This window comes from Loxodonta africana, chromosome 25 (genome assembly GCF_030014295.1).
Source record: "Loxodonta africana isolate mLoxAfr1 chromosome 25, mLoxAfr1.hap2, whole genome shotgun sequence".
Taxonomy (NCBI): domain Eukaryota; kingdom Metazoa; phylum Chordata; class Mammalia; order Proboscidea; family Elephantidae; genus Loxodonta; species Loxodonta africana.
This window is the reverse complement of record NC_087366.1, coordinates 49292561-49503105: the sequence shown is the minus strand read 5'-3', so window position 1 is coordinate 49503105 and position 210545 is coordinate 49292561. Positions and strand designations below refer to the sequence as shown.

General features: G+C 47.1%; 1 protein-coding gene across 3 annotated transcripts; it reads right to left on the bottom strand.

Annotated features, from left to right (window-relative positions):
• Positions 1-32083: 32083 nt before the first annotated feature.
• On the bottom strand, positions 32084-147643 carry ITPKB (inositol-trisphosphate 3-kinase B). 3 transcript variants are annotated; one of them, XM_003411025.4, is made up of 7 exons: positions 145690-147631; positions 54587-54686; positions 53904-54117; positions 47017-47221; positions 44278-44379; positions 41973-42044; positions 32084-39870 (listed from the first exon to the last, which is right to left on the bottom strand). In XM_003411025.4, the coding sequence occupies exons 1-7, from the start codon at positions 147574-147576 to the stop codon at positions 39655-39657; spliced, it is 2796 nt and encodes a 931-aa protein (XP_003411073.1). In that variant the 5' UTR covers positions 147577-147631; the 3' UTR covers positions 32084-39654. The 3 variants fall into 3 exon arrangements, with proteins under 3 accessions (XP_003411073.1, XP_064132862.1, XP_064132863.1); XM_064276792.1 differs by lacking the exons at positions 32084-39870; positions 41973-42044; positions 44278-44379; ... (1 more) ...; positions 53904-54117; positions 54587-54686 and adding an exon at positions 121683-126826 and having other exon boundaries at positions 145690-147643; XM_064276793.1 differs by lacking the exons at positions 32084-39870; positions 41973-42044; positions 44278-44379; ... (1 more) ...; positions 53904-54117; positions 54587-54686 and adding an exon at positions 126850-129128 and having other exon boundaries at positions 145690-147642.
• Positions 147644-210545: the final 62902 nt, after the last annotated feature.

Sequence of the window (210545 nt, the reverse complement as noted above, 5' to 3'; positions counted from 1 at the left end):
GCACATCTCTAGGAGACAAGGAGGCCAGGTCAGTCAGGGGAAGAGAGGCTGGGGTCAGCTTGAGCAGGTGGGTAAGAGGCTCCGGGTCCTGTGTTTTTCATTAGTTTTCTTCCCATTAGATTCTTAAGCCAAAACCAAAGTAGTGGTCATCGAATCAGCTCTGACTTAGGGCCAACTTACGTGTGTCAGAGCAGAACTCTGCTCCACGGGGTTTTCGGGCTGATTTTTTGAAAGTAGATCACCAGGTCCTTCTTCTGAGGTACCTCTGGGTGGACTCAAACTTCCAACCTCTCAGTTAGCAGCTGAGTGTGTTAACCGTTTATACCACCCAGGGACTCCATTAGATTCTTAGGGCTTCTAACTGTTCACCACAGGATCACTGAGGTGGGATGTGCTTATACCCAGCTACCATGGATCTACCCTAAATCCCACATGGCGATTGAAAAGTCGCAGGGGAGACTTAATAGGATGAAGCCTCTGGTGAAGGGTGAGCAGGGAAAACCCCACTGGAGTGATCCCAAATGCCCCCACCCATAGTTTCAGAGTTTTAGTGCTGATGATACTAACTCCCCATGCCTCTCTGACTCCCTCGTGCCTCAGTTTACCCATCTGCAGGTTGGAAACAAGGCCCTGTCAGAGCAAAGGGCTTAGAGGGTGGATCCCATTCAGGAAAGGAAAAGGAGAAGCTCGTCTCGCGGGGGCAGGCCTCAGGGCCTCAGAGACTGGCAGTCCCTGGGGCCAGCGCTCTTTCTGTGGTAAAACAGAAACCTCAGCTCCAATTCTACGCTCCTCCTGCTCCCATCCCAGAGGGCAGGAAGGCCGATGCTGAGTCCCACGTGTGTCTCCTGAGTGTGTCTCTCACTTTGGGTTTATCCATGGATCCTCGGTTCCCAGCCCTTCTCCCTCCTTCCCTGTGTTTACCAAAATGCCAACCACCCAGGCTGACTGGAACTCCACAGTCCACCACCTCACCTCATTTTCACCCCCAAGTGGGCAGAGACCTCCAGCTTGGCCCACTCCCACATTCACCTTGACACAGGACAGAATCTGTCTGGAGACCTGGGATTAGGACTTGAAGTGTCCAGAGGAGCCCACGCCCCCAGTGCCCCCAGTCCCATGAGCTCAGTCTCCTTCCAGCATGAGCTCTTGCTGGGGGTATTTTTTTGCCCTTGTTACCTGGTCCCAGGTGTACGCACTGTTTCCTCTCTCTCTCCAGGGCCCCTGGTCTGTGGATCTCTTCCTCCCAGGTCCATGGACTCAGCATCCCCTGCTAAACACACCTGTTTTTATTCCCACCCCGCCCCCATTGCAGCTTGGTCTTCTCAGGGCCTTCCATGGGATAGGGAGGGGTGGGCCTGCCTAGAGAAAAAGGGGCACTGGTCTCTTTCTGGGACTCTTCTAGGGCTACAAACAGTCCTCTTCTGAAGCCCCTTTCTGGTCCTACAGTCCACCCACCTACCTGAGTATAAGAACCAGGGGGTAGAAAAAGGAAAGGAGCTTACTTTCAGCCCATTTTCTGGGTTGAACTTGATAGGCTGTTTCAAGCAGGGAGAAAGGATGGTGGAGGCTGTAGCAGGCTCCTCCAGGGCACCTTTCCCTGGAAGCCCTGGGCACCTGTGGAAACACCTGGCTGGCTCTTTTCCTAGCCTAGGCTCAGTGCTCGTGTACATGGTGCCACTTTTTTTTTTTTTTTTTTACCACATACATGAAAACAACACAATTGGTTCTGTGTGTATCAGCTGAGTTTATTTGTATGTGGATGAGTGTTGTGACTTGCAGTGTTTGGATACCGTGCTTGGCTTGGTTCGGGTCTCTCTTCTTTCTGTTAAGTTGACTGCTGTACATTTTCGTTGTTCTCAGACAAGACTCACAGTCTTATCTTCCAGGACTTTCTTGTCTCCACTTCTACCCAGACTCACTGGAAACCTCTCAGAGGTACCCCCACCCCACTCCCACCAGCTTTCCCAGGGATCCAATCCAGCTGTGGGGGTATTTCCAGCCCATTCCAATGATTGGAGCCTGCCTTGGTTCCAAGAGAGGAAGAAACTTCTAATATTGGGGACCTAGGAAAGCTTCCAGACTTGCCCTGGCCCAGTCCTTGCAGCCTGGCACCCCAGCAGCCAGGTGGAGGATGGCTCAGGCCTGTCAGCTTAGCTTCCCCCCCGTGCCCTCAGGACCATGCTCCGCCAGGCTTTGCCCCAGTGCTGCTCAGGGGTCTCCACAGCGCCCCTGGGGCTGGGCATGGTTCCATTGTCTCCAGAGTTCTGCCAGCTTTGAACTTCGTAACTCAAGCAGCGTTACTATACGTGTAATGACAAATACCATGTAGGACGATAAAACCTGTGTATAAATCTCCATGTACATATTTATATAAACAGGAGCATACCTTCTATAAATACATAAAGCATGACATCTCCTTGGCATTCGAAATTTGTGTTTTTTTTTTTAAATCCTGGAAAATATGGCTTTGGAAACCTTTTCTTCCTTTCCCTCTTTTCTATGTAATAAACATTCATGTCATATTTCTGGTGGTTTCTCAAATCCCCGTGTCCTCTTGTTTTTGTGATTAAACAGCTCTCTGACTGCCTCCCCCGTCTCTGCAGCATTCACTCTTGGGCTCCTTCCCATTGTGCAGGCTGCCCTTCCGGAAGGCAGGGCTTGCCCTCCTCCAGTCCCTTTTCTGCATTCCCCTTCTCCTGGGAGGCTTGTACAGGTGGGCTCAAGTGGCCACAGCTTTGGTAATCTTTGATGCTCCGAGCCCTCTGTGACCAGGAATGTGCAGACAAAATTGATCATCAGGACCCAAGCTTGGTTCACAAAGAACAAGCACACAGATTAAGCTCATTTCATTTACTTTATTGTTAGACTGGCTGAAGAGGGAGATATGTGTGACATACACATGTGACAAAGTCTCATGTAAACAAGAAGCAGGGTAAGAGTGGTTAGACAACTTATACCTAGCTGTTCAGCTAGACAGAAGCTATGCCTATTAACAACCAGGGACTGCCTGAACTGACGTCACCTTGGAGGGAAGTACGGGGCATGGTCCACAGCCAGCCAACACTCATTAAGAATCAGATGAAGACCTAGAGAGCTTATCAAATTTGTGGATGAGAGTAAGTATATAGATTAGATGAACAAATTGGAATCCAAAAGCATCTTGACAGGCAGAGGCAATCTAACAAGATGAAATCTAATAGCATTAAATGGAAAAGTTGTTCTTGGAATTAACGTTTCATACTTTGGGGGCCATTTGACAGGCAGCTCAGTGTCTATCAGCATGGTGATATGGCTGATAGAAACAGATAATTTGATTTCAGATGCTTTAAGAGCACCAGGCTGGGGTCTACAAGGAGCCCACGTCTTAAGGGGTACATTCTTCACTGGGTGCCAGGGCAGGAAGGGCTGCTTATACCCCGAAGGAAAAGCCCATTTTCTTTGACCCTTTGTTCATCCCAGCCCAAGACCCTTGGGGAATCACCATTCTGGTCCACTTACCAGAGTGTTTGGCGATGTTTATCGAGAGAGGCTTCAGTCTCAAGGGCTTTGATGCTGCCATTGCCCTAAAGAGTGAATCAGCTTCAAAATACAATGTTTTGGTGACTATTCAAGCTCAACTGCATGACCCCATCAAGACCCTAAAAAGGGTTTCTGTGCCCAGGACTGACTTCATTCTCTTCTAGTACCAAGACTCAAAGCCCAAAGCAGCGTAGAGACCCAACACACTACCAGAGTCTCCCAGGTGCTATAGGGAGCATTTCTTGGTTGTGTCGATCTTCCAAATACTCAATAGGCTAAAATGATGCTGGGAATGCTCTTGGCCAGAGAATTTCTTTTGCAGAGCTTCTCCACTTCCGAGGGGCTGGCAGGAAGGTAAATAGGGAGATAAAGTCAGCATTACCCTCTAGCCCCACAGCATAAAGAGAAGAAACCCTTCAAGTGCACCAAGATATCTTTTCCTCTCCCAGCCCCAATCCTCCCACTCTCAGGAAGGTGACTCAGGTTGAGCCAGCCAGTGCCTCTCTCCCAGAGGGTGAGTACCTGTGTCCCCCACTGAGTGAATTCTCCTCAAACACAGGGGGGAAGGACTCTGACAAGCACCAAGGCATCTGCTTCCCAGAACTCCCCACACGTCCAGGTTCTTAGAGCATTTCGTGCTTGGCTGTGGCCAGCCACAGGAAGGGATACATGAGTAAGCACTGGGGGAGGAGAGGTGGGTGGAGGCAGGAAGGCCGTGGTTGGATTTGTCTATCCATTCCTTAGCACGAAGCCTTCAGAGGAGGAGGGGAGCACACACACACCTGGGCCAGGGCAATGTGGGCTGCATGCAGGGCCACCTGAGCCCAGAGGGTGGGTTCTCGTTTCTGAGACTACCAATACGGGCATTTCTGGGCTCCTAAATAGCAAGTCAGCACCTGATTAAAGCCTCTATGGAATGGTCGTGTAACCCAAGATTCAGTTTCTACAAAACATATCAGGAACAAATTTGAATGACAATAGTAACAACTGTTATCACATGCATTGTGCTATATTGTTTGCAAAGTACTTTCCTCCTTCTTCAAGAAGAGCTTCCACCTGAACTGCATTTATTGGTTGTCTTCTATGTGCTATGGAAACCCTGGTGGGGTAGTGGTTAAGAGCTATACTGCTAACCAAAATGTTGGCAGTTTGAATCCACTAGGTGCTCCTTGAAAATTGTGTGGGGCAGTTCTACTCTGTCCTATAGGGTTGCTATGAGTCGGAATCGACTCAATGGCGCTGGGTTTTACCATGTGCTATGAAGGCAGTGGTGGTTCAGTGCTAGAATTCTCGCCTCCCATCCAGGAGACCTGATTTCGATTCCTGGCCAATGCACCTTATGGGAAGCTACCACCCTGCAGTAAAGGCTTGTATGTTGCTATGATGCTGAACAGGTTTCAGTGGAGCTTCCAGACTAAGACAGACTAGGAAGAGAGGTCCAGTGATCTACTTTCAAAAATCAGCCAAAGAAAACCCTATGGATCTTAACATTTTGATCTGCAAATGATCATCGGGATGCCACAGGACAGGACAGTGTTTTGTTCCATTCCGTTGTGCATAAGATTTCCATGAGTGGGGGCCGACTCAGTGTCAGCTAACAACAACCATGTGCTAGGAATTTTCACCTGTGCTATTTTATCTTCACAAATCTATAAAATGGTTTTTACATCACACTCTCATTAATATCTGAAGACACAGGCTCAGAGAAGTTAAGCCACTTGCCCAAGACTCACAACTGGTTAGTAGCAGAGCCACAACTTGAATCCCACCTCCGACATCCAGTTCCTGTACCACAGAGGTCTCTCAGCCAGGGACTGTTCCTTCCCTCACCTGTGAAAGACTCCCTCTTGGACCCTTGATGAGAGAATCTTCCAGAAATGGTTACTGAGGGTTTTGGGCCCCCTCTGAGGCCAGGATTAGGTGACCTTTAACAGGGAACATCGCCTGCTGTTCTAAGTATCTACCCTGGGCAGACCTGCCTGGGATGACAGGGTGATGTCAGGAGTGAGAACCACTCACATTTGCACCTCACGGTGGGCTGAGATGTCCACTCAGGCACATGATCAAGAACAAGTGTGGAGGTAGAATAGGGGCCCAACCCTCTTCATACATCATATATCATATGCACAACTGGGAGATGTATTTGTTTCCTAGGGCTGCCCACTAGGTATCTTAACACAACAGCAATTTATTCTCTCACAGTTCTGGAGGCTAGAAGTCCAAAATCGAGGTGTCATCAGGGCCCTGCTCCCTGTGGAGGCTCCAGGGGAGTATCCTTCCTTGGCTCTTCCAGCTTCTGGTGGCTCCTGGCATTCCTTGGCTTGTGGCTGCATCGCTCCAGTTCCTGCCTCCATCATCACATGGCTGTTTCCCTGTGTGACTCTGTGGCCTCTCCTCTTCTCATAACAATACTTGTCACTGGACATGAGCCTATTCCAATCTGGTGTGACTGCATCTTAACTTGATTACATCTGCAAAGACCTTATTTCCAAATAAGGTCACATTCACAGGTACCCGGAGTTAGGAATTGAATATACCTTTTTGGGGGACACAATTCAACCCACAAAAGGAGGTGGGATCAAGACTGGGGCAAAGGCCCCCAGGACTGGAATGCCAACAGCCCCAGCTCTAGCCCTCGCACCCTTCTTCACTCCTCGATCTGCCCTGCTACAGGAACGGAAGCAGGATGTGTGATGTCGCCACCTGTGTGCCCATCATGGCACCAGTGTGAGAGTCTGCTACACCCGGGTCTGAGGGAAACCACCTGCCCGCAGACCTCTGCTGAGGAAGCAGCAGTGCTTGGCTGCTTCTTGAGCTGGGGTGATGTTCTGGTGGCACAATTACCCTGCCCCAGTTCCAAGGCTGGCCCAGGACTGGGTTCCTGCCTCACAGTTGGCCAATCCTCAACCAGCCAGTGGCCCACGAGGTGCTGGGATGGGAAACCCTGCCAAATGGGGTGGTGGCCATTAGCCAGGTCACAGAGAGCCTCTCCCATAGTGATGTAAATGGTAATTACTGAGACAAGCTCTTGGAGGAGACAGGTTAACGGGATTGTACTTTCATGGTTGAGTAGCAACGACATATCCTGGGAGCCTCAGCGCCTCCAATACTCCCAGGCCTTACCCGCTTCCGAGTTTCTATGAGGCATGTCTGTGGCCCTGTCTCCCCAGGTGTCCCTGTGATAAACCTGGTGACCTGAGTGGTCAGGTGAGGTGAATGGCCCCTTGGGTTAGTGACATCTCCACCATCTTATGCTGAGCTCAGGGTCCCCAGGATGGACCCTCACTCTAAGGGAAAGTTACCAGAGGAGGAGGAGGCCTGTGCTCAGAGCAGGAGCTGCAGCTGTCTCTCCAGTCAGAGGGGTAGATATTTATATTTTCATCAAAAATAGCTATGTTTTTTTTAAAAAAAAAATCTAGAAAGCAAAGAAAAATTTCAAACTAGGATTGTTGTTTGAGGAGGAAATAAGCACCTTCCAAACACTTAGAAGCTGTCTTGAGGCTCCAGAACAAAAGGGGAGCCCCAGGAGTCAGGGGCTAGAGGACTTACCTCTGCTTTTGGCTTCTGGGGAAGCTTGAAATGCATCCAGAATTCTTTGAAAAAGCGGAGGTGATCATGCAGGATTTTATTACGAAGAAATCAGTGCTGTTGCTTTGAGCATTCTTTCTGCCCACGGGACAGCATCCCCAGAGTCTGCACCTGCTCTTCCCTGAGTGGAAGGAAGTCCTCCTCATCTTTCCCACCCAGATCCTACCCATCTCCCAGGCCTAGCTCAAGAACCACATCCACCAGGGTGAGCACCTGGTCTTGTCTGTTCTGTTCTCTGTCTCCCTTCTCAGAGGACCAGCCCCTGCCCACCTCAGCCCATGTGATTCTGGGGCAGGCAGTGGGCCTGGGACCGCAGCCAGGCCAACAGCAGTATCCTTTCCCTGGGCTAACCAGGGTCTTCCCTCAGATTTTTCTAACTGGGTTTGTGGGAATGCTGTTTCCCCTGCTTTTTTTTTTTATTATTATTATTTGTGTATGGCTTTGTGTGTGTGTGTGTGTTAGGTGAAAGTTTACAGCCCAAATTACTGTCTCATTAAAATATTTATATACAAATTGTTTTGTGACATTGGTTGCAATTCCCGCAATGTGTCAGCACTCTCCCCCTTTCCCTTTCCACCCCAGATGCCCAATGTCCATTCGTCCAGGTTTCCTGCCCCTCCCTCCCTTCTTGTCTTTTGCTTTGCAAGTGCTGCCCTTTTGGTCTTACATATTGATTGAACTAAGAAGCACGTTCCTCCCATGTGTTATGGTTTGTTTTATAGGCCTGTCTAATCTTTGGCTGAAAGGTGGATTTCGGGAGTGGCTTCAGTTCTGAACTAGCAGGGTGTCCGGGGGCCATAGTCTCAGGGGTTCCTGTTGCCCCTTCTTGGTCATCAGGCTGTAGTTTGTAAGCCTGAAGCTACATATGGTCAGCATTGCCACCTCATGGAGATATGAGGATGAGAGTAAGATGGCAACACACAGAGAAGAACAGAGATGAGAGATGGAGAGAGAACGTCTTATTCTGTCATCCCCAAGGCCAGTACTGCCCTGCCCACTCCACGCGCATGAGCCATTGGGTTCCTCTCCTTCTCTTCCTCTCCCTCTCCATTCCTTTCTTCCCATAAACTGGGTCAAATTGAGTTTCTGTCACTAGTAACAACAAAAACAAAAATCCTAGCTAAATAGGCTAAATACTAACTTCCCAAAGCCTCCCCTGACTCATTCTGTCTTTACCGTTCTCCTCCCTGCCTAAGACTAACAGGCACCATCTACTGAGCTGAGTTTCTACAGTGTGCCAGGTACAGACTAGATTTTCTCTCTCTCTCACGCACACACACACGCACGCACACACATGCATACACACATACACACATGCATGCACAAACATGCACACACACACATGCCAGGCCTGGGCACATGGGTAGTCATTTCAATGCATGACAGGGATGGATTTGGCACTTATATGTTGCAATTTTTCATCTCCTCCAGCCCCACCTTCCTGCCTTCCCACTCCCCCGTCCCCTCCTGCCTCAAATGGAGAACACTATTTCGAAGAAAAAATGTGGATGTATAAACGCACAATGATTTCAATTGAAACTCTTTTCTAATATAAAAAATACCCAAGAGTTGACCAATCATGCACAAACCCTTTCTGTTTTTCATCAACCTGATTGTAAGTGTAGACACACCCAGGTTGTAGGCACTGTCACACTCTCACAAAAGCTAGGGTGGTGCTGCATGGATTTGATTACCCTAGTGTCCCAAATGCTGGGCCTTCTCTGGCATTTCGGGAGGCACCTCAGGCATGTTTGGAGTTGCTAGTTAATGTTGTTAGCTGCCATTGAGTTGGCCCACAAACTCGTGGTGACACCATGCACAGTGGAATGAAACGCTGCCCGGTCCTGCACCATCCCCGTGATCAACTGGAAATCAGAACCTTGTGACCCACAGGGCTTTCTTTGGCTGATGTGCGGAAGTATATCATCAGGCCGTTCTTCCCAGTCCATCTTAGTCTGGAAGCCCTGACTGACGGATGAGTGGTGGCTGCGCATGAGGGACGTTGGCCAAGACTTGAACCTGGGCCTCCCACATGGGAGGCGAGAATTCTACCACTGAACCATCTATGCCTAGTTGGTTAATGAGCAGGCCAGTGAAAGAACAAGACTGAGCAGAAGCCCCAGGACCTAGGTCTAAGTCTTTTCTTTCTGAGCGCCTATAAAAACTGAACAACTTCCCCAGAGGCCAGCGTTCTGAACTCTTAGGCAGTGTCCGGCACTCCAGCCCAGCTAAATTCTCCACAAAGCAAAACCCCTGGCTCACATCGAAAGGGGTAGTCAGATTTCTTGGACATGAAACTCTCCCCCAAAACTCTCCTCCAAATAATGGCAGCTCCTGTAATGTTTCTATCTCCCTCATGCAAACCATGGCCTTATTCCAGGCAAATTTAGTTGCCTGGAAAAGATGGAATTAAAAGTAGCAAGTTGTTAATTGATATGAAGCACACCTGCATATTGGCTCCCTCCCCCGCCCCCACCTCCCACCTTCTACCCAAAATGGAAAATATTAGAAGCAAAGAATCCTCTCTATACCTAATATAGAAATAGAGTTTGTTTCCATTGGCTTCCTGCCCATCTGAAGTGTTGGTTACTTAGTCATGCAAATAAGCACAGGCCAACAGACCTGGGGACTCCAAGAATTTCACTTGGACCTGAAAGAAGCCACACTGAAAGACAGCAACCATTTGGAAGAAGATGGAATGCCAAGCATCAGGGGTGGTGAAACTTTGGTGGCCTGACAAGGATTTCCAAAGTCTCTTGACATTTCAGTGAAAGCAAGTTGTAGGCTTTGTTTCTTTCCTTGTGAGACCCAGGAAGCATTGTCCAGCATAGTCATATGGCCCCCCAGATTCCTGGGGCCCCAGGTCATTTGGGTGAGCCAGCACTTTGCAGAGGTGGAGAATGCTGTGTGTGTTGGGGATGGGCATGTAAGAGAAGAAGTCACTGAAGATTGTTGACCTCAGTTGCTGCCTTGGCCTCGAGGTCTCAGGCTGCAGAAGGTTTTCCCAGGACCCGAATCGTGGGAAGTAGACTGGCTTGCCTCATGGAGGCTGTGTACACTGAGTGTGGAATTAGAGTTAAGACCAAATTCTGTCCTCCACTGACAGTGGGCTGGTTTGGTGTGATGGAGAAGGTCAAGGCCATCCAGCTCAAACCTTGCTTCCCCTGAGAGCCTTCCCAGATTCACTTCCTGCCAACCAGTCACGCCATGATTTCCTGTCCCCACAGGACCCAGGCAGCCCTTCTAGTCTTTCAGGATTTGACACAATAAACTTCAGCTTTTAAATTTATCTTTTTCACTATAAGAGTAGTGCATATTCCTTAAAACATTTTGGAAAATACACAGAAGTGTATTTGTTGATTGAACATTGCTATCTAAACATTAAGTAGCTCTTCTGTGAAATCATAAAACTCTCAGTTGGGAGAGCCCTTGGAGGTTAGCATGCTCAGCCTTCCACATTTTCAGAGAATCTCCTCTATGGTCTCCCACCTAAGTGATCATGATGCTTCCATGTAAATTCCTCCAATGACAAGGGACTCACTACCTTATTCCTTTGTGGAACAGAAATAATCGTTAGAGACATACTGAGTCATAACCTACTTTCCAGTAACTTCCACCCATTGGTACCAGTGATTCTCTCTAGATCTAAAGAATCAGAATAGAGATGGGGGTTGCAATAAGTCTTCTCCCTTCTCCACAAGAAAATCAGCCCCTCAAATATCTGAAGGTGCCTCTCTTGCCTTCTGTCTCTTCTTCTATTCTGCAGAGTAAATACCTCCAGTCCTTTCAGGCTTTTATTCATGTGACTGGATTCCATAAATGGCCCTGTTTTGATCATCCCAGTCCATATGTGTGCGGATGTGTGTATATGTGTGTACAGTGTATGTGTGTGTGTGTATGGTGCCTCACCAACTAGATTGTGGTGATGGTAACACTACACAGCAAAAGTAATTAACATCACTGAATCGTACACTTAAAAATGGTTGAAATGGCAACTTTTATGTTACAGATATTTTACCACAATAAAAAAATGATAAAAATAAAATAAGACAAGGGCCTTAGGGAATTCACTGACCAGGGTTTTGCAGTGAGAGTAGGGGGAAAAAGTTGGAATCAGGTGGAAGGGGGAAAGTCAGAGTTCCATTCCTTCCTTCCTTCCTAAGCTGACGAGTCTAAGGGAAAAGTTAAAACGTTCCCTCCTTCTGTCCCTGAAGGGCTCACCCCTGAGTGGTGTAACAGTGGGAAAGAAGAGGACCTCCTCAGCTACTAAATAGCTGGGTAAGCTTAGGTATTAATTTCCCTGAGTCTTGGTATATTGGTCAATGTTCCACCACAGAAACATAGCCAGTTGGAAACATACACTAAGAGATTTAATGCACAGAATTGGCTTATGTAATCAAGGGGGCTGGCAAGGCAAGTCTGAAATCCATAGGGCAGGCCATTAGGAAGGGCAGGCCATTAGGAAGGGCAGGCCATTAGGAAGGGCAGGCCAGTAGGAAGGACAGGCTGACGTGAGCTGAAGCTTCTTTGCACAGGCAGAATGTTTCCTTATTTGTGGAAGCCTCAGTTCTGCCCTTACAGTCTTAACTGATAGAATCAACCCTCTTACCACTTGCCAGATTATCTAGGATAAACGCATTGCCCTTGAGTGGATTTTGTCTCATGGAGACCCTACGTGTTACAGAGTAGAACTGAGCCTCATGTGATTTTCCCTTAAAGTCAACTGATTATGGACTTTAATCACATCTACAAAAACAACTTCACAGCAACACTTAGATTAGAATTTGATTGAATAACTGGGGACTAAAACCTAGCTGAGGAGCCCTGGTGGCACATTGGTTAAAGCACTCAGCTGCTAACTGAAAGGTTATTGGTTGGAACTCACCAGTCGCTCCATGGGAGAAAGATGTGGCAATCTGCTCCATAAAGATTACAGCCTTGGAAACCCTATGGGGCAGTTCTACTCTGTCCTACAGGGTCACTATGAGTCAGAATCAACTCAATGCCACATAACAATGATAGCCTAGCCAAGTTGACATAAAACTGACTGTTAAACTTGGATTCTGTAAAATAATTACCACATTTAAGGATGAATGAGATAACACATGCAGAGTGCCTAGAACAGAGCTGTTACAGAGCAGGCAATGGATAAATTATGATGCACAAGAAAGAAATGTAGAAGGAATTGCTCTAAGGCACTAATGGTAACTGTGAGTGAATTTTCTTGGCTTTTTAAATTGTATTAGATATCAGGTTTTTGGAGGAATAATTTACATACAATAAAATTAACCCTTTATTATATACAGTTCTACATATAGTTCTATGTACAGCATTATTAAACACATACACTTGTATAACCATCACCACAGTTAAGATATAGAAGAATTCCATCACCTTCAAAAATGTTCTAGTACCCCTTTGCATTCAAACCCTCCCGCCACCCTCAGCCCTTGACAATCACTGCTCTGTTTTCTGTCTTTAGAGTTTTTCCTTTTCCAGAATGTCATCTAAACAGAACTATACAGCAGGTAACCTATTAAGTTTGCCTTTTTTTACTTGGCATAATGCATTTGAGATTCATCCATGTTGAAATGTGTATCAGTAGTCTGTTCATTTTCATTACCAAATAATATTTCATTGTAAGGGCAACTACAATTAATCCATTCACTAGCCGAAGGAGATTTAGATTATTTCTAGTTTTTGATGATTATGAATAAAGCCATTGTATATTTGCCTACAGGTTTTTGAGTGAACATAAAACATAAATTTCTCTTGGTCAAATAAATACCTAGGAGTGGGATTGCTGGACCATATGGTAAATGTATGCTTAATTTTATATGAAATTACCGAACTATTTCCAAAGTGGCTGTACCATTTTGCACTATTTTCAGCAATAAGTAAGAATTCCAATTGCCCCATATCCTCACCAGCACTTGCTATCATCAGCTGTTTTTTAAACTATTGTAATAGATGTGTAGTAGTATTTCATTACGGTTTTGATATTTATTTTTCTTGTGTCAAGAAATTTGGAACACAGCTCCTTGGCCATCTGACTGGAAGAGATCCATATTCATGCCCATTCCAAAGAAAGGCAATCAAATGGAATGTGAAAATTATCAAACCATATCATTGATGTTGTATGCTAGAAAATTTTGCTGAAGATAATTAAAAAATGGCTGCAGCTATACATGACAGGGAACTGTGAAAAGTTCAAGCCAGATTCAGAAGAGGACTGGGCAACATTTTGTTCTGTTATATATAAGGTTGCTCTGAGTTGGAGCCAATTCAATGGTAACTAACAATCACATTGGTGTTGTATCTAAGAAATCACTGCCTACCCCAAATCACATAGATTTTCTTGTACATTTTCTTCTGGAAATTTAATAGTTTTAGGATTGTATTAGATATCAGGTTTTTGGAGGAATAATTTACATACAATAAAATTAACCCTTTATTATGTACAGTTCTACATACATTCTTGTAATTTTCTCAGTCGTAGAAGGAAAGCATTTAGTCTTTCACCATTAAGTACAAAGTGAACTGTCTTGGCTATCAAGTGCTGCTATTACAGAAATACCACATATGGGTGGCTTTAACAAACTAATTTTTTACACATAGATATAAGATCTATCTTGAGTTAACTTTTGTATCTGGTGCAAGATTTGAGTCAAGGATTACTTTTTTGCCTATGAACGCCCAATTGTTCCAACAATATCTGTTGAAAAGATTACCCTTTCTCACTGAGTTTTTCAATTGACCGTATGTGTGTGGGTCTCTTTCTGAACTCTCATGTTCCATTGATAATATCTTTTCATCAGTATCACACTGTCTTGATTATTATAGCTTGAAAATAAGTATTAAAATCAGGGAGTGTGAGTCCTCAAACTTTGTGCTCTTCTTTTTCAAAATTATCTAATTGCTTTGCCTTTTCATATAAATTTTAAAACCAGCAAGTGAATTTCTACGAAAATCCTGCTATGTTCTTGATTAGATCAATGTCAAGAATTGACATCTTAACAATATTTAGTATACCAGTCCATGAATATGGGCTATCATTCCATTTGTTTATCCTTCTCTTATTTCTTTCATCAGCAGTTGTAGTTTTCAGAATACAGATTCTTATGCATAGTCTGTTAGATTTATAACTAAATATTTCATTTTGGGGGTGCAACCATAAATGGTACTCTTTTTAAGTTCCAATTGTTCATTTTATTTTTTTCTAGTGTAGAGAAATACAATTGATTTTTGTACACTTATCTTGTATCCTGCAACCTTGCTAAACTTACTTATTCTAATTTTTTTTTTAAATAAGATTATTTTGGATTTTCAACATAGACAATCGTGTTATCTGGAAATAGACAAAAAATTATTTCTTACCTCGTTGCATTGGATAGGACCTCCAGGACAATGTTGAATAGGAGTTGTGAGAGGAGACATTCTTGTAATTTTCTCAGTCGTAGAAGGAAAGCATTTAGTCTTTCACCATTAAGTACAAAGTGAACTGTCTTGGCTATCAAGTGCTGCTATTACAGAAATACCACATATGGGTGGCTTTAACAAACTAATTTATTTTCTCACAGTTTAGGAGGCTAGAAGTCTGAATCCAGGGTACCGGCTCTATGGGAAGTCTTTCTCTTTCAGCTCTGGAGGAAGGCCCATGTCTCTTTTCAGCTTCTGTCCCTTGGTGATTGTCATGGATCGAATTATGTCCCCCCAAAATGTGTGTATCAGCTTGGTTGGGCCATGATTCCCAGTGTTGTGTGATTTCATGTAATTTTTTATGTAATTTTTTGTAATTGTAATTTTATGTTAAGAGGATTAGGCTGGGATTGTAACACCACTCTTGCTCAGGTCATCTCCCTGATCCAATGTAAGGGGAGTTTCCCTGGGGTGTGATCTGCACCACCTTTTATCTCGCAAGAGATAAAGGGAAAGGGAAGCAAGCAGAGAGTTGGGGACCTCATACCACCAAGAAAGAAGCACCAGGAACAGAGCGTGTCTTTTGGACTTGGGATCCCTGTGTGAAGAAGCTCCTAGTCTGGGGGAACATTGATGAGAAGGTCGACAGAGAGAGAACATCTTCCCCTGGAGCCGATGCCCTGAATTTGGACTTTTAGCCTACTTTACTGTGAGGAAATAAATTTCTCTTTGTTAAAGCCATCCACCTGTGGTATTTCTGTTACAGCAGCACTAGATGACTAAGACAGTGATCTTCATGTGGCTTGTCTTGTCTCTTCCCTGTCTCTGTTCACTTAATCTGCTCATTTTACACCTCAAAAGACATTGACTCAAGACACACCCTACACTGATAGTGCCTCATTAACACAACAAAGAAAACTCATTCCCAAATGGAATTATAACCACAGCTATAAAACCAAACCAAACCCGTGCTGTCAAGTCGATTTGGACTCATAGCGACCCTATAGGACAGAGTAGAACTGCCTCATAGGGTTTCCAAGGAGCATCTGGTGGATTCAAACTGTTGACCTTTTGGTTAGCAGCTGTAGCTCTTAACCACTGCACCACCAGGGTTTCCAACCACAGGTTTAGGAGTTAGGATTTACAGTATATATTTTGTGGGGACACAGTTCAATCCATAGTATTAGCTATAGGTTTTTTGTACAGATACTTATCACGTTAAGGAAGTTTTGCTTCTATTCCTAGTTGGCTGATATTTTCATCACAAACAAAAACTGGATTTTGTTAAATACATTTTCTGCATCTATTGATATGACTGTATGGTTTGTTTTTGTTTCTTAATCTATTTGTACGGTGAGTTACATTGATTCATTTTCAAACACTAAACCAGCTTTAAATTCCCATGATAAACTCCACTTGGTCTTGATGTATTATTATATATTGCTGGATATATTTTGATATTTTGTTGAGAATTGTTGTATCTCTGTTCATGAGAGATGTTGGTCTGTCACTTCCTTGTTATGTCTTTGTCTGGCTTTGGTATCAGGGTAATGGTGGCCTCATAAAATGAGTTTGAAAGTGTTCTCTCTTTTATATTCTGGAAAAGTTTGGGCAGAATTGGTATTATTTCTTCCTTCAATGATTGGTGGGATTTGTCAATGAAGCCATCTGGGCCTGATGTTTCCTCTGCAATCAGATTTTTACCTTTACTCCTCAAGAGAATATACTAAAGTACAAAGGACAGTTGTGTTACCGCGAGAGATAGGAATGAGAAAGGTTATTGCTTCTGAGTGGAACTTTATTTGAAAAGGGAAAACAAAGTGCAACTGATATATAGTGGTTTAAAATGCATGTTTGGTTATAGCCTGTAATAAAATGTGCCTCACTAAATATGTATCCTATTAATTTTTTTTTTTTAATCAGACGATCCCTACTCTTTTCCATAGTAACTGCACTTTTTTACAGTTCCACCGGCAGTAGATGAGGATTCCAATTTCTTCACATCCTTGTCAACACTTGCTGTATTCCGTTTTTTCTCATAACAGCCATCCTACTGGGCGTGAGGTTTTTCTTTCTTTTTTGCACTCTCTTAATGTGTGGAATGGAAACCCTGGTGGAGTAGTGGTTAAGTGCTACAGCTGCTAGCCAAAGGGTCGGCAGTTCAAATCCACCAGGCGCTCCTTGGAAACTCTATGGGGCAGTTCTACTCTGTCCTATAGGGTCGCTATGAGTCAGAATCAACTTGACGGAACTGGGTTTTTTTAATATGTGGAATTTTTTTTAATAATTTTTTTTGAGTTTTTGGTGAAGTTTTCACAACTTAGGTTCCCATTTGACAATTTCCATAAAAATTTTTCAGTGACATTAGTTATATTTATCACAATCTGTCAACGTTCTGTTTTTTTTTTTTGAACAGTTTCTACATATACAATTTAGTGACATTGATTACATTCTCTGAGTTGTGCAACCATCCTCACCCTCCTTTTCTGAGTTGTTCCTCCCTCTTTAACATAAACTCACTGCCCCCTAAGGTTCTTATCTAACCTATCGAGTTGCTGCTGTCAATTTCATCCCATATAGAGATATCTTAAAAGGGCATAATGCTCAAGGCAGACATTCTTTACTAGTTAGGCTAAACTATTGTTTGGTTTTAATAAGACTTCAGGGGATATTTTTGGTTTAACTTTTAGAGATTATCTCAGGGCAATAGTTTGAGGGATTCATCCACCCTCCATGGCTCCGTGAAGTCTGGAGTCTGTGAGATTTTGAAATTCCGTTCCGTATTTTCCCCCTTTTCATCAACATTCTTCTATGGAGTTTTTGATCAAAATTCATTCTTTTTTAATAGCTGTATCAGAACAGATGTATTTAACCAGTTCCCATGATGACACGTAAGTCATTTACAATCTTTTGTTGTCCTGGAACGAGCAACCTTATACCAATGTCACTATATATATATTCAAAAAAAAAACCAAACCTATTGCTGGCGAGTTGATTTTGACTCATAGAGACCCTGTAGGACAGAGTAGAACTGCCCCACAGAGTTTCCAAGGGGCACCTGGTAGATTTGAACTGCCGACCTTTTGGTGGTTAGCAGCCGTAGCACTTAACCACTACACCACCAGGGTTTCCATTATATGTATATATGTATATGTTTATGTATGTATATATGTATATGTATGTATATGTATATATACATACACATATATCTCCAGATATTTTGTTGGGTCAGAGGGTACACACTTTAAAAATTTTGAGTATCTTTTGCTAAATTGTCCTCTATATTAGTAACATTGCTTTTTAACTAGCATTTATCTATTAGTTTATATATTATTCATTATTGCTCCTTATTTCATATAACGTTCTTTCTTTCCAGTTGCCATTGAGTCGATGCCCACTCATGGTGACCCCGCGTGTGTCCCTGGAGAACTGTGCTCCACAGGGTTATCAATGCCCAATTTGTCAGAAGGAGATCACCAGGACTGTCTTTCGAGGAGCCTCTGAGTAGACTCAAGCCCACAACCTTTCAGTTAGCAGTGAGCGCGTTAGCCATTTGCACCACTCAGAGTCTCCGTAGAGTGTTAGTATTTACAAGCAGTTAGACTTTTCTTTACAAACAGACTTTGCCAAGGATTTGGGAGCTTCAACTCCTTGACTCATCAACATCCAGTCGCTGCCCCCTGTCAAGCCCAGAGTCACAGCTCTTCTGATCCTCACCAGGACAGAGTGCTCCCGGGGGTCCCCAAGGTCTCACCGGCTTGCTGGGCACAGGACCTTGTGGTAGGCCTTCTAACTTTTATTTTTCCATTTATTCAAGTAATATTCACTAAGCCCTCTACATGCCAGTCCCAGTGCTGGGGCTGAGGACACCAGAATGACTACAACACAGACACTCCGACGGGTAAAGACTCATTTATAACGTTGGACAAGCTGTCAGTTTCATCCCATATAGACAGATCTTAAAAGGGCATAATGCTCAAGGCAGACATTCTTTACTAAAAAAAAAAAATTTACTAGTTAGGCTAAATTATTGTTTGGTTTTAAGAAGACTTCAGGGGAAGACAAGGCTCCAGGACATGGAAGGGAATGCCTGGCTCTCCCAGGAGACGGGTAATGATTCAGTCATACTGACTAAAACAAAATACTTGCACATATACGTATTCCTGATTATGAAAACATTCATGCTTGTTGGGAAAATGTTGAAAACAGAAAATTGTAGGAAGAAAATAAAACCCACTCATGATCCCATCACTTGAAAAACCACTACTATTAATCTGGGTTTTTTCTTTTGGTTCTATTGATTTATCTAAGAATCAGGACTAAATTGCACACACGATTTTGAATTCTGTTTTTCTCACTTAACATTATTCTGTGAGTGCTCTTTCACATCATTAAATATCTTTCTAAAACATGTAAAAAGTGTGTTTTAAAATAGAGATAGGTAGCTGCCATTGAGTTGAATCTGATTCACTGCACCCTTATGTACAAAAGAAAACAACGTTGCCCAGTCCTGTGTCATTCTCACGATCCCCGGCATGTTTGAGTCCATTGTTGCAGCTATTGTGACAATCCATTTTACTGTAGGTCTCTCTCACCTTTCCTGGACCTCTACTTCACCAAACATGATGTCTTCCTCCAGTGACTGAGCCCTCCTGACAACATGTCCGAAGAGAGTGAGTTGGACAATGTTCTGTTGTGATCTATAAGGCTTTCACTGGGTAACTTTCAGAAGTAGATCACCGGGCCTTTCTTCCTAGTCTGTCTTAATCTGGAAGCTCTGCTGAAACATGCCTACCATGGGTGACTCTCTTGGTGTTTTAATACTGGTGGCATAGCTTCCAGCATCAGAGCAACACTCAAGCCATCACAGTATGACAAATTGACAGACAGGTAGTGGAATTTTTAAAATAGCAGCACTGAATTTCATTTCATACATACCACAGTTTATACAGCCAATGCCTTAGTGTTGGACACATGATGACTTCAACTATTTGTTGTTGTTAGGTGCTGTCAAGTCAGTTCCAACTCATAGCAACCCTATGCACAACAGAACAAAACATTACCCAGTCCCGCGCCATCCTCACAACTGTTACTATGTTTAAGCCCGTTGTTGAAGCCACTGTGTCAATTCATCTTGTCAAGGGTCTTCCTCTTTTTCGCTGACCCTCTACTTTACCAAGCATGATGTCCGTCTCTAGGGACTGATCCCTCCTGATAACTTGTCCTACATAGGTGAGATGAAGTCTCGCCATCTTTGCTTCAAGGAGCACTCTGTCTGTATTTCTTCCAAGAGAGACTTGTTCGTTCTTCTGGCAGTCCATGGTCTATTCAATATTCTTCGTCAGTGTAATAGTTCGAAGGCATCAATTCTCTGGTTTTCCTTATCCATTGTCCACCTTTTCCATGTACGTGAGGGACTGAAGATATAATGGCTTGGGTCAGGAGCACCTTGGTCCTCAAAGTGACATCTTTGCTTTTTAACACTTTAAAAGGTCTTTTGCAGCAGATTTGCCCAATGCAATATGTCCTTTGATTTTTTTGACTGCTGCTTCCATGGGCGTTGATTATGGATTCAAGTAAAACAAAATCTTTGACAACTTCAATCTTTTCTCTATTTACCATGATGTTGCTTATCGGTCCAGTTGTGAAGATTTTTGATTTCTTTATGTTGAGGTGTAATCCATGCTGAAGCCTGTAGTCTTTGATTTTCATCAGTAAGTGCTTAAGTCCTCTTTGCTTTCAGCAAGCAAGGTTGTGTCATCTGCATATCACAGGTTGTTCGTGAGTCTTCCTCCATTGTTGATGCCATGTTCTTCTTCATATACTCCAGCTTCTCGAATTATTTGCTCAGCATACAGATTCAGTAAGTATGGCAGAAGGATACAACCCCGATGCATACCTCTCCTGATTTTAAACCATGCAGTATCTCCTTGTTCTGTTCAAATGACTGTTCCTTGGTCTATATACAGTTCCTCATGAGCACAGTTAAGTATTCTGGAATTCCCATTCTTCACAATGTTATCCATAATTTATCACGATCCACACAGTTGAATGGCTCTGCATAGTCAATAAAACACAGGTAAACATCTTTCTGGTATTCTCAGCTTTCAGTCAAGATCCATCTGACATTAGCAGTGATATCCCCTTTTTGACGTCCTCTTCTGAACCTGGCTTGAATTTCTGACAGTTCCCTTTTGAGGTACTGCTGCAACCATTTGTGAATTATCTTCAGCAAAATTTTGCTTGTGTGTGATATTAATGATAATGTTCAATAAGTTTCACATTCTATTGGACCACTTTTCTTTGGAACGGGCAAAAATAAAGATCTCTTCCAGTTGGTTGGCCAGGTAATTGTCTTCCAAATTTCTTGGCATAGATGAGTAAGCACTTCTAGTCCTGCATTCGTTTGTTGAAACATCTCAACTGGTATTTCATCAATTCTTAGAGCCTTGTTTTTTGCCAATACCTTCAGTGCAGCTTGGATTTCTTCCTTCAATATCATCGATTTTTGATTATATACCACCTCCTGAAATGGCTGGAAGTCGACCAATTTTTTTTGATACGGTGATCCCGTATATTCCTTCCATCTTCTTTTGATGCTTCCTGCATCATTCAATATTTTACCCATAGCCAAACCCAAACCAAACCCACTGCCATCAAGTCAATTCTGACTCATAGCAACCCCACAGAGTTTCTAAGGCTGTGAGTCTCTACGGGAGCAGACTACCATATCCTTCTCCTGTAGAGCCACTGGTGGTTTTGAACCCCTGTCAAGCACTTTAGCCACTGTATCACCAGGGCTCCTTTTAACCCATAGAATCCTTCAAAATTGCAACTTGAGGCTTGAAATTTTTTTTTTTTTTTTCAGTTATTTCTGCTTGAGACATACCAAGCATGTTCTTCCCTTTTGGTTTTCTATCTCCAGGTCTTTGTACGTGTCATTTTAATATTTTGTCTTCTCAAGCCGCGCTTTGAAATCTTCTGTTCATCTCTTTTACTTCCATTTACTTTAGCTATTCTATAGTCAAGAGCAAGCTTCAGAGTCTCTTCTGACATCCATTTTGGTCTTTTCTTTCTCTCCTGTCTTTTTAATGACCTCGGCTTTATTCAAGTATGATGCCCTTGATGTCATTCCCAGCTTGTCTGGTCTTCGGTCATTAGTGTTCAATGTCTCAAATCTATTCTTGAAATGATCTCCAAATTCAGGTGGGATATACTCAAGGTTGTATTTTAGTTCTAGTGGGGTTGTTTTAATTGTCTTCAATTCCAACTTAAACTTGCATAGGAGCAACTGATGATGTGTTCTATAGTTGGCCCCTGGCCTTGTTCTGATTGATGATACTGAGCTTTTCCATTGTCTCTTTCCACAGATGTAGTTGATTTGATTCCTGTGTTTTCCATCCAGTGAGGTCCACATGTATTGCTGCCATTTATATTGCTGAAGAAAGGTATTTGCAATGAAGAAGTCATTGGTCTTGTAAAATTCTATTATGTGATCTCTGGTGTTATTTCTATCACCAAAGCCATAGTTTTCAACTACTGATCCTTCTTCTTTGTTTCCAACTTTCACATTCCAATCACCAGTAATTTTCAATGCCTTTTTATTGCATGTTTGATCAATTTCAGACTGCAGAAGTTGGTAAAAATCTTCAATTTCCTCATCTTTGGCATTAGTGGTTGTGTTAGTTATCTAGTGTGCTGCCATAATAAAAATACCACTAGTGGATGGCTTTAACAAGGAGAGACTTATTTTCTCACAGTTTGGCAGGTTACAAGTCCAAATTCAGGGTGTCAGCTCCAGGGGAAGGCTCTCTCTCTTTGTTGGCTTTGGAGGAAGGTCCTTGTCCTCAATTTTCCCCTGGTCAAGGATTTTCTCATGTGCAGGGACTCCATGTCCAAAGGACGTGCTCTGCTCCTGGTGCTGCTTTCTTGGTGGTATGAGGTCCTCGACTCTCTGCTTGCTTCCCATTCCTTTTATCTCTTGGGAGATAAGAGGTGGTACAGGCCACACCCCAGGGAAACTCCCTTTACCTTGGATCAGGGAGGTGACCTGAGTAAGGGTGGTGTTACAATCCCACCCTAATCAACACAAAAATACAATCACAAAATGGAGAACAACCACACAATATTGGGAATCATGGCCTAACCATGATTGACCCTTATTTTTGGGGTGACACAATTCAATTTACGAAAGTAGTTAATGTGTAAGTTTGAGTAATGGTCATATTAACTGGTCTTCCGGTCTTCCTTGTAGGCATATGGATATTACCCTGTCACTACTTCAGGATAGACCTTGAAATATTCTTTTTGATGGTGAATGAGACACCATTCCTCTTCAATTTGTCATTCCCGGCATAGTAGACCATATGATTGTCTGATTCAAAGTGGCCGATACCAGTTCATTTGGGCTCACTAATGCCTAGGATATCAACATTTATGTATTTCATTTCATTTTTGACGACTTCCAATTTTCCTAGATTCTTACTTCGTACATTCCGCGTTCTGATTATTAATGGACCCTGCTGGTATTTGAAATACCAATGGCATAGCTTCTATCATCACAACACGAAAACCACCACAGTACCACAAACCAACAGACACGTGGTGGTCACCAATGTAAATATTCTCATCCATAACCCTTTGACTGCAGTTCTGTTTATTTCTTCAGGATAAATTTCTAGAAGTGAGATTGTTGGGCCCTGGCACATGTGTATTATTAAAGCTATTGATACTTGTAAAACTGCCTCCATAAAGGTTTTGCTGAACTTCCCTCCTACCAGCAGCCTGTCAAGGTGTGCAGAGTAGGTTCTGGAAGAATGAGCAGGCACTGAGCAGGGCTGTTGTGTGTGTGCAGCCTCCACACTAGGGAACAGCATGGGACTGATGGCCTGTCCTCCAGCAGCATGCACCAGCAGTGAGGTGGCTTCACTGGCCTTTAAGCAAGGAACCGGAAAGAAGCCTCACGCTTATCCACACATCTCAGCACATTCCAGTCCCACGGCATTTGGAGGGCCAGGGTGAAGTGAGGCATCCCAGGCCAGCCATGGTCCTGGCCCACCCCTTCAAGTGACTGTCCTGTTCCCCTCCAACTTCTTCCTGAGTCCAATGGGACAATGTCCTGGTGTTGCCGTTACTGAGGGCAGCTGCACCATTAGAATACAGGGCAGATGCCCTCATGTAGGGGTGAGAGGTCCATCCACGAGGCTTCTGGATGCTACCACCATCCATGCACAATCAGCACTCACTGGGATCCCCCATCCTACAAAGCCCTCCATCTCCAAGGTCTCCAATAAACAACCAGGTGCAAGCAGTGGACAGTTTCCAGAGCCTACACTCCTGGACTCTCTGAGGCTGTTGAAACTCCTTTTCAAGCCAGGTCCTCCTCACTCTCCCTTCTGTGTTCTTCTTTCTCTGCTTGTCCCTTAATTCTGGTGTGCTTTGAAGCTCAGTCCTTGGCTCAGCCCTTCCCCTCTGCCTCCCCCTGGGCAAGCCTCCAGTTCCATCCCCATGACTCCCCAAGAGCTTCTTCCTCCCAGGCCTTGCTCCGGAACTCCAGGCCCACGTGTCCCGCTTTCCCTGGAGTTTCCAGCTGGATGTCTCTGAAGCACCTCTAACTCCACACGTCCAGACTAAGCCCACTGTCTTCCGCCTTCCGCTGCCGTTAATCCTTCTCCCCTCCCATGTCTCCCCCGTTGGGGCTGGTGGCAGTTTAACACTTTGTGGAGGCAGTGTAACGGACATGTATCAATCGCTTTAATAATATGCATGCTCTATGACCTAACAATCTCACTTCTAGAAATTTATCCTAAGGAAATAACCAGTGCCAGCCTGAGGCCTGGTGATCTGTGGGGCATCCCCAGCCCACCCTTCCTGCAGGTATCCATTCAATCTCTCAGACACCTCTTCAGCCCTGCAGCCTCGACCTCATTTCAGGACCCCATATTTTTCCTCTGGTTTGGCATAACCACCTCCTAAGGAGTCTCCTCACCTGTCTCCCCTCTTCTAAGCCACAGGCAGCCAGAGCAATCCCACCATGTGCAAAGGTGATCTCCTCATGTTTAAGGACCTCCAAAGAGCCCTTGTTAGTGGGAGAAGGTCAAATGCCTCCACAGCTAGCTAACCAGGCCCTCCGTGATCTGGCTCCACCCACCTGTCCAGCCTCAACCCCAGCCCTGCCCCACATGGCCTCTCTGCTCCTGCCACATAGGGCGACTCCAGACAGCACCCTCTCCTGCCTCTGTGGCTTTGCAGTTCTGTTTCTGCCACCCTCCAATCCCCCTGGATAATTTATAAAACCAGCTGCCATTGAGTCAATTTTGACTCATGGTGACCCTATGTGTGTCAGGGTAAAACCGTGCTCCATAGGGTTTTCAATGGCTAATTCTTCAGAAGTAGATCACTAGGTCTTTCTTCCAAGGCATCTCTTGTTGGACTCAAATCTCCAAACCTTTGGTTAGCAGCCAAGTTCGTTAACCATTTGCATCATTCAGGGACTCCAGATAATTTATACTCAGCCTGTAAGCTGACTTTGGATGGCACCTCCCCTGGGAAGCCTCTCTCAAGTGACCCTCTTGTTCCTTCTCCTAGGTAAGGCGCTTCCTCTGTGCCCCACGGAACCCCATGCTTACCCCAACATGGCACGCTTCACACTGTGTTGCAAGTGCCTGCCTACCTGTCCACGCCAGACTGCAAATCCCTTGAAGGTTAAGAACATACCTTGTACCTGGTTCAAATCCTGGCTCTGGTATTTACTAGCGGTGTGACCTTGGTCAAATTATTTAGCCTAATTTATACAACAGAGATTATAATCCCAATGGTACCTACCTACCTGGTTGTTGTAAGGATTAAATGAAGTAACGTATGCACAAGAGTAAGTTAAAAAGTACTGCTACTAGGGTTCCAGTTCACACATGCGTGGTTTATTCCAAATAAAACGTGTTAAAACATGTCTCTGCGATCAGTGGATGGCTGCAGACAAGTCCTCTTAGTAATACACTTGACTTAGTCTCATTAGGGTGCCATGGGAAAAAATGATTTTGAGATCAGGGCTAGTATCAGATTTTAACACAGCTCATGTGGACATCTTCCCAAACCATTGAAGCTTTGCCACAAGCTTGTGGGAATGCTGCCCACATAAAACAACAGGTTTTAGATGAATCAAGCATTTTAACGAAGGTCGGGAAGACCACAAAGATAAATGAAGAGAGGGAAGAACACTCAGAAGGTTATGGCAACTGTTTTTTTGGGATTCCACAAGCAATATTGATAGATTTTCTCCAAGGACACAGGACAATCATGGGGGCTTATTATGAAGAAGTTTTAAGAAAATTGAAAACTGCATTGATGCGAAAAAGGCCAGGAAAGTTGCACCGAGGAATTTTTTCCATCACAACAATGTACCTGCTCATTCTTCAAGGGCAACAAGGGCTGTCCTATAAGAATTCTGTTGGGAAACCTTACCCCATCCACCCTCAGTCCTGATCTTGTCCCTTCAGACTTCTTTTTGTTCTCAACACTCAAAAAATATTTAAAACGAACACGACTTGAGTTTCTCGAGGATGACAAAATTGCCATTTTGACGTGGTGTAAATCGAAGAGTGCAGAATTCTTTGGGGAAGGGTTAGAGAGATGGAAACACCTCCTTTAGAAGAATATAGACCTAGGTGGAGGATATGTCAAGAAAAATTTTGATATTTTTGTTTGAGAAAGGTTTCCACGACTTTGGAGCAATACATTTTGACTTACCTTCAAACAAGTGTTCACATCAGGGCCTGGCACACAATAAACCTTCAAAGGCTGTTTTGTTGTTTCCTTCATTGTTGTCCTGGTCTCTGTACCTGTCAGGCTAGGCTGGGAGGAGCCACGAAAGAAAGGAATTTTCTCTTCCCCAGGGCATTCCTGGAGGACAGGAGGGGAGGCCTACAAAGCAAAGGCCTTTCTAGACCCATAATTTAAATGTATTCTCCCACCCACCTCCCTTTTCTTCGAGTAGCTTGTAGTGCACATGATCATCCAGAAGGGGGCAGCCTCCACTGGTGGGGCCGCGCTCCTTCAGCAGGCTCTGTAGAGCGCAGTTCTTGATTTCACTCCCCCACGTGTTCTCAGAAAGCATGACTAAAATTGGGCATTTTTTTCTCATTGAAATAAAGCAGAGCTGCTGTCGACAGCAAATTGTCTCAGCAAGATACTGTTTGTCCGTAATTTGCAGAAACTATTTTTAAAATAAACCAAACACGTGTTGCCACGTTGACAACCACAGAAATTAGCCTGGCACTTGTTTTTTCCCCCCAAAACTGCTTTACTCCTTCACAAGTTTGGAAAGGTATAGGAGGGACGGTGGAGTTGGAGAACAGTCCTGTGATGTAGTCAGCAAAGGGGAAAGCACTCCGGTCTTTTCTATTATTATTATTATTTTGTTATTATTATATCGACAAGCACTATTTTTGTAAAAATTTAAGGGCAAGCCTTGTCATCTTGCTGTAAAGCATAAGATTCTGCTTCTTACCCCTCATTTTTCGTTCCCTTTCTCACTTCTCACTTGAATTTGTCACCTCAGGCCTGTGCATGGTGCATTAAATGCCAGAAGCAAGGCCACAGCTGTCACGGCAAAAAAGTGAGAAAAATGGCAAGCACATTGTTTCTGGGCATTTGTGAGAACCAGGGTGAGCTTTCTGCCTCTCGGTGGAAGGGCACGTGAGCCAGCCCAGGAGTTAGCAAGCAAACACGTTTCTCACAACTAGTCTGTTCATGTGGGAGCAGCAGCAACTCTGAGTGTCTCTGTGTCTGAGGCTCTGGGGCAAGAGAGGGACTGGGGTGTCGTGGGCACGTAGGCTGTACCTCCCCGGATGTGACACACAGCCCAGAGCAAGAAGCATGTGGTTGGAAGGCTCCTGATCCAGGGTCCCTCCACCCGACCTCCCCCAGGCCAGCTGGAGGATAGGTCCTACCTTGGGAGCCTGGAGCCAAGGTCAGGGATCTGCAGCTGAGTCCCCACATCCTGCAGGAAGCCATACCCAGGAACAACACTCCCAGGCCCCAGGTTTATAGTCACCAAGCCAAAATCAGGCTTCGAGGCCTGGCAACAGGCAGAATCCTGTCCCAGAAGTCCTGTGATGCAGGGTGCCGGGACAAACCCTGCTGCCCAAGAGACTCCCTGCACTGCTCAGGTCTAGGCGTGTGAGTCACAGAAAGATCTTCAGCTTTGGTTCAAAGCCTGGTCTGTCACTTACCCACTGTGTGATCTTAGCTAAGTTATTCAACCTCTCTGTGTCTCTGTTTTCTTACCTACAAAATGGGGTTAACAAAGCTTATCTCACAGAGGTTTTTTTTTTTCTTTTCTCTTTTTAATTTAATAATATAACAATAGTCATTTTAACCATTTTTTATTGTACAATTCAGTAACATTAATTACATTCACTATGCTGTGCAACCAATACCATTATCTATTTTCAAAAGTTTTTCTTTTCCGCTGTCATGGATTGAATTACGTCTCCCCAAAAATGTGTGTATCAACTTGGTTAGGCCATCATTCCCAGACTTGTGACTTGTGTGGTTATCCTCCAGTTTGTGATTGCGATTTTATGTTAAGAGGATTAGGGTGGGATTGTAATACCACCCTTACTCAGGTCACCTTCTTGATCCAATGTAAAGGGAGTTTCGGGGGAGGAGGGGTGGCCTGCATTACCTTTTATCTCTCAAGAGATAAAAGGGAAGTAAGCAGAGAGTTGGGGACCTCATACCACCAAGGAAGCAGTGCTGGGAGCGGAGTATGTCCTTTGGACCTGAGGTTCCTGTGCTGAGATGCTCTCACACCAAGGGAAGGCTGATGCATCATAAGGACCTTCCTCCAGAAATGACAGAGGGAGAAAGCCTTCCCCTGGAGCTGACGCCCTGAATTTGGACTTGTAGCCTACTCGACTGTGAGAGAATAAACTTCTCTTTGTTAAAGCCATCCACTTGTGGTATTTCTATTATAGCAGCACTAGATGACTAAGACAGCCCCAAACAGAAAAAACCCAAACTCATTGCTGTCGAGTCAATTCCGACTCATACTGGCCCTATGAGACAGAGTAGAACTGCCCCTTAGGGTTTCCAAGGAGCAGCTGGTGGATTCGAATTGCTGACCTTTCGGTTAGCAGCCAAGCGCTTTTCTTAACCACTGTACCACCAGGGCTCCAAAAACTCAGTAACCTTTAATTCCGCATTCTTCCCTCCCCTCTATCCCCAGTAACCATTAAACGTTTGGAGGAATCGCCAATCTGTTTTCCACAGCAGCTGCACCATTTTACAATCCCACCACCTATTGGTGAGGGTTTCAGTTTCTCCACAGCCTGCCAACACTTGTTATTTTCCTTTTAATAATAGCCATCTTAGTGGGTGTATTTCATGTGGCTTTGATTTGCATTTTCCTAATTACTAACAATGCTGAGTATCTTTCATGTGCTTACTGGTCATTTGTATATCTTCTTTGGAGAAATGTCTATTCAAGTCATTTGCCCATTTTTAATTGGATTGTTTTTTTATTGTTGAGTTGCAGGAGTTCTTTATGTATTCTGGATATTAAACCCTTATCAGATAGGTGGTTTCCAAATATTTTCTCCCAATATGTACGTTGTCTTTTTGCTGTCTTGATGGTGTCCTTTGATGCACAAAGTTTTTAATTTTGATGAAGTCCAATTTATCTGTTTTTTCTTTTTTTGCTTGTGCTTTTGGTGTTAGATCAAAGAATCCACTGCCAAAAAAACAAGGTCCTAAAGCTTTAATCCTGTGTTTTCTTCTAAGAGTTTTATGGTTTTAGTTTTTATATTTAGGTCATCGATCCATTTTGAGTTAATTTTCATATATGGTGTGAGGTATCACAGAGTTTTTGTAAGGATTAAATTCCTTAGCCTTAATTCACCTGGCATGGTTCCTGGTGTACATCAATTCTTAATCAGCAGTCACCATTATTCTAATGCAGAGGTGGGCAAACTTTTTCTGTACATGGCCAGAAAGTAAATATTTTAGGCTTTTTGGGCCATACAGCCTCTATAGCAGCTACTTAACTCTGCCATCAGAGTGCGAAAGCGGCCATAGACAATATGCAAATACATAGGCATGGTGTTTCCAATAAAACCGTATTTACAAACACAGACAAGCTGTAAGGTGAGTCTTGTCCAGGAGGCTGGACGGTTAAAAGAATAGAAAGGCAGAGGCACAGAGACATCTCTGAAGTGGAGGTGAGGAAGGAGGGGGAAAATCCATAATGTATTGTTGGGAAGGGTTATCATAAGCCAAGGATTCTTAAGCTGGGTACCATATACCCTCTGTGAACTTATTAATGGGCTTTGGGTGGTGTCTATAAAAACAAACAAACAAAAAACCAAAAAGCAAAGCTGTTGCTATGGAGTCGATTCCAACTCATAGCAACCCTATAGGACAGAGTAGAACTGCCTCATACGGTTTCCAAGGAGCTCCTGGTGGATTTGAACTGCCGACCTTTTGGTTAGCAGCTGTAACTCTTAACCACTGTGGCACCCGGGTTTCCCAGAGGGTAAAGGGAGCACCCAAATTTATAGCCAGCAGATCAAAAGTGAGGGTGTCATAGGGACCCCCAAGCTTGCAGCTGGTGTCTGAACTCTTGGGCAGATTTGGCAGTCTGGGGGACTGTGCCCTTTAATTCAGAAACAATAGATTTGCTGTTGATCTTTATAGGGCCCTTACACATGTGGGGAAACCCTGGTGGTGTACTGGTTAAGAGCTATGGCTGCTAACCAAAAGGTCGGCAGTTCGAATCTACCAGGCGCTCCTTGAAAGCTCTGTGGGGCAGTTCTACTCTGTCCTCTAGGGTCGCTATGAGTGGGAATCGAATTGATGGCAATGGGTTTGGTTTTTTGAACAGATGTGGCACAGTGGTTAAGAGTTCAGCTGCTCATCAAAAAGTCTGCAGTTTGAATTCACCAGCTGCTCCTTGGAAACCCTATGGGGCAGTTCGACTCTATCCTATAGCGTTGATATGAGTTGGTATCAACTCGAAGGCAAGGGGTTAGGTGTTTTGGTTTAACAGATGTGGTGAGGGGAGGTGACAGGCTTCCCAGGCCCACAGCTGCTTAGAAGCTGGCTTGGGTCTCCTGGTCTCTCTCTGAGACCTTCCACCTAATTGCTGATTCTCTAACTGGGTTGTATTCCTCCTGGTCCCTGGTCCAGACACAGAGCGTCTTTGTTACCAATACAGCCCAGCATTTCCAGCCAACCTGTGGGGGAGCCCCAGGGAGCCTCTGCGTTTTCAGCCTCTATCTCCTCCCCAGACCCGGCAGAATTGGGGGGCAGTTTGACTTGACCCCAGCTTCCTGCCCAACCGGATGAGGGGGTGGAGCCCTTAATCAAGGACATAGGAGGGCAGCGCGAGGACTGGCCGGAGGATGGGGGCCGATGGCGCTTTGCTGGTGCTCCATACTGAGAAAAAGTCCTGCTCAAACGCAGCGTACGCGACACCCCAGGTCACACGCTTGCCCGGCTTTCTGATTCGGGCAACCGGGGCAATGGCTCATGCTGTCCAATGGTCACAGCACTGAATAGCGATACTGCCGCCATCCCTGCTGGTGAAGAGTCCCCGCGGCACTGACGGCTAAGGGGAGGGGATGCCAGTGAGGGGAGGAGATGCCGGTGAGAGGAGGGGACGTCTGTGAGGGGAGGGGACGCCGGTGAGGGGAGGGGACATCTGTGAGGGGAGGGGATGCCGGTGAGGGGAGGAGATGCCGGTGAGGGGAGGAGATGCCGGTGAGAGGAGGGGACGTCTGTGAGGGGAGGGGACGCCGATGAGGGGAGGAGATGCCGGTGAGGGGAGGGGACGCCGGTGAGGGGAGGGGACGTTTGTGAGGGGAGGGGATGCCGGTGAGGGGAGAAGATGCCGGTGAGAGGAGGGGACGCCGGTGAGAGGAGGGGACGTCTGTGAGGGGAGGGGACGCCGGTGAGGGGAGGGGACGCCGGTGAGGGGAGGGGACGCCGGTGAGGGGAGGGGACGTCTGTGAGGGGAGGAGACGCCGGTGAGGGGAGGGGACGCCGGTGAGGGGAGGGGACGCCGGTGAGGGGAGGGGACGCGGGTGAGAGGAGGGGACTTCTGTGAGGGGAGGAGATGCCGGTGAGGGGAGGGGATGCCGGTGAGGGGAGGGGACGCCGGTGAGAGGAGGGGACGTCTGTGAGGGGAGGAGACGCCGGTGAGGGGAGGGGACGCCGGTGAGGGGAGGGGACATTTGTGAGGGGAGGGGATGCCGGTGAGGGGAGAAGATGCCGGTGAGAGGAGGGGACGCCGGTGAGAGGAGGGGACGCCGGTGAGGGGAGGGGACGCCGGTGAGGGGAGGGGACGCCGGTGAGGGGAGGGGACGTCGGTGAGGGGAGGGGACGCCGGTGAGGGGAGGGGACGTCCGTGAGGGGAGGGGACACCGGTGAGGGGCGGGGACGTCCGTGAGGGGAGGGGACGCCGGTGAGGGGAGGGGACGCCGGTGCACTGGCTGGCGGATCTCAGGGCTGCTGGAGGGCTGGTGACGCCACCGAGGGTCACACTCAATGGGTAGACTGACCAGTGTGAGGGAGGTAGGGAGGGGAGGCAGTGGGCATTATATTCCTATTCTTGTATTCGGAGAATTGTCCCAAGACAGGTAGTTTTTTTGGCCTCCCTGAAGACGTCCCAGAAGCTGAGGAGCTGGCTGCACTTGCTGCTGAGCCATGGCCAGCTCAGTGTCCCCCTCCTATTTTTGTTCCCTTTGTTCCTGCCTCACTTCCTCCCAGCCTCTCCACTCCTGCTTCCTTGGGGTCACTCGCAAGCTTTTACCTTAGGTCTCACGTCTAGGGAACCAGGCTGAGAGAGCTGGTACCAGAAGTGCTCCAGGAAAGCAGGAGGGTGACCAGTTATCCTCGGTTTCCCAGGATGCGGAACTTTCCCAAGACAGCTGGTCACCTGGAAAGCAGACTTTGAAGTTGGCTTGTCCACCTGTCTGAAGGCACAGGGACTGTACCACTGGTGGAAATAGGTGGTGCAATCACAATGACCTGTGGTTAGCTGGAATGAGGTACAGGTGGAAACTGAGGTCCTGAGGTACGCGGTGGCCATGGGCATTATTAGGATCATGGTGCGGGCTGGCCGCTTTAGACAGCATTGGAACCCTTGCAGAACGAAGATGGTAGGTTCCGGGCAGCTAACTGCCAACATCAAGCTTGTTGTGAAAGCTGCGTCTAAAAAAAAAAAAAATCAGTTGCCGCCAAGTCTGACTCATACCGACCCAAAGGACAGAGTATAACTGCCCCATAGGGTTTCCAAGGAGCACCTGGTGGATTTGAACTGCCCACCTTTTGGTTAGCAGCCATAGCTCTTAACCACTGTGCCACCAGGGTTTCCAGCAAGCGGATCTAAGGGTCCTCAAAAAAGTCTGGCGGTTTCCTTCCTCCAGAGCACAGCTACTCTGGCCAACAGCTGCAGGACCCTTTGGGGTTGGGTTGGAGGAATATTGTCACACATACTTGCAGTGCTGTTGCAGGATCTTTCTTCAAGCGGGCCTGGCCTACCTTTCAGACAATGCTCTACCATCTGTGAACTTAGATCTGGACAGGTCTGGAATTTTCCATGGCAACAGCCAGGCTCAGTCTTCTGGGGTAGGTGCTGACATTGCTCCCAGAGACCTGAAATGGTCCTCTGGTTACAGTGGGGCTTATAGAGTCCGTGAGATAGAAGATTTCTGGCCAAAGTCATCTCGCCTTGAGCCCAGTGGGTCCATAGACCCATCCTGGGGTTATCTTCCCGGTTCCCAGACATATAATTGGGGCCTAAGGAGTAAAGCCAACACCTGTCTGTCATTGTGTTATACTGAGATGGCTTGTGTGTTGATGTGATGCTGGAAGCTATGCCACTGGGATTTCAGATACCAGGAGGGTCACCCATGGTGGACAGGTTTCAACAGGGCTTCCAGACTAAGATAGACTAGGAAGAAAGGCCTGGTGACCTACTTCTGAAAATTAATCAATGAAAACCTTATGGATCACAACAGAACATTGTCTGACTCATTTGCTTTGGACCTGTCATCAGGAAGAATCAATTGCTGGAGGAGGACATCGTGTTTGGTGAAGTAGAGGGCCAGCAAAGGCAAGGGAGACCCTCAGTGGGTGGATTGGCACAATAGGTGCAGTGATGGACTTGAACATGCCAGCAATTGTGAGGATGATGCAGGACCATGCAATATTTCATTCCGTTGTACATAAGAGTAAGAGCTGACTCAACAACAGCTACCTACCTACCTATGGAGTAAAGACAGTGCCCAGTGACGTGTAAGCACCTGAGCTGCCGCTCCAGGCTCTGTTTTCTGAGGCGTCCGCACCAGGTGGCCCCATGAAGACTGGGAGGCCGGCATGGAGGAATAGAGGTAGCACCCCTCCCTGCCAGCAGGGGCCAAAGTCTGAGCCTCTGAGGCTGTGGGACTGGTGCAGCAACACAGGACTCGTTCATGGTCTCCCACCACAACAGGTGAGGGGTCCACAGGCCAAGGGGCCCCTGGGGCTCCATTTGGATCACACGCTGATTCTGTCTCTCAAGGGCAGGCACACTTAGTCGTGGCAGCCTGGGCCACTGACATTTGTCTTAAGCAGGAAGAAAGACCCACAATCCCATTGATTGAGCCAGCAGGCAACTCTTCCCCAACCACAGGCCCATGTGCCCGATGGGTGACCAGGCTCCTCTCCTAAGCCCCTACCCAGTGTGGGCTCTGGCCTCTTCCCCAGTGCTCAGTACCTCCAGGACATACGGAGTCTGGACTGCTCCAGGTGAGCAGGTAGAGGGGTGTAGAACCCAAGAAGGCCTGGCCCCTTACTACAGGCAAAGTCCGGTAGGAGGAAAAGGAGTGGGGAGAGGTGCTGTAGACTGAAGGATTGGGCGGAGTCTCTGCAGCCCCATGGAGTGGGCATGAGGTTAAGCAGGGAAATAAGTGAATGGTCTAACTTCTACCACGACAGCAGGGCTGCACATGGGTGGGGGGTAGTCATAAAACTCAGGGATAACCATAGAGGCTCCTAGCACTGCTAGACATTGAAGAAACAGAAGTTAACAGGGTAAAGTCCCTGTCCTCAGGGGCCACACTGTAAACGGGGAGAGAGACCATAACCTGTAGGATGGTTTTGAATACTGCTACCAGTGCCGGCTGCCTTCAAATCAACTCCAATTCACGGTGACCCCACGTGTGTCAGAGTAGAACTGTGCTCCATAGTGTTTTCAATGGCTGACTTTTCAGAAATAGATTACTAGGCCTTTCTTGTAAGGCACCTCTGTGTGAAGTTAAACCTCCCACATTTCTGTTAGCAGCTGAGTGTGTTAACGGCCATATGAAAGATAAAACAGGGCAATGTGGTAGAGTGTGAATGGGGCCATCTTGTTTTAGCTGGAGCATTCAGAGATCTTTCCAAGGATCTTTTGCAATGTTGGCTCTACTATTTGGGCCAAGACCTCAAAGATGGCATCTTTGCTTGAGTTCTCCAGAAAGCAGTCTAAGGTGGAAAGTGAAACTCCAGGGAGTTATGAGGCAAGGAGGAGGGAGCACCAATCCAAGGGTGCATCACCAAGCTGATCCTGTGGGGCCATCCTCTGAGAAGCTAATCAGAGGCGTGGTGGTGAAGGAGGAAGAATCTATCCCCCCGTTCTTGTCTCTCATTGGTGAAAGGTTTGTACCATGGGAGTAAAATCCCCCAAACTGCAAGGTTGCACAGGCCAACAGGGAAGCCCCAGGGCAGCTAACAACTCAGGTACAGAGCAGGCTCTGGGTAAGGCACTGTCAGACTGTGCCTGCATGGAAGTTGGCTGGAACCCACAGGGCTGGTGGCCGCTGCATCAGCAGGACTGATACAGATCAAGAATCAAGTGAGCATAGTTGCCATGTGGTAACTAGGGACAATATCCCAGGCAGAGAAACAGAAGGTGCAAAGGCCCCGTGGCTTTTCACCTTCTGTACTTTTGACAATGACTATTTAAAATGATAAAGGGTGCAACGCCAACATCCCCAACACACACACACAAATGCAGAATTCTAAAAGTTCTGCAAATAAAACCCGGCAATCCAGAGCTGGGGAGGAGCTAACAGGAAGCACATGGTAAAGGACAGCAAATCCCTTGATGTGCTGTAAAGGCTTCTCTATCCAGGGGCTTCCACTGCCCGACCCAGCCAAGCAGCCATTTATTAGCTTAACAAACACTAGCTGGGTGGCTGCTGTGGACCAAGCACTTTGCTTAGCATCGGACCCAGGGCAAAGATGACACGCCATTTGCCCTCCAGACACCGCCAGCGTAGGGAGGAAGACAGAACAGCCCTGGGTTTGAAACCAGGCAAATTCTGGATTCAGATCCCTGTTCCTGTTTCCTCATCTGTATAATGGAGATTATAAAGCTTTGTTCACAGACTTGATAAATTGAGAACACAGGTGCTTCTATGTTGTTGTTAGCTGCCGGTAGGTCGGCCCCCAACTCATGGCAACCACTGTGACTCATAGGGTTTCCACTGGCTTATTTTCAGTAGATCACCAGGCCTTTCTTCCTAGTCTTAGTGTGGAAGCTCTGCTGAAATCTGTTCAGCATCACAGCAACACGCAAACCTCCACTGACAGACCGGGGGTAGCTGCACATGAGGTGCAGTGGCCAGGAATCGAAGCCTGGTCATTCAGTATCAGAGCTCCTGAGTCACTGCACCTCCCCTCTTGCCCTGTCTTGAATACTCTAGAGAGGGTCTTGTTGACAGCCACCAACCAGCCAACCAGTTGCCTTCAAGTCAATTCTGACTCATGGCGACCCCATGTGTCAGAGAACTGTGCTCCATATGGTTTTCAATGGCTACAGCTTGTTGGAAGTAGATCTTCAGGCCTTTCATCGAGGTGCCTCTGGGTGGATTCAAACCACCAACCTTCCGGTTAGCAGCTAAGCGCTTAACCGTTTGTGCTACCCAGGACCCCAGGACCTTCACAGCCCCCATGCAATTCCCCATCACCATCCACTCACTCATCAGACTCTTCTTCAGGGCTTGGGGCCCGAACTGACGACACTGCAGCAACACCGTGGTCTTCGGGCCTTTATTCAGGAAGGTACAGAGCATTTGCAGTCTGTTTGACAGGCACTGTGCGTGGGGGTTCTGTAACAATTCACTCTTCTCCAAGTCCCGTGAGAAAGAAGGGTACGGAAGGAAAGGAGAGACGCTCTGGGAGAGTCTTCTCCTCCAGAAAAAAAGGCACCAACAGGGAACAAACGCCCTGCTTCTTCCCAACTAGAACAAGGGTCATAGACACGCTGGATTAACCAGATCCAGAGAAACTCAAGGCTAATTACATCGAAAGAAGGAAACAGTCCATCTTGGTGGGCTGGGCTGCTTCTGGCGCTTTCTGCCAAGTGGGAAAGGAAAGAGAAAGCAAAGCTTTAAAGAAAAAACAAAATTCAACCTTTTAGTCTTAGTGTTTTGTGCAATTAAAAAACCAACGAAATAAATATAACTTAAAAACTTCTTACATGACACTAAAGGCACGTCTGGGAAAAACAGTTGAGGAAACCTTCCACAAATGCTAAGCAGTGCAGACGCGTTAGTACTCGATGCCCTGTGAGTCCCCAGGGCCAGCGAGGACAGGGCAGGAGGGCCTGGCACCCACAGTGTGTCCCACTCCCTGGCCCCACTCCTAACCCAGCCCCTCTACATCTGCCCGGACCAGGGCTGGGCAGGTGTGGTCTTTTAGACTACCAGGCAGAGGTTCTGGCAAGTTCCATTCCAGGATCCACCTATCCCCCTGAGACAAGGGGGGAAGGACCTGGATGTCAGAGCAAGGGGGTAGGGTGGAATGGGTTGAGAGAAAGTAAGTGTGGAACAGAATTTGCATGGTAAATATATTTTTAAAAATCTAAATAATAACCCTAAAAAGATATTGTTTTATACCACTTTCACATACATAAAGCAAAGTATTGCCAGTAAGAGGCTCGTGGGTCTCCTTGAATAAACTAATATTTGCATATAGCACATTGTTCGCAAACACCTGGTGCCTGCTTAAAGTGCTTGGAAAATTTGTTCTCTTAAGTAGGTTAAGCTGGTTCCCTGTACATTTTGTTCATATCGTTCACTTGCTTTAGCAAACTTTTTTCATAGATACAAGGAAGGTAGCCTTTGGCTGGCCTCTAGCTATAGAATCTATGTCTGAATGAATGATGTCCCTTCCCAGCGGGTCGGTTGCAGGTGGCGGAAGCACAGAGCCCCAGGGTCCCTTCTAACCCGTAAGGGACTGTAGCTCAGAGACCCAGAGCTGGCCTTAAAGCCCCGGTGCCCCATTCATCCCTCCTTCCTTGCCCACCACATGCCGTCACAAGGTCTCCCGTGCTCAGCCGACTAGGGTGTGACCTTTAGCAAGTCGGCCCACGCAAAAGCTCAGCACTGTTTTGAACAAGAACCAGGAAGTTTAAAAGTGGTTTCCTTTTTTGAAAGCTGTACTTGTACGTCTCATGTGTCCCACCCTCTGCCCCCTCCATTGTCACCCAGCATGAAAGGGGAAACATAAGTGTCACGTGGGCAAGTCAACAGTTCCCTCCGTGATCCTGGGGTGACAGAGTGGGCTGTGGGCCACACCCGTTGGTGCATATTTTCTCCGCTGTGTTCCTGAGGCAGGTCCCTACTGAGATACTGGCCCTGGGCCCCGCTGGCCTGGCCTAGCCTGAGCGTCCCCACTGCCTGCACCCTGGACCACTGACAGCAAGAGACTGGGTCTGGGGACTCAGCTCCAAGTAGAATAGAGTCAGGAGTTCTTTTCTTTAAAAGTCATGTAAATTTTACATCCTTCTCAATAATGTAAACTTAACGTGCTTTACAATTAAAATATGGTTTAAAACTAGTTTCCCACAATACTTTAAGCAAAACAGACCCTCAGGAAGAGATGTCTGGAGTAGCTCCTTGCTCCCATCACATACCCTGGGAGGCACCCACACAATGTTCAGGGAACATGGGTCTGAGCCCTTCAGGCTGCAAGACTTATTTTCAGGGGAAAAAGGATGATGCCAGTAAGCCAGAATCCTCCTTCCTCACTGCCCCGCTGGCAGAAGGCTTCCCTGGTGACTTTTGGGGACTCTGGACCTCAGGAAAGGGCCCCAGGGAGCAAGAAGGGAGGACTGACTAACACTGCAGGGAGCAGGGGGGTGGCAGAGAAGAGTGTCCTCCACCGGGGGCCAGGATGCCAGACACTCCATGGGTCTGTCTGCCTTCCTCCCCATGCTATCTGTGCCTGCCCCCCAGCCCCCCTAGATCTTGCCGCAGCAGGAGGCGGCTGCCATCGTACTGGAAGCTCAGGTTTGCAGAGTGACCCTCTGAATTCATGGGCAACTACTGCAGATGGAAAAACACTGTCCCTGTTTGCCACCTTCTGGGAAGGCCTTGGTCAGAGGACAGCCAGGCTGACTTACAGCCTCCTGGGTCCGGCCCCAAACTGGGGGGGTTTCAGCTCTGAATGGGTGGGGTCCCTGTTTTGGCAGCTCTAGGTGGCAAGGTGTCTCTGGGAGTCCCTGAGCTGCTGAGCAGACGGTACTCTCCCCTTGCCAATGTGAAGCTCCCCCAGTGGTTTTGTGTCCCTATTACCAGAAAGCCTGGCTTCCCCGCAGGCACCAGCAGCCCGCCCACACACGGGGGCCCTTACAGCCCTTGCCTAGCGAGCTCTGGGTGGAAGGCTGCCACAGGAACGGGACTGCGGTAACGTCGCTGGCCACCAGGGGGCAGCAGGCCCCCACAGTTCAGCGGGCTATGCGCGTCAGTGGGCTAGCCTGCTTATTCCAGGGCCACCCAGAGGCCGGGAGGCTCAAGTGTCAGGTGTTCCCGGTGCAGCCTCCCTCCAGCTTTCACCCCAACCAACTTCCCCTACAGGAAGCCGAGCCCGAGGCCTGGGCATTTCTGTCTAGTAGGCGATTCTATTTACAAAAAGCAGTGAAAGCCCCACGTCCAAGCCCTTACGTTAGAACACCACTAAGGAATCGCATCCCTTCTCCTATTTCTACCAAGTGTCCTGTAGTGCAGTTCGGGAGGGTCAGTTCTGGGCTGGAGCCCAGGAGGAAGTGAAGGAGAAATACGACAGAAGGAAAGAGAAGGGGTGAGTTCCAGGAGAGCTGTTTCAGGCGTACGCATCCTCCAGGGACATCTCCGTCAGGATGTCGATGAGGTTGTTCAGCCCTGAGAGGTAGCCGTCCTCCCGGTTCCCCTCCTGCCAGGACACATCATGTTGCAGGGTCTGGCCCTCAGGTAGGGGCGTGGTCTTCCCAAAGTCAATCATCCAGACCTTGGCCTGCTCCTTCTTGTCATGGATGAAGAGGAGGGAGCTGCCAATGACCTGGAGGGCAAGGACACGAGGGGTAGGTGGCTGAGCTGCAGCCCCCACCCGGTCTTCACGCTGCCCAGTCCTCACACCACAACCGCTCACTTGAGGGGACTTGGAAAAGGCTGTGGCCGGATAAACCGTCCAATGGCTGGCTCAGGAGAGGTACCACAGGGCCGGCACTTCCATTCCCCCAGCAAGTGACAAGGCCAGGGCAGGGACATCTGATTCCAGGCCAGGACCACCGTTCAGTGTGGACAGCACCTGGGAGGGAGTCTGGGACCGCAAACCTCACCACTCCTCCAGCCTACACACTTCCACTAGTTCTAGACACACCAAACCCTAAGGGCCCTTCCTCTTCCCTCAGGAGATACCTCCCCCAAACCCTTAAGTGACTGCTCACGGTGAAAGGGAAGGTACCAGGAAGATTCCAAACTCTACCTGGGGGCAGGGGAAGGACACAGTTCAAATGCACACAGAGCACCACCAGGAGAGGGTGAGGCCAGATCGCCCTGCCCCTCCCTCTGCAGAACCCTCCCTTCCCGCTGCAAATCCTGGGTAGACAGGCCCAGCAGGGCCTCCCCAGGCCAGCTCCTGCCTACTTCCCCCTCCTCCCACAGCAGACACCAAAGACCCTCCCTGCTGGACAAGGGGCAAGCACTGGTATGGAGTAAGGCACTCTTTCCCAAATATGACCGCACCCGCCGTACTTTCCCCTGGGTCCCTGTGTGGGGCCGGAAAGAAGCAAGGGGGTGTGGGCAGGAACTGCGGGGTCATTATATCTCCCATAGTCTGGGGCAGGGAAGACCCCTTGGAAATTCTGGGCCCGGAAAAAGGGGCTTCGTCTTCCCAGACAGAAAGACTAGAGACCCCGGAGGACTTGGCCTCTTTCTGGACGTGAAGTTTCTGAGAGACTTCAGAAAAATATAGTAAAAAAAAAAAAAAAAAAAGCTTCAAGAAATAAAACCAAAGGTGGGGAAGAAGGGAGGAAAAAGCTGCAGGACAAAGCCCTGGGCTGCCTGGTCAGCAGGAGGGGGCAGTGGGGTCCTTGGGCCCAGGGCAGGGAGGTCAGAGGACATGGAATTTTGGAGCTAACATGTGGGGCCTGGGCAGGTGGTCCTGCAGCCTGAAGTCTCCACAGAGGAAGGAGGCCGAGGGAAGACAGGTTCGCACGGGCTGCATAGGACCTTTCATCTGGCTGGGACACACTGGGCCCAGGAGCCAAAGACCAGAAACAATGCGGCTTCCCCCAGGCTAAGAGGAGCAGTGGGCAGTGAGAATGGCCGATCGAGGTGTCTACATCTGTCCCCCCGCCTTAGTCCTCACGGGTGTCACCCTCAGGACCACCACATCCAGGGTGTAGGGTGTATCCTGGCCGAGGGGCAAAGGGGGATAAAATCCAAGGGCAAGACAGGCTGCATCTGCTGGAGGAGGGGGCTGTGGTGCGGTTTGCACAGAGGCTCTGTGCAGGCCAGCAGCAGGCCTGCCACCCCCCAGTCACCCAGGACCACCAGTCTCCAGTTTCCCTGGTGCAAACCTTTCCAGGCAACATACTGACACTTTCCAAATCCTCTCTCCCAGGGTGCCACTTTCCCTGTTTGCTGCCCACTGCCCTGAGAAGGTGGGGGCAGGTGGAAAGTTCCAGACCTGCTCTGAGTGGCACTAAAGAACTGCCTGTCTTCCCCAGAGTCTGAAGGTTTTGGGGGCGGTGATGGGGGGCTACTTAGCTACTCTAGCAGCTCAGACAGCTTCTGCCATAAGACCCTGGGGGTGTGGTACACAAGTCCCACCACGGCCAGCTGCCCGCATGAACAACCCTCAGGAGCTGGGAGCAAGGGAAAGAGGGGAGCAATGACCTCAGATTTCTCAAGCATGAATCCCAGGTGCCACCCCAGGAAGCCATATGGAATGGCTCCTGCACATAGTAAGGGGTGGTCCCTTGTTGGTCTGTCCGGGACCGCAGCCATCCTAAAAATACCCTTGGGCTTCTGGGACAGGTGGGTTTGCTGGTGTGGGCAGCGTACCCAATGCTCAGGTGCACAGACCCTGCAGGCTGAGGCCAGCCACCGCGAACACAGCTCTCTGCCCGAGAGAGCCAAACATCCCCCAATACCTACCTCATGGCACTTGAAGAAAGGAGACACTTCTAGGGTGGCCCGAATGTCCTTCAGCCGGTCCCGGTAGGCAATCTGGGAAGAGGAAGATGACCACAGTTTTATATGTTATTTAGTGGGGAGGGGAGAGTGGATTTTAAGCCATTTAGCTCATTAGAGCCACTGGGTATAAAAAGTAGGAAGGACCTTGGACCCCGATAACTTACCCTGACCTCCTCATCTATGATGCCAGAACCGGAGGCCCAGAAAAGGAGGCCCAACCCCTTGTTTTCCGCACCTCACACTGCCTGGGGAGCAGGGAGCGGAAGGGGCGTTTCCACACAGCCCTGCCGCCCTCTAGGGGCTCCAGCATGATGGCTGAGTTTGTTCTGGAATGCCAACAGTTTAGAGTCACCACCCTAAGAGGCTGGTTGCCATGGTGTCTTCCTAAGTACAAACCTCACAGTCCCTGGGTTTGAAGAATAAGCTGGAGAGCCACAAATATCTCCACCAGCGGCCTCTCCACTCCCACTGGGCTACGCAAGCCCTGGATACCATCCCTCCCCAGGGGCCAGCTCTGTGGGACTGACCAGCCTCGGGCCATGGGGCCGCTGGGGAAGCCCGTCCGCACACAGGCACGCAGGGTTCCTAAAGCCCATCTGAATAATGGTGATGCAACTCGTCAGGGCCAGCCGGGCAGCTCCTGAGTGCCGGGCACCAGGAATAGCCCGCCTGGCCCCGGCATGGGAAGCAGGTGTGTTCGGTGGCAGACACTGCTGAGTGGGAACCAGAGAGGGCTCAGACTCTGAGGAGTGGGGTGAAGAAGCCCCTGCAGGCCCCATGCATGACTGGCACCCCAAGACCAGCCAAGGGCTGAAGGAGAAGCATCCTTGGGAGTACTCAGAGCTGGAGAGGGAGGGGGAGGGAGAATCCAGTGTCTACCAGTTCTGAGTCTCCTTGAAGAAAAGGCTATCCGGGCCCACCTCTCCCCACCCTGTAGCCCCTCGAGCCTGCTCAAGAGAAGGCTCTTCTCACACAGGTCTGGGGGCTCCAGAGCCCACGTCCCAGGGCGTGCTTAGGTCTCTGACCATTACAGGGCGCCCTGTCCACCAGGGGTGGTTGTATAACACACACAGGGTCAGATTATCTAACAAGCCAGGTACGCACAAGTTTACGTGTGCTTACTGGTTAATCCGCCCCGGAACAACACTGTTATGATCGAATTGTGTCCCCCAAAAGATAGGTTAAAGTCCTAACCCCTGTACCAGTGAGCATAACCTTGTTTGAGGAAATAAGAGTTTTTCGTTATAGATGTTATCAGTTAATGAGATCATACTAGACCAGGGTGGGTTCTAACTCTAACCCTTTCTGAGTGGCACTTAATAAAAGAGAAAGGCAGACACAGAAACGGTCACACGCAGGAGAAAAAACCATGTGAGGACCCATCCACAAGCCAAGGAATGTCAAGGATGGCTGGCAGCCACCAGAAACCAGGAGAGGCACAGAACAGACCCACGAGGCATCGACATGGCCAAGGCCCGGATCTGGACTTCCAGCCTTCAGACCTGTGAGATAATAAATTTCTGTTCTTTAAAGCCACCCCCTTTGTGGTATTTTGTTACGGCCACCCAAAGAGACTAAGGCACTGGCTAAGCTGGGAAAACAAGTGTTCTAATCTAGTGGTCAGGAGCCAGCCTCTGCCCCAGCCTGCCTGCTGCAGCAAAAACAAACTCAGCCACCTTGTCAAGAACATGTACTGCCCACAGCTCTACGCTCAGAGACAGCCGGTCAGTCGTTGCCGGGGAGGGCGGTGTGACACGATGGACACACCTCCCTCCCCTAGTCTCACAGCCCAGGGCTGGCCAACCCGGAAGGCAGCTGGAATCCCAGCTCCACCGCTTCCTGGTTGTGTGTCTCTGACCTCAGTCTCCTCGTCTGTAAAATGGGAACAAGAATGTCCACCCACACCAGAGGGATCCTTTGAGGATTCAATGAGTGCCACCACAATTCCTGGCAGGCCGAAGATGCTGAAGACACACAGCAATTACCATTCTCTGAAGGGAATGGAAAGTGTCTTGAGCTGTGAGGTTGATGCTCAAGGGAAAGAATCAGTGAGGGTTTGCAGAGTTTCCCTGTTCTCCCAATGGGCGGAGCTGACAATCCCATCACCTTCCCCTCACCTTCCAAGCACAAGTTTGGGGCCAGGGTCTTCTGTGTAGGCACGCGCTGCAGCTGCCATGTGGGAAGACTCCTGAGGGAAGGCCTGGCCTGGTTATCCCTTCCTGACTAGTCCTTCTCAGGGGAGCCGCCCCCGCTCCCCCCCACTCACCAGGATTTTCTGGTTTCCTTTAGTGAATTCTCTGAAGGCCTCCTTGACCTGCTCCCTCGTCTTCGTCTTCTTGAAATCCCGGTTCACGGAACCGTCTTCCTTCTGAGATGGAGAACAACCCCCCGTTCAGAAGCAGGGTCAGGAGAGGAACCTCTGGCAACAGTCACCCAACAAATGGCCCAGACCACTGGCCACAGAGCACTGAGGCTGGGTCCTGGCCCCCCAGGCACTTGAGTGGGTGGTGCAGGCAGCCAGGTGCCTCATACAAGAGAAAGGGCAGGGGCCTCATGCAGCCAGGTGAACACGGCCTGGGGACGAAAGGGTTAATTTGGACAGCCCAAAGTTGGGGATGTCTTCTCCCTCAGAGGGTGGAAATGTCATCCCAGACAGAGGGGATAGCACTGGGAAAGGCCTGGATTCAGTCAGAAGCATCTGGGTCAAAGCAAGTGGAATGGAAGAGTGGAATGCAGAGGCCCAGCCCGGCAAGCACCAGGTCTAAGGGAGACAGGAGCCCCTGGGCTTCACCACTGCAGGGCCTGGCCCTGGAACTAGATGCCAGCTTCCAGCAGCCAGGGCTTCTGCGGCCAGGGCTGTGCCATAGCCCGAGGTCAAGGGCGGCCTTCCTCGGCTCTCTCCCTCACCAGGGATAGGAGAGACCTGTTCTCCATCCCAAGTCCAGCTCTACTTCCTGTGTAATTTAAGATCTTTTATCCTAAAAAAAATAAAAATAATACAGTTTCCACTGAGTTGACTTCTGACTCATAGTGACCTTATGTGTGTCAGAGTAGAACTGTGCTCCATGTGATTTTCAATGGCTGAGTTTTAGAAGATTACCAAGCCTTTCTTCCAAGGCACCTTTGGGTGGACTGAAACCTCCAACCGTTCAGTTAGCAGCTGACAGCATTGGCCATCTGCACCACCCAGGGACCCCTCTTTTATCCTAGCTCCCTAAAAGCTGAGATGTAACACTGTCCCTACCAGCTCTGCCCCTGGCCCGTGCAGCACAAGAGACCTTCCCATCCCAGGCACTGTCTCTGCTCCGGGCTATCAAGGGATAGCCCGTGGGGCTTAGCTCATCAATGAGGAAATCTGGTTTTTACAGACAAGGGATGAGAAAGGATAGCAATGCCAAAAAAAAAAAAAGTTGCCATTGAGTCAGCTCCGGCTCATGGTGACTCCCTGTGTGTCCAAGTAGAACTGTGCTCCACAGGGTTTCCAATGGCTGATTTTTTCAGAAACAGACAGCTAGGCCTTTCTTCTGAAGCACCGTGGGGTGAATTCGAACTGCCAACCTTTTGGTTAATAGCAGACTGCTTAACCGTATGTGCCACCCAGGGACTCTAGGAGCCCTAAAATTTGGGTCCCTCCACCATAAACAAAAAAAACACCCGTTGCTGTTGAGTCAGTTCTGACTCAGTGACCCCACAGGATGGAGCAGAACTGCCCCATTGGGTTTCCAAGGTGCAGCTGGTGGATTTGAACTGCCGACCTCTTGATTAGCAGCTGAATGCTTAACTACTGAGATGAGTCAAAGCTCTGACTTCGCTGAGGCTGCCTCTGAGGATGAGCAGAAGCCTGGGGCAGAGGGAGGCCTAGGCCGAGGCCAGTGGTGGCCCAACCCCCTTAAGCCTCTCTGCACAGGGCATTTCCTGGACTGAGGGCAGGGAGGCACTGGGTGGGGGGGGCGGTGGCGAGGAAGACAGTTGGTTTCTCTCTGAGCCGGTGGGCCTTCGGCCTCAGAAGACCAGCTGTTAGCTGTCCCTACAGCTGGATGATGGACAGAGGCCAGAAGAACACCCTGTTTGAGAGGGAAAGGTGAAGAGGAAACAAGATTTGTTTTGAAAAGATTAAAAAAACGAGCATTAAGGGGAGGAGGAGCATATAATCTGCATTAAATCTGAGGATTTAAAAAAAGAGGGAAGGCAGGTTTCAGCAGACACAGAAGGGACAAATGGCTTTCTCAGTCCAGTGCTCACCAGCAGCTGTTCTGGAGGAAGGCAAAGACCTTCACCCCATGCCCCTGCCCTGCGGCAGCAGGAGACACCGCAATCACGGGAACCCACATCTACATGCCAGTCAGCAGTGGCGGCGATGCTGCCCTAGACCCCGAGACCCAAGGGCCCCAGGCTGCTGGGGCTAGTGCATGTCTGAGTGGTCTTGTGCAAGCTTAATGGCAAGGAGCGTGCAGGGGCCTGGACACAGGGGAACATCCTGAACCCTTCACAGGAGACCACCAGGAAAGAAGAGGGTACGGTTTCCCAGAGATTGGGGGTGGCCTGGTGCACTGGTGACACTGACGAGAGATGCTTTGTCCTTCCTCCTTGGGCAGCTGGTGTCCCCCCCACACGCCTGGCACCTGCGTGTCACTGCCAATGCTCCAGTGAGCATGCCAGGGGGAAAGGGCACCTCTTTCCCTGCTGGTATCCTACCAGCTGGTGCCTGTGTGGGTTCTCAATGTGGGGCACAGTAAGTCCTGGTTAACTGTAGGGTCCTCAGCAGAGATGACTGTGGGGCAGGGCTAGAAGCTCTCCCTCAGCCCCTGGTGCAAGGCCCAGCCTTCCACATGGCCATCCCACGTGTACCTCAGACTGAGGAATAGGCCAGGAACTAATGTCTCCAAATGTCTGTCCTATGGCTGGCTACCCAGACCCTGGGCCTGGGTGAGAGGAAGCTGAGAGATAACCCTGAGGCCCAAGGCCCCCACCGCTCCACCCCCTTGGCCGCCCCTCCCTGGCTCACCTTGATGCCTTCGATCCTGAACCCGAGGGTGGCCGTGGAGCTGATAGTCTCCCTCCACTGCATGTAGCGTGGCTTGGTGACGGCCCGCTGGGCGTTCTCCTCCTCGGTCGGGGCCTCGGGGTCCACCTCAATCATCTTCTGGTACATGTCCTTCCGCAGGCTGGGCTTCTTGCGGGCCTTGGTGAGCTCCTCCTCCAGGTAGGTCCTGCAAGGAGGTGAGACGACTTGAGAGTCACTGGCAGCCTGTCACTGACTGGTGGATGAAGGCTCAGAGCAGGGGTGCCTGGCTGAGGTTCACTGTCAGGACAGCCACAGAGCTGCAGCCCTGAAGCCAAGGCTTGCTCAGCCAGGTGGTGACGTGCTCGACTTGGCTGGCACCTGGACTGCAGCCACTCCATTCCAAGACCACCTGGAGGCCTGGCAAAACCTAAGGGGCCAACAGAATAAGGAGGGCTCATGGCTTGCCCTGCCCCATCCCCCTGCCCTGGCTGGGTCCATTAAGCGAGCAACCACCTGAGCTGTGGGAGCACTCACTGTTGTGCCCCCTGCACCCTACCTGTCTCCCCACTCCTCTGTAGCCTGGAGGGCCAAGCCTGCCCTTGAATGTCTCTACTCTCTCCAGAGAGGGGAAACCTTCTTTTTGTGTGTGAGTTACAGTGATTTATCAAGGAAGATGGGTAGAGAAAACACACTTATACGTTGTTTATTGCCCAGTCAGTGCACGTGAAGATTCCTCACAAGGTCCAAGCACCATTTCTTAACCCCAGGAACCATCTCTTCCTGTACTTCACTGTCCACGTGCTGTGCCTGGTTAATCTGGTATCTCCCACCACAGGAAAATGGTAGCAATATTATCGTTTATCACAAAAACATAGCTCTGCAGGACCTGGTTACATTGAATAGTATGAGTCTTGTCCCTGCAGGTCCCGAAGAGCATGTCTGTAATGCTGCTTACACCGTGGTTCGTGACGCTCCATCTTCTGTCTCTCAGAGGTCCGTACTATGCTTTCTTCACAATGACCACTAATGCAAGTCGTCCCCAGGTATGCAGGAAAGTGCGACCCGGTATTCCTTTTCTGGTCACACTGAATTCACCATTTGGAAGCTTACAGTGCAAACAGAACACGTCTTCCAGCATGTCTTCTCTTGGGCTCTTTTTTAAAAATATTTTATTGTGTTTTAGGTGAAAGTTTACAGAACGAATTAGTTTCTCCTTCAACAAATTGTACACAAAGTGTTCCACGGCATTGGTTGCAATCCCCACACTGTATCCCCACTCTCCCCATTTCCACCCTGGGTTCCCCGTTTCCTTTAAAGACGGGAAATCTTGAGAATAAAAGTTAGGCCGGAAGGTGGCCTTGTAGAGGCCATGATGATGGATGAAGAAGCCCAGGCTGGGAAAGAAAAGCCTCCAGGCATCTTACCCTCTGCTCTGCTTTGCTCATTCTCCCTTACCAGCTCCAGGCCTAGAGCTCGCTGACATTTCTGATACCGGAGCGTCCAGGTCAAAAGCCAGAGAAAACGTGCCCAACTAACCTGCCACCCTGCCCTGCCCATCACACAAGTAAGCTGGGCCTGGAGCTGGCCTGGCAGGAACCACACCTGTGGTGGGAGTGTCAGGAGCGGGGACCATGCGGGACATGAGCAGCCAGAGGCCGAGCCCCCGGCCCACTGCAGACCCAGCCTGGACTGCTCTGATGGACCCCGCCCCCAGCACCCCCATCCCAGGCCACACCAGGCTTCCTGAGGGGCTGCCTCCCTGACCACCATCCCTGAAACGGGAGGTGCAGTCACCCTGCAGCACCAGGTGTGGACCCCTCCACGTCACCAAGAGCCCCTTCCCCCTCTTCCCTGCACCCATTTAAACCCAGTCCTCCCCCACAAACGGGTGCGGAGACGCCCATGACACCTCGTGAAACAGCAATGAGCAGTGTGGGCTGCAGGAGAGGGAAGCGTGGGAGGGCGCCGCCCACAAAGGCTGCTGACAGCAGCACCACCCTCCTCCCTTGTCCTGCCCCCACCCCCACCCAGGGCCAGCCTTGCACCCCGCATACGCCCCCTCCCCACCATCCCTTGCCCCTGCCTTGCTCCACCACTCCCTACCACACCTTTTCCAAGCTGCTGGTGTGGGACCCACAATAGACTGAGCAAAACTCCATGAGGTCTTAAAAAAGATAACCACTGTACCAACTGATATTTGCACTGAAAGAAACAGGAAGAAAAAAAAAAATTGGGGGTGTGAACTTAGGTCAGGTCCTTTAGAATCTTCCAGGAGGTGATGAAGATGGCAAGGGGGAGGTGCACACATACACACACAGTGACACATGTAACATACACATGTGCACACACAGATGCCACATACATGTGTGCACACACATAGATGTATACACACACCCTAGACTAGCGTGTGTGTGTGTGTGTGGTGTGTGTGTGTGTAGCCACAGTCAGCGATGAGAGCTGCAAGGCAGAGGGTGTGAGGCAGGATGCTGCTGCATCGGGTTGTGTGCATGGCGTGCTGTGTGAGCCTGGCGTGTGTGTCTGGTGTGGAAGGTGGCAGGTGAAGGGGCATCTGGGTGGTGGTGGGAAGAGGCTGGCTGTCCCAAATGCTGCTGAGTGAGCTCTGGGGCCTGCAGGGTGCGTGGGTGGCTACACTTCTGCAAAGAGTTCCCTAGTGACTCCCTGAACAGGAAGCAGGCCTTGATGTCAAATCCCTTTTCATACTGGGGTGTCTTCAAAAAGAGCTCCCCAGCTCTGATCTGGGCAGGGCTGCGCACTCCTGGGAGAGGAGCGGGGCTTGGGGAGAGATGCCCACAGGGTCGCCAGCTGAATGGTGGGGCCTGGAGGTCCCTCGGAAGGTGAGGCACAGTTTCCACAGGCTGCCCTGCCACCGAGGGAAGGTCAGGCCTACCATCATACACAGAGCAGAGGCCTGCTCATCCAGTCACAGATAAGCTCGGTTAAAAAACCAAAAAAACCCATTGCCATCTAGTCAATTCCTATTTAAAGCAACCCCACAGGGTTTCCAAGAAGCGGCTGGTAGATTCAAACTGCCAACCTTCTGGTCAGGTGCCAAGCTTGTAACTACTGTGCCAGAAGAGGTAATTTGACTAATGAATGAAGCATCCTTCTCAGTAGAGCTGCGAGCCCATGGTGGACTCCAGCAGGTGAGAGACAAGAGCCACCAACAGCTTGACAAAGGGCACAGAAGTGCTGGAGCACAGCCCTAGTTTCAGCCACTGGCCAGTTGTCAAGAAGGCACTCCCTGACTCTTGGTGATGGATCAAACCCAGACTCATGGGGGTGAAAGCTAAGGAAACTCCCTAGAGCACAGCCAGGTCCTCCACTTGGAAACACATCCATGTCGAACGGGGGTCACACAGCCCCTGGTTTAGGACACTGTGGGTGCCCACATCCCCCTTCCCTCCACTCCCATGGCTTTGGCTTGGTTAGCTGATCTGCCCTTTCACCACTTCTGTGCGACAGGTCTCTACCCCCCAGTCCCCTGGGCTGATGTTTCTCAAAGCCCTGGGCTCCAGCTCCAGCCTCCTCTCTCTGGCCAGGACAGGGCCACACTGTGGGGTTGACCAGGAGAAGCATCACATGGAACACCGGTCTCAGGAGAGGCTCTGAGGCCAAGGGGTTCTGAATCCATCCATTTGGGAAAATGCCACAATCCGGAGCCCAAACATAACTGATCACAAACACCTGATAAGGTGCCGCCGGAGCGGGTCACACAGAACAAAGGCTGGCCTTTGCAGTCAGGCAAAAAAACCTGTTGCTCTGAGTGGTTTCTGACTCATAGCAACCCTGTAGGACACAGTATAACTGCCCCATAGGGTTTCCAAGGCTGTAATCTTTACAGAAACAGACTGCCACATCTTTCTCCCTGGAGTGGCTGGTAGGTTTGAACTGCCGACCTCTCGGTTAACAGCTGAGCACTTTAACCACTGTGCTATCAGGGTTCCTTTTGCAGTCAGGCAGGTCAGTGCACATCTGGTATGATGGTTAATTTTATGAGTCAGCTGGGCTGGGCTATGGTTCCTAGTGGTTCAACCAAGGAGCTCTGGTGGTATAGTGGTTAACTCAGCAGCTAACCAAAAAAAGGTCGGCAGTTTGAATTCACTAGCCACTCCTTGGAAACCCTATGGGGCAGTTCTACTCTGTCCTATAAGGTCACTATGAGTCGTAATCGACTCCACGGAAATGAGATTGGTTTTGGTTTTTTGTTCAAACACTAGCCTAGTTGCCGTTCTATAATGTAACATAAATGTAATGCAATTACGTAATCTAATGTAATGTACTCAATCTGTTTCACTCAGGTGTGTTTTGCCTCCAGAATGTAAGCAGGTATTTTGCAGAACTTTATTCTGCACCCTTACCGTCACCTGACCCACAGATCCTTGGACTCAAGTCTGCAGGAGTCTTTAGCCCGCCACCTGACCTATGGATTTGGGACTTAGCCCCCCACAATCACGTGAGCCAATCCCTTGAAGTCTCTCTCTCTCTCTCTCACACACATGCACACACATATCTATCTCACTGGTTCTGTTTCTCTAGAAAGCCCTGACTCAGGCATCTGGACTGTGCTGCTGATCTCAGTGTGGCCCCAAATGAGTCACTTCACCTGCTGCTCAAACGGGAAGACGACCTATCTCCACAGTGTCAGTGAGGATGAAATGTGACAATACAGGGGAGCACTGAGCTCAGTGCCTGGGGCAGTCTAGGATTCCGGAGGCAGGAGGGCTGGGAGGTTGGGGTGGGCTGCTTCTGTGGAAATCTTCTCTTCCCCCCTTGTGTTCTCCTCTCTCACCCTGCAGCCCCTTTCCCTGGTCCCTGCCCAAGATGGGGCTGGCGGGTCTCAGCCTCACTGGTCACTCTAGGTGCCCCCCGGAGAGCCTTGAGGTGCAGTGGGAGACCACCAGTGAGGGAGGGACCAGGGGCCACCCCTGATGGGTAGACTCCTGCCCAGGGCAGCATCCTGCAGGCCCCAGGAGTAGGCCAGTGCCCGGGAGCATGGCCCAGGGCACAGTGCAGCAGGCCATCCCTGGGGCCACCCAACTTTCAGGAAATTACTGGCTGCCATTTCCTTCACACCGGGCTGCACTTTCTTGGTCACACTCTGAGCGAACACCAACGGGAAGATTTTCCATCTGTGCTGCAATGTGAACTTCCTCCCTTGCAGGCAGGCTGAGTCCTGCTGGGGTTTGGGCTGGAAGGAAGGGCTGGGCCTCCCCCTGAGCGCCAGGGGAGGGTCTTCCAGGGACACAAACAAGACTGGGGAAGAGCCATGGTCAAGTGGCTGCTGGTTGTGGCGGCGGGGGCGGGGGGTGTTGTGCCTCTTCTGGGCCCACCCCAGCTCCCTGGATGTAACGAGGACTTTGGGTGGTGGGAGGGCCCAGGGCAGGGGTGGACGCTTGGGGTCTGTACTTCTCCATGCCCTCTCCCCCCATCCCTGGCCTGGGGGCAACGCCAAGGGACTACCAACAGGCTGGCCTGCCAGGTCAGCTGTCAGGACAGAAATCTCAGGAGAAGCAAGGAGGGAAGGAAAGCTGGTTAGGCCATGGCCCACGTCTCTCCTCGCTGTCTGTCTGCCTGTCTCTCTTTCACACAATCTTCTCTCTCAATCTCTTCTTCTAAGAAATAAAATTAGCTGGATGATCCACATGGCGGGCAGGAGGAGCTGAGGTCTGGGCTGGCTCTCAGGGTGAGCACCAACACTGGACACCACGTGGGCCACAGCACTCGGAGGGGCTTCACCCAGCCCTCCTTACACTATGAGAGAAGGGGGAAGGAGCCCTGTGTGGCTCTTGGGACCAAAAGGTAGAAGTTTGAAAAGGGGATGAGCAAAACCCGAGGCCCCGAGCTCAGGGCGACAGGGTCTTAGGTCCTCGCTGTCCCCTCCAACGCAGCTCCTCCGTTCTGCGCTCTGCCCACTCTTAACTTTCTCCTCTTCTCTCCCAGGTCCTGTCCCACTTAACCTCTCCTGGCATCCGTCAGGAGAACCTGAGTTCGGCCATCAGGAACCTGGGGTGGGAACCCATTCTCCAAAAACCAAACCCGTTGCCGTCAAATCCGACTCATAGCCATCCCATGTGTTACTGACAACCGTTTCACAGCGTTTTCTGGGCTGTAATCTTTATGGAAGCAGATTGCCAGGCCTTTCTTCTGAAGTGCTGCTGGCTGGGTTTGAACCGCCAACCTGTAGTTTAGTAGTCGAACACAAACTGTGTGCCACCCAGACAGCCAATTTCTGCACAGGGCCAATCACCTGCCTCTAGGCTCTGGGCTCATGTGGCCCTGCAGCTCTCTGCTGCTGGGCTGGCCAGGGCACACCAGGCCCCACTCTGGAGATGCAGGCAAGCTGTTGAGTATTTACAGGGCCTCTCAGCTCCTGGAGTCCCTCTACAACTGCACTCTTAGGGCAGGCACAAGTCTCTTTTGGCAAGCCAGCATGTTCTACTAGCTGGCTCTGTCTTCCCATTCTCCCAGCACTGGGGTAACTGAGAAGGCCCCTACTCCAGCCTCCCCTTCGCAGCAGCTCATGTAAAGGAAGTCACCACCTTGCTCCCTCCCCACCTGGTACTGGCCACCAGCAATCCCACCTCATCCTCCATAGGGAGCTCTCTCTGCCCCCCTCTGGGTACATAACCTCAGCACACCAGGGAAGGGAAGGGGCTGTCGAGGGACAGAGCCAGGGTTCTTGCACCCTCTGCACACAGTGTGAGAGGACTGGGGCGGGGCGGGGGGGTGGCCGCTAGTTAGTCCAAGCCAGACCCCAGGACTGCCCTTGCACGCCGGCCTCTCAGGAAGCCACGAAGACGGTCTAGGCATCCAACATGGCTGGCCTGACGCCCAGGCAAACGGGGGGCTCTGAGGAGCTGGCTCACCTGATACCCATCTTGCAGTCCATCACGCAAGGTGAGTCGAAGTCAGCCAGTAGGTCGTCCATCTGGTTGTAACGCTCCCCGTCCTTCACCACATCCCCATGGTAGGCGGGCACATAGGGCCTCAGTACGTCCTTCATTAGTCGGTCCAGGCAGCGCTGCTCCGACTCGCAGTGCTTCTTCAGGATCCGGCCATTGGCCGCGGCCTTGAAGCTCCCTGCGGACAAGGTGGGAGGAGGCCTTTGGTCCCTGAATGGGGGCAAGTCCCTCTGGGCACAGTCCCTAGGGCTCCCCACTGTGAGAGTGGGTGTTTCAGGGGGGGTGACAAGTGGTGGGCGAGCTATAAAGGTTGATGGTTTCATGTGTCTTACTGAGTAAAATGGGAAGAGACTGAGAGAGAGAGGAAGAGTTAAGAAGACAGAGGGACAGAGACACAGGGGAGGGTGGGTGTTGGGGGAGTGGTAGCACTGACCAGAGAGAGGGCAGCTGCCTGCATTCATCTACAAAACAGTGTTAAAGGCACATGGTGGCTGCAATTTCAGACTGCAGAGTCTCTCAGCAAGAACCCGTCTGGATGCTTTTCACCCAGGAGCACCCAGGGGCCAGGCTGTCCCCTCCCAAGTTTGTGGCCCACCACCCCCACCCAGCCAAGCCCTCCCGCCGGGAGCGTGGAAGGCTTCCTCTACCTGCGTGCCCCGCCAGCTGGATCCAGGGATACTTCTTCTTGAAGGACATGACGAAGGGAGACCAGTGCACCATGTTTTTTATCTTCCTCCATGATTTGCTCTAAAAACACGCACACAAACAGTCCTGCGTCAGAGAGAGGACCACTAGGTTCTCTTTCGGGTGAGTTCGGGGCAAGATAACTCATTGCTTGTTTTCACAGAGTCAGAGAGAGGACCACCAGGTTCTCCTCAGGGTACGTCAGAGAGAGGACCACTAGGTTCTCCTAGGATGAGTTCAGGGAAAGATAACTCACTGTCCGTTGTCACAGTGGGCTTGAGGACCCCCACCTCTCATTGATGCAATGCAGTCAGAGAGGGCTTGGACCCATGCTACAGGCAAACTAAGCAGAATGCCCCGAAGCGAGGAGACCTTCAGGATGATGATTCAACAGGCTCAGGGGGCAGGTGGAAGGTGCAGAGTGTTCTCAATCCACTGCTGATCCTCATTCCATGCCACTTCCCCATCAGGGAAATAACTAAACCACACCCTTGCCCTTGCTCATGTCCCCTTTGTGGGCCTCGGTTTCCTCATCTGTCTGATGATGGGAGGGGGACAGCTGGGTCATCAGGCACTCTAGGACTCTGTAAAATGACCTCCCTGATCCTGACATCAGTGGCCCCCACAGAGGAAGACTAGGGAGGGCCAGTATCTCCCGCTGTGACGTGATAGTTCACACTGTATGTGTATATGTGGTGGCTCCAGGGTACCTCTTGCCTATGAGCAGTTTGAGGAGAGACTTTAAAGGGAGTTCCCCAGGGACAGCCCCCCATGGTGTCAGTGTACACAGGGGCCCTGGAAACCATATGACAGGTGACAAACCCATAGGTCCCTCTTCTGCTCTACACTGCTTCTGCTCAGGAATGTTTCTTAAGTGAAAACAGCCAGGACTGTCAGTGTATACATGAGTGTGTGAGGAAGTGTGTGTCAGTGTGTTATGTTTGAGTATAAGAGTGTATGAGTGTGTGTGTATACATGAGTGTGTGTAAGTGTGAGAATGTGTATACAGGAGAGTGTGAGAGGGAGTGTGTGTGTCTGTATCACTGCGTTTTTGAGTGTGTGTGAATGTATGAGTGTGTATATGTGAGTGTGTGTGTGACGGATGGAGTGTGTGAGAGTATGTGTGTGACAGTGTGTATGTGAATGTGAGTATGTGTGTTTGGGGAAGGGGTGCTCCTTGGGCAGAAAGAAGAAGAGAACTCACACCTATTGATGCCTCGTTTTATTTTCCCAAGCAGGCCAGGCTGGTATTGTGATTTTCACTTTGTAGTGCCCGAGCCTGAGAGGAGTATTTGGTGAGGCTGGAATTTAAATCCTCATTTATACAACTACTTTTTAAAAAACTGAAACCCTTTTTTATCTTCCAGCAATAAACATTTCTCTAGAAAAATATCCCTTTATTAACTTTAATAAGAGTAGACTGTAAGGATGAAGATAACAGTACAGCTGCCTTGGAGTTGGAGTCAACTCCAACTCATTGCGACCCCATGTGTGTCAGAGTAGAACTGTGCTCCACAGACTTTTCAATGGCTGATTTTTCAAGCAGTAGATTGCCAGGCCTTTCTTCCGAGGCACTTCCGGGTGACTCAAACCTCCAACCTTTTGGTTAGCAGCCAAACACGTTAACTGTTTGCACCACCCAGGGATTCTGGGATGAAGATAAGGGTCCCCCAAAACATCAGCCCCTGATTGGTGTGATGGGAACCTGAACTGAGAAGCATTCAAGTTACCGAAAAAGAAGATCCCTGACCAGCAAAATGACAATACAAAAACCACGCGGACAGAACTGGGAAGGAAGAGAAGCTAGGAATTCTGCAGAAGAGGGAAATGGGGACAGTCCTGCCTTACAGACAAGCCCCTGAAGATGATGCCTTTCGACAGACAGTGACAGGGCCTTCTTTCCCTGTCCTGAATCCTGGGCATCGATACAAAGGGCACTAGGGCCACAGAGGGACCACCTGCAGACGGGATGCCTGACAGGCACCCTGAGAAACCAGCACAGCCCTCAGCTGTGGAAGCTGCTGGATCTCAAGGTTAAATTTGCCTCCTCTTTTTTTTTTAAATTCCTCTTTGCTGAGATTCAGCGGCCTCTGTCAAGTTTTCAAGTTAAAATCTGTTTCAGGAAGGCATTCTTCCCTACTGATTCTGGTCTTTTTTCTTTTTTTTAATAATTTATTTTATTTTTGTTGTTGAGAATATACACAGAACATACACTAATTCAACAATTTCTACACATACAACTCAGTGACATTCATTAAATTCTTCAGGTTGAGCAACTGTCCGCGCCCTCCTTTTCCAAGCTGTTGACCCTGGCCATTTTTATCCCTATCACCCGAACGCCAAGACTGATGCCATTCATAAGCGAAGGCAGCACTCTGCAGGGCCTTGTGACAAGAGGGCCAGGCCTTTACTGAAAAGGTTGTTTTTCCCAGATCCTTCTGATGGAGGGCACCAAAGAAGGCTAATGAAGGTGGAGGTATTTCTTATCAACGCACCCAGAAGGCTACACAAACAATCTGGGCAGACGACGCACAGGGTGACGATGGAAAAAGCTCGTTAGGCATGATGAGCCAAGTAGGGTTTGTCCACAGCTGTGGAAGCCATTAAGGCAGGTCCAGAGGAAAACTGCAAGGCAAACACCACCTGTGGATCATGTCTTTGCAACCAGAGCTCAGAGAGTGCCTCAGCCCTCTGCCCAAAAGACACAGGGTGGGCATGCAGGGCCCTCGGAGGAAGACCGTGGCCACAGTAATGATCCCACCAGCCCAGCCCCAGGGCCATCTAAGCAGGGCGGGCAAAGAGTTACCCACTCAGGTTATGCTCACACGCCCTTCTGGTTAATTAAAAGTCAGAAGACTGGAATTTCCTGTTCACTATTCTGGGTCAGTGTGGGCCTCTCTGAGCCTCAAGCTTCCTTATTTGCGTCTTCATTTCTGAATTTTATAACTGGAGTAATATCTTCAGTGTGAATTTCAAGACCTTAAAATTCAAAAGCAGGGGGTTGAAAAAAAAAACTTCCGAAAAATGTTCTGAGGTTCCCAGGAAAATGGTTTGTTGACCTATAAAACCCCGTGAGAATGGCTGATGGCCCCTATCGCTCTCACTGAACTCGTTATTTGTGGACCACCTAGTGGTTAAGAACTTGGCTGCTAACTAAAAGGTCTGTAGTTTTACAGACCAGTCGCTCCTTGGAGACCCTATGGGACAGTTCTACGTCCTATGGGGTTGCTATGAGTCGGAATCAATTTGATGGCAACGGGTTTAGTGGGTTTGAAGGGCATGCCAGGAGGATCATGAAAGAAATCTCCTAGTGGTCCTTGCCTACAGCCTGACCAGGGACAGAGAGGTTATAACTGCATTCCAACAAGTGGGGCCACTGGACCTTGTCAGTGACAAATGTTAAGGAAGTCCTACTATGTGCTAAGCGCTGTGCTAGGTGTATGGTGAGTGGGCTAGTCCTCGTCCACAGGGGCTCAGAGTCCAGTGGAGGGAAGATGGCCTGAGTTAGAACCCAGTAACCACTGTGGGGTGGACAAGAAACCTTACACCAGCTGTGCAACCTCGGACAAACCAATGACTGCTCTGAGCTTCATTCCGTCTTCTCCTCCTGAACTGGACGTGGTGAGAGGATGGAATGAGGACCCCAGGGGAGGCGTTCGGTGACCAGTGAGGGGTCATGGAGGCTGGTGACTGCTGGGAAGGGTAAGCATCATGAAGGCTGTGGGCTGCACCCACTGAAGTAGCTTGGAGGCATTCTCAAGGGGGAGGAAAGAAATGCTGGCTGCAGGGGGGCGGGGGAGGAGGACAGAGGCTGGGGACTGGGATTTGCAACAGTTGGGAAGCAGAATGCTGGGAGCAGAAGCCGGAAGCGGTAGAAGATGAGGGTGAGCAGCCAAGCAGCCTGGACTTGGGGAGCGAGGTAAGGGGGAGGCTGGGTGAGCAGCCAAGTCCTGGCTTAGTGCCCTCCTCACAGGCTCTCCTGGACAAGTTACTGACCCTCCTTGGGTCCCTATTTTCTTGTCTGTAAAATAGGAAAACACGTAGATTCCCTAACCCGGAGGATAGCGCTCTTAGAAGATGGCGGGCACGGGGTGTTTGTGGAAGAGTCTTTAGCCCTTTGTGTTTGAGGACAGGGCACAGTATCTCTGAAGTCACCCGGGACGGTCAGGCTGCTGCCACGTGAAGATGCTGCCATAGTTACTAAGCAATAAAGACTGCAGAGCCTCAGGCTGGGCCAGGCCCACACTACTTGGGGTCCACCTCTCCGGAGAGCTGCAGAGACACCCTCGGGTGGGGGCCTGTGGCCCTAGAAGACAGTAGGGACAGATGCTGGGAAAGGCGGTGCAGCCCAAGCCCGGCAGGGACATTAGAAGCCGTGAGGCCTCTAGTCCCAGGACCTCTCTATGGAGGCCAAAAACCCAAAAAGGAGGGATGCTCCAGGGCTGGGGGTCCTCTGACAGTTCAAAGGATCCAAGAGCCTCCTGAGAGACACCCCAGGCCCTCCTAGCAACACTAAGTTCTGAATACAGGGGCACCTTTCCAGCTTTGGCTTCCTTTTCCCACTCCTCCTCCATTAGGGGTCATTTCTTCAGCAGAAAAGTGGGCCCCGAATGGCCAAAGGCATGAGAGTCCTCCCATCCCAAGGCTGCTCAGCCCTAACCGGGAAGAGGGCGGTGGATATCTCATTCGCAGAGGAACGCTGGGAACCTGTCCCAGGAGACTTCCTTACTCTCTGCTGGCAGCCACATGCAGGGGTTTTCCGGGTGCAAGGTACATCCCATTCTGGCGCTGCTCAGTTGCCACTTTGGGCTTAGCCACCAGTCGACACAGGTTTAGGCTCTCACCTGCAGCAGATCAGAGCAGCTAGATATTTCTAGATTCTGCGGTTCAAACTCCACACATGCCTTTGTGATGTCCTTGGGAACGTTTCAAGGGAAAGGAAAGCACCACAGAGCTGACGTAGAGGGCCCTGGGGTGGGGCTAGAGGACACGCGGGTTTTATTTTGATTCTATGTTGGGTGTTCAAACCAATTGAAGACTAGGAGTGAGGTCTTTCCGGTGGCCCCTTTGGCATTAAGGGCTTAGGTGAGGCTCAGCGAAACAAATCTTTAGATTCCTGCACCTCTGGGTTAAATAAGCGCTAGCTTTCACTCTGTTCTTTTTTATGAGTACTGGGCACAGCCTTCCACTAATCTCTTTCCAAAGCACTTTGCTGATGTTATTCCTGCCTATTACAGCCTTGCCACCACACGCCTGTTAGTTGGTCATACTGTGATGGCTTGCATGAGAATTCAAGAATGTCGTTGTGATGCTGGAACCTATGCCAGTGGTATTCCATATACTAGCAGGGTCACCCACAGTCGACAGGTTTCAGTGACGCTTACAGACTAAGATAAACTAGGAAGAAAGGCCTGGCAATCTACGTCCAAAAATTAGTCAATGAAAACCCTACGAATCATAATAGAACACTGTCCAATACAGTGATGGAAGATGAGCTCTCTAGGTTGGAAGGCACTCAAAATGCACAGTGGCTGCAACAATGGACTCCAGCATACCTACAACTGTGAAGATGGTGCAGGACCGCGCAGCGTTTTGTTGTGTTGTACAGGGAGTTGCCATGAGCTGGAGCCAACTCTCAACAGGACTAACAACAACAACACGATACTACAGCCCCGACCCTGAGCAGCAAAAACCTAGCTCTGGAAGACGCAGAGTTTCACGCTAAACCCTGCCTGTGCCAAGAATGAGGGGGCCCAGCTCATTCAGAGAAGTTGAGAAGGAAAAGAGCAGAAAACAGCCAGTAGGGGGATGCTGCAGCCTCCAGCAGCCTCCAGACCTCTCACCTTGCTGAAGCTCCTCAAGGCAGTTTCCTCCCCTTATCTGCTTGTACCTGTCTTTGACAGGAGCTAGAATACTCAGTGTGGAAAGAGAGTTGTAGTGGGAAAGAAAAACAAACAAACAGAAAAAACTGACAGAACAAAACCCAACCCTCTTCGTGTTTGAGGTGACAGGAAGTCACAGTGGAAGGGTGTCTTGAACCAGACAAACACCAGAGAACATTCTCCAGCAACAAAAAGACTGCAAAAGATCAGGTGTCGTGGAGTAGCTTCAGACTCAGGGAGAACCCCGGGTGCTGCAGAGAGTTAATGTGCTCGGTTGCTGACTTAAAGGTTGGAGATTCAAATCTACCCAGGGGTGGCTCGGAAGAAGGGCCTGGGGATCTACTTCAGGAAAAATCAGCCACGGAAAACCTTATGGAGCACAGTTCTACTCTGACACACACGGGTCACCACAGAAAGACTGTTGTTGTAGGTGCCATCGAGTCTGTTCCAAATCATAACGACCTTATGCACACAGAATGAAACACTGCCCGGTCCTATGCCATCCTCACAATTGTTATGCTTGAGCCCATTGTTGCAACCACTGTGTCAATCCGTCTAGTGCCTTCCAACCTGAGGGGCTCATCTTCTGGCACTCTATCAGACAATGTTCCAGTGTTATTCGTAAAGGTTTTCACTGGCTAATTCTTTTCAGATGTAGACGGCCAGGTCCTTTTTCCTAGTCTGTCTTAGTCTGGAAGTTCAGCTGGAACCTGTCTGCCATGCATGACCCTGCTGGTATTTGAATACTGGTGGCATAGCTTCCAGCATCACAGCAACACGCCAAGCCCCCACAGTACAAAAAACTACAAAGCTACAACGAAAGCAAGCCTCTCCTCACAGCTCAGGTACTACCTGCACCATATAACCTGTGAGGAGGACACTGGAAGCTTTCGGAAGCTCAAGGGCATAACACATCCCGTTCCATCTTTCCCTGTCCCCCTTTTCCCAAAGATTTCTGGTCCCCAGAGCAGAGCTGAATCTATTCCCTAGAGGCCAATGCCTTCCATTATTGTCAGCTGCTAGAGAGTGGCCTTGGCTCATGGTGACCCCATGCACAGTGGAACAAAACACTGCTGGGTCCTGCCATTCCCATGATGGTTTGCAGATCAGACCATTGTGATTCATAAGGTTTGCACTGGCTGATTTCTGAGAAGCAGAACACGATCGACAGGCCGTTCTTTCTAAGAGGCCAGTGCCTACGTGGGGCAAACTCGTTCTGCTCAACGTGCGGCACCTCACTGCTGAGAGTTTCTGTGTGGGGAAGCCCTCACCTCGCCACCTGTGGTTCCTCATCTCCACCTCTGGCCCTGTTTCAGGAGTTGCCACGGTCAAGACCGGGCAGGAGAAGCCACCCACTGGCCAGGGGGGTCTGCCTGAGCCCAGGCTGAGCCCAACAGAGGAAGCTTCGGGAGGGTCTCTGGTTCTGTGCGTTTATCTAGACCAAATTCCAGGCTGTCTGATGCAGCTCCTGCCTCCTGGGTGGACAGCACCCTCTGGCTGGTTCTCCCAGTCAGTCATCCCGAGGTGCTGCTGGGAAACGCTGCCTTAAACAAACAAAACAATTAACCGGGCTAGCCTCAAAGTCTGGCCTTCGCCTGCCATAAAGCAGGCAAAGAAGGGCAGGCCTGAGGGCTGGTGGCTGGTGGACAGGAGGAGGAAGAGGGAGGAAAGCAGGGACTCAGCACTTACCTAGCACTGGTTGTGGGGATGAAGGGGCCTCTGGCTACCCATTTGGCGTCCCGGGGTGGGTAAACAGTTAAGACACTTGGCTGATAAACGAAGAGTTTGAGTCCATCCAGAGGTGCCTCGGAAGAAAGTCCTGGCAATCTACTTCTGAATAGCACATAGTTCTACTGTCACACACATGGGGTCGCCATAAGTCGGAGTCGACTCAACAGCAACTGTTTACTGGTGTAGGTCTGAACCTCTGGAGGGACTGGAGCCCCCAGCAGCTGGCCCTATGGCCCCTTGCTGGGGAACTGAGAGGCCACCAAGGCTAGCTAGCCTGCAGGTCTTGGAGGAGAGAGACCAAATCTGATAGGCTGTGAGGGAGGGCATCTGCCCACCAGGAATCTGGTCAGAGACTCCGGAAGTGAGTTTAAGCTTCCGGGCAGGCACAGGCTCTGCTCCATTTCTTATCAAGCCCCTGGCATTACTCTTCGTACCCGGCAGCAATGCCTGGACTATTTCAGAGAAGCAGGCCTTCTGAAGACAGCTACTTACAAGCCCAAGTTTACCCTAAGACAGCCAGCCCCTCCTCCGGCTTCCTTGCTCTCCGGCTGCCAAGCTGACGGCCTTTCACTGCCCTGGGATTAAGGGCTGAAGCACAGACCCCTTCTCTCTCTCCGTCTGGCTTCCGTCTAAGATGCTCACATCCCCAGTGGAAGGCAGGCCATAGCTGGGTTCTGTCTCCAGGAGACAGCAGCATGATGGAGCACAGCACGATACAGGTTTTGGATTTAAAATGAATCCTTGCTCCACCACCTCCCTGCTGTAGCTAAGGGTAAGCCTTTGAACTTCTCAAAACCTCAGTTTTCTCATCTGTGACCTAGGCATAACAACAAGGCATGTGCCCTGTCCACCCCATAGGGTTATAGTGAGCATTCGGTGAGGTGATACATACATACTACCAGTTACCAGTTGCCGTCCAGTTGACTCTGATTCATGGTGACTCCATGTATGTCACAGTAGAACTGTGCTTCATGCAGTTTTCAGTGGCTGAGTTTTTGGAAGGGGACCACCAGGCCTTTCTTCTAAGGTGCCTCTGGGTGAACCCGAACTGCCAACCTTTCAGTTAGTAGCTAAGCATGTTAGCGTGTAAACCGTTTGCTCCACCCAGGGATGCCACTTACTTACAGGTGCTCTGCATACTGTCAAAAGACAAGCAAAGCTTCGATGTTCACTTTGTTCTTATTTCTACATGTCTATGTGTCTAATGGAAATAATTTTCTTTTCCAAGGCTGAGCAATCCGGCAAGAAGCCAGCCGGGCACTTGCAGAGGGCCAGCTCATTGTCTGGTGACAGGAAGATGTGCTATGTGGGATTAACTGCTTTCAAAGCCTGGGGAGTGGGCAGGCCAGCTCCTGCTCCGTCACCCAGTAGTGCGCAGAGCCATGCTAGGGCTCAGGTGTCTTGACTTCGGTTTCTGGTTCAGAAAGTCAGGAAAAGTTGCAAAAAGGAGAAAGAATGGGTCCCGTGAGGCAGCCCACCCCCTGGTTTTGAGAGAAATCCAGCCATTCCCAAGTTTGGAAACATTTCCCATTTCATACATTTGAACTCCACTAGGCACAGGTGAAAACAGTATTTTCGGCCTGAATAGTGAGATCGCTCAACAGATTCCATTTTCTAAAGGAGGTTTATGCACTTAACTCTCTTCCTCTTTGACTTCTTCCTGCAATTTTCTACTTTTTTCCTCCAGAACTTCCTTTTTTAGGGAAATAGTCCAGTCTCTTGACCAACTTATTTTTAGGTAATTATTTTTTTTTTTTTATAAATAAGGAGTCGCTCATTTTTTTTTCTTTTCTTTTTTAAGTAAAGAGGATGGGGAAATCTCTAAAATATCAGAAAAGGGAACTACTTCTGGACCCAGTGGCTCTCCACAACAATAGAATATTCCTAGACGAATCCTATTCTGCGCACGCACTTGTGCGCACCCCCGTGCGTGTGTGTGCACGCGTATTGGCGAGTAGTGATGATAGCCTGGCTTACCAGAGAAAGAGGCAAAGAAATTACACGTTCAGCACCTAACATGTTGCTAGGCACTGTGCTGATGTCTCACTGAACCCTCCCTCTCAATTCTGATACAGTTATCTCCACTGTGCAGATGACGAAACAGGTTAAGTGGCTAAGTAACACCTAACCAAGGTCACATGCCTTCCTGGTTTGCATCGTTAATTCCGAGGATTTTGTTTCAGCCAACAGGATTACTGGGCCCCCATCAGCTGGCTCTCTTGACCTCTCCCCCAGTTAAAAAGAGGCCTCAGGGAAACAGCCAGAGCTTTGTCGGAAGAGTGACCTTTCAGATGGCACAGGCCTGAATGAAGTCCTGCGCTGCGCTGCGCTGCCCTGCCCTGCCCTGCCCTGCCCTGCCCTGCCCTGCCCTGCCCTGCCCTGCCCTGCCCTCCCTTCCAAGTCTGTTCTCAGAACGTCCTCACTGACACACACTGAGGGAGACACACTGAACAAAGCGCTGAAAGAGGACGGAGGGCGCCTCTGCCCAGGGAAGGTTCGTTCTGCGTCAGCGCCTTTGTTCTGTATTTGCAAAAGTCTGGGTGAAAGCCACTGAATTTTCCATGTTTGGAAAAAATGCTTTTTTCTTCCTTCTTCTTCTTTGGTTGTCTTAAAAAAGCGGTTAGGGTTTCCCTAGTGATCATAATTTCCTTCGCTGGGGAAAAGCCTGGTCCTTCTCCCAGGCTGCAGAGCAGAGACTGTGCCAACTTTGTTCATTGTATTCACGCTGGCACAGCCCCTCCTGAGGCGGCAGCTGGGTGCGAGCCCAGGCAGGTAGCGCCCCTGGCTCAACAGCTCCCTCCTGGAGCACTGGTTAGAAACCTGGCTGGGGCCAAAAGCGAAACCGGCGGGCGCCTGCCAAAAGTGAGCTGTGTGCTTGGAGGGGAGGAGGCAGAGTCTTTCAAAACCAAGACACTGCGTGAGGATCGGAAAAAATTAAGCCCAAGGGTTTGGCAGGGCAGGTAGCTCAAGCTAAAAATAAGAGCCTGAATGTTAAGACTAACTGCCTCCCTACTTTTACAAACAAGAACAGTCCCCTAAATAACGAGTGCAAAAACAGTTTTTGAAAAAGACCCAAGTAATTTTTTATTTGGAGTCCCTGGGTGGTGCAGATCGTTAATGCATTCAGCTACTAACCAAAAGATTGGAGGTTGGAGTCTACACAGAGGTGCCTCAGGAGAAAGGCCTGGCAATCTACTTCTAAAAAATCAGCCATTGACAACTATGGAGCACAGTGCTACTCTGACACACACAGGGATGCCACGAATCAGAGTCAACTCGACGGCAACTGGTAGGTTGGTAGGTAATTTTTTATTTAATATCCACCCCTACATACCCCCCCGCCCCCACACACTCAATGTTCCCACTTGTTGGGTGATATAGAACACTTTTCACAGAGTTCACTATTGGGCATAATTTTTTTTTTTTTTACCTGTCCTTTTAAGAACCCACTTCTTAGTGGGATAGGGTGGGAATTATGCTGAGTCGTGGGGTGGGTGAAGTACCTCTCTCAGAATCAAGCTGCTGGGTTGGGCAAGAGAATAGGGCAGCTCTGCCTGCCTGGTCAGGATGGTTGGTCCTCACCGGCCCCTGCTGGCAGGGACCCCATGGCTATTGCTGATGTGACAGGAAGAGCTGGCTTTGAACTCTTGGGGTCAGGGCTCTGTCCTCTCCACTCCTAACAGAGAAGCGAGGGCTGCTATGCTTGGGGTTTGGAGTGTGTGAGCTTGGTCAGGCCAGAGGCCGTAGCTCCCTGTTTTAAGATGGGTGTTCCTGATGCCTGTGTTCAAACCCCCGGCTCAGCCTTTAGGAGGCACACCACCTTGGTCTACCCACTTCCAGCCACACGTCTGAAAAAGCCAGGAAAAGCCTGAGTGGCTGCCCAGCTGAGCCCTCTTGATTAGCTGCCTTCTTTCCTGTTGCAGCTAGAGACCCAGTTTCCAGGCCAAGGGTGGTGCCCAGTTTGGCACCCACGGGCCCTGCATCATGGCTACTCTTTTCCCCCACCATCACCTATATGCCCAGCCAGGGGAAGCTGCCAGAGGCCCAGCTCGGAAGGGCACGGCTGCTGAGTGCTCCTTGACCACCCACGAGGAGGTGGCAGGTCCCAGCAAGGACACAGGGTCACCCCAGATACCTTCTCACTCTCACTTCCCACAGCTCTCTCCCTGGTGCTCCCTCTTGCATCCAGCCGGGCAGGCCCTTCTTGTTCCAAAACTGCCCCACCTCCAGATCTCTGTCCATTCAGATGTTCTGTCTGGAACGTTCTCCCTCCTCCTCCTGTTTATTCACATCCCACCTATCCATCCAGCCTAGCCCTCTAGAATCTGTAAGCTGGCCCTACCTTCTCCCAAAAGCTTTCAGACACTCCAGCCACAGGCCACTCCCTGAAGCCTCCACACAGCAGGAGACCTCTGAGTACTCCGTGAGACTCACGTGCCTGTGGTACTGTGTCTCCACCAGAGGGCACACTCCAGGAACACTGGGAACCTCTCCTTAAACTTCTACCTGCCCCAGTAGGAGTGCAATGGAGTCCCTGGGTGGTGCAAACCGCTAACACACTTGGCTGCTTACTGAAAGGTCAGAGGGCGGAGTCCACCCAGAGGCACCGTGGAAGAAAAGTCAGCCATTTAAAACCCTATGGCACACAATTCTACTTTGACACACATGGGGTCGCCAGGAGTCAGAGGTGACTCGACACCAACTTTCCTTTTTTTTGGCAGTGCTATCCTTTCTCATCCCTTGCCTCTAAAAAACAAAATTTCCTCACTGATGAGCTCAGCTGCATGGGCTATCCCTTAACAGTCTGGAGCGGAGACAGTGCCTGGGCCAGGAAGGTCTCTCATGCTGTGCAGGCCAGGGGCAGAGCTGGCAGGGACAGTGTTATATCTTGGCTTTCAGGGAGCCAGGATTAAAGAGGGGTCCCTGGGTGGTACAGATGGCTAATGTTCTTGATTGCTAACCTAAAGGTCGGAGGTTTGAGTCTACCCGGAGATGCCTTGGAAGAAAGGCTTGGTAACCTACTTCTAAAACTCAGCCATTGAAAACCACATGGAGCACAGTGCTACTATGACACACACAGGGTCACCTTGAGTTGGAGTCGACTCAATGGCACCCAGTAGGAAGGAGCACAAGGCTGCCAGCTGTCTGACTGGCAAGAATACTTATGTGCCCAGCACACAGTAAAGCTCAGGCCCTGCCACATCCCATCTGCTAGGAGGAGAGACACACCTAACCAAGGCTATGCTTTTCCATGCTCACCTGCTCAAGCCTGGATTTTTCCAGAGACATCTCCAGGGAGCAGGTGGGGCACATCTGCAGGAACTCCTGTTTCCTCTGCCTGAGCTGGGCTCCCAAATCATCTCCACGCCCCTCTGCTCCCTGAAGCCAGCAGCCTGGCTGGCCCCAGACCCCCGGGGTCTCGGGCCAGTCAGCCCTGCTCAGAGTCTGTGACGTCCTTGCCAGCAGGTACTACTGGCACCAGGGCTCTGGGGACACCAGCAAAGACTGCTCTTGCACTAGCAACGTTTTGTTTCAGATCCACCCTCCTTCCCTCTGCCTAACTTTACAGTATCTGGTATCAAAGGGGCCCACTATCTTGCCAAACCACATTTTTCCTTGGTTACCCAAGAACTGAGGTGTCCTTCACCCAAAATGGAAATGTTCGTTAACACTCCCCAGCAGGCAAGGCCCGCAAATGCGCTATCTCTGGTCTAGAAGGTCACTAACTTGGCTCGCCCCTCCCCTCCCTCCTGGATTCCATCCTCTTCAGAACTAAAAATAATGGAGGGCTGGAGGAAAGAGGCACACGAGAGGAAGCAGCAGGAGGCCTAGGAAATGCCTGGGTGAAACACAGAGGCCTAGCCTGCCTCTCACACCAGGAGCCGTCTGGACCTCAAAGGCCGCTGGGACCTGAGGCTAGGAGCGGCCAACAATGGGAGGAAACGGGGAGTGGGGGGCCAGGGAAGAGCCTGGGAGGGGGCTGCCTCTACAGCTGACTTCCTAATGGATAAAGCCCACAGGACAGAAAGGCTGGGCCTTTCCTCTGGGGCGGGCACCGGGCTCAGCCCAGCCAGGCCATGGCAGCCCCTGTAGCACACGCTAGCCCCCACCCCACTCTTAAGCCTCGTCCACCCCTCACCAGAGATTTTATTTTTACTTTGGTAAAAACGCAAAAAAGCACGGCAGAGATTTACAGAGGGTGAAAATTTACTGGAAGCTCTCGCTGGCCAGAGACAATGGGCACCAAAATCCAGAGGCCGCAGAGCACCACCAGTGCCCCTTCTGGCCCAGCTGCTCTAAGGAGCCAGCAAGCACTCGGGGTCTACACCCTCAGTGCACTCTACCCCACCCCACCCCTCCTCCTCTGGGACAGCTCTTCCTGGGCCTGGGGGCTACAAGGGCTCATCCCTCCTCAGCCAGTGCTAATTATCTTATATGTATTAACTCATTTAATGAGTATCTCATCTTATAGGCATACTGTCATTATCCCCATTTTACAGATGCAGACACTGAGACACAGAGAGATTAACTAACTTGCCCAAGGTTGCATAGATGGTAAATGGCAAAGCCAGGATTTGAACCCAGGCAGTCTGGCTGCGGAATCCAAGCTTTTCATCACTCTGCTAGGCTTCTTCCATTGCCAGACAAACCCAAGTTCTCGTTATTCCTAGGTGCTATAAGGCAAGTTACTAAGCGTCTCTGAGCTTTCTGTAAAATGTCCGTGCCACCTACCCGACTGGGTTGTTTGGGGGATTAAATTAAATCTTCTGTGTGTGCCTGGCACATGGATAGAAGCACTTGAGAAAGGTGCTATCATTGCATTGCATGTGTGCTGCCTGGTATGTAAGCTGCCTGAGGGCAAGAACCTGCACCTGGGGTGAAACCCACATGGCTGGGCTTCCTGTTGGCTCAGTAGAGGTTAGCCGCAGGGTTTGACCACCTCCCCCTCCACCCCCAACCCTGGCCTCCGAATCCTGCCTTTCCTTGAGGCAAGTCCAAAGGGTGAGGCCATAGGGGCAGCAGGAAGAGGGCCCCAACAGACAGTACTATTCCTGTCCATAAAAAGAACCTGGAGGAGCTTGAAGCTGGCCTGAAACAGAGTCTGGCCAGGCGGCCTCTCTTTCTGGGAGGTCCAGAGGGCCCGGGGGTCACTTTTAGGCTTGGTGTGAGAAGGAGTGCAGAGGCTGCATGGCAGCATGGCTGAGGGAAGCCATGACAGCTGGTCTGCTTCCTGCAGCCCAGCTGCCCCTCAGGGACACGGAAATGTAGAAACAGGCCTCTTTATCCCATGCTGGAGATGACATTTAAATAGCCAGAAATCTGAAAGGAAGTTTTCTGAAAAATGCAGAAGAATCTAAAATGTCATCTTCTCCCAGCTCTCACAAGCAACCAAGCAACCAACCAACCAACCATCATGCCAGCTGCTGTTGACTTAATTCCAACTCATGGTGACCCCAAGTATGTCGGAGTAGAACTGTGCTCCACAGGGTTTTCAACGACTGATTTTTTAGAAAGTAGATTGCCAGCTCTTTCTTCCAAGGCACCTCTGACTGGATTCGAACCTCTAACCTTTCAGTTAGCAGCCAAGTGTGTTAACCCCTAGTACCACCCTGGAACTCCCCTCACGAGCACAATCCAGCTTAAAGACACAAACTTCCTCTGTGTAAGCAGCTCTTTAATACTCCCTTGTACTTTCTCAGAGAATCCCTGAGATTAAAAAATCTTCAGATTATTTAATTAAAAAAAAAACACACCTAAGGACACTGCTGGGCATAGTAGAAGGGACAAGGTTTCCCCCACCTCCAGCTTGCTAAAATCTTACCTCTCTAGGCCAAAAACACGAACGGGTGAAACACTACCTTTTAAGCCGTTCCTGAGAATGCAGAAAGCACTTGTAAGAGATTTGGAAAGGGGGTTACCCTGGACTGACTCCAAAGTCAGATTTTTGGGAACTCCCACTTAAAGAATGTCTAACAAGGAAACTTTTCAGGAAGACCTTGAATACCACATTAGCGCTTACATGCAGTACCAAATATTTAGCTATATTTAGAAAATATTTCCAAGCAAGAGACGTTGGTGTAATTCACATTACTGACAGACGGCACTGATTTGCCTGTGGCTAAATGGCGCTCGACAAATGGGAGCGACTTGCAGAGCGAAGAAGAAATCCTGAGCTGTTTTCTGAAGAAGTTTCTGACCCAAGAGAGGCGAGATGCAGCTCTGAATGAGTCAGCTAGCTTTCCTCTCCTGAGCCGAGTGGCTCAGAGCAAGAGCCCCATCTCGGCCTCTACGCAGTCATGCATCAGTACAAGTGCGTCCGCTGGCAGCACAGGAAACGGGCTGCCAAGAGGGCACACTAGTGAGCCGCATAAGTGTGAGCAAGACTCATCGGCTCACAGAAGGCGGCTGTCCTCTGGGTCATCTTGACGTCTGTGGCAGTACGTGTGATTTTCATAAACAGACTGACTCATCGGCCTTCCCATGCGTCTTAACCAGTGGAGCGCTTAGTTAGCACTTTCCCTGTGTAGAGTAAGCCTCCCCCTGGGCTCTTGGGGGGCAGGGCAGCATGCTCTCCTCCGAGTTCCAGAGAAGCAAATGGGGCAAAGGGGCTTACCCAGGCTTGTGCCTGATGGGGGACCACACCTGGAGTCCTGCCTGAGCCCCTAACCCTGGCAGCATGCCCAACTGCAGCAGGGTCTCCTACCCAGTGGGAGCAGGGACACTAATCTCCTGTTTACTTCACTTTTTTTTTTTTTTTTGCTTCAGGCTGCAATGAATTGAAGAAGCTCTGGTGGCACAGTGGTTAAGCGCTCGGCTGCGAACCCAAAGGCCAGCCAGTTTGACTCCACCAGCTTTACAGTCTGCTTCCATAAAGATTTCAGCCTTAGGAACCCCGTGGGGCAATTCTACTCTGTACTATAGGGTCACTAGGAGTCAAAATTAACTCCACAGGAAGAGGTTACAATGAATTAACATTTATTTTATACTGAGATATTTTTATGACAGCACCTGGGATACTTACAGACAAGCTAGGTTTTTACAAAACTGAGGTGGAGATATCCTACATTGGAGATGGGAGCAGAGAAGGGCCTTCACCCCAGTTCATCTGTCTTCTCCCTCAGATTCAGAGATGCAGCCAGCAAGGAAAGCACCATCACCTATACATGCCAGCCAGGCTTCCCAACAAAGGTACAAGGCCCTCTAGCTTAAAAAGCAGGGGACCATACAAAGTCGCCCTCCTGTGTTTCTGGTTCTCTTACACTTGTTTCACCTTCTTCCTACCGACTGGTTGTAGTTGCTGTTGTTAGCTACTGTCCGGGTGACCCCACGTACAATGAAGCGACCTGCCACCCCGTCCTGTGCCATCCCCATGATCGGTTAGGGATCAGATCATTACGATCCATAGGGTTTTCACTGGCTGATTTTCAGAGATAGATCACCAGGCCTTTCTTCCTCGTCCGTCTTAAATCTGGAAGCTCTGCTAAAACCTGTTCAACATCCCAGCAACACACGAGCCTCCACTGGCAGACAGGTGATGGCTGAGCACGAGGTGCATGGGCTGGGAAGTGAACCCAGGTCTCCCGCGTGGAAAGTGAGAATTCTACCACTGAACCACCAGGACCTCATTCCTATTGAATTAGGGGAAATGAAACATTATTGAGAGACACAGAGTGGGTTTTCTAAAAAACGTATTCTGGGATGACAGAGGCTTGGACATGGGCTAATGGTCTCTGAAAGTTCTTCCCAACGAGTGATCCTAAACCAAAGTAATAGTACAGAGACATGGGGAAGAATGATCTGCCCAGTGCAGAAAGGTTTTGCATCTTACCCAGCTCAGGGCCTCTAGGCCCAAGGCAAAGGCATGAGGTTGAGTAAGTGCCTTTGTCGGCCCACCTGCGAGGAGAGCAAACCTCCTTTACAACGTCCACCTGCTGTGTGCAGCACGCTCGTCATGGTGGAAGTCGGTGAGCGTCTTGTGTGCTGGGAATCTGGATGAGGGCGTACAGCTGTTCTGGAAGGAGACCTCAGGGACTCCACCCAGAGGGAAGGGCTCTGAGGCTCACAGCCACCACAGCTCTCTCCCAGGCTTGGCCCCCTGAAGTCCCTGGGGATAGCCTACATTTAGGAGTTGTAACGTCACTTCTAGGGAACAGAACCAGCTGGCTGATTTATTCCCCTTAACTTTAAACGCTATTATTAGCACACATCTGTCTTTGCAGTGAAATCACCAAGGAAAAACCCAACTTAGAAAAAAAAAAAGTATTTTCAAGCAATCGTCATCTCTATTTTTGGAAAAGAAAGCAAGTCAACAAACCACCAAAAACCAGTTACCAGTTGCCATCGAGTCAACTCCAAGTCATGGCGACCCCATGTGTGTTGGAAAAGAACCATGCTCCATAGGCTTTTCAATGCCTGACTTTTCGGAAGTAGAGTGCCAGGTCTTTCTTCTGAGGAAAACAGAAATGAGAACACACAGCACTGAAACTACAGGGTACATTAGATGGGAAAACAAGGAAGTGCTTGGAAAACCTGAACACACCATATGTAATGTAAGACATGGCTGTTAGGTCTAAAGGATAAAGTAAAACACCAAAGAAAGCCAGCCGCTCAGATTAGATTAGCACCCGGCAAGGGGGCAGGGGGAGCGGAAGCCCACGAGATGTCTCAGGGGTCACCTAAGGTAGCTGAAATAGAAGCCGGGATTTCTGAGCCACCAAACTGAGCCAGTCTGGCCCTGCCGCCATCTCCTTTGTCTGCTCAGCTAGTGAAATGGAACATCACCCAGGTCACAGCTGAGCGATGCCTGACTCTGACTGCCCTCTGCCTCTAATGAGTTAGAACGGAATTTACAACTGGGGTCGCCTGACATTTGGGGCTGCCAGCCACGACCCGGCCCATCCAGTGGCTGTGGCCCTGATGGCCCAGACTGGACAAGAAGGCCCTCAGAGGAACACCTGAGGTGGGCCCAGGAAGAAGCCTCGCATATTTTGCCAATAAAGCCCAACATTCAAACTGCTAGAGAAAACCATAGGCTTCCGTGGCCTTCGATTACTTCACAGAACAGCAGCCAACTGTACTTTCAGTGTTAACCTACGCCGGTCCCAAAGGCCCCTGGTCATTCCCTCTCTTGTCCACCAGCCTGCCTAAAGGAGAAAGAGATTACAGAAATGACCACGGAGCGCCCGCTTCTCCTAAAATGGGGCGAGGCTTACATTATCGATTCATCAATCCCATATCCACCTGGAAGTCCTCCCTATGCACTTGACAAGGGCACAGACACCCTAGGGAAGGGTGCTTGAGCTGCTGGGATACTTGCAGAGAGCAGTGCATGGGATAGGGGTGGGCCCTGGCAGGGCGGCCTGGGGCTAGGGAGGGCGCCAGAGATAGAGCAGCCCACTATGAGGCTGCCGGGCTGTGAGCTCCTGGGAGCCAGAGGTCACCTTCAGGTCACCTTCCTCCTTGTCATCTTCTCCACAGATTGGCACAGATGACAGTATCTGGGGCTCCAGTGCTTGTCCTCACCCCACAACAGCGGTTCCCTGGTGGCTAGGGGCTGCAGGGTCTTGCCCTGGCACCCAGACCTGTGGCCCAGGCTGGAGGTACCATGCCGGGCTAAAGAGAATCAAAGATTATGCTGTAGGCCCTGAGATCTCTCCTCAGGGGACAGCAAAGGACACCTCCTGGTTCCCTAGTGCAGCTCTACCAAAACACCCAGCAGATCACCAAGTCCCCTTGATTCTACCATCCTAACAGCTCTATCCATCCCATGGCCACCACCCCTTGCCACTTCATCACTCCTGGATTACAACAGCCTTCCCTGCCTCAGACAGGTCCTCCTGCAATGGGCTCTCTAAATCAAGCTGGAAATCCTTCCGAAATATAGGTCTGATCACGCCAATTTGGTCAGGTTCCTCCTCTGCTTTAAACCTTCTAGGGCTTCCCCAAAACCTCCAGGACAAAGACCAAGCTCCTTTGCAAGGGCTTTCAAGGGCTCTGGTCTTGCCATGCCCCTTACTTCTGCCCCCCTCCCCTTTTTCACTGGCATGATTATATATACCAAATTCAAGAAGAGTTTCACTGTCTACAATTCTACTCTGGCCACTTTTTCTTTTTTTAATTATTATTACTGGAAATAATTCTGTCATGCAGAAGAGGGAGTGTTAAAAAATCATCCTACTTCAGGTGTCAAATATGCTACAAACACCATTGGTTCAGCTTCTATAGAAGGTTTCAAGAGGACAATAGCAGGTGAGGCTGCTACAAAAGGGAAATGAGTCAAGGTCACAGAAGGCCTTGACTACCAGGCTAATGAACTTGGACTAGAATCTGGTAAATGGACAGAAATTACAGAGGAAATTAACAAGAACTTTGACTACAAAACATAAGTCTTCTAAGTATCAAAGGCAAAGAAACCTCCAAACCAAAGCAAAAGTCAAATAAACTGGATAAAATATTTTGCAAAACACATTATGGTCAAAGTATAATAAATAGATTTTGTATATAAAGAACTCAAACGGATGGGTGAGAAAAACTTTAAAATGTCAGCAGATAACTTGGCAATGTGCATATAATCCCACATGCATATAATGGAAGTAACAATAATATACTGTTTTTGCCTATTAAATTAGCAAAAAATAGAAAAGTAATAAATACCAGCCCTTGTGAGGAGAAGAACAGAGTGGAACACATGCCAATAAACAGCTGGAGACATCCCAAATGCACACAGCCCTTTGAGAAAGCAGCCCAGGAACATGTCTCAAGGGCCATAAAAATGTTTGAACTTTTCGTGTAGTTATTTGACATCTGGAAATCTACTTAAGGAAGTGATCCAAAAATGGAAGAAGTTTTATACCCACAAAGATGCTAATGATGGCATTGTTTCTAATAACAATAGTACTGAAAAGAACCCAACATTCAACAATAGAGGAATGATTAAATAAATGATGAGTACATCCATGGGACTGATCATTCAGTCCTTAATAAAGGTTAGAAAGAAATGGAAAATTGTGGTATAATATTAAGTGGCGGGGGCGGGGGGGGGGGAAGCAGGCTCAGCTATGAAAAATACTTCAAAAGGCTGAAAGCAAATACACCAATTTCTAAGAGTAGTTGTATCAGTATGCATTTCTGCACATTAAGTTTATACTGACTTCAATTTAATGTTTGCCCCTTTACTCTGATTTCTTAGCTATTATATTCTATTGTATTGCCTATAAGTTTGTAAACAGCCTTGATGTTTTTTAAGTTAAGGTGAAATATAAATTAATCAACTAATTAACAATCAACAGAATCAACATGTTTAGTTATGATGGTAGGGCTATGATGATATACTTTTCTCTTATTTTCAAAATTTCTGTAAGGCGGTTAACTTTGCCTTTACAGTTTAAAAAAAAATGTGTGGACCACCAAACAAACAGGTAACATGACAAAACTGCTGTCCTATCTCACCTGGCTCCTTCAGGGAATCTTCCTGCCTGTGACCTGAGAACAGAGCCTCTTCCAAAACGTCCCTTTCTCTGAGGGAGAGACAGGGCTTCCCCTCTGTGTAGGTTCCAAGAGGTCCAGACTGAAAACTGTTCTCTGAATGGGCTGTCTGTTCTGTGGGGCCGCAGGAGAAAGGCTTGACAATCTGCTGCTGTAAAGATTATAGCCAAGACAACCCTACGGGTCAGTTCTACTCTGTAACACATGGGGTCACCATGAGACAGAACGGACTCAACAACAGCGATATTTTGTTTTGTTTTATTCTGACAACAAACAGAATCACATAATGGCAGCCCTTCCCAATACTCAAAAAGCAAGGGTGAGAAGGGAAGTGGTGAATACAGTTGTGTGGGAAACCCTTCCACAAAGAACAGATAAAAAAGAGTAAACTCCTTGAGAGTAGGCACCATGACACTCATCTTTGCACTCAGATCTGTGTTCTCAGATCACATGCAGGGAGAAGCACTGAAGGAATGGGGTAAAATATGGCAGCAATTTTAAGTTAACTGTTTATTTGGTAGTCCATATGTTTTGATTTTTATTTATTTTTTGGTCCATACATTTTTAAATTGTAAAAGCAAACTAACCCTAGGTACAAAAATGATGTCCAATAAAGGAGCTCAATAAATAGTATTGTGAATGGGTTATTTCATTCATTCATTCATCTTGAACAAATATTTGCAGAGTGCATGGTATTCATTGTTGTTGTGTACAGTCAAGTAGAAACGTGAACTGTTCATGCAGAGCTTTTTAGGCCACATTTAGGACTATGGATTTTATTTTGAGTGAGATGGAATCATAACGACCCCATGTGAGAGCAGAACTGCTCCACAGGGCTTTCTAGGCTGTGATCCTTATGATAGCAGATTGCCAGGTCTCTCTCTAAAGGAACTGCTGGGTGGGTTTGAACTGCCCGCCTTCCAGCTAGCATCAGGGCGCTTAACTGTTGTGTTACCAGGGCTCCTCTCTGTTGTTGCTGGGTGCCAACAAGTCAACTTCCGCCTCATAGCGACCCCGAGTGACAGAGTAGAACCACTTCATGGGGTTTTCTTGGCTGAAATCTCTAAGGGAGCGGACTGCCAGGTCTTTCTCCTGTGAAGCCACTGGTGGGTTTGAACTGCTAACCTTTTGTTAGCAGCTGAATGCTTAACCATTGCCCCACTAGGGCTCCTTTAGCAGTGGAGAGAGGCAAACAGTAAACAAATAACTATATAGGTACATCAAGCGGTGATAAGTGTTCTGAAGAAAAGTAAGGCAACAGGAAGTGAACAAAGGTCAGAGGAAAGGGGTATGCTATCTTAGCACGGGTGCTCAGGAAAAGTCTTTTCCCCTACACATTCCGGCAGAGGGAACAGCCAAGTGCACAGGCCTTGAAACGGGCTACTGGGTAGGTTCAGTGACCAGCAGGAACAGCAATGTGACTGAAACCGAGTGAAGAAAGGGGAGAATAGAACGATTAGCCATCTGTTCATGCACAGCTTTTTTGGCCACATTTAGGACTTTGGATGGAATCCCCTGGAGGGTTCTGGACAAGGAGTATCATATTTGACTTATGTTTTAAAAGGATCACTCTGTGTGTAGGGTAGACCTGGAGAATACAGAGTGGGAGGAGGTGGAGGAGAGGGAAAGCAGGAGAGATTAGTTTTGAGGCTGCTGTAATCACCTGGGTGAGAGAGGAAAATGGATTGAAAAGAATAATAAATACCCTCTTCTTTGGATCATGACTATCTCTGTCTGAGGGACAGGGCTCCCTCCACATTCCCATGACAACCTGAAAGCAGGAATTCTCCTTGAAAGAAGGAGACTTGCAAAGGCCTAAGATCTTGACAACAGGGAGGCGGGAAGGAATTCTCCCGGCCAGAGATAAAGAGCCTGCCAGTGGGCACGGGTGGGCAGTGCTGTGTCAGGTGTGGCCCCACACGGTGAAGAAACCTACCTCCCATCTTGGCGGGAGGTGGTTTCATTGAACGAATTCCAGATTTTGATTAGGAGCAGAAGGTTTTGCTCCTAAGAGAGGTATGAACTTGGGCAGACAAACAGAAAGAAGTTCCTAAGCACAGAGGCTGCACTTTGTTTCTGTACCCCAAGTTCAGTGATTTTAAAAAAAAAACAAAAAAAGTCTGCTGCACTCAGAATAATGGCCCTTGCTGAACAGAATTCCGTTTCTAATGAGAGAAATACATGTTTTAAATTGCACCAAGCCCCTGACAAGGACGCTCTTCTAGATACTTCCATTTTAAACTGGGATAAATTGGAGAAGTCACGGAAACATAGGTTCTATCTTGCTTAGGGGTGCGGATGATCTAAGGAAGGCTAACACAAAGGGCTTTGTCAGTTTAAAGACACCCACAGCAACCGGGGGTGGAACCAGAAACCAGTTCAGCTAAATCCCAACGTACAACCACAAGAGTTTAAACAATTCCCTATAAAGGAATACTCCTAAATTCTCTAGCTGTGTAGAAGTCTTTGATAAGTCTCCTGGAACTGATATATTAACAGAGAAATAGAGATACAGAGAAAAAGAGAGAGACCTACACATCATATACATTGTAGCGACTCATAGTGGCCCTATAGGACAGAGTAGAACTGTCCCAGAGAGCTTCCAAGGAGCACCTGGTAGATTTCAACTGCCCACCTTTTGGTTAGCAGCTGTAGCTCTTTACTGCGTTACCAGGGTTTCCTCATATACAGTAAACATATATATTTACATTTCTTGGTCTTTCAGCTTTTTTAACTATCTGCACAAAGTAGGAAGCACAGCAAGGCTGTTTGTAATTTAAGTTTCTATATCTGGACTGTCTTGCAACGCCGCCAGAGAGCTGCAGGAAGCTCCTGCTTATTCTGCTGAGAGATCTCTGCCAGATAGGCTCAGAGACCTGCTCTTTTATTGTTCTGTTTAATAATGCAGAAAGGTTAAGCACAAACACACAAAAAGTGGCTTTACTTTTTTTCTCCTTTTTTGGCTCAACCACAGAATGGTTGACGGACAGAGTGGGTAGGTTTTTCTGGCCCACGTATGTCTTTACAAAGACTCAAACCCTTCCGCCATCTCCCACTTGATGGCAGCTGCTGCCCTACACATTCTGGGGCTATCAGCTCTCCAGGACAACGATCTTCTGGTGACAGAATTCCGTGGTCTTGAACGTTCTAAGAAAAACCGTGGTGGATTCAGAAGAGGCTCTTATAATCCCAAACCAGCAATTACAAGTTTTAAAAAAAAAAAGTATTAAAGTATTTCAAATTAGCACCTCTCCTTTTTTTAAACTTTTCACTCAGACTGGACCCTTTCCTTATGCCCCCGCCCCAACCCTTTGAATTTCTTTAGAATTCCTGTTTGCTTCCGTTTCCTCAATACCTAACCACAGAGTCCCGTGCTGCTGGCCCTCCCCATGTTCAGAACAACGATTCTAGTGTCCATCCTTATCATTCTCAGTGACCCACTGAATCTGAGAGCCTCCTCTCTACCCACCGACCACTGGCTGATCTAGTATTCCCCCAACAATCAAGAGCTCTGCGTTCCTCCTCAGTGAACTCCAACCCAGCTCCCTCAAGGAACACAGGAGGATGACAAGTGACTCAACAAGAACTGTACTTGACCTAGGTGTGAGTTTTCTCTTTCCAAGGCTACCACGGGGTACTCTGAAAACTAAACCAGAGGGGAAGGTGACCGATCCTTTACAAATCTATGTGTGTGTGTTTAAAAGACAAAGGAACCCAGTGAAGTTCTCAGAAGGGAATACTCTGCTGTAACTGGTGTTTACCATGTTCCACTGGGTGCTGAGGAGGAAGTGGTTGCTATAACCCCAAGGGGGAAATGCTCGCTTGAAACAGGAAAATGGAACTCTTACTACTTTCCATTAGCAGTGTTCAAGATGCCGGCCACATTTGGAAACCCTTGCACAAGCACTCTCCAGAGTGCCTGAGTGGAGTGTCTAAGGCTCAGTCTCATCACCCCAAGCCCTAAAGCACAGATTAGGACGTAGGTACAGATTCGCTCTTTTTCAGCAACATCTCAGCCCTGAAAAATCCTCTTCATGACTTCTCTCACCACTAGCACACTGAATGGCCAGGAGACCCTGGGGAGGAGGAAGGAAGGAAGGAAGGGAAAGGGGCTGGATGGCATATTAGAAAGAACATTGAACTATCCAAAGGGTCAGAAGACCTGGGCTTGAGTCCCAGCTCTGCCATTTACTACTTGTGGAACTCTGGGCAAATTACTCAACCTTCCTGCTTCTCTGTTTCTACTTCCTCTATAAAACGGGGATATTATGAACTGCTCTGCTCACATCCTTGGGTTGTTGTGAAAATCATGCGGAATCAGGCATACATGTGAAGGTTCTGTGGAAACTTCAATGTGTGATAAGAACGCTGGTTGATAGCATCAACAAAATTAAATTATAAAGCTCTCTGGAGCACTGACCTCCCCTCATGTGCATCCCCCCTCAGCTATGAAATTTCTACCTGAGTACTTCCCCACTCACCCTTCTGAGCCTTATTTATAAGTCAGCCCACGGTTCAGCAGAACTCGGTTGCACAGTCTACAGGGTCTGGTCAGAGGAGTATAAGCAAGACCAAATAAAGAGAAATTAAAATAAACTAAACTACCTGAGCCTGGGCTCCCTGGTGCCACGTTCTCTGCAATCCAAATGCAAAGACCTCATCCTCAATGGCTAATTTGCCTGCTTGGAGGGTCAGATTGGCCCCAGTTCTGAGTCACATTTTCCATTTATTAAAATGAACATCTGGCTGCTACCTGATGCCTTTTGTGGACAGTCTTTTAACTCACAATAACCTGCAAGGTCATCCTGTTCCCTAAAGGACCTACTAATCAATTGCTGTCGAGTCGACTATGGCTCCAATTCTGACTCACAGTGACCCTATAGGACAGAGTAGAACTTCCCCCATAGAGTTTCCAAGGCTGTAATCTTTACAGAAGCAGACTGCCACATCTTTCTCCTGTGGCGCAGCTGGTAGGTTCGAACCACCGAGCTTTCAGTTAGCAGGTGAGTGCTTAGCCACTGCACCACCAGGGCTCCTTTGCCTAAAGGGAGGAGTTAGAGCAACAGAGAGAGAATAATCATGGACCCACCTCCTAACTTATGCCACTGTATTATGGTGCAAATTTAAGGTAGTTCTGGCATGGCAGAGAGGGCAGTAGTGGCTCAGTGGTAGAATTCTCACTGTCCATGCAGGAGACCAGGGTTCAATTCCTTGCCAATGCACCTTGTGCACAGCCACGGGCCATCTATCAGTGGAAGCCTGCATGTTGCTAAGATGTTGAACAAATTTCAGTAGAGCTTCCAGACTAAGATGGACTAGGAAGAATGGTCTGGCCATCTACTTCTGAGAATCAGTCAAGGAAAACCCTGGCTCACAATGGTCTGATCTCCAACCGATCATAGGGACGGCCCAGGACAGGGCAGCAGTTCGTTCTGTTGTGTGTGGCATCACCATGAGTTGGTGGCTGACTTGACAGCAGCTCACAATAAGCACAGTGAAAGTCAGCCATCTTGGTTTCAATCTTACATACTGTCTTGGTTATCGAGTGCTACTATAACAAATACCTCAAGTGGATGGCTTCAACAAAGGGAAATTTATTGTCTCACAGTATAGGAGGCTAGAAGTCTGAATTCAGGGCACCAGCTTCAGGGGAAGGCTTTCTCTGTTGACTCTGGGGGAGGGTCCTTGTCATCAATCTTTCCCAGTTGAGGAGCTTCTCAACGCAGGGACCCTGGGTCCAAAGGATGTGCTGGGCTCCCAGAGCTTCTTTCTTGGTGGTATGAGGTCCTCATGCCTCTCTGCTCATTTCTCTCTTTTATATCTCAAAAGAAATTGGCTTAAGGCACAGACTAATCTTGTAGATTGAATCCTGCCTCATTAACATCCTGCCTCTAATCCTGCCTCATTAACATATAAAAAAATAGAGGTTAGGATATACAACACATAGGAAAATCACATCAGATGACAAAATGGTAGACAATCACACAATACTGGGAATCATGGCCTAACGAAGATGACACCTATTTTGGGGGACACAACTCAACCCACGACTCATGCAAATCATAGCAAAGAGAAGGATGGCAGTTCAGCAAAGCCAACACCAGCAGGTCCGCACACACATGTAAAGGACAGCATATGAAATCTCTTAATTCAGGACTTCATGTACCACCCTGCTAGTTCATCCTCATGAGAGGCAAGATTGCTAAGGAACGACTGAGTTCTAGTGACTTCTCCACCCCTGTGTGACCTTGAGCAGGCCACTCAACCTTCCAAAGACTTGGCTTCCTCATCTGCAAAACTGGGATCATCACCAGGCCTGCCCTGCCCGGCTCCCAAGGTTATTATGACAACCAAGTGAGAAAACAGATGTGAAAGTGGTTTGCAAACCACAAAATAGCGTCCAAGTGTGACGTATTGTTATCTAGCAAAACCGTCTTGAGAAGAACTCAGAAATCTGTGTTTTATTTTAATTCATTAATGGACTTACATACTACTTGGGTTTAAAAAGAACTTAATAAGGTAGCTGGGGTCCAGGTGGCGCAGTGGTTAAGAGCTTAGGGCGCTAACCAAAAAGTCAGCAGTTCGAATCCACCAGCTGCTCCTTGGAAACCCTGTGGGGCAGTCCTATTTTGTCCAATACGGTCACTATGAGTCGGAATTGACCGGACGGCAATGAGCTTTTTTTTAAGGTAGCTGCTCAGAGGTATTCATACATAATTTCTAAATAAGTTTTTCCAAGCAAGTTACAAAAACAACCCACTAAATTGGGTAGTAGGCTTTTGGGTTTTTTTTTTTTTTTAAGTACGAAAACTGCAGATCTTTCGTTTTTCTTCTTTCACCCTCATTTCTGCTTTAGAGCCTGAATGTAAAAACAGGAGATGAAAAGAACCAGTATAAGTGGCACCACGGAAGAAAAGGCCTGAAGACCTGCTTCCATAAGATCACAGCCAAGAAAACCCTATGGGGGCAGTTCTACTCTGTCACACAGGGGGTCGCCAGGATCCGGAATTGACTGGATGGCACAAGACAGCAACAATCGCACTGTATTGCCACGTAGCTAAGAACTCAGCTGTAGGTGCCTCACCATCACTACCCTCTCTGTTCCCAATAGGTTCTTCTGTCCCCTGAGCGCTCTGGCAGCTCCTTCTCCAAACCTGCAACCCTCTCTTCCTGGACCCCAGGCAGGTTTGGAAGCCCAGAACAATTTGAACCCGTGTTTTCCTAAGGTCTTGAAGCTGAAGGCATCCCCACCGTCCTACCAGGCAGGGAGAGCAGGAGTTTCCAGGACACACAAAGGCTTATTCTGTTCACAAGGATATTTACCAAATCAGCCCAAAAAGCATTTGCCAGGATGGTCGTGAAAGAGCAAGAGCTGGGACGGCCTTCTAATTCACTGCTTGGGATACTGGCCCTTCTCTATCATTAGCAGCCATGGCAAAGTGCCACCGGGCTGGGGACAGACCTTTCTGTCAAGGTAGAGCCAGCGGGGAGACATGTGCAAGAGAGCAGGAGGAACTGCCGGAGGTTTCCTTCAGAGTGGGGAGGAGTGTGGCTTAAACCATTCTGTCCTTCCCCTCAGCTGGCTCTCTCCTCAGTGCCTCAAACAAGCCCAGTCCCAAGATCAATGCCCTTGGAGCTCAGACCCACCCTGGATGTGGCTTGAAGTGGGGAAGGGGTGCCCACGGTGCCTTTTGGCCGGGCTCAGAGTCAGGGAGCATCCCAGCCCCCCACTGGGCTCTGGGCTCTGGGCTCTGGGCTCTGGCAGAGATTGTGAGATGGGGAAGCCAAGAGGAATAAAGCGTGCAGGACAGTTGAAGAGCTTCTTTTTCTTCTATCTCCTCTCACACTGCAGGAACCAAAGACAAAACAAAAAGTGCTAACTAACTTTCCATGGTGAAAATGCAACTCAGTGCAGCCCGAACGTGCACGTGTTCCCCCCACATAACAACTGCCATTTAAATGAGCACCTAGTCCGTATAGTAGCCCAAGGCCTACCTGCGGGTTTGGAAAAGTGGCTGTCATAGACATTGGAGGCATTATCCCTGTTTTGTAGACCATAAAACAGTTGTGGAGAGGCTAAGTAAGTTTCCCAGGAAAGGAATATGGTTAATATTGATTAAGAGGGGCAGGATTCAATGGGCAGATGATTAGCTTTGCCTTTTTACGTCTTGCAACGTATTGTTTCACTTGTACAGGTATTTCACTTATATTACTTCACTTGATATATTAAGCTAATTTGGCTTTACTTGCATACTTTAAAAAATATCAAATGAAGAAAAAAAAAGATATGTTTCCAGTCAATGGTGGAGTCTAGACTGTAACAGATTTGCCTAATTCCGGAATATACTCTTTAGCCACCCCCCACCCTTCTAATAGCCAAGAAGGAGGCGGCAGCACCCTCTCTATCTTTGCCAATTCCACTTCTCTGCCAACTATCTATGACAACCACCTTCCCAAACATGTAACACATAACATGTTAAGCAAAACATGTAAGCTGACAATGATTTTTAAAAACATTATTCATATGAAAATTCCCATAAGAGCACCAGTAACTAAATGGCATTTAGTAACCGGGACATAAACGGCTCTATGGAAAAAATAAAACAAACTGACTCAAAATGAAGACTCTGCCATGCCAATTTAGCCAGAGCACATGAACTAAGGTGACTATTCAGAGTCTCTAGACCCCAGACTCTCACTTTCCAAAAGAGCATAGATGAGTCCAAAAGGGAAGAAAATAAGATCCCTGTGCGAATGTCCCCGAAGGGCCAAGTTCTTGGTAAGAAGCTGTCTAGTCTAGTCTAGTGACAGAAGCATGGTCTCTGAAGCTGTCTAACTGGGTTGAATTTGGCTCCACCATTTACTAGATAGGAGCCCTGGTGGTGCAGCAGTTAAGGAGCTCAACTGCTAACCAAAAGGTCGGGGGTTCAAAACCACCAGCAGCTCACCAGGAGAAAGATGTGGCAGTTTGCTTCGGTAGAGATTTACAGCCTTAGACACTCTGTGGGGTCGCTATGAGTCGGAATTGACTGAATGGCACGTGATCTTGGGCAAGAAGTTTAACATGCCTGTGCCCTACCTGTTTCCTCACCTGTAAAATCAGGATAATAATAGCTCAGAATGCTAAGCTTTAATAGGTAATGTGTCTAGCATTAAAAGATCCTATGTAAGTGTTCATTATTATCATCATTACCAGCCCAATCAGAGACAGAAAGCGTGACTTATCTACTCCACAGAAGCCAGGGCTGGGCTAAGGCTGTGGTCAGGTTGTTACACGGTCTTAACAACCACATTCACAACAGACTTACTCTAGGCTGCTCTCCAGTAGGTTTCCTGTGTGATGAGTGAGGCCTCCCAGGCAGTGAGAACAGAGGTGCTGGTTAATACTCCCAGCACGAGAAACGGGGCAGGCATAGAGCAGCTACCAGAACAAGGGGCATCCCCAGGTGGCCAGGCCCAGCCAGGGCGCTACTGACTGAGGAAAACAGCAAGGGGGCCACCAGAGAGGCAGGCCAGCAATCAAGGGCTGACAGCTGCCAGGGAGTCATGGATCCAACTTCTTCAGGGCTTGGCCCATATGTCCCCCAAAACTGGGCGCTTCCAGAAGACAGAGCTCTCTGCCTTCTGATGTATCGCCTCACTGGTTCAGTTCTCCTCCAACGGAAAAGGACAACATCTATTTAGAATTTCAGTAAATGCCAATTAGTTTCCATTTATAAAAAGGAATTAAAAACCAGGCACCATCGAGTCTACTCCTACTCCTGGGAAACCCATGTGTGTCAGAACAGGGCTTTCAATGGCTGATTTTTCAGAAGTAGATTGCCAGGCCTTTCTTCTGAGGGACTTCTGGGTGGACTTGAACCTCCAACTTCTGCGTTAGCTGAGAATGTTAACCACTTGTATCACCCAGGAACTCCAAAAAGGAATTAGAATGTACCAAAATTCCAAAGAAAAGTGTCCCTTTTCTTACGTGACTGCCTATTTCTTCCCTTCCCTGCCTTTGATCTTATTTTAAACCTCCCACCTAAAAATGAGCCTCCGTGCTCCTGGAGTTTGGGGAGAAGCCTGACTTCTGGTCCCAGTTCCGTAGCTAACTCACCAACCCTAAGCAAGTCATGTCCCTTCTCTGAGTCTCAGTCCATGGGAAGGAGGAATTAACCACATAAACTAAAAAATACTATCAAGCTCTGAAATTCTGTGGTCTTGGGATAGTCTCGAACAGTTGAATTGGAGGACCAACCTGAGGCAGTATCCGTGTCTGTTTCTGAACTGGTGATCAGAGGATGGGAGTTTCCTTTTGTATCAGGATAACTTGAGAGCACACTTAAAATTGCATTTTGACACTATGAAAGCAATTTTTTAACACCTTGAAAAAAGTCTAAGAGGGTAGAGTATAAGGTGATTTTCATTTCTTTAGAGTCTCTGGATTCATCAAATGGGCCTATGAAGATTTTTCAAATAAGCTTGAAAGTTATTGTTTTAAATTATGTTTTGCTGGGGAGAGGGGGCTCTTTTTCATCCTAAAGGAGGAGTCTGACTTCTGAAAGCCCCCCTTTTCATCGACGCTAACTGTCCTCACTCCCAACCCTGGAGAATGCCTGAGTTAAAGTGATGGCTGTGCAGGGGAGAAGACGGAAGCGCTAAAAGCTCCAAGAGCCTGTCGTCGTGCAGCTGGTGTCGCCACCTCACCCACCCCCACCCTCACCCCGCCACCCCGTCTGCGTCTCTGACCTGCTGACGGATACCAACCACGCAGAGCTGAACACAGATCACCCTTAGCGCACCGCCACCCTGGGGTCGCCTGGGACTCAGCTCTCCCAGCTGAGTTTTCCCAGTGAAGGCGCAGAGGTCAAGCCACCGGGCCTCGGGGCGCAGGCGACCACACGCACGGGGCCCCACCCCACTTTCCATGATTGGGAGCTGCCCTTCCTGAAGGTTAATTCACATCCCCTGGGATTTATAAGGCAGCATCAAAGTTCTAAACACCTTTTGGTAGAGAAGGGGAAGGTAGATAATTGAGAACAAACCCAAGGAACAGAAGTGTGTCATCTCTGCCCCCGGAAAGAGCAAATGCTGGATGCTTTAGGGCCCTTTTCTAGGAGCAGCTGGTGGTGTTTTACCATGATGAACTGTATTAAGTGATCCATGATTCTTACTAAATCAGAAAGCAAAAGTCCACAGTACAGGGAGGAAGGAAAAAGGGGGCCCAATCCTTTCAGCAAGGACATTTGCAAGGAGACCAACATCTGCAAAAGGGGCTTCTGAGAGACTGGGCTCAACTGCTCTGAGATGCAACTCAGGCCAATGAAAAGTCAGATTGAGGGAACTCAGCCAAGGTACTATTGTCCAAAAGACATTTTAATGTCTTCTCTTGCCAGAAGGATTCGTTCTGCCCTTCCAAATCGCAGTACGCGACCCCATCAGCTCCTTGGACTTTCCATGGAAGCCCACTGGACACAAGAGAGCTAGCTTGTACCTAGGATAAACAAACAGGGGAAAAATGTTCAGCCCCACCCTGGATGAATGCAAGACCTCCTCACACATGGGTGGTTTTTTTTTTTTTTTTTTTTTGTCCCATCCCCATCCCCAACACACACATTTGTGAATAATCTAAGTGGGTGTGTTCTTTCATTTGGCTAAGTCCCCAAATATGAAATGGTCAGCCTTTGAGGTCAAGTTCCCCACCTGACAGTGTCTTCGAAATCCATTATCCTCTGCAATGACCACCACACTTGGCAAAAATTATTCATACCACCCATGGTGGCCTTTCAGCTGAGGGCCTTGGTCAGGGAACTGGCCTCCAGCTTCCTCTCACCTTGTCCAAGCCAGTGTCCTAGTGAGAAGATCTAACACAGGGACTTCTCAGCCCAGCACATGCTCATTCCCAGGCAGGCTCCTTTTTTCCCAGACTGTGGATACAATACCCCAGTCTAGAACCAGCCCTTCTGCTCTGAGGGGTTTTACTTTTTTTTTTTCAAACATTTGGGTTAACTAGGGAGTTTTCTAGGTCTTTGAGTAGCACAAACGGTTTGCACTAGACTACTAACCAAAAGGTTGATGGTTTGAAACCACCCAGCAGCACTGCAGAAGAAAGGCCTGGCCATCCTCATGGAGCTCAGTTCTGACTCTGTGCACAAGCAGTCGCCATGAGTCAGAATCGACTCAACAGCAATGGGTTAGAGAGTTAACTACTGCAGGGAGACAGACAGTCCCACCTTCAAAACAGGGCAGAGATGGAAGGGAAAGGAAAATGTATGTATTGGATTTATACTCTGTGCCTGGCACTACGCAAGACAGCTTGTATCCACCCTCTAATTTAATCTCCACAACCACCCTGGCAAGGACACAAAATTGATAAAGGAGATAATTTGATAAATCCAGAGCCCAGATCAACCGGGCCTGCCAGATGTCAGTCTGCCTTCCTGTCATTGCCGGGGGCTCCCAGAGAAACACCTATATCAATGTAAGAGATTGATTTAGAAATTAAAGATCTGCTTTTATTTTAAAATCCAATTTGCATGTTTTTGCATTGTGCAAATTGGGATCTGTGGCTTATCCTTTCCCACTTGTGACAACGTTTGAACGCCTCCCTCTGGGCCCCAAAAAGAGGAGTGAATACCAGTCTGCTAGCTGGCCATCTTTCGGCAACTCTGCAGAACACAATTTGCCGCCTCGCTGACGTTATTCCACCTCACCCTTTAGAACAACACAACAAACGCCTGACTTCCAGAATCCGCCTCTGAGAAGCCCAGCTGGGAGTTCCCATGCTGCTTACAAGTTTACAGGCTAAATGCAAAATTAATCCCAGTTATCTGGAAACAGGTAGCCGCAATGCAGGCAGGCCATTTAGAAGGCCTGGCTGAAGACTTTCTTTCTCAAGAACTCAGCTGCTAACCAAAAGGCTGGCAGTTCGAATCCCACCAGCTGCTCCTTGGAAACCCCATGGGGCAGTAGTTCTACTCTGTCTTGTAGGGCTGCTATGAGTTGGAATCAACTCGACAGCAATGGATTTTTTGGTTGAAGGATTGCAGGTAGCTGCTACTGTCTCGTTAGCTGCAGGCAGGAGTACAGTGGTCCTTAACCCTAGCTGCTCATCAGCACCACCGGGGGACCTTTAAAACACACTGTTGCTGGGTCTCACTCTGATTTAATTGGTTTGGAGTGGAGCCTGGATATAAAACAAATGAACAAAAAACAGTTGCCATTGAGTCAAATCCAACTCATGGCGACCCCACGTGTATCAAAGTAGAACTGTGTCCATAGGGTTTTCAAAGGCTGGTTGCCACTGAAACCTTTTGGTTAGCAGCTGAGCTCATTAACCGTCCGCACCACCCAGGGACTCCGTTTGTTAAAACACCTTAGATGTTTCCCATGTGCAGCCTAAGGAGATGTATGTACTAGGCTGGTGTTCGGTCAAAGTACAGCTGGTCTTGTTAGAGCTAGGAAAATATAAGTAACATACAGCAAGCCATTCAGGGTTCTTGAGGACAGGAAAGCACAGAGGGGCTTGTATTTACTGGCAGAGAAAAGCAAGGTGTCATTGTAGAGTTCTGGAGCTAAGCAAACAGAAATTTGAATCCTAGCTCCACCAGTTTGCCGGCTGTGACCTCGTTTTTGTTGATTCTGACTCATGGCGACTCCATGTGTGCAGAGTAGAACTGATCCATAGGGTTTTCAAGACTTTCTTGAAGCAGATCACCAGGCCTGTCTTCTGAGGTGCCTCTGGGTGGACTCGAACTGCCAACCTTTGGGCCAGTAGTCAAGTGCTTAACCATCTGCACCACCCAGGGACTAAGTCATTTCATTGTCCTGAGCCTTAGTTTCTTTATCTGTAAAATGGGGTATGCTAATAAAGCTTTTCTGGCAGGGCTGTTTTAAGAATTACCCATACTAGAATACTGCAAATACTGGGTCCTCAGTAAATGATGGCTATTGCTGCTAAGACAGAAATTGTACCTCGGATTAACCTGTATGTGGTATGAAGAGAAGGGACACTGTGGGCTGGCTGCACCCTACAGAGAGGATCCCTTTAGTGAGTAACATTTATGCTTCGTTGGGGAGCAGCTGTTGAAGCTAAAAGAAGCTAGAAAGTGGTGTGGGAGGCAGACAGGCCAGTGGCTCCAGCTGCTGGGACACCTCCAGCTTTATTCTCCACCTCCAGTCCCTACTTCACTTCCAAGTTCAGCTGCAGGAGGAGGTCTCTATTTAGAGGGCAAGAGTCCAGTTCTATTTGGCCACAGCTCTACCTCCCTAGGCGGGTGGCTCTCAGAATAGATTGTGTCACCATGGGTTGCAACACCCCACGCACCTCCGCCCAAGACAGATCTGTCCATCAAGGGACCCACCTACCCTCTGCCTCCTACTTTATGCTCTTGGGAAACCAAGCACCAGTACAGCCAGCACTGCCACCTGTCACCTGCTCTGGATACACCTGCACCAACCAGAGTGGAAGAGGCAGACCTTGGGAATGTGTCAGGCATCAAATGGGTGGGGAACCCAATTCTGGAACAACAGAGGGCCCAGAATCCAGAGCCTGCTGCCAGCTAATTAGTCCCCCTCTTCCCCTTCTCCTTTACCACCTGTGGGGTTGATGGAGCGCTTTCACACACAGTATTTCTTCTGATGCTCAAAACAGCCGTGTGAGGCAGGTGATGGCAGGAAGGAAGATGGCTCAGATTCACCAAGAAGAAAGCCGAGCTCAGGCAGATCCCATGGCTTGCTCAAAGTCACAGAATAACCAGAGGGAGAACTATGTCCACATATCAAGAACCCATTTCTCTCCACCATGCTGTGCTCTGCTGCCCCGTAGCCCCAATCCATTTAGAAGGTCCTCCTGCTTGCTGCGGAATAGGGAGGGCTGTGTGGCCACTGAATACATCTGAGCTCTAAACCAAAACGAACCAAACCTGTTGCCATCAAGTTGATTCTGACTCATAGCAACCCTATAGAACAGAGTAGAACTGCCCCATAGGGTTTCCAAGGAACAGCTGGTATATTCGAACTGCCAGCCTTTTGGTTAGCAGCCGTGGCTCTTAACCACTGTGCCAGCTGACCTCAAAGTCCCACTGGCTTGGGTCTGAATTCTTAAAACTCTGAGTTTGGGCAACATGTCCTTCCTCTATTCAGTGCCTGTCTCCTGTCCTCATCTGAGAAAGGGCAGCGGCAAAGCCAGCTGCCCAGGGCCAAGATGAGAGAGCTAAAAACACAAGCACCAAGCATCTTACAAAGTCTGTGCCCTATAACATAGCTGTCATCTTACCAAACTTCATTTTATAAACCTAAAGAAACAAAGGCATCACAAAGCATTTTGCAAAGAGAGTTGCTCCCGGCTGGTCCAAAGTGGGAAAGGTTAAGTTCCAGTCAAAGAAGGCACGGATATCTGCTAACTGCCCGAGGAGTGCCTCATGTTGATGAGCCATCTGGTTTTCTGGGTCTCAGAGAAATTTCCAGTCCAAAAAGTAAATGACCTTGAACAAGTAGAAGAATAGCCCCTGTAAAGCACTCAGTTCTCACCAGTTGAGAATTCTTTCTTACCCTTGGCATGAAGTACCGATGTTGGGGCCATTAGGAATAAAACCAAAGGGAATGAAATGGAACCAACACAACCAGGAAAAGGAGGGAATGTGGACGCAAGTGCCGAATCACCCCCACCGAACCCACAGCAGGAGAAACACTTGCTTAGCTGTTACCAGGGCCTCTCCAGCCACCAGCCTAGCACTGGCTTCTCCATGGAGAGAGGGCATGGCCTGGGAACAGACCCTCACGACGCAGCACTCACCGTCCTTCATCAGAAGACTACACGCAATGCCAAAATTTGGATCCGCAGAAGGGCCCTCCTGTCAGTGAGCAGGGGAGGGAACAAAAAGTAGCACTTTTTAAAATATTTTAACCAAGGAGGGGCACCCGCAGATGTAGCACATACAAACCCGAATTCGTATTTGTCCGAGAACCCTGATGTTTAGAAGCCCTCCCCCTCAGGCCAGAAGTCCTTTCCAGAATAGAGGAGGCTGTGAGCAAGCCCTTGGGAAGGCCTGCTAAAGGAATACAAATGGATACAGGTAAGGCCATCGCACTTCATGCTTTTAAAATGACATTCTCAGATATGATTTCATTGCTCTTCATTCATACTTCCATGGGCTGGCAAGCATTCACATCTAACTTGGAGATAAGACAACAGGAGCACCGAGGGCCTAAATGACTTGCCTGGAGGCAAAAAGATAAGATCAGAGTCCAGATCTACCAGTGCCACTCTACTGCCAACCCCATTACTTCACCCTGCCTCTCGCCGGCCACCATTCAAGCACATGGGTCTGTGTTCCCAGACAGCAGGATAAACCAAAAAAAAAAAAAAAAATCCATTGCCATCAAGTTGATTCCGACTCATGGTGACCCCATGCGTTTCAGAGTAGACCTGTGCTCCACAGGGTTTTCAAGACTGTGTGTGACGATGACCATTCAGAAACACACTGTCAAGCCTTCCTCCCGCAGTGTCTCAGGGTGGACTCAAACAGCCCACCTTTTGGTTAGCAGTCAAGCACTTAACTGTTTGCCATCACCTAGCGACTCCTAAACAGCAGAATATGGAATGCAAAATCAAGCTGATTCATGAGAAGAGTAAGCTGGAGTCAGAAAAAAAAAAAAAAAACCTTTGTGTTCCTTTTTCCCTTTTAAAGCCTGGGTAGTCACTGAAACCAAAGTAGGGAGTGAAGGAGGTAGCTTCCTATGCGCCAGGAGGGAAACCACCCTTCGACAGAAACAATAGAGTAATATAACCATCCAAGAGTCCCCATCATCAGAGTTACCTCTTCAAACACAGGTTTTTTGAAGTTGTTTTCCAAACTTGACATGCCCTCCTGTCCCATCCACAGATGTTCTAATTTCCTTAGAATATGACCCTTCAAAATCCAGCTCATATTGAGCTCAATACTCAGTACACTCAGTATACATACTCTAGCTCCTCCCCACCTCTGCCCCAAAGTCTCAATGCCACCAGCCCACTCACCATGTTGTGGGTGTCACATTCTCTCAGGTCTCCTGGCCATTGATTGCACTGATCTTTCAACTTGATATCTCAGAATCTTATGTCCAAGTCAACAGTCAAGACCTAGTCCAACTGTCCTCTCTTCTATGAAGGCTTCCCAGACAAGCTCTCGCCCAGTGGCTTTCTAGCAAGCCTCTGGGCAGAAGTCACTCCTCCCCTGCCTGTGCCCATACAGCCTGCACACTCACGTGCCTGCCTACAGCCTGCCACACCACATGGCAGTTGTTGGGTAGCATGCTTCTCCGTGACCAACTGGACCACCGGCTCCTCACTGGTAGGCACTGGGTCTCACTCAGAGTTAAGCTTCCCGGAGTGTTTGACATCTCCCAGGTATTTGGTTCAATGATTATGAAATGAACATATGGATTAAAAGCCCTCCAAAACTGTATAAAGAGAAAAAAATCCACATTCTTGGTCATGAAGTTCTAGACTGTGGGAAGTGAAGTGGCTTGCTCCTGAGTGTCTCCGGGAGCTAGTAGGCAGCACTAAGGAAGCAGCTGTCCTCCGTGTAGATAAGCCTGTCTTTGCAGGAGAAGAGCTGGGATGGGTGGAGGAAGGAAAAAGAAGCAAGGGGAGGATGAAGATACCAACAGAAGGCATTATTGCAGAGACCAACTGAAGATCAGCAAGACAGGTTGCTACAGGAAAGACAGTGGGCTGTCCAGTGTGTCAGATAAGGCCCCCACACCCACAGGACTCACCGGGGAGCTACAGGGGAACCCAGGTGAAAGCCACGCAGGCCAGCAGGCTTCAGAACTGGTTCTGTCTGCTATAATGAGGTGTTGAAGGTGGGTGGGCAGGGGCCAGGTAACAGAAGCATTTGCCCTTGAATTAACAGCCAGGCTCTGTCTGAAGAATGTCTCTCACTCCCTAGCCACCCAGTGGGCCTCATTTCATTTCTGAGCATGTCTGGTATTGATTGGAAAGCAGGTTGTGGTTAGTTACAAAAGGAAGTGGAAAAATTCCCTTTGGTTCACGGACATCCCATTACTGGACTCGGGCCCTCTCGAGCATTTCACAGTGGTAAATGCCAAGTTCTGGTCTGGACATCCACCTCAGGCTTTGGGGAGATGAGGAAAATTCTAAAGGACCAGGCCACTCAAGCCTCCTTAAGCTCCGTCAAAAGAACACAAAGTTCCTGCTCTGCCTTGAACCTCCTCCAAGTGGGTCTAAGGTGTCTAGATCCCAGCACAGACCCCAAAGTAAAAGTTCCTTAAAGACAACCCACCTGTGTATCCTCCATATCTGCCAGGCTCTGAAGGATACTTTCTGGTGGTGTACCTTCTGTATACCTAGGATTCCTTTTGGGAATATAATACGTATCTATGCAAGATGTCACAAAAGGACATCTCAAAGGGTTTGGATGTAAGTCCGTTTTTCCAAAGGGCTGAGCTGGGGTGGTTAGGTGTGGACCTGCCACAGTGCCCTGGGGGTTCCATGGGGTTGGCTTATTGGGATGCGCAAGGAAACCAAGAGTTACAGTTCTATATGATCTGACTGTGTTTCAAGCCCCCTGGAGTGGCTAATCTCAGGCTGGGTTGCCACAGCTTGAAGCCTCCAGGGAGTGTCATAACCTTGGACCAACCCCTGGTTCCTTGATGGGACGCAAGTCTCTTGCTCCCTTGGGTTTCTAGTGTATTTGTAGTCAGTGAGCAAAAAGAAATACCTGAAAAAGGAATCTTTCTATAGTGTCATTTACACTTGCCTGAGATAAGTTCCGAATGGAGCAAAATAGACCCTGGCCAAGAGCAGAAGGCTGCCAAATATTTGGACCATGAGACAGACTATAAATTACTCATGAGAGCATTTTCACAGTCATGAGCCCAAGGCTTCTCCCTACCCTTGGGTGAAAACAAAAATCTCACCCACTATCCACACTGAGCTACCAAAGTGGGCTTAAAAAGGGAACAATAGGGCCTGGAGTCTTATTTGCCATCTGTCGTGGTTCTCTGTCATACCCAGCCCCTTGTTTCTGCCTCCAGCTCAGGGGCCAGCTTGGGAAACAGGCTCTGTCCCTCGGCCCCGTGGGGCAGCTGTCTCCACTTAGACCATCAGTGCCACCTTCTGTAAAGGGAGGGAAGCAAGCTTGGAAACAAACTCTGTCTCTGAACTTGCCAACTGGAGACCAGTGAAGCTGTGCAGTTCCTTGAAACCCCAGTCCCAGCAGCTCCACTGCAGTATGGAGCGCTGTTACGGACCGAATTGTGTCCCTTTAAACGGGGTCGAAGAGTAGCAGTATCAGAACCTGTCTAACTTCAAGGGGGACAATGGTCAGGATCAGCCCAAAGTTGATTTCTATGAGGTGGCAATCAGACATACCTCCACTCTCCAAACTTTTAACCAATTCTGACACTAGCCATCCCTCCCATGGAACTCTCTACTTCTCTTCTGGGTTGGATAACCCACTGCAATGGCCACACAGAACTCACAGACCATTATTAAGGTAGCAACAGTGGTTTACTAAGGTAGCAACAGTGTACAAGTTGGGATTAGGATCAACAGGCTACATACAAACTCAGGATCAGAATCCAGAAGCCTGTAGGCAAAGTCGGGAAGGCTCCCTGGAAGAGGAGAGCATGTTCCTCCCTTCTTCAGTCCAGGATAGCTCTCTCAGTTCCTCTTGGCTGTGCAAGCAAGCAGGCCCATCGCTCTGCTGTGCACGCCCCCTCTCAGCCCTGCAGGCCTCCTCTCAGCTCTCTGAGTTCAAGCCTCCTGTCTCAGCTCCCTGAGGACAAGCCTCCTCCTGGTGCCCCAAGGACAGGCATCTCTGCCTTCGGCCTCCTACTGTCACCACCAGCTCTGCCACAAGGACCCTTCTGGGCCTCTCACTGTCCTCAGTGTTACAGCCCTTGACCCATGTTATAGTTCTTTTAGGAGGTTCCTTGTCTCTTTTCTCTCTGTCTCTTCTTTCTTCTCTCTTGCTTCTGCCTCTGTCTGCTTCCTGTCTGAAAAACTTCTGTGGGATTAGATGCATACATACATAAACTCCTCGTCAGTTTCAAGGCATGGTCCTCCCACCAGGGCCACAAACTAACCAATCCCCTTTCGGAAGGCCACAGACACTTCATTTGCCTAGTCTGCTGGAACAATTGAGAAGATGGTGAAGGACCAGGCAGTGTTTCTTTCTGTTGTACATAGGGTTGCTATGAGTCACAACTGACTGGATGGCACCTAACAACAACATTGTCACTTTATTTGCGTAGTATATTGATCAATCCCTGCAAGGTGCATACCAATCACAAGGCAGGATGCAGCCCAGGACTAGACAAACAGTATCAAACCAAGTTGTTTACAGCTTACCCAGGAAATGTCAACCAACTTGGACAAAAGTAACACACCATCTGGGGTAGAAAACTAGGGCAAAGGTAACTCCTCAGGGCTTAGGGGAAGGTGTTTTTTCCAAAGAACCAAGGCAAAAGGCCACATAAAGGAACTCACTTCACCACAGTCCCTCAAAAAGCTATCTTGAAGGCCTAACGCCTAGTACCTGTGAATGTGACCTTGTTTGGAAATAGGGTCCTTGAAGATGCTATCAGTTAAATTAACAAGAGGTCAGCCGTTGATTCAAGTGACTCCATACACAAAAAAATGAAATGCTGCCCAGTCCTGTGCACTCCCATGATCGGTAGGGGGGTCCTAATCCTATATGAGTGGGATCCTTATACAAATAGGAGAGGAGACACAGACACACAGACACGGAGGGAAGAGACGCCACTTGAAGACGGAGGCAGAGGCTGGAGGGATAAATTTACAAGCCAAGGTACACTAAGGATTGCCAGGAACCACCAGAAGCTAGGAAAAGCCAAGGAAGGACCTTTCCCTAGAGCCTTCAGAGACAGAGTGACCCTGATGACACCTGGATTTCAGACTTCTGCCCTCCTGAATTGTGAGACAGTAAGTTTCCGTTGTTTTAATCTGCCCAGTTTGTGGTACTTTGTTACGCCAGCCCTAGGAAATGAATACAGGTGCTTATCCCAGAGACCACACACACTCACCCCTCACAGCAGCACTGTCTGGCTCAGATGCAGCCACACAGAAGCCAGTGGGGGCAGGTTCTCTGGCCTGGGCAACACCACAACTGCTGCTTATTTTCTAGGGACCCCTTTATGTGTGGCCCTCTGCTCAAGGCAATAGAGCCTGAGGTGGGAAGATGCCATCCTTGCATCTCCTCAAGGAGCCTACCAACTCTCACAGGCCTTTGGGGAGGAGGAAAGAGCTGTTCCCACAAACCTCAGGGGCCTTTGCCAGGATCAGCCAAGGGAGTCACTGCAGCCACCTTTTCCTATTTTTAACGAGAAACAGGAGAATGCCCCCAATATCCCTCAAGTTTCCTTAGGATTAAAAAAAAAAAAAAAAACCCATTGCTGTAGAGTCGATTCCAACTGATAGCGACCCTACAGGACAGAGTAGAACTGCCCCATAGGGTTTCCAAGGAGCACCTGGTGGATTCGAACTGTTGACCTTTTGGTTAGCAGCCGTAGCTCTTAACCACTGTGCCACCAGGGTTTCCAGGATAAATAAAAAGTGGAAGGCAATACCAATCTCAGACACAACCCAAGGCAAAAAAAAACAACTGTGCTTAACATTTGTAGGGTTAACTCTTCTAATAGTTTAAGCAACGATTCTGAGTCTCTCTGAAATAACAAATCAGGTTAGTGACGTTATTTTAAAAAAAGACCCCTTGAGGGTCCCAGAAAAGATGAAAGCCCCCTGCTTGATGGCAGTAACTCCGTGTGACAGGGAAGGGGCTAGCACTAGAAATGCGGAGGTGAATTAGACAAAAGCCTTGGGAAGCTGCTCTGCAAGCTGTCCCTGGAGACTTGGTACAGACCCCCAGGCTCTGGCAGGGCTGTCCTATTTGCTGAGGGTCCCATGTAAGACCAGAGAAGAGTCACTCCCACTCTGCCATCGCTGACATCAGCTGATAGTGAGGGCCAAGAGAAGAGAGGAAAGGAAGTCTCCATCCCCAAAGTCACCCTTGTCGGCAGAGCACTGGCAGCGGCCGCACCACTCAGGGGCCACTGCCTGACGCTAGTGAATAGAAAGCCGTCACAATTAGCAGCCTGCTCGTGGGCTGTCCAGACCACAAAGCTGCTGCCACCTTTGGATGTACTGGGGCAGCAGGTTGAGTCCAGGGCAGAGTTTTTGTCCCAGAACTTTTTCCTGGCTTAAGAACCCCTTCTTTCTGCCTGAGCCACAAACTACCCATGGAGGTTGGTATGATTCAGACTGGGCAAACCAAAGACAGATGCGCTTGTAGGGGGAAGGGAATATCCAGAAAGAATGATCTGAACCCTCTTTGCTCCCATCACCAACCATTCCATTTCCCCCCAGCACACAAGTTCTCCTCCACTTTACTGACATCCAGATTCCAAGTCACCAGCTTGGGAGTGACTGAGCTTGTTCTCTAACCTCCTAAGGGTATTTAGCAACTAGGGATCAAAACAGCTATCTCCAAGGGGAGATGTTTAGCTTTAGGAAAATTCCTAAAACCACTGGGATATGTTTTCTTGCCAAGACATCTGACAACTGGCCTATTTCAAAAGTCCCAAACAATGGTGTTTTAACAGCATTCTAATGAGGCTAGTATTAGGTTTTTGTTTTGTAAACAAGTCAGAATCAAGGTGGTCTTCTTAGGCTCTACCTTAATTCCACTGATGCTGTGTTTGCTCAGAATACTTTTAGAAAGTCCTGTTGCAGATCAGCCTTTGTCTGTCCTATCCTGTCCAGCATGGTGTTAATGAGCATTCAGCTGACAGCCACTACTGTGTGCCGGGCACTGTATTAGGCCCTGGGACCATGTAAAACCAGTTAACCGTGGAGTTGATTCTGACTCATGGCGACCCCATGTGTTCAGAGTAGAACTGTGCTCCATAGGGTCTTCAGTGGCTGATTTCTCAAAAGGAGATCACTAGGGCTTTCTTCTGAGGTACCTCTAGGTGGACCTGAACCTCCAACCTTTTGGTTAGCTACTCAGCAGATTTACCGTTTGTACCACCCAGGGGGGATACGTACATAAATAAAACAAGGTTACTCCCTACAAGGTGCTCACTATCTGGTAAAGAAGGGAGGAGAAAAGGAATATACATTCAATATGCACAAAATAATCCTCTCATCTGCAAAGACTGAGCAAGGTTACGTGACTTGGCCAAAGTCTTACAACCAGTAAATTCCAGGACTGGTCCTGGACCTGGGCTGTCTGGCTTCCACGCTGGACCTCTCACCACTGAGCACCCTGCAGTAAACAGAGCATCCCAGGACAAGAGGCCTGTGCCCTAATTGAGGCGTCAGTCAGGAAAGGCTGCTCAGAGCAGTGAAACCCGATCTGGGGATTCTAAGGTGAGTAGGAGTTTGCCACGTGTCTTCTCTCAGGTCAGGTTCTTGCCTCACACACTCCTTGTGTTTACCCTTTCATCAGAAATCTCTGACAAGCCCAGTGGGAACGAAGAGTTTCTTCAGATACAAAGCAGGACTTTTTATACCCTTCTATTTCCGTAGGAGTCTCCGGGTGGTACAAACGGTTAACACGCTCAGCCGCTAACGAAAAGGTTGGAGTTCAAGCCCACCCAGAGATGCCTCAAAAGAAAGGCCTGGCAATCTGCTTCCAAAAAAGCAGCCACTGACAACCCTGTGGAGCCTAGTTCTGTTCTGATACACATGGGGTTGCTCTGAGACACTCAGCACATTCACACACCCACATAGAGTGCCCTTGATTCACCTTGTGTACCTCACAAAGAGGCAGAGAAAAACAGACCTTGATCCTAACATTTCCAAGCGAGTTTCTTTTCTTTGGGGGCAAGAATGCATATTCTCTTCCTCCAACTAACTTTAGACCCATTAGTAAGATTGGTTTCTCCTAGTCTCTTCACATCCCCAGGTTACAAGCTTCAGGTGACAGAGCCAGGAGACAGGCTGCGGCCAAGCATGGCGGGGGAGAGCTGTGCAGGCACGGTGAACAGCTGTTCTAAAATCTGCCCCAGGAAGTCCCCAAGTGTACAGAACTGCCTTAGCCTGAGCCCGACTCAACAGCAGGAAGGGAGCACCTAGAATGAGCAGACACCCCAATTTGCAAAACAGCATTTCGGCTAGGGCATTTGGCCAAATAGAGAGCAGAGCAACACACTTTCACGGAGGGGAAATGCGAAGAGCTGCTGGCCCCCAGCTCTACGCTGTAAGGAAAACTTTGTTCTTTGACCAATGTCAGCGTTTCCTAGTAAGTAACAGCGCTGTAACGCCAAGCAGGCTGCCATGTCATCCCAACAGCTGGGCACTCTGCTTCCAAAAGTCCTGTTGACGTTCCCGTCCATCTTTCCCAATCGTGTCACCATACTGGATGGGCTCAGTGTGAAACTACCCAAAACCAAAAAGCAAACACCCCAGAGGTCAGCGAGCACAGTGCCCGTGAGCCAGCACTAACCACAAAGGCAGATTTCAGGGCTACCCCGGGGCGCACACAGGACCCGCCCAGAGCCTGCAGCGCTGAAGTCAAAATGGGTGACCCACCAAGGGCCAGTGATGAAAAAATAACAGCTCTGGTAAACGAGGGTGAAAGGCCTGGAAGGCATTTATCAAGGAGCAGTTCTACTCTGAAACGCATGAGTCAGAATGGACTCGATGGCGACGGGTTTGGTTTTTTAGTTACTAATGCCAGGTACTGTATCAGTTTTTCATTGCGCCTTCACAATCCTCTAATTTTCCGGTTTTAGATATGAGGAAATTCGAGCTAAAGATTTTCAACAATGTGCCCAAGGAGCAGAGCTAGGATTCAAATCTAAGTCATCTGACTCCAAAGTTTACACTCTTTCCATTACTCTAAGCTGCCTCTCAGAACTTTAAAAAAAAAAACCCTGCTTGCCTAGCTTTAAAATTTCTCCAAGTTTTCCGCAGGCTTGAGTCCAGCCCAACTTTCCGTTTGAGTAAAAAGAACATCATCCCAGCTGCTATGTCCCAAGTCAAACGAAATGGCAGGGGACGATCTCATAAACACGAGTCCAAAAGCCTCTTTAAATAAATGTTTTTAGGGGTCCTCGAGTCAGTTCTAACTCATAGCAACCCTATATACAGCAGAAGGAAGCAATGCCTGGTCCTGCACCATCCTCACAATTATTGCTATGTTTGAGCCCATTGTTGTAACCACTGTGTCAATCCATCTTGTTGAGGGTTTTCCTCTTTTTCTTGACCCTCTACTTTACCATGCACCATGTCCTTCCCCAGGGACTGGTTCCTCCTGATAACATGTACAAAGTACGTGAGATGACGTCTCTCCATCCTTGCTTCTCAGGAACATTCTGGCTGTACTTCGTCCAAGACAGATTTATTCGTTCTTCTGGCAGTCCACGGTATAGTCAATATTCTTCACCAACACCGTATCAAATGAGTCTATTCTTCTTTGGTTTTCTTTATTCATTGTCCAGCTTTCACTGCATATGAGGCAACCATGGCTTGGGTTAGGCACACTTAGACCTCAGAGTAACATCTTTGCTTTTTAACACCTCAAATAGGTCTTTTGCAGCAAATTTGCCCAATGCAACGTGTCGTTTGATCTCTTGACTGCTGCTTCCATGGGCTTTGACTGTAGATCCAAGTAAAATGAAACGCTTAACAACTTCCATATTTTCTCTGTTGCTTATTGGTGCAGTTGTGAGAGTTTCTGTTTTCTGTTATGTTGAGTTGCAATCCTTACTGAAGGCTATGGTTTTTGATCTTCATCAGTAAGTGCTTCAAGGCCTCTTTACTTTCAGCAAGCAAGGTTGTATCATCTGCATATCAGAGGTTGTCATTAGTCTTCCAATCCTGATGCTCCGCTCTTCTTCATATAGTCCGGCTTCTGGGATTATTTACTCAGCATACAGACTGAATAAGAATGGTCAAAGGATACAACCCTGACGCATACATTTCCTGACTTACTATTTTAAATAAATAGTAAAATGGAAATGATTTTTAAAGGAGGAGCTTTTACACAAAGCACTCCAGTTCCACAGCTCTGGGCTCTTTAATGTAAACCAGTTCCTATTCTCACCCCGCCCTGCCTCAGAGCAGCCAAGGCTGAACTTGGGCACCGCAGCATGGGTCCTACTCCAGAGAGCCTGGGGGTCTGGACAGTCTGTGTACTGGCTATTCCTGAGCAGGCCACCATAACGGAAAATCACATCAAAACCACCTCCCTGCTGACTCCCAAGAATGAGAGCTGAAAGTGGCATGTCATTCAAAAGATTCACTCTTCAAATGTAGCATCATTAATACCCAAAATAGAAACATGTGGGTTTGAGGAACAGGCCAACTTCTTAAAACATACAAAAAGGAAAAACAAAAACCTCCCCATACACAGTGGGATGCAGACCCCAAATTCTCATAAAAAGACCAGACTTAATGGTCTGACTGAGACTAGAAGAATCCCAGCGGTCACGGTCCCCAAACCTTCTGTTGGCCCAGGATAGGAACCATTCCCAAAGACAACTCATCAGACATGGAAGGGACTGGACAATGGGTTGGAGAGAGATGCTGATGAGGAGTGAGCTACTTGTATCAGGTGGACACTTGAGACTGTGTTGGCATCTCCTGTCTGGAGGGGAGATGGGAGGGTAGAGAGGGTTAGAAACTGGCAAAATGGTCACGAGAGACTGGAAGGAGGGAGCGGGCTGACTCATTAAGGGGGAGAGTAAATGGGAGTATGTAGTAAGGTGTATATAAGCTTATATGTGACAGACTGACTTGATTTGTAAACTTTCACTTAAAGCACAATAAAAATTATTTAAAAAAAGTGTTAGCTAAGTATAACTCATCATTTATGTAAAAAATGTTATTATTATTATTTTTAAAGATGCACACTGAAGAATTTGGGGTTTTATACCATAATATCTGTAATTTATACGAAAATGTGTCATTAAAAAAAGATGCAAAATGAAGAAAAAAAAAAGGATCCTGGTTTTGACAATACATTATACGGCCACTCTGACTGTTTTTCATATGTACTCATTTGATTTGTGATGTTGGAGAAGACTCCTGAACATACCTTGGACTGAATGTAAATCTAATTGTTTAAAATACAATGTTATTATATTTTTAATGTCAAAAAAAAAAACAAAAAACAAAAAATCTCCCCATACAACAACACTGCTTTGTGTAAGTATTTTTGTTACTGTGAATACAGTCTTGAAGAGCTCTGGCAGTGCAGTGGTTAAGCACTCTGCTGCTAACCGAAAGTTCAGTGGTTCAAACCCACCAGCAGCTCCTCAGGAGACAGATGTGGCAGTCTGCTTCTGAAAAGATTTACAGTCTTGGAAACCCTACGACACAGTTCTACTCTGTCCTTTAGGGTCACTATAAGTCTGAATCAACTCGAAAGTAGTGGGTTTTGTACTGCCTCACATTTCTAGTCTTCTCCCCTTTCTAACAAGAACAACAATCAGTAAGCAACAAAATCTCCTCAACTTCTGGCTCCATAGTCACAGCTTGGATATTGCTTTTGTAGTATAGGAATCAAGAAACCCTTGAAAGCGGCGGCAGCGGCAGCAGCATTAAAACATACTTTCAGTTGACCTCTGGTCTTCACAGCCAGTGGCGCACTAAGGAGCAGAGAGGGCTGGGCTTTCTTAGAAGCAGGAGCAGAGTTCCTATTGGGAAGGGGGAAGGCCAGGAGCCCAGAAGCAGAGAACAGAAGACACAGAGCTAAGGTTGCCTCAGGCTTCTGAAGGAGTCAGGTCCCTCCATGATCCACCTTCCTCACTTTTCTTTTTCTGACTGGCCTAAACGGAACACTGTAGAGCAATGCTAATCATCTCGTTGTCACACAGAGATTAGGAAAACCTGTCTAGCAGTCATTGTTTTAGAATTTGATTTGTGGATTTAAGAACTACTCGGGAACCCTGGTGCTGTAGTGGTTAGTGCTAAGGCTGCTAACCAAAAGGTCAGCAGTTCAAATCCACCAGGCGCTCCTTGGAAACTCTATGGGTCAGTTCTACTCTGTCCTATAGGGTCGCTGTGAGTAGGGACTAGAAATTGACCTCAATTGAAACAGGTTTGTTTTTTTTAAGAACTAATTCCTACGTGGGTCTACAGAGACCACTGCCTGGCCCCCAAGCTTTTTTAATTGTGACCCACTTGTTACAGATTGAGTTGTGTCCCTCAGAAATATGTATCAACTTGGCTAGGCCATGATTCCCAGTATTGTATGATTGTCCACCATTTTGTCATCTGATGTGATTTTCCTATGTGTTATAAATCCTACCTCTATGATGTTAATGAGGCAGGATTAGAGGCAGTTATGTTAATGAGGCAGGACTCTATCTACAAGATTAGGTTGTATCTTGAGTTAATCTCTTTTTACATACAAAAGAGAGAAGCGAGGAGAGAGACAGGAGGACCTCATACCACCAAGAAAGCAGAGAAAGACTTGCTGGAGCTGACGCCCTGAATTTGGACTTCTAGCCTCCCAAACTGTGAGAGAATAAATGTATCTTTGTTAAAGCCATCCACTCTTGGTATTTCTGCTACAGCAGCACTAGGTAACTAAGACACCACCGTAAAAAAATATATTTTACAGTACACTCCAGTATATTCCTTACACGCACAGACATATAAAACTGAAAAGAGTTTCACAAAACAGTGCTCACTATTACTTTGTGTAATACATGCTGGCATTTTCTATTCCACTCTATTATATTCAATTTAATTAAAAAATGTTGGTTGTTGCCATTTGATTGACCCCCATTTGAGGGTTATCATCTGGCCAATATCATGGGCCAGGCAGAAGGGATACATCAGAAGACTGACTTGTGTCTCGTCAGCCTTTTCTGGGTAACTCAAGTTTACCCCTAAAGCCCCACATAGCAGTGCTATTAAGAGAATGCAGGTTATCCAGGGACCCCAACCAAGTGGGTTCTCACAGTGCACCTTGCTTGCTACCAAAGACAACCCTAAAAAAAATTCAAATACATGTGTTCACAGAATAATTGCTAGTAACTAAAACAGAGAACATGAGAAGGGCAAAGGACTAAAGATGGGTAAATATTTGCCTCATGTTTTGCCAGACTGGATTCTGGAAGCTTCATACTGGCAAACATAAAGCTTAACTTGTGAACATTTATTTCTTTATAGTGAACTTTTACAGAGAAAAGTGGAGAGCACCAAACGTCTACATGGGTTCACTAAGAAAAGGTTCCAACAAACCACCCTCGTTTCTTCTTTTGATGCAGGCTAGAAGACCAGAAAGAATCCCATACAGGACATAGTCAGGTTTCATCAAGTTGCATAAAAACATAGAGAAATAAATCTGCATCGAAGGGTAGCTGGATGGTTTTGAAGCGATTTGAGCAACTTTTTTTTTTACCCTCAGAGGCTATTAATAATGGACCCTTAGAAACCTTGAGGGATGCCTTTAGTTGGATATCAGAGGGTTCTTTCCTGAGTCCAATCCTAGTCAACCTTTCTATCAATGACTCATTTAATTTGTGAATAGGAGCAGTACTAATTGGTATGGAGTGCCCTCCATAATAACTGATAAATGGATGAATCAGGTACCTTTACTGCACCTGGGTGGTACACAGGGTACAATAATATCTACCTCATGGTTCTGCTCTGGGATTGAGTGAGAATTAAATAGCATATAGATAATACTTAACACAGTACATGGAGCCCTGGTGGCACAGTAGTTAAGAGCTTAGCTGCAAACCAAAAGGTTGGCAGTTCAAATCCACAGCTGCTCTTTGGGAACCTTATGGGGCAGTTCTACTCTGTCCTACAGGGTCACTATGAGTTGTAATCCACTAAATGGCAAGAGGTAACACAGTGCTTGGCACACAGTAAGTGATCACTGGTAGCTAGTATTAGTTACATTAGTAACTACAACCCTGGCAGCTAAAAGAACCATATTTTACTATCTCCAACTAACTTCCACCTCTGACAAGGCCCAGGCTTAGAGAGCGAACAGTGGTAGGCCTGGCCCCTGCACTTTTTAGGTTTCCTGAGGGCACCATTTTCAAGTTGGAGCATTAGCTGCTATTTCTTAGGGTCCCTTTCTGAGACCAAGGGACTGCTGAGATGACTTTCTCCAGAGAATTTACTGCTGGCGTTAGCAATGAGAAAAAAATAACAATACAATACCTTACATTCGGTCAGGGCTCTGAATCTCTTCAGGTGCTTCATTGCACTCACTAAGGCCACAGAATCTCAGAGCTGAGAGACTGCAGAGGTACATGGTCCAAGTCTCTAGCTTAGGCTTGAGTCTCCCCTCACAGCATCACGCTTGGGAATCAGGGGGCTTGGCCAACTTGTCCCTGTTCCTAAGAACACAACCCGGGGCACTGATCACACTCAGTGACATCAGCTTCCTACAGGAAGGACACATGCCATATCTCTAGTTAGCAAGAGGAAACCAACATGGTGGTCATTAATCCAGCCCTCTTGGGAATAAATCATACCAACAACCACTGAACAAATTGGTTTGCTTTCATTTGCAGGTTTTATTCTCTGAAAGCAACACAGTATTGCTCACCAAACCAGAAACACAGGCAAGCTCCAACTACAAGCTGCGGGGTCCAGGAAGATATCCACTGATGGAGGCTACATGACTGTCTCAACTTGGCTACTCTTTCTGAAATTTTTCCTTGTCCAAAAGATGAAGATAATAATAGTTGTTGTGAAGACTGATTAAGACCTGATGCATTTAAGGACACAGGACAATACCTTGAAAACATTCTGCAAATGTGAATTTTCTTCAATAAGCAAAACCAAAAATATCACGAAAACATGGTGCGAAAAACTGAGAAGTAAAATTTTCCGCTTTTAGACAAGTGAGCACTGAGAAAGAGACACAGGCCTGGCATCAGTAATGACAGAAACTGGCTCCTCTTCTCATCAGAACCCCCACTGCCTGGAAGTCACGTTGGGCAGACCTGTTTGTGCCTGGTTCTCCAGCTCTGCAAACAATCACTGGCTATTTCCATACTGGGAGATAGGCTGAGATCGAACAGACCTTAAACATGAACTGCGCTTCATGAAGTTCTAAGCACTTTTTCTCAGCATGACTGTGGAAGGTGATTCCAGGTGAAGACATTGGAGACCTGCCCCAGGTGGTGTTAGCGGGAGAGAGAGAACTCTCTGGGTTCTCTGCACAGAACCCAGAACTGGCCTAACAAGAGCTGCCCCAGCAATGTCACAGATATTTGTGTATATGATCTCTGGCCTGGTCTGGCACTTTGGGCGCCAACCATGCCCCATGCCAGGGACACCATGGCCAGGATCGGTTGGTGTCTTGCGGGAGACTTCACAGAGGTGTGTGTAGTGGTTAGGTCCAAGGCAGCAGGTGGGACAGGGTTCAACAGGCTCCTTCCTTGGCTACGCTCCCAAGCTTTCCTTCACTGATCCGTCCATTCAAGGAGAAAACTAACGGCCAAAACTGAACCCTAGGGACAAGGCAGAATTTGGCAAAGTAATCAGTCCTCTGCCACACATACCCTCCAAAATGGCCTTTTCCCTGTCCATAAAAGATGAGGCATCTCCTCAGAGAAAATTCCAGGGAAGGTTTCTCTGAGGCTCTGTCAAAGCGGACATGAAGAGCAAGTAAAACAGATCTGGCCCCTGGGCCTTAACATCCTCTTGGCTCCCCAGGAGGAACCAAAATGCTCTTGGGGCAGCCCTGGTCACAGCCCACAGGCTGGCTACCCACAGCCCAGAGCCATCAGCCACAGATGAAGGCTCTCACTCACTGTGTTCTCCAGACAGATCAAGTGTCACACTGCCCCAGGGCACAACAGCACTGCAGCCCAAAAGGCAGCTTGGAGTTAGTGGTGCATTAAATTACTTGATGTGGCCGTTCTAGCCATGGTCTTTCTGACACACACAATGACCGGGTGGGACTACGCATATAAAATATATGGAACCTATGAGGGTTGGGTTGTGAATCAACTTGGCTAGGCTATAATTCCCAGTATTGTGTGCTTGTCCTCTGTTTTATGTTTTGAGAATCCTGACCCCTACATGTTGAGGCAGGATTGGTGTGGGGTGTGTCTTGGGTAGCAGCCTTGCAGGAGGGTGTGACTCAAGTTCCACCCTTACTCAAGTTACACACCCTTCCCTGAAGTGTGGATGCCCTGGTGGGGCCTGCTGTCTCTGCATCTCGATCCCACATCCAGCTCATGATCATCTAACCACCGGTTCTTGGGACTTGAGCCAAAGGCCTGCCATCTGACCTGCCAATTCTGGGATTTGCTGACCTCCGCAGCCCCGAGGGCTGGCAGCCTATCGTCTGACCAGATTTGCTGGCTTCTGCAGACTTGTGAGTGAGGAGCCTGTGGTCTGACCTGCCAGTTTGGGTTCCTCAGCCCCTGCAGCCACGTGGGTCAGGAGAAGCCTATACCTGACCCACAGATTTGGGACTTGCCAGCCTCGACAACCGAGTGAGCCATTTTCTTGATACAGTTCATGAGTTCTGTGAGACACTGCATTGAATTAGGGAGCCCGAAGACAGGAGGGACAGTACTGAGGGGAGAGGGAGTAGTTGATGTTAGAGAAGATGGAATGGTACTGCAGCTTAGAAAAGCTGGACATTTGGGACATCTTTAATCTCCACCTCATAGGAAACAGCTTTGTGCTGATCATTATAAAAGAAATTATTCATTTAGGATTTGTCTGCCCAACCGGTTCAAATCTTGTTTTCCCTCTTCTAAATGTCATGGTGATAACTGTTGAGAGGCCACGGGGAATCCCTCGAACTGGACAGCTCCTTAAGGGCAGAAGCTCTATGTGACTTCTCTGTACTCACAGCACCTAGCACATCCCTGGCAAAGAACGGACGTTCGGAAAATTTTTGTTGACGTGAAAGCTTCAAAAGGTCACTGACTCCTTAAGGACGCTAAAGCAGCAGTGGCAGCTCATTTCTGGGCTGAACAGGGCTGACCTCAGGGCTAGAGGGGCAGGGCTAGGGTGTTGGATTGACAGGTGATGAGAGGCCTCTCTGAAATGATAGTTTGGATGCTCTGAGCCAAGTAAAAGAGGATCGACCTTTCAGAATCATGAGGCTGGAAAGTGTCTGCACTGACATTTCATCTTGCCGACTCTTAGAGCAGGGCCCAACTAAAAACCACCCCTGGGAAAGACCAGAGGCCCAGCCCACGTGACAGGTATTGCTCACTGACATTTGAAACAGTCATTACTAAGTCACCAGAGGTCACGGGCTTTCCAGTGGCTGGAGAAGAATGTACGGGAAAGGCTCTTTCACTGGTGGCCAACCCCAAAGTAAGGCAGATGCTGACTGAGGTCAGAGCAGAAAGTGAAAAGGCAGAAAGTGAGGAAAGCTGCCTCCTAGATGGGGTGCGTTTCCCCTCTAGGAAGCTGAACTACAGCTGCCTTCTCACCCCTCCAGCTGCCAGAAGTACTTACAGATCTGCTGATGGTCTCTGGGAGGCGTCCCGGACAGCTCCAGCTCTGCTACTCTGGTCATATCCAAGCCCGGTGCCCTCTCCAACCTGCTGCACTTATGTGCTTAAAATTAAGAAGCTTGAGCTCAGCAGCTCAGGAAAGGGCTGGAAAACCAGTATCAAAGCAGTCTCATCTGGAAATGCTAATAACAACTGTCCTGGAAGACCCATGGAAAAGCTGACTGGCAAGGAACAATGCCCTAAGTTTTCCTCGGCTTCCCTGAACTCTCCGCGGCCCTCTGGTCTTCTCTCACCCCCAGCACCTGCCATATGGAAACAGTCTTGGCTTTCTACCATGTTGATAATAAGGGCCTATCAGACCGAGAAGGAGGGAAATGTCTCAGCCAAAAGGAAAGTTCTCAGTGGCCGTTTGTTTGGTAGGAGGGCTAAAGACAGCAGTCTCCTCAGCGCTAACAACAGCACTGTGACAAACCTGGGGAAGGCGCAAGAGCAGGACAGAGACTGCTCAGGCTGTGGTGGCCGAAGTATGGCTTCTCAGGGTCTCCGCACCATCAGGCACCCTGCAGGTTGCTGACAGCACTGTTTGATTCCCTGATATAAGAGCCTGTATTTAAAGGCAGTGTGTATAGTTGTTAAAGAGCCCAGACTCTGGAGCTAGACTGCCTGTGTTCAGATACTAGAATGTTCTCTGAAACTTGAGAAGTAACTTAAGCTCTCTGTGCCTCAGTTTCCTCATCTAAAAAAAAAAAAAGATACTATTAAAAGTACTTACCTCATAGGGCCATTATAAGGATTAAATGAGTCAAAATATTTAAAACGCTTAGAACAATGCCTAGCACATATTAAGCACTCGATAAATGTTAGCCATTATCAGCTTTACTATCGGCTTTTGTAGGACAGTACTCACACAGACTATCTCCACAGTATAACACAGCCTTATTAATTAAAAAAAAAAACCAAGGCACTTTCTGTATATCACTTGTTGTTGTTGTTGTTGTTAGGTGCCCTCAAGTTGATTCCAACTCATAGCCACCCTATGTACAAGAGGACGAAACACTGCCCAGTCCTGTGCCTTCCTCACAGTCATTACTATGTTTGAGCCCATTGTTGTAGCCGCTGTGTCAATACATCTCGTCAGGTGTCTTCCTCTTTTTTGCTGACCATCTACCTTACCAAGCATGATGTTCTTCTCCAGCAACTGATTCCTACAGATAACATGTTCAAAGTATGTGAGACAAAATCTCGCCATCCTCACTTCTAAGGAGCACTTTAGCTGTACTTCTTCCAAGATGGACTTGTTCGTCCTTCTAGAAGTCCATGGTATATTCAATACTCTTCACCAACACTACAAGTCAAAGGCATTGAATCTTCTTCAGTCTTCTTTATTCATTGTCCAGCTTCCACATGCCTATGAGACGACTGGAAACACCATGGCTTGGGCCAGGTGCACCTTAGTCCTCAAAGTGACATCTTTACTTTTCAACACTTTAAAGAGGTCTTTTGCAGCAGATTTGCCCAATGCAATACATCACTTGATTTCCTGACTGCAGTTTAGAATCTACATAAACCCAACATGGAATGCATTTTCACAGAAGATAAGTATCTTGTCTAAAATGACACTAGTAATTGATCAGGCTGGAATTCAAACTCAGCCTCTGACTCCAAAGCCTGTTTCTTCTTCCCATAGGCCACACTGCCTGACTGTTAAACACCTGTTTCTGGGTTTTCCTACTTTGGGCAGAAAGAGAAGAGAGCAGGAACCCAAAGAGAATTCACATAAGAGAGGAATAGATACAAACAGAGATGCTGGGAACCTCAGAAGGAAGTCACTGTCTTGTAAAGGCCTGTCTCTTGCTCTAGTTCTAGATTTGCCATCATCTGCAGCTTTCCCTTTGACTCTGGTTTTTAGACTGCATAGGACATTACCTGGCAGCACACAGTGCCTTCAGTGAGAAGCCAGCAATCGGGCAGTCTGGACAATCGGGCAGTCTGGAGATGTTTTTGTGAACATGGATGTGGACAAGACTTCCCACCATGTTCCAACTGCTCAGTTACACTGAGTCTTCATTTAATACACCTCCAAGAACGTACAATGCTTTGTGGCTGATCAAAAGCCAGCCACAATGCTGTGATCAAAGATTCTATAGAAGAATCTTGATCAAAAGGGGAGGGGGGGAACGCGGAACAGAATTTCAAATTCTCATGAAATCCAGACTTTCTGGAGTCATTGAGGCTGGATGGCCCCTGTCCCCCAAAGACTGCCCTAAGGTAATCTTTAAACCTTAAACTGAAACTATCCCCTGAAATCATCTTTAAACCAAACAACTGTTTAGCTTAATTAGCAAAGAATGTTTGCCCTGAGCATTGTGCTCTTTTAAAGAATTATTTCCATGGAATCAAATTGACAAAAGCAACTCAAAAAGTTAAACAAGAAGCTTGGGAGCAGTGAGTTTAGGTCAGCAGCGGTGAACTAATTTGGAGAACAATAGCGAGAATGGTAGCACACCTTGAAGAATGTAACCGATATCCCTGAATTGTACACGTAGAAATTGTTGAATTGATGATGTTTTGCCGTGTATGTTTTCACCAAAATTTTTTTAAAAAACAGAAAGCAAACACAAAAAAAGACACCAGACACAAAGGGTCTGTGTGAGCTGCGGGTGAAGCTCTTGTTATATAAGCCCAGAACTCGTTTTTAGATGTATCATTTCTACATAACAGAAATAGTGATCCCAACAGGTAAAGCTCTGAGGGCTCTAACATCTTCTTGCCAACAAAGCTTTATTTCAAAAACCTGACTTTCCCATTTTCTCCAAGCACCTCATCTCTTAAATTCTACAAATATGTACAGAGCACTCAGGAAGTAGGACGGGTGGGGAGAATCTTCCAAAAGCCTGCTGCTGACCTGGCCTGAGGTGAGCATCCTTCAGGGAGCCCTCACTAACCACCTGGTTTTGAGTAGAGAACTCCATGTCACGATCTATTGAATCCTTCTAACCCTGACTCCTCACCAGTATGAGCACCATCAGCACTCCCTAATTCTGCAGAACAATCTGTACCAAATAGCCATTTCCTGCTCACCAACTGCTTATCAGAAGTCTTCTTCCTCTTTCCTCCCCTGACATCCATAGACACACAAAGAAGGATCAGAAAAGGCAGGAAATGCTTGTCTTAGACCAGAGAAAATGACAAAGAACAAAGAGACAAGAAAAAATGCATCAGGTATATGGTGAGCAGGGCAACTATTTCCCCAACAGAAAAAGAGCAACCATTTCATCAGGGTGAGGTAAGGAGAAAGGGCTCCCTTCGCTGAGCGGCCTATCTGCTTAAGACCTCATTCTATTTACCTGTTAAAAAGGGAGGAACCAAGTGGCACTACACCTAGAGAGAGATCAAAGGGGCTAGCTACACTTGCACAGTTGGGGTATGAATTTATTTCAATCATTTGTCTCCAACAAATCCATGAAACATAACTCCTCCAAGCCTTTCCTGGGTAGATGGGAATGAAGAACCATTAACAGGTTCTAGAACCTGTCAGCCAGTCTAGAACCCTCTTAGAGTGGAGTGCCCTGGGAAACTCAGGGCAGTGTGCTAAGAAAGTATTAAGGAAAGTTGATTACCACGGGCCAAGAGATTCTGCGCTCCAATAGCGGTTTCCCTTGGCCTCTGGTATTTTTTGTACTTACCTAAAACCGTTCCTCCTCCCAGCTCCCCTCAAGGAGGGGGAGGGGGGTATGTTAATTTTATCCCTTTTTAATTAAACATTTTTTCCTTCAATAGATAATCTACACTGACCATATGGAGGAAAAATCTGAGCTGGTGTAACTGCAGGAGGTGGTTTATTTTCATTACAGTAAAATATCTAAACCAAATATGCCGTGTTTCAGCAGCTTAAACACTGAGGTCTGACAAGGACCCGAGATTCCACTCCGCTTGCCAAGGACTAGGTGTGTGTAAATGAGGGAAAGTGATTACGAGCAAAAATGGGGAACGTCTGAGTGGGTGAGGGAAAAATGTGTAGATAGATATTGCTAGAAAAATGTGATTACGCACACAGTCCTCTCACTAAAGCATGAGAAGCACCGAGTGCCAGCACCCCCCGGTGTGAGAAAGCTCCGGAGGTGTTGGCGGGCGCCGCCAAACTGAGCACGGGCAGCACCTCCCCGAAACCTGCGAAAGCCTGCAAGTGCTCGGGGCCTGACTTCATTCCTCATTCGACTTGTTTACAATTAACCGACAAATAAGCCGTTCTTCCGCCCTCAGCCCAGGCCCAGTTTGCACTCCGACGCTTGCAGGCAGAGAGGCGGGCGCCTCGGCGGGGAGGTCGGCGGAGCTCCTGCTCTCGGAGGGGGCTCTGCCTACCCTACCCCGCGGTTTCTCCCCTAGCCCCGGCCCCTCCGCAGGCGCCTCCCCGCCCCGCTCTGCCCCGCCGCCCACGCGCGGAAGCCCGCGGCCCGAGCACAGGGGGCCGCCTCCCGGCATGCGCGGCGGCGGGGCGCGCGCTCGCCGGTCACGTGACGAGGCGGCGCGGGCACCAGGGATGCAGAGGCTCGGTCACCGAGGGAGAAGGGGCCGGGGCGGCTTGAAATCCTCTTTAGCGTTTGCCTTGTGTCCTCACGGTGAGGTCGGTACGGCTGCCGCTACGTGTTACAGAAGGAATCCCAGCTCTGCTACTTACGAGCTCCGTGGCCTTGGGAGAATTTATCTAAGTCTCCTCATAATGGAAGTTTCTTCATTAGTTAAAAATGAGTGCAATACTTTTGTAGGGATTCTGTGAGAATTGAAAGGGCTCTCAAATCTTAAGTCTTCTCACACTCCCAGGAACAACAACTTTTGGTCCCACTATTAACTCTGCGCAAGGACAAAAAAAAAAGTTGCCACCCAGGAGATTCCGTCTCAAAGAGACCCTAAGGACAGAGTGGAACCCCCATAGGGTTTCTAGGGAGCGCCTGGTGGATCTGAACTGCCAACTTTTTGGTTAGCAGCCGTAGCTCTTAACCACAACACCATCAGGGTTTCCTTGTGCAGAAGTTTTTTTTTTTTTTTGTATCTGTCCTTGTACATACCCACCCCCGCTCCTTGTGCAAGGACAGATACCAAGGGGGCGGGGGGATCTGCTGCATCCCTTCGGACAACGCTGTACCCAAACTCAGACAAAAAGCTTGAAAGGATATTGGTTCTGCATCCAAAGCCATCAGATCTAAACTTACATTTCTCTAAACTTCAAACAGTGAGAGAGGTTCTAAATACTGTTTAGACCCCAGAGAAATTTTGATAATTCAATCTTAGGCTGAATTCAAGCTTACCTTTGAAATATGAAAAAAGAGAGCTGCTAATCTCATGAGTGGGGCAGACATGAATGCACTCCAGAAAAATCTATTTAACATAAAAGTGCCACAAAATACAAATCATTAACTCTTATTAAATTAGTTCCCTCATGTGACTTCACATGACCAAAAAAGTAATAAAACTGCTTATCTTTTAAAAATATACCATCTAAGCTAGCCGCACTACTGCAGCCATCAGAGCTGGTCAAAGTTGTGAGCTTTCTGTATAAAACCTTGTGTGTGTGCTGATGAAGATGTGTGACGCTGGAGAAGAACCCCATTTCTTCTCTGGGTCATTAGGAAAAAACTGAGTTGAGCAGACAACAATGAAAATTGTTGTCCTGAGAGATATTCTGGGGAATGTAACATGGTTCTCACCGGGGAAAGAGGCAGAAAGACCCTGACCAAAGCACTGGAAATAAAAATGACTTGGGGAAAGAGAGTTTACAGTGGCTTGAAACAAAGCAGTGCATCATTTTGGCAACTTTACAGCCAGGCTTGTTTCACAGACATCACTGGCTACTTAAACAATAAGTGATGGATATTCAACAATGCTGTGCCCAGTCTACGAGTAGGAAGCTTTTGCCTCCACAGCTGATAAGAGAAAACCTGTGACTTCACACAGCTCCAACTTCAGTTGAAAGCTTGAGCTGGAATGAGCTTAAAGTTGTAGGCGCCTTTGCACTGTGTAACAAAGTCCTCATAAACCTTGGAATTTGAAAGGAGAACTACTGGCAAAATTGTCTGTAAGTGAATTTTTGAAAAGAATCAAGCATTGCTCTTGCCTGGTCAAAAGTTGTTAAGTGCTCAGGGATGAATTCCAGAATAGGTAGGAAACAAGAACAGCATTAACAACTGGTAGAACTCAAACCAAATCAAACCCGTTGCCGTCGAGTCAATTCCGACTCATAGCGACCCTACAGGACAGAGCAGAACTGCCCCATATGGTTTCGAAGGAGCGCCTGGTGGATTCGAACTGCCAACCTTTTTGTTTAGCAGCAGTAGCTCTTAACCACTATGCTACCAGGGTTTCCACGGTAGAGCCAGACGGGCCTAAAAACGTTAACGGTCAGTGATCCAAAGACCTTCCACACTCAGGCTGCAAAATCACATAGCAAAACCATCCTATCCTACAATTTGGTAAAATATTTAGGAGCTAATTCCTGTAATTATGGTGTTGGCGAACAATATTGAATATACCATGGACTACCAAAAGAACAAACAAATCGGTCTTGGAAGAAGTACAGCCAGAGCACTCCTTAGTAGTGAAGATGGTGAGACTTCATCTCACGTACTTTGGACATTTTATCAGGCGGGACCAGTCCCTGGAGAAGGATATTATATTTGGTAAAGTAGAGGGTCAGCGAAAAAGAGGAAAACTCGCAACGAGATGGACTTACACAGTGGCCGCAACAATGGGCTCAAGCATATCAACAATCACAAGGATGGCGAAGGACAGGCAGTGTTTCGTTCCGTAGTACACAGGGTCGCTATGAGTCGGAACCAACTTGAGGGCACCTAACAACAACAATTCCTGTATAACTCAACACCCACATCTTACAGAAACATTCTGGTGGCCAGAAGGAGGGAAGTGATTCCAGAAACATAAAAATGGGGTTGAAGATTCTGATTTACTCCCTCTTACCCCAGGCTCTGTCAACTTCCTGGGTCAAATCCAAATATTCAAAAGCACCTGGTGCTTGTGTGCCTGTGCACACATACAGGTACACATACCTTCAGCCTCCTGCCAGAAAGACATGTATCTGTCACTGCCTCCACCCTATGCCAGGAGGCTGGGTTGGCCTCCACAGCTGGAAGCTGCAAGCTTCTCCCCTCCAGCTAATAGCAATCTGAACTGGGAGCCGTAGCTCTGACCCCTGAGAACAGATCTCTGAAGCTGAGTCATTCCTTACAACTCCCTCTCAGGCAGGTCATTTGAGGAATTAGAAACTCTTAAGTCCTTGGGAACTGAAGCAAAGCCTCTTAACCAAGCAAGCCCAGAGGTATTGGGAAAGCACTAGTGGAGCCTTCAGAAGAAATTTTTCTATCTTCCAAATCCCAGCCACCCATTTGCTCACACAAGCATCAACCCAACCAACCCATTTTCTCTCGTCCAAGTGGCTAAAGAACTTTAACATGTGGGTCAGCAGGCAACAGCTAACTGCCCCTAGGAGTTGCCAGGAACACCTGGGCAGAATGCTCTGCCACTGTCTCCCTTCCTATGACGTGAAAGTCTGACAGAACCCAGCCTCCACCCCATCTCCACTCCACAAACCTGGTAAGATTTCAGTCGCTTCAGTCAGAGGCAGTACGAAATGTAAAAAGGATAAGACAAGGGGAAGGAACACAATAGCACAAGCTGGACTCAACCCCAGAAAATAATAAATAAAAATACCTGATAGTGAAACCCTTTGGAGTGGACAGTTGTTTCCTCCAAGTACAAGAGACACCCTTTTGCCTACTTCCATTAGGTTCCTTGATAGGAAACTTTCTAGAGCTTGGGTTCTTATGAGCTGAAAGGGACCTCTAAGATCAACAAGTCTTTGGATTCTAAACCTGCAGACTGTGGACTGGGGTTGTACATGGGCTTCTGAGAGCTATAAACGTCCTAAGAGGATTCACAAAATGTTGTGTAAACTGTGCATTTCTCCAGGGAGAGCGTGCACGGAGACTTTCACCAAGTCTCCAAAACGGCACAAGAACCAAAAGGGGATCTGGTCCAGCTCTTGGATTTCACACATAAGGCCCAGATAACTCAACTGAGTGTTCAAAGTGACAGAGCAAATTACAAGTCACCCTTCAAAGCTGGCTAGGGCCCGTGGGAGGAGGAGGATGACACCAAACAAGCTAACAGGCCTTTTCCATTTCTAGTTACAAGGATTGTGTGAAGTCTCCAGCTGCCACTCTGTCTGGCTTTCTGAGCCTGGGTGTGCTGGTAGACACTCTGTTGCTGGTGTACGGATGGCTAGGGTGACTGGAGGTGGCTGAACATGGCCAGGGGCCAACCAGCTAGCACCCAGGCGCCAGTTCTCAGCCGAATTGCTTCCTGGAGCTCAAAAAGAGGTTTCTGAAAAGCCCTCATAGGTGAGGCACGGTTCTAAGTCCCCATCATAAAGTTTGGTTGCATAAGAAAAATTAATAAAAACCATCGCCCTCAAGTGCCAGATGGTCCCTATTTCCAGGCCAGGACAATTAAAAACAAGGGGAAAGTAAAAGAATCTATTAGAATAATTCAGAATAAAAACATCTTTACAAAATAAAATGCAGTATTAAGAGAAAGCTACAAAACAGAAAAATATGTTAACTGATGGCTCATTATATAAAAACTGCTATAAACATGTGGAGTCAATAACTCCAATTACCCTGTTGGTCAATGTGGATAAATAGGCAGCTTACACATGAATAATTAAAGGCCATCAACACAAGGAAACATGAAGAGTCCCACTCGGAAACTAAAGAATTACAAACTAAAACTTTAAGGGATAGTTAGACAACACCAAACTACAAACAGAGCCCAATGGTGGTAGAGAAATGGGTGCACTTGGACTTGCAGTTGACACTATAATTGGTTCAATCTTTCCAGAGAGTACTGTGGGAAGATGAAAAGGGCTATACATTCTTCTTGGGCTTTCAAAATACCACTGAAGCGATCATTTCCTAAGGCAGTAACTCAAGGTAGAAGAAAAGGGGTAATGTTTATAAAAATGCCCACTGCTCTACTTTTTATAGAATCAACAACGACCACAAAAATGGAAGCTGTCCAAAAGGTAAAAGCATGATGACGTAAATTACATAATGGTTCAAAACTCAGCATCAGGAATTAGACTACAGTACATTACTAAATACTCTGTGCCCCAGTTTCCACATCTGAAAATGGGGATTATCACAGTGAACACCTCACAGGGTTGTTATCAGGAGTAAATGAGCTCATCCATGTAAAACACCTAGATCAGTACTTGGCACACAGTACTTAATAAAAGGTAGCTGCTTTTGTCTTTATTATATACTCATTTAAACTGTCAAGCAGATGATCTACATCAATACATGAAAAAATATGAAATGATGTTAAAATGATAAAATTGAGAACCCAAGTACAACTAGATTGCAATTACATAAAACAAAATTACGCAGATTATCAGAGGCTGGAAGTGCACTTAAGTAAGTGAAATCGTTAGTTTGGTCCTGATCATTAGATTCTTTCTCTGTAATGGTTAAGTTTATATTAAAACCCAAAAAGAACAAAAAAGCAAATAAATAAAAAATGCCTCAAAGCCTCTATAGAATGAGGTAGGGAAGAGAGTGAGGAACCTGATTTTATTTGGGTGCCAAAGGACTCGGCAAGATATGTGCTCTACTGCACAAATGCGGGAATAAATACTAACGATGAGAGCCACTCCCCTGCCAGAGGAGGATATGACACATCCTGGACAGTGAGACCTAAGGAGATGTCTGTTGGGGGCCTTCTGACAAAGATGTCTTAGTCCTAGACACAACGAAGAGCCATCGCCTCTTCTTCCTCCCTGATGCCATAGTGTCTGCACAGGACACCTGGATCGGCAGCACCCAATTGTGACCATGAGAAGAGCTGAGTCACCACTGCTGTGGGGACAGGGCAGAGATACAAAAAGCATAGGTTCTTGAGAGACAGATGAATTAGCCAATGCTGAAACCGCCTAAGCCAGGACTGAATGGGTGAAATAAAACATGCTCTCTATTGTTTAGGCCAGTACAGTTGCAGGTTTCTGTTACTTGCAGCTGAGGGCATCTTAGCTAATGAGGCAGGGTGCCTGAGCAGTCTTCTGATGGAGCCTGGTAGGCCCAGCAAATCTCTGGGCCTTATTGATTGTGCCAGGGCCCCTCACTGTATTCCATCCGCAGAGAGAGCCTGGGTGAGGTGCAAGTAGAAAAGGTACCGGTATTCCCATCCCACTGTACAAAAGAGCTGCACCAGGCCCAAGGGCTAACCCCAGATGGCGCAGCAAGCAGGTGACAGCGCTGGCAGCAGAGCCCCAGATACCTGGCCCCTTAATAGGGGATGTCCTGAGGCTTCCTGGCCACGAGCTCTCATTTCTGAATTCACACATTTCACAAAGGCTGTTATAAAACTGGAGCCCTGGCTGGGCAGCGGTTAAGAGCTCAGCTGGTAACCAAAAGATAGGCAGTTCGAATCCACCAGCCACTTCATGGAAACCCTATGGGCAGTTCTACTCTGTCCTCTAGGGTCACTATGAGTCAGAATCAACTCAGTGGCAATGGGTTTGGTATAGGTGATAAAACTGTCCTCTGGAATAGGGCTGCCAGAAAAAAGTACAGGACGACCAGTTAAGTTTGAAATTCAGATAAACAACGAATAACTTTTTAGTATAATATGTCCCATATTAGATGCTTCTAGGCCTGTGGTCCGGCTGCCCCCTCTCTCTGCCAGGCTTGATGTGAAATGATGTGAAACGAGTGGCAGGCACCAGGCTAGCAGACCAGGACCCCTGCCTGCACACTGGAAACTGAGATAGACACCCTACCTCCTCGTCACCCTCTGGGTTGCCCTGCATGTGCCCAGCCCAGGGGTAGGAGGATGGCCAGAGTCTGGCCCTGCAAGGTCTCCAGTGAGCCTGGGAATGTCTAATGTGCCTTTTATAACCGACAAGAAGTCGCTGACACTTAAAATGTCTGGGTGGGGCCAGCATCACTGTGGTCACCAGATGTTTGGCAACTAGGGCTGTGGGAGGGGATGGGTAGGGCCCAGTGGCTCCTGACATCCAGATTCCCCCAACAGGAACTTCTTAGATGGTGTAGAAAATATATTTCCCTGACAACCCCCCCCATCTAAGACAGCCCTGGTGGTACAGTGATTAAAGCACTCCACCGCTAACTAAAATGTCAGCAGTTCGAACCCATCAGCAACTCCACTGGAGAAAGATGTGGCCTTCGCTTCCTTAAAGATTTACAGCCCTATAAAGCAGTCCTATTCTGTCCTATAGGGTTGCTGTGGGAGTCTGAATCCACTGACAGCAGCTGTTTTGGATTTGGACTTGACTCTGTCTGAATATGAAATTTCCACAATTCTTCCTAGGTCTGTTCACTGTCTACAGGCTTACCTTATCTGTGGTCACATTGTCCACACAGTCTGTCTCCATCACACCATGTCTTACAGCATAATCCCCCAGGGCCAAGGTCAATGTGTATTTAATTTGCGTAGTGCAGCACTGTCTACCTACTCACAAACAACCCCTTAATAAAGCTTGCCGATAAGAGCAGAGCCTCATTTCCTGGAACTGCAGATCGGTAATTTTGCTTGGTTCATGGTACCTGTCTTATGTCCCGACAGTGTCCTGCTCAGGCCCAGCACTCGCCCCAAACTGGGTACGTAGTAAGTGCCGGTGAAGAAATAGCTTGCTGACAGATGAAGAATTTACATCCAGCCCCAAAAATACAGCCAAGTTCCAGCCACAACAGATTTCCCTTGCCGGCTCTCTCCCTCCTCCGCTGCTGGTTCACCGCCTCCTCTAGAAAGTGTTTTGCTAACAGGTATCACAGGACAAGAAGTTGGGGGGGGGGGGTTGCTGGTGATAGGACCTTCAGAAGGACAGGAGGAGAACAAATGGAAACACCTGCGTTCGTGCTGGTTCCTTTTAATAACTTGTGTTTTTTTTTTCTAGAAACAGAAGAAAAAAATGAAATAGAAATTGCAGGTATGTAAGAGTTAGGCAGGGCTGGCTACATAATTTGTGCGGCCCAGTGCAAAATGAAAATGCAGCCCGCCTTGTTCAAAAGACAGGAAAAAGTGCCGTTAAAGGTGCTAAAAGGAGCCCGGTGGTGCAATAGTTAAGCGCTTGGCTGCTAACAGGGGTTCCAACCCACCAGCGGCTCTGTGGGTGAAAAGACCTGGTAATCTGCGCCTGGAAAGATTTCAGCCTAGGAAATCCTATGGGGTAGTTCTAGCCTGTTCTATAGGGTCGCTGACTCGGAACGGACTCCACCGCACATAACGACGGCAAAGCTACTAAAATATAAAATGCGTTCCTTTTTTCTGACGCGGGTTTTTTATTTGCTGTTTAAATTTACAGCCCCTGAGTACCCGGACCCTTGCTGGGCGGGAGAGCGCAGCCTCTCACCGAGCCCCGGGCCCGCCCACGACTCCACGCCTGCGCAGCCCGCCGGCCCCGGCTCTCCGCTCAGCCCCGCCCCGGCCAGGCTGGGGAAGTCTCTTCCCCCACCCCCGCGCCCCAACCCACCGAGGGTGGCCGACCTCCAAGGGGTTGCAGCCTCCGCGCGGGGACCTGAATTGGGGGTGAGCAAGAGACTTGTCCCGGCCGAGTTGCCCGCGCTGTGGCGCTCCCAGGCTAGGGTGGGGATGGCCGTCTTGCTCCACCAGTGGCACCAGCCCTGACCGCCCTCGAGCCTTCCCCGTCCCCTCATGTGGTCGCCGGGGGCAGCTGTTGCTGGAGACACGGAGGGGGAGGCCAGGTGGGGCCGCGCCTCGGGGACTCATATTCTGTTGTTCCCTTCGACTTCACTCCAAACACAAATTTAAGGATAGAATTATGAATATTTTCAAAACAGCGTTTGCAGCATGGGGCCCTCAGTTCTGAGCAGGGTCCCGTGCGACTGCGCTGGTCACGCCATGAAGCCAGCCCCGGAGGTAATGGTGCTTAAGAGAGAGAGGTAAAGAATGAAAACAAAATAAGCCAAATCAACAACAACAAAATCCTCCAATTAGCTGAGGGTGCTCGATGTGCATAAATAAAAAATAGGATGAAAAATTAAACTTTATTACTTAAAAAACTAAGGCCAACATCCTGTCCAAGTTGACATTTCTCAGCTTAACACCCACCCGCCTCCTGCGCCTACTCCTCCCCCAACAAAAAAAAATCCTTTGACTCCCCTTGATAGCCTCATGAGATTTTGCCTAAGTGAAGTCATCCTTTGCCTGTGGTTCCTAACTAGAAGTAGCACCGGCCCCTGGCCCCCTAGGGAGTGTTTGGAAATGGGGGGGGGGGGCGGGTGGAAAGTGGGAGTGTTTGGGTTGCACCATGGCTGAGCAGGTTACTAGCAAATAGTACCTACGGGTCAAATGCTAAATGACCTGCAATGTGCTGGACAGTTCCAAACAACAAGAACGGTCCTGGATCCAAATCCAATATGCCACCATTTGGAAAACCTGCCGCAAGAAGACCCACCTGGACCTCCTACCATTTGTCATGGGGGTGACAAGTGCCAAACAGAAGTCCCTCAAGTAGTACTGCCTATCCCTTCTTTGAGATTCGAGGTGTAAGGATCCCTGGTTGCTCAGTGAGTAAGCGCTCAGCTGCTAACTAAAAGCGTGGTTCGAATCTACCAGCTGCTCCGCAGGAGAAAGATGTGCCAGTCTGCTTCAACAAAAGATTTACAGCCTCTGACACCGTTTGGGGCAGTTCTACTCTGTCCTATAGGGTCACTATGAGTCAGAATTGACTCAGTGGCAACGGGTTTACCTGCCATTACTTAGCATCCCTCACACCACCACTTCCATCCCTCATCCAGAGACTCCAAGTTAAAAAGGGGAAGAGGGGCCTCACTGTAGGCCTGGTACCATATTGGTCCCTAAAATCAGTTAGTGGGATGCTCACTAGTGTGAAGCTGGTCATTTTTCTGGACACCATTAGTTCTCCTTCCTCTTCTCAAGCAAGCCTAGTCCTGCGACAGGCCTCCCTGTGGGGAACTCTCTCACAGTGTCCCCCAGCCTGGCCCCCACAGGTCTGGGAGCGAGGCTTCAGGAAATCTGCTCCCCAGTGGTGTACAGTAAGCCGCAAGGGTGGAAACTTAGCAAGAGTGAGATAATAGTCTTCGTTTTATATATAGCACCTGTGTCTTCCGGAGACCTCAAAGCACAGGGTAAGAGCACAGTTTTAACCATCTTCCTACCACCCTGAGGGATGAGCTAAGGGCTCACTTGGAGTGCAGTCCTTCCCTGAGTCCTGCTACTTTGCGAAGTTCCCAGAAGCCCAAGCCCTCTTGCTGGGATCTTTCAGGCCCTTTGAGAGGCATGGCAGTCTGTGCCCTTTGCCTTCCTGGTCCTCTGTGAACACAACCCCAATCCTACAGTAAGTAAAGGGCAACCAAGTGTTCACAGCGCCTCCCACTAAGTGGGCAATTGAGAAAGAATGTGAAGAAAGCTGAGGCTGCAAGTGTCGCTGCTATCAAAAACCAGAGTGAACTCCAAATCATGGTGACCCCACATGTGTCAGAGTAGAACTGTTCTCCACAGGGTTTTCAGCGGCTGATTTTTCCAAAGTGGATCACCAAGCCTTTCTTCCGAGGTGCCTCTGGGTAGACTTGAACCACCAACCTTCCAGTTGACAGCTGAGCATGTTAACCTCTACCAGGCCTCCTTTACTGAAACTAATTCCCAGAGACCTTACACTTGCAAACACCTACTGGTCATCTTTATGCAACATGCCCTTTTTAAGGCTAAGAGAACAAAAGTGTCGAAGGGACAGTGGACCATGGTAGAGGGAACGCTCTACCAGGAGGAAGGTGAGCTGGTCCTTGCTCTGGCCCTGCACTCACCAGCCTGTTACCTTGTTGAGCACTGTTTCCTTCCAGTCTGACATTATCTGGACCTGTGTATCCTGCTTAAGCACCAATAAGGCAGCATCAGCCCTCTGAGTGAGAAAAGACCAGAACAGGCTGGGGTTGTGAAAAATGTTAGCGAGCTGCAGTGCATCATGGAGTAGCTGGAGTGTCAGCGGAGAGGGAGGAAACACACGCAACCCAGTGTAGGCAGCTATCAGCAAACCACAGGATGGTCAGTAACGCTCACCCAACTGCAGCACCCTGGTTGGCCCACCCTCCCCTCTGGCCAGACCTCCCTGGACCTAGCTGGGTATCTCGGGCTCTTCGCGTCTCTGCACATCTCTGGAATGCCCCTACCTCAAAGTTCCCAGACTGTTACTACTTCTTTCTCCTTTTGTGTCTGTGCCTGCATCCACCTTCCCCCACTTAACGTCCACCTCACTTACCCTGGATCTCTACACACCATGGTGACAAAGAGTTCAGAAATAGAGTGGCCACCAGGTTTGGAGCGAGCACTTTATTGGAGAAGGAAGTGGGAAAAGACTGCTATTTTTATTTCTATTTTTCTAAGACCTTGGTGCCCCCTCTGTCAAGGGGTGACAAGGACTGCCTCCTCCCCACAAGTTTCCGGTTTTATCCCATTTTAGATCCTTTGGAGCCAGACTCTGTCTCTATCTCCTTACCCCAGGGTCTGGGACAGAGTCGCGGTCTGACGGAGAATGCTCCCTGGTTTATAAGGAGTTTTTTACGCTTTCTAAAACCATCCAGAGTGCTTTTGGTTGTGACTGCTCACATCTAGTGCTCTCTTCTGCCACAGATACAGCCCCATAAATTCATAGTTCACAAAGGACACCATTCTTGACACTTGGCTAAGGCTTTAAAGCTGTTCTGTTTACTACACTGGAGTCCCTGGGTGGCACAAATGGTTGAACACCTGACTACTGACCAGCAGGCTGGCAGTTCAAATCCACTCAGAGGTGCTTCACAAGAAAGGCTTGGTGACCTACTTCTGAAAGATCACAGCCATTGAAAACGCTATGCCTGCAGTTCTGCTCTGAAACACATAGTGTCACCATGAGTTGCAACTGACTTGACAGCAACTGTTTGTTTTTACTACACTACAGCCAAAGAAAGCATCCTGCATGTTCAGATAACTACTGGTGTCCTGAACAACCACCCCCAACTCAATGAAACCGTCTACTGCAAACAGTCCATATTCACTGGAGTATTTTCTCCCACTCCCACCCCCAATGTCCTAATTCTAAAAATGAGGGCCTGTGACCTGGTCCTAACCCACAAAGATCTGTTTTCACTTGTTCAGGGAACTAAAATTTTTTGGAATCTTGAGAGTCAAATTTTCTCCTTTTTCTCAGCAATTTCTCACTGAGAGTGCCAAAAGGCCATACTGGAAAGGAAAGCCAGGAGGCCCTGAGAGAAGATGAGTTGGTGTTACAGGTATGGGCCTGTGACATCTGTGGTAGGTATCAGTGCTGTCCCCAAATTTTCTCAGTTCTTCTTTGAGGCACATGATGAAACCCAGAAAACCAAACCTGTTGCCATCAAGTCGATTCCAACGCATGGCAATCCTATAGGACAGAGCAGAACTGTCCCATAGGGTTTCCAAGGAGCGGCTAGTGGATTCAAACTGCCAATCTTTTGGTTAGCAGCCACAGCTCTTAACCACTGCGGCATCTGGGCTCCAAGAGGCACGTGATAGGGCTCCCTTTAAAGTTACATGAGGACATGTGACTGACTTAGCCGATTAAATGCAAACAGAGGTGATGTGTTACTACTCTGTGCTAAAGCTATACAAGCCAGTATGTGATACACCGTGTTCTCATTCCTTCTGCCATGGCCACCAGCATTGTTCCAGGTAGTGGCTGTGCCATCAGCCCTGGGTTCTGGAGTAAGGACAATGTTTAGCAGAGGCCACAGTTGATCCTGATCAGGTATGTACCCTGAGAAAGAAATAAACCTCTGTTGTTTGAAGGTCATGGGTTGTTTGTTACTGCAACGTAACCTAGCCCATTCTGACAAATACAACACCTTTGATTTAAAGTAAGAATTATATAGCCCTGTGGACTCCACTTGCTCCTTGAAAGGAGAACATAAGAAAATAGCAGTAGAGAGGGAAATGACTGGTCCACAGCAAGCCACCTGTCATCCCTGAAGCCTGCCTTGTTTTCTCATGCCTCTGTTCATGCTGGTCCTTCCACTTTGTCTTAGTCATCTAGTGCTGCTATAACAGAAATACCACAAGTGGATGGCTTTAACAAAGCGGAATTTATTTTCTCACAGTCTAGTAGGCTAGAAGTCCAAATTCAGGGCATCAGCTCTCAGGGAGGACTTTCTCTCTCTGTCAGCTCTGGAGGAAGGTCCTTCCCATCAATCTTCTCCTGGATTAGGAGCTTCTCTGTGCAGGAACCCTGGGTTCAAAGGGCGTGGTCTGCTCCCAGTGCTTCTTTCTAGGTGGTATGAGGTTCCCCTCAACTCCACTGGCTTCCCTTTCCTTTTCTCTCTTGGAAGATAAAAGGTGGTGCAGCAACAGAGAACCCCTGAGGGAGCAGGAGATCAGTGGGATGCAGACCCCAAATTCCCACAAAAAGACCATACTTAATGGTCTGACTGAGACTAAAGGAATCCTGGCGGTCATAGTCCCCAAACCTTCTGTTGGCCCAGGACAGGAACCATTCCCGAAGACAACTCATCAGACATGGAAGGGACTGGACAGTGGGTAGGAGAGAGATGCTGATGAAGAGTGAGCTATCTGTATCAGGTGGACACTTGAGACTGTGTTGGCATCGCCTGTCTGGAGGGGGGATGGGAGGATAGAGAGAGTTGGAAGCTGGCAAAATTGTCACGAAAGGAGAGACTGGAAGGGCTGACTCATTAGGGGGAGAGCAAGTGGGAGTATGGAGTAAGGTGTATATAAACTTATATGTGACAGTCTGACTTGATTTGTAAATGTTCACTTGAAGCTCAATACAAGTTAAAAAAAAAAAAAAAGGTGGTGCAGGCCACACCCCAGGGAAACTCCCTTTACATTGAATCAGGGATCTGACCTTAGTAAGGGTGTTTTTTTTTTTTTTTTTAAGGGTGTTACATTCCCGCCCTAATCCTCTTTAACCTACAATCACAAAATGGAGGACAGCCACACAACACGGGGAATCACGGCCTAACCAAGTTCACTATATTTTTAGTGGGACAAAATTCAGTCCATGACACACTTCAAATATCCATTTCCTTTTCTGGACTAGGTAAATTCCATCTAAACTCAACTCAAAAAGCACCATCTCTGAGAAGATTTCTCACTCCATCAACCCCAGGTATGTTGGCATCTGACCTCTGCTTCTAGCAGAAGGCTGGACGTATCACTGTGAACAGGCTTAGATTGTACTACACCATTTACTTACCTGGGAAGATAGCAGAGGGTAGTGCTTACATGGGGAAGCTCTAGAACACTTGTTTTCAACCAGGGACAGTTTTGCCTGCCCAGGGGATGCTTGACAATGTCTAGAGACATTTTTAGTGTCACAAATGGAGAGAGGTGCTACTGGGCAAGTATGCTGCTAAACATCCTACAGAGCACAGGACAGACTCACAAAACAAAAAATGATCTGGCCCAAAAGGTCAACAGTGCCAAGGCTGGGAAACCCTGCTCTAGAATAAGAATGCCTGGGTTCATATCCTGACCCTTCTCTTACAGTGATTTTGGGAATGTCAGCTAACCTCTCATTCAGTGCCTACCACATAAGTGCTTACCAGATCAGGTATTGTTGCAATTTGTCTCTTCTACTGCAAATTCCTATAAGGTAGAGACTAAGCTTTGGAGTCCCTGGGTGGCACAAACAGTTCAGCGCTTGACTACTAGCCAATAGGATGGCAGTTCGAATCCACCCAGAGATGCCTCAGAAAACAGGCCTGGTGATCTGCTTCTGAAAGGTCACAGCCTTGAAAACTCTACAGAGCAGTTCTACGCTGCACATAGGGGGTCGCCGTGAGTCGGAATCAGCTCGATGGCAACTAACAACAGCAACGACAGGAACTAAAGCGTTAATTCTGTACGCACCCCCACCTGCCACGTTAATCTCGACACACTTCCCACACAATAGATGCTTGTGGACTGTGTGAGTAAAGAACTAGTTCACCCTTTCCTTGCAAACAGTAGAGAAAATCCTTTGCCTGGTCCTCAAAAGACGAAGTCTACATATTCTATTTAGTAAAACCTCTGTTGGTTTTAGGGTAAAGTATTTTATTATAACTCTAGTTCACTGCAAAATGCTAATGCAAGCCTAGTAACTGCCAGTTAACCAGAATATTTAAAAAATCAGAAAATCAACACACATGGCCATCCTGAAAAAAATTCAAGTTCATGGAAACAAATTTTGTACCGGTGATGCTATCTGAAGCAGTGACTTGAATCAAAATGAACTACTCCTGAATAGCCATAACAAATTTTACTTATTCAACCTCAAACCAAATACAAATATCAAATTTTAATTTGGATCAGGAATAAGAGAAAAAAAAAAAAGAATCTATTCGACAAGTTCAAACCATACCCGAACCTAGTTTTTCAAAAAAGTGTTGAACCAGAAAAATATTCTGAACAAAAAGGTACTCTCAGGAACCAAGCCAATATTTGAATCCGTTTACATCTTTGGTCTTGGGCCCAATCAAATGACCACTGCAATGCGCTGGACACTTGTAATGGGCCATGGGGACTGAGTGGGAAGCCTGTGATTCTCTACCTTCATGAGACTGTCTCCACTACCTGGGCTCAGGGGGTACATGTAAAAATCATCTGCTCGTTTTCCAAAAATCCTCTCAGTCCACATAGAACATAATACTTTCTTTGTGATAGATTGTTTATAAAAATTCACCAAAGGAGTTTTTGCAAATATTATACTTCACCAATGAAGAAACAACCATGGCTTTTCATGTCTTATGACTCACGGAAACGAAGATAAAGATGCTTTATTTTATACACTACCAAGTCCCATGTACATCATTAGGCCAAGCCAAGACCGTTACTGTCAAGTCGATTCTGACTCATGGCGACCCCACGCGTTACAGAGTAGAACTGCTCCAAAGGATTTTCTTGGTTGTAATCTCTACAGAAGCAAAAAAGATAAATTCTTAGACAGAGGACATCTACCCTGCTTCACAATGGAGACCAAACCCTCCAGGGGATATTCAAACTGCTAACCAGCCCACGAACACTCAAGACCGATTCTGGCTGACCCCTCTCCTGAGCCAGGAGGAAAAGGCAAGATCAGCCAGTTGAATGGCCCAGGTTGAAATGCAGCACTTGTTTTAAAGAGAAAAATTACTTCAGTCACCACTCTACTTTGCAGTTTTAAATTATATACACACTTTTATTTTTTTTTTTTGTTTAGTTAAAATAGTAAGAGGAAATATTTGGTACCTTCACCATGTCTGTGTTGCTAAACTAAACCCAAAGCAGGGGCTCAGGCAGAAGAGACACGAAGAGAAGCATCAGCGACCAAAAGGTAGCCTCGCAGAGAGGGAGAGGCCTGGGTCTTTTTCGAGGCCCAGAAGGAGACTAAGTGAGATGGCAAAGAGACACACTCTACATCTGTTTCTTTGTTTTTCTTTTTATTTTCAGGCCCAACAATCAATAGACAATTTTCCTTAAATACAGCACCTGTGAGTCAGCCACCGTGGAATCCTGTGTGTGGGCTGGGGCCACCATCCTTGGTTTCCTACATACCCCAGTTCCTGCCAAGAGGGAGGATGTTCTGGGTCACTACTCTATTTTGGAGTCAGAGAACGCTGGGGCAGGAAGAGACCTTAGAGATGACCAAGCACCCTCACTTTAAAGACAAGAAAACTGAAGCCCTGAGGGGCAAAGCCTGTATAACCGGTTGCCATCAAGTCGACTCCGACTGACTCATGGCCACTCCATGTGTGTCAGAGTAGAATTGTGCTCCACGGGGTTTTCAATGGCTGATTTTTTGGAATTAGATCACCAGGCCTTTACTTCTGAGGTACACCTAGGTGGGCTTGAACCTTCAACCTTCTGGTTAGCGGCCTAAGGCATTAACAGTAACACCCAAGGCTTTTGACACCTCTGCCGCTGTTCTTTCCAGCCACTCTGTGGATAATGTCAGGATTTATGGATGGCAAATAAGCACATGAAAAGATGTCTGAGATCATGAGCCATTAAGGAAATGCAAGTGAAAACCACAATGACATATCACTATACACCTTTCAGAATGGCTAAAATAAAAAATAGTGACAATGTCAAACGCTGGCAAGGGTGCGGAGAAATGGATCACGCACACACTGTTGGTGGGAATATATAATGGTACAGCCACTCTGGAAAGCAGTTTGGCAGCTTTTTTAAAAATTAAACACGAAACTGTCATAGAACTGAGCAATTGCATCCCTAGGCATTTATTCCAGAGTAACGACTTCAGAGACACTATCTGCGTAAGAATGTTGAGAGCAGCTGTGTTCATAGCGGCCAAATGCTGGAAACAACCCAGGTGTTTCCTCCTCAAAGGGATGATTTAATCAGAATCTCTAAGGAGGGCGAAGCAGAGCCTGACTAATCCAAAGTCCCTCCCAAACTAAGGAATCCCTGCGGTTTTGGTGGAGGGTTTACTGACCACGCCCTGAGGTGGAGCTCACGCCCGCTATTGGACTTCACCTGGCAACCACAGCTCTGCTCCTCTCCCTAAAGAGGCTCCACTGAGCCTTGGACTCTCCACCCTCAGTCCCAGCGCTGCCCCCTGAAGCTACGCAGAGAAAGTCTCTTCATGGAGGTAAGGAACCCCAAGACGGTCATCCACCGAGAATAAGGAACTCCAAGACAATCGTCCACCGAGAATCTGGACCTTCTGCTCACCTGCCTCTTGGAAACGTTCTCCCTCTGATCCTCAGAGTCTTATAATTAAAGCAGGTTATGCAAGGTGATGCATTAAATTCCAATTTAGGTGCTAATGTTATGTCTGAAATGTAAGCCCATGTTGTTGTTGTTAGATGCCACTGAATCGATTCCGACTCATTTAAGAGTCAGTGGACTTGTGGGTGCGACACCCAGTTCCAGAATGCCTGGGTGCTAGGCAGCAGTATGACCACTTCCAGCAAGCCTCATGAAACAGTGAGGTCCGTGACACACTCTCTGGGTGGCCTGAGAACACTGGACGTGTACAGATACCTCCATGCTTTATACTTGCTGCAACCTGCCCTCCCGTGGCAGGTCTGCGGCTTGTCTCATCAAGGAGGAGGTGGCCAAGTCCCCGCAGACAAGGGCAGGCTGCAGAATGAGTGGCTACCTGGATGCCACCGCCTTCCCCACTGCTCGCCGGCTCAGTGCCCTGCTTGGTCTGCGACAGCGAGAAGCTTGAGCCTTTTATTCTCCTTTTGAGTTAGGAGTTTTCCTCGTTCCCCTCCACCAGGCCTGGAGGCTTTGAGGCAGCTGGCCAAGCTCATTTTTGCTATGGTTACACCTATTAAGTCTGTGTTTTTGTAAAAAGGCCCATTCATTGAGAAGAAAAAGAATCTTCCCTTAGTTCCACCTCTGGGAATAGAAAATTGACCTTCAGTCGGCTACAACCCTACTCTAGCTCACGTATGTAAACGCAACTCTCTTGCCCACCACCCCCCTCAATGTTTCCAAGGCAACAACCAACCCTAATTCCCTCAACCATCTCCAAGGCGCTGTGGTTGAGACCCCTCAACACTCCATCTATCTTCCTCTGCCCTCAATAAAATCAGTCCCCACACGCCTAAACAAGCACAGAACTCAACACACACTGCACAGAGACCCCTCAGGCCACCTCCACTTCCTCTGCTCTCCAGGTGACAGATGATGGTGGCAGAGAGGAAGGGGCCCGGACATGGGAGACACCGATCTGAGTTCAAATCCCAGCCCTGCCATCACCCCACCTGTGCAACAGGCGACATTATCTGATCCTGTTTCCTCACTGTGAAGTGGGGAAATAATACATACCTTGCAAAAATGAAGTAGTCTATGGGACACGCTTGACACATAGTAGGTACTGAGAGATTGTCGCTGCTGTTATTTTTATTATTGCGCATCGTAAGGCTGCCTACCATTTTCAACAGCTGCTTCACACAGTGAATTCACCCTGAACTTCCGGTAACGTTACAGCTCCCAAGGAATCTCGTAAGAAATACTGACAAGATGGGTCTCCTCCTCCATTGTGCGACTGCCTTTTTTAAAACTATATTCAGGACTCCCATTCCCTTTTATGATATCTGCAGGGGCCACAATGAACTATTTTTCTGAAGTTTTTGAAATCTTCTTCCTAAAGGCAGAGTCATGTGTCTCCAAGCCACAGGTGAGGACCAGGCTAGTGATCCCCAGCAACATGACACCTGGCATATTCAGGGCACTTCCCTTCAGACTAACCCACAGTCGACCCTGGAGGCTCCCTGCCACTGAAACTTCTGAGTGAGACTCTCCTACCTTCCCCTGGGGATGTGGTATTTGAGGCCAACGGTAACAGACCAGAAAATCTAGGCCAGTCCAGAATCCCCAAGAAAGGATGCCAGGAGGAACCTCAGTACCTGCAGGGCTTTGTTCGGCTTCTCGGTGTTAACCAGTAGTCTGCAGGGAGGCAGGAGACGGCTCTCTAGAGAGGGCAGGCTGATTTTTAAAGTTCGGTGTAATACCACAATGTAAACAACATCCCAGACGCTGGTCCATATGGCTTTACCTGAGATCTAAACTAATTACTGGCCTGTACATATTTCCAGGCTGGGGTAATAAGGGAGTTACTGTCCAGTCCACTCACCATTCAGACCGCCTCTGAGGTCAACGCTGCCACATACTAACATGTTCTTTCCTGGTTTCATTCCTCCCAGACGTCAGCTCCTCTAGCCCGGAAAGAGGGAAAAGCAGAGGGGAGGCTGGGGTGGGGGTGTGGTGTGGTGGTGGTGGTAGTTCAAGTCAGGCCTGGAAAACATCTCTCCAGTAGGGGTCATGGCCCAAAAAAGGTCATGTGAAGGAGCCAATGGTTCAGTGTCTGGGAATTCTGCACAGAGGCCTAATGGCCAGCCACGTGTCTGTCCTTCTCTGTGGCCCACCCGTGGGCAGGGAGGATGGCAACCCTAAGGGTTAACACCACAGGCTGCATTTTTCAGCAAAAAAGCAAAGAGCATTTTCCACATCAACTGTGTAACAAAGCAGAAGCCTGTGTGTGTCAGGCAGGGGTACCCAAGACTGTGGTGATGTCTGCCTGAGGAGCAGAACGTGCTACTCTGGTGGAACATACCACCACAGGGGCTCCAGCACCTGCCACAGTCCACCCCGAGTTGAGTCTGGAGCTCAACGCCGAGGTACACAGGGTCCCACGGGCCCTCATACGATCGAGGTTAATTCACCCTTGGTCCAGGCCCCTGACTGGGCTTTCCTTCCACATCACCACTCCACTATCCCAGCCCTTCCTTGCTAGGAAAGCTCTAGCAAGCCAGGTCAGCCCCGTAGCAGTCTTCCCAGAGACCTGGGAGGTGCTGGGCAGATTCCCTGTGGCCCCCTTCAGAGAGGGGACAGTGTGGTGGAAGTGGGCTTCAGAGAGCCGAAGGCTGTTCTGGTCTTCAAAGTCCCTATGAGTATGTGTGTTTGGGCTTCAGTTGAATCTGCAGTAAAATAACCAAACCAGTTGCCATCAAGTCAGCTCCCACTCATGGCAACCTCATGTGTGTCACAGTAGAACTGCGCTTCATAGGGTTTTCAATGGCTGATTTTTCAGAAGTAGATCACCAGGCCTTTCTTCATAGGTACCTCTGGGTGGACTCAAACCTCCAACCTTTCAGTTAGCAGCCGTGTGTGTGTTAACCGTTTGCACCACCCAGCGACTCCACAGTAAATAAAGCATCTCTTCAATCTAAGAAAGATCCTGCTTTAATAAGTGTGTACCTGTCCACCAGACGCAGCACAGAGAAGTGATGAAGGCCAATTAAATCACACACACACATTCAGAGACCTCCCTGGCAGAGGAGCCACAGCTATGCAAGGTGGTGATGTCTCACACACACACACACACACACACACACACACCCCCATATAAGTAACAGAGGCACGTGCACATCCTTCCTGCTCCTTCGGTGTCTTACTTATAAGCTACAAACCCATTGCCATCGAGTCGATTCAACTCATAGCGACCCTACAGGACAGAGTAGAACTGCCCCATAGAGTTTCCAAGGAGCACCTGGTGGATTCGAACTGCCGACCTTTTGGTTAGCAGCTGTAGCTCTTAACCACTGCGCCACCAGGGTTTCCCTTATGAGCTACGCTGACTCTAAAATACCTGCCAGGAAGGCAAGGGAGCAAAGGGAGGGGAGAGAAGGATAGAGCCCTCCATACCCCCAAATGCTGGGACTTCCGGTGCCTGGATGACCAGAGTTTCGACCTCCAAAGAGAATAAAAGAGGCTGGTCCCCAAGGTGTGTAACCTGACACCTGGAGCCAGCAGCTGAATACAGAGGATTTTTTTTTAAACGTCAAGTTCTGAGTCGTGGTAACAACCTGAGAACCAGAGAACACCTCTTTGGAAAAACAAATCCGGCTGCCTATATTGTCATCATCCTCAGCCACTAGCTGTACTTTGGATGACATGACTTGGGCAGCTTGGTGAAGGAAAATCTGGGACGACAACTTAAGGAATCCACCTAAAAATGCTCTTCACAACCTGGGAGGAGGAGATATGAAGGAGGAGAGTCTCTATCTGGTGCCTGTTCTATGCCAAGTACTTCAGAAATGTTATCTGTGGATGTCTACGATCGTTATCCTCATCTTACTGTTGTTGTTGGCTACCTAGCTGGCTCCCAACTCATGGCGACCCCACGCACGATGGAACAAAATGCTGCCCAGTCCTGTCCCATCCCCAGGATCAGTTGCAGATCATACCCTTGCGATCCACAGGGTTTTCACTGGCTGATTTTAAGAAGTAGATTGCCAGGACTTTCTTCCTAGTCTGTCTTAGTCTAGAAACTCCACTGAAACCTGTTCAGCATCATAGCAAGGCAAGCCTCCACTGACAGACGAGTGGTAGCTGCAGGTGAGGGGCGCTGGCTGGGAATCAAACTCAAGTCTCCTGCACGGAGAATGAGAATTCTATCACTGAACTGCCCCTGCCCTCAATATCCTCATCTTAGAGATGAGGAAGCTGAGACTCAGAGAAGTTAAGTCCCTGCAAAGGTCTGAGCACACAAGTTGGTGAGAATTCAGGTCTGGCCATCTTGCCTCTTTCCACATCGGAGCGATCCCACTCCTAGCACAGTCCTCCAGAACAGCTTGGGTCTCCTTCAGGCCTCTGCGTCAGAAAGGCTCCAGACCCACTCTTTCTTGGAGGGTATCCTGTTTCACTTCTCCCTAATCAAAGCTAATGATGTCCGTCACTGGTCCAGCATTAAATGTTAAGGACTGACACCACGACCGCCTCAAAATCCACAGTTCTTGTTCACTTAGTGTTTAGTATGCCCAGACCTTGTACTAGACACATTACACATGATCTTGTTTAAACTCACAACTACTCTTTAGGCTGGGTATGATCCGTCTCATTTACAGGTTATGCAAATGAGGAGCAGACAGGTAAAGGACTTCCCTAGGGTCACACAGTCAGGAAGTGGCAGAGCTTAGCCTCAAACCTATGACTATCATGACTCCACACCAGGGCCTTCTACCCAGACTCTATCACACCCACCCACCTTGCCCTTTCCCACCCTCTGCCCAGGGCTCTCCCATAGGATCCAGTAACACCAGTAGCTGATTCCTACTCCTGGTGACCCCACACGTATCAGAGTAGAACTGCGCTCCATAGGGTTTTCGGTGGCTGATTTTTCAGAAGTAGATCGTCAGGCTTTTCTTCCGAGGTGCCTCTGGCTGGACTTGAACCTCCAACCTTTCAGTTAGCAGCTGAGTACGTTAACCATTTGTACCACCCAGGGACTCCCTTCCATAAGGTGAGGCTCAGTAAACAACTCCTGACCATAAATCCCTCCCAAGCTTTCCTGACCCTGTTCCTCTGGACAACTGGGGTGGTGGAGGGTGTGTACAATATGTAAGAAAACGCCCTGGGGCCTGAGGCCCCACTTTAGCCTCAAGAGAGCACACTACCGGTGCAGCTGAATGAGCACCAAATCTTTTATCAGCTGAGCATGAGTCCATGTGGCATCCAATGCTCTTCATGAAGGGGGCGTGCCCTCTTTCTTATTTTCTAAAAGAAAAAACTTATTGCGGAAAAATATCTGTATCCAAACATTTGCCAGTTCAACACCTTTTACATGTGCAGTTCGATGACAATGATTACGTCTGTCGGGTTGTACAACCATCACCACTAGCCTTTTACAGGTTATTCCACCACCATTGTGGGGCTGCTCTCTTTCATTCCTAACCTCCCAGAGCCTTTGGACCCAGGACGGTCTCTTTGCCTAACTACTTCTAAGAGTGGAAGCAAACTCCTCAAGGCCTGTATTTCATTTTCCTTCCACAAAGGCTGTTGCCCAAAGTCGATCCCACTTCCCCCCACTCCACAGCATGCACTGAAGCTCCCTGCATCTCACTTGCCAACGCTGATTCATTATTTATCAACTCATACTTCATGCACGTGCCTGTTCAATGACTCTGCAATTGTTCTTGAGTTTCACAAATCTCAAGCATATGTGTTGCCATCAGCTTTGTCTTTCAGGGCAGCTCCCCAAAGACATGGACAGCATCGATTAAGTCGTTCCCTCCAGCACAGGTATGTGCAGACAGGAGTGCTACATAAATGCCTGTTGTATGGGCAGCCATGGGGTACAATGTCTGCTTCTCAACATGGCGGCTGCCAGAAGGGAGACTCAGCTCCTGAGTGGAGACAGGACTAGAGAAGGAGGCAGATGTTTCCAGACCTAGCAATGGGGCCTGGCCCATATGTAGGAGGCTCCCAATATATATTTACTGAATGTAACGTCTGCTTTAACGACTCTGCTGAATTCCTCTTTCATTTTCCAGGACACAGAAGAGAAAACCACTACATGGTGCTAGAAAAATCAATGCTCCCATTAACTATCCTCCAACTCTTGATGGAGTGCAACCTCCCCTGAATTATTTAGGAGCTGAGAGCCCTGTTCCAGGAACATCAGACCCCTGCTTTGTGGCCCCCTCCTCTCTCCAGCCGTCCCCCTCAATGAGAGCAAACCACAGGGAGGTGAAGCTTGTACACAGTCCACAGACTGAGATGGTCACTCAGGCAGGGGGAGGCTGTACTAAGCGGCTAAAATAAAAGAAGGACAATATCCACAATGTCCAGCCATCCCCGCGCCCCTGTCTCTCTTGCTACATCCACTCAGAACTGGCTCTGCCATGGACATAAAGACTGTTTTTGACACAGTTCTTAACGATTTTTCTTTAAGCAACACAGAAGTGGGAACGTCTAGCATTAGTACGGTGCTTGTCACTGGACGTCCTCTTTTTGGAAAACTTTAAAAGCCATTACATAGTACTCAGAATTGAAACTAGTTCAGGCAGGAATTTGGTTCCCTGGTGGCCAGCTGTCCACACGGCTCAGTCTGCAATCTCTCTTGGTATGCTCCGTGTTGGGGACCTGGGCAGTGACAAGGGAGGTCACTGCACCCCCAGGCAGTTCCCAGCAAGTATTTTTCCAGTTTTGCTGACATTCTTTCCAGGCTCAGCTCAATTTGTTTTTGCCTTCTCTATGGCAATTGATGACTGAGCCTTAAACTGTATAATTCAGCAGGATCTCCCGTTTTGTGCTTCTTCCATGGCTGTACAGGAGCTGGCATCTGTCTAATCCTCTGCTGGGCAAGGGCATGTGTAATCTTTTCCTTTTACAAGTTAGCTTTTTGAAGAGTGGGTTTAATAAAATGGACCTCTTAACAATATGGGGAGAGGCATGAGGAGGGAGGGTCATGTCTGTAATCCTTATCTAACCTGAATCTATTAGCAGGAAACTGAAAAGGCCTGTGTATGACAATAAGATAAACAGTTTAATCTCTTAACAATGTCAAGTGGAAAATCCAACCAACCGCCAGTAGCTTAAGGAAGGCTAGGAGGTTTTGTTGGGGACAGCAAATCCTGAGACCCAGGTTCCTGTGCCAAGGGTAGGAAAACTGGCTGCCGTGTTGTGATAAAGCTGGGAGGTTCAGAAGACCCTGATAGAGTTTGAGAAATACTAAAAAATCCTCCCAGATACAAGAACTGCTAATGTTGGGAGAAGACATTTTGAATGTGCTATCCCACTGCTGTTGAGTTGATTCCAACTCAGTGACCCCACAGGGTTTCCAAGGTTGTAAATCCCTGGGGAAGCTGAAGGCCACCTTTCTCTCCCAAAGCCACTGGTGGTTTTGAACTGCCAACCTTTTGGTTAACAGTCAATCGCTTTAACTATCGCGCCACCAGGGCTCCTTTGAATGTCCTATAGTTGATTTTTTTTACCTCTGTAGAGCCCTGGTGTTCCACTGCTAACCAAAAGGTCAGCAGTTTAAATGCACCAGCCACTCCTTGGAAACCCTATGGGGCAGTTCTACTCTGTCCTATAAAAAAAAAAAAAAAAAAAGTCGCTATAAATTAGAGTGCACTTGACGGCAACGGACTTGAGGGTTTGGTATGGTTGACATTTTTGTCTACATGAGGCCACTGAAATCTTTTTCTCTTTCTTGTTCTTTGCAAATACCCATGACAGCATTACGTATGAGTTGGTATCGAGCACCTTGCTAATTCCAAGTAACTTAAGAGACTCAGGGTCTTCTCTGGGAACTTTACTGGCTGTACCCTAGGAATGCATGTGCCGGAAAGGCTAGTGACTCTCAGATTCAGCACTGGACCTTCTTAGAAATTGGTATTCTCACCTGTGAAATGGGTATATTAATCAAGTCTTCCTACTTCATGTGGTCTTTTGTGAGTCTCAAATGAGATAGTGTATATAAAGTCATCTTGGGAAAGTGTGTATATTTCCTGCCTAAATTAGTTTCCATTATAAATACCATGACACTGCTTACAGTTTTCCAAAAAGAGGATGTCCAATGACAAACCCAGTACTAATGCTAAGTACTCTGACCTCTGTGTTGCTTAAAAGAGAAATCATTAAGAAGTACGTCAAAAACAGTCTTTATGTCCAGAGCAGAGCCAGTTCTGAGTGGACGCTGTAATGGAGACCGGGAAGCAGAGACGGTTGGACACTGTGGATAACATCCCAAGGAGACCATATGTATTTATGGTGTCTTTCATTCAAGCAGATCTGAACTATCTTTAGAATAATAGTTCACTTCTAGAAAAATGGATCAGGGCCATAGTCTTCCCCAGAAAGACGCAGTGAATGAAGGAGGGCCAGTGAGAAGATGGTGAGGTCTCTGAGAGGGCTATGATGAGACTAAAGGCTGGTGGCAGAACAAAAAGACTAGTGTGCTATAGGGTTATGGGACCAGGTCGGTGGATTCTTCCAGACCTCCATGGTGGCCTTCCATGCACAGATGAACTAGACCCATCAGTCTGTGGGAAAGCTACAATGCTGAGTGTTTCCCTCACATCGTTCAGTTGCTCTGTGTTCCTGAAACCACCTGTGGCACCACCACCACCTGGTTCAGTAAGTTAACAGTATATAGTCACAAGAAGGGCACACAGTCTTGGGAGAACTGGACATAGAAAACCCCAAACATCCAGATGAGAAAATAGCTGTTGGCACGCTAAGGGATTTTTCCTGTTACCCAATGGTTCACGGTTTGGTTTGGTTTGATTTTGTAAATAACGAACTCTCCTAATTCACAAAAAAAAGACATCATTCACAAAATGCCAATTCTGCCTCGTCAGGAAAAAAATCATCACAAGGCACACTTGTCACAGGTTTGAGGGCACAATGCGCCTAATCCACAGACGCCAAGGTGTTGTCTCCTATGAAAACTAAAGGAATCCTTCACTCTGACGGTGCCCTCACAACACGATTTAGGAGTTTCTGAGTTAATTCCAGAACACCTGCTGATCTCCTGGTGTCTACAAAGCTTGTCCTCCTACCAAGATAAAACATTTTTCATTCAATACTTTAATGTTCTACCTTTGGAGAACTAAGTTGAAACCTGACAAAATAAAATAACCCTAAAAGATGATATCAATATTTCTAGGAATTTAAATAAACTACACAGAGAACTAATCTAATCTGTAACCACATTTAACAGGTGTGTGCCAACAAAATCACAACAGTGACTCGGGAGCACCGCAGCACTTAAAAACAAAAGAAAGGATTTAAGAAACACCTTAAAAACATTTCTCTAAAAGCACCAACTGATTGATTTTTTAAGTTTCTCTTATAAAACCTAAAGGCTAAATAAGTCTTGAGCTGTATTTTGGCAATATATGAACATCTTCATGAAACATTAACAAAGTTGACAATCTCTCTTTTTCTCTATAACCCATCTCTATTTGAAAGGATTTCAAGCTGGCTGAATTACTGTTATCTCTGATTTAAAAAAAAAAAAAAGATCTCTGTTTTGGATTGAATTAAGTCCCCCCAAAAATGTGTGTCAACTTGGCTAAGCCATGATTCCCAGTATTGTGTGGCTGTCCTCCATTTTGTGATCTGATGTGATTATCCCACGTGTTGTTAAATCCTAACCTCTATGATGTTAATGAGACAGAATTAGAGGCAGTTACATTAATAAGGCAGGACTCAATCTATAGGATTAGGTTGTATTTTGAGTCAATTTTTTCTGAGATATGAAAGAGAAGCAAGTAGAGAGGAGAGAGACCTCGTGCCACCAGGAAAGAGATGCTGGGAGCACAGCACATCTTTTGGGCCAGGGGGTTCCTGCACTGAAAAGCTCCCAGATCAGGAGAAGATTGATGGCAAGGACCTTCTCCCAGAACCCACAGAGAAAGGAAGCCTTGCCCTGGAGCTGGTGCCCTGAATTTGGGCTTCTAGCCTCCCAGACTGTGAGAGAATAAATTTCTGTTAATTAGAGCCATCCACTTGTAGTATTTCTGTTCTAGCTGCACTAGATGACTAAGATAGTCTCTTAAGTGATGTTTTGGTTCCGTGTGGACAAAGCCTCAGTTTCCAAACTTAAAATACTTGATGGGACCAAAGCTCTCAGATAACAAGATATAACTTTTTTTTATCATTTTCAGGTCAGTGTTCTAGCAACCCACCACCACAGCCTTTAATGTCAGGCTAATTATTAATGAAAATCATGGGCACAGTACCGACGATTTATTTTGATGGTACTTTTTCAGTGCGAAATTACAAAGAACCATTCTCCTGGTACAAGAGACAGAAGATAAGTCAATCAGCCAATTGGTCTCAAGTAAAAGCACAGAATTAAACATGCCCAGAGGTTCAACCTCCGTGCCCAAAGGCCACACGGAAGAAATCTTTCACACTTCCAGGCCCCTGACGCATACTTCCCATGTACCAGGTCAAATGTCTACCATCATATAGCCATGGAGAGTGAGAACTAGATGGACCCCAGAGATCATCCTCATGCATTACCCACATTTTAAAAGAGGAAACTGAGCCAGAGTGCCACTTCGCCTCTCTGGGTCTTGGTTTCCTCTCTCCTACACAGAACAGAGTAACATGTGGAGCTGCACATAAATAACCTGGGTCCTCCCAGATCTGTAAGCTGTTGAGACCTTTCCCAAAAGATCCTCTCCACATACCTGACAGAGAAGAAAGATGCCCCATCTTAAGAAAACAACACATGCAACCTGCAGTCATAGCCCCACCAATCTGGGCCTTTGATATTCTCAACCAAAAAAGCATTTTCTACTTAGAAGTACCCACCACTAGATTCATTTTTCTGAAGTGCCCCGCTAAGATTTTTAAATGTCAGTTCAGTTTGCTCCAAAATAAAAATGTTACACTCTTTTCAAAAACACATAAAATCATTTTAAGCTGTTTAAATTTTTTCCTCTGCATATAAGTTACTTTTTCATTTAAAAAATAAAACTAGTAAATACGAAAAAAAAAATCTTAAGCAATAAAAAATAAAAAAAACTCAAACCCATTGCCGTCGAGTCAATTCTGATTCATAGCAATGGAAACTAAAATTCCGACAGCCCTTTTAAACATAGCAAGCACCAAGAAGGCGAGGATTTTGTGTTCTATTTCTTTATGTATCCCCCAGATAACTAAGACAAACCAAGATATTTTTTCTATACAATATAATTTTGTACAATTTTGTAAATAAATGAATAAAATCTATTTTTTGAAGCAAAAGGCAAGTTCTAATTCAGTACTGTAAGCTTGGTGTTGCAATGGTGCAGATATTCTTAAATGGAATTCTATAGGAAGGTAAAGAACTGCTGAGTAATTTTCAGTCGTCTTGAAGGACAAAAGAGAGAACACTATCCTTGTTCAGTGCAATTCAGTTCAGGTGTCAGAAAATAGTAAGTGTGAATGGTGCCTGAAGGGACAGTGAAGCCAGTGTACATTAGGTGTGCAATACAATTACTTCCAAGCAAATTTCAAGCGTCTGATCCTTTATAAACAGAGATGCTGGTGCGAAACGTTGGCACGTTCTGAATATTTCAGGGCAGGCACATCTGCCAGGCTCACCCGAAGGTGAAGAAAGGCTGAGGCACTCTGCATGCTTCTGAGGGTGTCTTTACGGTTCCTGTCCACAGAAGCACGTGAAGGGCCTGATTTCTACCACATTCCCTTCCAGTAAAAAGGCCTTTGCTAATTTTCATAATTTTTTTTTAAAGGGGGTAAGTAATTTTCAAGTTCATCTCCAAACAAGTTGCTTTTCACTTTGTGTTTAACTATAGCTAGCTCTTCTGAATTCTCCATTGTACTGACTCTGGGTCTCATTAATTACTCCCAAGGGTGATGAGTTGCAGGAAAGACCAGACAGCAGGACAGGGCTTCAGGCTTCCTCTTGGCTGTGTCCCCTTGCCTGCCCCCAGCACCACACCCAATCATTCCTCTGCAGGAATACACAATGTGCCACAGGAGGCACAAAAGGTTTAACTCTGCGGGAAGATGAACCAGTTAACCAGTTGCCATGGGGTCAATGCCAACTCATGATGACCCCATGTGTTTCAGAGTGGAACTGTGCTCCACAGGGTTTTCATGGCTGTGATCTTTCAGATCACCAGGCCTTTCTTCCAAGCCTCCAACCTTTCCGTTGGTAGCTGAGCACTTAATCCACCCAGGAAGGTTGGGCAGCATAAAAACAAATTTTCCTCAGTGTGAGTCTGAGGCTGAGGGTTCCTTCGTACGTGTGATTTAGAAAACTGAACGTGCAGTTTCAAACCTGTGTGTATAAAAGTGTGTGAGAGAGAGGTGTGTGTGTGGGCGTGTGTACGTGTAGCCATAGAGACAGCAGCAGCAAAGTCCAGAGAAGAGAACGTAGTGTAGGTATGGCAGCACCCCAGACAGTGCAGGCTTGGGTTTTATCTATTAAGCAGTGAAAAGCCCAGCCAAAAGGCCCAGTCAATCAAGATGTCTGGCCTTCTGTAGACAAAATACCCAGGTAATCAAGTGATTTTTGACCCAATGCGCAGACGGCTTGGTGTCATATAGATAAGGCTCAGGATAACAATCTGTACAAAAAGAAAATGCAGCTTATCATGCAAGCACTCAACCAAAAGCTCAAAAGTCCCTAAGATCCCATAATTTCCAGTTGGTTACCCCCCCACTCCTTCACACTACCCTATCCTCCCCTCCACGCTCTTACTCTGTCTCTCTCGCGCACACTCACACACACACACACACACACACACACTTCCCCACCACCCACGTGATTCAAAGAGTGAAACTGGCAGAGGAAATTTTTCCCTGGCTCTACTCTGTTTGCGTTTAAAAACCTACTTAGAGGTGGAAGCCAGGCTGGGCAGCAGGCCGGCCTCATTTCTACCTCTGGACCTGCTGGGTAAGTGGAGACCACCACCCAACCCTCTGGTTTCTTGGTTGGCATCCCTCTGGCAAATGAAAAAAGAAAATGATCACCTGTCACTATTTCTCTCCCCCTGAACTCACTTCCTGTTAAGAGCCCTTTCAAACGACGTCAGGACGTACAAACTGTTTTGAAAACCAGCCAGTAAGAGCTGCTAATCCACCACTAGAAAAGGTGAATGGAGAACTGGAGAAAAGTTAAAGTGACTTTGGCTGCAACTGCTATGCGTCAGGATTTAAAAAGCAAATTTGAGGAGAGGAACTGAGGGCCATCTCTTATTTACTAAGTCTCTAACTGCTGGGCAAGAAGGCAGAGAAATCCGGACCACGCCTCTGCTGACAGGCATTTTCCATCTGTCCTCCACCCCCTCCAGGTGCATCCACCCTCCTGTAAAGGTGGTGTGCCTGTCCCTGACAGCAGGTGCAAAGTGCCTGGGGCCCTTTCCTGGCCACAAAATGCCAGACTGATTGGGGTTAGATTTTGCATACATATTTGCCTCCAGAAAATCAGCAGAAAGCAGAGTTTCGTGAAAAGAAATGCCTGGTCTTCGAAAATTCTGCTTGTGATTTCTGAAGCGAGAGAAAGAAACAACTTTGCAGTCCAAAATACCTTAGAGGAGAGTATAAAGTCGACATGTAAAGCTCTCAGTTGTCGCAGCAAAAGGTACTACGGTACAGTGAATAGCGTTTGACATTCCAGGTGAGATCTGAAGGCTAACCACTACACTAACCCCTTGCTATCACAAATCTGAAGGTCAGAACTGTACCATGCTGCACTAGGCATTTCCCCGTGCTTGCTGGAAAAGCTAAGAGAAAGTCCAGACCTTTTCAGAAGTGCTAACTTCAACTCTTATGTCTTCTGCAAGATACTGAGATTCACTGAGGAATGAAAACAGCCTAGGATTGAGATTAACCATGCCATAAAAATAAAGGCATGTCTACTGCAATAGGCGGAACAACATGTCAGCGTGATGAATCAAAACAGAGGTACGTGAAAAGGTATCTGTACAGGCTGATAAGAACATCCACTAGAAAGTGTCTACCCTAGAGATATCACCCAGGTGTTTATCTCAGGCAATTCAACCTAACATTCTGTGTCACTAAAGAAGCTGTCCACTTAGCTCAAAGCATGGTTTTCATTTAATTCATCATACATCAGACTGCACCTAAGTTACCCCAGTCCCATGAATATCACAATGTTCTGACTTAACTGACTGAAGTTGGTGGTTCTTACCCCATAGCTGACCCACAGCCACATCTACAGGCTTCAGGGCCCTGCCATCTAATCAGAACGCTCGTTTTCCTGGCACCTAAGTGGAGGCTGAGTTAATTCACTAACACCCTTGTCAGTTCTCCTCCACCCAGGTGAATCATAGGCTCAAATGCCTCACCTGATCAGACAAAAGCTACCCAAAGCACTTCTGTTCACTATCTCTGGGGATTCATCAGGAAGTTTTTGATGACACTCGTGAAGACCATCTTAACCAAGAAGTGAGCGCTGGCCTACAGGAGGTAGATTAAAACATCGTTTTCTAACATGTGCATGGAGCTAGCAGTAGAAGTGACTCGGACACGCTGCCCTTGTCCAACCCAAGCCAGGAAGTGCAGGGTCAGTGTCTCTGCACGTCCTGGGCAAACACACCTGGAGAGAATTAAAAGTTGCTACTGCCCCAGGGCCCGGATCACACTCTTCACGATTCAGTAGAAAGTAAGAAAAACAGCGGACACTTACAAGGCATGAAAGGCCTGCTGAAAGCAGCATGAGCACTGGAAAATCTCAGGGCAAGACTTACCACTCTGGGCTTCTGCTGGTCCAGGGTATGCAGGAAGGCGGCGTTGGGGTCCAGGGAGCGCTCAGGGTCACTGGAGATGTCCTCCTCTGAGTCCTCATAGGATGAGAAGCCGGTGGAGGAGGCCGAGGAAGAGGACAGTTTCCTCACAGGCAGACTGGCCCGAGGGCTTCCCTGTGCCTCCTCCAAGCCCCCATCCTCCTGTGCACCCAGGTCTGTAATGATGACAGCAGGTATGGCGCTGGGGCTGCAGACCTCCCTCTGGGGAGGCTTATCCTTCTGATTTGGAGGCAGCTGCTCTGGGTTGGAGTGCCCGTCTCTGTCCTGCTGCTTGCTCTCCCAAATGCCATCAGATTGTATCCCTGTGCCATGCGTCCAGGTCAGACCCGCTTCTTCCATGGGGCCCAGCCAAACCCTGGAGCTGCCAGGCTGCACACCTGCCCTGTCCCCAGGAGGGCCAGGCTCTTTCACATCTTTTGCTATTTCCCAACAGGGCATAGGCTCCAGCATTCCACCAGAAGGAATCCTCACCTCCACCTCTCCAGCACCCAGCTGTGCAGAGCAGCTGCCCCCAAGCAAGCCCAGCGCCGTGGGAGACCCTTCCTCCCCTCTGTGGGAGCTCTGACGAGGCCCCACGACCACCAGAAGCCCACTCCGGGCCTCCTTAGAGTCCAGGCCTCCGGGCGGCCCAAGCCAGCTTCGGACCTCTGAAGGCTCAGATCTTTGCGTGTTCACAGTCATCTCCTCCCGCCTTTTGCCTGCTTCAGGGGCCCAGGAGCCCAGCATGCCGCAAGACAGATTTGCTTTCCCCACCTTCTCAAGGGGCTCCCCGCCGCGGGGCCCGCCTCTCTCTGGGGTTGGGTTTGTCTCACTGCCCAGAGACTGTCGCTGCCTCTCCACTAGGGCACCCCCAAGCTCAGTGAGGGCTGGATCATGTGGATGGTGTGACCCAGGAGATGTGACTCCCGCTGTCACTTCTGTAGCCATCACAAAGTTCACTCTGTCCAACCCCAACGAGGGAGCTTGGCAGCTCAGAATTTCCAACCGAGCAGAGGCCCTCTTCTCAATTTCCATAGCTATGGGCGAGCTACACGGGGGACTGGCAGGGACCCCTTTCTCCATCCTCTTGGAAGCGGCTGGGCCCTGAGCCCCAGGTCTTGTCGGGGCGGCCTGGCCGGGGAGAAGTTCCACTACCTCCTTGTCCATAGCGGGGCACAGGCTGAGCGCCCCTCCTCTTCTCCTCGAGTTGGTCTCTGAAGTCTCAGGATATTGCTCCCCCCAGGACTTGGTCCTCCGTTCCTCGCTCCGGGTGCACTGGATCAGGACCCTTCCAGGGGGCTGGCTGCTGCTGCGGAAGGGACACGGAGAGGGCGAGCGAGCCCTGCCCAAACGCGGGCTGCGGGGCGCTTGAATGGCGGAGCTCTGCGCCTGGATGTGCGCCTCGAACATGTCCACTTTCTGGTTCACCTGCACGTTCTGCAACTCTCGCTGCAGGATCCGCAGCTTCCTCTTGGCCTCCTCCGGCCCCGGCGGAGAGAGGGTACCGGCGGCCACCACCTGCTGCCCGTCCCCTCTCAGGCGACCCGCCCAACTCGGGCTGCCCACGCTGCTGCCGCTGCCGCTGCCGCTGCCGCTGCTACTATTCAGCCTGCGCCGGCCGCTCCGCCAGCCCCCGGGGCTCCCGGGCTCCTCGGGTGACAGAGACTCCGATGGGGGGAAGAGGAAAGAGGTGCCTCTCCCAGGGCTGAAAACGCTGCCGGGGCTCAGCACGGCCCTCCCCCGGGACCCGGGCGTTTCGCTGCCGCTGGGGCCGGGGCCGCCGCCGCTCTTCACCTCGTTGGCGCTATTCATGATCACCAGGCTATTGAGTGCATAGCAGTACACAGCCATAGTACTGGGTCCGCCGCGCTGCCCGCCGCTGCGGCTCCCGCTCCCGCTCCGCAGCCGGCGCCGCCTCCTCCCGCGGCTCCCGGGTCAGGGCCAGAGGCCCGGCGGCCGCGGCTCGGCGCGCAGATGGGGAGGCATGGCCTGAGCGGCGGGCTGGGGGCTGGATCGCGGGCTCAGCCCCCGCCCAGTGCTCCATAAACAGCCGCGCAGCGCCGCTCCGCTCCACTGTGGAGACACAAGAGAAAAGTCAGGACCCCGGGGTGTGGGCGTGGGAGTCGGCTAGGGGGCGACCGAGCCCCGGAAACCCAGAGCCAGGTGCAGCTGGACATTCACCTACCGGGGCTGTGCGGCTAGGCGGGGGCACATCGTGCCACGGCTGCCTCAGTCGCCAGTGCGGTTGTGGGTGTGCTCCCACTCCCACCCCAGGTTGTGATGAGCTTTGAGGTTCCTTCACCTTCGAGATTCTAAGACTCGCCTCCGGACCCACGAGGACCGGTGGGGAATGATACAAAGCCACTCGGTTCTTAAGCGTGCTGTGTGCCGGGAGACGATAACACCGATCTTTCCGAGGGGGAGGACACCCCATCCGCCGTCTACAGGTCCCCTCCGCGGTGATCAAACACTGGTTATCTTGGGTAACGGGACGGCCTCGCTGTCAGGCAGCCCCAACCTCTACTTAAGGGTCTCCCCGCCCACCCTCTCGGGGCATCAGGGGCTGACTCGGAGGGAATCTGAGTGGGACCTGCCGTCCCGGAGCTGCCGCCTGCGCCCGGGTCTGGGGGGAGCCTGCGTGCCCGAGGTTTACGTCCCTGAGCCTGGCTTGAGGCTGTGTCCCTCAGCCTAAGAATGCCCGGGCGGGCGGCGGGACCGCAGACGAGGCATTTTTAAGCATTGGCCCGGTCGCCTGTCCCTAAACAAGTGTGTTTTGTGAGTGTGGGCGCGCGCTGGCGCGCGACCGGGGCCCAGGCTCTGCACCTCCCCTGTACCGGAACCAATAATCGGCGCCCCTTGCCGGAGCCCACCGCCGAGGGGCGTGTGTGTGCCTGTGTGTGTGTGTGTGTGGAGAGTGTGTGTGTGCACGCGCGCGCGCACAAGTCAGCTCTATGTGCGCCGTGTGCCCAGGGACGCGACTGCCTCTGCGGTGACCCGCGCCCCTTCGCAAAACTCCGGGCCGTGCGTGGCTGCAGCCCTGCGGCGGCTCAGGCTGCGCAGAGCCCCGGGCCCCCCAACCCTACCCGCGAACGCACTCCAAGCCCCCGGGGAAGGCGCGGCCGAGTCCAGGGCTTCTCCGCATCCCGGGCAGCCTCGCTCGGCGCCCGCGGAGCCGCCGGGCGGCCGGAGCCCGGGGAAGCCTGGAGCGCGCGGGGGAGGCGGCGCGGCGAGAGCGGCCCGGAAGGCGGGCAGCAGAATCGCCGAAAACTCGCCTCTCTCTCCTCTCCCCCACCCTCCCTCAGGCCACCTTCCCAAATAAAACCCCCTGCCCAGTCTCCTCAACCCACCCCTCTCCGCGTTTTCCGAAACCGGAACGACCAGCCTGGCTCCTGAGCAGACAGTGACATGAAGGAGGATTCGGAGGCGAGAGCCATTAAAAAGCCGCCAAACTTACCTGCAGTTTCGGAGGTTCCCGGGTCCTGTGCAGAACTACCTTGCCCGGGGACGCAAGACCTTGCTGGGACGAGAGGGCTTTAAAAGTAAAAATGCTCCAGAAATGATTTCCTCACCAAGCTTTGAAAGACAAAAAAAAAAAAAAAGGAGGGGGGAGTACGAAAGAGGAAAAACGCTCCTCCGCGCAGGGGCCGGGCGGTGGCGACGCCGGGCCGGCCCTGCACGCCCTTCTCGGCGGTGGAGACACTTACCCCTGTCAGTGTCTACTCCCGGCTACTTCACTGTTTGTTCAATGTGCGATTAAAAAAAAAAAAAGTGGTGGCGGGGGGAGCCTGGGGTGGAGGAGGGAGGAGGGAGAAAGGCGGGGGGTTGGGGGAGGAAAGCAGGAAGGAAGTTGTGAGCTTGTCTGGGGTTGAACTCAGCGGAACAAGTTTTTCTTTTCTTCTTTTTTTTTTTTTCTATTGCTTGGCAGGACCGAGGGAGGGAAATACTTAAAAAAAAGTTTCCATTGTTAGCTAACAAAAAATAAAAGCCTTTTAACTTCTGCGGGTTAAAGATATACGATCCATTTTCCACCCCTCGAATCGAGTCTTGCTTATGTCTAGTTTTATGAAACGATTTTTGAAAAAATGTTTTTAATAAAGTTTTGAGTTTGAGTTTTAAACAAAGCAAATCATGGAGACTTTTCTTAGCATTTAAACCAGGCTAAAATCTCTATAAACGGTTTGAGTTCTTATACACAAATATGCAAATACAAAGAAGGTGCATCGTGGGCACCTTATTGCGAAGTTGCAAGTTATAAATGCATCACACTAGTATCTTGGAGGACTGGTTGGGCTGTGAGCTATGGGTGGTTTTGCAGTGCAAGTGCTAGATGTGTAAACACGTGTTTTACACATTGCACATTTATCTATAACCAAATGCACACAGCAAATAGGAATTCACGTATTTTTGCTCTTAATTCTCAAAATTATTTAAAGAAAAAAACATAGTACTGGAACTAAGAAGGCCTGAGCAATGTCTGAAACTTGCATACTCAGTCTCCTTTAAGGCTGAGTTACTTTCAAAAGCCTTCCTTCCCTACTGGGCAAGAGATCCTACTCCATTTAAACTCAAGAGCTACAAGTGTATTTTTGCATAATTCCCCAATTTTTAAACTCTAACTTTTAGTGAAAAGAGGGAAACCATAGCTGTGAGGCTCAGGTTATATCCAGGTTAGCTAAAATTCAGATGGAAATTTTGACTTTGCTTGTAGCAAACCCAGCTCTTGCTTTTTTATGTAACAATACTGTTTAAGTGAGCAAAGTAACCTGCTGCTAAACGGGGAAAAAAAAACTCCTTAAATCTGAAACCAAGAGATCTTCCAGCCAAGAATTCCTGGGAATCAGACACTGTGGAGTTTCTCTCTAATTTTTTTAAAACGTGCTATGAAAGGATTGAGACTAATTAACTCAGTTGAATAAATAAAACCAGCCCAGATTGTATTCTAGTGTTGACCCAGGATTTTAGCAGTTCCTAAGGCAGAGAAGCCACTCTGTCCTTGCCCCTAGTAATTCAGTCCCAGGGTGGCACAAACAGTTAAGTGCTTGACTACTATACTAGCTGAAAGGTTGGCAATTCAAATCCACCCACAGGCACCTCTGAAGACAGGTCTAGGGATCTGCGTCCAAAAGGTCACAGCTTTGAAAACCCTATGGAGTCGTTCTACTCTGCACGCATGGGGTCACCATGAGTCAAAATCGACTTGACAGCAACTAACAACAAGAAGAGTGGCAAGAAAGGAAAGCTGGCAGTTCCTAAGAGCCCCATTTCATGGAGTTTATGTCTAATGCAAGGGGACACCATTCCAGGAGATGTCAGGTGTCATAGTGAAGCAATCAGAGGACCTAGCAATGTATACATTGAGCACAGCTACTTAACCTCCTATCCCTTGGGAAACCCCACTGACACCCTACCATCAGACTTCATCAACCTTCCCCAGAATTGAGAGACTCAGGCTTCCTGGATGTGCAGGCAGTCTGGAGAATTCTTGGTCAGAAGGTGGTCAGCAGCTTGTCAAGTGTGGCATGCAGGAAGGGTTCCTGCCTTAGGCTGGAGGTAGAACGAGACGATAATTTTACCAGACTAAAATTCTAACAGTCCCATCACAGAGGTCAGGGAAAAGATGGAGTAAAACCCATGCCCAGAAGCTGGCAGCGTCAGCTTGCATCCAGAAACAGAATCTAGTTTCCTTCCATGACCTTAAATGAACTTTTAAAAAATTATATAACCTTATTACTTTCCAGGTACGGTTTTAAGTGCATTATAAAAACGAATATATTTTTATTCTCAAAACAACCCTGTAAAGTAGGTACTATTATTATTCCCATTTTACAGATGAAAAAATTAAAGTACAAAGATGTGAGTAATTTGCCCCAAATCCTACCGCTTGTAAGTGGCAAGAATAGGATTTGAACCCATGTAGTCCAAGTCCAAAATCCATGTTTCTCACTGCTACTCTATATTCTGTACTAGTTACCTACAACTGAAGGAAAAGTTAAGGAAAGTTTGCCTAACTTTTCACGGTTCCCATTTGCCTGCTTTTTTTTTTTTTTTTAATATAGTCTTGAGACTTCCCCTTTCTTTGTCCTTTACTGATAGTGAGCTCTTCAAAGCAAGAATCCTGACTTATTTATCTTCCTAGCCTTAGATTTTATTTCCACACAGAATGGATCTATATGTGTTTATTAAATTGAAAAAAAAAAATAGATGAATCAAGCACTCAGTGAAATCACTATGCAAAACGACTAAGGAATCAACACCACCAAGAAGGCCACCTCCTCTTCCCACCAAGTAGAAAATTCTTCCCTCTGCCATGCAAGCAGGCAGTGGAGGGGGCTGATGGTAGAGGCCTCCCCCAGCCTCTCCTTATCCTACACCCCCTTGCTGGATGTTTTAGCTCTAAATGCCCAAAACACCATTGGCCCAAGTCATGGTTGAAGCCAAGCCATGTCCATAAAGGAGGTCACCAAGCCCTTTCCCATCCAGCGCAAAGTCAAGGCCATCAATAAGAAAGCAGCTTTGTACAGCCCTTCACCTTTCCCTGGCTCCTCTTCACTTGTTTTCTTCACTGCCCTTGATCTGAGTAATGCAGTAAATCATTCATTCATTCATGTACTGGACAAAGGGTTATTGAGTGTGAACTGTGTCAGGCCTGTGGTAGGTACTGGGGATAGTGTGGTGAACACATAACCCTGCCCTCTAGTCTAGGGGGAGACCCAGGAGTGGATCCAGGACAGTTCTGCTGAGGAGGGGAGAGGGAGGCAAGGCTTAGAGAGATCTGAGGCTATTCTAGGCACCTATGTGCCTTGGGGCCACAGCCTATGCGCCTTGGGGCAAGTAACTGAAACTTCTGAGCCTTGGCTTTGAGATCTGTAAAATGGCAAACACAGTTGGTTATAATTCCCATCTCCAGAGCGTTCTTATGAGGACCTATTAGATAATGCATGCCTTAAGCACTCAAAAAGACAAGATCTTTTAAAAAGTGGCCTCTCAACCCCCTTGGACCTACCTCATACCAAAAAAGACCCAAGATTTAGTAGTTGATAACACAAAATCTGCCTTGCACACAGCTGGTCCTCAAGAAATAGTTGTTTCTAAAATGAGCTTCTTCAGCAGCCAGAGATCCCTCCTTCCTAAACTGATGCTGCTCTGATTTCCAGATGGACGGCACCAGCAATGGTGAGGGATCTGTGGTCCCGCTGAGCAGTTTCTATCTCCTCTATTTTCATATCTATCTTCAGAAACTCTGAAGTCAAAGGACATCTAGGCAGCAATGCCCACATTCAGGAGCACACACTGCAGGAGAGACGCCCATTGCCTGCTCACGTGCCCCTCCCAAAGAGTCTGCCTGTCCTGCTCCCCAAATGGAAATGCTTCATACCAAAGGACCACCTAGAGACCATAGCTAATTAGACCAGGGAGGACAAATATCCCAAAGATAGCCAATCCACAAGTTGGCTAACAGCCTGGCATGAAAATACGAGACGGTTGATTGGATTCCTCTTTGGGACTTTAGAGTTATTACAGGAACTGAGCAGAAAGATCTTGAGGTAAACTTGGAGTCTTTGAGGCATGTGGCAGAGTTATAAGGGAGCAGTAACCAGTAGAAAAGGGAGTAGAGAACAGATGTGTTGAGACAAGAAAAACCACAGTGCCTGACACAAGCCACGGAGGGAAAGGCAGGGAGTCACCTCACGTGCTGGTGGCTTCTCAGATTCCATTCCCATGAGGGCTCGTGGTTCTGTGTCTACTCTTAGCTTACAAAAAACTTGCGTTCACTTGTGTCAGCTAAGTACAGCTCTGTTTCTTGCAACCAAGAATGCCTTAACTATAACAAAGACCCATCTTCAAAACTGACAGCAGGCCCAACAGAGCAACCCCACCTCTTCCTTAGCAAGTTTCTTAAATTGGAGAAGTAGGCAATTTATTATGTGGTCTTGCCTTACCCGAAAGCCCACCAGACACTTCACAAAGGGGTGCATTTTGCATTTCGGGAGGCTGGACCGGAAAGGCTAGCCATTGAGTAGATACGAGCTGGTTCCCAGAGCATCCTGCACCTTGATGGCAGCTCCCCGGTTAACGTGGGTGTGGGTCTGGCTCTTTGGTTTCCAGGCTAACGTGGGCTTCTAGGGAGCTGACTCACACCAAGGAAACCCAGGAGAGGCTGAGAAGCCAGAATACGAGGTCATTAATTTGGAGCGGTCCAGTCATGTTCACTGGGAACTCAGTATTGCTTTTCCATGGGAAATATTATTGTTTTATTAATTTCCCTTTTCCACTCTAGAATAATCCAGGTTTGAGATTTGGGACTGGTCATCTTCTGCTCTGTATGGTGTGAGAGAAAGACAAATTCCTTATATCCTGTCTTCTTCTCCAATAACCCATACTTATCTTTATCAAACATTAAGGTCCCTGGGTGACACAAACAATTTGTACTCAACTAATTTTTTTTTTTAATCTAAAGGTTGGGGGTCCAAACTCACCCAGCGGTGCCACAAAAGGAAGGCCTGGCAATCTGCTTCTGTAGAGATTACAGCCAAGAAAACCCTATGGAGTAGTTCCACTCTATAACACATGGGGTCGCCAGGAGTTGGGATCAACTTGATGGCAATGGGTTTGATTTTTGGCTTTTGGTATTGCTTTTCCTCTCCCATAGAAGAATATAACCATGCTTGGCTTGGCATTTGAATCTCTGTACAATTTTACCCTAACGTACATCTTCAGTTTGATTGTTGACCACTCACCTTATAGATCCTTCTCTCTGTCCAGTCTGCCTTCCTCACATGTCCCGACCTCTGCGTCTTTGCTTACCCTCTTCTCTTGAATGGCCTTCCCCAGCCACAGCCACTGGGGCTCCCCATTGATCCACAATGTCTTCCTCATAGAAACTCTTCTCTGAAGGCCCAGCCTGAAGTGGCCCCTCTTCCTCCTCTTGCCTCCATAAGTCTGTGTCAGCAGAGTCCATTCACCACCTGTCCTGCCTTGCACTGGCATCACTAGGGTTGGTGTCACCCAGCGTGGCAACTCATGGTGTCACCCCTCAATGGACCTCCTTCCATACCTGACCATAGAGAATCTTTAGTAATACCTCTTGTACTAACGTAATCATAATTCCCATATATCATTGAAAGTAATAGCAATAGTAGTGACACAACTAGCAAAATTAAAATTGTACTTTTTTTTAAAATAATTTTTATTGAGCTTTAAGTGAACGTTTACAAATCAAGTCAGTCTGTCACATATAAGCTTATATACACCTTACTCCATACTCCCACTTACTCTCCCCCTAATGAGTCAGCCCTTCCAGTCTCTCCTTTCGTGACAATTTTGCCAGTTTCTAACCCTCTCTACCCTCCTATCTCCCCTCCGGACAGGAGATGCAAAATTGTGCTTTTAAATACAATATCACACGCACAGCCTAATGTATTTATCTATTTACCTAGTTTCATGTGGTTAAAGCGAAAATTCGTAAAGAAAACAACAGAATTCGAAGTAAAAACGTTTAAGAGCTACATCAAAATTATGTTCATTTTAACGTTCAGCTTTACCGTTAGGTGAGAGACACTAATGGATTAAGGTTTGCATAATCAACAATGGCCCAAATAATGTAGAAGTTGTAGACAAATGCATATGTAAATATATTCATAAATGAAATAATATCAGAAAAATAAATAGGAACAAATACACAAGGATTTCAGCCCTTGGTGAACATCTCAGGTTGATCAGAGCTTTCCTTATTTGGCCTTCAAAGCCGTGAACTTGTGAGTGACTTCATCAAAATCAATGCCTTTGGCCAACTTGCTTTTTAATGTGTCACTTTTTTTAAACCATAATTCAAACTTAAACTCTGAAAATTTCATTAAAGTCAGATATATGTTTACAAAACAGTGATATTTTAAAGAATTCTTTTTAAAAAACAATGTAAGATTTAAGTTATATTTCTAAACATATATCAAGAAACAGCATTTCCTCTACTTCATGTTTTGAACAATTTCTCTAGTTATCAAAGAGTTATATAATCAATAATTGTTATACATGTAAGTTTCAAATTTAATCATAGACTATTATGTGATAAATATAGTTGTAAGTTGCGTAAAATGTAATGTTTCTTGGCTTATATGAATACTAACAACAAAATTGTTTTGTAAAATCTTTCCACATTGAATTACATCATTAGTAACTGAGCAAAAGGCTTTTTTGATTTTTCTCCTTTTTTTTCCTTTAATTACTACTTCATTCTCAAAAACGTTATTGATCCAGGTTCAAAAGTACTAATTACCACAATATTGCAACTAAAACACCAGAAAGTTTGACAAAATCGGCAACTATGGAAACGCCAGAGGCAACAAAAACAACGGCGCAGGCTTGTAGCACGTACAGATGAAGCCACAGGATTCGAAGTGTCATTGCAATTGGGTAATGACAGCTCTGACTGGAGCCCATTAAAAGATTCAAAAAGTAAATTAACATAGAGTTTTAGCCGTGTTGGTATATCGATACATGTAAGCTGGGTGTCATAGATTGAATTGTATCCTCCCAAAACATGCATCAAATTGGTTAGGCCGTGATTCCCAGTATTGTGTGGTTGTCCTCCATTTTGTGAATGTAATTTTAAGTTCAGAGGATTAGGGTGGGATTGTAACACCACCCTTACTCAGGTCACCTCCCTGATCCGAGGTAAACAGAGTTTCCCTGGGGTGTGGCCTGTACCACCTTTTATCTCTCAAGAGGTAAAAGGAAAGGGAAGCAAGCAGAGTTAGGGACTTCATACCACCAAGAAAGCAGTACCAGGAGCACAGTGCGTCCTTTGGACCTGGGGTCCCTGCGCCTGAGAAGCTCCTCGACCATGGGAAGATTGAGGACGAGGACCTTCCCCCAGAGCCAACAAAGACAGAAAGAGATCCCCTGGAGCTGATACTGTGAATTTGGACTTGTGGCATACTAGACTGTGAGAGAATAAATTTCTCCTTGTTAAAGCCATCCACTTGTAATATTTCTGTTACAGCAGTACTAGATGACTAAGACACGGGGCTTGTGAAAAATTTTTTGTTATTATGACTATTTTTTTTATAGGGATATTTTTATTAAAAATAATAAATTTCTGCTAAAACACTGGACAAAAATTTTATAGACAGTCATTCTGGTTGTCACCTCCCTGACTGTCACCTGCTGGGGTCCGCAGGCCCGCACCCCTCTAGTGATGCCACCGTTGTCTTGCATCCTTTGTGGGCTTTTCACTGTCTCCCCCCATGAAATCCTTGAAGGGAGAGAGCAGCTATGACGTTTCTATGTACCTAATACACACTAAATATTTATTGTGATTGACTAATTCTCTGATATTTAAAAAATATTATGTTTTAAGACAGCCTTATTTATTAAAATACGCACACAGTCTTGCTACCCTCTGCCACTACTAATAGATGACAGAATCTCAAAGAGCAAACTGTAAATAGCAAATGTTATATCCTAGGGTGATATGAAGAAGAGAAAGTTCATGTTGACACCCCCGCCCCCATCCCCCGTAGTCCTGGTTAGACGTGTTTCTGGGTGCACCCTACGGTACCTATGATGGTTAAGATGGTGTGTCACTTGGGCTGGGCCGTGGTTTTCAGTGTTTATATGTAATCACTTCCATGATGGGATCTGCTGTGAGTAGCCAATCGGTTGAAAGGGAGTTTCCTTGGGGGTGTGTCCTGCACCGGAATATAAGCAGACTTTTGGCTTTTTGCTTGCTCTGAATCCTGCGGCTGCCTCCTGTTCGTCTGACCTCTGGTTCTTGGAACTGGAGCTATGAGCTTATCTGCTGATCTTGGAATTCATAGATATTCACAGCCTGTGAGCAAGAAGCCTGCTTTCCTGGACCTGCAGATCTTGGGTGTGCCAGCCCCTGCGGCTGTGTGAATTGAGAGAAGCCTGTTTCCTAATCCACAGATTTGGGATGTTCTAGCCTGTATAATTGCATGAGCCGTTTCGTTGATATAAATCTCTCTATATTTATAAGCTTTACTGGTTTTGCTTCTCTAGAGAACCAAGCCTAAGATATCTGAGCTTTCCTGTATAGTGATAGCTTACTCACTCATTTATTCTTTCATTCATCAAACATTTACTAAACACCCTCTCTCTACACACTTTGTTGTAATCTGTTACCTTTTGTCTCTTCCTCTTTGAGGCAGGACGTGAGCCTTATTTCCATTTGTACCTCCAGTGCCTGGTGTATCAAACTAAAAAAAAAACCCAAATCCATTGCCATCAAGTTGATTCTAACTCACGGCAACCCCATGTATTACAGAGAAGAACTGCGCCATGGGGTTTTCTTGGCTATAATCTTTACAAAAGCAGATGGCCGGGTCTTTCTTCTGCAGCGCTGCTGGGTGGGTTAGAGCCATTAACCTTTAATAAATGTTTGTGAATGATCAATGTCTCTAACTCAGACAACAACGGCAGCAGAACTTTCTAATTTTCATGAATCTAGAGGGTGTTGTGTGGGGGTGCTGGAGTGGGGAAAACCAATCTAAATGGAAATATTGCTGCAAGCAAAGCAAACTTACAGGAATAGTCCATTTGCGTGTGGACACTGAAACAATGATCCAATTTCAAACTGACTTTTTCAACTTCCTGAACAACAGATTTCTGAGTCCTTTGGGAATCTGACGCAGGCACAGAGATTCAAAAGCCATGGAACAGCCATCAGCTGCTGTTATTATTGCCATTGAGTTGATTCTGACTCGTGGCACCCTCAAATATTACAGAGTAGAACTGCTCCACAGGGCTTTCTTGGCTATAATCTTAACAGAACAGATTGTCAAACCTTTTCTTCCATGGTACTGCTGGGGGGGTTCAAACCCCCAACCTTTAGGTTAGCAGTTGAACACAAACCATTTGCACCAACCACCTAGGGTCCTTGCCTTTATTATCTGAGCTGGTAGTTTATGTATATACCTATAGGCACTGGTTGGGTGTGTATATCTATACATAGATTTTTTTTTAATTGTCTGGAAACAACTATGAACTGACAAGAGACAAATTGAAAAGATGTGATCCTGCTTTTCATATCTAAATGTGAACTTAGCCAACTTAAACCCTCGTGTTGAAAGTGGTGTCAAGACTTCATTTTCATTTAAACCAAGTCATTTGAAGATATTGGCCCTGTGGCTTCACACTACCCCACTTCTCCAGGGATTCCCTCCCACACACTTGGTCTGTTTGTGACGGAAAAGGCTGCCTTTGTTTCCCGTCTTAAACAGTGGTGGCAGGGTGGGGAGTAGCCTCAGCATCTACCCTGCAGCTGTACCCCCTTCTCTGGATTTGTGTGACATCCATGGACCATCAGTGACAAAAATAATGGTGAGACAGGACACCAAGGGCACGTTTGTTCCATGAAATTAACAAAACGTTTTTTGTCGAGGTTTTGATATACTCAGCCTTGTGTTTGAGTGCTTCCAAATAGGAAGTCCAGAAAAGCCAGAGTCAAATTTGCTGCATTATTTAAGATTTTAGAAATAGGAGAGAAGGGTTAAGTTTACATACTGGATCTTTAAGGAAAGAGTCTCAGAAAAGATCTCCGTATAATTTTCTAACAAAAATCAGGCGGCTGTGTCCAGCAGAAAGGTTAAGTGTTTTATGCGTTCCATTCTCCTTTCCCTTCCAATGTAGGGCCAGTTCAGACAACATAAGATTATATCTCCACAGTTTGCAAATCACCCTCCGTGAACACTGAGGTATCTACAGAGCTTCTCTTGGGTATCCTACTGCAGCCTATTCGGCTATTGTTTAACCCACCAGCACTTCATCTTTGCTTTGGGTATTGTTACTAATGCCATTTATTTACTCATTGAGCCTTTAGTATTTTGTAGGCTCTGTACAGGGGGAGGGGGATGAGAAGGATACGAAGAAGAATTGTACTTGTCAGAGAACTTGGGTTCTCTGGATGATGCAAACGGTTTGACTCATCTACTCAGCAAAAGGCTGGCGGTTTGTGGCAGTGTGGCAGTGCCACAGAAGAAAGTCCTGGAGATCTGCTTCCATAAAGATTACAGCCAAGGATACCCTATGGAGCAGTTCTATTCTATAATATATGGGGGTGCCATGAGTTGGAATCGGCTTGATGGCAATGGGTCCAGAGAACTCACAGACTATAAATGGAGCCAAGCTTAAAAATCTTAATAATTCAGTGTAATAAGAGATATAACCAAAAAACCAAACTCTTTGCCATCAAGTCGATTTTAGTAGCTGTCAAAGTACCAAGAGTGCAGCAGGGAGGCTGACCTTGGCCTAGGGGAGGAGGTGGGAAGGCTTCAGAAGAGGGTGATATTTGAGTTGAACTGTCTAGGATTGAGCCCTGGTGGTGCAGTAGTTAAGCGCTTAGCTGCTAACTGAAAGGTTGGCGGTTCGAACCCACCAGTGGCTCAGCAGGAGAATGATGTGGCTGTCTGCTTCCATAAAGCATACAGTTTTAGACACCCTACGGGGCAGTTCTGCTCTGTCCTATAGGGTCTCTATGAGTCGGGATCAACTCAACAGCAGTGGGTTTTGGTTTTTTGGTTCAGGTGTATAAAATTGGCATGGCAGAGGCATCATCTGACTTCCTCTAACTTCACAAGAGGGAAGGAGAATCGAGATCAACAGCCTAAGGCTGATTCCTATGAGGCGGAGGTCAGACATACCTCCTCTCTCCACCATCTTTACGAATTCTAACACCAACCGTCCCTCCCATGGTACTCTCTGCTTCTCTGCTGGGTTCGATAATTCATTGCAATGGTCACGTAGAACTCACAGACCACATTCATGGTTATGAGGTTTATTAGGGGAATAACAGGTTACAGTGCAGGTTCAGGAATGTTCAGGATACAGTTTGTCGATCAGGACAGCCTCTTCTCAGCCGTGCTGAATGCAGGTCTCTCCCTGGGCCTTTGCCCCTCAGCCTGGCCTCTGCCCTGCTTGGATAAGTGTTACAAAGCTCTTTAGATCTGCTGATAAGTACCCAGAGGCACCCTACTGCTCCAGCAAGCCTCACTAGAAGGTGCTCATCTTTCTCCCTCAGTGGATCTGAAAGCCCACTGTGCCGTTTCCTGCCTCTGCTGCCGCTGTTTCCCTGCCACTGCTTCTCACCATCTTCAGTGTTACAGCTTCCTCTCTCAGTCAGGGGTTCTGCTGCCTCTACTGCCTCTCTCTGTCTTTGTGTTACAGCTCCTCTCTTTCTCTTTCTCTGTCTCCCTTTAAGTCTAGCAGGATGGCAAAACTGACCAATCCCCTCATTAGGGTTCCATACATCTTATTTGCATGGTCCTACCCCCACAAGGGTGGGATCCACCTTATCTACATTTTTAGCAAGATATCCAATCCCTTTGGTGGGCCACAAGCACCTCATTTGCATAATCTCACTGAGTCATTTGATGGGAGTTACAAAGGCTATGGCTAGAAGGGCCATATTAAGTAATTCACTGCACTGGAAGGATGAATAGGAGTTCACCAGGCAAAGAAGAAAGGCAGTCTTACAGCATGTGCAAATTCCCTGACCCATGGAAGGGCAGGTTTGAGTTCATTGTGCTTGGAGTGCAGGGTGAGAGGTCAATAGAGGAGGAGAGGAGCCTGGGATGTCAATCTGGGTATGCTAAATAGTTTGGATTTTTATTGAAATGGCAAGCAGTCACTGAAGAGTTTCAAGCAGAGAACCAAACAATTAAATTAGCATTTTAGAAAGATCTCTCTGAGGCATTGCAGAAGATAGGTGGGAGGGGAAGGAGACCATGGCCCGTTCACTGGGGCGACTAGCATTCATGGAGCCCTGGGCTGGGCACTAGGACTACGTTATGGGTTAGACTGTGTCCTCCCAACTTCCCATTTGCATGGGGAGATGTGGCAAGTCAGTGGTAGAATCTTCCCCTTCCACCTGGATGATCCAGTTCGATTCCTGCCCAATGTACCTCATGTGTAGCCACCACCTGTCCGTCAGTGGATGCTTGCATGTTGCTTTGATACTGAACAGATAGATTTCAGCAGGGCTTCCACACTAAGACAGACTAGGAAGAAATGCCTGGCAATCTACTTCCAAAAATCAGCCAATGAAAACCCTATGGATCACAGTGGAACATTTTCTGATCTGAAATCAATCATGGGAATGGTGCATGACTGGGCAGTTTTGATCTGTTGTGCATGGGGTCACCGTGCGATAGGGGCTGACTCCACAGCACCTAAAGGCAGCAATATTATATGTCGGACAGTATCCTAGACAGTGAGGACAGAGGTGTGTGCAGAGTTCCTGTCCTGAGAGAGTCTATGTTTTAGTGGGAGACATGGAGTAACAAAGAAACGGGTGTGTGTGTCAGATGTTGATACGTACCCGGATAACGATAAAGCAGATAAGGGGGCCAGTGAGGTGGGGTGGTTACCTTATAGACTCCCCTGCTTAGATGACACCTGGACAGAGATCTGATGGCTGGGAGGGAGAGAAGAGCATCACCCAAAGAGGAACCTCAAGAGCAGAGGCCCTGAGGCAGGAGCAAACCTGGGCCTTTGTCCTCGCAGCTGGGGCAGAGTGCTTGAGGGGAGAGTGGGAGGGAACGGGGCCAGGGAGATTGGAGGGGTTTTACCCAGGTTCAAAAGGCAGCCATTGGAAGGTTTTGAACAGGAAAGTAAGATGTTCTGACACACACGTTAGAAGGAGCCCCCTGGTTGCTGGCGAGAACAGACTGAAGAAGGTAGAGGGGGCAAGTGGGAGACCCTTTAGGAGGTCACTGCAGGCAACAGACACGGTGGTGAGACCAGGTGCGAGTGTGAAGGTGTGAGAAGCAGGCAGGTTCTGGATGCATTTTAACCGTAGAGTCATTAGGATTTGATGGGTTGGCTATTTCTCTCTCTCACAGTGAATTAACTAAAGGTAAGAAAGAAATGAGAGATTAGTTCAGTTATTAAATCAAAACTTAATTGGCACGAGCCCCCCGATTCCTTATCACTAGGTAATAATAACCATAATGATGGTTAAATTGTTTGAGCGCTTCCTAGGTGCCAGGCACTATAGTCAACAATTTACGTGTATTAATTATTTAATTATCACAGGTATCCCATGAGGTAAGTACTATTATTATTCCCATTTTAAGGCAACAAAACTGAGGCACAGAAAGTTGTGTAATTTAGATAAAGGCTACTTAGAGACAAATGAAGTTTTGCCTACTGTAAGGGATGAAATAATCACTAACTGACCATCTAATCTTCGCTGGGGCTCTATTCCAACAAACCAAACCCAGTGCCATCAAGTCAATTCTGACTCATAGCGACCCTATAGGACAGAGTAGAACTGCTCCACAGGGCTTCCAAGGAGGATTTGAACTGCCAGCCTCTAACTTCGCAGCCAAACACTTAACCATTGTGCCACCAGAGCCCCTATTACTCCTCTGTAAAACTATGACAATCTGTGAATTCATCACTGGTAGTGAAGAAGAGTGTCCCCTTTGCTTTATTTGCATTATAAGCCTTCAATATAAACAATTCATGGTTCCTAAATCCCTACAATGAGTTATTAAAAATTACTTAAAGGATAACTTAATTTCATGATGAACATCCAGTAATGCTCAGATTATGTTATTAACATAGTTTGATGAATAGCAATGCTTTGTTTAGAAAAATCGTACCCTTTTGCATATATGAAGCATGCCAAAACCCAAACCTACTGCTGTCGAGTCGATTCCAACTCATAGCAACCCTATAGGACAGAGTAGAACTGCCCCATAGAGTTTCCAAAGAGCACCTGGTGGATTCAAACTGCCGACCATTTGGTTAACAGCTGTAGCACTTAACCACTACGCCACCAGGGTTTCCATACAAAGCATATGTATGCATAAATAGGTACATTTAATAAAACAGAATCAAAGTTTTATATGCCATATACCATATTTATTATTATACTAAGAAAAAAAAATAGCTGCTGTGGAGTCAACCCCGATTCACACTGACCCCATGTGTATCAGAGTAGAACTGTGCTCCACAGGGCTTTCAACGGCTAATTTTTCAGAGGTAGATGGCTAGGCCTTTCTTCCGAGGCGGACTTAAACCTCCAACCTTGCGGTTGGCAGCCGAGCACCTTAGCCGTTTGCACATACCATATAGTAAACACCATATATGGTACATATGGTATACCGTTTTCTACACTGCATCTTCATTTCCCAAAATAATGGTCTGAAAGAAATATCACAGTATTTAAAAGTGTTAAGATAGTAGTTTTACAACTAGAACACAGGGTTGACCAAGTCATTATTCCACCTTTAAAGGAAAAATATTCTCCAGAGCCTTCTTATTACTGATGAATAATTTTTTTATTAGAGAGTTACTTAAATGTGTACCAACACAAAATTGTGTACAGACTTCTTAATAAATGTTTTATATGAACTTTATAAAACCAATACAAAATAACACTATTTCTCACAGACTATATCGTTGCAGGAAACCTTGGTGGTGTAGTGCTTAAGTGCTATGGCTGCTAACGAAGAGGTTGACAGTTCGAATCCACCAGATGCTCCTTGGAAACTCTATGGGGCAGTTCTGCTCTGTCCTATAGGGTCGCGGTGAGTTGGAATCAACTCGATGGCACTGGGTTTGGGTTTTTTTGGTTGGTATATGACTGCATTAAGAAATGTTGGTTGAGGCTCAGGATGACAGAGCTTGTTGCTCCCACCTTAAGCCCCTACTGGTCCAGCGTCAAAGTTGGCCATGGCTTCTTTGCCAGTCTATCATTCTTTCCCGTCCACCACTGCCCACCACTCAAGGGCAATCAGGTTTGGTTTTTTCTGCTTGTTCGTTTGTTTTTTGAGGCAAGAAAAGGCCAGTCCTTTGTCCCTCTCTGCGTCAGTCAGTCACTGGCTAAGGGCTGTGAAACTCCACCCTTCTCCCCCCTCCCCACAATTAACCTCCCAGGTGAAGCAGCTCCCATTTGGCCAAAGGCACTTCTCAGAAGGGGGGCAGCTGTGAAGCGTTAGCAGCCAGCAGTCACGGCTACTGGGAATGAGCCCAGAGTCTGGAAAGGTGTCTGGGCAGGACACCAACAGCACCAATTTCATCCACATTGGGTGTCCAAGGAAGAAATGAGTGAATAAATGAGTGAACATGCTTCCTCAGTAATAAAATGGGAATTATGATATCTACCTTAAGGCGTCTTGTAAGGAGTGAGGTAATGTGTATAACTCATTTAGCTTAGTGCCCAGCACATTGCAAGTGCACAGTAAATGAAAATAACTATTAGCTGTGGTAAAAGTTAGGATTGTTGTTGTTAGGTGCCGTCGAGTCAGTTCTGACTCACAGCGACCCTACGTACAACAGAACGAAACTCTGGCCGGTCCTGTGCCATCCTCACAATGCTTGAGCCCATTGTTGCAGCCACTGTGTCAGTCCATCTCAATAAGGGTCTTCCTCTTTTTCACTGACCCTTTCCTCTACCAAGCATGATGTCCTTCTCCAGGGACTGATCCCTCCTGATAACATATCCAAACTTTGTGAGATGACGTTTCCCAATCCTTACCTCTAAGGGGCATTCTAGCTGTACTTCTTCCAAGACAGATTTGTTCGTTCTTTTGGCAGTCCACAGTATATTCAATATCCTTCTCCAACACTATAATTCAAATGAGTCAATTCTTCTTCAACCTTCCTTATTCATTGTCCAGTTTTCACATGCATATGAGGCAATTGAAAATACCATGGCTTTGATCAGGCGCACCGTAGTCCTCAAAGTGACATCTTTGCTTTCAACCCTTTAGAAAGATCTTTTGCAGCAGATTTGCCCAGAACAACAAGTCATTTGATTTCTTGACCACTGCTTCCACGGGCGTTGATTGTGGATCCAAGTAAAATGAAATCCTTGATAACTTCAATCTTTTCTCCGTTTTTCATGATGTTGCTTACTGGTCCAGTTGTGAGGATTTTTTTTTCTTTATGTCGAGGTGCAATTCATACTGAAGGCTGTACTCTGATCTTCATCAGTAAATGCTTCAAGTCCTCTTCACTTTCTGCAAAACCAAACCCATTGCTGTTGAGTCGATTCCTACTCATAATGACCCTATAGGACAGAGTAGAACTGCCTGATATGCTTTCCAAGGAGTGGATTCAAACTGCTGTCCTTTTGGTTACAGCCAAGCTCTTAACACTTCATTTCTGTAATATTTATTTAGCAATAATTAGCCATGCATGTTATTAATGATTATGATTTTATTTTTCTGATAATTGTTAATAAACTTTACTTTGAAGTCTCAGTTGACTGAAAAACGATAGAAATTTATAAACATGAAGTTCTGCTTGCTGATAGGGCAATACCTTCTGGCTCATACCTGCATGTGGCAACTCAGAACTAACCAGTTACCAGTTGCCATTATGTTGATTTTGACTCATGGTGGCTCCATATGTGTCAGGACAGAACTCCATAGGGTTTCCAATAGCTTATTTTTGGACAGTAGATCACCTTATGTAGGTCACTCACTGTTCTTATGAGGTGCCTCTGGGTGGACTTGAACCTCCTACTTTTTGGTTAGCAGCAGAGAACGTTAACCCTTTGCACCACCCAGGGACTTCCCAGTAGCTAAAGCCCCTTGGAGTTCAACGCAACGCCACTTCAGTCTGAATTCCCCAGTGCTCAATTCCTGTGATGATACCCAGGGACCCTGCTGGTCAGTGTGGCCTTGGGTGTATCTTAAAGATTGAACTTGGGGGTTCAGCCCTAAAATAAGTTCAAGGCTCTGAGGAAAAGGAGGTATGGGTAAGGGAGAAGGGCAAGTTGGGAGATCACAGGAAGTTTCCCCATCCCTGGATCTCTATCCCAGGCAAGAAGAGAGCGGATTCAATCCTAACTTCACAATTTGTGCTAACACCATTGTTTCCAGACCTTGAGTCATCACTGAAGGTAAAGCTTCCTGGGCTCTTCCCCTGGTCCTTCATCTGACACTCAGCATTTCCTGACTGGTGCTTGTCTCCCCCTAACCCCCTTCACCACACCGTTGGGGGTGTTAAAATGCCTAGTTCCTGCTGAATTTTCAGAACCTCAAATGACTCACGCCACTCTTTAGTAAACGCAAAAAGAAATGAACTCTCCCTTTTGCTAAAGGCAGTGGTTTTAACTTTTTGAGTTAACATAAACCTGCATTTTCTTTTTGTACCCTGGAACTATTTGATGGAGGTTGGGGGCGAATGTCGGCAGGGCTGAATAGGGAGGAAGGTGGAGCCGGGAGGAAGTCGAATGGGCACAAATGTGAATACATCTGCATAACCATTTCCGTTAACTTCTGGGAGCGTTTCTGGGCCTTGGGTTTAACGAAATCATATTTCCTGGCCTGTGAGGTGAATATCCCCAAGATTCACTCCTCTACCCCATTCGCTTCTCATCTCTCTCCATTGCCTCAACTGCCATCTTTGCTGGTGACTCCTGAAACTCTGTCCAGACCATTTCTCTGCTGAACATCAGCCTCGTGTCTGAGGCAGCCCAGTGATATCAAACCCAGCAAGTTCAAATTAAACTCAGGATCTTCTCCTCCTTTGGTGTTCCCTCTCTCAATTAGTAACAACACCCATTCATCCAAGCAAGAAACCCCAGAATCTTCCGTTTACATTAAGGAATTGACTTCCCTTTTTCTTACTGTCCACCTCTCACCCCACCTGAGTTACCAAACTCTCTCAGTTCTACCTCCAACTTCCAATGCCCATCCCTTCCTATCCATTTCTCCCCTTCTCAGGCCCGCATCATCCCTGCCTGAACTATGGCGATAACCTCCTAGTTGGTTTCTTTGTTTCTTCATTCACACATTCATTCTACACATATTTATTGTGTGCCTACTATGTGGAAAACACTGTTTTAGGACTTGGGAATTAAGGGATAAACCAAACAGGTAAGATCTCTGCCCTTATGGAATTTACATTGTAGTAGGAGTAGTCAAATAACATACAATAAAAGATTCTGAATTAAGACGGCAGATTGAAAATTTTTCATGGAACTTGGTTCTACCAATACCTCAAAAATAACCAAAAGAAGTAAATATAAGCAAAAGAAATTCACCAACAGCAATCAAATAAAGAAAGAGGCATAACTTAGTGAAATAAACTTCAAAACATGTTAACCAAGAAAAGAAACAAGATTCTGGGATGGAGTGGGCCGGCCCAGCAAAGCGTGGCTATTGGCTTGGTCTCATACCCCTGGAAGCTGCAGTGGAGACTTAGGCCCTGAGAATTCTCACTAATATCCCCAAAGTTGAGAGAAGCCACCCATGAAGGTATCCTTATCTATTTCCTCTTCTGACTGAAGAATGGTGGAGATGGCTACTGGGGAGAAATGGGTAAAAGGGGGGAAGTGAACAACTGGGCTGATTACGACCAAAGCGAAGGCTCCAGAACAACAAACTGAATTTGGGCAACAATCCATCCTCTCCCCTTTCCCATGGGAGTGGCAGATACTTCTCAACCAGGAGGAGTAAAACCTGACATGGCTCCAAAATCTTAGCTGATGGAGCAGACCCTGGGCATTCTAACCACCAGTACTGTCCTTTGAACTTCTACTGCTTTTCCATACCCAGTTGTCTCAAACCTAACAAGGAAACTGAGAAAGAAAAACAATGTGATTTGAGTCAAGGAGCCACCCACATTCCACCAGAACAGATGAAATAAATGGATGAAGACCCCCCAAGGATGAGCAAAATGGAAAGAAAAAGCATGGCAACTACAGCGGGACACTACAGCTGGGAAAAGGAACGTAGCGTGCAGAAGACAAGGAACTCGAATAAAGAGAAATCATAACCAACAGTAGGAAATTCCTCTCAATATCTTCATGCTGTGTGGTTGCTGTTGTTGGGTGTCATCGAGTCAATTTTCAACTCATAGTGACCCCATGTGACAGAGTAGAACTGCCCCATAGGGTGTCCCAGGCTGTGATCTTAACCAGAACAGATCATCAGGTCTTTCTCCCATGGAGCAGCTGGGTGAGCTCAAACCTCCATCCTTCATGTTAGCAGCAGAACACTTGTGTCAACTTGTCTTCATGCTGCACAATTTAATTAAAACTTGGATTCAATGAAATAAGAGCTCAAAGATGAGATGGTAAGACAACAGAAATGAGATAAAAAGGGACAGAACAGTTTAAGGAAACAAATAGAGGGCGACATCATTATAGAATAAAAATATATATTAGATATAAGAAGAACAGAATAAGAAGAAACAAAACGGATACTGTTGAAATTTGAATTATACTAGCAGAAAGGCTTAAGATAACTGCAGTGAAGGTAGATAACACATACAGAGAGAGTAATACATATGGTAGAGAGAAATATGTGATTAAGCATAAGGAAAATTGATTGCCTTTAAATAGAGAGCCCAACACAAGGAACAAAAGATATATTCAAATATGCAATCAAGCAAAATTCCCTGTAGTGAAGAACTGAATACAAATATCAAAAGAGCAAGCTGTGTCCCAAGAAAATGTGATTACAGAGTGTTAAATACCAAAATCTATTCTAATTAGTGAACTTTGGTGATAAAGAAAAAGATTGTTCAAGTGTCTTGACAGAGAAAGCAAACCACCCCAGGGATGCAAAACTCAGGCAGCTCTCACCCCGCTTCACAGCAGCACTGAATGCTGGGAGAGGGTGGAGGCGATATGGAGCAAGGGGACCACCAGCCACGGGTGTGGGCGTGTAAATTGTTTCAACACTCCAGAAAGCCAGTTGGCATTAGCTTGTAAAGTTGATTATGCACATAGCCTACAACTCTGCCAATTCCACCCCTGGGTATATACCCTACAAAAACTATTGCAACCATGTATCTGCAGACAAGCACAAGAATGTTCAGAACAGCATTGCTCATGAGAGAAAGAAACTGGCAATGGACAAAATGGCAACTCACAGAAAAAAGGATAAATACGTTGTAGTACACTCATAAAATTGAATACCCTATGGCAATAATATAAATGAACTAGAGCTACATACATCAGTATGGGTGAATCTTAGAAACACGTACAAGCATGTTAAACACAAACAAAGCTAAACTCATATATTATTTAGGGACACTTTCATGATAAATCCATAAAGAAAATGTAGGATAATGATTCCCTTCTAGGGTTGGGATGTGGGATGAGCTTGACGGAAGAAGACCTTCAATGGTGGTATAATATTCTAGTTCTGGACTCAAGTGGGGTGATAAATTCATGAGTGTTTGTTTTATTATGATGATTTGTTAAAAAAAACCAACAAAAAACCAAACTCTTTGCCATAGATTTGATTCCGACTCATAGTGACCCTAGAGGACAGAGTAGAACTTCCCCATAGGGTTTCCAAGGAGTGGCTAGTGGATTTGAACTGCTGATTTTTTGTTTAGTGGCCAAACTCTTAACCACTTTGCTACCAGGGCCCCATAATAAATATAGGTTATACATATTCTTTTGTAGGTATCAATATTTCATAAAAGTAAAAGAATCAAAACTCTGAACACTTTTTCTAGTCACTAGGAAAATAATTAAGGAAGACAACAGAGCATTGTCTGTAAGGAAAGTGTGATCCAAGGCAGTCAGACAAGATGTCATTTCAGTACAAAGGCAAATAGCAAACTGGAAAGAGCTCAAGGAACGTAATACCCATCAATCCTTGAAAAACAAAACAAAGCTGCCTGATTATAAAATCTAACCTGTTAGGGGATGAATCAAATAAAGAACTCAAGAATGGAGAGATCACTGTGAACAGACTAAGGGAGAGTGTTGAGTCAATTTAAATATAGAATTATTGCTTATAAAAAAGAAAGAAAAGAAGGAAGAATGAATGAACGATAGAAGGAGTAGAATTATGGCTATAAACCAGAACATACATGTTATAAGCTTGAACAATGTAATAATCACAATGGTCATTTTCTAATGAAAATCAGGAGGTGGGCTTTCACCTCTGGCCATGTCGGAGTGATACTGGATTTAACTCTCCCACTATAGCCGACTAAAAGTGGGCAAAATAGGTACCAGCTGCTGCAGAGCCAACTCTGAGTCATGGTGTGTCAGAGTAGAACTGTGCCCCGTAAGGTTTTCAATGGCTGATTTTTCAGAAGTAAATTGCCAGGCCTTTCTTCCAAGGTGCCAAGTAACTGCACCACAAAGGGCAACATAGATAAGACAACTCTTTCCCGGAATCGGACCATAGGCACTCAGGGCTATGATTCTGAGAGCCGGAAAGCACAGGGTGAACCCGCATCCAGCTGGCTTCCTACCCTGGAGGTGCTCTTTGAGCCACGGCAAGGAGATGGAGCCGATATAGAGAGAGGTACGGAGGAGGAAGAGATGGGGTCAGGGCTGCTGCAGATGCTGGTATTTGTGGTGCGGGGAGCTGGGAGGAGGAAAATGCCCAGAAGGGAACTCCAAGAGTCTGAGTAGGGGCTGCCTGTGGTGGTTGGCCCAGAGCCATTTGTGAGGCTGACTGCTGCCTGGAGCTCCCAGAGGCCAGCGGAGCTGGGAGGTGCTAGCATACCCTCCAGGCCTTGCTGAGCACCTGGGCTTCAGCTCAACGCAGAAAGAAAGGAAAGCAAAGAGAAGATCTGGGTGTGGCCGTGAAACATTCCAATGTGAAATCAGGTCTAAAGTCTGAATTAGCAAAAAGCATTCTTGATTTCGTCCTTCCTTCCTTTTTTTTTTATAAGCAATAATTCTATATCTAAATTGACTCAACATTCTCCCTTAGTCTTGATTCCAAAGGCAAAACCAAAAGCGGGACAAGGAGGCAACATATTTTCATTGTTAAATGGGAAATGAGTTTGCGTGAAGCAGCACGTACCCTAAACCCCAACTCGAAGATGGTTTTGGAGGCACTCTTAACAGTTCAAATGTCGACACAAAATGAAATGTATTTCTCCACATATGAGATAATTTGTCACAAAACAAAGATCAGGGCTATCGTTTACGGCAATTAACTAATTATGTGTTTAAAAATCTTAGTATTTTGAGAATAATAACTTTTGATATTTGTGATATCTTTCCTTTTTTTTTTTTACTGGCTTGTATTTGGTATTTATTTTGTGTTAATCTTTTCTTTTTTTAATGTTTTCTATTGTCAAATACCTATTCAGGTAGAGATGATTTTTACATGTTATTGAAATATATAATCCTGTTACATTTGCAAATATACAACATAATAGCTCATAACGACTCATTAATTATTCATTTATTACTGTATCTTTTTAACAGAAAACCCATGAAACACTTAAAATGGCTCCATCCCAGAAACATGATTCATTGTTGTTATTATGGTCACTTATTATTTTAAAACACACAAATAAAGTCTTACAAAAATACAGAATAATTTATGGCTTTGGGGAAAGCCCAAGAATTCCTGGGGATTCTGATTTGTTCCCAAAGCCCGAAGATTAATAGGCATTGGAATAAGTTCCTTTTTTGACTGATTAACGCCCAGTGTTCTTCAAAATCCTGTTCAAATGTCCTCTCTTCTCCAAAACTGTCTTTATTAGCCAGGGCTGATGTTTGCGAGTGTCAGAAACCCAATGCACCCTAGCTTAGGCACAAGGAATAATTTTTTGGCTCATACAGTGGGGAGTGCTTGTAGCTTCAGGCACAATTGGATCTAGAGGTTCAGACAATGTCCTGATCCCTGTCTCTCTCTGTCTCTGTCTCTCCCCGCCCACCGCACCCCTCCCCCTACTGCCCCCCAGCTTTCCACTGACTTAGATTCAGTCTCTCTCCACCTAACAGTAAAGACAGTCACTGGGAGCTCCAGGCATACATTGTCCTTAAAACTCACGGTCCAAGACAAAGACCATGAATGCCTATCCAGTAGGTTTAGTAACAGTCCTGAGGAGCTTTCTGATTGGCGTAGTACGGACCACATGCTCATTCCTGAGACAGAATATTCTAATCAGCCAGACATGGGTCACACGCCCTCAGGTGCTTGTCACCTGAATCACGTGGAATGGATTCCCCACAGGAAAGGTGGGATCTCCTCTCTGAAGAAGGAAGGGATGCTGGGTATACAGAAGCAACAGCCGCCCACCTCTCAACACATTCTCCTCTCCTTCCCCAGAAAGAATTAGCAGCCCCTCATCTGTGCTCCCCTAACTTGTTTACATTACTTCTTAAATTACTTCTTAGAGCCCCTGAGTGGCGCAAATGGTTAACAGCTTGACGACTAACGAAAAGGTTGGCAGTTCAAACCCACGCATAGGTGCTTTGGAAGACAGGCCTGGTGATACGCTTCTGAAAGTTCACTGCCTTGAAAACCCTACGGAGCAGTTCTACTCTGCACCTATGGGGTCACCATGACATGTTAGGATCAACTCCACTGCAACCAACAACAGCAGCATATTACTTCTCATAGTGTTCTCTTGCCGTGGGCATGTCTGTCTCCTCTCGGTGAGCTCCTCAAGGACCTCATCTTGTTCATTTTGGCATCCCAGCACCTAGCACGTGCCTGGCACATAGTGGGTGCTCAGTAGCTACTGTTTATTGGAATTTATTATGTGTCAACACTGTTCAATGTACTATATGAACTCATTTATTCTTCACAGCAACACCATGGAGGGGGGGGAACACCATGAGGTAGGTATTATCCCCATTTAAATATTTATTGAATAAGTTCATGAAAATAAGTCATGGTTTGAAGAAAGCTATAAACAGAACCCCATTATGGAGCTCAAGCGCTGTCTATGATAGTTTAAAAGACTTTGTCATCAAAGGCAGCTATTGTCTTGTGGGTACTTCCCTGAAGGTAGTGCATCTGACCGCATGACAAGGGTGGGATGACCTCCCCCACAGAGGCTGGGCCAGTGCCAGGGGACACGAGGCTGGAGGCAGAGAGCTCTGGTTGCCAGTCACTCCCAGCCACCCCCGCTCCCCTGTAACATCATAAAATGTCTGGGTTCCCCCTGGGGCCAGCAAACAAAGGAACAACTGCCTTTTGGAATAAGTAATCCTGATACTGGGTGTGATCCAAGACACACAGAAGGAATTCCTCTGGCAGATAAATTGTAGAGTCACAAAGCAAGAGGGACCTTAAAAATCATCTTCAGACTGTGCTTTTGTTTTCAAGCTGAGGAAACATAAGCCTGTAGAAGTTAAAGAAATTGTCCAAGATCACATAGTTTTAGTGTGGAAACTGGAAGTAGGACCCAGGTCACTTTCTGTGTCCCCTGAGGCTTCCCATATGTTGAATCTTCACTCCAGTGATTTAAAGCTATGACTTCAGTTGTACCTGTATCATTCACCTGGGCTGGTGGGCCTTATAGAGGCCCCTGGATGGTGCAAACAGTCTGCTCCTGGCTGCTAACTGAAAGGTTGGCAATTCTAACCCACCCAGCAACACCATGGAAGAAAGGCCTGGCAACCTGCTTCCATAAAGATTAGTCAAAACCCTACTTACGGAGCTCAGTTCTACTCTGTAATGTGCGGAATGCCTTGAGTCGGAACCAACTGGATGACAATGGGTTTGTTTTTGCCTTTTTTTTTTTTTTGGTGGGTTCCATGTTTTGTCTTTAGATTCTTGTAAACACTGTTTGCCACATCTTTCTCCCATGGAGCAGCTGGTAGGTTTAAACTGCCAACCTTTGGGTTAGCAGCTGAGTGCTTAACCACTGTGCCACCAGCCTAGGAGACCCTGCGGGGCAGTTCTACCCTGTCCTGTACGATCGCTATGAGTTGGAATTGACTTGATGGCAACATGTTTCAATAAACCTCAGTTGGCTTCACTGGCATGCATTTTCTGAATCCCTCCACTTCCATCTACCAGCAGCCATGGTGGTCTTTTCAGTTGGGAGACAGCATTTAACATCATTTTTGGAGAGTTTTTGACTTGATTTGATGCTGTTATCTTTTTCGGAGATTTTGGGGTAGGCCTGGTCACAACATCTGTTAGGCTGAGGCTGCTTTTCTTGGATACAGACTCCAAGACACCCCCTTACCCTCAATCGCCATAGTAGCAGGCCTGTCCCAAACCTGTCTGGGTCCAGGGCAAGAGTACAAACAGAGCTCCACATACCATATGTCTGCATATTAAGCAATAAATCAAACCAATAAACTGTGAAATAAAACATGTTCTAGCTTCCTAACTTGATGAATTTATCTTTGTAAAACAACGTTTGTAAATACCTGTGAGGCCGTGATTTTTTATATGACTGCAAGTCAACAAATTATCAAAGACAGCTGAATTTTATTATTATAGGACGTGTCCGGTGTTCTGCTGATGGGCTGGCAGTATCCAGATGAGTAATAAAATAATGACATACTTCCTTCACATGTTGTTATTTGTTCCATAAAATTAATTGTTCTTGCCTTCATTTTAATAGAATCATTATTATGCTCATTATATAATTTGTTTTCATTAACAGTAATGATCTAAATGATTAAATAATAAAAGTTCACTATATTCTAAGTGCATAAAATCTTAATAAGTTTCCACAAAAATATAAGTTAAATAAAAAGTAAAAAATAAAATCATTTTATATTTTTAAGTTACTTTTTGTATTTAATTTTATCTATTAAATTAAAAACCAGATGATTAATTATAATTAATGAATATAAGCATTTTAAATAAAAATTTCTTAAACAATGGTGAAATATTTTTATTTTCTTTATTGAAAATGTAATTAAATCTTATGACATCATTTTATAAAAATAGAACTATTCACAATTCTAGGAATCCATACCCAACTAGTTAATATAATATAAATAATTCATATCGCACCTCACACAAGTTACATCCGCATCCACAGATACACACATTTAAGGGTGATGCTGTTTAATAATGCAAAATATTGTAAGACTCGTGTGTTCAACTGTGGCAAATACTGCACTAGTGGAGGCTTGCTTCTGGGACCACAAGTGGGAACCCAAAGAGAAGTAAGAAAATGGATGCTTGACACTTTGAGGAAATGGTGCGTCATTGTACAAGAGTCTATTGTACTTATGCTGAGAAGAAGGACTTAACAAGTTAAGCCTTTCATCCAGGTGCTTCCACTGCTCAAATCTCTCCACACTTCTAAAACAGTGCCCACCTCCAAAGCCAGCAGTCATACAGCCCATGGACTTCATGACATTCAGATGTAGACACTTTCTGTCTGAGGATCTAGGACAAGTGACGTGAAGACGCGTTTCTCTGGTGCCTGAAAGGTGTCAATCAATAGAATGGATGTTTAGAGCTACAGGCCACACTGTGCCAGCATTGAGCCCCAGATCCCTATTCACAAAGCCCTCTCTCTGAGTGTTACCTGAAATGCCTGTTTTATGTGTGCTTTTGATTTGTGGGGCCCTCTAGAGCCTGGGGCCCCGGGCAGGATGGAGTACCATCTAAGGACAGTACCCGTGGCAGCCTGCAGCTCAGCAACTTCACGTTCTGCCCAGGAGGTGTCCAAACCAAATACTGTATCAGTATAGTTCTTGGTCCGCTCTCATTACAACCTGACTCTACAATCTCTGAAGTTCCAGGAGGATAGTGAAACACTATGTGTGGGTTTTTCCAGAACACTGCGTTTGTGTTACACTCTCACTGCAATTAGAGGAAGTTTTGTTTGTTGTTTTGGAGAAGAGACAACATGGTTCTCTTCGGTCACACAGTGTATTAAAAAATTCAGAGCACTCTGTATAAAATGTGCCTTGCTTGGCACGCGATCTCTTGCACTGACTCTTTGCTTCAGATTCTAGAAGATTAGAACTGTTGTTCTTGTATGTCATCGAGTCCATTCATACTTATAGTGACCCAGTATGACAGAGTGGAATCACCCCCATAGGGTTTCCTAGGTTGTAACCTTTACAGGTGATGCAGTGGTTAAGAACTCTCAGCTGCTAACCAAAAGGTCGGCAGCTGAGTCCACCAGCCACTCCTTGGAAATCCTATGGGGCAGTTCTACTCTGCGCTATAGGGTCACTATGAGTCAGAATTGACTCGACAGCAATGTTTTTTGTTGTTGTTGTTAATCTTTATCATCAGGTCTTTTCTCCCATGGAGCTACTGGGTGGGCTCAAACTTCAGAACTTTTGGTTAGCAGCTGAGCGCTTAACAATTGCAACACCCAGGGCTCCTTTAGGACTGTTACAAACAAACCAAACCTGTTACCGTAAAGTTGATTTCTGACTCATAGCAACACTGTAGGGCAGAATAGAACTGCCCCATAGGGTTTCCAAGAAGCAGCTGGTGAATTCAAACTGCTGACCTTTTGGTTAGCAGTCGAGTCAATTCCGACTGCTAGCGACCCTAAGCAATCCTAAATCTTTTTCTAGGAGATAGTACTCTGCCACACCACAATGTTTCCCTTATCCTTCCCGCCTCCTTTTTTTCCTTTTTATTTCTTTCCTTCAGGGGTTAGCTCCTGGCATTGCCAGTTTCTAGCCATTTGATTTTGGGAAAGTTACTTAACCCCTCTGTGCCTCCATGTCAGCTTTTGTAAAATAGGAATAATTGTACCCACCACATGGAATTGTTGTGACAGTTGATGAAATAATCTACTTGATGTGTTGAGAGCTGAGCTGAGCACAAAGTAAAGGCTCAGCACACGCCACTGGTCATTGTTGTCATTATTATGACGGGAGGACTTGGCTAATTCTTCCACCCGCCTCGGTCAAAAGGACCTAATTGAAGTTGGAGCTCTTCCCAGGGGAACAAAGCCAGGAGTCATTAGAGATTAATGGTGCTGTTTTATGATTCAGGTAGGCCCTGGGTGGAGCGAGAAGAAACCAAAGCTGCTTCTCAACACAGCGTGGGTTCATTGACTCTGAAGGCTGATTAGACTCTTTGCAAATTGAGAAGATAATTCCTCCTTAACTATGATTTTTGGACAGTTGTTTGTTGTTGTTGTGTGCTGTTGAGTCAATTTTGACTCATAGGGAAACTTGTGACAGAGTAAAACTGCCCCATAGGGTTTTCTTGACTGTAATCATTACAGGAGCAGATCACCAGGACCTTCTTCCGTGGAGCCGTTGGGTGGGTTTGAACCACTAACCTTTTGGTTACCAGCCAATGGCTTAACCTTTGTATTACCAAAGGTTTTTTTTTTTGGACAGCACTGTCCCTAACAAAATGAACAGAAGTCTTCATTTGATAGCTTCTTTAGATTTCAGATTGCCTCACTTGAGTAGGAACATCAACAAGGAGATTACCACTAGGGAACCCATGTCCACTGTCACTCTGGGCCTGGGCAGCTTTCTTAGCTCCTCTCCTGGAGAGTGAGGGCAGCATCCCTGTCCAGCCACAGAGCTTGGGGGGTAGAGGTCAGCAGTTTGAATCCTTCAGCTTCTCCTTGGAAACCCTATGGGCACAGCTCTACGCTGTCCTATAGGGTCACTATGAGTTGGAATCGACTCGCCAGCAATGGGAAAACTGGAGTGGGGGCTGTGGTGAGTGACACAGATCTGGGCGTTGACACAATGTATGTTGGGGTTGGGTAGGAAGAGCACCCAGGGAACCAGAGGGATTCCATTCAGGGATATCAGGGTGAGGGTAAAGATTTGGTGAGAGAAACAGGGAGAAGGAAGCTTTGGGAAAAGGGGCAGGAAGCTGAGACAGGGATTCCTTAGAAGGGTGATACGGACTGAATTGTATTCCCCCAAAATATGGGCTGCAATCCTAACACCTATACCGTGAATGTATTCCCATTTGGGAATAGGGTTTTCTTTGTTGTGCTAATGAGGTAATGTCAGTACTGAGCGTGTCTTAAACCTAATCACTTTTGAGATATAAAAAGAGCAGGTTAGGTATAGAGACAATCACGCACAAATGGGGGAAAACAGATGCCGTGCGAAGATGCCGTGTGAAGATAGCCAGGAAACCAAAGAACACCGGGGTTAGAGAAGCTGAAGCAAGGATTCCTCACTCCCATCCCTGAAGCAGACGAATAGAGAGCCTTTACCCTAGAGCCAAAGCCCTCAGTTTAGACTTCTAGCCCCCTAAACTGTGAGAAAATAAATCTCTGTTCTTAAAATCACCCATTTGTGGTATTTCTGTTACAGCAGCATTAAGAAACTAAGAGAAATGGTACCAGGAACTCATGTAATCTAGGGAACCAGGCTAAAACAGACCTAAATAGTACATGGTTGGTGGTCAAGACTGTCCCTCAGGAGCCATCTGTTGAGACCCCTGCTGCCATCACCACCCTTGTGAATTCATGATTGCTCCTCTGCCCCTTGACACTGTTATGGCTGCCCTACTGGACACTGCACCCCTGGACATGCCCACCCCACCACTGGACTCCAGGCTGTACCACGGCTGCTGTAGATTCTCTGTGACTGGCTGTCTTAGAGTCCCTCCCCCAAGATGCGAAGTGCTGAGTAAGAGCGTTTGCTGATCTGTTGAGGCTGTGTGCCAGCAGTATCTGCCCCCCCACTTGTCGTGGGATTCCCCTCAACCAGCTGGGTGTTTGGCACCTGGGCAACCAAATGACACTCATTCACTACACGGGCCCTCACTACTTTACTATAAACTGACTGAATATATTAACACATCTAAATTCAAACTCACCATTCAGGAAGGAATTGGAAGAAATCTTGGAAGAACAGGAGCTAGAGAACTGGAATGGCAAGTGTTGGCTGCACCCATCTGGCTGCTTGGTTTTTTTTTTTTTTTTAAATCGTGGTAAATACATGCTAAAAGCATTTGCGATTTCGACAATCTTCACATGGACAGTTCAGTGACATTAATTATGTTCATCGTGTTTGTCGGTCATCACCCTTATCCATTACTAAAATTTTCCATCACACTTAGCAGAAGCTCAGTGTCCCCTAAGTAGTGAGTCCTTCTTTTCCCTCCCTCCCACTCAGTCACGATAATCACTAATAAACTTAGATCTCTATGTTGTTGTTGTTAGGTGCCATCAAGTCAGTTCTGATTTGTAGCCACCCTATATACAACAGAATGAAACACTGCCTGGTCCTGCGCCGTCCTCACAATCGTTGCTATGTTTGAGCCCATTGTTGTAGCCACAGTGTCAATCCATCTCATTGAGTGTCTTCCTCTTTTTCGATGACCGTCTACTTTACCAAGCACGATGTCCTTCTCCAGGGACTGGTCCCTCCTGATAACATGTCCAAAGCACGTGAGACGAAGTCTAAGAGCCATCCTTGTTCTGAGGAGCATCCTGGCTGTACTTCTTCCAAGACAGATGTGTTTGTTTTTCTGACAATCCATATACTTGCCTATTTGACATATTTCATGTAAGTGAGATCATACAATATTTGTCCTTTTGTGACTGACTTTTTTCACTCAGCATGATGTTTTCAAGGTTCATCCATATGGTAGTATGTATCAAGACTTCATTTCTCTTTATGGCTGAGTAGTATTTCATTGTACTATGTATGTACCACATTTTATTTATCTTTTTATCTGTTGGAGCCCTGCTGGCACAGTGGTCAAGAGCCCAGCTTGCTAACCAAAAGGTTAGCAGTTTGAATCCACTAACTGCTCCTTGGAAACCTTATGGGGCAGTTCTACTCTATCCCATAGGGTTGCTATGAGTCGGAATTGGCTCATTGGCAATGGGTTTTTTTTTGTTGTTGTTTCTTTTTAAATTCATTTGTTGATGGACACTTGGGTTGTTCCCACCTTTTGGCTGTTGTGAATAGTGCTGCAATGAACGTTGGTATACAAGTATCTGTTTGAATTCCTGCTTTCACTTCTTTTGGGGATATATCTAGGAGTGGAATTGCTGGATCATATGGACATTCTATGTTTAACTTTTTCAGGAATCACCAAACTGGTTTCCATCCTGACAAATGTAGCTTATAGAGGCATGTTGGTTTGGTGACTCAGATACCACAAGTAGCTTTGCCATAGCTGATGTGATTTTCTGAAACAGGGAACAACTTTTGGTAAAGCTCTGAATAAAGCAAGGTCCAGTCTTCCCTGGAAAATCCTGTGCATCCTAAAGCCGTGAAAAAAGTGCTCCGAGTTTACGTGTAACTAGACTCAGATAACTGTAATCAAGTGTATCAGCTGCCTCACGTCCCCTCAGACTTACCCTTGTGTATTAGGTTCCTACAGCTGTTGTAACAAATTACCACAACCTGGGTGACTTGAAACAAAACAAATTTATCCTCTTAGAGTTGTGGAGGTCAGAACACAAAACCAGTTTCACTGGGCTAATGTCAAGGTGTTGGCAGGGCTGGTTTCTTCTGGAGGCTCTGAGGGGAGAAGTCATTTCCTTTCCCTTTTCAGCTTCTGGTGGCTGCCTGCCTGCATTCCTTGGCTTGTGCCCCTTCCTTTATCTTCAAAGTGCATCTCTCCGACTTTTATATCCATCTTCACATTGCCTTCTCCTGACGCCAACTCCTCCCACATCTCTCTTATAAAGGGTGTTGTGATGGCATCAGGCCCTCAGGAATAATGCAGAATAATCTTCCCTCCTCAAGATCCTTCACATAGTCACATCTGCAAAGTTCCTTCCTTTTGCCATATAAAGTAACATATTCTCAGGTTCTGCAGATTAGGATGGGGACATATTTGGAGACTCTTATTCAGTCCACCACACTTTGATTTAGCTCTTGCTGCAGTATGCAATTCCACGCAGACTTCGACTTCCCGCGAAGAGCATCTCACCTCATGTGGACCCTGAGGATCTTGGCTTTCTGGCCTGGCCATCTCCCACCCTGAATATCAGTGGGGATCAGTCACCAGAGCATGCACAGCTAGAAGAGGTGAGTTCACCTTGGACAGCCTCAGCCCACAGGAATAGGTCTAGAGGAAATTCGGGCAGGCTTCAGGCTTGACCGGGACTTATTTTCCATGATTTTCTCAGCTCTGCCCTTGTCTGTGTGTCAGCTTCATCTTCAGCCTGGCTTTCATCATGGAAGCAACTTGGCTGCAGCAGTTTCAGGAGCGTATCCACAGACCGTAGAGGTCAGAAGTCAGAGCATTCTACCTCTGCCTTTCCAGCAAGAATCCTGAAATCTACCCTGACTAAGTCATATGAAGTCAGATATCTAACCCCGATTGATAGTTTAGCTGGAATATAGAATTTTTCATGGATTTTTTTAGCCAATCATGATCTAACCTGGAGCAGGATCTGGGGTGGAGTCAGTTTCCCTGAAGCCCATAGGTTGTATGTGGCTAGAAAAGAGCAAAAAATGTTTCTTTGGTTTGTGATATGCCAGCCTTGGCTTTTCATTTCTCTCACCCTCTCCCATCCCTCCACCTTCACTCCACCCCCTAAGCCATAAAAACTAAACCCATTGCCACAGAGTCAGTTCTGACTCATGGCAACACCACGTGTTACAGCGTAGAACTATTCCATAGGGTTTTCTGGGCTGTAATCTTTACAGAAACAGTTCTCTAGGCCTTTCTTCTGTGGAACTGCTGGGTAGGTTTGAACAATCAACCTTTGGGTTAGCAGGCAAGTACAAACCTCTTGAGCCACCCAAGCTTCTCCATTGCCTAGTCCTGGTGTTTTTGATGTTTTGCTTGGATAAAAATTTAAGCATCGTTAGGAAGGGGGAAAGGGGAAAGAATACTGTGTGGGAACCAGCAAGTGTGTGCAATACAGAACACGGCACATTCACAGAACAGTGAGTTGTATGATGTGACTATGGTAGGGTAAAGGAGCCCTGGTGGTGCAATGGTTACGCTCTTGGCTACTAACCAAAAGCCTGGTGGTTTGAACCCAGCAGCAGCTCTGCAGGAGAAAAGACCTGGTGAATACAACCTAGAGAACCCCTATGAGGCTGTTGTACTCTGTTTTATAGGGTCACTATTAGTCAGAATCAACTCAATGGCACCCAACAATAACCACATGGTAGAAGAACAGGAGAGTCATGGGAGATGAGCTAGAGGAGTAAGCTGATGATAGACCCTTTAATTTAAGTAACTTAATTGGCTCACCTTCTTCCTCAGGCATGTTCCTTCGAGCAAAGTTCCAATGACACTAAAGCTTCCCAGTCACTCGCCCATTGATGGGGAATGCTCTGCTGGGGGTGTGAGCATCTGGTCTTCTCAGGGACTGTATTTCTCACTTTGAATTGGTGAGTGGGTACACTGGTCTACACGTCAGTCTCTGTGATCCAGGTTAATGTTAATTGGTGGTCCCTGAAAAAATGGGAAACCTCATACTATGTGACATCAGATATCTGAGTCTGCATGACTAAACCTGTTATTGTTATTAGTTGCCCTTGAGTTTGCTCCAACTCAGGGCAACCCCATGCGCAACAGAATAAAACGTTGCCCAGTTCTGTGCCATCTTCATGATCGCTGGTATGCTCAAGTCCGTATTGCGGCCACCGTGTATTTTGAGTGTCTTCCAAACTGGGGGGCTTATCTCCCAGCACTACATCAAACAATATTCTGTTGTGATCCATTTGGTTTTCACTGGCAAATTTTCAGAAGTAAATCATCAGGCCTTACTTCCTAGTCCATCTTAATCTGGAAACTCTGCTGAAAACCTGTCCACCGTGGGTGACCCTGCCGGTATTTAAAACAGTGGTGGCATATCTCCCAGCATCATAGCAACATGCAAGCTACCACAGTGCAACAAACTGACAGATGGTTGGTGACTAAATCTCACTGGTGGTGAATTTGCCAGGTTGACCGTGACCCCAAAGAGGCCTTCTGCTGACTACACAGCCAGCCTTTTCCCAGTGACCCTCTCCACACTATCTCCTTCCATTGGCCACAAGTCCTCTACAGTATTCTTAATCTGATAATGCAGGTGAGGAAACTGAGGCTCAGAAAGTTAAACGATTGTACTGAGGCACACAGCCCATGGGTGGGAGAGCCAAGAGTTGAACTCAAGCTTGTCTGAGCACAAAACTCTTCCATTATCACCACCCTGCCTCTTCTTACATCAGCAACATCTAAAGGGATCAAGCCTGAGACTTTAAAGGCCCCTTTGCATCAAAGAACTATGTCTACGTAAGCTACCATGCTGAATAATACAAGAACAGAGATAAAGAACACGTGTTCACCATGTCTTATTGTTTAAGTCTTTTGTCCCTTGACCACAGTCTGCTCATGTCCTTCTCTCCTCCTTGTGCCCAGAACAACAGGAGTGCTGTGAATCAGCAGGAAATACCCTTTTCCAAAGACCAAATAAGGGGCTGGGCCCTAAAAACAGCAATACACCCTGAAAGGTTTTGTTAACTTAAAGTGAAATAGGTGGTGGGGAGGGTTTCTAGGTTCACAAACAGAGCTGGTTTGACTCCTAAAGGAAAAGAAAGGGAAAGTGAGGCTTCCCACCTCTGTTTATTGGGCACAGTCATTCCTGTAGCCCAAACCACATCTCCATAATAGGGCAGAGGAGCGCAGCACTATCAGGGAGCTTTTGTTCTGAGGGCCGGAAAAGAGCAAAAGATGTTTCTCTGGTCTGTGACTTGTCAGTCTCGACCTTTTCCTTTCCCTCTCCCTCTCCCGTCCTTTCTCCCCACCCCACCCCTGGCCCTGGTGGCTTTGGCCTGCTGCTTGGATGAGAATTTATTTCACATCTTGACACTGTTGAGAAAATCCACAGCACCTTCTTAGGGGTGAGATGAACAGGAAGCTGCAGGAAATGGATTCAAAATTTCCACTGTCTGGTCAGTTGAGCTTCTGGAGACTAAAATGGAGAAATCTGGACTTTGCCTTGTGGGAACACGAAGTCTGAAAGGGCCTCTGGTGTTCTGGGCTAGTCCTGAGAGTCCCTGGAGGCCTGGTCACAGCAGAGGGAGCAGCGAAGCTGCCTCGGTTGCTGGGCTGAGGAAGGAAGCCTCCTCGGCCAATGTCTCTGCCAGAGGCAGGGAGACGAGGGACGGTTTTGAGATCAGAGGAGGCCCCAGATTATGAAGATGCCATCCATGGGTTTTCAGTCAGCACTCGCCAGTTTTTTCTTTTTTCCCCTAAAATCTTCTTGGTTCTATTGTAATTATCTAGGAGTGAGCTCTTGGTTTTTAAGAAACTGGGAGAAAGGTGAGGCCACTGGTCCTGGCTGAGGGGCAAACCAGCTGAACGGTTTCTTGTAGGGGGCTGTGACACCGATGGACCGTGTTCGGTGAAGACCAGCTCTTTTCAGGCCACCTCGCCCCTCTGGCGGCCAGGGCTTGGTTCGAGGCGCTTCACAGGCGTCTAGACATAGGCTGGGTCAGCCTCCTCCTCCTCCCTGTTTTTCAACAGGGGTCCACCTCCAAGGGGTATACTGGGTGGTGTGAGTGAGTTTGTGAGAATGCGTGTGAGTGTGCGTGAGTGTGTATGAAGAGGTGTGAGTGTGTGTATTGTGTGTGTTAACGTGTGTGAGGGTGTGTATGTGAGTGTGTGTGAGGGTATTATGTGAGTGTGTGAATTATGTATGAGTGTGTGAGTATATGTGAGTTGTCTGAGTATGTGTATGAGTTGTGTGAGTGTGTGTATGTGAGTGTGTATGAAGTTTTGTGAGTGTGTATTGAGTGTGTGTAAGGTGCATGTGAGTGTGTGCGAGGGTATTATGTGAGTGTGTGAATTATGTATGAGTGTATGTGAGTTGTGTAAGTATGTGTATGTGTATGTGAGTTTAAATGTGTGTGAGAGTGTGTATGTGAATTGTGTATGAGTGTGTGTGCATGTGTGTGTGTTGGAGACCATTCGTATCCTCCCTGAAATCAAGTTGGAAGCTTAGATAAATGCTTGTTTTTCCAGAAACTTTTATAAAAATTCCCTGTTATTTATTGCCCGCTGCGTAAGCCTGAGCATCTTGTGCATCTTGTCTTAAATTTACTTTTTTGCTTTTCTGAGGAGACCACTTTGTGTGGATTTATGAGCGTTTATCATGCCCAGGCCAGGCCTGATCTCAGCTCCATCAATGGTTTTCCCTCTCATCTTTCACCTCTCCAGATTGAGAGGTCTTTCTTTCCAAAGACAGGTCTGTGTTCATCTGCATCCTTCCAAGCTGACTTCCTCCCATTTTCCTGAACAGGCCAGGCCAGAAAAAAAGATTCCAACCAAGCAGAGAGGCCCTCCAATCTGCGGGTGGAGGTAAGCCTTCTTTGCTATGCTGCAGAAAGAAATGGCAGGCACAAACGGTGTGACAGGGATGCAGAATCTATTCTCCCTCTCTTCAGGGATGCACAGCTAGACTACATTTCCCTGCATCCCTTGCAGTTAGTCTGATCCTGTAACAAAGTTCCTACCGACAGAATATGAGCAAAAGGGATATGTATAACTTCAGCTAGGCATTGAGAAAATGATGGTTGGTTTCATCTGTCAACTAGGCTAGGCTATGGCTCCCAGTTGTTTGGTGAGACACTAGTCTGGTTGCTGTTATGGAATAGTTCCATGTGCTGTTATGGAGAAGTTCCATGTGATTAAGTCAGCTGGCCTTGAGTAGGCAGATTACCTTCCATAATGTAATCTAATGTGATGCAATCAATCAATCAGCTGAGGGCCTTGGGAGCAAAAAGGAAATTTTCTGGGATGCATTCTGCCTCCAGGCTATAATAGATACTTTGACAGAACTATCACTCTCTTCTCATCTCCAGACCTTTGGAGCTTGGGATGCAAACCTGCAAGGGTCTCCAGCCTGTTGCCTGAACTTTTGGACTTGCCAGTCCCCCACAATAGTGTGGATCAATTCCTGGAAGTAAATACCTGTCTGTCTATCTATCTACCGGTCTGTCTGTCTCTTTCTAAGTATCTATGTATCTTTTTATGTATCTTTATGACATATATATATATAATGTCACTGGTTCTATTTCTCTAGAGAATCCTGACTAAAACAATGAGTATTCCTCCTCTCTGCTTTCTCTCTCTTTCCATTAGCTGGACAGCTGGAACTTGCAGCAACCAAGCTTTGACCATGCAGAAGACAATGATGTCACGGAGCTAACAAAGTACCCTGGAGGGAACCTGGGTCTCTGAATGGCCAGGCAGAGCAGAGCTTCGCATCAGCCCGCAGTGCCCACCTGGAACTGTACGTGAGAGAGATTTAAACATATTAGTTCCTCAAGCCCGTGACATTTTAGAGTCTCTTTGTTATGGCTGCCTAGCCTCCACCCTAACAAATGCACGTAAAACAGCTCTGCTGCCCTCCTATCCTGGAGGAAGGTGAAAGGAACAGGCACTGAATTGTTGTTGATGGACACTGTTCTGTAGGGATTTTTGGTTTTGTTTTCAATGCTAGGAAAATGAGCTGCATAGCAGAAAAAGTTGCAAAAGAATACAAAAGTGCTTTGAACCGTATCCATTTGTTCATTCACTCCTTCCACAAACATTGCCTAAGCACCTCTATGTGCAAGAAGGCGGAATGCCGCCCACCTCCCGTACCAAACATTCTCTGCCACCCCACGCCCAGCATACCCAGGGATGCCGTCCTCCTAGGTCTTCAGGAAGCACGATCCACAGAGACGAGATGCAGATTCCTGGTCAAATGCTCCGATGCGTGGGGAATAGATGGGGAACAATGAGGGTGGAGTGTTTGGATCAAGAAAAGCGTTCTCCGTCCTTGGGTACCGCTCTCATTCCTGCTTTTACAGACTGGCAATTGTTCCCTTCCAGTTGTCCACCACTGGATTAGTTCCTGACACAGAAATCTCCCTCCTACCCGAGGCCATGTCTTTCACTGTGGTTATTGTCAACGATGGCTGTTAAAAGGAGGTGGGAGCTAGATCTGGTCAGAAGGCTGGGGTTGCCCTGACTCTTCACACTCCCAGCCAGGTCATTTGACTCCTAGTTTCTGGAATGCAAGCCCCTTGTCTCTTTCTGTCCTGATGGTCTTATGTAATTGTTGTAAAGTTGGGAAGCAAACACAGGGTTTCGTTATAATGAATTTTCCTGAGTTCACCATTTAATAGCCTCAGGAACACTTGAGTGCACTAGACACCCCAAAACTGAGGAGGACAGAGTCTGATATTGTGACCCCAAATGAACCTCTGTGCTCTATCTATAAAACTCTGCCTATAAATGTCCACATCTGCAACTATTTCCTTTTACAGAGATCTTGTTAAACATACAGATGATATACATACATATATGTGCATATACATATATAGATACATGGAGCCCTGGCGAAAACCCTGGTGGCATAGTGTTTAAGAGCTACAGCTGCTAGCTAAAAGGTTGGCAGTGTGAATCCAACAGGAGGTCCTTGGAAAGTCTATGGGGTAGTTCTACTCTGTCCTATAGGGTCACTATGAATCGGAATCGACTCGATGGCAACAGGTTTTTTTTTTTTACAGGGGTGGCACAGTGATTAAGAGCTCCGGTGCTAACCAAAAGATTGGCAGTTCAAATCGACCAGCCGCTACTTGGAAACTATATGGGGCAGTTTTATTCTGTTCTACAGGGTTGCTATGAGTTGGAATCTACTCAACGGCAGAGGGTTTGGTTTCGGTTTTACATATATATACATTCTACATCCTACAGATAGCAGAACGGCCATTTCAAAGAAATTAGATCCAAGTTTCCAAGCCACACTCAAAAAAATGAAATCTGTATGTGTGACTCTGTGAGGGTATACACTAAAATGTTAATTTTAACATAGATAAAAATAATTTTTATTCAATAAATTGTACTTTTATTAAGTATAATTTTATTAAATAATATTTTATCCTGATTAAAAATAAAAAGTGAAATTAAAATCCCCATCCCTAATTCCATCATCCAAAGGTAAGGGGTAACAATATTTTGGATGGTGGGATTAGGGATAAAAAACGGGGATTTTAATTTCCTTTTTTATTCTTGCCTATGTATTTTTAAATCATTCTACAAGAAACATGATTTGTTTGTGCAATTTTTAAAGAAAATATTAGCGGGGAGTGATTTGTGTAAAGATAAAGTATATACGTTGATCAAAAATGACATTCATTCATCAGATTTGTGGAAGCCCACATAATTAACAAATGTTGCTGGAGCCCTGGCCGGTGCTGGGCTTATAAAGATAAGAACGTCCTTGCCCAGAGAGGGTTCATTGTGACTGTTACTCTCCCTTTGTATGTGTGACATTAGAGGCATTCACAAAGCTGTTTGGAAGTACAGGGGAAGATGGATTAAGTTTTTCTGGAGGAATCAAGAAGAGCTTTATAGAAGAAACGCCATTTGAGCTAGACCTGTTGCAGCCTATCTCCTTTATTTTTCCTGTCTTCCATGTTGGACTTCATTTTTATCATAGCCCTCTCCTTCCTCCAAAGCCCATAGTTCTCCCTCTTCTGAATTACTGTATCACTTGCTGATTGTATCATTCTTATGATATTAATTGTACAGTATTTATCTCTTCATGTACATATTGCTCCAATTATAATCTCTTCTGAGGACAGGGGCCATGAGTCTATACCTTTCTGTAACTACCAGCAAAAACTACAGCATCCTAAAATAAAGTATGTTATTAATGGTTATGATACCACACATACATTATGAATTCATCAATATTATCATGGGCATGTCAGAAGAATCGTATTTGGTTTTTAAAAATTCTTCATATGCATTCTTAAAAGAGTCACTACTATAAATAGAGAGCTGACGAGCACAAAGCCAGGGTACCCATCAACGCTTTCTGTCTCTGGAGGAGAATGAAAGAGCCTAAAGAAGTAGCTGAAAATTCAGAGTTTCAAAGAGTTATCAAAAATGCTGTGTCAAAAATGGAGACTCTGAATAAAATATGTTCCCATACAATTCACTTTTTTTAAAATACTTGATAGAAGGTTATGGCATCGAAAGAGTCATCGTCTAGGTTTGAAATGATTCTTTCCATAGAATAAGAAATGATTTCTGAAAACTCTTTAGGTAAACAACACCATTTTTAATTTACCTTCAGAAAGGCTTGCTGCATTAGCTTGGTTCAGGTCCAGCTACAAGTATCACAGAAGCCCAAGAGTAAGAGCAGCTTAACTAAACTAGAAGTTTATTTCGTTCTTGTATTCAAGAAATCTAGAGATATCAGCTCAGGGCTGGTGCAGCCTCCCGTGCTGTCAGGGAACCAGACTTCTATCTTGTTGCACTGCCGTCCCCAGGTCCAAGATGGCTACTGGAGCTCCAGCCGTTACTCTTGCAATCCAGGAAACAAAAAGGAGGAAGAGAGAAAGAAGAACATGCATCCTTTTTTTTAAGGACTCTTTGAGGAAATACAAACACCACTCTACCAGTATCGGATTTGTCAGAACAGCTAAAAAGCATGATCTCTGTTCTAGGCAGCCATGTGCCCAGCTAAACACCAGAGAGCAGAGATTTTTGCCTCTGCCACGGACCCCTTGGGCAGTCTGGTGAAGCCTGTGGAGCACTTCTCAGTATAATTTTTTTTTAATGAATAAGACAAAATATATAAGATTACAAAGGATTCCAATGATGTTGAAATATGGTTCTATTGACAAACTTTTTGGGGGCTATGCACCCCAAGTTAAGAATCCTATCAGCCCCTGACACCTGACATAGAAAAACCCTGCAGAATGGCCTTATTCACCCTTTAAGCGATTGTTGAGGTTGTACTTCAAGCCTACCCCTGTGCTGCAGACTATGATGGATACGAAAGATTATCGGGCCTCTCCTCTCAGTTATTCTCTAATCCACGTAAATACTTAATGGAACAATGTTCAACCTATAAAAAAGGGTAGTCATATAGGCCAGGTACTATGAATCAGCATTAAAAACCAAAAACCAGACCCATTGCCATCGAGTCAATTCTAACTCATGGCAACCCCAAGTGTTACAGAATAGAACTCCTCCATAACGTTTTCTTGGCTGCGACCTTTATGGGAGCAGATCGCCAGGCCTTTCTTCTGCAGCACCAGTGGGTGGGTTTGAATTGCCAACCTTTAGCTTAGTAGTTGAGTGCAAACTGTGCTACCCAAGGACCTGGATCGGTATTAAAACCAAAAACCAAATCTGCTGTCATCGAGTCAATTCCAACTCATAGCGACCCTATAGGACAAAGTAGAACTGCCCCATAGAGTTTCCAAGGAGCACCTGCTGGATTCGAACTGCCGACCTTTTGGTTAGGGGATTTCAAAATAAGGAAAATATCATGTGGCTTGGTGGAAGGGAGGAAAGAAAAGTATAAGATTTATTCTAAAAGAAAGGAGGGGCAGTGTATTTTTGAGGGAAGGGGCAGGGGACTGTGAGAGGTGGAGATGGGAGTGGCAGGGGGTGAAGAGTGTTCTAAAGAAACTGGCTTCAGAGATGCAGCTGGCAAGGAGAGGGTTTGGGCTTGTGCTATTAGAAGCAGAGAATTACTATTAGTTCTTGAAACTAAAGGGATAAAAAAAGAGTCAAGAAACATCTGTGTGTACCTAGATTGGAATGTAAAAATATTTAAAATGGACTGGAAGGATAAACTCAAATTTCTGATAATGGTCACCCCGGAGAGATGAGTGGGGTGATAGTTAAAGGGACTGACGTTATATCCAAAATATTTTATTTCTTTAAAAACAAAAAGAGGCTAAAAATAAATATGACAAAATGTAAACAATTAGGAATAGGTATTTGTTATATCATTCTTTGTTTTTTTTCTTTCTGTATTTTTAAACATTTCGCAAAAGGTTTAACAATGGCATTCATTACTTTAAAAAGTCATTGCTTAACCAAACACCTCACAGGAGTGGATTTCTGGATTTGAAGGATTAGGACCATAGTTTTGTGGAACATCTAGTCAGCTCATAAAATTATGTTTTACATCCTAGTTTGGTGAGTAGTGTCTGGGGTCCGAAAAGCTTGCAAGTGACCATCTAAGATATAACTATTGATCTCTACTCGTCCAGAGCAAAAGGGAAAGAAGGAAAACAAAGAGTCAAAGAAGAAGCTAGTCTACAGGACAGACTACCTGAACTGTGGCCTCATCTACCCAGAGACCAGAAGAACAAGGTGGTGCCTGACTACCATTACCAACCATTCTAATGAGGGCCACATAGATATCCCCTGATGAAACGGGAGAAAAGTGTGGAACAGACCTCGAAGTTCTAAGAAAAACTCCCAAACCTACTGCACTGTTTGAAACTGAAGGGCTCCTGAAACTATCACCCTGAGATACTCTTCAAACCTTGAACCTAAACTAACCCCTGAGGTGAGGCCACCTTACAGCTAAATAACAAATTGCCTTAAAAAATAAAGAATATCACCTGTAAGTACTGTGCTCCTATAAAAAATCACCTACATGAGACCAAATGGTCAACAAGTACTTTAAAACCAAGTTGAGAATGTAAGGGGGCAGGGAAACTAGATTAACAGAAATGGAACAACTAGAAGGGAAATAATGAGAACGTTCATGGATTGCGAAGAATGTAACCAATGTTACTGAACAACTTGTGTAGAAATTGTTGAAAGGGAACCTAAATTGCTGTGTATACCTTCAATGAAAACACAATAAAATATTATTAAAAAAAAAAAAGTCATTGCTTTCGGGGCACTGAGCTCTTAAGGGTGAGGAAAAAATGTGGAAATGAATAGTGATGACGGTTCACACGTAAAAAATGTTGAAATGGCAAATATTTGCTACATATACGTATTTACCACAAGAACAACAAAAATTTTTTTAGATTTAAATGCATGTTCTAGATATGATTTAACTTACCCAAACAAAGAATTCGAGTCACATATATTTTAAAGTTTTGTATTTCCTCTGAAGAGGCTGGTCTCTTCTCTGTCCCCTGAAACATGCCATGAAGGTACTTTCCTTCTTCAGTGTTTCCTTGGTCTGGAGTGTGCTCTTCCGTCCTCCTTGCCCAGCCATTGTCCAGCTTCCTTCCAGGACCAGCTCATGCCCACTTCTTCCTGGAATCCTCCATTCCCTTTTGATTTCTCCCTTATGGAAACTCCTATAATATCACTCATTTTAGCATATACTATTTGACTTTGAACTGAACTTGTCTTCTCTAAACCAATCATCAAGCTCCTTGAAGGAATTTGTTGCTGTTGTCAGCTGCCATCAGGTTGGCCCCCAAATCATGATGATCTCATGCAAAATGGAACAAAACGCTGCCCAATCAGTTGTGGATCAGACCATTGTGATCCATAGGGCTTTCAAAACTGGCTGATCTTTGGAAGTAGATCACCAGTCCTTTCTTCCTAGCCCATCTTAGTTGAGAAGCTCTGCTGAAACCTGTTGAGATCATGGAAACACACTATGGGATGAAAGAGTTGAGAAATGTCTGTGTGCACGTAGGGTATGCGGTGTGATGGATTGCCTTTATATGGTCTTGTAATTCCCACCAGATAAGGTGCTTGTGGCCCACCAAGGGGATTGGACAGCTTGCTAATAAAGCAAATTAGGTGCATGGCACCCTTGTCGGGGGGGGGGGGGCACACATATAAGGTATATGGAGCCCTAAAGAGGGGATTGGTCAGTTTTGCCATCCTGATAAGCTTAAAATGAGCCATCCCACAAGTGGAATGAGGGACCTCAATACCACCAAGAAAGAAGAGACAGGAGTGGAGCATGCCCTTTGGACCCAGGGTCCCTGAGCTGAGAATCTCCTAGACCCAGGAGACAGACAGAGAGAGCTGTCACACCAGAGATGGTGCAAGATAGTGAGAAGTGGCAGCAGAGAAATGGTGGCAGCAAAATCAGGAGACCTGTGCAAGATGGCACATTGGGCTTCCCAGCCCACAGAGCAAGGCGGTTACAGTGGGTGTGCAAACCCAGGAAGCGAGAGAGCTGAGCGCCTTCAGGCAGGAGGCTTCTTGGGGTGGATGGGCCACCTCCGGGTCCTTGTTGGTGGAGCTAAAGAGCTTTGTAACACTTGCCCGAGAGGCCTAGGGGCTGAGGGGCCAAGGAGCTAAGGGTCAGAGAGCGGCCTGCCTGCAGGCACAACTGAGAAGAGGCTGCCTTAATCGAAGAACTGTACCCTGAGTCCTTCCTGATCCTTAACTGTAACCTGTTGCTTCCCTAATAAACCTCATAATCTGAGTGTTGACTGTGAGTTCTGTGTGGCCGAGTGCCAAGGGAGGACAGCTGGTGTCAGAATTGGTAAAAGCTTGGAGAGAGGAGTTATGTCTGAACTCTGTCTGCTTCACAGAAACCAGCTTTGAGCTGATGCTGATGGTGACTGTCATAGAAATCAGCCTTGGGCTGCAGCTGATGGTGATTCTCCTCCCCCCTTGTGAAGTTAGACAAGGAGGTTAGATGCCCCCACCACACCATTTTTACAGGGAGGTATGTGAAGATGGACTAGAAGGATAAACTTCAAATTTCTGATGATGGCTGCCCTGGGGAAATGAGTTCTAAAGAAAATAGCCTAGAGTGATGGCTGCACACTAGGCACATTGACTGGAAATCAAACCCTGGTCTCCAGGATGGAGGGCGAGAATTCCACCACTAAGCCACTACACCTTTTTCTGAGGTACCAGTAAATGCCTCCATTCCCGACTGTGTAATTCACAGCAGACATTGCTAATCAGTCACATGACTTTCCCACTGAGCCTGAACATGGCCTCAGAATCCTTCTAGATAGTTCAATCACCACTTATATAGATTGGACATGCAGGTGAAACCACTTTCCACCCCTGCCTATCCCTCCTTTGGGGCTTCCAAACTACCAGCATTATTTCCAGGAGAGACTCAGAGGAACCAGCGTCATCTTGAAATCCAGAATTATAAAAACTATAGGCAAGAAGATTTGAAGAAGCTTCACCACTCATCTTAGTGGTATGCCAATGGCTGATTCCACTGTTTGAAAGTATCAAGGAAACCAGTCTGGAAGGGGACTTGGAAAAGTCAGATAACGGTGCAAGAGATCAGCATAACCCCAAACGCCCATAAACCTGACACCCCTTCACTACGAAAGCTTGGCTGCCAGGCAGCAGGTGAAAAGGTCAAGGCCAAAAGCACTTCCACAGTTTCCATTATTAAGTGGAAGAACAAGTCTTTCCAACACTCTCCAAGGCCTTGGACAAGAGGAGAGGAACATGGCGGAGAATGGTTCCTTCATGTGTTTGAGAAATGGCTGCAAGCGAGGCAGCTGGGACGGAGGCCTGAGCACCAGCGCTCACGCTGAGGCCTTGAAATCCTACTCTGACCCTAAGAGATGTAAAAGTCCTAAAGAAAATACGCCAAGAAACTGACCGTCGAAGCTTCATGATGGAATTGTCAAATGATATTTTTTCCAGCTTTTTAATACTTTTTTCTACTACTCAGAATTTCTATAATGACCATGTTTAATTTTAACAGTCGGGGGGAAAAAAAGCTAAGAAATTGAAGGAGGAAAAAAGAAAGAAAACAGCTCCCAGAGAAATAACAATCCTTTTCTTCTTTTTTTTTTTTTTAAGTGGTACTATTACTCAGCTGCTAATTAAAAGGCTGGCAGTTCGAATCCACCACCTGCTCCTTGGAAACCTTATGGGACAGTTCTACTCTGTCCCGTAGAGTCGCTATGACTAGGAAATGACTCAAATGCAACTAGTTTGGTTTTTGGTATTACTCTATCGTTGGAATCAAAGAGAAAGAAGACAAAAAGAAAAGCATCTCACCCACCAAGAGAATGGGAATTGGAAAATGAAAGCAAATATACAATCCCTCTATCAAAGTACTCATTACGGTGACAGGTCACTCGTTCATTCAACAATCTTTTATGGAGAGCCTACTAAGGTCCCCGGGCGGTGCAAACAGTTTGCACGCTGCCACTAACCGAAAACTGGCAATTTGAATCCACCCAGTGGCACCAGGAAAGAATGGCGTGGTGATCTACATCAGTAAGATTCCAAAAAACAAACCAAACCCAGTGCCGTTGAATCGATTAAACTCTGGTGGCTTAGTGGTTAAGTGGTATGGCTGCTAACCAAAGGGTCAGCAGTTTGAATCCGCCAGGCGCTCCTTGGAAACTCTATGGGGCAGTTCTACTCTGTCCTATAGGGTTGCTATGAGTATCCGTAAGGTTACCAAACCCAAATCAAACCCATTGCCATTAAATCGATTCCAACTCATAGTGACCCTATAGTACAGAGTAGAACTGCCCCATAGCGTTTCCAAGGAGTGCCTGGTGGATTCAAACTGCCAACCTTTTGGTTAGCAGCCGTGGCTTTTAACCACTGCGCCACCAGAGTTTCCATCTGTAAGATTAGAGCCCTTGAATACCCTATGGAGCTCAGTTCTACTCTGAAATTCGTGAGGTTGCCATGAGATGGAATCAACCTGAAGCAATGGGTTTGGTTTTGGTTTTTACTAACTGCTGAGGATACAAGAGAATGAAACAGATACAGTCCCTGCCTTCATGGGGCATGCAGTCCAGGGACAGGGGACAGACAGCAATCAAATGACCACATGCACTGCCATGAAGTTACAGCTGGGATAAGTACAGCAGAGGAGAGGCTGGTAAGTGGCATGTAGGTGTATGATGGGGGGTGTCTCAGCATTAGCCCCAGCTCTGGGCTCTTCCTGCCATCACTGCATTGGCTGCGGCTGGGGCAGGGCTTCCTTCTAGCCTTTCCCTCTCCCATGCCTCCTGCAGGAACTCTCACTGCCGAGCTTCCTACGGCTCTGCTTTCAGTGCTCTGTAGCTCCATAACCCACAGTGGCTCCCTACTGCCAAGTGTCTCAATGTTAAAGAACTCTTTCAGCTTCCCCATACCTGGGGGCTCTCACCTCCCAGGTCTCCACCAGCCTTTATGGCACCTTTGTGCAAATAAGAAAAAGATGCCTCTTCAGATTCTACCAGAACACACAGCTTAGAGAGCAGAGCACGGATGAAATTTCAGTCCCTACTCTCTGCTTTCCTGTTTTATCTCCCCAAGTAGACTGATACACAGGAGCCCTCTTGGTGCAACAGTTAAGTGCTCAGCTGCTAACTGAAAGGTCGGTAGTTCAAACCCATCCAGGCACTCTGCGAGAGAAAGATCTGGTGATCTGCTCCCGTAAAGATCACAGCCTAGGAAACCTATGGGGAGTTTCCCTTTGTCATGTTGGGTCGCTATGAGTTGGAGTCGACTCAATGGCACCCAACAACAGACCACTTACCTCTTGAGCAGGAAGTGTGATCTCTTTGTTTTTGAATTCCCACGGTGCCTAACTCAGAGATGGACACGTACCGCACAATGTCTTCTTGGGGATAGGTAGGACTGACTGGTTGACTGGCTGTTCTTAAATGATAGAAGCTTTGGGGCTAATCCTTGTTCAGTCTCTGAATTTGCTCTATGATCTTAGGATTCTTATTTCCCTATGGTCTCCATTTCATGATCTGCAAACCTGGAAGAAGAGCTGGGGGAAAGGGCAAATTAGGGTTTGTTCAAACTTTCGATGACTAGGGGCCTGGGGGGGCGCAGGATGAAGACAAGTGGTGAGGAGGAGGAAGTGACTGGGGTTGTTCCTCCCCTGATCTTAGAGAGTGAAGCTGAGTTCACCACAGGAACTGAACAGCAGTTGGGCCAGCAGCTATGGGAGAGTGTCTCTCACAAGTGCAGTCCTCATCTTTCTGCAAGAGCAGTCTCCTTCCTGGGCCCCCGCCCAGCTGTGGTTGACTAGAGTTCTCTCATGAAGTCCTACCCAACCACACACCCCAACCTGAACACCACAATGGGCCCTGGATTTTCCAGGGCACTCCTGATTTTGAATCTTCATCTCACTGTCTAAACATTATATATTATACCACAGGCTCCAGTTTGGGGCCTAGAAACATGATAGGGAATGCTTAAGAGTGTCCCTCAGTCTCCACTGGCACCCCAGGCTACCCTCTCTGATTTGCAGCTACACGTGGCCACATATTCTGCTGGCCTTCTGTGTCCTTAGCTCCTGGAGCTGATGCCATAGGCCTGAGCCTTACCCTCACACTATCCCAGGATTTGTCTGGCCAGTGGTAGGTTCACTGGGACCTTGGGGAGACAAACGCCTTCGCTGTCTAATTCACAGGGACTCTAACAACAACAACAAAAAAACCATTGTTATCAAGTTGACCTTGATTCATGGTGACCCCATGTGTTTCAGAGTAGAACTGCTTGCCATAGGGTTTCAATGCTGACTTTTTGGATGTAGATCACTAGGCCTTTCAGCCAAGGTACCACTGGGTGGGCTCCAACTTCCAACCTTTGAGTTAGCAGCTGAGTGCGTTAACTGTTTGCACCACCCAGGGACTTTGGGGACTCTAGTCGGGGGTATTTCAAGTCCTGGCTGGCTGCTAGGATGGAAGTGTTTTGGGGTTAATGGGCCTTTTGGAGGGGGGTACTCAGGTCATATCAAGACAGGGACCAAAAGCCTGCGCAAGTCAAGAGAAGCCTCTCTTCCCTTGGGCACCCTGATTGGGGGAATAGAAACAGGAGGCAGAGGAGTGGTGTCTTAGTTATCTAGAGCTGCTATAACAGAAATACCACAAGTGGATGGCTTTCACAAACAAATTTATTCTCTCAGTTTAGGAGGCTAGAAGTCTGAATTCAGGGTGCTAGCTCCAGGGGAAGGCTTTCTATCTTTGTCAGCTCTGGGGGAAGGTCCTTGTCATCAATTTTCCCCGGTCGAGGAGTTTCTCAGCTCAGGAACCCTGGGTCCAAAGGATGCACTACTCTCCTGCTCTTGTTTTTTGGTGGTATGAGGTCCCCATGTCTCTCTGCTCACTTCTTTCTTTTATATCTCAAAAGAGATTGACTTAAGACACAACCTAATCTTGTAGGTTGAGTCCTGCCTCATTAACATAACTGCATCTAAGCCTGCCTCATTAACATAATAGAGGTAGGATTTACAACACATAGGAAAATCACAACAGGTGACAAAATGGTGGACAGTCACACATTACTGGGAATCATGGCCTAGCCAAGTTAACACATATTTTGAGGGGACTCAATTCAATCCATAGCAAGTGGGATGGGATTTGGAGGGTCCAAGCTAAGTTTGATCCTTGTGCCACTCACTAATACTAGGTATCCATTGGCTCAGTGGTAGAATTCTTGCCTTCCATGCTGGAGATCCAGGTTCGATTCCTGGCCAACGCACCTCATGCATAGCCACCTTCTGTCTGTCAGTGGAGGTATGAGTCGGAATCGACTCGATGGCAGTGGTGTTTTTTTGTTTTTATGATACTGAACAAGTTTCAGTGGAGTTTCCAAGACTAAGACAGACTAGGAAGAAAGGCCTGACAATCTACTTCATAAAGTCAGCCAATGAAAACCAATTGATTACGAAATGGCGCAGAACCAGGCAGTGTTTCATTTCTTTATGCATGGGGTCACCATGGGTTAGAGGCCAACTTGACACAGCTAACAATAACAACAAGGGCTAATAATTGAACAGGATATGTGCTGAGAGGCTGCCCCACTGTGGCTCTCACTAAGCCCTTTAAAACTAGGAGCCACTAGCAGTGTCTTGAGCCTGGGTGACCATACTCTGTACCTGCAACCCCACTTCTGATTGGGCCTGGGAGCCACATCTTTCCATGGCAGCCCTGTAGGAGCGGGCAGAGGCCCCCAGGAAGGCCTGGCAGGAGGACGAAGGCTGCTGCACTGGACAGCGTCTGCGCCTCCCAGTCAGACTGCTTTTCCTGTGTGTTAGATGGGGACACACAGAGGGGATACTACAGAGAATGGATCTGGGGCTGAGGGATGGTGGGGAAAAGGTCAGTGATGAAACCCATGAGTAGACGGAAGCCATGAGGCAGGGAGAGGGCATGAAGAGGCAGCAGAGGTAGTGGCAAGAGAAGGGTAATTGGTAGAGGCTGAACGAGTTTTAAGGTGTCTAACAGTAAAAGCTGAGATCGTCTTGAGGAGACTGTTGGTAGAATCATGGACCTCAAAGTCAATTCTGGGAGGGCTCAGAAGGACATGAAGAGAGCTAGAGAGAAAGTCTGTATCTTCTTAGAGAATACATATTGCAAGAGCAGGAGAATGTTGACAGAAATGTGGATATTGTGCTTCTGGAGAGGCTTTAAAAGAAAATGATAAACATGTGATTGGACAATGGAAGAGTGGTGATGCTTTTTATGCAGTGGCAAAAACTTGTCTGAACTATGTTCAAATGTTTAGTGGAAAGACTTAAAAGGGTTGAACTTGGATGAGATTTCTAAGCAAGATCTTAAAGGGGCTGCATGGCTTCTCCTTGCCACTTTTAGTAAAATGCAAGAGGAAAAAGTCGTACTTAAAAATGAATTGTGCAAAATGAAAACAGAACCCAAAAGTTTGGAAAATTCTGCTGCACAACCCAAGGACCTGTATCCTAGAACGTTCACCAATAATGTGGCACAGAATCTTTTGTTAAAGAAATTAAGCCTGTGACTGATGCACCTAACCAACTACCACAGCAGAAAACCCATCAGCTTAGACTGAAGGGGACAGAGAAAGGACAAAAGGAAAGAGCACCGTTTGCCTCTTAGAATTCTACAGGCAGGAAACAGGCCAAAGGAGCTATATCTGTTGTCCTCCAAGAAAAGGAAATGACCATCCCTGAAGCAACTCAGAGATCAGCTGAGCTTTTGGAAGGAGCTCAGAAAACAGGGCCTTCTCAGTTTCAAAGGGTGGGGCCGTGGTGTCCTGGATTTCAAAGGGTGGGGCCACAGTCTCCTAGGTTTCAAAGAGTCAGATCTTTATCAACTCAGTTCCAGTGTGTGGAGCTGCCATTAAGATTTGCCAGAGGGATGGGGACAGCGCCCAAAGCTGAGGGGGTGGGGCTTCCATGCCCAGGGGGAAGAAGAATGGAGCCTTCTGGAGCCAAGGGGGTGGGTTTGCCTCTCAGATGAACTGGGAGAATGGGGCCACCCAAAGCGGAGGGAGCAGAGTTGACATCCCAGTGGGCCTGGAAGGTGGAGCTGAAGCTCAATACCAAGGACCTGCCACCCAGAATCCAGAGGGCATGGGTAACACCGAGTCTGGAGGGCAGGGTCATTGCCCATACGGTCTTAGAGAACAGAGGATGATTTTCAAGACTTGAGAGAGAATGTAAATTGTTCTGCTGAGTTTTTTAGTTGCTCGGTGCCTCTTATAGCTTCTTTTCCTCCAATTTCTCACATTTGTAATAGAAATGTCTACCTTGTTGTACTTAGGAAACAGATAACTTGTTGTCTAGATTTCACAGGTTCACAGATGAAAAAGAATTTTGCCAAATGGAACATGCCTAAAGTCTCACCCATATTTGATGGAGATGATTCAGAAGATGAGATTGTGGTCTTTGAGTTGATTTAAGACTTTTGGGATGATGTGATGGGGTGAATGTGTTTTGCACGTGGCAAGGACATGAGTTTTTGAGGGCCAAAGGGTGGAATATTATGGATTTAATTGTGTCTCCCCAAATTATGCATTATAAATCCTAAACTCTATGCCTGTGTTTATAATCCCATTTGGGAATGGGTTTGTCTTTGTTGTGCTAATGAGGCAGGATTAGTGTAGGGTGTATCTTGAGTCACTCTCTTTGGAGATATAGAAGAGATTAAATACAACCCAGCAAAGAGAGATGGGTGAAGAGAAATGCCAAACCACATGAAGACTGCCCAGAAGCAGATGCTGTAGAGACAAGGACCTCCGCCAGAGTCAACAGAGAGAGAAAGCCTTCCCTTAGAGCCTGCTCTCTGAATTCAGACTTCTAGCCTCCTAAACTGTGACAAAATAAATTTTTGTTTGTTAAAGCCATCCATTTGTGGTATTTCTGTTATAGCAGCATTAGATAACAGGACTGGTTATGAAAATCAGTCAAAACCAGACATAGAAAATGGCCTCAGAGAGGCCTAGGTGTATGGCAGGTAACCAGTAAAGAGTAGCTGTTATTGCCGAGGAATTGAACGCACTGCCTAACAGCAGGGCCCAAATAATTCAGCAGACCCCACAGGGCCTGGGACACTAATAACCCCAAGCAAACAATTGTTTGTCACTGATGAAACAGGGCGTATGGCCCAGCCACATTCTCCTGTTCTGCACCCTAGAGGCCCTATAGCTATAACAACAGTATTTTAGAAACAGAATGGGACCTATGCTTCAGCAGGCTACTTGTGCTAGTTCTCAGTACAGGAGCTAGCCTGAGCTGTTGGATGCTGAAGTGTTGGGTTTCTCAACCATTTTGATGTTGTATGAGGACACCTGGACAGAACATTGGAAACGAGATGAGGGCTGTTCTGAAAGTCCCAGAACGTACGGAATAAAGTCACTGGGATTGTCCTGTGATCTGGGCCTCATGGGGAAGATGAACACAAAGGAAAGAAGCTTTAGTTGAGCACCAGGGATACCAGGACTGTCCCAGGCAGTTTGCCCAGTTAGTCTGTTTGCTCCTACAACAACAGGGCTTGGTGGTACTTCTCAGCACACTTTACAGAGGAGGAAGCATGTTCAGAAAGGTTAAGTAACTTGTCCAAGGTGACACGGTTGATATGGTGCAGCTGGGATTCGAACTCAGATCTGCTTGAAAAAAATGACACCAAGAATTTTACAGCATGTGGGGGTAAATGTGAATTCCAGCAGCGAGCTGGTTCTCACATCACTCTGACTCACTTTGAACCTGAGGGTGGAAAGTGGAAAAATGCCAAATTGGTTTGGGGAGGGGCAGAGAGAGGAAGGGTGTCAAGTTGAAATTTTTCTCTGCTGCGTCATCAGGAGAAAGGAAAGGAGCACTCTTCTCATTTTTCTTAACAAAAGCACCACAGGAAGAAAACAGCTTACTAAGGCACTGCGTGCTTCAGCGAGTAAGCAGAGACACTTATTTCAGTTCTTGAGAAGTCTTGCAAAAGAAAAAACGTTAGTCAATAGTTTTGTTTTTTTGCAAGAAGGCTTGAATGGGTTCAGGTGAGTGGGGTGTGTTTTGGGGACTTTGTTTTTCTCGAGGTCATACATACCGCTGTCAGCTTCTCAGGAGTGAGAACCTGTTTGTGTACCTCTGCATCCTACTGCCTGGCACAGGGCTTGGCACATAGTAGGTGCACAGTAAGTGTGCAGTGAACAGACATGCCACCTGATTATCCAGAAGCCTGGATAATCACAAATAGTCAGACCCAATGTCAGCTGGCCCTACAGCCAGCCCCTCTTGAAGGTTGCCAGTCCTGGAAAAGGCTTGGCTTGGAAGGATCTTAAAAATAGGCCTTTGTAGGTGATCAGAGAAGAAGGAGGTGAACATGGTTGGTCTTTAAAGGGTTTTAGTGACTTTCTCCACCACACATCTGTCAGTTGGTCATACTGGTGACACAACCCTGCTTGCTGAAACGAAGAGGACTTGAAGCACTTATTAGTGAAGATCAAATACTGCAGCCTTTAGTATGCATTACACCTCAACATAAAGAAAACAAAAGTCCTCACAGCTGGACCAATAAGCAACATCATGATAAATGGAGAAAATACTGAAGTTGTCAAGGATTTCATTTTACATGGATCCACAATAAACACCCATTGAAGTGGCAGTCAAGAAATCAAACAACACATTGCATTGGGCAAATCTGCTGTAAAAGAACTCTTTAAAGTATTGTGAAAAGCAAAGGTGTCACTTGAAGAATAAGGTGCACCTGACCCAAGCCATGGTACTTTCTATAGCCTCATATGCATACAAAAGCTTGACAATGAATAAGGAAGACCTAAGAAGAGTTTACTCATTTGGTATTGGCAAATATTGCATATAGTTATACCGTGGACACCAGAAGAATAGACAAATCTGTTTTGGAAGAAGTACAACCAGAAGCTTCTTAGGAGCAAGGAAGGTGAAACTTTGTCTCACTTGCTTTGGACATGCTATCAGGAGGAACCAGTCCCTGGAGAAGGACATCATGCTTGGTAAGGTAGAGGGTCAGTGAAAAAGATAGACCCTCGATCAGAAGAATTGACACAATGGCTGTAACAACGGGCTCAAACATAGCAACGATTGTCAGGATGGCACAGGACAGGGCAGTATTGTACGTAGGGTCGCGATGAGTCAGAACTGGCCCGACAGCACCTAACAACAACAACAGTGATTGTCCACTGCTGATGACATCCTTCCTGACCTCTCCTAAACACGCCTATCTGGGGACCTCACTCAGTTGGTTGGATCCCAAAGGCAAGAGGCAGGCCCCTTCGGACTCATCCTTCAAAATGGAGTTCCACTGCCTCCTTCTCTAGGAAGGCCTTCCGGCCCTCTCTCTCCTTTCCCTGCCTTTCCCATTCTGGATTAAATAGCTCTCCTTTGTCTTCCCAGCTGTCCCTGTGCAGGTCGTCTCTCTATCCTAGCATTCACCATGCTGGATTATGATAATCAGAGTCCCCGGGGGGTGAAAACAGTTAATGCCTTCAGCTGCTAACCAAAAGATCGGAGGTTCAAGTCCATCAAGAGGTACTTCAGAAGAAGGGCCTGGCAATCTACTTCTGAAAAATCAGCCATTGAAAACCCTATGGAGCACATTTCTACTCTGACACACATGAGGTCGCCATGAGTCAGAATCAACTCAACAGCAATTGTTTTATTATTATTATTATGAAAAGCAGTTTACTTATCGCTACACTGTCAGGCACAGTGGTTGAGCATTTGCCTGCTAACCAAAAGGTCTGCTGCAGTTCAAAACCACCAGCTCCTCCTCGAAAACCCTATGGGGCAGTCCTACTCTGTCCTATACGGTTGCTATGAATCGGAATCGGCTTGACAGCAATGAGTTTGGATATTTTTTTTTTTTAACAGTGTTGGGGGCAGGAGGTAAATCTATATCTTTATATTCCCAGTACTTTGCCAAGTGCCTGGCATGTAATAGGTGCTCAATAAATTTTAATAAATGTCTAGAAGAAAGAAGGAAGGAAGGTCTGGGAAATGTGAACTTTTAAATTAGAAATTTGTTTTGGAATTACCTGCCCAGTACTTAACCACAGATCACAATTAAAGTCAGGATTCTATTTTCTGCAAATAATTGTGTTCCTCAGCTCCTAGCTGTGTCATGGGCACCTAAAACCAAACCAAACCCATTGCCATCGTGTTGATTCTGGCTCATAGCAACCCTATAGGACAGAGTAGAACCGCCCCGTAGCGTTTCTAAGGAGAGGCTGGTGGATTTGAACTGCCAACTTTTGGTTAGCAGCTGAGCTCCTAACCACTGCACCACCAGGCTCCCATGGGCACCTAAGGCAGGAGGAAACTGGAGTGGACTTAGAGTGACTGGAGAGCACAGCGCCTGAGGAGTATGTGTGTGTCCTGACATATTTCTGAACTAAATATGTGTCTCTGAGCCACTGACAAAAGGCAAACACAGTCACTGTTTGTCTACCTGGAACTTAATCACCCAGCAATTTTACCTTTCAGACCACAACCAACCACTAGCAGGCAAGCTCAATGCAGGAAGAAGGGACCTCGATACCTCCTTCACTGTTGTACCCGCACTGCCTGCAAAAGGGCCTAGCAATTGGTAGGTGCTCAAAACGTATCATCTGTTGAATGATTGAACAAGTGAGAAAACGACGCTGAGCAGCTTAAATGTCACAGAATTTCTACCGTAAATATCCGGCACTTCACTCAGGACAGCCCCTCAGATTCCCACTCAAGTCATATTGACTCTTAGTTTACAAACACTTCTCTCCGACTTTGGTATCTTGTTCTATACCCATTGGAGACAAAAAATTAGAAGAGAGGAAAAGGAAGGTTTTTTTTTTTTAGTTGTTATAAAATATGTATAACAACTCAAAACTTTTCAGTTGTACATTTAGTGATATCAATTACATTAATCACAATGTGCAACCATCACCCATAATCGCTGCCAAATTTCCCACCACCATAAACGGAAGGTCACTACTGAGAGTTAAAGTTTTTACTATATCTGTAAAATGTATTTACTTTCAGAGAAGAATTAAGAAAAATCAATACAAGCCTTCAAAAAACACAGTAGACTAGGGGCAATTACGGCCTCTGCCAAACTGCCAAACCAAACCCGTTGCCGTCGAGTCTATTCCAACTCATAGTGACCCTACAGAACAGAGTAGAACTGCCACGTAGGGTTTCCAAGGAGTGTCTGGTGGGTTCAAACTGCCAAACTTTTGGTTAGCAGCCGAGTTCTTAACCACTGTGCCACCAGCATACAGCTTTAAATAACACAGTGGCTCCTGGGGGCATTCCAGTCTTATACCATAAAACATGAACCGATATTCAAAATTATAATTGAGTCATAAAAAGTAGGTAAAATTAACTTCAACATACTAGGCTAAGAAGTCAGGAAAGTGAATAAAACATTTTAAAGCAGTTTCCAGCCATAATGGATGAAAATGAAAAAATTGAGTTACTTGAAGTAATCCAAAATGATTTCCATGTGGTATTTTTCAGTGAGTATTTTTTATTACCAAGGTTTTTTTTTTTTTATTGTTTTGTTAATTATCCCTCTCTATTGGCTCCTCTATTAATGAGGATGGTCGCGAGTTTCCACATAGCCCCCTTACATCCCTGCTCACACAGGGGATGTGGCCTGTGGGGAAAGCTCTGTGGAGATCCCTGAGTTGGAGCCCATGTTCTGAGCCACCTTCATTGTTTGGTTTTCTAGAAGGGAATTCTCTAGAAGGTGCGGAATACTGTTATAAAAAAAAAAAAAAAAGTTAAAGTTAGAATTAGTGGCAATCAGGGAAGGTCAAAATAGAGAAAGTAACACGGAGCCTGAGGGAAAGGAGGGGAGCGCTTGAATTCCTGCCCCGCTTGGGTGAGTGAAATGTGGTGATCTCCAGGCACCAACTGTACACACCCCTGTTCTGGGTGAGACACAGCAACCTCCTGCAGTGGGCGGCCCTATCTACCCCCACCTCCACGACAGCACTGAACAAAAAGAACCCCTTCTTCCTCCAGACCCCAGTGGGGAGAGCAAGTGATTACAGAGGTGAAGTGGGGCCAAGAGGAGCCTGAGAAAAAGGTGCTGCAATCTGGCTTTGACCCGCAGGCCTGGTGGGGATCTGGTGGAGACCTGGTGGGGACCTGGTGAGACCGTGCATCTGTTCATGCTGTGGGGCCTGAGGGGAGAGTGGTGTTCATCTATAAGAAGTTTCTGAAACACCATCTTTGTGTCTCAAGAATCCCTCCTATGCAGTGTCAACGTGCCTTGCTGATTTCTACGTTTGACGTGCTGAACGCCGGGCTGACGGACAGGAGCCTGGGTCCCACTGTGGAGAGGCCACACAGCCCTTGGGATACCTGCCTGGGGCACTGAGTACTGCATAAAATTCTACTGATTATCTCACCCAGGAGGGAGACTGTCTGAGTATTATAACCAGAACAGCAACAAACAAAAGCTGCTCAATGTCTGTCAGCTGAGAAGGAAGGCGTGCTCTGAAGCAGCCTTTGCTTTTTCTTTAAAGGTAAATACAGGGCTGGGTCTCGGGACTTGCTACCGGTTGCCGTTGAGTTGATTCTGATTCATGGTGCCCCCATGTGTGTCAGAGTAGAAGTGTGCTCCATAGGACTTTCGACGGCTGATTTTTCAGAAGTAGATGGCCAGGCCTTTCTTCCCAGGTACCTCGAGTGGACTCAACCTCCAACCTTTCAGTGTTGACTGTACCACACAAGGATTTCTGATGACTTGCTACCCTGTTTGAATTTAAAATCAATTTGTTCACCAAATGGCTGGGTACCAAGGTGAAATCCCTCTTAGAGACTCAGCTCCCAGCTTACCCCTCCCCTCCTTGGCTCTCTCTCCACAATGGGCTCTGAACCCCCCTGGGCTGCCCTAGGCCTGCCCCGAAGGCCTCAGGCTTCAGCTGTACAGAGTTGAAAGACTCTAGCCCTCGAAGGGGGGCCCTGGCGGCACAGTGGTTAAAGGCCTGCTGCTAACCAAAAGGTCAGCAGTTGGAAACCACCAGCCACTCCTTGGAAACCCTATGGGGCAGTTCTACTCTGTCCTATAGGGTCACTATGAGTCAGATCTCAACCATTATGTAATCTCAGCTCCTCCTTTGACGGAGGAGGAAACTGAGGCCCAGGGAGGTAAGGTGACAGGCTTGAGGTCACAGAACTGTGAGTTCAGGGATTGTCAACTAGTGGTTTGTAGGAGGAGCCAGGCTATACAGTGCTTTAAAAATAAGAAATGTCACAGTAAAACCCAAATTTCTGGCTCCTCTTGAAAATCTGAAGATTCTGGCAATAATGGGTTACAGTACACGGGGCTACTCTTAGCCAGGGTGTGAGCTCTCTGCCACTGTCCCCATTGCTTCTTACTGAAGCCATCCAGCCTCCTCTGCCTGCCCGCTTGATGCACCTGGCAATGCAGGGATTTGAGTGTGAGACCGGGGAAGGGGCAGCACCAGAACCAGAACCAAATCTATCTCACTCCGGGACTCTCTCTTTCAGCACACTCTTCCACATGCTACCTAGCCTCCACCCTGTTACTCGTCTCTGAAATCTCACTGCTGGGTCAAAAACGACTTGCCCTACTATACACCCATGGTACTCGAAAGAGCCTGGTACTAGTACAATGACAGACACATAGCCAATAGAGCAGAATTGAGAGCCCAGGTGTAAATCCATCTACCTACGGTCAGCTGATCTTTGACAAGGGCCCAGAGTCCATTAAATAGGGAAAAGACAGTCTCTTTAAAAAATGGTGCTGGCAAAACTGGATGTCAATCTGAAAAAAAAATGAAACAGGACCCACACCTCACACCATACACAAAAACTAATTCAAAATGCATCAAGGACCTAAATATAAAACCTAAAACAATAAAGATCATGGAAGAAAAAAAGGGACAACTCTAGGGACCCTAATATACGACATGAATCGTATATAAACCGTAACAACGCACAAGCACCAGAAGATAAGCTAGATAACTGGGGTTCCCTAAAAATTAAACATGTGTGCTCATCCAAAGACTTCAACAAAAGAATAAAAAGAGAATCTAGAGACCGGGAAAAAATTTTTTGGCTGTGACATATCCGACAGAGCCTAATCTCTAAAGTCTACAAGATACTGCAATACCTCAACAACAAAAAGACGAATAATCCAATTAAAAAGTGGGCAAAGGTTATAAACAGACACTTCACCAAAGAAGACACCCAGGCTGCTAACAGACACATGAGGAAATGCTCACAATCATTGGCCATTAACCCATTGCCGTCAAGTTGATTCCGACTGATAGCAACCCTATAGGACAGAGTAGAACTGCCCTATAGGGTTTCCAAGGAGCAGCTGGTGGATTAGAACTGTTGACCTTTTTGGTTAGCAGCCATGGTTCTTAACCACTACGCCACCAGGGCTCCCTTTCCATATCAGGTCACCCTTTTTCAGTTACCAGAACTCCACTGAGTGGATGCACCATTATTTATGCATGTCACTTGGCTGTCATTGGTGAGCACTTCGATTGCTTCTAATTTTTTTCTATTATAAACATTGTTGTACCAAACTTTCCTGTACCTGTATCTTGGTGCAAGGAAAATACTAGTCCAGCCTAATGGACCACAAGTACCACAGCCTCTAGAGGCTTAAGGGGGAAGAACACCAGGATTGGTTTCCTGGGCAAGCACCCTGGGCAGCCATACATGGGACCCCATACTCAAAAGGGCCTTATCCCTGGTTGAAAGCTTTGCTGTCGCTGTTTTGAGAGTCTGAGTAAATGCTGAACAAGAAGCCTCACATTTTCACTTTGCATTGAGTACCACAAATCATGTAGCCATAATCTGCAAAGTGAAGACCCTCACAGATGGATGTCCTGAGCAGGAGACCCAGGACAGAGAGTGTGATCCCAAGCCTGCTGTGGGTGGGAGCTCAGGGGGCTGGTCCTCAGTGGTACAATATGACCTCCCAGAATACTCCAGCAGTGGCTCTGGAAAGAGTGGCCATGGCTGGGCGTGGCTGAACTAGGCACTTACACAGCCAAGAAGGAGCCAAGGCACAAGGAGACTCAATGAAACCAGAGGACAGGTGAGAGGGTGTCACCAGGGTGGATGAAGGCTTGACGTGACAGTTCTTTGAAAACTGTAAAGTACTACATAAATGCTAAGGATTATATTTATGATTAGTTACTGATCCAAGTTTGAGCAACTTACTAAAATATTTAATGAGCATCCATTATGTACCAGGCACTGTTTTAGGCACTGAGGATACAGTGGCAAAGTCCCTGTCCTAATGGTGCTTGCATTCCAGTGGAGGGAACAGAAAGCACGAGAAGAGAAAGTGAATGTGTAATTTAATAAAAGCTCTCTAAGTGCTAGGAGGAAACCCTGATGGCATAGTGGTTGAGTGCTATGGCTGCTAACCAAAGGGTCGGCAGTTCAAATCCACCAGGTGCTCCTTGGAAACTCTATGGGGCGGTTCTACACTGTCCTGTAGGGTCGCTATGAGTCGGAATCGACTCCACAGCACTGCGTTTGGTCTTTGGTTTTTTAAGTGCTAGGAAGTAAAATAAAGCAGCTAAGAAGATGGTGACAGGCGTCTGGTCTAGATGAGGTGCCAGGGAGGTGACCTGGCTTCTGGAGGCAACTTTGGAGCAGAAATCAATTATTATTTTATTATTAATGAACTACCACTTACTAGGTATCTACTGAATTCTAGGCAGTGTGCTCATCAGTTTTTGGACATTATCCCATTTATCTTTTCAATAACTTACCCAGGTAGATACTACTTTTCTTAATCTTAGAGATAAAGGGTCAAGGTGGTAGGTGGGTTTTTTCCCCCTTTCCATAAAATAGCAGATTTGTTTATTTATTCATGTATTTATTTCTTTTTCACTGTTAATTTGTGTACACTTTATTTTTTAGAGCAGTTTTACAGGAAAATTGCCCAGAAAATATGAAGAGTTCCCATATACCCCCTCCGCCTGTGAGTTTCTCCTCTTATTAGCATTTGCACTCCTGTGGTACATTTGTCACAAGTGATGAAACAATATTGATACATTGTTATTATTGACTAAAGTCCACAGCTTACATTAGGGTTCACTCTGTGTTGTACGGTCCTATGGGTTTTGACAAATGCGTAATGTCATGTGTCCCCCATTACAGCACCATACAGAATCATGTCCTTCAGACTTCCTGTGCGGGTCTGGGGAGGGAGAGAGTGAATCATTCCCCAGGCAGTGGTGAGTTTCTGTCTGTGGTGATGGGAAAATTAACACAGATTGAGGGCAACGGTTACACAAGTTGACTACTGTAACAGATATCACTCAAATGTACACCAGAAAAAGGAAGAAATGGCAAATGTT

What these genes read in the sequence shown, in the direction of transcription:
- ITPKB (XM_003411025.4), bottom strand. Translation starts at nt 147,576, where the DNA reads ATGGCTGTGTACTGCTATGCACTCAATAGCCTGGTGATCATGAATAGC. An exon ending in AAGGAAACCAGAAAATCCTG is followed by an intron (nt 42,045 to 44,277) that starts GTGAGTGGGGGG and finishes TCCTCTTCCCAG; the next exon opens with ATTGCCTACCGGGACCGGCT. An exon ending in CTTTCTTCAAGTGCCATGAG is followed by an intron (nt 39,871 to 41,972) that starts GTAGGTATTGGG and finishes CTTGCCCTCCAG; the next exon opens with GTCATTGGCAGCTCCCTCCT.